We start from the raw sequence: 222,339 nt of genomic DNA, 5'->3' as shown, positions 1-222,339 counted from the left end.
CTAAAACATCCGAAAATTTAAAAAATTTAGTGCTGCTTTCGAAATAAACCAAAAAAAAAGCATGATTTTGGAGGGGGTGGAAGGGGATGAAGAAAACAAGAAAAAAGGGTGTGGAGATAAGTTGTTTTTTTATTGAGGTCACCGAAGACCGGAAAAAGATATCTTTTACCGTTTAAGCTCCAGAGAAGTGTCAATTTGGAAAAAGAATTTTAACTTGCCAAAAAAAATTCTGAAATTAGAAAGATAATTTCTAGAATAAGGAAAATATTTTTGTGATACTATGAATATCAGTAAACTATTTAATGATACAGTAAAGAAGGTATCAGTGTATATAATCAATCAGTTTTGTTAAATTGTTCTTCTATTATCTTTATATAATTGTTTTAATAAAAATCAAAGTAATATTTGACTCGAGATTATTTTTTCTTGATTTTTTTTTCTCATTTTTCATTTGAATGTTCTCTAACCTTCAAGTAGTGTTTGATATAATGAGAATTTAGTTTTCAGATTATATTAGCGCTTATAAATCACATCAAATCAAATTTCAAAGTGACAACAATCATAAAAGTTCTATTATATGTTAATGTACTTCTTTCTTCGGGAAAAAAACGTATGTATCATGAAATTGACTATTTTGCTGTTTTATATCTTTTTTTACATATTCCTATTAAACTTTGAGATTTTACCTCATACTCTGTGGAGCTTATTTTCCCGCAGCAAAAGGACAAACTCCTACTGTGTGTGCTTATCGAAGTGGATGGTAAAATGTAACCACAACTTTGCATAAGCCCAGATCTGCAAATTTGTTGGCTCCACTGGCTGCATTTTTATGAAGTGCCAAACTTTTGTCCATTGTAAATGCTAGTGCCATACAAAGTTGTTAAAATTTTCATGTTTGTATGGTAACTGCGTTAGAAAACAACCCTTTCGTTGTCATAATATGCAATAAAATCTCACTGAAATTCTAGCCATGTAGAAATGCTGCAAGTGATACTGACACATTGTGCGGTTTCTCTCTGAGCTCTGGAATTTCTGCACAGTCTCAACTTTTGCCCTCTTGACAGAGAGTACCACGTGTTCAGGGAATTTCATTTGGTTAATAGAAGTCATAGCGAGAGGATACGGAATTCCTGGCTGTCCCCTTGGTAGTAGATGATGTCCCAGGAGGAGATAAATTGAGGGATAGATTGTCTTCTCCAACCCGACAACTTAAATGCGATTTTCCCGTCTTCCAAATTGACGAATGGAGCTAGATGTTTGAAGACGGTGGAACGCTGGGGATTGAGTAATGACGACCCTCCCGTGCGACATCGTAAGGCAAACATTACTACCGCTTCAATTAATTTCTGAAGAGGAGGAGAGATTCAGGATGAGGAAACTTTCCCCATATGGCATAAATATTTGAGAAAGCAGATAAATTTTAATATTTTAAAAATTTTGGCATCTTGGAGAAAAGAGCAAAAAATATTTTTTAACTCTTTCATCTCTTTTGGGACTCTGAGTACCCAAAGCAGCATATGAATATTCAGTGAAAAACAATTTAATTATTCAGAACTGATAAAAATCCTATTCTTATGAATGATTACAAACTATAAGGATGTCCAAATGTAAGATGTTTTTTGTAGGACCTCAATTAATTCCTGAGCTTAGATATTTCTGATCAAAAAAAGATGAAATTGGCTTGCAGCATAATTCTGCGGTCCGAAAAGAGTTAACTCTTTCCGGACCGCAGCATATGCTGCAAGCCAATTTCACAATTTTTTAATCAAAAATATCTAAGCTCAGAAATTAATTGAGGTCCTACAAAAAACATCTTACATTTGGACATCCTTATAGTTTGTAATCATTCAATCATTCACAAGAATAGGATTTTTATCAGTTCTGAATAATTAAAAAACATTGTTTTTCACTGAATATTCCATATGCTGCTTTGGGTACTCAGAGTCCCACAAGAGACGAAAGAGTTAATACATATTCCCAGAAGGATGCGGTTTCAAGTTTTTTTTAAGAATTTTTAACGGTTTTTCTATCAAAGTTAAGGTGTCGTTGATAGAGCTATAAGTAAGTCTAGCATAGAGTACCTTAGAGCACCTTAGAGCACAATGCCATGATACCTAGAGTATTCAAGTATCTTGCCTAGAGTAGATGAGCATAAACTACAAGAATAAAGAAGCTAAGAAAAATTTTACAATCCTAACTATATTAGACTGTTTTATCTGTCCATGAACCATCGCTCTAGCAACTTTCATTTGTGCAGTGGAATGAGATAGCGATGGTGCAATTGATAACTGATAAAACGGTAAATATTTGGCCTGAAGGCAAAATTGGGCATTTCAGTGTGGAGAGTGAGTGAGATTAAAAGGATTTTATGTGGTAGACACATCGACCAAATCATGTGGAATTTAATTAAAATTCTGCCCATCATCTCAGCCATTTGGCTACGTGAAATTATTCCTATAGATGCAGCTACTAAATCAACACAGGATGGTGAATGTAAGTTTTATAAGCAAAATACTATATCGCTGTTTACCCTATTGATTTGCTCTTTATTGCATAGCATTTCATATCACAATCCTCCTCAATGACACCTTTCGCTTTGGCGAGATCAACTTCTACCGGGAATATGAACTTCCCGCCAATTCTGTGACCACAGTCGAGGTAAAAGGGACCAAAGCTCTGTGGGATGTAGGATTTGGTGTCCTCCAAACTCATTCATTTCTCCACGAAATCACTCTTTCCTCCAAGAAAATTCTAGAGCCCAATCCTACAAAATCCACAGTAAATGGAACCAATATAGGATTCAATGTACATCGTGATTCCATCTACTACATTCACACGAAAAAAGGGAATTTCAATGTGTCCACTGCAGTGGCATTTGTGATTTTCAAAAGAACCGGAGCAATTCCTGGAGGATGTAACATGGTGCATCCTGTAGAGGAGACACCATTTCTCACGGTGGTGCTCCTGGAAGACACAGTCCGAGTAGAGACACCTCCAGCCGGTTCAGGAGCACCTCGTTTAGGTAATACAACTTGTGGAACAGAAAACTTCCTGTACGAGTTCAGGTACATGTATCTGGCCAAGCAGGATTTCTCCAGGAGATCCTACTTCGATACCTTGCGTACACTCATGGTTCCACGTACTGCTATAGAATCAGGGTACTTGGTCAGCAAAATGCCAGAATACAATCTCCATCAACTTTATGCTCGATACACGGCTATGGGATTATTCTTTGTAACGCTCGTGATGGATGGTTTTGGGGAGAATGTGACAACTTCTTATGTGCCCAGCCACTCGTACGGATGTTCTCAGCAACAGCTCACTAAAGACTGCCACATTATCGGTGAGTCACATTTCAAAACAACTAGTCAGAGATAGGCAATTAGAGTAGCAAGATATTTATTAATTTTAGTCACTGTACAAATGAGCAAAAAAATAATTGAATTTAATCAGCAGAAAATCAAATTTGGTCAATGGGGAACGCTTTCAGACTTCGCACATATTCTGGCTTTGAACATTTCCTTTAGATTTATTCGTTTCATGAATCTAATGGGAAAAATATTAAGTTACCGAAGCCAGATCGTGTGTGAAGCCTGAGATCCTTCCCCTGCTCAATTAAGAACTTCAAAAAAAATTAATTTTCATTTTCATTTTACCAACAATTATCTTAGAATTTAACTTGTAAAAATTAAACCTTTTTTTGTAAAGAGTTGCGTTTCTTATTGACCAAAATGTTAGCACTGATTTAATTTTTTACTAGCTGAATTTTATTTTTTACTGCTCATTTGTTTCTTCACTTCATTTTTCACACAATAAAATTTTAACTGATAAAATTTTTTTCGCTTTTCTTTGTAGAAAAGAGTAATGTGTCTCAGATTAAGGGAAATAATACATTGTACAAGATAATTGGTTTCGTGCATCAATAAATTTCTAGCTATGATCTGACAATCATTGAATAGAATATACCGTAAATCATTTTATGAAGTTTTCTTATCAATTTACCAACTAATCTTAATTGAAAACAATCCCAAATAATTAAATAGTGCAATAATAATCTTTTCTATTATAATTGTCCAAAGATTGAGTTTAAACTTTATCAAATTGTTTTTAAAACTGCTTAAATTAGTACAACTAAGTGGGTAGTTGAATTACATTCGATCAGCATATATCTGTGTTATCACACTTGCACATTAAAATTTTAATATGATTCACATTAATTGTCGCTGGTAAGAGTCCAAATGTGTAATTTGTGTGCATGAATCATTTTATATTCAAAATTTGATCTATTTGTTGATAAAAAGGTAGACTTGGCCCGCAAAATTTGATATAAATTGATTTATAGCATTAATGCGAAAAATTAATGCGATTTTTTCTTTAATTTTTTAATGTGAAAAATATTTATGCTTTAGGTAAATTTAAACTTATTTTTGCAGGCCAAGTCCACTTCTTTAGCAATAAATAGAAAAACCCCAAATATTAAGTGACTCAAAGACACAAATAACATATTTGGATGCTCACAAGCGACAATTAATGTGAATCACAATAAAATTTTAATATGCAAGTGTGATAACGCAGTAAGAAAGAGAACTTAACCACCACGAACCTCAATGGCCAGAGCTTTAGGGGAGACTGGGGCAAAAAGTCACAAAACGGATATTTTATTTTTTTACAAGCTACTCGAGCACTTCAAAAATTTCTAATTAGCACAGTTTTATAGGAAATTTACCGCTCTATAACTTTGTGAAAGTAATTTTCCTGTATTTTGTAAGGAACTCCGTTTATCGAGCCAATTTCTAAAAGGTAATTTTGTGACTATTCACAAAAATGCTGGGGCAAATAGTACCAGACATTAGGTATTATCATATTTTGTTTCGCTTCATTACAGGCTTCCGTAAATTTGAAAAAATATCTAGAGGACATATTTTCATAGAAAATTTAATCATCTACACTTTTGTAAAACACCGTTTTCTCTGCGAGAAAAGTGAGAAAACGAGAAAAGCGTTTTTCAAGCTATTTTAGGAAAAACACACAAAAGATGCAAATCGTTTGACCTTTGACCAATGCAAACAACAAGCGGCGAGACATGGAAATGACGTTTCTTTTCGCCGTGAGGCATCAGAAATTGCTTCGCTTTTTTGTTACTTTTTGCTCTTATACCTTTTGTACTTTTTACCCCAAGTGGCCATTTTTAATAAAAAGATTTCTAGAGAAAAGAACTTTTGTGATATTCTAAAATAGATAGCGGATTCGTATTCAAAAAATCCAAATTATTTAGAAAATATTCACCAGTGCATCAATTTTGGAAAATAAGTAGGTAAAAATTGATATCTTCTGCATGCAAAATATTTCAAAATTAGGGCTAAAAATTTCGATATTTTTTATTTTCTAAATTCCTTGTTCGAATTCTAAGAAACTTACGACATTGAAAAAGGTCTATGGTGGCCATCTATTGAAAAAAAATTTAATCCGTTATCTTTTTTACCTTGAAAGATATTGAATTTTGAATTTTCCGATTTGTGATTTTTGCCCCAGTCTCCCCTATTATTAGAAATAATGGTTAAACTACATTTCCATCATTTTCCACTAAGTCGTCTCTCGGATTAAGTCATAAGTGTGTCTAGGACATAACACAAAAGTGTTGCTAAAGAAAAAGATAATTCATTGACGATTACTTTACCGCTTCATTACCGATTGTGACCAATGCAGCCGGGTTGAAAATTTCAAGATCTTTCTAAAAATCCAAATTTAACCAAATCGGTTGAAAAATAGGTCATCTAGTGTGGTTAAACTTTAACTTTGACCTTCAAAAATTCAAGACGGTAATTTTTTTAAGGTCATAGATATGTATGGACGAAATATTCACTTGAACTACCTCCTAAACACATCCATAATAATAAAAGATATCGTATGAGCCGTTTTCGAAATAAGGTTTTTGGAGAAAAAGGAGTGGGTTGAGGAAAAAAGGAAGTAAATATCTGGATATAATGTTCACTATTGGGGGGGTCAACGAAAACCGGAAGCAGATTATCTTTTACTCTTAAGCTCCAGGTTGGTGAGAAGTTGAAAAAAGCGGATTGTCTACACTGCTCTCTCTTTGAGTTCCAACAGTAAAATACATGATTTGGAATTAATTATAAGAAAAAATCGAAAAAATCTTATAGGTCACTGGTTCCCAAATAGTTTTTAAAAAGTTAATTTTTTGTCTACTAGCCAAATGATTTTTTTACAGTAAATTTTGCATAGAATACTGTTCAATAAGATAGTGTCCATGTTTTACCAAAAAATTAAGAAAGTATAAATTGATATGGATAAATTGTAAAAGAAATCGGGCAGATTTAAGCAAATGTTTTTTTTTCTAAGTATATAATTTATACCAAACGTTTATTTACGTCAGAGGTGTGCAAGAACCGTTTGAAACCGAAAAAACGTCAAATAAAGCTTGTTCGTCAATGGTCAAGTCAAAACGCTACCTGAACACACTTATTTTAACGTTTATTCGGTTTCAACGGTTCTTGCACACCTCTGATTTAAGTGAACTGGATCCATCTAGTTTCTATATTGAGTATTGGTTATCTGAAAATGCGTATGACATTGATATTTCCCATTACCGATTCCTTATCCCAAATTTTATCATTTATAAAGCCATATTTACTTTTGTTACTTTTTACCCCAAGTGGTCGTTTTTAATAAAAGGATTTCTGAAGAAAATAATCTTTGTAAAATTATAAAATAGATAGCGGCTTCGTATTTAAAGAATATCCAGATAATTTAGGAAATATTCACCAGTGCATCAAATTTAATAGTAGCTAATATAATTGATATCTTCTGCATGGAAAATATCTCAAAAATAGGGCTAAAAATTTCGATATTTTTTATTTTCTAAATTTCTTGTTCAAATTCTAACAAACTTACGACATTAAAGAAGACCTATAGAGGCTATCTAATGGAAAAAAAAAATTTAAGACGCCATCTTATTTATCTTGGAAGATATTGAATTTTAAAATTTTCGATTTATGACTTTTTGCCCCAGCCTCCCCTACTTCAATGAAGAATATTACTGATTTCGAATTTAGATAGAATTTAGATAATCAGTCAAATTGTCGGTCTAATGCCCTATACACTGTTACGACTTAAACCGAGAGACGACTTAGTGGAAAATGATGAAAAGATAGTTTGACCATTATTTGTAATATAATTACGCTAAGCCGTCTCTCGGCTAATCCTCAGGTCTGTCAATGCCCTAATCATCGATTTTCGTGATCAAATTCACGAATCATCAAAAATAGTTCTGTCTTTGTCTTCCATTGAACGCCCCATGAACCACATTGAACTACAAAACTTTTTTTTTTTAATCACCAACAAAATGTTTTGTAAAATTTACTTATTTCAATTCCATTGATGACTAAAACCTGTTTACAACAATTCCCTTTCACAGATAGTACATCTTTCGTGATCCTCCTCGTGTTGATCATGGTGCTGGGAGCATGTCAAGTAATCTTGGGACGTCAATTGATCTATTTGCGGGTCATTGTCAACAGTTTCATGATTGGCGGCTATCTGGCCTATGTGATCTTCTGTACCATCGACGATTGGGGTAATGGAAAAGTTTTTCTTTAGGGGGAATCTCTCCCATTTATCTTTACCGCATTTACATTGATCGTACGCTTCGTTAGTGTGTTTTTATCGCTAAACCAACACCTTACGTGTCGCATAATTATTTTCTTCAATGACAGTAGAGCAATACAAAATTAATCTGTTTGTGGCTCTATTGTTAATTGTTAACATAATAAAACTTTCTATCAGTAGCACACCATATGCGGGGACTATCGGAGAATTGCATTTTGCAAATGGAATGTCTGATAGTGCATAATTATGATAAAAAGTCGCATGAAAAATAAATCACGGTCTTCTGTGATTTTGTAGTGGATGGAGAAAAAAATATTTAATTACACTCAATGAATTCCCTCTTAAATGAAAATTTGCCAAGAATTGTGTTCATTATAATTGAAACTGTGGCAATATTTTCCTTTCATTATTGAAGTGGCTCTTGGAAGGGACTTATATCTTCTTCCTTCCACTGAGACGTTGCTGAGAGTATTCTTCGTGTTTCGACAAAATTAAATCATAAATTAGTGTAATTAATTGAAGCACAACTCACTAGAAGCATTTAGTTTAAATAACACGTAATTTATCAGCAGTTTTCTCTCATCTTTTGCTGTTTGCTTTGCGAAAGAATCTCATGGGATGAACTTTTCGTAAGATTTACACAAAATCAATATAAATTGATTTGCAAATGTCCTCTGTTCGAGGGAGCTTTCTGTTCTATTCTTTCGCATCAAAATATATATTTATTCCGGTAGATTAATTTTATTTCCGCAAAAGAGCCATTTCTGAAGATCTCTTGTGGGGCACAAAATATGTTCTTCTTGGCTTAAGATAAATTGTGCGGGCGTCGGAGTGTCTCCTATTTATTTTAATTAATTGCGACGCGTTCTAACGTAATTAAAACGTGGGAGAAACGTGTAATTTATCACTTGAGCTTTTGCAGACCTCAAGATCATCATAATCATCGTGGGAGGGATTGTTTTTGCCATTACCTGGACACTCCTCTGGCTTCAGTGTCATTCAGTATCTGAAGTGGCTGACATCCTTGGCAGTATCCTCAATGGCTACTGCCTGGCCTGTCTGGTGCTTTATGCCTTTGGAGACATGAGGATTCTAGAGTCTCACACGTACTACTGGATGGTGTTCAGTCTGATTGTCTTCTGTGTGTCAATTCTAACATTTCCGCTGACAAGGAGAGGCGCCATCGTGATTACAGCTCTCCTGGGATCCTTCTTTATGGGCATAACGCTTCTCTTCATGTTCGATGGCAATCTTCACTATGCCATCATCAACAATTGGCGCCGCCTCAAGGATAAATCCTTCAGTTATGCCATCCTCAATCCCCATCTAGACATTGTTGGTAAGTTTTTTTTTCTCTTCTAAACAATCAAACATGAAATTTATGTCGAACATAAGATATCTTGAATCAAATTCAAATCCCAAAATGACTCTTCTAGGCCTTGTCTTATCTCTTGTTAATAGAATTACGAAGTTTTATTCTATCAATAATACTTCAATATACAGTGAAATTTAAAGCTCAAGCAGCATTTTAAAAAGGGACTAAAGTTGTTCCAATTTTGAATATTCTATCATTGATAATTTGGTTTGTTTCAAAATACATTATTGTTCACAATTTTGTGACATTTTAGAACAGTCCTAATTAGACTTACAACATAGTAAAATAATTGGTCTTTGATAATTTAAAATTCTTCTTAAAATTATTTCCATTAACTCATAGTAATTTTCTGGCTTGAGAATTTGAAACAGTAATACAAAATGTATTCTATAGTTTCCAAACTTTCTGCACAACCTCTACAAGTTGAAGTAACACTTACACTAAACTTTGTTAGATGTGAATTTAACCAGTGCCCTGTCCTAATCCTCTAATTTCTCTCAGTTTCCTTCAATTAAGATTTAACAAGAGTTGAGAATTTGTTATTTAAAAAGTTCAAAAATCTTATTTTTTCGAACGTTGTGTATACTTTAGTATGCGATAGTCACGGTCGCGAATAATTTCATCACAAAATTAAATATTAAAATGTTTCCTGTGAGCAGATGAGTTAAATTCGTACTTAAACGAAAGATTTTTGAAAAAACCCAAATTGTATTTCTGGGAGAATTTTATTCAAAACAAGAGTAGCAAAGCGTCTCAAGCTTTGCAAAGTTTAAGCCACGAGGCGCTGCACTTCGAAAAAGCTGTCGCATTATTTACCGTACCGTATACCGGTCCTCAACCAATTTTAACCGTTATACATATAAATCACTCAAAACATGTCCCAAAAAATCGGTTCAGGCTTCTCGGGAATTCCAAGACCGTTCCAACAACTCCCAACCAGACGCAGACACGATACCATTCGTTTGAGGAATACGCTGTCTAAAAGAGCCTTTGAAAGTTTAATGATTCAACAGTATTTTCGTGTACAGATGAAATTTTCGCCTAGTCGCAAAAATGAAAAAAAAAAATCCCACGACGCTGAGCAATCCAAAAAAAACGCAGAGTTTTGAAGTGGAAATAATATTTTAACTCTTCTGTTAACTGGAAATATTTTGTTTTTTGATTTCTGATTAATCCAGTCTGAGTAATTGTAATAATCGTAAAGTAAAATTAAAAAAAAATCTTCATAAATTAGGTTCCAGTGGTTGAATTTTTAATATGTTCAAATGAAAATTACAGAAAATATACATAGTTTAACCCTTCAAGAACGATGTGAACACCGGTGTTGGATAGAAAAAAATATTTTTCTAAATATCTAAAGTTACTTTTTCCTAAAGTTTGTACATCACAAAGTACAAAGTTATAGAAATTCAGGATAAATCTCCAGTTATTTGCTATACAGGGTAAGTGTGCCAAATTTCGGCATAGTTGCATGCAAGCGCCAAAGTCTCAAGTTTGAAATGTAATATTTTAAATACAAATTGATTTTTTTTATTCTTTCTTCTGAAAGAGTGTTGCTTGGAACCTTGTAAAGAGTTTACCGTCTTTATTTACTCTAAAATCATCCTTAATACATTTTAAAATGAATAAAAATATAGACATAGCTTTGGTACCCTATTTTGGCCACCTTCATTCTCATAGTTCCTTGCCCTTCGGGAATTCTTCCAATGCCTTTTTCACGTCATCTCGTTTGTCGTAGCTACATTTTTTGTTATTAATTTGCATTGTATAATCTCTAGAGTACGGAATATCTAAAAGTTCATGGAAATTCGAGGAACAAAAAAGGTGGCCGAAATTGCAAGCTGGCCAGAATTAGGCACACTTACCCTAGTACATATTTATTTAAACACTAAAATAAGAAATTTTCGAATTATCAGATTGATGAATAAATTTTAATCCTTTTTCATAATTCCAATTTTTTTACGCAGAAACCTCTTCGCACTAGAAATTACTCTAAAAAAACAGTTTTGTCAAATTTACCAGAAAGGTTTGTGAAAAGGATGTTTTTCCATACAGAATATGGAAAAGTTTTGTCAAATTAGTAAATAACATCCTTTTGAGAAAATTTTAACAAGATCCATTTGTCCGTTTAACAAGATATTCTTTTCAGAGTACAATAACGAGGAGAAAGTACCCATGCTATGATCCCAAGCTGTGTAAATGACTACATTTTTCCTATGTTTCTCTATAAATGTGACTCATCGCACCCATATTTTAAAAGCCCAGATAAGCTTATGGTAGCTAAGATTCTGTACAGGCGACCTCGAAATGCGTGAAACTCGGGGTGCTTGCAACTGGGAATACGTGAAAATTCGATTGTAAATTGAATCTCGGGGGTAAAAAATCGCGTCGAGTTAACTGTTTGCCGGTCGAAATGAATAAAATTGGCTCGATGCGATTCTTTACCCGGAAAATTCAATTCACAATCGACTTTTCACGTATTCCGAGTTGCAAGAACCTCGAGTTGCACGCATTTCGAGGTCACCTGTACAGAATCTCAGCTACCATAAGCTTATCTTATCTAACCGTTGGAAAGGTCTCGAATTCAGTTACAACATACTAAAATTTAAAGAAAAAGCATCGTCTAGTTTTCGAAATATTCGCGATCGATTAATCGAAAATCGATTTTTAGATTAATCGGACCTTCGATTTAATCGTATGAAATTGGGGTGTCACAAGGGTTGTAGTACTCAACGAGCACCAACATTTTTTGAAATACAGTATACTCTCTCTCAATTGGGCATTTGGGGCAAAATATCATCCTGTTTATCGATAGATTTGGGCGTCAAAGCCTTTGTAAATTCCACAAAAAGCGCTCAATTATAAAGAATCACGATTAAATAGGAAGAACTACAGCGAATTTGAGCAAATTAGTTTCATAATTAAACGTGAAAATTGTCAACAAAATTTTTCGCCCGATTGAAAAAGAGCCAATTGAGCGAGAGTCTACTGTAAAACCGGAGATATGGCCATTTGAAAATTGAATTTTTGACTCCTTCTAGCTCGGGCCAGGGGAGTCAGGGGACCTTAAGTTTGGTATTGACAGAAAACTCTTAGGCCCAACTATAACATGCTAAAATTTGAGATCGATCGATGCCATAGGGGCTGAGTTATTGAGAAAACAAATTTTGGGGGTGTTCCAAAATGGCGGAAGGAGGGGTGGGGGTGGGTCTGACATCATCGCCATTTAACCCACTCCGCCCATCGACATTTAACCTTTGCCTAAAACCGCTTGTCGATATCTCTTTTCGTTCTCTCTCCAGAAGTGGTTGTACTACGGACGGACGGACGCGACGTCTATGAAAATCGATTTTTGGCGCACGATTTTCGTGATCTATGAGTGTCAAAACGTGTAAATCCAAAATTTGGGCCCGATCTGACGAGGTCGCATTTCACCTGTGACCACAAAAGCTGAGATTGAAAAGAATCTCAGCTAAAACTAGAGGAAGGTGCCCAGTTTTTAAAATACATTGCAGTCATATTTATTCAGAAGCATGAGAAAAAATAGTCATTATGACTGTTGAGATTGTATGAAACACGGGCACTTTCCTCCAGTTTTATTTATTTTTACCAGCAGTAATACTCTTACACTAATCCTCATTTCATTTTTTTCACGAGCTTTTAGAATGTTTTTCAAAAGTTGTTTTTATCATGAAAAGTCTCTTCGCTGTTTTGAGAAAAGCAGAAAAGACCAATATTGTTGCGGATACTTTCAAACCCAAATAAAAAAATAGACTTTTGATTCGCATATAACACTTTAATGAGAAAAAATAGAATTCTGGAAAGACACAATTATTTTAATATGTGAGATGCAAAATGTAATTTACAAAATAATATAAGTATTCGTTTGATTGCGCGTATTTCGCTGGGTCTTCAAGAACTGCACACAAATAGAAAATTTGTAGATAATATTTAGATGTGAGCGCCAGGACTGATGGTGCTTCCTCGGAGACGGTCAGGAAGAGAAAGAGAGAGATAGATTGAAAGTGCTTTTCAGTGGTCTTGTTGATCTAAAAATCTGTGTAATGCAGATTTTGCCACTGTAATCGTGTTTAATAAGATAATTCTTTGATCAAATTCACGTGCAAGGGATCCAAAATATTCTATAAACGGAACAATTTCTTAAATTATGCAAGTTAATTAAAATTGACACTTATCTCCTGGAAGGAAAACTTTTCAAGTAGAGAACTCTTCATTCATTAATTCATTTTTTTCTACCACTTATCCCTATTGGGGTCGCGGGCCCATGACATCCAAATTAGCAGCCCACGCTTGTCGATCCTCCGCCACTTCAGGAAAATGTTCGGGTTCGATCCCGAGGCGTTCCAAGGCAAGATTCTGAATTTGATTCAGCCACCTTGTCCTAGGTCTGCCTCGAGAGAACTATATAAGTTTCAATGCTTCAATATTTTTATTTTCATTCTGGAATTCTTTAAATTGTTGAAAGTTTAATCAGTTCCATAAAAAGTCAAGCTGCGGTATTACTTTACTTACAGCTCATCTCTCTTTCGTTTTACGAAATATCTAACTTAGATTTTCTAACTTATTATATTTTGTAGTAAAATAAATACTAGGGGAGACCGGGGAGGTTTTGGACAGGGGTAGTGTGGGACAAGGCGATTTTTTAATTATTTTTTTTAAATAAATGAGATTTAACCACTACTCAATCGTAGGCAATATTAAGATGTATCTTGACTAAAAGAATGGTTATCCTCAGTTTTAGTGTTTTAATTCTATGAACACTTTTTTTTAAAAATTGATAAAAATCGTATATTTTTACGTCTCAGTTTTCCTCTTTGTATTTATTTTATATCAGCGATATATAATCAAAACTTTTTTATCTCATTAGGTAGCAGTATAATCTGGGAACATATTTTTATAAAAGTTTCAGATATTATACGCTGTTGTTTTTTACATTCATTCATTCATTTTCAACCGCTTATCCCTATTGGGGTCGCGGGCCCATGATATTCAAATTAGCAGCCCACCCTTGTCGATCCTCCGCCACTTCAGGAAGATGTTCAGGTTCGATCCCGTGGCGTTCCAAGGCAAGATTCTGAATTTGATTCAGCCACCTCGTCCTAGGTCTGCCTCGAGGTCGACGCCTTCTCACAATGGCTTGCATAGCTTTTCTTGGGAATATTTTTCTATCCATGCTCTGAACATGTCCATACCATCGAAATTCACATAAAGTTTTTTACATAAAGGTTTTAAATACCAAAACTACACGCGGGGATGTTTAGGACACCTGAAAGGGGATGAATGGGACGTTGATTTTCGACAAGATTGTAGGTGGCATGCAATTGTTTATTGTCAAAATAAAGATTAATGCCCGGTTTCTACTGAAAATCTCCCTCTTGTGCAAAGTTTATCAGTGGAGCAAATTTCTCTAACTTCATGGACAATTAAACCATCAATGTCTTGGATATCAATAATTTATTCTCAGAGGATATTCGATATTTGCCCAATCTCTTGAAGGACTATTTTCTCGAAAATTTCTCGAACAATATCCTCTACAATTTTCACAAGTTCTCCAGAAAAGGCAAGGCAAAAGCTAATTCAGAGAAATAAGGAAAAAACAGGTACCATGCAGTTGTCGTAAAATCAAACAGGAATCCGCCAATGAGTTCAAAACTCAAAGTGTTAAGATAATCTACTCGCCTGAGGAACTTGATGATCATGATTGCAATATTTAGAATAAAAAAAGCAAAGAAAGGTAGATGGAAAATAAGAAGAAAATACTTTAAATAATTGATTGACAATAAATGACTCTACTGTACAAATAAAATTGATATTAATTTCTAAGTGTAAATAAAAGATGAAACATTTTTATTTCTATCAGAAATATTTTTAATCTAGTATTTAAAATTAATTAACGTGTTCCAGTAATACAAATTATGCGAGAAAAAACACGGCCCAAATATCCCCTTTTGCGTCCCACACTGCCCCACATCGGGGAGGTTTGGGACAAAGCGTCAAGTAAAATGTTTTATCTTCTCCAAGAAAACTCAGTTGTTTTCCAAGTTCTATCGAGTACTTTTTATAAAGTCAATACCCATAAGTATCCTATAGCCTGCATAAAATTGTAATACACTATCATGATTTTTTGGAATACTGTCTCAAAGTCAAATATGAAAAAGTGTCCCAAACCTCCCCGGTCTCCCCTACACAATCTGCTGTAGGCCAATTAACCCTTTAAGGACGATTGGAACACCAGTGTCCCATAAAGAAAATAATTTTTCCTGACTACATAAAGTTATTTTTTCTTATGTCTGCACATAATTGTAAAGTAGAAGGTTGAAGGAATCTATACAATATTTTTTGCAAGTCTCTAGCTATTTGCTATGTAGTAAATATTTAGGGTAAGTGTGCCAAATTTCGGCATAGTTGCATGCAAGTGTCAAAGTCTCAAGTTAAAAATGTAATATTGTAAATACAAATTGATTTTTTTAATTCTTTCTTCTGAAAGAGTGCTGCTTGGAACCTTGTAAAGAGTTTACCATCTTTATTTACTCTAAAATCATTCTTAATACATTTTAAAATGAATAAAAATATAGACATAGCTTTGGTGCCCTATTTCGGCCACCTTCATTCTCATAGTTCTTTAACCTTAGGGAAGTTTCAATGTCTTTTTCACGTCATCTCGTTTGTAAAAGCTACATTTTTTGTTATTCTTTTGCATTGTATAATCTCTAGAGTATGTAAAAACTAAAAATTCATGGAAATTCGAGGAGCAAAAAAAGTGGCCGGAATTGCAAGCTGGCCGGAATTTGACACACTTACCCTAAGCTCAAAAATGGCGAATTTTTAAATTCTCGAATTCATAACTGATCTTATTTATTTTTTATACTTCTAATTTTTTTTAAGCAAAACCCTTTTGGCAATAAAAACTACAATACTCATACGTAATATTTTTCATTAAAGCGAAAAATATTATTCATTGGTATTGCCAGAAAAATTACTTAAATTTTTGGGCTATTTTTGTCCCTATCGTTCATAGAAGTACAAAATACACCGAATCAGACTCTGTTGAACTTTCCAAAGTTAGATGTAAGACTTGTCATTGATTATGTTTCTCAGTTTAATTTTTATTGTTGATTTTCAGTCTGTAAAAAAGTGTCCCGTCGTTAAAGGGTTAAACCATTGTGATTTAAAAACTTCTGCCTTGAGAGCTTTCAAAATTCTCATACAATACTGGGTGATACAACATGATTTTATATATAAGAGCAATTTTCTTCTGGTTTTTTGAAGCCCTAAACCTCCCTTTAATTAAAAAGCATTTTATAAGCAGTGAATAAAATATGGCATACAATAAATTGGGAGCTAAAGCTTTTCTTTCTACAGCAGATTTAACTCCAGCAGATCCCACAAAACAAAGAGTGTTATAAATTTTCGTTAAATCTTCATTTACTGAATTTGTGCGCTCTCCCAGCATTCTCAAGAGTGGTAGAGAATGCAGATATTATGATAAAATTGAAAGACAAAAAAAAAACAAGTGCTATACACTTGACTATTTATTTTTCTTGCCTTTTTTTATTTTATCCACCCGAAAACCACTTGAATGTATTACATTATTTCACTTTTCCATTTAGATTGCTTCTGCATTGTGGTATGGATGATGGCCTTCATTTCCAGCATCTTTATCCAGACACGATTAATTGACGGAGGATGCCCATGCTGGGGACGTAACAATGTTCGTGTATTGCGGTTTCGAGACCAAGAGGCTCAACCACTTATAGCCAGGCTCACAGCTCGAGAGCTCGGATCTGACGATGTCTTCCTTTCTCCAAGATCCAACAGTCGCTTCATGTCGCGCTTCAAGAGGCACTCCCTCTTCGTCTAATGAGGAAGAATGGCTTGTGTCAAGAGGGGAGGGACAGAGGATGGGCTAAATCCCAGTAAAACATTGTGGGGTATGTTGAGAAAATCTCCTCAATTTAATATGATCTCATTAAAATAACTTACAAATTTATCTTGAGAAACTTTCGTTTCGCAATTACTATCAACCGTATGAATTTTACATTATTTACTGCATACCTGCTCGTCTTTCGGTAATCAAGGAAATTGGGGGAAATTCTATGGAAAAAAAAACCAAGAAAAAGGGGTTATTTTTTTCGAATATTTATAAATCTTTTTTTTTTTAGTAAAGAGAAATTCTCCTGTCGTCTTCCTAAATTACTAAATTTATTTATTATTTTTTTTTCGTATAATACAAGTTTATAAAGAGTGCAATTGAGAACCACAGCATTTTCTTTATTATTAAATCTTAATACAAGGTGTCGAGGTGTTTTACTTTTTTTTTATATCAGTGGAAAAACCCCCAGAACAAGTTCTTTCAAATACACTTAGAACTATTTATTTAATTAAAATGGTATCGTAGCTTTTTTTTTCAATGGTATTTAATAGGTATGTTTTCATAGAGTTTATCTTGTTCTAGGAATTATTAAAATGTATACACACTTTCTCGTTAATTAAAAAGGAATATTCTTATTATGTATCATTTGGTATATAATGTGCTTCAAGTCCTTCCAACATTTCTATGTTAAGAGTTTTTTTTTCTAAATGTAGTTTCACTTAAACATTTTCACTGCTTGAAACTTGTATGAATATCAAAAAGAAACTGATGGGAAATTGTTCAAATTCTTTTCTTGCATTGTTTGTAACTTTGGGAATATCTCTTTGAGAGAAAATAGGATAAATATAATGTCTTTCACACAAAAAACACGCGAAAAATATCAGACAGAAAATACTCAAAGTATTTCTTTTTTTTTACACTTGCAAGTGTAATAAATTAAATGCACTTAAATAGTAATCAGGAGAGGTATTTTTTTATTAGACAATATACTAAATTCAATGGCAATAGGAAAAGTCATTGTCTCGTGGAATGTTAATTTGTGAAAAAGTCCACACCAAAGGACATTCACTATTAACTTGACTGAGTGAATAAATTAATAATTATCCTTTTTTGTTTTGACTCTCCTCCTGTTCCTACAACTACCCCAAATGGAATCACAATGTTCAGTATTCTGTCCGTAGAAAGGACAGAAATTTCTCATTATTGGTCGACACTCTCAAATTGTCTCTTTCCTCATGAATTTTTCATTAGAGTAAAAGAAAAATCAACACACAGCTCCGGGAATGTCCCATGTCTTTTCACGTGGAAGAAGTCCTCCTTTTGTGGCTCAATTCAAATCACTCTCCATCCTTTCAACTAACATCTCATTCTGATCTCTAACCATAAAATGATTCTTTTTCTACTCGAATACAGAATTTCTTGGAATGCCTTTCTTTCACCTCCCCCCAGGAGACCTCCCTCTAATGCCCTCTTTGGATCAAATTCTCATCAAAAAAAAATTTTTTTCTTGTTCTACCTACAAGTATTTTTTCAACTCTTTTTTTTTGGTTTTTCTTTTTTAAGTACAATATAAAAATATAGCACCTAATTTATCTTATTTTCATGCCAACAGCTTTGTTTTGAGCTCTTTTCCAATTCACCCTTAGCTCAAACTTTATATTTGATTCTCTCCTTGTAATCAAACAAAAAAATATCTTTTGGATTTGTTATCAGTATTTTCAGTGTCTCTCAATTAATGCTGTTTATTTAATCATGTTGTAAATTCTCAAATATGATATTTTGTGTCTTTCACACGAGAATTTGCCGCAACTTGACCAAATTGGTATCTCTGTACTTTGTCATGTCGAGTTGCTGAGCTGGTTGATTCTTCTTTGTTTGCGTGTGCCATGTGAGTATCTGCGGATGAGAGAAAAGAAGAAAAAAAAACATCAGAAAGTTTGTTGGATGGACGAAAATTCCCAGGATTCGTTTTTGTTCCCAATGCCTCAGGATTTGCCCATTTCAAAGAACTGACAGTCGCTTTCCAGTTCAAATGAACTAAAATACTTTGAACTTTAAAACTACTTTGGACAGTTTCCTTTTTTGAGGTTCTTTTTTTTCTCAGAAACATAAAACCAAATTTACAAATAGCCAGAAAAAACTTAATATACGCCACTAGTATGGATCATTTTTGAACTTTAAAGATTCTGAAAAGTCATTAAAAAATTATATAAAGGATTTTACGTAATCAAACTTTATTGTGAAAATGAACTAACTCGCAATTCCAGCAATTTCGCTTTGAATCTAAAGTTGGGGAAAACAATATCGGAAAATTAGTCTAAATTTAATTTTATATTTTTTGCAATTACTTTCAACAAGCAAAGCTTTTATTTAAAAAATTATCGCTAAACAGTGGCAGTTAAAATTTCTTAGGATTATCACATTACGACCGGTGATGATTTTGAAGTATCATCAAATGGTGCTCACTTGAAAAGCTCAAATCAAAATGTTTGGGAAAAGAGATAGCAAAGAGTTCCAACTTTGCGAAATGCTCGAACTCACGATATAGAGCTATCCGTGAATTAACTTTTCGCATGATTTTTGGGTGTATAACGGCTTATTAGGGGAGACTGGGGTAAAAAGTCACAAAACGGATATTTTATCTTTTTTACAAGCTACTCGAGCGCTTCAAAAATTTCGAATTAGCGCAGTTTTATAGGAAATTTACCGCTCTACAACTTTGTGAAAGTAATTTTCCTGTATTTTGTAAGGACCTCCGTTTATCGAGCCAATTTCTAAAAGGTAATTTTGTGATCATTCTCAAAAATGCTGGGGCAAATAGTACCAGACATTGGGTATTATCATATTTTGTTTCGCTTCATTACAGGCTTCCGTAAATTTGAAAAAATACCTAGAGGACATATTTTCATAGAAAATTTATTCATCTACACTTTTGTAAAACACCGTTTTCTCTGCGAAAAAAGTGAGAAAACGAGAAAAGCGTTTTTCAAGCTATTTTAGGAAAAAACACACAAAAGACTGCAAATCGTTTGACCAATGCAAATAACAAGCGGCGAAACATGGAAATGACGTTTCTTCTCGCCGTGAGACATCAGAAATTGCTTCGCTTTTTTGTTACTTTTTGCTCTATACTTTTTGTTACTTTTTACCCCAAGTGGCCATTTTTAATAAAAGGATTTCTGGAGAAAAGAACTTTTGTGAAATTCTAAAATAGATAGCGGATTCGTATTCAAAAAATCCAAATTATTTAGAAAATATTCACCAGTGCATCAATTTTGGAAAATAAGTAGGTCATAATTGTTATGTTCTGCAAGGAAAATATTTCAAAAATAGAGCTAAAAAATTCGATATTTTTTATTTTCTAAATTCCTTGTTTGAATTCTAAGAAACTTACGACATTGAAGAAGGTCTATAGAGGCTATCTATAGAAAAAAATTTGAGCCGCTATTTTTTTTTTACCTTGGAAGATATTGAATTTTTCGATTTGTGACTTTTTGTCCCAGTCTCCCCTACCGATTTAATTGATTTACAAATCACAATTCAAAGCTTATGTATTCACAAAATTCACAAAGCTTACGTAGTACTAAAAATGAATCATCGAGAAAAATAAATCAATTACAATTAATTGATTAATTCATTACCGATTAGAAATGACATAGCCGGGTTCGAAATTGCAATACCTTTCCAAAAAATCTTGAAAGGCTGAAAAAAAACTGTCGTAGATAATGTTGACTTATGGGGGTCACCGAAGAGCGGAAGATGATATCTCTTAACGTTCAAGCTCTAGAATGATGACAAGTTGGACAAAAAGTGGACCTCTCTTTGAGTTCGAGCAGTAAAATGTTAATTAAGTCAATATATACAGAATAAGGCATTTGAACTTGAAATTTTCAAAATTTTTTATTGATCAATTTAAAAAAAAATGATATATAAACGATAAAAAGTATACAAATATTCAAAACTTGTGAGTCTATATAAAATAGTTTCAACTTGACCGATATACACCTTGCATGCTGCCCAAATAGGGGAAAGTACTCTCCCTTCGAACGTTCATGCCTTCGAATAATGTGAATTTTCTTTTCTTTTTCCTAAGAAACTTACGTATTTCTATAAAATATTAGTTATATTATCTGCTAATTATGTGATAATTATATGTAAGTTTGTTAAAGAAAATACAAAAAAATCACATTTATTCGAAGGCATGAACGTTCGAAGGGAGAGTACTTTCCCCTACCATTAGGGGAAAGTGCCCATGCTTGATACCATTGGAAGCTTCGTAATGACTAAATTTTTCCTATGTTTTTCAATTAACGTGACTCCGCAATATATTTTAAAAACTGGCCACTTTCCCATAGTTTTTAAAATATGATTGCGATGTTTCACATATATATTGTAAAACATAGAAAATTTAGTTATTACGAAGCTTCCAATGGTATCAAGCATGGGCACTTTCCCCTATATGCTCGAAATACTCGAAATTAATCACAAAACCTTGTTGTATAGCCAATGTAATTTTAAACGTGAAAAGCGTGATTTGTAAAACGGTTCTGAGTTTTGTTGGAACATCCACTGTTTCTTATTGAAATTGTTTACGTGCTCGCGATTGTAAAGTTCCTTTCACGACGATTTCTTACAAATTATTATTCATTTCGGTGGAATATCTTAAAAACCTCCGTGGAAAGCGAACTTACGACATCACAAAAGTCTAAACTAAGCCATCAAAGCCACTGGTCGAATATCCAAATTATCATATACAAAAAAAATCGTAAAAATATTTGTAAATGTTTGTGAAGGACTTCCGAAATGCTCGTAAATAGTATAACCTACTAGAAAGTTCGTAAAAGTTTATACCTTTTCACAAACATTGTTCGTAACATCATCAAATAACGACCTTTTTTGTTTTCTTTTTACAAACATTTGTTCGTACATTTTTATTTGTATGGCAAAAATTCACAAACAAATGACAACATTTTACGATCATTTGTTTGTGTATCCACATACATTTACGAACAGATGTTTGTAAAAGAACAAAAAATGCTCGCCAGTAGATGATGTTACGAATAAAGTGTGTAAAAAATTACGAACTTTTTAGTAGGTTATATGATATACAAGCATTTCGTAAGTCCCCAGTGGAAATTCACAAACATTTACAAACAATTTTACGAAATATTTTTTTTTCTGTGTAATATTTCATTATGCAGACATAATCCTTCCTCTTTGTTCTCAAAATGTTCAATTCGAAAATTTGTCTCATCAGAGGAAATGACATGCAGCAACTGACTACTAACGACCAAGCGAAACACATTTTTTCGCGAATTTCATTCCATTGTCTTCTTCACTTTTAAGACGATGGCTAGCGTTTATGAAATTTTTTCAACCTCTACTATAACGTTTAATCACTTTCTGGTGTTAAAAAACACTAACGATAGCCTTTTCGGTGAAATACGGTGCAATTTATATTAGCATTCCAGAGAAAAAACGAAGACAAGGAAAAAGCAAAGGCCCCACGCTCAAGAATACTTCTTCATGTTATTTTTCTTTTGCCGATCTTAAGCACTTAGAAAAATTAAAAAACTTAAAATTACAATTTATAGATCTAGACAGACATGATAACTTATTTACGATAGTATCGACTGTCGATTCTGCAAACTTTAAACGATAGCTGCACTTTTTGTACAAATTTGTAACTAATTTAGACATCTTTCAAATATATCACATTCTTTTAAGAGCATTACACAGAAAAAAAATTATTTTGGAAAAATGTTCGTAAATGTTTGTGAATTCCTATGGGGGACTTACAAAATGCTCATAAATCGTATAACCCACAAACAAGTTCGTAAAAGTTTATAATTTTTTCACAAACATTGTTCGCAAATTCAGCACTTGACGAGCAGTTTTTGTACTTTTACAAACACTTGTTCGTAAATTTTCGTAGACACACAAAAAACGTTCGTAAAATTTTGTTATTTGTTCATAAATGTTCTTCAGGAAAACAAAAATTTACGAGCAAATTACAAAATTTTACGAACATTGTTTTGTGTGTTTACGAACAAATGTTTGTAAAAGTACAAAAAATGCTCGTCAAGTTATGAATTTACGAACAAGTTTGTAAGAAAAGTACAAAATTTTACGAATTTGTTTGTGAGTTTATACGATTTACAAACATTTTGTAAGTCCCCCATAGGAATTCACAAACATTTACGAACATTTTTACAAAATATTTTTTTCTGTGTAAAATAAATGGCCCAACAATTAGTAAAAAGTCGATGCTTGATTAATTCTAAACCTAGAGACCGTTTTTGGTCGTTTTTCGTAGCGCTCTCGGTCAAATGAGAGATCGCGGTGGGGTAGAATACTCAATAAATTTTTCTTGGAATATAGGAAAAAATTAAAATTTAAACTATTTAATTTATAAAGTTTAATAGCGACATCGTACCGTTTAAATATGTGTTAATTTTAAAAAAAATTTAAAGAGGTAAATTTGACCGGTTTTGGATAGGTTTACTGTTAATCAGCAGATAAAGATTTATCGATTCAGCGGTATCGAAAAGTTATCGTTCCCCAGATTTAAATTTCCTCACTCTAGCCCTGTACCCTATAAGTAAAAAAAATCACACAAAAAAATCCAAGACACTTTCGTGAGCTTACGCCAGACTAACTTTGACTTTTCTAGATTTAAGTTTTGATTCTTATAGCTCGACTTACGGATTACTTTTACAGTTCTTATATTACGGGATTAAGAAAATTGAAATTAAATTTTACTGTTGTGTCATGGATGATTTTACAAAATTTTTATGTTGAAAAATCAAGTGGAATTTCATGAAGTCTTTCATTTATTGTTCTTAATCGCTATATTCTATCGATTAAGAGCATCGTTTTAGCCATTTTTTACTTCTGTTCATTTTGGTAAGGGAATCTGAAGAAGAGTTAAGAACATATTAAATTAAAGCCCGGTCCGTTCCCTATAAATGAAAAGGGAGTCTTCAAAATAGTAGAAGGAGAAATGGGGATAGAGATCAATAATACACCATGTTACAAAGTTAACCGGATATACAAATAAGAAATAACCTTTGACAGAAACCGCAAATGGATAATGTTCTTGGTTTTGGAGTTATATTAACCCTAAAAGCAAAAATATAAATTGTAAAGTTTTTTAGTCACTTATATATATCGTAATCAGAGAGTTGAAAGACACATTTTGAGAAAATTTAAGCTCAATAAGAGGATATAAAATTAAGTAAGGATTCTCGTACGTAGGATAATTATTAAGAATATCAATTTATCATTTATTTTAGTCAATGCGATAAATACCATTGCTCATTTTTAAACTCGTATCAAAGACTTTTTTAATTAATAATCTTGAAATAAATAATGTGTTGTATTTATGTATAGTATCAGAAGATAATTTACATGATGTTGAAAGTCAAGCAAGATTTAATAAAGCTTCTCAGAAATTTCACGACTCCAATGAAAGCAGAAGGAATTTCCATTACAATCTTTTTGTGTATTATTAGCAAGGAAATCGCATGAGTTTCTTTCGACATGCCAGAAACTTATATCTTACCTCGGTACAACCGGAAGCGAGTAGTTCAATTTCCGAATTATCTAGCGGATGGAGACTCTTGAGAAAACCATCCTCCTCATAGCCTGGTTTGAAGGGCATTTCCGCCTTTGGACGACTTAAGAGAAATTTAACGTTAACAGCAAAACCAGCCATGTCCACAGCATATTTCCTGCCACCAATCCAACCATCATAGAATCCCGCAAAGCTCCCGTTCTTCACAATCGGGCTACTGACGCCGTACTTTGTAATCAGTCCCACTGGCCACATGGACACCTTCTTCGTATAGCGAATCTGTTGGCAAAAGCCCAAGGGAATAGAGTTTGTAGGTCAGATGGTGCAGCCGTCGAGGTTAAAAACATCATCCAACCCTACCTGCTCGAAGAGGCTCACATCGTACGTGTTGTCGTCATCGGCAAAGTAGAAGACCCCGTCAGTTGCATTAGCACGAATCCATTTGAGACCACGATTTCTATTAGAAACGCCACGAGGTTTCACCTTGTTCTTCCGGAACTTTTCAGGCATGGCAGCTGCAACATGACAAGGAAACCCAATTTAAAATTATGCTCCTTTTCGTTGTCCTTTTTTTTCTCCATTTTCACCCTCCCAGACCATCCCAACTTATAACTCTTTCCCACAATCGACCATGCAGTGGCATACTTATTAATTTTCCTGGCCCCAACCAGCAGAGAAACTTTTCTCGGATTTTCTTCCTACTTTGCATGTGATTTAAATGGAATGGTGCAGAATATGAATTGGGCTAGAGGCAAAATGCTTTTGGCTCAATTTACTGTTACCTCTCTTCATGCTTTAATCTAATGGAAAGTTTTCTCTGCTTGGTTATAGAGATCTCTCTATTAGAACGAATGGCATGAGCTACGCGAATTTAGTGCTGAGGATTCCTCAATTAGTGTCTCAAATTAAACAAGTAGAAGTACCGGAATTAATACAACGAGATGCAAAAAAATATATCTCATGGATAATAGTGTAAGTACTATTAAAATGAAAAAAAAATAGGCTCTTTGGATGTCGAAGGAAAAAGAACGAGGTTGGTTCAGATACGCCCCCTTAACCCTTTAAGGACGAGAAGGTTTAAAATTGGGGGATTAGAAAAAAATCATTTTTTCCGTCTTTTTATGAGGCAATGAATAAACGAGCAGTAAAAAGTCAAATTTGGTCAGCAAAAAATTCGAAATGATCAATAAAAAATAAGAAAAAGGTGAGTAAAAAATTAAAAAAGAACAGTACTTTATTAAAAGCGGTCAGTAAAAAATGAAAAGTGGTCAGCAAAAAATGAAACATGATCAGTACAAAGCAAAAAGTGATCAGTAAAAAATAAAACATGATCAGTACAAAGCAAAAAATGATTAGTAAAAAACAAAAAGTTGTCAGTAAAAAATAAAAAGTGGTCAGTAAAAAATAAAAAATGAGCATTAAAAATATTGAATTTGGTCAGCAAAAAAATAAAAATGATCAGTAAAAAAATTAAAAATGATCAGTAAAAAATAAAAAGTGGTCAGCAAAAAAATCAAAAACGAGCAGTAGAAATATTCGAGATGTTCAGTAAAAAGTTAAAAAGTGATCAGCAAAAAATTAAAAATAAGCAGTGAAAAATAAAAAATGGTCAGTAGAAAACAAAAAGTGGTCGCTTTAAATTTTTTACTGACCAATTTTTGTTTTTCACTGCTCGTTTTTAATTTTTTACTGACCAATTTTTATTTTTTACTGACCACTTTTAATTTTTTACTGACCGCTTTTAATTTTTTGCTGACCACATTTCAGTTTCTACTGACCACATTTAATTTTTTACTGTTCACTTTTAATTCTTTACTGACCAATTTTTATTTTTTACTGCTCCTTTTTAATTTTTTGCTGACCACTTTTTAATATTTCTCTGATCAATACGAATATTTCTACTGATCATTTTTAATTTTTTGCTGACCACTTTTTATTTTTTACTGCTCTTCTTTAATTTTTTACTGCTTTTTTAAGTTTTTTTACTGCTCATTTTTAATTTTTTACTGACCATATTTTCTTCATATATATATTTTCTTAATTTACAGGCAAAAAAAACACAAATTAAAAATAAACATTATAATTGATCAGTACAAAATTAAATTAGGTCAGTAAAAAATTAAATTTTGTGCAGTAAAAAACGTCTTAACGAGATCTTTAAAACTATACATTTTTTTATGAACAGTTATAAAAATATGTCGAACTTAAATAATTATAGCCCAGTTACATTATTTATATCAGGATAATTACATAAAATCAAAATCCGCATCCTTTATTTCAACCGTTTCACTTATATCTATTCGATATTCTTTATCACTTTTTTTTCTTCCTTTGAAAGTTTGATTTGATTTAATTTAAGTCTGAGTGCGAAAGAAAAGAATAGATAAACGCCAAATGTTAAAAAAAGGGTGGCAAAGCGTCTAAAGCTTTCCGAAATGCTCGAACTTATAACTCAGATGCAATACCTTAAAAGTACTTTCACATCATTTACCATTTACCGGTTCCCAACTGATTTAAGCCGATTTACAAATCACTCAAAAGCTTTCCCAAAATAGCTTATGAGTAATAAAATAGATTTTCTCATAAAAATTATTTATCGGTTTATTATCGGTACGTAACCGATTAGAACAACTTCAGTGTTGTCAAAAATTCCAAGACCTTTCCAACAAGCCACAACATGACTCATTCAGTTGAAAAATACGCTCTCTAGTTCCTTTTTAACATTTGACTTTGAAGAATGTTATATTAGTAATGATCCAACGGTATTTTTGTATAAGGACGAAATATCTGCCTTAGATAGGGTAAGTGTGCCAAATTTCGGCATAGTTGCATATAAGGACCGAAGTCCTAAGTTTGAAATGCAATATTTTTAATTCATATTGATATTTTTGTTACTTTCTTTTCGGTAAGGTTGTGTGGAACCTTGAAAACTAGTTTATCATCTTTGTTTTCTTTAAATCACTTGCTAAAATATTGAAAAATTAATAATAATTAATGGGTAGTATTCCGGCCACTTTGAGTGAAATACCGGCCACGTTTTTTCTGACCACCTTTTGTGACGCAACGTCAAACAGAACGAGTTTAATATTTTGTTTAATACGTTTATATGACCCACAAGCCCTGAGATCTTTCGTGTAATTTGTGCTGAAGACCTGAAGAGTAGCATCTCAAATTTACGCGCAGATTCCCGTAGCAACTTGCCCTTTCTGAACTCTTCTCCTTATGTGAAAAAAGGTTAAACAGGAAGAAAATGTAAATTGTCTGTGTTTCTTGGATATGGGGTCCAAATGGGGGGTTAATGCGACACATAGCCACTTCCCCTCAATTCCTGTTTACACCCAAGCGACCTAGATGCCTGGTATAGGCCTCTGTATTACGGTGAGTCATGGAAAATTTGATAACCAATCCCAGTGAGAAATCACGAACCAGAGCCTAACGGACAAGGCCTTCTAGAGAGCCTTCCTTTTCTAGAGAGGGTTGGACGAGAAGCTAACAACCTCTCCTCGTAAAAGGAGGACAGTTACAAAAGCTCACAAGAAACCTCAGATACGACGAAATTATGTTACGTTCAAATGAAATTACGGAAATGTTAGGTTCTCCAGGCCAGGACAGGACTGGAAGAGGTCAGTGCGGGAGAACCGTCCTGTCCACCGTCACTTTATTTCCGTTCTATCTGGATCCAAAAACTCAATGTAAAATGTTTCATTATGTGCTGGACACACATGCTTAACGTAATTATCGCATCAGTTTCCACTAGACCGCATCTCGGCTTAAACCTTAAGTTTGGCTAAGGCATTATTTTGAACTACTCTAAAAATTAAATTTAAAAGTCAAAAAAAATTCAATTTTTAATAGTCATGCGTTCCTAATTTTATGAAACAGAAACTAATAAAGAAAATAGAGTAAATTTCACTCTCAAAATCAATTGAAAATCTTGTGTGAAATGCTATTTAAAACATTTTTACACTATCCCAACTCTGACCAAACCCATTTTGTCAATCGCCTTATGACCACTGCTGTAATTAAACTTGCTCATTGGGAAAGTTCTTGCTTTTAATTGTGTGCAACATGGAGTAATTGCATTTGCTGCCCCCCAGTCAAGATGGTGATAGTGTTTTAATTAAAAGAATTTTATCAGTTTTATCGTGAACCCATACCAAAGCGAAGAAGAACTGATTTCCTTCTTCAAGTGGAAAGAAAATGGGATTTGAGGAAGTTAAATTGTTACAGAGGGCGGAAGGACTTACCAACTAAATGCACAAATGGCACTCCAATGTGCTCCAGGAGCTTCGTTACGAGTTCTGTACCATGGTCGGCGTCCTCGATGACCAGCCAGAGTAAATTAGGCACATGCTTCAGTGTATATCCCAGACGAGTGAGCTCAGCTAATTGTTCCGGCCGCCGGAAAGTCGGTGTGATTATGTACAGTGGTGGAAGTGGTAGCTTATCCTACAGTTGACAAAGGGGTTTTTGGACAGATGGGAAGAGATAGAGAATATAAATCGTTAATCATTCTGAGATGGAATTCTGTGAATTTTGCCGGAGAAACTCATGGATCATTTACCGAGATTACCACCGGAGGATTTGTCGTTGTGGACACATCGGAATCACTGAGCTTCAGCTGCGAAATCTGCCCCTCCTCTGGCTGATTTGCCTCTTGCTGATGGAGTGGCTGCGAAATGAGGCGTGCCCGAGACAATTGATACTGATACAGGAATATACAGGCCGTCGAGAGGCATATCATCAGGTACATTTTGGTGAATGTTCTCATCTTGACGTTGTCGTTAGACTCAACTTTTTGATGCATCGATTTGCCTTCTAAAGCCCTTTGTGTTCAACTGAATTGTCGAAGAAGGGTTTTGTGTTTACAAACACGATGTATGTTTTAATGAAACTCTGTTGTCTACGCCAGGAAACCCTCCCATTTAGGATAATACTCACAATTGAGGTGTACATTTAGTATGAGATCTCTACGCTTTATCAGTAGATTTTGCGTAGAATTCTGGATTGTTTCCCCTCAGGATAACATCCAAACGTGAAGTAGAGTCTCTGTAAATATATATAACAGAAACATTTTATTAATTAACGATTATAGATTTCTGTATCATATACCTATATAAAAGTTGGTCGAGTAGTGCCCTTAACCCTTCAAGAACATGGGTCACTAATAATCCAAAAACTAATTTTTCTACCCATTTTAAAGGACACAATATCTTTCTACAGTTAAAAAAATGTTTTTGGTCATGAGTGATCCACAACTGGCCTTATAAAGAAGTTGAGTACATAAATCTGAATTTTAATAATTAGGGTTAGGGTAAGTGTGCCAAATTTCGGCATAGTTGCATGCAAGCGCCAAAGACTCAAGTTTGAAATGTAATATTTTTAATACAAATTGATTTTTTTATTCCTTCTTCTTAAGGAGCGTTGCTTGGAACCTTCTAGACAGTATATCGTTTTTATTTACTCTAAAATCATTCTTAATACACTTTAAAATAAATGAAAATGTAAATATAGCTTTGGTGTCCTATTTCGGCCACCTTCATTCTCATGTTCCTTGCCCTTCGGGAATTCTTCCAATGTCTTTTTCACGTCATCTCGTTTGTCAAATCTATATTCTTTGTTATTTTTTTGCATTGTATAATCTCTAGAGTATGTAAAAACTAAAAATTCATGGAAATTTGAGGAACAAAAAAGGTGGCCGGAATTGCAAGCTGGCCGAAATTTGGAACACTTATCCTACATACCCTCAATTTCGATTTCAATTTTGATATTTTTTCTCATTTTTTTTAACTTTATAAATTTTTATTTTTATTCAATTTCTTAAGCACACCTATAAAAGTAAATATTTTTTGAAACTATATTTTTTTTTAAATTTTCATTAAAACATTTGGAATTTTAGCCAGATTTTAGGAGACCTTTTTGAAATATTTACTTTGCGGTGAACAAGCTTAAAAATTAAAGTGTTTCAAATACTTAATTCAACCTTTAAAGGCCAATTTAAGAATTTAACTTTTAAAGATTTATCTTAAAATTGAGAGGGAACATTTCCAATTCTGATCTAAAGGCTAATGATGCCACAATCTGGTCCCGAAATTTTTATCAAAAATATTCAAGAAAATTCTACTGTTCCGGGGGTGCCTTTTAAGTAGTGATTCCAGAACCGGGTACCCGACCCGGGTACCCGCCAGATTTTTCCACGGGTATTGGAACCGGTTCCTAGCCATGGAACCGGTTCTGGAACCGGTTCTGGAATCGATTCTGGAACCGTTTTTTTTAGAAAAATTAAATTGAATGTTCCAAAAGAAACCCTACGAATTTTCAATTTATATTGGAACTACACTGCTGGCAATAATCATAGCTCCACTTTTTCAAACTGGAAAAACTTTGAAAAAAATTTTTTTTTAGAAAAAAATAAAAAAAATCATTTGAAGGTATTTTCATACCGATATGAAAAATTGCCAATCGAATTTCATACCGTTAGAACTGTGAGTATTGTAATAGAATCTTTATCAAAATGGCGATTTTCGGGTGGCAATAATTATAGCTCCACTCAATAAATTTGGCTCCAGGGTATTTATTTTCAATCAGTGAAGGTAAATATCTTTTAGTAATTAAATTAATAACTAGATTAACCTAATTAGAATCATTTTTATAAAGTTTTTCATGAATTTTGCTGAAATTTTGTAAGGAAAATGTGCAATGAACAAAAATAAGGGATTAGATAAGGTCTTGAAAGGGATGGAAATTGACAACCAAAAAATTTCCATAAAAATGACAAGATCCTATCACCTTTCATCCGAATTTGTCCATATAGCCGACATACACTAACGGCCAAAACATTAAATACACCCTTCGTAAGCTTAAATACACGTGATTTGAACCGGGAAAACGCTGTAATATCCAGTTCTATTGACTGAAATAGTTTCGTATATAAACATAAGAACAGTTTTAAACAATATTTGAGAAAATACATCAGCTACAAAATTTCTAATTTGAGGATCAGTCAAAACTTAGCTTTTTGGAAAAAAATGCAAAATTAGCCCCACATTCTAAAACTGATCTAATCTTTTAATAATCATTTAATATAAGCTAAATACTGTTAGTAAATATTATTAAGAGTCAGAAAAACTGAAAATAATACCGAGGGAATATTTTTGGTACGGATTGTGGTCGGTTTCCGGTGTGATGTGTTCTGAAAGGGGTTTCTTCTTTGAATATTGAAATCTTCAGCCCAAATTCTACTTTAACAAAAAATTAAATAAAATTAAATGATATTTCTGTGTGGAAAATATAACCATCTTATCATCAATTTCTGTAATCGAATTTGTTGAGACTTCTTTACTTCAATATGAATCAAATTTCGCGAAAAAGTTTGCAGAGAGAAGAAAAAAGAAATTCCTTTGGAAAAAAAATAAAGGAAGAAATTTACATTTTCAAAAAGGAGGGACGTCGGGGGAAATTATTAGAAGGGCTGTATCAAGCACTTCTTACAGTCCCCCCGACTAGTGTTGAATCAGAAAGGGCATTCAGCACTTCATCCAAATTTTGTACCAAAATTCGGAACAGAATGAGCGATGAAGTGCTGAATGCGCTTTCAGTACTTAAACATTATTATAATAATAATAAAGTAAAATAAAATAAAAACATGAAACTGATTGAATTTATTTTCTTTAATTAATTTCTATTCTGCAACAAAATCTTATTTGGTCTTTTGTAGTCGGAAAACTTAAAAAAAAAAATAATCATCCAGCCATAAAAAGATGTCTCTATTTTAATGGTACTCTATAATTTATATGCCATTTTTTTCTTGTGTAATCAATACAAATCTCAAGTGAAAATTTTCTATACCTATTTATTAGATTTTAAGTTAGTTTGGCATATAAACTACAATTCTCTACAAGAAAGAGATTGCCTGAACCCCCCCTTTATGCCCTCAAACACTAAAAGACTTATTTTTTCACAGTTAAAAATATTTTCGAAAATTCATAGTTGGAACCGGTTCCTACCCGGGTACCCGGGTACGGATCTCAGGGGAACCGGGTACCCGGCAACTTCAAAATACCCGGGTATTTGGAATCACTACTTTTAAGCCTTTAAAAAGGTAGCCCCGACTAGCTACAAAATTGAAGAAATCTTAAAGGAGTTTGATATTTCAATTTATTTCGTTGTTTTGGTTGTTTTGAAGTTTTACCTCAAAGGCTTCAAGAAATTTGTCACCCTTAATGTAAAGATATTAATCAAAAAATACGAATCAGGCTTAAAGACCGATTTAATGATTAAACGCTTTAAAATTTATCTCAGAATTAAAGAGTTAAATTCAATTAAAGAAATTATACGTAAAGAAATTAACTGAACTTGAATTTGAATTGAATCATCATTTGAATAGTTTATAGAAGTTTTTGGCAAATGGTTTTAAAAATGAATTCAGCTTCATGGAAGGGACCCACCCTCTCCTACATAAAATTTGCTAGCGTTCAAAAACATCAAAATCCATTTTTGATTCTTTTTAAATTGTAAATATTTTTAAAGAAATCAGTTTTTTGTAATATTTATGACTCTTTCGAAAAAAAAACAACTTTGTGGGTTTTCTAACCATTTTATAATTTATAATTAAAATGTTTTAAATAGTTAATAATTGTACAAAGTAAGGTAAAGTGCCCTCAAGTCGAATGGTTCCTCAATTCGACCGGTTATTTATTCAATTTATTTATATTTGCACTAATATTTGGCGTTTGATCTAACAATAGGTCAATTATTCCATAAATAAATTCAAATTAGTGACAATTTTATAGAAATTCACTATTAAAAATTCAAATATTAACCACCGGTCGAGTCGAGGAACCAGTCGACTCGAGGGCACTTTACCTTAACTAAGCTATGTGGGTGGCCTGAAACTGTGCCTCACGTAACTTTCAGATCATAAATCAAAAATTTTTAGAGCCGTCTTAGAATTATCCATTGCTGGATATTATATAAAACTATTAGAAAACTATTGAAATTCAGTTATTTCGAGAGAGATAATTGCAATAGTTCTGAAGTTGTTACAAATCAAAAATTCTGGACAAACTGTCCATTTTGATGCAGTTCATTAAAGTAATTGCAGAACTCAAACTACAAACAATACGAGGTTAATTATTTAACTGGATTCGGGGTAAAGTTTCGCTTTTTTTTAGTATGAAGACTTTATCTTATCCATCTCAAATGGTGCAAAAATAGCAAAATTTGAGATTTCTCCTTCCTGAAACTGCCCCACTAAAATTTTTACCAAACTGAAATAACCGAAATTTTAGCAATTATTCAGCGTATAATGGCCAAACACGGTTAATTCAATCCCCTGTAAATCTATAGATTAAAATACTCCAATTCCTTGGATTTGAAATCTAATCACTTTAAAAGCATCCTTCATCAATTGTTAGCTATAATATTAGCATCATCTGGAAAGGTCTTATAGGGCATTGAATTAACAGAAAAGTAATTGAATTTTGGGTGCATTGCTTGTTCAGAGTATATCTTCATATTTATGTTCAAACTTTTGTACCCTTGCATTCTGACGATTTATTGTCTGGTTCCTTGTGCAACAAAACCCGGGTTGAAAGGAATGGAAGCCCCAAAACAAGACTTCTTCACAACAAATTTATTGTACCATGTCAAGAAAAGTTTCCATACACCGGAATTATTGTATGAAAGCTGACAAGTGTGTGCTTCGAGAGTAAATTCAAATTTTATATGTATGTATACTCACTTCAGTACACGAGATAACAATTCATTAAGTATACAATTTTGTAATTTTCAACATCCGCAATTTCTCACTACACAAATCTTCTACATCTATAAATAAACACAATCTTTTGAGACACACTGAAAGGCAAGTTGAACTAGTTCTTGATAGTGCTATTGTATAGATAAAATGGATGAGGGCTGCAGATGAAGTTATTGTCATAATTTAGTGAATTGCAAAAATATGAGTTTGTCCCTAATTCAAACATTAGGTCACATTTATTACTTTCAATCTCAACATACTGCCTTGAATTGAATGCACTCAAGGGGGGCACTTTCAATTTATCAATCCGCATATTTTATAAAGAAATGAAACCACGAATTTAATAGTCGTTATCACAAAATGTCACGCATTCTGTGGAAAAAAAAGAACACTCAATTGAGTAACTTTCCTCTTGTTATGGTTCATTTACTAAATAACGTGAAGGTATTTTTATTAACATCAGAGAATTTAATTTATTTCCTCACTTATACATTTTGCATTAAATACCTCTTGTTTTGTATGGTTTATAAGATGAGTATATGTTGCAGTAATTGTGGACATCGAATACAAAATCAGCTAAATTTTATTATTACAAAATATGTGGAATATAAAATTAGAAGAATTTAAAAATCGTTAGGAATATCCAGCAAATATTAGAAGTTAGCATATAGCGCATACCTGTACTAAAACCAATTCAAGTTTATAGAAAACCAAACAATAAAACTAACAAACAGATACATAAATCGTAAAACTTGTCTTATTCTTTGCAGAGAAAAAAACACCTTATGTTTACTCTATACTAACCGCAAATGCTTCAAACACTTTGAAACTTGAGAAAATTTAGCTTAAAATTTTAATGCAAGTTCCTTATCGAAAAGCTATCTCTCATTTTTCATTTCCATAACACTTGTAAAATGACTTTAGATTTCCTATCATTGAATTTTATTGCAAAATTTACATATTTTGATGAAATTTTTACTTTTACTGTGTTTTAACTTTTCTTCGAGCCAGAGGGAAAAAGTTCTAAAATCCCATAAAAAATCTCATAAAAGATTATCAGTTGAAATATTTAACACACTTTATAATACACAATTTTTTCAGAAAGTAATTAATTTTAGTAAAAATCCGTCTTTAGCATTATCTTATACAAATAAACAGTTTTATTTGATTTGAACACCAATTTAAATTAGTAGGGGGAAGTGGGACACCTTTGAAATTGGGATTTTCACCTTTTTTTTAAATAAATTTTAGCCTTATCGTGATATAATTTACCTTCTCAATCTGTTTGTGAAGCTAAATTATATCACGATAAGGCTCAATTTTATTTTTAAAAAAAAAGGTGAAAATCCCAATTTCAAAGGTGCCTCACTTTTAAAGGTGATAGTTCTATTAAAAAAATAATTCGTGTCCTAAAATTCTGATTTATAGTTCGTCTATGGAATGTTGTATTAGAAATATTATATCATTAGTTAGCTTGGGTTTAACATTATGTGTCGTATCGCATTTGAGCCGATATAAAATACCAATTTTTGCCTAAGATTCACAACCAGATTTTAGTACATTTTAGTACAAATACTTTTTACGATTTACGATTCTCATGTTTTGAGTGATGAGTAAGGTAAAGTGCCCTCGAGTTGACCGGTTCCTCGACTCGACCGGTGGGTCAATATTTCAATGTTTGATGGTGAATTTCTATAAAATTGTCACTGATTTGAATTTATTTATGGAATAATTGACCTTTTAATGTTAGATCATACGCCAAATATTAGTGCAAATATAAATAAATTGAATAAATAACTGTTTCGGTCGAACTGAGGAACCGGTCAACTTGGGGGCACTTTACCTTTTCTTTTATTTAACTTTTAATTTCACCTTCTGTTTATAAATTTTAGGTAAAAATTAAATGCAATATTTCTCTTGATTTAGTACAGGCGTGTGTTTTATATTCATCTTGCGCCGAAAAAATGTTTTCAGCGTAATACGTTCATTTTATTAATATTGCAATAAATGAAATCAAATTAGTTGTTACAACTCTATTTGTCTTATAAAATATTTTTATATTAATTGCTGAGCTATTTCATTCGTTCCATTCAATCATTCTTAAAATAAACTATTTATTTACATGAAATTTCTATGATATACACAGGATATTTAAATTATTGGAATCATTTCATTTTTTCGAAGTATTTGTTTCAATAATATTTAGAAATCGAATAATTGAAATTGCAATTCATAACTATTCAGAAAATTTCATTACGCACCAAACTTTTACATTTTAGTAACAAATTAATTGAACTTTACAACTTTAATAAATATTTTGATAGACACTTGATAAATTTCACCGTCAAAACGTTAGGTATTTCAACAAAAACATTTCCTCATAATGTAATTGTTCTGTAATTTTTTCCCACAATTATATCATTTTAAGTGCAAATATCCGTGATATAAATTATGAATTATGACATGCAATTGTCGTACTTTACTTATTTTTATGCCTGATATGGCATGAACAAATAAACTCGATGATAGCCTAATTAGAAATGTGACCGAAAAAGGTTTTAATGAAAAACCATGGCGCCAAAAATTATATATTAATAATACAAATATTGCTTCGAGATTAATTTACACTCGTCAGTGCAAATAAAGCACGTCAAATATAATTTATTGCTAAACAAATGGCTGAAATTGGAAATGGATTGGAACACAAAACGTGCAATTGTGAACATTTTATTGAATATTGACAGACTTCCCAAGTAGAATATTAATTTCTCATTTTTTTCTACCACAAACATAGACATTCGTAATATTTTATCAAGTTCCCAAAATTGAATTTTATTGTCTCCCTCACAATTCCACACTCTTTTTTTTCTGCGTATTGAGAAATTGTTTGATGATGAAAAAATATATATAAAAGTTCGTGCACGAAAGTCTCTTAATTGACTGTAATGAATTGAAAGAAAATTGTCATAAATATTTTATTAAATTTGAGCTTTATCGACTCTGAAAATGTGTCTTAAGAGTGTGCCTGATGTCTATTTTTTTGCAGAAGGCGAGAAAAAATGGAAAAAGTTTGTGATATATACAATTTTTATAAATCATAAAATTCCGTTATCTACTCAGTCGATTTATGTTATGAAATTGATTTTTATGGCGATTCGGCGTGTCTGGTAGATTAATTTCTACGACTGTTTGCCTTTCCTTGGCAGCTTGAGATTCTATACAAAGTGCTTTTATCGCGTTGACAGGATGTTCTTCCGTTTTCTGAAGAGTCACTCCTCTCACAGTGAAATTTTTGTTGCGAGTGAGTGAATTTTAATTTTTTGCAGGGTGTCTCATTTCTTTCCCAAAAAAACAAGTTATGAAACACAAGTAAGGATTAATAATTACCAACCTAGAAAGTTAAAGTCCAATAAAGTCAGTTTAACGTTATTAGGGGAAACGCGCTACCTTCGGACGATTTATGTTTCGCACAAATCACTTTTTTTAATGTGTTATAAATAAATTTGAACCATTATAATATTATATTTTAATAGCTAGTCAAATGCCTGAAATTCTCAGAAAAGGGCTATAGGTGAAATCCATTAGGAACATAGAGAAAAAAATGAATTGTTCAAAGCTTGAGGCGTCCGAAGGTAGCACGCTTTCCGCTATTGTTCAAGCCATGATAAGTTTACTAACGTAAATCTTCCGGGATATTGTGCAATGAGTAATTCATAGCTCATGAAGCTCATGTGTAATTAAATTGGCTCGAAAATTTGATTCTCAAAAAAAAACAATCTATATGGATTCCTCAAGTTCCAAGTGATTTTATAAGTCTCTTATAGACCCCTAGAGTTCCCAATATTGTAATTGTGAAATGTTTTCGAAATGATTCCAGACAAAACTAACATGTTTTTTTCGTAAAGACTTCTTCAAAACCCATTACTTTTGTTTATCATGTGTCCTCATAAAATTCTATTTTTTCTTAAATTTAGCTTTATTTAATTTGTACAATATTACTATAATGAAGAAGTTAACGTTTATTGAGACGTGACTCCGCAATATATTTTTTAAAAAAAAAACCACTTTTCCATAGTTTTTAAAATATGGTTGCGATGAGTCACATGTGAAACATAGAAAATTTAGTCATTACGAAGCTTCAAATGGTATCAAGCATGGGACCTTTCCCCTAATAATTGTCGTTTACGAATTCTCAATCGATTTATAATTTACTCAAAAGATTGTCCTAAATAGCTTAAGAGTAATATAATTGAATTTTGGATAAAAAATAGTTATCGATTATAAACCGGTTCAATACGGGTTCAGAACCAATTCGAACCGGTTCAGACTTGTCAGAAATTTCAAAACCTTTCCGACGAGCCCAAACATTATACAATTTGACTGAGAAATACTCTTTCTAGAGCCTTTTAAACCTTTGACCTTGAAAATCCGTTATTAGGAATGATTTAACAGGACTTTCGTATAAGGATGAAATGTCCTCTTCGATAATCTTTAAAACATATTCAACTATGAAAAAATCGCACTATGTTGCATTGAATGTGGCATAAACTAGCCGCCAAATAACGTAAACAATTCTACAACAATTTTCCTAAAATCTTTTACAAATGTTTTATACGAAAGGGTGCTAAGTGACAAAGAGAAATAAGTTATTAAATTTAGAGGAAATTGCCTCATTTTAACTATTGACCTTGTAGTTCACGTTCTCATCTAATAATTGGATAATTGAAATTAACGCGCAAGGGGCAAGTACGTAAGCATACTCGATAGTCAACCTAATTAGATGAGGAGCAGGAATGCTTTGATCATTGAAATGGGGATGAGCAATGTGAGAGATGAAAGCAATTCCTTCCGGAGGGTGACATACTCAATATTATGCACATTTATTCGTGAAAGTATAATTGAATTACATTATTATTCTTACACCCGCACTTTCAAGGCGCCACTCTGTCTGATATGCTTTCAATATCTCTCCCTATAGGACAATTTGCATAATTCTACATTTTTGCAAAAGCCACTGAATACACAGACGGAAGAAATTTTTTTTTGCTCTCCATAAAGTTGAAGAGAAAGAAGAAAAAGTTTTTATTCTTTATTATCACATAGCATAAATTTATAACTTATTCTCTTGCTATGAATGGTGAATTCCAGATAGTCTAATCTTACATTTTTCTTCTGTTTCACTTTTTTCTTTTGCTAGCTTATTTTTCACCAGTCCTCGACGAATGTGTAGGAAAAATCTTTGCAAGTCACAACAAATTTACTGTACAAGCAACTTTCACACTCCAACGTACTCCTGAAAGATGACATAGAATGTAAGATAAAAAGATATCTAGTTTTTCCTCGCTATGCTTTTGAGATTCTTCCATTGGGACTTTCTCCCTATTCTTCACCGGAGAATGTCTCTTTCCTGCGGAATTTTCCGCCCATTTAATCCAACCAACAAACGACATTTACAGCGACAAAAGTGAATAAAATTGACACTTCCGCCGCGTGATATCTCTGTGATCTCACTGCGAGTGTTCTGCCACAATCTCACCATGCATCTCCATGCTTGCATATAAGATGATGTCATTCGCAGATTCTATCGTAATTCAATTATTTTGCCAACAAACACCAACCACAAATTACGTTCACTGGCTCAATTATTATCTCTACAAGAAGTTTGGTGGATAGTTGGAGTTGCTAGCCAGATTGTAATGTTAGATGAGCATGAATAATTCAATTATTGCCCCCATTGAAACATCCCACAATTCACTGGTTATTGGACCTTTTCCCATTCAGTAATATGGTCAAGGCAAAGGGAACTACTCAAAAGTTTAAGCGATACCATAACCACAACCCACACCTTCAGGTGTTGTACCCTAGGCATTTGTAAAATTAAAGACTTATCCCAATTTTGAAACTCACTTCGGAATACATATTCTTTCCAAACATCCTAATGAATTGAATTGAATTTTATTGTAATTTCTGTTTTTGATCTCAACCACCCATCCGGCCATCGATATTTTTAGTGTCAATTTTAGCCTTCTGGACCAAACTGATTATATTCGTGCTAACACTGGTAAAAATAAAAGGATCAAATTGATCCAAATTAGATCCTTTTGCAAAAACTGGATCCAAGGGGGAAATATTAGGGTGAAAATGTGTACACCACTTCCAGACACTTCCACAATTTATATGGAAAAACTCCCGAAAATGCTGCTATACTTCCGACACTTCTTGCACTTCATCCAATTCTCATACTTAGGAATCAATAATTTATTTAATATTATGAAAAATCTATTTAAAAAATTCTCAAGAAATTTATTTTGCCGTATATTTTTTTTATATTTTGCTTATATTTTGAATTTCTTGCAGCAGATAATCTTCAAATTTAAAATCAAATTGAAAATCATTCTTCAAATTTTTATTTTTTTTATTTCTGTAATCCATAAATATTATTCATGCATTTCAAAAACAAATTTATTTAATATTGTATCAAAAATAATTGTTTTCCAAAAGTTGTTCATTTTTTATCCGCTAAAAGTTTCTTGTTAAATTTGAAAAAATTTACTTAATTTACTCTGAAAAATAGATCATCCTGCAGGATCATCCTACAGGATCAGTAAGATGTCTCTAAGGTTACTCTTAAAACCCCATGCATCACCACGCTCTTACTTCATTGCCGTTATCCCCAAAGACTTCATACCCGTTTAAACACATCACAGGATCCGGCAAATCGTATATTCCGGAATTGGATAGAGAGGTCTTTGCTTAAAAGTTTACGAGCAAAAAGTACCATAATAACCCGTAATACAGTTCATACAATTCCTACAGTTCTCCTTATTCCTTTCAGTGAAAAAATGTGGGACCCATGTATCGAGCTTTTAAATACATCCAAAATTTTCTAAATAGCGAAATACTGTCGAATTATTGTTTTCCAAAATCTTGATAATCTCTTCAATTCGATAATTTTTTCCACTCGAATACTCACAATATTGCCATCAATGTTAGAGACCATTTAAAGTAAGGTTGATCTTTTCAATAATTACATCCTTATATCGAAATTTTCTAAGCCATTCTTCAATCATTTAAACACGATCTAAATAAACCTCCAAAATGCTTTTTGTAAAAGTCCATCACTTAGGCCTTTCCAAAATTCGACTAACATTAAATACTACAGAGGTACCTTTTCATTCCTTACGTATTTTATAAAAGCCCTTCAAATGACATATCGACTTATTAGATGGATACTCAGCATTAGAGGGATGTAAGACAATATAATCTTACCAGTAAAAGCAAAAAACTAGAGGAAACCTACGGGATACTCCTTAAGTATAAGTTATAATAGCTACTCCTTAAGCTATAATAAATTTTAGCATTATTTACTCCGAATTATTATCATAACCGAACTTGTAAAATGTAAAAAAAAAACTTTTTCGGCCACTCGAATTTAAAAAATGAGTTAAAAGTAACGTATAGTCTGCAAAATTCGGAATTAGACAGAGATGACTTTATTTTCGGACACTCCTACTTCCAAAGACTTCCAAAAGCACTTCATTTTCAGTTGTACACCACTTCTGACACTAATATCTGGTAATGATGATTTTTCGATATTATCGAATCGATAGTGTCAATAAATCTATATCTGCTAGATTAACCCGCTAACAGATAAGACCGTCTCAAGACGGTCTTCACAAAAATCACATTTACTGCGATTACAAAGTTTTTGTGCTATAGTGTACTCAGTAATAGTCTTACTAACATCTTTTGAAAGTTTGAGCTCATTTTGACTCTTCGTTTAGTGGCTATCCCCAGTTTTGTGTGACAGGTCAACGAAAAAGCAACAAAAATATTTGTGCAAAAAAACTCATTTCCAATTTCTATAAAAATACCGACTTAAAGTTATCTGAATAAAATATATTAATTTTTTACTGAAAGATTATGTCATTCTACTTTGTATATTTTATTTTTTAAAAAAAAATATTTGAAATAAAAATATTTTTTATTTGAAAAAATTTGATTTGAAAATTATTTAAAAAAGTAAAAATGTGAATTTTAGATGCAAAAAGAGTTTCAATTTTTTTTATATTTTCTCACCTAGCGCTTAAACTAAAAGAGATAATGAAGAATGGATGTTTTTTCGACTTTACTGGATCATAATTATCCTAGAAAACATTGTTTTAGAACTTTTTTTTGGTATGTTATAGAAAACACTGTTAGAGGGTTTAATATCGACTTTTTAGACATTATTGGGCCATTTATTGTAATACTCATAAAAGAATATGACCTTTGAAAAATATTTAATTTAGTTACAAAAAGAGCAGCTATCGTTTAACTTTTCAGAATCAACAGTCGGTACCTATCAAAAAAAAAATATCAACCCTTTGTCACCCCTGATATTTCCAACTTATCGTCAAGCATGATATCAAGATATTATTAATAGGGGAAGTGCTCATAATTTTGGACAGTCTGCTTATAAGCATCGAAGTTCCAAGTTTTAAGTGCGATATTTTCTATACTAATTGACATTTCTTGTTACTCTCTTTTCAGAAGGGTTGTTTAGAAACTTAGCAAGCTATTTATCGTCTTATTTTTACTAAAATTAGTTTTAATACGTTTAAAAATGAATTGATATGTAGAGGTGACTTTGGCTCTTATTTTGGACAACTTGTTTATTAATTTGTCCAACTTGGCTGTAAATTTGGACAGCTAATTCGCCTCAACAGGATACCCATTGTTCTTCATTTGATGAACCAATCTTACCAAGTCCTCTTCCTGTTCATGTAAGGGAAACGTAGAATGTCACAGAAGCCCGGAAACTTTCCATATCATTCATTAAAGTGAGTTGACTTCGATACTCCAAGTACGTGCGGATTCGCTCATTCCCTGACCTTTCCGGGAGCCTTTCAAGGCATTTCTCGCTACATCTCTTTCGTAGAGATGATGCTCCTTTGTTTCTCCAGGCATTTTTTCAACCTAGTCATCACAAAAGCTAAAACTTCACGAAATTTCGTGAGAAAAACACCTGTCCAAAATAAGAATCATCACCTCACTGGTGAATGTCTTAAAAAATTTCCCATTTTTCACACGAAAAATATATAATTCACAAGGCAAATCTCACTTCAGGTCAAATGTACAAATCATCAGTAACGTGAATCAACACAATATTCAATGAATATTCAATAATATCACTCAAAAACAGCGAACAAACTTTGTTAGTACTTCACCAAAACTAAATAAGACTGAAGTAAAGCCACAAAGTTCTGTCATATTTCTCGTAAGCAATTGCTCACACTGAATTTTCAACAAAGCAATTTCAACTCAAATCATATTCAAATTTTAACGTATTTAGTGTTAAAATCTTCCAAAAAGAACAAATATTTAGATAGAATTCATTATTCATCAAATATTGAAATAAAAATCCATCATTTTAATCAATTTATTTTTAGTGTCCAATGTTATCCTCAAAGTGTCCAAAATAAGAAACTGGACAAAATTATGACCCTTTCCCCTAAGTCACATTTCAGTATAAATTGTTTAATAACGAGCTTTTGGAGTATAATACAACACCACGTTCATAAGTATTCCCCCGTTGAACTGAATTCTCTGCTATTTCCCATCAATCGAAAAAGATCACCCTCTCCAAAAGTATGTTTCTGTCATTTTCCAATATGAAAGTAATTTTATCACGGAACTCTCCATCCATATAGTCTATACAGAGTGAGATCCGGGGAAATCAATTGAGATGCATCATCATCATCATCCCCCTGACCTAGTATTGAGGTGCTGACCCTGGAAGTGATATTGACATTCAAGTATGATATCCAATACTTTTTCTAGCATCCTTCAGCATCGTTTTTCTTCACGTTGACAGTCTTGTTTATTTTTAATTCCGCTCTATCTATGAATGAGAATGTATATCTATAAATGTCCCCACTGGTTCACTTTTTTGTCCCATCACACTTTCTCGCAGCCTCTCTGGCTTTATTTCTCCCATTTCTACCATGACAGAAAGTAGGTCAAAGTACCACTTCCACGATATAACTGAAACTGCAGCATTTTTTTCATATTGAGCTTTTTCTCTATTTCTACCCCTACATCCGTTTCATCTGTGATGCCCCTTTCTTCTCTTATATTTCGCTAAACCTAAAGCTGTCATATCCTTTTGAGGGTTTGAGTATGAAGGCTTTATAATTCTGTAAAAGCATATGTATATTTGGTGGAGTGGAAAATTGAGAAAAAAAATCTCATTGGTAAAAGAAATTGAGGCTATAGCATCAAAAGCTTTTACTAAACCATTCCAATAAGCTCCAAGAATCTTCCAAATACGACAGTTGAATTAATTATGCATCTCCCATCGTTATTGATCATGTTATACCCTTCTATTCATCTCCATGTTGAAGCATTCAATAAAGCAATTACTTCCCCTGGTAATTATTATTACAATGCGATTCATGTTCTTCTCTCACCCTTTGGCAACTTATTACCCGTCTCTCGTCAATTATTTAGCATTCCACATACCATTTCGATTCTGTAAACATGCTCACCACTCTACTTACAATATTGGCATTCATATTTCACGTGATGTAATTGTTCGATTTCTGCTCAGCAGAAATCACACATTTAGAAGAGGTCATTGTTTTATGTATGAGGTTGAATACTTTTGTAATTTCTTCCGATAGATATTTTTGGAACGTCTCTATCGCATTTCCCAGGATAAAAGCTCAAAGTTTATTGAGTTATTTTCACAAACAAAATAGGGTAAACCCTAAATTTGGGCCAATTTACGGAGATATGCCTTTGGATAAAGTTTCCATGGGAGTTGGGGGAAATAAATTGAATTTTCCATCTAACGGTCCATCCGTCCGTTTTCTAGAAGATCAACTTGAAGGAGGTGATGGGTGTTGATGAGAAGTTGGTGTGTGGTTGGACGCAAATAGATTGACAAGAGATATGGTCCTAAACTAAAGCTGTCTACACATTATCAAAAAATTCTGTAAAAAATGACATTAAAAAAAGTTCTTTAAAAAAATCGCCTCCAGACTAGTGAAATTTTTTTTAAAAAAACTGGATTTTTTACAGAAATTTATATAGTGTGTAGGCGATTTTGTAAAAAAACGACCCATTTTTTTAAAAAATCAAGGTTTTTTCTTTAAAAAAATTCTTTTAAAAAAATGCCTCTACACACTGGGACAATTTTTTACAAAACAGTTTTTTAAAGAATTTTTTAAAAAATCACAGCAACTCGAGACATTTTTCATGAAAATTTGTCATTTGAGTGGTGGAAAAAGTGTGAAAAGTATTTGTTGGAATTCCCTGGGATAGTTGTTAGTGAATGTTCGTGGAAAATTTTCCAAAATTGCGAAAGTGCAGTGTTTTTCTACAGAAGTTGTTCCCAGTGGAATCAAAGCCAGCTTTGGAGGAACATTTTCGCTGATTTTTCTTTTGACGTTGCCGAAAGTTGTGATGTCTCTGTATTCTTGAAGATTGTTATGGTACAGTAACCTCGTGCACCAAATTAAAACATGAATGGAAAGAAGGAAATTGAAGAATTTTGGAACATGAACCTGGTAAATCAATCAAGACAATAGACCTATTCAGAGCCACTGAGGAGATCCTAGTACCACTGAGAGAAATACGGGTGTGAAATGTGCACAAATCGGGGGTTATTTTTCACACCGAATTCTAACCCCGAATCAACCAAACCTCTCCGGTAGTAAATTTGGTAATGGGCGGGGGTTAAAAAAATTGAGTAGAAAAATCAAACCCCATTGGGTGTGGATTTCACACCGACGCTCTAAAATAATTTAGAAACCCCATCAAGGGTTATTTTCACACCAATGGTATTTAAAATATTCAAACCTCGTCAAACAAAATTTTAGCACCTTTAGGTGTAAATGTTGGTAACCCCGCCAAGGTTTACAGTAACACCATTCACAGAAGAAATATTGTACCCCCTTCAAGTGTACATATTACCCTCTTCACCTTTTTAAATAAAAAACTGAAATGTTTTTTTTTCAGAATTAACTTTTATTTTTCAAATTCTTTCAAATATCATATAATAAATATTCTTTTTTTTATAATCACTTAAACAATTTTTTTTAATTGCTTTCAGAAATACTTTGGCCTCACCAGAATTTTTTCATTTGGAATCTTGTATTTCATAATGGGAGGTCCAATAAACTTATTAATATTAATTACATGATTGCGTATAATTGTATTTTGTAATACTTCATATGAAGAGTAGTGATGAATGTAAATTACTTCCAACTTTTCACACAAAACATATATTTCTTTTTCATTTTCAGTTGCCAAAAAACTTTTTATTAGAAAAAACTCAAGAGTATCATTATTGCCGTACTTCATTAGCACGAAATCTGTTCTGTAATGTATATTTTTATAAGTTAATTTATCGATCATAAAAACAGAGGTTTTTGAATCTAATTCAGAGTGATTAATATTGGGAACATTCTCATCAAGTTGTTTACATTGCGAAATAATTATATAAGTTGCGTATGGAGGGAAAATGTCCTCAGTAAGTAACTTTGAAAACTTTAAACTGGCTTTAATTCCCAAAGTGTAGCAAACGTTTGTTCTTGAGGTGACGTTTCTTGCCATAGTTTTAAAAGTCTGATGTTTGGATTCGCAGCGCATTGACCACAACTGTTTAAGTGGTCCACATTTTTTTACAGCAGTGCTGTAGTGGACTAAAAAATGGTGCTTTGGTTTTAACTCCCCGTGCAATTTTCTATACAAAATGTGATGCTTCTTTACAAGATCGTCAAGCACATTCAATTGATTTTCATTTAAAGTACTCTGGAAAACAATATCAATAATGCTAAGGAGGATTAGAAATAGCTTCCAATTTTCATTTCTTTCTGGAACCAAATCACCAATTAATAAAGGTAAAAAACGAGCAAATGCATACATTTCACTGGATGTCATTTTGAAATGCTCGTCTTTTATATTATCTAAAGTGATTTCGACAGATCTGTTAGAACTTTCATACACACCATAGGCAAAATGTTGTGTTCTATAATTTAAAATATCTATCGTGAAATATTTTGCATTAAGAAAGGAATTTAATATTTTTGATAAATCAAAATGGCAAACCCCTTCCAAAATGTCGTGCATAATATCAAAGCAAAAATTATTTACTGCGTGAAAACTGGGAATTTGATTGAAAATGCAGGGTTCTTTGATTCCAGATTTTTTAGCCCTCATGGTGTCTGTAACTCTTAGATCTTTCTCATAATTGTCTTTATTTCGAAGGCTTTCTTTAATTTCTCTGATATCATATTTTGTCTCATTAGAATCTCTCTTGCAAACGCGGCAAAAATATGTTGCTCGAAAACTTTGAGAATAACCAAGCACACTGTTCAAACCTAAATTATCTCCCATTACAATTGCCAGTGAGAAAAAAACGTGATATGATTTGTCATCAATTTTTACGACAATTCCTTCCGTCTCGAGTTTGATTAATTCTGTAATTAAACTTTGAAAACAGCGTTTGTTACCAAATTTTTTTAAATCTTCCGTTTTTACGAACCCGGCAGCAAATATGTGGTTCACAACTGACAAAAGGTGCGAAGGAATTATTGGTATAAAATAATATATACCACATATGGATGCAGCATGTGCGCTTAGTGGATTGTTTATACCAAAATCATCAAAATAGAGGCAAATTGGAAATAAAATCTTATTCTGGAATTGCTCCTGTTTCTTTTGCCACACTTCTCCATTAACAATATTTGAAAAATTTTTATCACTCTGAATTTCCTTTAAGTTTTTAATACATGTCTCAAAAACCCCTTTTGCCTCCAAATATTTGCGTAATTGAAAACTAATTGGCAATAGCGTTCCAGTAATTTTTTCTTCTTCTAATTTACTTTCATATGAACGGGTAACTTCACTAATTTGTCTGTTTATATCAAAATTTTTTGGCTTCTGAAATAAATCTTGATTTTCTAAATAAGTTAGGATTTTATGTTCTGTTTGAAATGAATCAAAAATATTTTCTCTAGGAGTAATACAAAGATCTTTCATCAAGTCTGAAACTAAATTTATAATGAAAGTTACATCCTTCCTCGTGAAGTTATTGTGATCATAAAGTTTTAGAGCAAAATTTCGTAATAGTATTTCTTGAGAAATATTGACAGTTGTAGTTGATACAGTTTCAAGAATATTACTCAGAAAATCAGAATGGGGAGTATCAAGGTTATCTGATTGACTTGACTGGTAAGAAACACTTGGAAAATTTCTTTGAGATAATTTAAAATCTATTTTGTGAGTCTTTAAATGCCTTCTCAATAACCAGATCTGATTAAATTGTTGGCCACATTTTGTTTGCGCACATTTGAAAATCTTAGAATTTTCTATTTGTGTTTTGTGTGTATATTTCAAATGAGTAATCAAAATGTCAGCTGTACTAAACTGACTTGAGCAAAGATAACAATTAAGCATCTTGCTTCTTTTCGAACCAGTTTAGGAAGTTAGAGACCTTTGGTACTTTCTTGTCACTGCTGAGATTTATCTTGTAAAAAAATTTTTGGAGAAACAGCCAAACGTTGGAGCTTACACTAGGATACTCAAGATTAAAGAGGTGGAATACCTTGAAACACGTGTCCACTGCCTCCAGAAAATTTTGGCATATAATATACTTGTTGTTCAAGTATACGAAGAAATCCTTTGGGTTTATTTTGTTTCCGATGATAACAATTAGCGGCTGAACACGCCCAAATTCTTGTTTCTCAAGTATGATCTTGTCGAGGTCGTTCAAAACTGGCACAAATACGATTTGGCTTTCCTGGGAGTCCAGAATTGTTCCCTTTTTCTTTGTTCCGTGCTTTGTTACCAAGAGTGTGGGTGGCAAAATTTTATGCAGGCCGAGGAGACATACAATGTTCCTTGAATCTGAAGAAAAAAAATAATACTACTATTGGGAAACAATACATAAATCATAATAAAAAGAGAATTGATAATATTTCTAAAATATAGAGAAATTAGAAAAAATATCGAATTTAATTTAACACAATCAGAATACTAAGGGAGAAATGTCACTTTTTAAATTGTAATGCTTAATTTTTTTTATAAAACTTAAAAAATTACCTGGTTTTTCGTTATTGTGGAAGCTGTCATCGGATGATAGTTTAGTATTGTACATTTCAGTACAAAACTGATCCCAATTATCATGGATTCCAGGTGAATCCGGAAACAGGAAGGCAAAGTCTATGTTAATCTGAAAAAAAAGAGATCACATGTTATCTACGATTATGTATTTTTTTAATATATAATTTTTTTATTAATGTCAACACAGTAAAGTGAAACTGCAACAAATTATTAAACGTAACGTCAAATAAACTTATCAATATTTTACTTTATGAAAAAAAACCCTTCCCCCCACCTCAAGTGAAACCATTTATTATAAGTATACGAAATAATTCAATACGCTACAACGAATTAATAGAATTAAATTGAGAATACCTCACTTCAAAAACACGTTCCCCTTACAAATTGAAAGCATAATGAATTAATTTTAAAAATCTAAATAACACAAAATTTTAAATACATATACATAGCTGGTAGAGTATAAGTTACAGAAAAAAAGTAATAACTATCAAAATACTTATATGACATTTGATAAAGACATTTATGTATGTTTTCCAATTGAAATATGCAAAAAAATATATTCTATTCCCCGTATTTAAAATGATTGATATTTTCCTTTTTTTTAATTGAGACGCTCAGAGCAAAAGTGGACCATATTGATAGGGAAATACATGCAAAGGAGACCACTTTTGCTCGAGCATCTCAATTTAGGGAAAGTGTACCAAATTTCGGAAGAGTTGCATGCAAGCGGCGATGTCTTAAGTTTGAAATCTAATATTTTTAATACAAATTGAATTTCCTTGTTACTTATTTTTAAGGAGTGTTTCTAGGAACCCTGTAAATAGTTTATCGTCTTTGTTTTCTCTAATATAATTGTTTAAATACATTTTAAAATGGATAAAAATATACACATAACTTTATGTAATATTTCGGCCACGTATAGTGCTTTGCCCTTCCGGTATTCTTCCAAAATCTTTTTCACGTCATTTCGTTCGTTGAAGCAACATTTTTTGTTTTTTTCCTTCCATTGTATAATCTCTAGAGTATGGAAAAACTAAAAATTCATGTAAATTCGAGTGACAAAAAAAGTGGCCGAAATTGCAGGCTGGTCGAAATTTGGTACATTTACCCTACATAAATATTTCCAATTTTGAATGAATTCCTGTATTAATTATACAATATATTCATATTATTTTTGGTTGATCTTACCAAGTCTTTTGCAATAGCTGTCTTTAGTCCTGGCCATTCAACCAACATTTCATCGACATCCTTTGTATAGGAGCGATTTCCATTTGGAAGTCTTAGAGATTGTGTTTTCTTCCAGTTCTTTTTAACCTCTTCAATTGGTTCAAAGTTTTCACTGAGCCAGGTTTTCAGCTTACACAGAGTGGCGCTATCAATCTCTAAAAAAAAAAATAAAAATTATGTTCAAGATCTTATGATTTTATTGTTCCCTTTTGTATAATTTGATAATTTGTTGTAGATAAAATGGAATACTTTAGTAGAAATGTATTTTTAATACCAAATATTAAAAAGTCTCACATTTTATAATTTTCATAAAAAAAGGGAAATTAATTTATTGTTATACTTATGCGATAAATAATCTTTTAAATTCTTTAAACTTATGACTCTGGGCAAATAATGAAAAAAATAAATAAAATTTTTAACCCAAAACATAAACTATGTTTTCCCAACATTAATTTTGATATACGTACCGGAATATTTAAAATTTGTACTTATACTTATTTTTTACTAATCAATAATAATACTATCTTTTTTGTGACCTAATAAGTGAGACCTTGAAATACAATATTTTAACTCACCTTCGTTCACAAACTCCAAATTCTCCAATGGATCGACCTCTTCTGTGTTCTCCAGACTTTTTGTCGTTCTGAAACTCTTTTCAATGAGCCCCTTTTTGATGTAGCTGCGCCTCAAATTCTTTAATTTATCGTAAAGCATTCCTTTTGGGTAGCCATTGCTTGACCTCTGCACATAATAAGTCTCCTAAAGAATAATTTGATCCTTTTAATTTATGCACATTAGTTTACAGGGGAAAGTGCCCTGTCCATGCTTTGCACGGTCCCAAGCTTTATAATCACTAAATTTTTTCTATTTTGTTCAATAAATTGAACTCATCGCACCCATATAATTCAAAAACTAGAGTACATAGTGTCCTGTTTTTAAAACATATTGCGGAGTCACATTTGCTCAACAGCACAGGAAGAATTTAGTAATTATAAAGATTGTGCACTTTCCTCTGTCACAGACACAGTGCGAGCACTTAAAAATATTTGGTGTATTTGCTTTAAGATTAATTTTCGAAAGCATATCATCAGTATCAGTATAAATACACACGAAAATTTGATTGCACTTAACAGAAACTAAGTTGTTATGTAGGCTAAGTTGGTTTCAATATCAGTCATTTTATCCGCGTGTACTTTCTAATTTATAATACTCATTTTATATACAAAATTTTAGAGAAAGAAAAGTTCAATATTATAGTACAGAAACATATGAATTAAAAAACGGAAAGTGATCTCATATGCCCAACGCACAGTAACTTTTGTTTTATAAACATGTTATCTAATACAATCTAGTCATCTCACTCACTCTTATAGGAAATTTTGAAATATGTTTACCAGCAAAAATTATTGTGTGTTGGGCATTATCATTTTCCATGTAGTTATTCATTTTTGTAAATAATTGAAAAGAAAAACATTTCAAAAAATTTATAAGTAAATATTTTAAAGTACTGATCAAAAGCAAAAATCATAATATCGAAACAACTGTCTATATTACGTGCACAATCAGTGAATGAAAGCTTTATCAAGTAATACACCATATAAATCTAATGAATTGCGCCAAAAATTAAGTGAGAGTGCTTAATTTTTAAATAGTTTAACATAAATAAAGATATAATAGGTATATATGCAACGTCTGTGATTAAGTAAAAGAAAATTTACTTATCGCGAAAATTCAAACAATATTGCGAATTTTATAATTTTTCTAAAGCAGTTTTTCTAAGTAAAATCTACGTATTGAATTAAAATCATTAGATTGATTTTAAAACAATTTTTCGAAAACGTTTAACTTTAATATGCGTTTACATATTTTTCAAAAATAATCACACTTGTAAAGTTGCATACACCCATAATAAAAAAAAAGTGAAAATATTTTACTTTTACTTCCGAGGTAAAAAGTTGCTCGATCTCTCCTGCCAACCTATCAATTAAAGGTAGGCTAGGACGAATGTCTCGTTCCAGAAAATACTCCGAAATGGCAGTCACCAGAAGCCCTTGAGATTTGCGATCCAGTCGTTTTTCTTCCTTGAATTTATCAATTATGACTCTTCCCGCTTTTGACTTTTCCAAAATATGTTCAAGCCCCTATATGCAAGCAATCCAATGCAACATTCAATGTAAAACGCATGAAAGCATAAGCAAGAAAAGCAAATAAATGAAAAAGAACATCTAATCCAGCATATTAGTTCCATGTTGCAAAAAAAATTAATCAGAAATTGAAAAATTAACACAAACTTGGCATATAGAAAATCAATACAGACTATTATTTTCAAAATATTCTAACAATTAAGTAAAAATGTTACCTCTAGCAAGGGTGGATCGGTAGTAGCAGATATCTCGTCACAAAGGTTCTTTTGAGCAAACTTTGATTGCCAAGCGCGCAGGTGTGTTCGGAAATTAATTTTTTCCTTTAATTCCTCGGGCATAAAAATGGTGTCCAGATCACTGTCCACTACATTTTTTAATTCTGCAATGGTTAGACGGAATCCTAAAAAGATATACAAAAATCAAATAATAAGAGGGAAAAAATAAATGAGCAGTAAAAAATTAAAAGTGGTCAGCAAAAAATTAAAATTGATTAGCAAATAATTCGAAAAAATCAGTAAAAATATTCAATTTTGTCAGTAAAAAGTAAAATTTTGTCAGTGAGAAATTAAATTTCTTCAGTAAAAAGTTAAATTTGTTCAGTAAAAACTTCGAATCGATCAGTAGAAATATTAGAGTTGATCACTAAAAAATTAAAAAATGATCAGCAAAAAATTAAAAATAGGCAATAAAAAATAAAAAGTGGTCAGCACAAAGTTAAACTTGGGATTTAGAAACTTCGTATTTTACATGTTCGTATTGCACATTTCGTATTGCGCAAACTTCGTATTCTAAGATATTTAATTCTTCATACATTTTGTTCAAAAATTGAACATTTCGTCTGCCATGCATTTCACATAAGCATTTCAACCAATAAAAAATATAAAATAATTACAGACCAGATTTTATTTTTTGCTGCTGATTTTTAATTTTTTACTTTTTACTACTAATTTTTAATTCTTTACTGATCACTTTTTGATTTTTCACTGATTAACTCGAATATTTCTACTGCCCTTTTCTAATTCTTTACTGTTTTTTTTTTAAATTTTTTTACTGCTCATATTTAATTTTCTATTGATCTACTCGAAAATTTTTACCGCTCATTTTTAATTTTTGCTGACCACTTTTTATTTTTCACTGCTCATTTTTAATTTTTTAATTTTTAGTTTTTACTGATCATCTTTTACTTTTTATTGATCATGTTTTATTTTTTACTGACCACTTTTAATAAAATACTGCTCTTTTTTAATTTTTTACTAACCATTTTTTTATTTTTTACTGAATGTTTCGAATTTTTTGCTGACCAAATTTGACTTTTTACTGCTCGTTTATTCAATGGCATAATAAGAAGGGAAATATTCACTCACAGCGATGCATTTGCACTTCATGCATATCTAATGCATTAATGTATAGAGGACTGTCAGTCCTATTAATAAAACAAAGAAAAAAAATCAACAAAATTGTATCGCATATACATACCCACAAGGATTTTCTCCGTTATATAATCAGGTGTATCCCACAATTGCAGCAGCTCCAGGGTATTTTTGTCCACATCTACTACCGCTACAATTCCAATTTCATGTTCTGCATTAGTTGTAGCTGCAGAGGTAGAAGCTTCACCGGTTTCCGACATCAAAAAATTTTCTCAAATAGCGATTTTTTCCTCAAAACTGTAAATTAAATTGTACAATAAGATAAAAAAGAACTACAAAAAAAATTAAAGAAACTGCGTAAAATTGAGATTGCTATGCTGCTTCAATGAGATTTAGTTGCTTTTTTTGTTTCCCCCTTCCCTAACCCCCCCTTTACCAAGGTCTTAGGTCATGCAACCTTTTTGACCAATTCCTGATACACAAAGTGGTCAGATATAAAACTCAAGACATTTAACAAATAGATTTAGTTGCAATTTCTGCAGATTTTTAGGTAACGCAGTCACAACACATGTTTATATAGCCGGTTTTACTCTCCTGCTACAAAGACAATATGAAGAGCGATAGTAGATGATGATAATTGACTTTTATCTCGGAATTGAATTAAGAATATTGCGTAATGATTGCTAAAGCACACGAACAAAAAATCTGCAAATCGCATAGCATCAACACTTCCTCAGAAAACCGCAAAGAATTCCTTTTTCTTGCAAATAATTCACTTTTTTCACAACATTTTAAAGAAATTTGTAGACTTACCGTTCTTTTTGCGCAGAAATATATCCTCTAGATGCTAATTTATCACTGAAAATCACCAAGAAAAGTTCACACTGGTACACGACACTTTTTCAAATGGACGCTCTTGAAAGACTGGTAGCAAAAGAGGAGGACGACAAATTAATGGCGTCTTTCTATTCTATAAACCCGAGGAAGTGTTAAAAATACACTACGTAAGTGTACTTTGCACACTCGTCTTGCATTTGCTTACCTTGGTTCCTAGCGGTGTAAATTTAGCACTCGATGGGGTTTAAATATTCTATAGCAATTCATTTCCTAAAAAAATATATTTTATACATTTTTTTAATATCAGAATGAAACGAAAGTGTATTAAATTCATCTAAGTCATATTTCTGACTATCCTGAGTGACACAAAAATACTTTTTAATGTGCCTTTTACAGATTATATGAACAGTGTAATTGTAACACTCGACAGAGTTAATTTTTATAAAGCAAAGGTGGTGTGAAATTCACTTTTTTCTCCCTATTTTTGGTGTGAATCCAAACCCCGATTGTTATGGTGCAAATTCAACCCCTCTTTCTAACCCCGGCTTCCAGATTCATTTCCCTCAGTGTACAAGAGTCATCCGTAGTTACCACAGCCCATCACTTGAAGCCCCAGAACCACCTTCCATCATTCCTCCTTTTCAACCACGATGGAAATGTTCCCATCCGGAAGCACAAGGATGAGATGGCTACAAACTTTTGCTTCCTCCATGGGACTCCTGCTTGGACAGTAGTGGATAGAGGGAGAAGGCTTTAATGTACACCGGATAACCAATAAAAGATTTCGGATTGGAAACCAAGATATATGAGAATTTATTTTTCATAAAATTTATCATAATTATCACCAGTGTCCGGAATCAAATCAGTGTCATCCAGTATCCGGAATCAAATTTGTAGAGTTGCACTGGATCAATTTTTGCAGGAATTTTGGTGAAGCACTTTCTAATTATTCCTCAAAGTCCTTCCCCTCATCCACTATCATGCTTTTCCAATTGTAGTCCTGAATTTTTTGCAGGAATAGCTTTGCAATAAAATCAGCGAGTTTTTTTTTAGCATATTCATAGTACTTACGTCAATGTTCTTGGTTACAAATACTCCTGTTCATCCAAACGTATCCACAAGTTTTCCTGAAGTCCTGAAGATTTTCCAGAAAGAGCTGCTGATCAATGGAATCTAGGATCTTTTGAGCTGCACACCTTCTTCTCCACTCTACCCATTGTTCCTGGTAACAAATTTGTCCTTCCGAGTAATTTCTGCGGTTCTTCTGATGAGCATGTTTTGGTTTCCAGATTATCGCAAAGAAAAACAATTTCTGTACATAAATAACTGCGATAGTCACACAAAATTTTTAGGGAAAAACAACATTTTGAGGTTATGTTCACACACTCCGGAATATTGATTCCACTGCGAACAACTTCTGTAGAAAAACACTGCACTTTTGCAATTTTGGAAAATTTTCCACGATCATTCACTAACAACTATCCCAGGGAATTCCAACAAACACTTTTCACACTTTTTCCACCACTCAAATGACAAATTTTCATGAAAAATAATCCCAAGCGAAATGCTGAGAGTAATCTGTCAGAAATTTTTTACAAAAATTAAGTCTAGTGTGGAGGCACTTTTTTTTAAAAAATTTTTTAAAAAACAGTTTTTTTTAAAAAAAATTTTTAAAAAATTTTTTAAAGAATTTTTTTAAAAAATGCTCATAATGTGTAGACAGCATAAAGGGTTAAAGCAATTTAGTTTGGAAATTCTTGCTTTCTCGTTAGGAATATCTCAGAATAGTTTCCAAGAAAATCTTAACAATTCTCTGGGGAATAATTCCTGGAAGGTGCTTTTAATGTTCATGACATAGCAAAGCATTCCACTTCTATCCATGTCTTATTGAGTCAATCACTTTCAATTGATTATGAACTATGAATACCATTTTCAAGCCTTTACTTTTGCAAAAATATATAGGCATATTAATTTCACCTACACAAAACCATATATAAGATTAACTTTAATTTATTAACCATGCGCTACATTTTCCCGCATAGCGTCTTAAAGATACACAATTTTCCACCAGAACCCCCAAATTTTGTTTTGAAAACCTTCTAAATAATCATCTAAATATTGCTGTGTAATGTGGCATAAAACAGAAAATTTGAGGAAGAAAGGCACCTGACAAAATATACGACCCAAATACATTTTTCATACTGATCGATATGAGGTAGCCAGAGTCACAAAATTTCCCAAATGAGTTCAAACTGTTGATTCATGATTGAAATGGGAAATGAATGTATTTGTCATCGTAAGGTCAAAAACAGAGAAAATACACAATTGTATGTAAATCATCAATATTCAAACAATTGAACCAAATACCGGTATTCAATTAAGCGGGTAGACTTCATAAACAACATTAATCCGCAGAATAGCGATTGCAAATAGATTTTTATATCAAAAATAATAATTAGATAAATACCAGTAAAATAATATTTTATGGTTATGATGTAATTACATTCCAAGCTCCTAGGGGTAGGGCATAGTGTCACCATTTATTGTCATATGCCCCATTTAATGTTATCCCTAATAAACTTATTTGATCAGTATTTTCAAAATGCAATTCTAAAACATATTTTTCCCGAATAACTCATTAAAAAGCATATTAAAACTGATTCAAAATTATGGATTTTGGTTTTTCAAATTCATTTTAAAGGGGTGGCAAAGCGTCCAAGGCTTTGCGAGCTGCTCGAACTCCCGAGAAAGAGCTCTGCCTTATATACCGTTTCGCAAGTTTTCTATATAGAAAATTATTGTCGAATTAAATTTGTCTATAAATAAATCACCACAAAACCATCTTGAAGTTGAAAATTGTTCAAGAAGAGGGTTTCAAAAAATCATTAACCTTTTAATTAATTAATTGAACAAATCGGGTGAAAATTAAGGTTTGACCTTGAATAATTCCAGATGGCGATTTTTCTGGTGATAGGTGTCTAAGGACGAAATATGCAGCTGGACTACCTCCAAAACATATCCAAAAATGAACGAAATCGTCAGGGCCAATTTTTTGCAAAGTTCAAAAAATCTCATTTTTGACCTATTTTTGAGGGATAGGGAACGCACTAAAGGGGAGGGGGGAAAATAAAGAGGTTGGGTTCGAGATAAGGTCATTTGTGGAGGGGTCATCGAAGACCGGAAGTTGATATCTCTTACTGTTTAAATTTTATATGGGTCAAAAGACTGAAAAAGTGCGAAAAACAGTATTTTTAAAATAAATCTATTACCGTTACTTTTCCGATCCATCACCGATTATGACCGATGCAGTCGGATTCAGAATTAAAAGATCTTTCAAAAAAGTCCAAATTTAATCGAATCCATTGAAAATTAGGCCCTCCAGGGTTGTTGACCTTTGACCTTGAATAATTCAAGATGGCAATTTTTCCGGTAATAAGTGTCTAAGAACGAAATGTTCAGCTAGACTACCTCCGAAAAATATCCAAAAATGAACGAAATCGTCAGGGCCAATTTTTTGCAAAGTCAAAAAACATGTTTTTTGGAAGGGATAAAAGGGGTGGGGGGTAATTTGTTTAACTTAGTTCGATAGAGAAAATTGACTTGTGGGGGGGCCACCGAAGATCGGAAGTCAATATCTCTTACCGTTTGACAGCTAGGATAGTGAGAAGTTGAAAAAAAAAATCGATTGTGGAAACAGCTCTCTCTTGGAATTCGAGCAGTTAAAATTTGTGAAAAATAATTGATTACTATTGAAGTTAAGCACATAAAATATAAAAAATTTCTGCATGCCTGAAAACTATCTATCTTTTTTTTCTAAACTAGTCTACCAAAATGCCAATTAAGCCCAAATAATAAAATGCTAATTGTTAATGCCCCATGAGCTAATATTAACAAAAAATAAATAAAATTCTAAATATCTGAATATATTTGGTCTTTAAAACTTTTTAAAAAATGTAACGCCATCGCCTTACAAGTTCAAGTACACAATACAAAATCATCCGATCCTGCAATGGTTCACAGGGATTTATCAATTATTCAAAGAGATTCGCAACAATTTGTGCCGATTCATGAATAAACAATTGCAGTAAAATCTTAAACGACTTAAGAAACTTGTACATAATTTATTTGTATACAGTACCCCTCCTCAATTTAACACTTTCAAAGTTAATCTAATAGGTTCAGTTCAAAGCGAGAAGTTCTCTTTTGCACCTGCTGAGCAATTAGAAGTCAAATTCAAAATTTATATTTCTTGAAAAAATTAATAAATTATAAATTAATTTATTTTGAATAGATAATAATCATTAAATAATTGATCGATAATAGCTTGGAAAATTTAATAATTATGAAAAAGAATATGGAGTTATTGAACATTAAAATGCAACATTATGTTCTTTTACTAACACCACCAGCATTTTGAATGACTATGAAACGTTGGTTTTTGCGGCAAATTCAGTGGATTTTAGATTGATTGATTGGATAACATTAATTTTATAATCAAAAGAATAATACAATTAAAATAATAATACCAAATGACTTTGAATATGCTATAACCTTTACATAGATATTTTACACGCAATTGTCTAAAAATTATATAAAATTCTTCATACACTTATATATTCATCATAATCTCACATTATTGATTTTAATAAAAGAGTCTGTGAGATTTCAAATTCCAAATTTTATTGAAGTGTATTCAGTGGCAGGAATAAGTGCAATAATAATAATAAAGTGTATAATAAAAATAATAATGGAATTCTTAAGAACTTCCTTTTGGAAAATCTATGTTTATCATAAATTTTACTAGATACAGGAAAGCCATCCTGGATGCAGAATGTCTCCTAGCATAAAAAAAATATTTCTCTATTGAACACCATACACAGAAGTTCATAAAACATGCCATTGAAACTATAAAATATCTTTTGCAGGAGTTCCTTCCAAAAGCAAAGCTCTTCCAAATCTTCGATAGGACATTTTAGCAGTGAAATATGTATTCACTTCAAGATTTGCAGTGCAAGTAAAAGGGTCTTTTATACTCCACATTCTCAATGTGAGAAAATAGTGAAGTCTTGCAAATGTCTATTGGATTTTTTTTCCTTTATGGATGAACTTCAGCTCTTGCATCATGCTTTACAAGAATTTTCCTTAGACGCCAATCTGCCGTGTCATCGAAGAGCAACAGTATATTGTAATCTTTGCATGGAATATATTAAAGTCAACTACATATATATCCATCGTGAGAGGCATATCCGGGGAAAATAGATGCAGACGATGGTTTTTCCCCTGATATGGCATTTTTTGCCAACATCCGGAGCATAGTGAATATGTTCAGAATTTATTATACACCTCCTTCAGTCATTTCTGCTCCAAGAGCAAGAGTCAGGCTCTGAAGAATTAGATCACAAGATGATGCCAGCCACTAGAGGAAGAAGTAACTTGTACTTCTTTTGCTGGCTCAACCATATACTTATCCGATGTCTCACATCCTCAAAGACGGGAGAACTACCCATGAATATTTTAGGAAGTATCATGGGTAAATATTTGATAAATGAATGTAAAATGCTACTGAGAAACTTTTTGCCCCATTCCTGAATGAAAGATGCCACAATTTTCTCACCCTGTCTCTTTATATCTTTGTCCAGTAATTTTACCTGAAACCTAGACATGGAGATTATCCATCTGTAAACATTTAATTTTTCAATATTTCATAACACCATGTGCATTTCACTGCATAAAGTATTATAAATCTCATTTCAGAGCCAAATATATTTCACAGTTTTTTTCTTTTAAATCCTTTATTTCACGATTTGAGATATTTCTTTAGTCTTAATCCCAAACTTAAACTTCGGAACATAAAAAATAATACTCTAACTCATAATTCAAATAAATTTTTACTTGAATCTTCTCGAGTGAACACACAAATAAAGATATTAACACCTTCACATAAATTTTTCCATAATTACGACTAACATGAATCACTATTTTCTTCCATTGAGAGTGTTTTAGACAAAGTGTTAATTAATATCGCTTGATCTTTAATCCAAAGAATCTTATTTAGAAAAGCATAAAACAATACTAATCACTTTATTCACTGCCAATAAATTTCATAAATTAATAATTATTCTAAGAAGAAGGTGATTTTTTTTAAATTTTGATTTAGAGTTAAAGTCCTAAACAAAAACTTCAATACTTCAATACTAGAACTCAGAAGTGTAGCAAGAACTCTATTTTCCATAAGTCTAATGGCCTTTACACACTGGACAAATTAATGTCCATATTGAAAAGTGTTTCCTACACAAGCATAGGGAACTTGCTTCAATATGGACATAAATTTTTCTCGTGTGTAGAGGCCAAGGCTTGCCAGAATATAGGCTGAATAAGTCTTTTTTTTCAAAATTTGTTTTTTTTCGCTTTTCGGGTACTCCTTGATACCCTCTACCTTCCCTGTGAATATTATACCCACTGAGAGAAATCCGAAAAAGTTAAAATAACATTTCGGAAATGTTTATTCTACCCTGCACCTGCAGTATTGATCCGAAATCTGTGTAAATATTATGCTTATTAGGTGTATTAGGGGTTAAAGTTACCCTTTTTCATGTTAGTTTTACCCTTAAAAAGATGTAAAATTAACATTAAAAAATGTTGACATATTTTTACACCTAAGAAGTGTTAAAGTTATGAGGAAACAAAGTTAATCGCATCCCCGTTTTTTCGCAGTGCCGGAAAGCTAATTATTACCAAAATTATAGGGGTTTCAAATCTTAAAAATCCTATACTCAGCGTGTAAAATACCAGCCTGAAATTGCTCTCCTGCAAAGTTTGTCATTCGCGACTTATTTGTTTTATATTCTAAGCCGTCGATAGTTTTTTCTAAGGAAGACATTAATCTTTGTTTTTGTAATAAATATGAAATAGTGAAATTTATGAAACAAACTAAAAGCTAATGTAATTATTATTATATTTAGTTTAGAAAAAATAAAATTCATGACTTCAAAGGGGTTTTTCATGAAAATTACAATAAATTTGAATATTCAGATTAACAAAAAATCGTTGCATTTCAAACAGTATGACGCCCGAACTTCTATCTTCGGGTGACATTTCGGTTCCAAATGCCCGAATTTAAGCAAAAAATGACAAAAACTTAGGTGTTCTTCAAAAATAAGACTCTCAATGAACTCTACATCTGCGTATTTTCATTATTTATACTGAAATTTTACTTTATTTATCTTTTTAGTCTTTTTAATTGATACAAACCACATCAGTATGAACATGTAGATGTGATAAATTTCAAGATCATTGCAGAAAACCACCATAAATTATTATTAAAACCCTCAGACAATCCAAGATGTTTACATTCACACTTCACCTCCCTATAAGGTGAATCACTAAAATCAGCGCCATCACAGTACGTCATCAAAATGTCTACTCAGGTTTGGCGGGATCCGAAATTTCGGATGGCGCCAAATAAAAATTCAGAGTAAGGTTGCTATAGCTTATGCGTGGTGTGATTCTCCCTTCACTTTTAATTTATATACAAAACTGGGTATAAATTTATGGATAAAAAATGAAAGATATTCGCATCACACATACTCTAGTCTAAAATTAAACACATTTAATGATTTTCTATAAGTTTCGCGAGAAAAAAAATCTGAAGAAAGTTAAGGGGGTCGTTAGGAAAATAGGGAAAATAGGATTTTGAGATTTGGGTGAACGCGTACGTGAAGACAAGGGAAAAATTACCTTGAATTTTAAAAGAGTCGAAAGTCGAAGTTAAATAAAAGAAGATAATTTATGAACGACTTTATTTCTTTCTTTACATTTATTGTATATATCAGTTGTCTCTACATATACTTGCACTTGCAGACATCTCGATATTTTTGTTAATCATCTTCCTATTGGTCTGCAGTAGTTCTCTTCGAAGATCCTTGAGAATTTGAAATGAGAAAAAAAAAACTCAATAAAAGAAAAATATATTACAAAATAAATACTTACGCAGTAAGTATTTAGCAAAAAGTTTAAAAAGATCAGTAAAAAATAAAACAAGAGCAGTACTTTATTAAAAGCGGTCAATAAAAAATTAAAAGTGGTTAGTAAGAAATTAAACATGATCAGTAAAAAGTAAAAAGTGATCAGTAAAAAATAAAACATGATCAGTAATAAATAAAAAATTATCAGTAAAAAACAAAAAGTGATCAGTAAAAATAAAAAGTGGTCAGTGAAAAATTAAAAATAAACAGTAAAAATATTGAATTTGGTCAGCAAAAAAATAAAAATGATCATTAAATAAATTTAAAAAAGCAGCAAAAAATTAAAAATGAGCAGTAAAAAGCAAAAAGTGGTCAGCAAAAAATTTAAAACGAGCAGTAAAAATTTTCGACATGATCAGTAAAAAGTTAAAAAGTGATCAGCAAAGAATTAAAAAGTGATCAGTGAAAAATAATATATGATCAGTAAAAAATTAAAAACTAGCAGTAAAAACTAAATTTGATCAGAAAAAATCAAAAGCGGTCAGTAAAAAATAAAAAGTGGTCAGCAAAAATCAGTGAAAAATAAAATATGGTCAGTAAAAAGATTAAAATTGAGCAATAAAAAATAAAATTTGATCAGCAAAAAATAAAAAGCGATCAGTGAAAAATAAAAAAAAGTTGAAAATTTCCCTTCAGGGCAGAGAAAAATTTTCTGTTTTGGGAAATTTTTAGTTTCGTCGTTTTGGGCAAAGGAAAATTTTCTGCGTTTTGGGAAATTTTTAGTTTCGTACTTTGGGACAAAACAAAATTTTCTTGTTTTTGGGAGGTGTTTAGTTTCGTCCTTTGGGGCAAATGGAAATTTTTTGACAAAAGGGAAATTTATGGAAAGATATAAAATATGCTTGTGCACAGACAAAATGTTACAGACAAAATTTATGAAAATTGTGAAAAATGTATAAAAGACAAAATTTCCAAAGACAAAGTTTTCAAAAAACAAAAGTTACTGAAGACAGAGATTCCAAAGAAAAAACTGGGAAAAACAAAAATGTAAAAAACAAAATGGAAAAAAACGAAGATTCCCGATCTCGAAGGAAATACACCTTTATAAGCTGATTTAGGATTATCACTGGCTTTTTATTCTTTGCTGACCAATTTATATTTTTACTGACCGATTTTATTTTTTTACTGACCAATTTTAATTTTTTATTGACCACTCACTCTTAATTTTTACTGGCCACTTTTAATTTTTCACTGACCACATTTAATGTTTTACTGACCACTTTTAATTTTTTACTGACCACATTCAATTTTTTACTGTTCACTTTTAATATTTTACTGACCAATTTTTATCTTTTACTGCTCGTTTTTAATTTTTTACTGATCAATTTGTATTTTTTACTGATCACTTTTAGTTTTTTATTGTACAGTACACTTTTCATTTTTTACTGACCGATTTTTATTTTTTACTGACCACTTTTAATATTTTACTGAACTCTTTTAATTTTTTGCTGATTAATTTTTATTTTTTACTGCTCCTTTTTAATTTTTTGCTGACCACTTTTAATTTTTTACTGCTCACTTAATTTTTTACTGCTTTTTTAATTTTTTTCTACTGCTCATTTTTAATTTTTTGCTGATCAACTCGAATATTTTTACTGTTCTTTTTTATTTTTTTACTAACCATATCTTCTCTTTACTGACCATTTTTAATTTTTTGCTGATTATAATTTTTAATTTTTTACTGATAAACTTGAATATATCTACTGATCAATTAGAAGTTTTTACTGACCAACTCTAACTTTCTACTGCCCAAATTTAACTTTTTACTGACAAAATTGGAAATTTTTGTTGAATATTTCGAATTATTTGCTGATCAAATTTGATTTTCTGCTGACTTTTGACTTTTTACTGACCATTTGTTTTTTGCCACATTAAAATAAATACATAAGTGCTATTATGATAGACGATAATTCATAATGTCGATATTCGACATTAAGAATTATTGTAAAGACATGATACATGGTTTTTTTTACTTCTTTCGACATTATGAATTATCGTTTGAGAACGTAAGTATTTATTTTATTTTTATTTCCTTAATAAAAATAAAATAAATACTTACATGCTATTAATACCATTATAAATGTGAGAATATGAATCATCGTTAGACCAATTCTACTTACGTGCTTTATCAATGATCGTTTTGTTGGTCTGCTACAGTGCTCTCCAAGGATCTTCGAAACTCGAAAATGGGGAAGAAAAATTAAAAAAAGATGAACTATAAAAAATAAGTTACCTGACCTTTAAATCCTTTTGGTGTTAGACATATTTGTGGAGCTCTGAGGCAAAATGGCACATATCCTATGGCTAAAGCATAGGATATGTGCCATTTTGCCTCTGAGCTACACATTTAATAATCGTATGTTGAACACAAATTTTTAAGAACTGTTCAAATAACAATAGTTTCACTAATGCACTAAGCGTATGACAAAACATTTTTTTCCTACCGTATGTACGTACACAACGTACGTTACCTAAACGTACGCAACGCAAGAAATCCAACCCGTGGGAGCTCTACTTCTATGATTCTTATTATTAAAAATACCACGTTCCTACTAACATGTCACAAATGTGCAATGTCTGCTGTACTCGCTGTACTGATGAATTCCAAACACTCAATGGCAGCAGTTCTTTTGACTTAGGTCTAAAGCATGTAGAAGGCATCGAAGATCGATGCCTGTGTCCTCCTGTAGTATTTACGTAATTGAACAATACCAAAATCTTTACACTGAATAGGCAGCAGGAATCCCCTGAAATTCATCATTTTACGCTGATCCGTCATACACGGAAGTATTTTCTGTTGCAGCATTCGAAGCAAATCCTCTAATTACCTGTAAATTTCTTCCTAAGTGTCTCAAAACAATCCTGGGTGTCATTTTGTGACCAAACGACACACCCACAGCAAAAATAATCCAGCACTTTTACAATACAGAAAGGTATCAGAGTCGCACCGTAGTATAAGTTGCTTAAAAAATGTTGTTTTTGTTGAGAATTGTGTTTTATGAAGGTAATTTTATGAAATCAGAAATATTCCGTACTATTAACAAATTGACAATTGATCAAATCGGTCGATTACAATAGCTGTGAAAAAAAGAGAATCACAGCAGTTATTCGGAATTGTCAAATAATATTTTTTCATTCTTCTTCTTATTCTTCGGAATGTGTTTCGGAAGAAATTTGACCCATAACCTAAAAAATCCATTTAGTGATTCACCTTATAGGGAGGTGAAGTGTGAATGTAAACATCTTGCAGACAATCCACAAGTCAATAAACAAAATGCTTCTCAATTTTCCATAAGCCAACAGTGATATAAATCTTAAATTTTGTAAAATTTGTATAAAGGAATAATGGCAAAAAGTATCTTAGCGCTTCACAGCATTTTCGTAAATTGTATGACGAATTATGCTAAGGAAATTGAATTTATGCCCCATTATACTAGCTTCGTCAAATTTCACCTTCTCTCATACAGAATTTATATACAATAAACAGCTAATCGCTTCATGTTCGCGACTTTGAGTTTTTGCCACCACATAGAGGCACGTGTTAAAATGGGCTACCCCCGAAGGCGATAGTGAAGAAAAGTAAATATTTACTGTATAAAGAAGCTATGTATAGTTACTACTTAATTGCGATAAACTTCAAACAGTCTGAATGTGGATAGCAAAGGTACACAGTACAGAAACAACAATCATTAGGGCTAAAGCTTCAATCCTTGAGATTAATTGTTCGTCACAATTCCATTTCCACCACTTATTTTAGTAAAATTGATTAGATTTTTATGCCAAATGGCATGAATAGTTAATGCAATAGTGGTGTATAACATATCGTGTTGAGACTTTGGTATCAATTATAGGGGATTAAATCGATTTGCATGAGATTAATTAAACGATAAAATCGCGAGGAAATTATCTTTTATTGTTCTTATCACAATTATTATACAAAGCATATTTCACAAATTATGCCATAGAAATATGACAAACAAACAAAGTGAGGAGAGTATTTTTAGCGATACGCGAAAACTCTCGTATTTCGCTAAATGAATGAATCATTGATATCAACAAGAGAATCGCAAATAACTGAAAATATTGAGAACAAATTTAGCGACTACAATTTTGGAACACGTTTTTATGCAAAATTAAATTCTTATACAATTTATGATATATTAAAAATAAAAATTAAATCTAAGCCTAATAATAGAAATCAGTATCAAAATTTTAAACAGACTGGAGTATTTTTTAATTAGAAATTGCGAAATTCTGAATTTTCTTCCACTAAATTTCCGATTCATAATCCATATATTGCTGAATCGATTTAAAATACGGATTGTTTGATCATCCAAAACATTATAAAATTTCAACGCATTTTATTCTTATTTGTATATATCTACAATATTCTAAGATAATAATTATTGTAATTACTATTTCACTCGTTAAAAATTATCTCATATTCTTATTTAACAAAAGTGGTTTAAAAGTTGGACATATTACCTGGAATTTTACGTATTTTTTAAGGTGTTCAAAATTATTAGGAATTTACTCTATCGGTGTCGTTCTGTAATTATAATTTAAAAATACAAAAATATGTAAAATATATAAATTTAAATATTATTAAAATATTAAAAAAAAATATTAGAATTAGTGACTAAGGAAGATGCTTTATTAAAAATAAAATAAAATAATGTGTTACTTCTCTCCGAACTTTTCATGCAATCTGTATTGTATGAACTATATACTATTATCACTATTATGCACCCCACCGATCCTACCATTGTTAGATATTAAAATTACTGCTTCTTTTTTTTCAGATTTCAAAAATTCTATACTTCTAGTTGTATCACAAAGGAGCTATATTGCAATACAATTTTTTTATGAATCTAATACCCTCTCGATTTAAGTTATATTCTCGTTGTCAAAAGCGTTCCTTTTTATAAATTATACATTTATTTGGAAAAGTGCTGCGGTAAAGGTACATGCTAATTTTACAGATCTAATTAATGTGAAAGAAAAGTCCCTATTTTGGGTCATCCGTGAGTGTTAGTATGTAAATTAGTTAATTCTCATATATATGCAAGAATGGAAGTATCATGGAAAGATAAAATATTTATAAAAACAACATAGGTATAATTGAAGTATAACGACGAGTGAAAATTACTCTATGACCATCGCTGTGGGTGTTTAAATATAACTCTTTTAGCTCTAAATGGTTTCAGGGGAGATCAATTGATTATTTTCACGACAATTAAATTCCCAGAATATTTCAATTATTACCCGAGATAAAAGCTTTTATCAATTAACTGCTATTAAAGGGATAACATTCATTCATTTTGCTGAATTCATTACTAAGCTAATGTAAAAGAATTGAAAATTTATTGGATAGAACTTGAAATTCACCAACATTTAAAATACACTATGCGAAACAATGAGTATTAATCTTAGGGGACTTCTCTAGAAAAAAAAAACCTAATACTATACGTTCGTTTATTCAGACATGTCCACATTCAGACGTGTTTTAAACCCAAATGACAGAAAATGAGTTCCATGCGGCATTGCATTTGAATTTCAGAACAATTTCAACTCTTTCCAAGAATGTCTTCGATGTGAATATTGTATTCTGAATAACATTGAAGCACATTTTAGATTTGCAAAACTCGTTGAGTGTTTATATGGAAATTTATTTAAATATTTGAAATATTTTCAAAATTGCATGTTGGCAAAATGTGATAGTTTTGGGAATACCATCAGTTAATATAATGATTTACACATTGAAGGAATTTTTTTAGCGTATACAGATACTTTTATTTCAATAAAATTTCCATGAAAATATTTTAATTTTAAAAAACTCGCCTACAGAATATTTATTTGTTCTTATTTTTATTTTAAATGCCTTTTTCTGACATTCTTTACGTGTAATATGAAAAGTCAAGAGAACTCTCAGGGAAGATAATATTTAAACAAGTGATATAACAAAGAGTAATGTAATAAAGATCAAACTTTTTAATGTGCTGTATAGCGTGAGTGCTTTTCATAATTTTTCGACTTTTCGAGGTCAAGAGTTAAGGTAAAATCCATTTAATTCGTTGTCTTCTCTGTCGTATAAATTGTTCTTCAATTTTCCCAGATTATTGATTAAATTCAACTATTAGAATATTGGTTAATGAAAAATACATAAACATCATAGATGAAATGCTTCAAGCCAGTTCATTTTGATTTTCATTTGAGACATTTTATTCTATTAAATGCAAAGTCCATTACCAAGCTCAAGTCTGATCATTAAAAAACTTTTGAATCTTAAAGTGGACAAAGAAAAGTTGAAATACGAATTATGTGATGCGAATGAAATTGGCAGAATTTAGCAATTTAGTACATTCTTCCACAGAAAAACACGATGTGAAGGAGTAAAGAGGAGGGCGTTTGGCATAAAGTTGTGCCAAGGAAGAGACCACATTTATCGCTGGCATTTTGATTAAATGGGAAATGGCGTAGATTATTACGAGAGATCCTTTTGTATTACCATCATCATCATCAAGTGTGGAAATGCTCCAGTTGTAGCAACTCTGTATTCTTTCGAACAATTCTGAAATGCTGTAAAATGCCTCAACAATTGCTACGTGAGTGGAAAATACATTGTCTAAACTCAGCAAAAATTCACAACTTATCCTTTCCGTGTATCTTTCTTATTCAGAGAAATTATTCATAGTGCATTTTACTGAGAAAATTTCACCAAACACTCGTCACAGTCAAAAAAGCTACCACTATAAATTTTTCTCCAATGATAGATACAGCATCTCCATGTATACATACTTTTTTGGACCATCCCATATTCAAGTATTCCCGAAATACTCTACTAAACAGTTGAATACATAAACTATACTATACATATATATATACGTAATATCTTCCCATTTCTGTGGTTGTTTGTCAAACAAATAGTCAGCCACCATGTTCTCTAAAAGACGAACAGGAAAATCGAATGTCTCAAATTGAGAAACGAAATTGAAATGCATCAAATACAGCATTCGAGAAAAGAATATTGCACCTATGTAGTTTGTTCCGGGCCAAAACAGCCGGATATTTAGGAAAGTGACTGACAATACCACAGGATAGAACGAATTCTGAACAAAATCTATTATAGTTAACCAATAATCATCAACACAATCATCACTAATCTGAACTAAAGAATGTCAAATACAGAAATTATTTCAATTATTGCTCTGCAAATAAAGTTTATATTGCAAGGCCTCTTAAAACGCGATGCCAATCATATATAAATTAAACATTCTTTATGCTTCAAAAATTCACAGAATATTTAAAGCTCATTAGTGAAAATTAAATTACCAGAGGGTCACATTCAAAATATTCCTTTGAAAAAGGTTTGACAGACAAAACTTTTAGAATGGAACGACCCCTAATTAACAATGAATTGGCCTAGTAAAGAAGTTTTTAAAATATCAGTTCAGAAAAATTCATAAAATATGAACTGGTATATAGAAATTAATACACAAACATGTCAAAGACAACAATGAATCTGATAAATTATTTACCAAAATTGAACATTTAGATTTGAAGACTGTTTTTATGCATAAAATTTAAGAAAAAACATGATATCAATATTGTTAAAAATACACATTTGACAACATTTAGTTTTAAGAAGTTTAAAACTAAACTTTCATTTCTCCCTTTGATAAAACTATTCAAGAATTTTACCTATCATATAGCAAAAGGACATTTTGTTAGTAAAATAACAAAATTGATCAGGAAATAATTAAATGACTGTGGAAAATTGGGTAGTATTTTGGTAAAAAATGTACGAAACACTCCTTGACTTTCTAAAACCATTGCAATATTTTAGTTAGGTAAAGAAAAATTCATAAATAAATAAAATTATAAAATCATAGTTTAAAAAATCATATTTATAGTTTCAGTTTAGATTACCTGAAAGGTCTTTATTGTCATATTTCGATGGGTCAGAATATAAAACGAATAAGTGGCGAATGGCCAACTGTACAGGAGAGCGATTTAAGTTGAGATTTTACATGCTGAATATAGGATTTTTAAGATTTGAACCCCCTATAACTTTAAGAATCATTAATTTTCCGATATAATATTCACAGGGAAAGAAAAAACAGAATTTAGGAAAAAATCGACTTATTCAGTTTATATTCTGACAAGTCGATTTTATAATACTGACAGTTTGTAGTTTTCGATTATGGATTTAAAAATAGAAGAATTGTAATAAGGTTATTTATCAGGAAAATTATGTACTCACCTACAAATACCTTGCGTTATCAGAGTTATGCCCAACGCACAATCACTTTTGTTTAGTAACATGTTTTTGACATTTCAATGAGAGTGAGTGAGATCTAGATCTAGTAATCTTGCTCATACTCAGCGGAAATTTGAAAACATGTTTACAAATAAAAGTGATTGTGAGCTGGTCATTAAAATCATTTATGTGTAATACCCAACGCACAATAACTTTTGTTTTGTAAACATGTTATTGATATTTCCGTGGAAGTGAATGAAATCTAGATCTAGTCATCTCGCTCACTCCCATACCAAATTTTGAAAACATGTTTATAAACAAAAGTTATTGTACGCTGGGCATAAAACCTTAATAAATATTGTAAGTAAATAAGTTTATTTAGTAAGAAAGTTCCCACAATTTTTAAGAATAAACGTATTAAAAAAATTATATACAGTGAATTAAAGAAAAAAAATCACTCGGAAATTGTCTTATCATTCTAATTTTAAAACGGTAAAATATGATATTACAGACTTTTTTTAATTGACGTGACAAATTATTACAAAATTATGTATTTACAAAGGACAAAAGAGTAATAAAAGGTAAAAATTTCGTTTTTGTACTCTACTGCGTAACATAAAAGTCCACCTTGAACTTTAATGTAGACGAAAAGAAATGCTAAAAGAATTTGGACAGCAACATTATAAGATTTTATTTTTCGTATATCCCTATAATACCAACACAAATATGGTATCATTAATTATGATTTTATCAATTCTTATTTACACCGTCTACCCACCCTTTTTCAAGTGAATGTTTATGGCTGTTTCGTGGCGAGAGAGTCCATATAAATAATTCAGCTTTTATGTTGTACAATCATACAAGGCGTCATGGAGGACAATATAATGCTAAATTTATGTCCCTAAACATTTACGTATTTCTCTCTATAACGTAACATTTGCGGAAGGGTTCTTGTGAGCGAACATTTTGCATTTGGCAAGAGTCCATGCAAAATTGGATAGTACTGATAAATCATAAGGAAAATGGACAAGATCGAAGTGTCTAACAATTTTTCCAATATCCCCATTATGTTGCCCATGACATTTATATTAAAATCCTTCCTGCCAATATTTTCAAACTCGAATAACTGCTTGATGGCAGGCAAAAAACCTTAAGTGCCTTTTACTACATATATATATATATATATATATATATATATATATATATAACAAAGTATGGAACGACAAATTGTCAAAATGTTGTGTTACACTTCAATAGTGATTATCTTATCAATCAACATTTGCCATCGTCTGTGGAAATAACACTGATGTTTCCTGACACTTAAGACAATTTCCCAAATGACTCTGATCGAAAGTTTTAGTGACGAATAAGACAGGAAAATTCATTAATCCACTTTGAAATCCTCACACTGTTTATTACTTGGATTAAGTGGCATAAGTGGGAAATTATACTTTAAGGTGTCTACACATTATAAGAAATTTCTATCAAAAATGAGCTTCAAGAAGTGTTCTTCAAGAAAATTGCCTACACATTGGTGAGAATTTTTGACAAAAAGATGGATTCTTGAAGAAAATTTGTCTAATGTGTAGACAAATTTCTTCAAAAATCATATCCAATTGAAGGAAATTTCCATCAAGAATTTTTGAAAGAAATTATCGGCTACACATTGGAATAAAATTCATCAAAGTCATTCTTGACAGAATTCTTGAAGGAAACCATCACGATTCAAGATTGTTTTTCACGAAAATTTGTTATTTTCTGCTGGAAAAAGTGAGAAAAGCGTTTGGTGAAGTTCCTTGGGATAGTATTTAGTGAATTTGTGAAGAAAATCTTCTAAATATGCAAGGGAATAGTGTTTTTCTGGAGATGTCGTTCCTGGTGGAATCCAACCCAGCCTTTGAAGGAACATTTCCTGTGATTTTCCTCCAGAAATTGCCGGAAGTTAATCCATCTGTGTATTCTTGAGGTGTTCCACAGTACAGTGGCCTCGTACTCCATGGATTGCAAGATGGATGGAAAGGAGAAAATTTACGGGCACTTTGGAATCTCTGCCTTGGTTACCAATCAAAACAAGAGCTAACCAGAGCCACCGAGGAGATCTCAATGCAAACGAGAGCTGTCCGGAGCTACCAGAAGCCATCACTTGAACCCCCAGAAGAACATCAGAATGATCTTTTATATCATTCACTTTCTCAACCACTAGGAACTCTGTGGGATTGCTTCCTTTCGAGAACATCAAAACTGGATAGCCACATGCCTTCAATTCCTCATGTCAATGGAACATGGAACCCAGTAAATAAATCAGTAGTGGAATTATTTTGGAACATCCATGGAATTTTCACAGGAATATTCTTCTATTATATTAATTTAAAAAAAAAACTACATTTTTTACATAATAGAGATCCTTTATGTATTTTTTTTTATTTATTAAGGGGTCCATCTGGAAGATGATTGCCCCGCCTTTATGTAATTTCTAATGATTATTTATTAAAAATTCCTACTTTTAATAACATAATGAAATGTAAAGGACTAGATTCAAAACTAGATTTTTTGGGAGTCTTAAAGTGTAATTTTTGGAAAATACTCTTAAGATCTCATAAAAAAATCCTCCTGATATTGATAAAATCCTTTCCACAAGCGTTAAAAACTTGAATGAAACTTTTTACTGATCAAAAAAGACAATAAATTTCAAAGGCTGTCTCTTATTTGAATTTTAATGCGAAATTAAAATTGAAATAAATTTTATTTTATTTTTGGGAAACTGCTCTTAACATACTAGATTTTTTTTAGTTCATTTATTTTAAACCGCTTGTATTATATTATAACATCCCCACATCAGATATATTTTCTACTACTAAAAATAAGCAAACCTAAATATTTAAAAATCCACGTAATCTTCTAAATTAAAAGTCCTTTACATTGCATTATGTTATTAAAAGTAGGAATTTTTAATAAATAATCATTAGAAATTACATAAAGGCGGGGCAATCATCTTCCAGATGGACCCCTTAATAAATAAAAAAAAATTACATAAAGGATCTCTATTATGTAAAAAATTTAGTTTTTTTTAAATTAATATAATAGAAGAATATTCCTGTGAAAATTCCATGGATGTTCCAAAATAATTCCACTACTGATTTATTTACTGGGTTCCATGTTCCATTGACATGAGGAATTGAAGGCATGTGGCTATCCAGTTTTGATGTTCTCGAAAGGAAGCAATCCCACAGAGTTCCTAGTGGTTGAGAAAGTGAATGATATAAATGATCATTCTGATGTTCTTCTGGGGGTTCAAGTGATGGCTTCTGGTAGCTCCGGACAGCTCTCGTTTGCATTGAGATCTCCTCGGTGGCTCTGGTTAGCTCTTGTTTTGATTGGTAACCAAGGCAGAGATTCCAAAGTGCCCGTAAATTTTCTCCTTTCCATCCATCTTGCAATCCATCGAGTACGAGGCCACTGTACTGTGGAACACCTCAAGAATACACAGATGGATTAACTTCCGGCAATTTCTGGAGGAAAATCACAGGAAATGTTCCTTCAAAGGCTGGGTTGGATTCCACCAGGAACGACATCTCAAGAAAAACACTATTCCCTTGAATATTTAGAAGATTTTCTTCACAAATTCACTAAATACTATCTCAAGGAACTTCACTAAACGCTTTTCTCACTTTTTCCAGTAGTGAAACAACAAATTTTCGTGAAAAACAGTCAGAAGAGGTAGAGACTTGGAAATGATGGCAATCTGTCAAAAAAATTTTTGATGGAAAATAAAAAACCCAATGTGGAGGCATTTTTCTTCAAAAATTCCTTCAAAAATATGAATTTTTCTTTAAAAAATTCTTGAAATAATTCTTGATGAAATCAGCTCCAATGTGTAGACACCTTTAGAGAAATATCGCATTACATTTAATTTTTAATCACTGTTGATAATAAAATTGAAAAGTACGAATACTAGTGAAATTTTAAATTAAATTGTATGTTAAGTTCTGAAATAATCCAATATTTCCATGACATGAGGGAATTTGTGAAATTGTGTATTTTAATATAATTATATAGAAAATTTTAATTCTGGTGAATTGAAATTGAAAAATGAATTCAATTACTAATAAATTGCATTTTTGCACTTGAATAGAAAATTAGTATTTTAATTTTAAAAACAATTCAAAGTTTTTTTAATCAATTCACAATATATTTATTAAAGTATAATAAAATGATTTGTTTTATGGAATTTTGTGGAAATGAGCATAAAACTATGCTAAAATATTAAGACATGCAGGTTTAGGAAGTTCATATGCTAACCATGTAATTTGTTTTTCAAAAATTTAAAATATCATTTCCCAGACATTTAATTTTATATACAAAATTTGTATCAGCGAGCGATAGAATTCGTTGCGAGGAGTAACAATATTCTAAACGCTAAATCAACTTTGTTATGGTTTTAGTAAAAATATATGAATATACTTCAATTTATTTAGTCTGTGTTCCGGCTAGTAAGTATAAAATTTGATATAATTAAATATTCGAATGCAATATTCAATTTTTGCATTAAAATAGCTGAATCTACTATTAGTCATTTTGATATAGAACAGTGAGAAATAGAATTGTGAATAGTAGTGCTTATCAAAGATTTTGATAAACACCATGAACCTACAGTAAAGTCTTCTAATTTCACCATTTATTCAATCTAAATAAAATATATGGAAGTTATAGAGAATAATCTCACAGATTTTATAGAATTTGTCCAAGTTACATACAATGCTGACAATTTTTCTCAAAAGATAATGGTAATAAATATTTAATCTATTTATTATCGAAAAGAATTTTTTATTTCACTTTAAAGTCTTTGATATTGTAACAAAGTATTATTGGAGATAATAATTGTACAAAGTGGAAAATTATACAATAAATATGAAGAGACTCAATGAATTCAGTTCGTTCATAAAAGTATAATCAAAAGAGAAATAAACAATTAGTTAGAATTAGTAACATTTGAATCATATTTAACACTCAATCATACATGAGTTAGCTAATTTGTCACGCAAAAATTTAGTATGGAGACGGTCGTTTAATTAGCGAGGTCCAAAGAAGCGATAACCTACCTAGAGCTAATTCTCAAGTTCGAATAATCGGTTCTGCAGAGGAAGGAGGGAAGAGAGCGCAAAAAAAAAGTATCACCACGTGGCATTGAGGATTTACTTAGCAGATTATCGGGGCACGTAACGTGTTGAAGTATTTATGACGGGAAATTAAGTTACATCATATCAATGAAGTGATGATGGAATTATAATTGGCATATTGTATTCACAATGCACTTGAAACACCCTTACAGCATGCCCAACATTTGTTAGCACTTGAGTGCATTTCAAACTCATCATTAGTACATTGAAAGTGAAGAATCACTCCGCATGATGATGAGAGTGTGCAAACAAATAATGAGTGCTCGTAATACAACATAGGCATCAACAGCAGATGTTACAAGAATAGTCCTTGAACTCACTCTGCTCGTGGGAATAAACCACGGCAGCCAAACTCTCATTCAACATCCATAAATTTCCAAAGAGATTTCTCATCTCACTTGGCATCTTTCGTGCTTCGCGTTTTCTTTCGTGGAAGGATAATCAAGGAGTTTCCCTTATGGTTTTAGGCCCTTCAACATATGGAAACGCACACAACATCAGTCACAAGAACGTGCAAAAGAAATTGAGGTATGGGACAGGTTTCATGTTACGCTGAAAATATGCCATTTTCCACCCTTTACATTTTCCAATGAGACCTACAATAACCATAGGGAGTTCCTACGTGAATTTCTTCACAACCCCTTTCATTTCTCATTGTGTTGTGTTGGGGCAACAAGGCAATGGACTGGAGCCATACAAGCAGGGTGAGTTGCTTTAGATATAATCGCCTCAGTCGTCCACAGAGAGTAGAGTTCAACCCTTCAACAGTTTATGTGCAATACTTACTCTAAATTGAACAAGGGACACATTAATGCGGATTAAATATGTACACCATATTATTTGAGCAAACTCATTACGCAAGAACACGTCTTCTAATCAAATACTAAAAGGCTTAGAATGTATGTTCTCACGTATTAAAATAATGTAGTTTTTAGACTTGAGATATTAAGCTATACGTTTGTAAAGTTCATATACGACACACCACACCCTAGAATTCAAAAAAAGACAGTGGATTTAGTCAGTGTTTATATACACAGACTGATCCATAAGAATACTCAGCTCGAACAATGTTTCGGTAAAAGATCAGTCCAGATCCAAACTTTCATATACTGAGGATTTAGGCTCAAGGATTAGCGTTTTTTTGTGTATATTTCTATTAAATGTGTAATCTTTGATTGCTGAAAGACTTCTTAAGTGCAATATCAATGCTTTTCTCATATGAAGACAATCACTTTGACCTTCCCATCACTCCAATTTTCATGCATTTTCAGATTTGGCAACATTGCGTATCATCACTCTCCATGTTTTTTCGTCCAATTGGCATTTCGAAAAGCACCCAAAACACCCAAAGTGAAGTTTTATACTTTTACCACTGGCGCTAAAGTCGTTAATCCTCGTAAATTTTACTATACCTCATCAATTTAGAAGCTGAGCTGAATTCCCCAAATTTTAAATTGATCCCTGAGTGTATCGACACTAATCCTCATTTTTCGGGCTGATCCCTAAGCCGAAGCTTGTGTCTACTTTAGGCTTTACATTATAGTAGGTGACGTTTAGTATTTTAACTTGTCCAATAAAATTTTTGGTGTTGTTAATGCTATAACTTAAGTCATAATGACCACTCACTAAAGCTTTAATCAATTCCCATGTCAAGACATGAAGTCAGTTAAGCTAAATTTAGGTTTAAGGAACAATGGTATGTTAAGTAAGGGAAAACCATATGTAATAAACATGGAATAATGTAAACATTCATTTTTTGTCTAATAAATACTTGGACATATGCCGACTATTTCTTCAATAGACGGATCCCTATAGTGTCCATGAATTCACATAGGTCTTGTCCTCTGAAGTCTAATATCTTATCATCATCATATATCATATCAGGCTTATCGCTGTTCCTATTCCTTGACTTAGAAATATTACGAATAAAGATAATTTTCTATTACTTAACTCTTCCTTTTTAACTAAACCCTTGAATCTGCAAGCACTTATATCATTGTGATAATACCGTAATTACTTTAGATATCTGTAATTCCCTCACTACGATAACTCGATGCTTTCTCTCTGGGAATTCACTAGAGTCTTTTTTGCAAAATATCCTAACTGTTGTACCTTCGATCTGGAAATTCCCATAGCTTTCGATCTTTAATACATTTTCTTTCTATCCCTCCTGATCAGCATTGTTTAGTCTTGTATAAGGTTATCAATTACTTCAAACAATTCTTCTGATGGCTTTTCCAATGCACTTAATCAAAAATGATTTAGAGTGGCTAGAACCGACTCCTGAACTTAACGTAGGAGGACCTCTGTAAAACACGAAAGCTTCAATAAGGATTTATAGGATTTTAGAATATTAAACAGTAAAAATTAATGTGAATTTCATAAAGTTCTCAATTATTTTTCATCATTTTCCTTCCGAGACCAGACACAGAAACTAAGAAACTGACTGCAATAAACTATTCAGCAAAATCTCAAATAATAATACTAAAAATTTCTCTAAAATGAAACGAAGTGAAATAAGATTTGCTGATTGGGTTGAACTTTTAAAATTAAACTTTACTACTAGGGGAGGATGGGGCAGTTTCACGCAACTGCACTTTTTTCGGGACTCTTTTGCTAAACGAATATGAACCATATTCAAACTACAGTAGACTCTCGCTAATTCGGCTCCTTTAACATCGGGATACTTTTTAATTCGGGCAGCAGTAAAATTTGAAAAAAGTTTGTTGACATTTTTCGAGTTCGATTATGATTATCGAATGAAGCAAAATATGCTCAAATTTGCCATGCTTTATCTCACTTGTGATGTTATTTTGCATTATTAAGGGGCTTTCAAGAAATTTACAGTTAATATGAGCATGTAAACTTAATATGAGTATGCAGATAAACAAAAAAATCGTTGCATTTCAAACAATTTGATGCCCGAATTTCTCTCTAATTCATCTGACATTTCGGTCCCAAATGCCCGAATTCGGGAGAGTCTACTGTAATTGTTTTATTAGTTTCTCTTGAATATTTACTATCTTAAAATGTACAGGGCAATCTCTAAATAATTATTTTTCGTCTTAAAAATCTTTATTTTTTAAGTAATGCATGCGTGAAACTCCCCCAACCTCCCCTACCTAATACTCCTGTATTCCTTAAAACATAATATTCCCTGTACACCTAATCCCAATTTTGTATTGTATTCTGTTCGCCTTGGCAGTCAAAGAAGGGGTCAGAGCCAGAGGACATTGTGTCCACACAGTGGACACGCCATCTGCAATTCTTTGACCATTTTCCCATTTCCTGTGCATGTGTGAGACTATGTTGGAGTGTGTATGTGAGGTCGATTAATGCGCCAACAGTCTCAACTTCCTGTTTGCCAACGAGGAGCTACATTTTGAGCGCGAATGCCGAAAAAGCAGGGAATTGTCGTTGTCGAAGGACATCAGTTGGCATACAAAAAAGGGGTTAATAATTGCAAATCCAACGGGTAACAGTCGTGAGATAAATATATGCAAAAAATCCCTTTGATGGTTTATTGCTTCTGGGTTTAAAAAAGATTGAACCCTTCTAACAATGAAAGAGTCAGTAAAAAAATTTTTTTTCAAATAATTTTTTTGCGGATAATACACACGTATGATTCATATTGATAACACACTGAAGATTATTGTAGGTGATAATGAAACATTTTGTGAGTAATATGTTATAGTTGAATTTAGTAATATCGGTATTACGAAAAAAAAACACCATCAAGAAGCTTGTTGTATCGCAATCGATATCACGTGAGTTTTGTGGTAATTCTTATGGCAACAATTTAGACACATAGGTATATCTCCTTAGGTGATCTACTGACAAGGGCCACCACCCCGTGTGGGAGAGTCAACCGTGCTACAAAAAAACAGTTGATAAGTGTAAAAATACTTGGGAAAATCTAGAGACTAATCATGTATTTACACCAACTGGAGGTCTCTGCTCAATGTATTATGTGGTGTAGTATGAAATTTTGTGCCGATATCTCATGATATACAATAGTAAGAGGAAATACAAAAGACCGGACTCTTAAATAGAGCAAAAGATAGCACAGAGAAGCAAGAGAGAAAAATTATAGGTCCCATCTGGCAAATTTGCTTTTTGGTTGGGCACCTTATCTCGCAAGTGTTTTAGGAAATAAAAAAAAAAGTTAGAGAAAACTTTAGATATTGAATGAATTTTCTTTTACCTTCAAAAGGTGATATTGTCTCCTACATCCCATAGCTGGTACATTCTCAATCCCTCCTCGTAGCACAAAAACAAGCACCTCAAGTTTAATCTGGTGGCGCGGGTTTTCTAGCACTCGGAAACTATCACCACACTGGAGGAATGCACCAGATAAGCTAAATCCCCCCGTGGGAGACACTAAAATTTCTCCACACACTCACACTTTCTCTCTTACTCTTTCGCAAAATCACCAAAAATATAATCGGATTTTCACTCACTAGCAACTGGTTTAGCGTCTTGTGCAATGTGCTTCATATTCAGCAGACACTATCCCATTGGGATTAGGGGTTAAAGCGAAAGCCACCACAGAAGCATTAGGAAACCGCATACATCGTCCGTCAAATTAGTGGGAACTTTTAAGCAAACGGAGCAGGAAAAGGCGTTTTCCACTTCAGGATTATTTATACATTTGACTCTTGGAAACGAAACGACGCTTTCCACCCTTGTTGTAGTTTAAAACAACCCCATCCAATGTGTTTCTAGACACTTAATAAACTAACTTTTGTGCAAAACACTACAAGTTTGTGTGGTGTGATTAGTGAAAAACAGTGTTCTCTAACTAACAGAAAGCAACACGAACGCGATAAAAATCCATGATATCCGGAGGAAAGTCACAGCACGACTGAAGGCTGGTCTGCTTGAATTCAATTGAAACTGGGTATGCTATTCTGGAGGGGACAGCTGCCGTATCAGTATTCGTGGCACGAAGTAGAGTGTATTGGGGCTCTAGTCAGCCGGGGAGTTGGCGCGCTTTTGAGTTGCGCTCCAGCCAGCAATAGCTTCCCCCTCAAGCGCGTGTATTAAGCTTCCAAAAAGCTCTTCCGCAGCCATACAACCCCCTCCAGATGATGATGATGACAAAAAAAAAGTGCGTCAGTTACCCCCACCTTAAACCATCATTTCATATGGACAAGTTCACAGAGGGTAAATCCTGTTCGCGATATTCGTCCCTCCCTTAAAATATGCAACAACATTCAGTATCAGACAGGATTATTGAGGCAATGCGGTAGAGATTTAAAGTGCATCATCCATGAATTTCTCCCAGTCAGGGGTTCAGGGGAAGTTTTAACAAAGTGGAGGATTCCACCAAGGGAGAGCAAGAGCAACAAATGAATGTTGGGACTTCCACCACACACAAAGGCGCCTTCATAATATCCTTCTCGAGAGAATTTTCACGCAGGTTAGAACGTGGATGGGGAAGAAAGAAAGTCATTGGGAGACTGATACAATTTTATTCACAGGAACAATTCTACTGTGCAATTTACCACTTGAGAAAACATCACAACTTTAAGCTTTTGAGCATTTCGAGGGGAAAGAAATTTCATGAAAGAATCCACCAGAAACATACCACCAAAAAAAGTTTAATATATTGTCGTTTGCAACGACAATTGTCGTATCTGTAATTTTTCGATCCTCGGATTTTATTAATTTTTTTTAATATGCCATTGATAAAAATCCTGGTTTGATTCTTTTCAAAAGGATGGATCATATTTGATCCTTTAAAAGGATCACTACTGTCTCTTGATATTTTGTATGTACATTTTTCACGATAGATTATGTTTTTTGGAGAACTTATTACTCATATCATATTTTTCGTATCTGAGCGAACACCAAAGATTACTTTTTCGCTGTTTTTATTCATTTATTCCGGAGATAAATAAGTGTCAAAACGGGGATACTTTCAAAGGATCCCCAGTGATCCTTACATTTTTACCAGAGTGGATTAAATTAAATATTTATCTACATATTTATCTGAGTTTTGAAAATGATACATATAAAATTTATAATATGAAATTCCATTTAAAATAACTGCAGATTAAAAATGAAAAAAACAAACACGATTAAACACACAAATAACGATTGAAAGTAATATTTTAAAATAATATAGAAATTCTTACTATAAAATATCGGTATTATTTAGAGAAATTATTTATTTAAAATAATACTAGGGGAAGGTTTTGAAGCTTCGTATTAAAAAAGAAGTCCAAGATTTGAGATTTTTTACTGAATGCCACACACACCAAATCAATTATATCACTATATCAAAAAAAAATCTCTTACTTATTGGTTTCATAATTCTGCCTCACAAAATTCCTGGAAGTCCTTGGATTTTCCTCTACAGGAAAATGAAAATGTAGCGGCATTTTTTAAGAAGGTGCCCTGATTAACTCAGCTTCGTACCACTTTTTCGCACCTCTGTAGGCCTTATTTTCCCCGAAAAACATTACACCGGACACAAAAATTTGGGCATCACTACTTAGATGGAACTTTCATCTACTTGTTTTTACCTTTTGTAGGAGGTATCACGCATTAAAAATCAATTTTAAGCTATTTTTCTAACACATGTTTTTTAACACTCGGAAAACCATTTCTTCCCTGCATTCTGACAGTCAGTTAAGAGCTAGGTCCAGCCACCAATTTTAAGTGAAATGTGGGAAGTTTCACTTTAAAATAAGGAAAATTGAATGAGAAATACTCAAAATACATCGAAGTGGCAATTAAAGAATCACATCTACCATAAGCAGTCTAGTTTCATCACTGCATAAATCAGAAAATAGTAATCACACCTATTGTAATCCTTGTTTTTTCTCTAACGTCTCGAATCTGTCTTGCAGAGTATTTTTTGAACATCAGTGATTCTTAGAATTACCAGTGATTAATTTAAAGTAAAATATGAAAAATTCCGCTTGAAAACAAAGCAAATTGGATGAAAAATTCTCAAAACGCACCGCATGGGCAATGAAAGAATCACACCTACCATAAGCAGATTCAGGCTTAATGTTTAATTTGACAGAAGTGAAATAAAAACATCTGATGAAGTCTCATTTTGATGGGGAAGTGCGCGTTTTTCTTCGAGATTTCAGTGAAAATTGTTTAATATCCTAAAATTTTCTTGTGAATTTATTCAGTGGAATCTCTGATGAGTCAAATATCTCGAGCAGCGTGCACAGTGTGACCCAAAACAGTGAGGAATTCTCAAATTCGGTGGTCAGTAATTTTGACAGATGTTTTTACGCATCTGCAAAATTCAATTTTCCTGAGCTGCAAGGGTGGTAATTTTTATGAATTTTCCTCCACCCATAAAGCGACCCTTCAAGCAAAAGATTTTCACGGTAAATATTAAACCCTAATAAACCCTCTATAACTTGGAATAGTTGCTTTTTCGAAAAGACACTTGCAGTGTGCAAAAATGCATAAAATATTACACATCAGAATTACGATTTTAGGCCCATTTTTTATTTTTGCCTTTTAGACTCAGGAAAAAAGGCCTAGGCTTCCAAGTTTGTCAGGAAATGTGGGATGTAGGACTAGCTTTTAGATTATATGTCCATGTCCATGGATGAAATTAATTTAGTAACTTGGAAAAAAATCAACTTTTACGAAGCTACAACTTTACGAGGGTGCAAAACCTTCTCCTATTTTTTAGAATTATTTTTTTCAGTATTTTTAACAGTTTAGAGGACTTTCCAACCAAAGATCTAAAAAAAAAATTGAGTTTTGTGTATTTTAGCTTAGTTATTGCAAAGTTAATTAATTCTAAATTTCGTGCTTTATTGAAGTTAAAGATTTGAACTGCTGGAACGCCAAGAGAGAGCAGTTTTAACAACCGTTTTATCGGAGAATACAAGTTATTAACAAAAAAAAAACAATTTAAAAATTAAAAAATGGAAAAATTTCCTTAATTTTGAGAGGGATGATCTGGTAAATTTATTATCATATTCTCATATTTTTTATTATTTTTTACTCATGTCAATTAGTATGAGTTTAATGTAAGCTTTTTAGAATAAACAATTCAATTATTTGCAGATTTTACTTCGCTCGACCAGTTAGGGAATAGAATACAAATTTAACATAGCTGAAGAATAGTTTAAATATTAATTTTACGTGTGTCAAAATAAATAACGAAAAACCAATAGACGTAAAGAAATTAATATATCTTTAATGATAAACGCAATGTAACTCATGACAAACCCCGGAAAATTAAAATACCTTTGAACTCTGTATTTTTAGGTGTGATTTCTTCTAATCACACCTATTTCACTCCCTTAATTTTACTCCCTTTAGTGATAATTTACTAACAATTTCCCCTGGTGAGACCCCCCATGACAATCTCAGTCAGAGAGATGAAAATCACTTGTCCTGCCCATTTGATAATGTCGGGGATCAAGTGCAGGGGGTGGATTTTGATAAAGAGAATCGTGAGGGCTTTGGCAGCTTTTATGGTTATCGCCTGTTTGAACTATTTTCACATCTCTGAAGACAATCTGCACCAAGGGGAATGTCTGAGGGGATGTTTTATGGACTTTACATGACAGTCAGACATCGTTAATGAAATAATAACAGACTTTTGAGCCAAAAGGCTTTGTACATATTTGACAAAATGTGGTTTTCTCTTTCGCAACCGTATTACCACTTGGTACCCCAAATTACTTCCTCTATGCTATTGACTCAAATCCTTCTGTGGGGTATTTCTGGGATTTCGAAGCCGGAAAATGTCAAGGGTAGAAACGATTGAAACAGAGAGAAAAGAGAATAAATGTGGTATGAATTGGGAATTTCTTATGCTACACTCGTGGCCACAAATCAAAGATGACGAGAATGCCTGGAGCTTTCACTGCGCCAAGAACGACGCACCGACGGGGATATTGCGGCTGTTTTTGGGGGCCAGAGGGGAAGGAAGTGAAAGTCTTCAATTTCGTTTCCATGTTCCACTCCACCCTATTCACCCCTCTATAAATGAGAGAGGTGGTTCTGCGATGAAATGTTCATTACACTGAAAATACGACATTAAACATAACAGCTTTTTTCTTCCTTTTTTCTCCAAAAGACATCACACTTTTATACTCGCTTTTCCCCTTTCCATCAGCTGGGAAACATTTTTAGTGCATTGATCTTTCAGTCTATAGCAGAAGTTATGGAAAAGATAAAGAATGGGAAACAGACAAGACAAATAAACTATACGTTTTAGAAAAATAAATAAATAACTGACTTGAAATGTTTGGCACCAAAATAAAAGCAATTAAATTATTTTAATCATCGTGGCGCCGTGGCTTAGTTGGTTAAAGCGCCTGTCTAGTAAACAGGAGATCGTGAGTTCGAATCTCGCCGGAGCCTACACTCAATTTTTGCCATAATCTCTTATCAAGAAATTAAGATCTTATCAAACAGCAGCAATAAATAGTTCATTTAATATTTTGAATGTTAGTGATATTTTTTTAGAATTGATGCAAAAGATCATGCTATCAATCACCTAGTTGCAAGATAAGGTAATTGAACTGATTATAATCATAAATTAATTTAAGCTGAATGGATTGAAACACTACCTAAAAATAATATTTGAACATCGCGTAAAGCTTATTACAAAAAACACTTTTTAAATCTATGAAGCCCTCGGTGTGATAAATGTTTGTACAAATTTTTCTATGTGCATTTTAACTGCAATACAGCAGCAAGTATATTTTGCAGCATGTATTGCGTTAGTTCATAACCAATTTTCTCATCGAACTTTTAGGGAAAATTTATCACTAATAGTCTCATTTATTGAACCGCACTATTGGAGTCTTAACCAAAAATCCGACTTTCCTCAATAACTCATAAACTCACACGAAAATTTGACTTACAGAAAATTAGTAATTAATATTTTTATAAAATGATTTATAAATCTGTGTGAATCAACAAAATACTACTCTATGATTCTACTCTTAGTATCAATGCACTTTCTCAATTATTTCGGAAGACTGTTAGTTAATACTGGAAACAAATTCTTGTGCACAAATATCCATTTTTTATAGTTCCTTAGACCTTTACATTTGTTAAGTAATTTTGAAATTATTGCTATTTCTTCAAAATTCGACTAAAGCGAAGATTCATGACGTGAAAGTTCACGAAATTTGCAATTATATATTCTATCCTATGTCATAGACACATTTACGACGTAAGCCGAGAATCGGCGTAATGTAATTAAAATCAAAATAATTAATTGATTAAATTCCTATCAAATTCCCACTAATAAGGCCGTTTCTCAGTTTAAGCCGAGAGACGGATTAGTTAGAAACTGATGAAAATGTAATCTGAAATCTGATCATTATTTTGTTAATAATTACGTTAAGCTATCTCTCGGCTTAAGTTGCAAATGTGTCTAGGGCAATATTTAATTGAACTTCCAGGTTTATGACACAATTGAAATGTCTTAAGGCCTCTACACATTGGGAGCAATTTTTGTCAAAAATTGCATTTTTGACAGAATTTTGACGTTTCTGCCTACAGCACTGCAGCCAATTTCCTTCAAAAAAAGCAATTTTTAACGAAAATTGTGCTCAATGTGTAGACACCTTTAAAAAATACGACTTTTCAGAACACTTGAACTGCGTCGCTTGAAGCCCTAAAATCGAAAAAATCCGTTGTCGTATCTACATATTATGCAAACGACAATAGAGAAATGTCATTCTGGCATGAAATGTGACACGAAAGAAAGAATCATTGTCTTTGGATCTAAATAGTCCAGTAAAGACTCAGTTTTCTTTATTGTGTCCTTTATGGCGCTGCGATCGCTTTTCCTGCGGGCACTTTTTTACCCCTTCCATTAAAAGATATTTCCGAATGCAAATTAAAGTGAGTTCCAAAGACAATGCTATAATAACAGATACGACAACAATCTATACCGTCAACATAACTTCAATTAAGATGAGCGATATAGACACTATGAAAATCGATTTTAATAATGACTTCGTCACAATTCTAATGATCATTTTTAATAATGATAATTTATCTTTTTTTATGCATTTATTTAGAAATTTAGCTGAATTTTTTTTCATTATTTACTCCAATAACTCTAAACTCAGGTCCAATTAGAATTAAATTCATTCTGAGTTGGATCACATTAAAATATTACCTACAATATAAACTGACCTAGGTTTATCTCTGATTTTACCAGATTTCCCAATTTTCTGACAATTTAAATATAATAAATCATTATAAATTTATTCTACTCAGGTACTTTTTACACCAATACATATCGCACAGTATAATTCTAAAAGTACGATAAATGTTAAATACATAAATAATCCCATTTATAATTCAAATTATCCCATTCTGAATAGAGTCATATTTTATCTCAACACTCAGCTAAATAATCTTTATTATGCAGCATATCAACAAAGAAATAAATTTTTAATTATAAGTGATTTACTTATCTGCCGAAATCTTCAGACACATTGTAAAAAATGTATATTAGGGTTCAACTGAAATATTTAATTATAGATTTATTACCAAAGCTTTAAGATAATAAATTTAAAAAAAAACTACTTCCACTTGAAAAAAATCCTCAATGAATTATTAAACATTAAGCTATTCAGTTTCATAAAATTTTCAGATCAATAAAATAAGTTTCATTAAAATTTTCAAAATGTTTTATAATGTCTTGAATATATAACATTTTTATCATCTTCACGAGACAATTGCTATCTTTCTTGAGAACAATTGACCCAATCCAACGACTATCTTTACAAGAGGTATCAGTTATTCACCAGGATTGAACAACATCACATCAAGATTTTGTAGTGAATATAGTGCCAAAATGTCTGTTAATAGAAATAGAGAGTTTGATTTGGACCTCTTAATTCAGCAGATCGGACCCTTTGGAAAATATCAGTTGCTAAATTTTCTTCTGATATGCATTGTGGTAACTATAACTGCTATGTATACACTCACTTTCATTTTCACAGCGGGTGATCTTAAATATCGGTGTCGCATTCCTGAATGCGATATGGACAAATCTAAACTTCATGAAACGTTCCTAAATTTCACCATCCCAATAGATGGGAATAAGTTCGCCATGTGTCACAGGTTTAGGCATATACCAAATGCAACAGTTGAGAATCAATGCCAAGCAGATCTCTTTGATCAAAATAATGCAGAGGATTGTTCAGAATTTATATATCAAGACGACGAAACGACAATCCTCAGTGAATAGGATTTAGGATGCCGTGAAGAATGGAAGTTATCACTGGTTGGGAGCATTAATAATGTCGGACAGGTTGTAGGCCTAGCACTATCTCGTTACATATCAGATATGTTTGGTAGACGAACGATTTTAGTTTTGAGCTGTGCATTTGCTGCTTTGATCGGCATAATACGATCTTTTTCAACATCCTACCAAATGTTTATGATTTTGGAATTTTTGGAACCTGTTCTAAGCGCGGGAGCTTCTACTGCTACTGCTACATTTATTCTTGGTAAAATAGAAAATAAAATTCTATGATTTCTTCTATAATCCTTTACAATATTAATAATATTATTTCTTCAGGTATGGAACTCCTTTGTCCAGAAAGAAGATTTCTTGGTGCCTTCTTCATAACACTCTTTTTTGCTTTTGGTGAGGCTCTCTTAGGTGTATTGGCAGTGTTTTCTAAAGATTGGGTACTTCTACTACGTGTCGCTTATGCCCCCTCTTTCCTATTCATATCCTATCTTTGGCTCATTCCTGAAAGCGTTAGATGGCTTCAAAACAAGAACAGAACTAGAGAAGCAGCTAAAATCATAGAATCAGCTGTGAAGATGAACAAGAGTGAATTAACACCTGAAGCTTAAACGATGCTTAGAAAAGCTCTACAAAAAAATTATCTAAACAAGAACAATGATAAACCGGACAATAAAGAAGAAATTTCCAAGAAATATCGTCTAATGTCAATATTCAAGTCCAGGGTACTTTTATTAAGGATACTTAACTGCTGCTTCTGTTGGATGTCCGTTGGATTTGTTTATAACGGATTATCTATGAACTCAGTATCTGTAGCTGGAAATAAATACATAAATTACATCCTCAGCTGCTTAACAGGAATTCCAGGATCCACATTTTCTTGCATTTTTATGGAAAAGATTGGAAGACGTAACATTATCTCAATTAGTCTAATACTTAGCAGTTTTTGTTGTATAAGTTACATTTTTCTATCAAATGCACCTGAAGCTGTACAACTAGTAGTATTTCTTATTGGCAAATCCCTTTCATCAATGTCTTATGTTACAATCTACGTGTACACGACTGAACTCTTTCCAACAGAACTTAGGCATACTCTAATGTCAATTTGTAACATGGTAGGAAGGATAGGACCAATATTTGCACCCTACACAGTATTACTGATAAGAAGGATCATGAAGTCTTTTTCTTCTATTGTTTTTTTTTTAACAACCATTAAATTTTCTTTACTTTAGGGAAAGTATATAGAATCACTTCCTAATGATATTATTCGCTTCTGTAGCACTTCCTGCAGGAATTCTGATACTTTTCGCGCCTGAAACTCATAAGACAACTCTCCCAGATACCATCCAAGAGGCTGAAGATATCGGAGTACGATAGAAAGTGGTTATCATTAAGAAATAAAATTGTAAATTAAGTATGTGTTAATGATTACAATTATTATACACAATTGCCTTGTAAAATTACTATTGATTAATATTTGCAAAAATTACCAAACATATTTTTAAAAAAAAAATCCGATGAATTATCTTCAGCTCGTAATTAATAGTAATTAGCCTGAAGTTCATTAGGGCGAAAGAATGTGTTGTGGCTTCGGAAAAAAATCATTAGTTTTTTTTTTTCAAACGCCACCCACCCCTTTGGCAGAGTGCTCGCTGAAGTGTTTCATCCCCTCGACGGACACACTCCCTGCGAACGGTCGACAGCATCGACCTAATAACGACGGGTCTATAGCAAGGGAGCGGGAAAATGGTGTTACAGCCAGTCACGCAACTCTGGTCTCCCGTTAAAAAAAAACGCCCGCGTAGCTCGAAGGAAATGTGAAAATTCATTATAAATTGTAAGCAAACAGATTGGCCCCATGGTTACTACCTGATGCCATGCCCGATAGGTCAGACACCCTCGGCAGCATGTGTGAGAAAGCATTGCGGCCATCTCCGGAGCTCACAACTTATGCCACCTTGAAATATTGCTCAACAAATTCCTAAAAACCACCCTTAACCCTCACTGAGAAGTTTCAGGTGATTTTCTCATTAGGCAAAGTGAAAAGTAAATTTGCTTACTTTACTATTATTACGCCCACTCTGTTCCTAAGACCCCTCTTGGTTTATAGATAGATGAAAGAAAACCCAAAGTTTTGGAGAATCCAGCGTGAGTGGTAATTCGTGTCGTAAGAAGAGATGAAAGAATTGTGATAAAAGATACTATAAATTTCCAACGGTCTATGTTTCTCATTCAGCTTTTGGGCAGGTTCTACCCAGAGATGCATTCATTTAAATAAGAAATTAAAAATTAAAATATATTTTAAAATAAAGATATAAAAAAACATAACAAAAATAATTAAATTTTAGAATTATGGACATTTTACAACTTGATTAACTTTTTAAAAATTATAGTAAATAAAAAAGGACTTTGCCGGTAAAACAAGAATTATAAAAAGATTAGTATAATAATGTAAAATATAGTAAGAAAATGAAATTGATTAAGTATTTAACCGAAATAATCAATGGAAATGGATTTTCGAAAATATAATTATTAACTGCTCGAACTCAACAGAACGAGTAACTTTAAGTTTCGAGTGTTTTAACGTGACGTTTTTTGTCTGTGCTGATTCGTCTAGAAGCCAAATGATTTGAGATAAAAACTTGGGACCTTCGAGAGACCCAACTTCACCATAATCGAAACTGCACGCAGAAAAATCGAAAATTCTTAAATAGAAACACCCAGGAATTTAATTTCAAATCCCATCCAACGAATGCCAATGCCCTAATTCTAAATCCTTTGATCATTTAGTTTTAGTTGCAAATCTGTAGACATGTTTCATTTTCCAGTTAATGCTGAACTTAAGTTCCCGATCTCTTAATTGGAAAGAGCTAGGGATTCTAGCTCATTTCTTTCGCTCAGAGCTTCTAAACTTAAACGCCTCGGGGATTCACGTCCAATTTAAGTTCCCAGGATCTTATATATGCTTAAATTTAGAGTCAAAATTTTTCTGTGTGTAGGATTGTTAACATACCTCTTGTTGTTCTTTTACCCCTAACTTCCCTCTCCAGAACCATTTTTTTGGGATTGATCAAAAACGTGTCTTGCAATTTCTTTAATTTTTGGATATATTTTAGAGATTACCTAGGCGAATAATTCATCCCTATACTTATTATAAGTTATGGTGCAGAAATTTGGGGTAGTACTAATAAAAACATTAAAAATAAATTAAGAAGGTCTCAAAATAAAATAATAAGAGTACCATTTAAATATAACAGATTCACTAGCAGTACACAATTATACAGAGAACTAAATCTACTTACTGTAAAAGATATTATAAAAGCTCAACAAATAAACACAAATTTTTGAAATGAGAAACAACTTAATGTCCAACTCACAATAAATATTGTTTTGTAAATATGTTTTTGACATTTCAATGAGAGCGAATGAAACAGAGAACTAGTCATCTCGCTCCTCTAATAGAAAATTTTTAAAATATGTTTACAAAAAAAAAAGTTATGTGAAATCTATTCAGATCATATTAAAAATTCTAAAATTGTTCTTTATAACTTTGTAGACCTCATGAAGAGGACACGCAATCCTCGAAACGTTTTAGAAAAATAAAACGAAAAAAATCAAGAAGGGTCTAAGTAAGTGATCGGTCTGTTGACTGCCAGTTACTTTTCATATTCTAAAAAAAAAATTTATGCATATTTTTCACAATTAACATCAATTCAACGATCAATAGAATCAAAATCTTAAAAAAAAATGTAAATATAATTTTTTAAGTATATTTTCTATAACTGATTCAACTCTATGTTTAATAAAAATGGAAAATTTCAGGAGGTGTGTGAGCTATCACGATTTGTAATCATATAGGTGGCGGAAACCCTTCCAGCAGGAACTTCCTTATCTCTCTCTACACCTTAAATCGAACACCATTCGCATTGTTAAAGATTGATATACACCGAAACATATTCTCCACCAGTCACTTCCCGTAGGATTTTGCTGGATAACGTCTGGAACTTGAAGGAAAAAGGACAAACAGGATATTCCCCTGAGTGAACAATGTGAACGAGAAAAATGACGATTTATTAGACTTGTGTGATTTCCACAGAGGGAGGAAGAGGGTGAAAGGGTGAAATTTCCACTTGTGACTTCCCAACCATGATTTATTGTTTAATATTTTCACAATATTCCCGTCACTCGACAATGTGATTAATCTCTGAGAGATGTCTAACTGGAAATATCCAATTTCTCGGCCATGGCTAATCTACGCTGAAGATCTTATGACTTTCTAACACATTCCCTGAAGAATTAGAATTCTTCTCCATTCACCATAATAACATTTCCAATTTACAACTGCAATCCTAACTCTTATCCCAAGTTCGCACTTTCATTCGTCCCCAGACAACATTAATAATTCAATTTGAAATCTTCAATTCTATTTCGCCAGAGAAATTGTGAATGCCACATAGAGTAATTGGCTGTAAATTGTGTCGCTGGCAAAAACTGAAGAGAGATGCACATAACAATGCGGCAAAGAGGAATTAACTCGATATCGGAAGTGGAAGTAGTAGTCACACGATATCAAATGAAAATGAAAACTTTCAACAGCAGAGAGATGAGGTGCTTGCTACACTAAAACAGTGTCAGGTTGTACAAATGAAAGGGGATTTAGTAATATAAAATAATTGCCATATACCCCAATTCATCTCCTCTATTTACATCCGCCCCCATGAGAAAATAACTGCCTCCACATTTGAAGGTATATACATGGCGAAAGTTTTACTAAGAAGAGCTGGGGAAAATAAACGTGCGCACCGATGCTTTGGGTTTCGTGTTTCACCCAAAAACAGCCCATTGCTTTAATCTTCCAACGCGGTTGTTGGTGGGAGTCCTCCTAAATTGATACAAACTAGGCTCTTTTATACTCTGCGGCACATTTTAATCTTCCCCCAAGGTCGCTAAAATTGCTGTCGCAATCATTTCATTGCAGAGCTATACACCTCAACACAACACAGACATTTCTGATGAGCAGGAATTTTTCCAATTAAATCATACCATATAGGAAATATGTAATCTGATTTAGCGCATTGCAGATTTTTTTTTATCCTAAAATTTTGTCAATATGCATTCTGAATTGCCAATTTAACTGAGATTTTTTTTTATAATTAGCTCTTATGATACTCAAGTAAAAATATATCCCACTGAATTTACTTTATAAATCAAATAACACATCGGAAATGTCCGTAGATTTGTCGAAATAGAAAACCAAGATATCGTCTGTTGCGTCTGCCTCTGTCGTATCTACATTTGTTTTGTATCTGCATTTGGTGTAAGCTATAATACAGACATCCCCTCTTGCGTGAAATGCTGACATAAAAGAAATGCAGATACGACAGAGGTAGACGCAACCGACGACATATATTGAGTGACTTTAGACATAATGTTGTAGGACGAAAAACTGCATACGATTTTAGTTCCTTCATAAAATCGCTTCAGAATTGTGCGCATTTTATTTTGATGCATACTTATATACACATTAAAATTTATTTTCTACATAAAACTTAAAATTTAATAATAATTAAATCCCTATTTACATTTAGGAAGTCTCTAATGGTATTTACAAAATTACAGTCTTACATTAAGTTATGCTCTATCCATACCCTGGTATTACACTTTCTCATTAAAATTTTTATGTGATTTACTTAACCCTTTAAGGACGATTGGAACACCGGTGTCCCATAAAGAAAATAATTTTTCCTGACTACCTAAAGTTATTTTTTTCTTATATCTCTACATAATTGTAAAGTAGAAGGTTGAATGAATCTAGAATATTTTTTTACAAGTCTGTAGCTATTTGCTATGTAGTAAATATTTAAGCTCAAAAATGGCGAATTTTTAAATTCTCAAATTCATAATTGATTTGATTTATTTTTTATACTTCCAATTATTTTTATGTAAAACCCTTTTGGCAATAAAAACTGCAATACTCATACGTAATATTTTTCATTAAAGCGAAAAATATTATTCATTAGTATTGTCAGAAAATTTACTTAAATTTTTGGACTATTTGTGTCCGTATCGTTCATACACTGAGAAAAAAAGAGGGCGCGATTAACTTTTTTTCCTCAGAACTTTAACGTTTTTTAGGTGTAAAAATATATCAATATTTTAAATGTTAATTTTACACCTTCTTAGGGGTAAAATTAACATGAAAAAGGGTAACTTTAACACCTAATACACCTACAAATGGTAATATTTACACCGATTTTGGATCAATACAACAGGGTAAAATTAACATTTCCCGAATGTTATTTTAACTTTTTCGCATTTCTCTCTGTGTAGAAGCACAAAATACACCGAATCAGACTCTGTTGCACTTTCCAAAGTTAGATATAAGACTTATCATTGATTATGTTTCTCAGTTCAATTTTTATTGTTGATTTTCAGTCTGTAAAAAATGTCTCGTCGTTAAAGGTTTAATTGTCATTATGAGCGTTCAAATGTGTGATCTGTATATTTGAAATTTGATCTTTCTTATTCATAAAATGATATTCATGACCCGTAAAATTTGATTAAAATTGACTAATGCGAAAAATGTGATTCTCAAAAGTCAAATCAAACCAATTTTTGAGGGTTTAGGTCTACCTTCTTATCAAATAATTGATCGAACTCTAAATATTAAGTGATTCAAAGCATTCAAAGACACAAATCACAAATTTAACCGCTCATTAGCGTCAATTAAAGTGTATTGCAATAAAAGTTTATTAGGAAAGTGTGATAACAGCGAAATAATATTTTAATTTTATTCCTCCTGCAGAGCCAAGTTACTGCCGATGTAAATTATGTGAATTCAATTCCTTGCCAAATAGTCTAACCCTGAATGAAGCTCATTCCACTACAGAAAATTTAAAAATTTGCACATAATTTTCTCCAAAATTACAATAATATGAGAAGATGGTTATATTTATATGTGTATATAAACTTATTTTACTACTCTTTAACACCTTCTTAAATACAATCATTAAAATTAAAGAAAAAGAAAGCGGTAAAAACACTATAATCTTCTTTTCTGTATAGTTGAGTTAATATCTCGAGTACAGGAATTTCCGCAATAATATACCCGCTCGACTCGGGGGAATGGTAATTAATAGTGAAAATTTTTAAATAGGTTTCAATCTCAGAAGAAATATAACGTTTTTTGGACTCACGGAGAAAGTAATCCATCGATTTTGAGAATATTTCAATTTCTACTCTATTATACACCCAAGAAATATTAATAAAATTTTGGAATTCGAAGGTTTCAAGCTTTTTGGCGTAACTTTTTTGTTTTCCGTCTGTTGTTGATCTTAAAGCCAAACGACTAAAAAATATCAACTTTTAATATTTGGTGATCCGACCTATAAATTGATTCCCCTACCAATTCTTAAAATTTAGATTTTTGATTACGTTTTCAAAAACCGTTTCATGGTTTCTTGATTTCTTTTACAAAAACCGTTTCGCAATTGAAGTAATTTTTATGTAGGGGAAAGTACTCTCCCTTCGAACGTTCATGCCCTCGAAAAATGTGAATTTTCGTTTAGTTTTCCTAAAAAAAAACTTACGCATTTCTATTAAATATTAGTTAGTTTATCATCAATTATTGATAATTCCGTGATAATTTAGTGTAAATCTCTTACGAAAAACATAAGAAATTCACATTATTCGAAGGCATGAAAGTTCGAAGGGAGAGCACTTTCCCCTACTTTGGACACGTTCTTGAGGCAAAAAGTCCTCTTCAGACTTTAAGTTAAGGCTTAGCAAACTTATATAGCTGAAATAACCCAACATCAAATTATTTAAACTAAATTGATTTTTAAAGACGATTAAATCGATTAAACGATTAGTCTTGAATTGAAAGACAAACCAAAACAAATTAATATTTTTGGAATGGAAATACTTAGATTGAATTTTATTTTTACTCCTCGAACTCCACAGCGACAGTCGTATTTATATAATCTCTCAGAGCCTCAGGTTGAGAGGAAGTAGCTATGTGTCACATTAACCCCCAATTTCCAAGAAACGCAAACAGATTATTTACACTTTCTTCCTGTTTAGTCTTTTTTTACAAGAAATATTAAAATAAAAAGAAATTTCTGCAAAATGTAATTTCATTTCCTATTTTTAAAGCCATTCCACTTCATGAGTTACGACTACGACCAACAAAATTTTTATATTATTGAATTTTTATTGCCAAAAAAGGAGATATCATAGCTCTTTGAAGACACGTTTCTCTTGCAAGGTCATTTTTTTGCAGAAACTAAATACCTTAGTTCTTGAAAAACATACCGTATATTTGTATTTTAAAATAAATACAGCTAAGCAAATCATAGCCAAAGAATGAATTTAGTAGGACTTGAAGAGCGTCATACTCACCAAATAAGATTAGTATGAAGAATACAAATACGCCACAGTACAAATGAGCATTAAAAAATAAATTTCGGCAGTAAAAAAAAATGAAATTTGATCGTTACTCAATTTATACCTTAAAAAGCAGTAAAATTTTCATGGAAGTTTTGACAAAGATAAAACAGGGATTTTCATTTCAGTTGCAACCATCTTAAATGTTAATTCCTCCGGTACACATTTTAGATCAGTAAAATTTTTATTATAACCACATTTACATCCTAATTCCTGATATACCTGAACCGATCCTAATCAGATATGAACGATCGGTTATGTTTCGTCTTGTAAAAGAAATTTTGACAAAGGAAAAATTAAATCTTTAATTCAACTATTAAAATAATCCCATCTTGAAAAAGTGTGATAATTTTCAATTAAATTGGTACCTTAGTTTTCGAAAAATCTTGTCTACCGGCTTTAAAAAAAATCTAAAATTTTATTCCGAAAGACTTGAAATTTTTAACAAATATTCTTGACATGTAGTAATATTTTCTTTTTTCTCCGAAATTGTAAAACTCACGTAACGCTTCTAAATGAAGGATATAATCTAACTGCCAATAAAGTTTCAACAAAACTTACTAAATATTAGACAGAAATATACGTCTATAATTAAAATCTTAACGATCTTATAGAGACAGTCAATATTACTAGAAAATTTCTCTCACACAAAATGGGAAGACAAAGCGTTCCATGGTTTGCGAAATGTTCGAACTCGTAACTTATACAGTAGACTCTTCGATATCCAACACTTCGATATCCGGGTGACAGCTGCCAAACACGGCGGTTGATACAGTAGACTCTCGCAAATTCGGCTCTTTTAAGATCGGGCTACTTTTTAATTCGGGCAGCGGTTACATTTGAAAAAAGTTTGTTGTCATTTTTCAAGTTCGATTATGACTATCAAATGAATCAAATATGCTCAAATTTAGCATGGTTTGTCTTAGTTTTGATGTGATTTTGCATTATTGAGGGATTTTCATGCAATTTACTATATATATCAGTGTGTAGACTCAGTATCTATATGCACATGTCGCCCGAATTTCTGTCTAATTCGGCTGACATTTCGGTCCTATATGCCCGAATTTGAGAGAGTCTACTGTATATTCAAAATTATTTTCACTAAACATAAAGTTTGTCCAGAGTGAATTAAACTATTATTAACATTGTATCGAAGTTTTTAATACATAATTGTGATAAAAAATGAAACATAAGCACACCATGAAGAAAATTCTCTTTTTCTTTGTCAGACAGAAAATAAATTCACACAGCACAAAATAGAATAACCGTTGATCATTCAAAAAACTTAAATGTCATTTTGTCCCCCATTCAGCCGGATATCGAAGAGTCTACTGTATGCTATACCGGTTATTACCTCATAAGTACTTTCTCTATACTTAAAAATCGAATTATAAAACGCTCAGGAGATCGTTCAAAATAGCATAGGAGTAATACAGCTGATTTTCAGACAAAAGTTGCTTATCGGTTTTATGATCGGTTCAACGGGTCGACTTATGGGGAGTCTCCCGGTGGTATCAAGTTTCTGTCTCTAACCGTTTAGCCTCTAGGCTTGGCAACGGCCGGACAGAGGGATAGACGGACAAACAGAGTGACGTCATTTTTTCAGTTATCGCTCGAAACGCAAAGATAATGTTAAAAAAGTAGTCTCCGTGAGTCTCGGTCAAAATCATGAAAACCAAAATCCCGAAAGCCAAATTCTAAAAGACAAAATTCCAAAGAGGCCGTCCTGAACGCCAAAATCCCGAAAGCTAAAATCATCTTCTACTTCGCTTTAAATTTTCTAACCAGACGTTCTGTCACAAACAGACAGTTATAAAATCACGAACGTCAAAATCCCAAAAGGGCAAAAATTCCGTATCCTTAAAAATATCGTAGATACTCCAACGATTTCAGTCACACTTGCTGAAGACAAAGGGAGATTTTCTGAGTTTTGGATTTTTACTGCTCGAACTCTACGGAGAGAGCAGTATATATCGACGGCTCCATTCCATACTATGCTAAGTCGACTCAGCTTTATATTACTCCGAAAAATTTGGTGGTCATCCGATGTTCGTATACACGGTAAAAACTTTTGGACACTGACCAAAATATTGGAACAAGTTTTTCTTGGAACAAATTTTTTTGGAATCAATTTGTACCTAGAGAAGATATTTGTTTGTTCCAAAAAGTTTTCTTTACAGTTTCGTTACAAAATACAGTTACAATTTTGTTAGAGTTTTCTTTCGGAACCGTTTTGATACAGTGGAATGTCTACAAATTTGAATTGATTTCGTTTTATACAAATTTGTTCCCGTAATTTGCAACAGAATTTGTTGCACTCGGCTGTTTTGTTCCCACTGTCAGGAACAAATTGGTACATATTTTTATAACAATATTATTCCTACATCTGTAACATATTTGTTCCAAAAATTTTCCAAATTTTTGTCCGTGGACGAAGTAATTTTTGGAACCAAATTGTTACTCATATGGGGAATCCTTTTGTTCCCATTGTCGGGAACAAATCCGTGTAAGTGATTTCGTCTTACAGTTAAGGCCTATACTTCAGTCGAGATAGATTTAGGTGGCGAAAGTTCAAAAGGAACATCAAATAAAAATCAACTTGAGAGTGTTTTATACAGACGCGTGCATGACGAAATCATATGCGAGTGCTGGCATCAAGAGGGGAAGGGAATCTCGAATTAAAAAAGTTAAACCATGTAGCACGAAAATTGCCACAGATTTAGCGTCCTCTTCACTTCGGTGACGGGTGACTGAGCTATTTATTGGAACAAATTCATTACTAATATTGGGTATCTTTTTGTTCCTCCTAGAAGGTACAAATTTGTTCCAAAAATTTTCGGTGTCCGTGGACGAGCTACAATTTGGAACAAATTCGTTACTAATATTGGGTATCTTTTCGAGTCTCATAAAATGAACAAAAGATTATGCCAAAAATTATGTGCCAAACACGTGCCGAATTTTTTTACCGTGTAACGAGATATTTGAGACTTTCGAAAAAAAATTACATGGGCATCATACGCAGCATAGGAAATCGCCAACTTCAAATGGCTCTCCTGAAAAGTTGTCATTCTGAGACAGCATAGTATGGAATGGAACCATTGATATAATCTATAAAATACAATTCTATCACAAATTATAATAAACTACCACAAAATCTAAAAACTATTGGAAATGAAATCCATGTTAAGGAATTTAAAAAGTTAATTAGGGAACACATTGTAAGCTAGAACTCTGTACTATGTGCGGTCGCAACTCAAGCTAAAAATTGTACATATAGTCTTAAGAAAGGATCGTTGGATCCAAAAGGCAGGAAATAAACTGAAATCTAATCTAACATTTTTTCAAGGTCAAAGGTTAAAAAGACACTAGAGTGCGCATTAATCAAGCAAATGGGGTCATGTTTGGGGTCGTTGGAAAGGTCTTGGAATTTCCGACAAAACTGAACCGTTTCCAATCGGTTTCGAATCGGTAATGAACCGGTTCATAACCGATAAAAAAATTATCTGAAAATCAATCCTATTTCTTTTAAAACTATTTTGGGGGATCTTTTGAGAGATTTATGAATCGGTTCAAATCGGTTGAGAACCGGTAAACGGTAAATGATGCGAAAGTACTTTTGCGGTATAGCATATAATTTTACTATTATCCTCTGTCTAATTTCGTAACTTTCAGGATTTTGACTGTTCGCGATTTTAGCTTTCTGGATTTTAGCTTTCAGGATTTTGGCGTTCGTAATTTTTGCTTTTCGGGGTGTTGACCAATCTCGACTTCGACCCATTCGGGATTTCGAGCGATTCGTAATTTGAACCCATTCTGAATTTTGACATTCGGGATTTCAACTATGAAATTCGAGCAGTCATTATAATATCAATAAGCAACTCGTAAATTTTTCTCAATGCATGTAATATGCTTTTGTATATGAATGATTTTTCACAGCAATTGCCTGAAAAATCTTATGTTAACTCTTCCGAATCTTTTGGGATTCTCAGTATCCATGGAAACTATGAATATTCTAGGAAAACATTGCACTATTTAGAATCGACAAAAAAATAATTCTTGTCTAGATACTAAATATAAGGATATTCCAATATAGAATTTTTTTGTAGGACCCTAATTAATTCTTGAGGTAAGATATTGCTAATGATGCTGTTCCAAAGAGGATCCACATCAGAATTTTTACTAATCAAATATTTTTGCCTGTTCCAATTTAAATGAATCAAATGAAAGAGAAGCAATAGAAATGTAAATTCTCTGGATAATATTTCTTCTAATTCAGCTCTCATATCAAAAGAATTATTAAAATAATATTTTTTTCTTATCTGTAGCTAGCTAAAACGTTGATAAATTGAATTTTTCTGTTCATATTTTAGAAAGAACTCCCTGTAGCAAATTATTCAACTGTATTGAAAGCAAATTTATTGGGAGAAAGAACTTCCATATTGTCCATAGAACATTATTATTCCTCCACTGTGTCCTATCCGTGTAATTTGTAGGTGTGCAGGAGTGTAATAAATTACCTTTAGTTTTGATTTATTGATTCATTCGACAGAACATCCACATGTTTGGAGTACAAAGGGAAAAGATTGGATTGATATCGTCGCTTTTTTATTACGCACAAACACAGGGTGCAAACAATGGGGTTGAGTGGGTGGGAAAAATAGAGCACACCCCATATCCTTATTTCCTGTTTAACAGCCCCCCACAAAATATGAGGTCAGAGAGCCAGAATTGTAGCCTTTTAAGCACATTGTCCTTACCACATAATTCTCTGTGGTTCACTATAATCACTCCAGTAGAATGTTTTTGTGAAGAAAATGTAAAATGTTGCAATATTTATAGTGCTATTGAAAGTCAATTCGATGGCAATTGAACTAAAATTGATGGGTTTGGGATAGAGGAGTCGGATAAGGAGGAAGGGCATTAGGAAATAGCGAACTTCTATCATACTCTGAAGAGCCACAGAAACAATTGTACAGAGGAAATAGACTATTTTGAAGCCTGCATTCTGATTCCCGAGAACAGCAGAGAGACTAATTGTGCCAAAAACATAGAGAGGAATTGCAAGGTACCTGGCCAGAGGTTTCCCGAGGAATCTATTCCACAAGTAGAAGGTGAAGTGACGATTGTCGGCGAGCAGGTAAGGATGCACCACAGTGTTGTACTTCACAGTCAGGAAGAAAAAGACGCTAAGCATTAGCAGAAGGTACCACTTCTTTGGGACACTTCTCAGGATATCCTGAAGATGCATAAGCAGCATCCCGCTAGCGAAGAATGCGAAAAACGCCGCAAAGTATGCAATCTGCAAGACAATTTTCCATCAATTGATTTTTCCATTAAAAAATGATTTATCTTCTTCTCGCCTGCATAAGATGAATTGTAGCTTCATGTGCACTTTTATCGCCCACTACAATTGAGCCATTGATCCAGAGAAATGTGATAAAAGCCATCATCACAAGGATATATCCATAAAATTGGCTAATTATTGGGAAAACGCTAACATGGAGCGACGAAAGCCTCTTGAGGTAATAGCCAATAGCTTTCAGGACGTCCCCAATTCCATAAACATAGTTAAGATCCTTTTGAGCTTTCTTCTTTAAGGTTTTTGTGACCAATTTGTCCAAAACATTAACACCAAAAACTCCTCCTACCCATACAATATTCGTTTGTCTCATGACAACAGCTGCAAAGCCTGCTATTGCTGCTATCTTGTGTCGTCTTCTCAGGGAGAAGTGCACCATTCCCAAAGTAGCACTAATTGACAAGATATCCGTGTAGTAAAGGAAAGCAAAGAAATACATTGGCGGAAGGAATGAGACGCTTATTGCATCCAGAACATATCCCCACGTTGGCCAATTCTATTAAAAAAAAAATACAGTTCGTATCAAAATTTTCTTGTACATAAAACATAACAGAATTACTAACTTTCCATCTCTTATCCTTCACAATTCCCTTCCGGATTTCATAAATCCAGTAAATGTTGAGTACTGAAGCTCCCAAAGACACCAATCGAAGATAGTACGTTTGACAGAGTTTCAGAGGAAGCAAGAATACAGTTGATACAAAATAAAGTCCTGGGAATGTTGTAATCTTTGGATCCCACTGAAAAATGACTCCCCTTCAGTAAAAAACTCCCGGAAAATTGCTTGGAAACTTACCACTGAAAAATTCCCATTGCAGTAGTGAATCCCTTGTCTAATGTGAAATTCCTCATCAACCACCTGCTGTGTAGTGCTGTAGACTTTGTTAAAGATCCAAAAGGATATCAAGGAGTAAATTCCCACTCCTCCTAAGAGCCAAAAAGGGGATTTCTTCATTTTCCTTGGAAAGTGTAAACAATGCACCATAACCTCAAAAAAGCACCGGGAATACTTTTTGCGGAATTAATCAACTTTTCACTTAGACATCCGTCGAAAAACAATTCTAAAGATTAAACCTAAATTAAAGTTGAGATATATTATAGAATTCTATAATATAAACCCCGAGAAATAGGAAAATAAAAATTCTTCTCAATTCACACGTCACAAAAAACTTGACGAAATGTTTAACAAAAAAAGCCGCCAAATTTCTTCGTTCAGTATTCTAACCTCACAAAATATTGCTGGAATTTCGCAACAGGCTCCCGGAAAACCTGAATATTCCCAGTAAATCAAGATTTCCCTGGGTTTTGTTTTTCACAGTCGAAAGATGAAGTGTTCAATGTGCGAAAAAAATGCAAGGGGTAATAGATTTCTCTGGTTAATTTGGTAAAAGTGCTAATTTTTTCTGTTTACACACAGTTCTCCATAAAATCCTTCAGAATCTTGCAAAGATTGGCAGCGATTTGTACTTGGAAGCAATGGTATCTGGTCTGTCCTTGGGAACTGTGAGCTGTTTAGAAAGTTCTTTTGCAAAGATTGAGCTTGCTCAGAACTTCTTCATTGAATACCACCAGCAAATCCGTCCACCGATACCTGACGGAAGTTCTGAGACTAAGTGTCGAATATCCCTCAAATCTCTTCTCTCAGTGTTCCGGCACTTGAAGCAGGTGGAAGTGTGTACCCTGAGATTGGATCAGGATAGTGATAGGCTTGTCATTAAGCTGAAATGTGCCGAGGAAAAGGTACGAATGATGTACGTGCCAATTCTGGAGCAGGATGAATTAGATCGTGATTCCAGCAAGGACAAATATCCGAATAAATTAATGTGTGTTACGAGTGTTCTATCCAACGTCATGACCAACTTCCAATCAGAGATGGAAGTAACAATGGACATTTCCAAGGAGAAGATCATCGTAAAGAACTACATAGATGACCGGATTGTGGAGAAAACCCTTCTGAGGACGAGAGTTACCATGCAGTAAGTTACTAATCCTGTCAATTACTTTCCAAATACTCTTACAGGATTTCTTACAGGGCTGAAGAATTCCAGGAATACACAGTCAACCAGGAAACCCGTCTGACCTTCTGTCACAGGAGTTTCCGGGCGTTTCTCTCTCTTAGCGAAGCTTTTGGGACAAATTGCAGCATAAAAATTGATTTTGATACTGAGGGAGCCCCTATAATGTTCTCAGTATCTGAGGCTCCAATAGAAGGGAAACTTCTGATGATGACTTTAGATAGGGAAATGTATGCAAATCAACTGGCCATGACCTACGACGGTTCAATGCATTCTGATGTACATCCTCACGACAGTTCCGTGGTTAAGTCTCAGAATAAACGCCAGAAACCCTCTCCACTGGTCGGTGATAAAGACAAAGAAACTTCTCCTCTGAATCCCAAGAGGCATAGGGTGGAGAACTCTCCTCCGAAATCTCTCACTGACAGTGTAATTGCTGCCATGGACACACTTATTGATTCCCAACAGGATGATACCCAGGCCACCAATTGCTCCACAGGAAACGATACCTTCCTCAGAAGTATTCCTGTTGTCGTTCAGATCCATTCGAATCCCCCTGCAAGTGCATCAATTCCTGAAGAAAGAAATGAAGGTGATTGCATAGCTTCATCTTCGCTGAACATTGTCTTCCAGCGGGAATCAGATGAAGCTAGCAATGTTCCTAAGAAGATAAACCAAACTCCTGCAGCAGCGTTAATTGCTGAAGATGATGAATTCGACAGTGTTCCAGCTTCTCCGCCACGTGAAGAAGATCTAAAACGAAGGAACGCAAAGAAGATATTTAGGAGGTGCTTCGAGCCCACCTTCCGGTACTCTCAGATCCCAAAGAGCAAAGTGCTAGCCGAAAATTCCGACAGTGATTAAAGTGAGTACAAAATGCAAATAAATCTGATTTTTACAATTGAGATTTCTGTTTTGATACGTTTGATACCAACACTGAGAAAAAAAGAGGCTACGATTAACTTTTTTTCGTCATAACTTTAACACTTTTTGGGTGTAAAAATATATCAACATTTTTTATTGTTAATTTTACACCTTTTGAGGGTAAAATCAATATGAAAAAAGGGTAACTTTAACCCATAATAATCCTAAAAAAGGTAATATTTACACCGATTTCGGATCAATACTGTAGGGTAAAATTAACATTTTCGGAATGTTATTTTAACTTTTTCGGATTTCTCTCAGTGAACGACCGAGGAAGTAATGCAAAATTAGATTTTTTATATTTTTAATTGAAAAATTATATAACTAAAATATTAGAATATTAGAAAAACGATTTCGAGTAATTGAGAGGTTTTCCAGTAATTGCAGATTTTTTTTTCTAATTACACTACAGAACTTAATAAATGGACATCCGTTGGAAAGGTAAGAAATTGTGCTCAAACTTGAAAATGATGTAATATTAAAAAAAAAATCCTTGGGGTCAGAAAAACAAAATCTAATTAAAACTTTTTAAAAATGGCCTATGAAAGCAACTATTGAAAAATCATATAAACTAAACTAAACTAAATATTAATGTACTCTCTTCAGCATACAATAGATTCCACATAGGACTACATTTTTGCCATAGAAGACATTCTGCTCTGAAATCTCTAAATGCCTTATTTTTTTATTTTAGTCATTTTCAAAAACACGAAATCTAGCAAATTTTTACCAAAAAACTTATTTTCTCAACAAACTAATGATGATATCGACTTGGAATGTTCTGAGTAACCCCCCATAAGTTGATCCAAGGAATCCAAATGTCGCTTCAATTTCATCCCAACGTCTATCCTTTCCCTCCAGAAACCACTCTTTTAGGAATAGCTCAAGAACCAGACCATCGATGCTTTTCATTTTTTGAATATGTTTTAGAGACCATCCTAGCGGACAATCCAAAGACGTCCCACCTCTCCTTCCCCCACATGGTAACAATCTGGTCAAAAAAAGGAGCATTTCTTCTGGAAAATTTTCTGACAAAAATCAAAAAATAAGGCATTTAGAGGTATCGGATCAGGATGTCTTCTATGGCAAAAATGTAGTCCTATGTGGAATCTATTGTGTGCTGAAGAGAGTACATTAATATTTAGTTTAGTTTATATGATTTTTCAAATGTTGATTTCTTAGTCTATTTTTGAGAAATTTTAGTTAGATTTTGTTTTTCTCACCCCAAGGATTTTTTTTAATATCACATCATTTTCATGTTGAAGCACAACTTCTTACCTTTCCAACGGATGTCCATTTATTAAGTTCTGTACATTAGAACCGGAGGAATAATTGATAATATGAGACAAAACAGCAAAACCAAAAAAAAATAATTAAAGAAAATTGTGACGTATAAGAGCAAAACCAAGAACAGATTCTTGATCAGGAGACTCGACTCTACCAAACGTACCATGTGAGATCTGTGTGCCAAAAATCGTGTTGCATAGTGTTATTTGGGGATTTACAGTAAGATTTTTATGTAAAAATTCTCCCATTATTATAATACTTCTTAAGAGTCAAATACGGGTAGTTTAAGTTGTTACTTCTATCGTTATTGAATAATTGGAATCTTTCGTGATTTTAATCCTTTCCTATCGAGATGGGATTTATATTATACGGTAAAAAATTTCGGCACATTTTTATTTATTTAGCACATATCCAAAAATTAGCTCGTCCACGGACACCAAAAATTTTTGGAAGAAATTTGTACCTTCTAGGAGGAACAAAAAGATACCCAATATTAGTAATGAATTTGTTCCAATAAATAGCTCGTCTAGTATAAAATCGTATCCCTCCTCCTCTCACACTCAGTCACCCGTGACCAACTAAGCGAGGAGGACGCCAAATCTTTGGCAATTTTCGTGCTACATGGTTTCACTTTTTAATTCGAGATTCCCTTCCTCTTCTGCTGCCAGCATTCGCATATGATTTCGTCATGCACGCGTCTGTATAAAACACTCTCAAGTTGATTTTTATTTGATGTTCCTTTTGAACTTTCGCCACCTAAATCCATCTCGACTGAAGTATAGGCATTAACTGTAAGACGAAATCACTTACACGGATTTGTCCCCGACAATTGGAACAAAAAGATTCCCCATATGAGTAATAATTTCGTTCCAAAAATAACCTCGTCCACGGACACTGAAAATTTTTGGACCAAATATGTTACAGATGTAGGAATAATATTGTTATGAAAAATATGTACCAATTTGTTCCTGACAGTGGGAACAAAACAGCCGAGTGCAACAAATTCTGTTCCAAATTCCAGGAACAAATTTGTATAAAACGAAATCAACTCAAATTTGTAGACATTCCACTGTATCAAAACGGTTTCAAAAGAAAACTCTAACAAAATTGTAATTGTATTTTGTAACAAAACTGTAAAAAAAACTTTTTGGAACAAACAAATATCTTCTATAGGTAGAAATTGATTCCAAAAAAATTTGTTCCGAGGAAAACTTGTTCCAATATTTTGGTCAGTGTCCAAAAGTTTTTACTGTGACCTAAATTGTCTTTCAGAAAAAAATTTTATAAATCTGAATTATAATGATCCATTTATAATTATTCAATTTGAGATCGAAAAGATAAAATTGGAGGGGGGTATTCAAAAATGGCGGTATGGCTACCCCCTTATTTATATTTAATAAATAATAATTTATTAAATATATTATTTAGGGGAAAGTGACCATGCTTTATACTGTAAAATGATTTCCAAGATTTGTGATTATTTTCTGATTACCACACAAACCGAAGCGATTCTTCCACTATGACAAAAATATGTCTCACTTATTCGGTTCATAATCCCATCTCAAATAGTTTTTTGAAATCTTTAGATTTTCCTCAAGAAGAAAATGGAAATTCAGTGGCGATTTTTATACAAGTTGGGTCCGGGGCCTTCCTGTATAATAATTGATTCGACAATTCGGAGGCCCATTTTCACTGTAAAAATTTCACTGGATACAAAAAATTGCATATCAATATTTAGACGAAACTCTAATCTATCTGCTTAAATCGTTTGTACGACTGGTTATTTGTTTTAAAATCACTTTTATGTAATTTTTTCTAAGCCATGTTTTTATGAGATTAGGGCACTAGCGAAAACCATTTTTTCACTTTGAGTCCAAGAAAATGTCACCTTGCAACCTTAAAATTCAGGCAACAGGGTTGAATGCTATGTCAATTGTCGATAAAATTGGAGGATTACAATAGGTGTAATTATGAAAGAATCACATCTAATGATAGAGTTACCACTTTTAAATTATCATTCATGGGCCCTTTTTAAAATATAGGATGGACAATTTATGAATTTATGAATTTGTCACCACCCACAAAAACAGTGTTCCCAAGTAAAAATATTTTTACATAAATATTAATACTGATGAACTCTCTATGTGCCTATGATAGTAGTTTTCCTGAACAGCGACATTAATTAAGAAAAAACTTATGAAATATCATGTATCGAAATTACAGTTTTGGACATATTTTTGATTTTTGCTTCCTGTAACTAGGAAAAAAGAGCTAGGTTCCTAATTTTTTCAGGAAGTGTGAGACTTAGGACCAGCTATTAAAATATATTGCTAAGAGTCACAACTATTGATTAACACAAGAAAAAAATAGTTATTATCAAGCTTGGATAGTATCAAGCATGGTCACTTTCCCCTATATTCATTTATATAATATTTAATAAATACCAAATTTGAGCCCGATCTAGCGAAGTCGGAGTTCACCTCGGACCACAAAAGCTGAAATTGTAAAGATTCTCATCAGACTCTTGGTACTGACTGGACTTAACAGCTTACAACACAATAATAATAATAATCGAGTATATAAAATGCAACTGATTTTTAGTAAAAATATTAATCGTCTATTAACTGGTTTACCACCGGCTGTAATAGATTTTCATATAAGGAATTTTCAATTACAATATCGTCGGTTGGATCAGCAAGTGTGCTAACTACATTTGCTTTGTGTCTGCATACGTTGTAAACGGCGAATCGCTGCTTGGCTTTTGCAACGAATGCAAACACAATGCAAAATGCAATTGACATAGTTGCGGATCCAACTGACGATATGTAAGATCTGTAAGCGATCTCAAAGTTGTCCAATTCGGATTAGAAATACATTTTCTAGTATTTTAACCAGTCCTCATAGACAATCTTTAAAATGTTTTAATGCCAAGCTAAGGAGAGAAGTGAGAAAAATAAATGTCATATTGGTGATGCGAAGGTCAACCAATTCGCTGTCTCTATAACTTGGCCTTTAGTTTTGATAACAGCCGAACGAATTAATTTAACGGATAAACATCCAAGTGTGGTCTTCAGAATAGATGTTTAGCCCAGTTCTCGAAGGTCTCAAAATCCTCTAAATAGCAATTTTTTGGTTTTTGAAAATCTTAAGAATCATTCGTTCTCAATGTGTAATTCTAAATCAAAATTTTCCCAAAAACCTTGACCAATAACAACCAGTTAGAAATGTTTGATTAAGTTTGTTTGGCTAAGCGTTAGATCTGAAGTATAGACGATTCCTTACTTTCTTCTATTCCATGTGTAATTAAATGTTTAATCCCTTATGACTCCGGCACACCTTTTAGATCAGGAAAATTTCATGAAGTTGAAATTCGCATCCCTTTCTTTCTCACATGTTTTGAATATGACTATCTTATTCTTTCGCATACCAAATTCGATTGAACTAAATTGAATTTGGTGTGATGTTTAAAAGAAGAAGAAGAGTGCGAGAGAATGAGATAGACATATGCAAATCATGTGAGAAAGAGAGGGATTCGAATTTCGACTTCATGAAATTTCCCTGATCTAAAAGGTGTGCCGGAGCCATTATGACTCCGGCACACTTTTAGATTAAGAAACTCATGAAATCAAAATTAACATCACTTCTTTCCTACCGTTTTACATGTGTCTATCTCTTTCTTTCGCGCTCTAAATTCAATTAAGCAAATTGCATTTGTTGTGATGTTTAAAAGAAGAAGAAGAGTGCGAAAGAGTCAGATAGACATATGAAATAGATTTTAGAAAGAAAGAAATGTGAATTTTGATTTCATGAAATTTTCCTGATCTAAAAGGTGTGCCGGAGCCAATAACATTTTTAGTACCATCGCGTTCTGTAATTAAATCTTTAAATATTTTGAATACTTTTAAGCTCTAGCCAGCCAATTAGAGAACGTGAAAGGCCTAAAATATTTTAAGGGGTAAATATTTCAGCCCCATCGTGTTCTTGATTGGCCAGAGTTCTTGAAAACTTCCAAGATATTTACCCAATCCGAAAATGCGTTGAGACTCAAATATTTTATGGGATTAAATATAAAATTATATTTAAATAATTACTTGATTAATAAATTAAGAGTAGCGTCTGTAATCGCGATTAAACCTTATTAATCCAAGCAATAACATTGAATTTCACTTCAATTCGATTAATAGCCGCTGAGAGAAAAATAAAATAACATTTCGACCATGAAATATTAACTAAAAGAAATTTCATATTTGAATCAAAATTGACCGAGGACTTTTATTCTTTTAACACAAACATTCTTTGTCTTCTTGAATGTTATCTTAAAGTTCCAAAATTGTGCAATAAAACAATGTGCCAAAAAGATGCTTGAAATGAAGGGCAATTGTCTGTTTTATCAGTACGCTTGATGTTAATTTTATTGTATGAAATATGCGTCGTTTTAATAATAATAATATACACTTCAGTCAGTTAAGAGTCTCACACAATGATTTTTGTTTTATAACCACACGTTTAATATTTCAAAAGAATCAGCGAATTCGAGTTTAATTAATTCTACTTTCTTATATAAAAAAAAAGAATGAAAAATTAAAATTAGTTTCAAAATTTATTAATAAATCTAAAATAAAATGCAAATCCCTAAGCTTAAAGATAACGATTATGATTTACGGTTAACCATCCAGAGTTTAAATTTTTACTAAACACGTCGAATTTATAAATATGTAAAGTCAGCAAATAAATTTGAGAAATATTGCACTCGCATATCAGAGTTGCTAAATACACATGTCATATTATCTTGAATATAAAATTGCATTTTTCCACGCTCTGTTTTATATTTTATACATGGGATTAAAATACCTGCATATTGCTTATAGTCTTACATTTTATATTTAACTTTAATCCAGGAAAAAGTGAATATCCCCGAATAGGGCATCAGTTTTTTTTCTAACGTCGTTTTCTCTACGTTTTCTAACGTACACTGAGAAAAAAGGGGGTGCGATTAACTTTTTTCCTCATAACTTTAACACTTTTTAGGTATAAAAATATATTAACATTTTTTAATGTTAATTTATAATATTTATTATTTATTTATTTATAATATTTACACCGATTTCGGATCAATAATGCAGGGTACAATTAACATTTCCGGAATGTTATTTTAACTTTTTCGGATTTCTCTCAGTGTAGGAACTTCCTTCAAAATACGAAATTTCAAAATACGAAAGTTTTATCACAATTTTTTTTTTTAATTATTAAGATACCTAAAAAACAGATGAACTGAGTTCTATATAAAAGATTATAAATTTAGAACATTTTTAGCGTTTTATAATTAAAAAGATAGTTTAAAAAAGATAAAACTTCTTTTTTTAAATATAATATAAGATTTGCAAAATCAACGGAAATTCAAAAAACGAAAGTTTTATCATATTTTTTTTAATTATTGAGATATCTAAAAAACAGATGAACTTAGTTCTATATAAAAGATTATAAATTTAGAACTTTTTTGGCGTTTTATAATTAAAAAGATAAATTAAAAAATAAAACTTCTTTTTAAAATATATGATTTGCAAAATCAACGGAAATTTAACCTTGGAATAGAGACAAAAATCAAGCATCAAGTATTTAGAAAATATGACAAAAAAATAAATTACAGATGAAAAAATTCACCTAAATTTAAAATTTTCTCTAAAAGTAAGGAATCACTTCCATTGTTTAATTGGTTTTTTCAGATATTTCTTTACAATTCTTTATTATTCTTTATTATTTTATCTCCATGATCTTTGCGGCTATAACCGCATGACTTGCGTTAGTCATGGTAACTTCCAGGGCAAAGCTATAGAAAAATCTGTTCATCAAATACAGTACAACTCCGATAGAGTCAACCTCTGAAAATTTTAAACACCGTGAAAAATTATTTAAAATTCCAGGTTTCATGCTAAATTTTTAAACAAATTTTGTTAAGTAAGAATCAGAGACAATTTTTACGAGTGAAATAGTAACTGAAACAATTAATAACTTAAAATATTGCATGTATATAAGAATCAAATGTGTTGACTCTATCGGAGTCATACTGTAGTTTCGATATAGTTAAAGGTCCTTCAAACGGACTGGACCGCGACAACTAACTGTCGTCCAGACTGTTCATGCCAAAACTTTGACCAGCCATTGTTTGAAGAAACGTCTAAATAAGATTGGCATCCAATGCAAAATGTGTAGAAGCTGTAATGAGTCTAAGAAGACGGTCATACACCTTGTGTATGACTGCCCGTTTATGTAATTTGAGGCGGAAGCTGTTTGGTAAAGCGTACTGCCTCAAAGTAAATTATCGGAGATACAGTCGACCTGTTTGATAGAGTTCATCTGGAGAACAGACTAGACCAATTAGTTTTTCGGAAACTTCAAGAATTGGTTGTTCTTTAATGAGTATTTCGAGATCTTCAGGAATTGAACAAAACCTTTAGTCTGAAATATGTGTTAGATTATTCCTATCGTCTTAAAGTTCTTCAATGTTGATATCTCACCATTTTCACTAGAAGGACGCAGGCCAGGAGGGGTAGGTTTCGAAATCCCTAAAGACCTGAACGCTAGATCTCTGAAACCTGAGGCTTAAAAGCTAATTGTTATATAAATTCTATAATTTCATAATGACCAAGATCATTGGATTTCTAATCAAAATCGTTTGAACGTGAACATTCATTTTTTTAGATTTTAAAATTCAATAGCTCTTTTTTAGATTTTTAGGGATTCATCTATGTTGGGGTTTTAGTGTAAAATAAGAAGAAGTGACCATTAATAAGAGAAGCAGATTCAAAATATCGATCAAAAGAGAGATGGAGGATGATATCGATATTAGTGGGATTTTCTCCTTCTATCATCTCTTCACTCTTGGACTTTCTCCCATGTTACTGTTAGTTCTTTCTTCATGTTCTCTGTGCAAATTTGGTGATTGGTGTGAAAAAATTAAAAAAAATTAAAATTTGAGGAAAAAATTATAATTAATTAAGTGGAAATAAAATTTGTAAATTGTTAAAAAGTTGTTTTGTGGAGTGGAAAGATCAACTGATCGGGGGACAGTGAAAATCCAGGAGGAAAGGCTTGAGTTTCGAGTGATTTCGAGGAAAAGGGGCCAAGATCCACCACGAGGTGACCCACCACAAAGGGAAGAGATTGCTTCTTGGCGGAAAAAGGAAAATTTTTAATCCTTCTCGCCAAATACATTCCTTAACCAATCTCTCTTCCCTCCTAAAGGTATTGTACGCCTTCCCGGCCCTATAGATAGTGAGAATCTCTGTGTTAATGCTCTGCCACTGTTTTATTTGAAGGTAACTGCACCAGGGAAATATATTCTTATTGGGAGTTTGCTGATTCTAATAGAGCTTTCACATATTTTTCCTAAAGGTTTGCAACATATTTTTAATCCTTCTCGCCAAATACATTCCTTAACCAATCTCTCTTCCCTCCTAAAGGTATTGTACGCCTTCCCGGCCCTATAGATAGTGAGAATCTCTGTGTTAATGCTCTGCCACTGTTTTATTTGAAGGTAACTGCACCAGGGAAATATATTCTTATTGGGAGTTTGCTGATTCTAATAGAGCTTTCACATATTTTTCCTAAAGGTTTGCAACATATTTTTGGCCGCATCGAGCCTCCTGAGGAGGTAGAGGCTACCTGTGGGCTACCCTAACCTTTTACCTGCGCCAAGCAGAGGATTCTCCAACTTTCTACGGGCATAAAGCATCTAGAATGGCTACCAAGCAGTTGAGGGGTGGAATTGTCGCATCCGTGAAGAGGACTGATGCCTACATAAGTGCTCTGGGTGAAGCTGATATCCCATTCATGAGAAGGGACACTATCATTTCCCAAAGGGATCTTGTGTTATCCTTGAAAGCGCAGTTTATCAGTATTCAGGACCAGATCATCAGCTCGGCAACTGATCAGAGAGTCAAGGAATCCGAAGAGATCACGAAGGACACCTTCGTGGCCGATGTTGATGAGTTGCTGAATCGTATTGGAGCAATATTGGCTCATTTCCCTCCGGAAGCTCCTCAGCTACCCAATACAGGGGATTTCTGCACAATCATGAGGGAACTCATGCACCAGAATCGTGAGCAAATGAAAGAGCTTTTCAAGTCTTTTTCCCCCACCCCAAATGCTAATAAAGTTTTCCCTGTGAAATCAAGTAATAAGCTCCCTGAGATAAAATTGCCTACATTTAATGGGGATTTCGCAGAATGGATTTCGTTTAGGGACAAATTTCGGTCTTCTATCTCAAACCATCCCAATCTCTCCAACGCACAAAAGCTCGACTATCTCAATTCAGCCTTGTCTGGGGACGCAGCTTCTACAATTAAAAACCTACCTGTCACAGATGATAATTTTGAGGTAGCCTGGGAGATGCTTGTCGATCGGTTCGAGAAAAAGAATAAGATTCTTGCCGCACACATACGCAATTTCTTTAACATGCCCTCTGTCTCTCCCAATGACCTTAAAGCCATAAATAAAATTTATAATATTCTCTCTGAGTCCACCTTAGCTTTGGATGCCATCAAAGTGACAAGTCGTGATCCTTGGCTTATCCAATTTATATTGGACAAACTTGACTCAGAGTCTAGGGTCCTATGGGGCAGAGAATGTGGCGATGAAGTCCCTACCTTGGACAAATTTCGTAAATTTCTGAACCAACGCTGCGAAGATGCCTCTAATGCCTCCACTCCACAATTTAAATCCACGTCAAATAATCGTCCTCAATATTCCAAGACCTCTCAGTCTTCCTCTAAGAAACAAGTGAATGCCTTTCACAACTCAACCACAGCACAGGAGTGCAAGTGCTGTAACGAGGGTTCCCATCCAATCTATAGATGCTCTCGTTTCCTAGCCCAATCACCATCTGAGAGGTATGAATATGTAAAAAAGTTCAATTTGTGCCGCAATTGTCTGGCCTCTCACCACACCACTTCTTGCACCTTCCATAACTGTAAGAAGTGCCAGGCGCGACACAATGTTCTGCTCCATGAGAGGTTTGTTGGCGAGGCACCTGCCAATCCTACGGCTCCTTCTCCTCGGCCATCGAATACTTCTCCTGCCAATAATTCTCGGCCTGTTTCTGATACACCAACCAATCCTACACCTGGACCTTCTTCGGTCAGTCTCTCTGCTACAACTCTACCTGCTGATCGCATCCCTTCTGCCTGTCCAAAGGTCTTTCTTGCGACAGCACAGGTGGACATTCTTACCGTTGATCACCAGAGGGTTCCTTGTCGGGTCATGTTAGACAGTGGAGCTCAAGTCTGTATCATGACCACAAGGCTTTATCAGAAACTGAGACTTCCTAAATCCCGTTCGGACATCTCCATCCTGGGCGTTGGTAGTCAGGCGAATCCTGTGAAGCATAAAGTCACTGCCACTATCTTCTCTCAGAAGAATGGCCAATCTTTCACCTTCGACTGCTACGTCCTCCCGAAGATTTCGGGCAATATTCCGAACTGGGCCATTGACTCTAGTGTCATCCAATTACCTCCTGACGTCGATCTTGCTGACCCACAATGGAATGTCCAACGCCCAGTCGACTTGTTGATATGCGGTGATGCCTATTGGGGAAGCCTATTGTCGGAGAAGATCAACCTTGGAGTGGGATTGCCCCATCTCCAGCAAACCATCTTTGGATATGTGGTGGTTGGTGAGCACCGTCCTCCTCCTTCTGTTCACCATGTCCTCCATGTTGAAGCTGTTCCCGCCTTAGATGAAGCACTCCGCAGATTCTGGGAAATAGAGGATCTGCCTGGTGATCCATCCGTTACTGAACAGCAATTAGAAGCTGAAGCTCACTTTGCGAGCACCTACAAGAGGAATTCCGAAGGAAGATTTGTGGTCAAACTTCCCTTCCGAGAAGGACCTGAACTTCTTGGACATTCACGTCCTCAAGCAATTTCTCAACTTCTTGCTCTCGAGCGGCAGTTTGAGAAGAAACCACAACTCAAGGCTCTCTATTCGGACGTCATGAAAGATTATATGGAGAGAGGTTGGCTTGAGTTGGTCCCACCTGAAGAATTCAAGTCTCCGGCATACTACATGCCTCATCACGGAGTCTTGAAGGAATCCAGCACTACCACGAAACTTAGAGTGGTGTATAACGCAAGTGCGAAAACTTCTTCGGGACATAGCCTGAATGATCTCCTGCTGATTGGGCCTTCCGTACAACCGGACATAGCGATCATTCTCCTCCAGTTTCGCCTCGCTCCTTTTGCGATGACGGCGGACATCTCGAAGATGTACTTACAAGTGTTGTTGGATCCCTCCGATTCTAATTTCCAAAGGTTGGTCTACAGAGATTCCCCTCAGGAGCCTATCCGAGACTATCGGATCCCTCGGGTCTGTTTTGGTGTCGCATCGTCACCATTCCTAGCCACCCGAGCTCTCATCCAATTGGCTCAAGATTACGAAAAGGAATTTCCACTTGCCTCTTCTGCTCTGCGATCGAATTTCTACGTAGATGACTGTGTTGTCTCCGCTTCAACACTCGCAGATGCACAAGAAATCCAAAGACAACTGAAGGAAGTTCTTCGTCGTGGTGGCTTCTTGCTTACCAAGTGGTCCAGCAATCACCCCAGTCTTTGTCCATTACCGGATCAGAATCCTGCATCCGGGGAGGTTACTGTTGAGAGTCCAATCACAAGTGCTCTTGGTCTGTCTTGGGACTCCTCAACCGATGAGTTCAAAACCCATGCTCCTGTAGATGTGTCAGAAGAAGTCAGGACGAAAAGACACATCTCATCTTGCATTGCTAGATTTTACGACCCATTAGGTCTTTGGGGGCCAGTGATCATTGAGGGTAAAATCATGCTCCAGGATCTGCATGAGCTCAAGAAAGGTTGGGACGTGTTGGTGCCTCCAGAGTACCGTAAAAGATGGAAGGACTTTGTTCTTCGTCTCCAAACTATCAAAGATGTCAGCATTCCGCGCTGGATTTCTTGCTTCCAATCTCCAGATCGTGTTGAGCTTCACACTTTCTGCGATGCCAGTACACGGGCCTATGGAGTTGCAGTGTACATTGTGACTGGCTCCGGAGATGAATCCTGTGCGAGATTGTTGCTTGCCAAGTCCCGAGTAGCTCCATTGAGCCAACTCACTATACCGAAGTTAGAGTTGTGTGGTGCTACCTTAGCAGCTGAAACCATTGCCAAGTTCACTGATGCTGTTGGACCAGATGCAATCCATTTCTGGACTGACTCCACGATTGTCCTGCACTGGATCCACAGCCCTCCACAATCCTACAAGGTATTTGTAGCCCATCGTGTTCAGCGTATCCGGAAACATTCTTCACCTGATCAGTGGCGCCACGTAGTGTCTGAAGAAAATCCTGCAGACATAATTTCTCGTGGTGTCTCTCCTTCACAGCTCATGGACAATAGTTTATGGTTTGAGGGTCCTGAATGGATTAGATGTCCAGAGAGATCATGGCCACCACCCTTCAATCCCACTGCCTGTCCTGAGGCCAATTGTTTTCTGATCAAGGCGAAGGAGTTTGTCTTTGGAGATCTACTTCGAATGTTCTCATCTATTCTCAAAGTCCAACGGATCGTTGCATACTGCCTGAGATTTACCTATAAAGGTCCTCGTCCGCTTCCCAAGACCAATTTAGCCATTACAGCTGACGAGATGGAGAGAGCACTCCTTTTCCTCATTAAGATGGACCAACAAAGCTCTCTTCCGGAGGTTTGTGCTCAGCTGGAAAGGGGTGAGGCGCTCTCACGTGAGTGGAAGTCGCTTCAGAGTCTTGCTCTATTCTTGGATAGAGATGGCATTATCAGAGTTGGTGGAAGACTCAAGAATGCGGATGAGCCCTTCTCGACCAGACACCCAGTATTGCTCCCAAGATCCCTACTCACTTATAGAATCGTGCGTCATGAGCATTCCAAACAGTTGCACGCTCCTCCTACACTCTTATTGGCTTCCGTTCGCCAGAAGTTCTGGCCAATAGCTGGTCGAAATCTTGCCAAGAGAGTTGTGCACGATTGCCTGAAGTGCTACCTGAAGAAGCCCAAACCTTTGGACCAATTAATGGGTGATCTACCCGACCATAGGGTAAATTTGTATCGGCCCTTCCAAGCAACTGGTGTAGACTTCGCCGGCCCGCTCAACATGATCTCTTCCGCGACCCGGGGAGCACGGTCCCGGAAATCTGGAACCCAGAAAGTCTACATTGCCATCTTCGTTTGCATGGCAACGAAGGCAGCACACCTCGAGTTAGTGTCTTCGCTTTCAACGGAAGCATTTCTAGCCGCCTTCAGACGGTTCGCAGCCAGAAGAAGTACTCCTCGACATATCTATTCTGACTGCGGGAAAAATTTCGAGGGTGCTGCAAACGAGCTTATCCGACTCTTCAATCAGGAAGCGGCACAACAGGAGATTGTGAACCGCACTCAGGATGATGGTATCACGTGGCATTTCAATCCTCCTGCCTCTCCCCACCATGGAGGTTTGTGGGAGGCCTGCGTGAAGAGCACCAAGTACCACTTGGTTCGTGCCACGACATCTTCTGCTCTCTCCTATGAAGAGTTCCACACTATTCTATGTCAAATAGAATCCGTCCTAAACAGCCGACCTCTGTGTCTGCTGTCCGATGATCCCAACGAGAGGGACTATCTCACACCTGGCCATTTCTTGGTGGGAGCCCCTGGAAACGCTCCACCGGACCCGGACCTGTCACACATTCCAGAAAATCGTCTCTCATACTGGCAACATTGTCAAAGACGGGTGCAGGAGTTTGGGAGAAAATGGAGACTTCACTACCTCAACACCCTCCAACAAAGACCGCGATGGAAGATCGCTCGAGAGAATTTAAAGGTAGATGAAGTGATCTTACTCCTGGATGAGACGAGAGAGGGTTCGAAGTGGGTGCTCGGACAAGTGAAAACCATCCATCCTGGCACTGACGGCAGGGTGAGAGTGGTCTCAGTGAGGACTTCAAGAGGAGTGTACAAACGTCCAATAACGAAAATCGCCAGACTTCCCCAATCTACAGAAGACTCTTCTGGACTGCACCAGGAGGCGCACGTCCAGACCGGGGAGGATGTTGGGGTTTTAGTGTAAAATAAGAAGAAGTGACCATTAATAAGAGAAGCAGATTCAAAATATCGATCAAAAGAGAGATGGAGGATGATATCGATATTAGTGGGATTTTCTCCTTCTATCATCTCTTCACTCTTGGACTTTCTCCCATGTTACTGTTAGTTCTTTCTTCATGTTCTCTGTGCAAATTTGGTGATTGGTGTGAAAAAATTAAAAAAATTAAAATTTGAGGAAAAAATTATAATTAATTAAGTGGAAATAAAATTTGTAAATTGTTAAAAAGTTGTTTTGTGGAGTGGAAAGATCAACTGATCGGGGGACAGTGAAAATCCAGGAGGAAAGGCTTGAGTTTCGAGTGATTTCGAGGAAAAGGGGCCAAGATCCACCACGAGGTGACCCACCACAAAGGGAAGAGATTGCTTCTTGGCGGAAAAAGGAAAATTTTTAATCCTTCTCGCCAAATACATTCCTTAACCAATCTCTCTTCCCTCCTAAAGGTATTGTACGCCTTCCCGGCCCTATAGATAGTGAGAATCTCTGTGTTAATGCTCTGCCACTGTTTTATTTGAAGGTAACTGCACCAGGGAAATATATTCTTATTGGGAGTTTGCTGATTCTAATAGAGCTTTCACATATTTTTCCTAAAGGTTTGCAACAATCTATTAAGATAAATTGCCCCGTCAATAGTTCTGCTTACTGCTTAGAAATTAGGAACTTTTGTAAAATTAAATTCAGCATTGAATTCTAAAACAATTATCAAAAAAATAATGTTTATAAACCGTCTAAACATTACGTATTTTCTTATCGCTCAAACCCCCGAAACCTAAATAAAAGTGTCAAAATCTTCAGTGCAGTATGGGATATGATAAGATTTTGTCATCAATCTAAAGACTGTTTGATTTGGAGTCAAAGTGCTTTTCCATGACTTGATGGTGTAGGTGTCTCTCACAATAAGAAGAAAAAAGGTATTTGGTATGTGAGATTTTAAACACAGAAAAAAAGGTGTAAAAATAGTATGACACTCTGTGCAAAAAGTCACACAGTATTTGTACAAATTGTTAGCATTTGATTGAGAATATAAATGAGGAGTGTTACCATCCATTTAACTCCCCAATGATATTCAATTCAGTCGCTATTGTACATCTTGATTCCACTGTCGATGTTTACCTGGGCACAAAAGGCACGCCGTATTGAGTGATCTAATTACCTGCGAAAGGGAAAAAAATTGTGAAGAGACCGCAAATTGACCCATTTGAACGATTTATATCTGTGGTTGATCATGTGAATTTTGTGAGATCACGATAAAAGTGATAAAAAATTGTGCGCAAAAATTAAAATTGAATCAATAAAGTGGACAAAGTAGTGCAGTCATTTGACCCAAAAAGACACTAACATGCTCTATTTTGGGTTGATAATCCATTTTTGATTTGGCCTACAGGGAAATTGATCTGGTTAAGATACTCTAATGTCTCTGATGGCCATGATGAGTGTGATTTCATCACACTTCTGTTATCATACGCCGATAATTGATAAATCGACCAGTTATCCAATGCGACGAGCCAGGTGAGAGCCAAGGTGAAGTCAAGTGAGAGATTCAGTCTTAGTCAAACTGCCTACCTAGAAAGACACTTTTCCTGGACATACTATCTTCCGCTAAAGATCAGTGATCTTGTAAGTGAAGTTATAAGGGAGAAAACTTTGTTATTTGCAGTGAAGAATATTTTGTGGAATTTATTTTCAAGTGCAAATGGTCAGAGTTCATGGCCTTATCTGACCAGACTCTTAAGATTAATGTCACGTGCATTGTAATGTAATGAGTGAGTGAATCAATGTATATAGAATTAATAATAAATCCAAGTTCATATTAATTGACCGGAGGATCTTATCGCAAACTTCCCTGTCTGCTTTGTGTGGGAAAAGTCTGCGCGGGAACGTATTGTGAGTGTGTCAAGGAGAAGTCCAGTTAATTACCTTTGCTAGTCCAGCAATTAATTCAGATCAGAGAGACCTAAAGAAAATGAGCAAGAGAGAGGGAGAAAATATAATTGGTAGCTTAAATGCTGAAAATATTCCGTGGGCAGATGATGATACTCAAGCTGATGGCACAAATTCGGCCACAGCTTTGGGTAGCAGTGGTGAAACAGTATCCAGTGAAGAATCACGTCGTCGGAGATCCCTTATGGCGCGTAGAGGTCACGGAAATGCCATCTACCTCAAGATACCACAGGCAGATCAACAGCCTGGACCATCGGACAATGGCAACAGTTCAGAGTCTGTTTTTTCTCAGATAGTAATTGATGCATGATCAATGGACTAATCTTGTGTTTCTTTCTGAAGAAATATCACCAGTGACGATGAAAATCCTGGTCCACTGAAGGAAGTTGAATCGGGTGAAAAACGCGGTTTGCGGAGGAATTCCATCTCCCTGCCAACCCTCAATGCTGCAGATCTCGAAGCTCTTGTTGCTGTTCACGATGCTGCTCAAGAAGTTCGCGAGAAACAAACCCAAAACCGTAAGGTACAGATGATTAGAATCATCCAAAATTGTCAATCCCATAAATCATCATCCGTGTCACACGCGCATCAAAAACTCTCCGATAAGATACACAATCGTCTGAAGGCAATTGAAAGCAATTCACGAGCAATTGCTTTGCGATTCTCTTTCTAACTTCAGTGACCAATTGACTGATTATAGTGCTTTCCAGCAACAAATGAACCTATTTATAGATGCTGAGGGAAAACTTCCATAAATCCTCCTTCAGCATCTCAAATTATGATCACTTAATTGAATTAGGTATATGAGGAATTTTCCTCTGGGATCTTTGCTTGTGGTTCTCACAGTGCGTTGGAAGAGTTGAGAAACCCAATCAGAGATGTGTAAATTGTGTAAATAGATTTATCTTCAACGACGACATCATTATGATGTATTCTTTCCTCTTACCTTTTATTTGGAGAGCTCTAAAAACATGCTTCCTTTGCGAAAAAAATATTTGCAAAACAACAGTTTTTAATTGTATCAGGAATTATACAAAAGCGTCAGTAACTTATCTATTCAAAAATTCTCGGAATTTTATTCTCAACTAGACTTAACTAGCATCATAGAAATCACTGAACTTTGTACGAAGTTTAAAGGAAATATATATATTTTTTAATTCTACGTAGATAAATATTAAACAATAAAAAGCTGTGTGTGAAGATAGTAATGTTGAGAAACTTGAAAAAAACAATCGATGTTTACTTATACAATTCAAGAATGTTATGAGCCACCCTGTTCTTGAAGAATCATAGGGGAAGTTTAGGAAACTTTAGCAATGTTCAGAAATTATTAACATTTTATTCTAGTTTTATATAAACCAATTCAATAAAATTCATATTTAGTAATTGACAAAATTGATGTACAATCCGCTTTTGAAATCATTTTTAAACTCTCCCAAGATATTATAACTTTTCTCGGACTGGTAACATATTTAGCGAGCTAGTTCCATTTCTGGATTAAAAAATCTCAGGCTAGGAATTAATCGGGCTCTTGCAAAAAATACTATAAATTTTAATATCCTTCTAGATTAAATCATCCACCAAAATCGAATTTTTATCGATTCAAAATTGTCTAAAACTTTATTTTTCCCCAGAGTATCCATATGGATCACCGGTTTATTTCTTCTATAATGTTTATATGTAATTGTAAAGTTGAAGATGGTAGAAATCTAGAATATTTTTTGCAAATCTCCAGCTATTTATAGTGAAAATTAAGACTCAAAAATGAAGAATTTTTAAATTATAGATTTGGTGAATGATTTTTATTATTTTTTTTTTATATTTCCAATTTTTTTTAAGCAAACCCCTATTGACATTAAAAAGTACAATAACTAAACATTTTTTTTTCATAAGAATGAAAATTATCATTCATTGGTATTATCATTATTGAATTGAAATTTATCATGAGAATCAGAAATTTTCTCTAATATTGAAAGCCTAATCAATTGTTCTCTTTACCGTAATATCATACGCATATCACTCTGCTAGAGTATATAATCATGAAGGATTGTACTTTATCTCACTTTCAATAAGGCTATCACTCTAGAAATATCGTGTCCAGTAATTTTTGCAAAAGTTATCCACATTCATCCTACAATTATAAAATTGATTTTGTTTATAAGTTTCTTAACTCTTTAGGGATGATAGGGACACCAGTGTTCCAAAACAAAATTCCTACGGCTTTTTAAAGTTATGTTTTGCTTTGTGAGAAGTAGTGATGCCAACAACGGTTAACTGGTTTCGAAAAACCGGTTAACCGCCCTATTTTGGAGACGGTTTTAAAACCGGTTTTTAGAGATGAAACCGGTTTAAAACCGTCTCCTTCCAAAAATTTTAAAATTTCTCTTAAGCTTTAGTTTATTTCTTGAAAATCAAGATACACTGCAAAATATTTCCTTAATTTTAGTAGGGAACCTGAAGTGCAATATGATTCTAAGTATAATCTGTAGTATGGCAGTATGTTAATAAATATGAAGGATAGTAGTAATGGGTTTCCTGTACGTTTCTTCCACTCTTGAAAAGAATTAAAGTTTATCGGAAATTATTTCAGGATTTCTTCACTTGAAAATACATTATCTTTTAAACCTTAGTTAAATATTTACAAGACTAAAAAATCAATTGTATACTGAGAAAGAAAATTGTAAAAGATTTAGTACAATCTTGCAAAATATTGTTTTATGTGGAAAAGTAACGAGATGTTTCCTTTCCCTGTCTTTATAAAGATTTTTATTGAATCTTGCTATATTTTAATTTAACTACATATCTTATTAGACTCAAATTCACCAAGATTGCTACACAAGATTCTTGTAAATTTTTTTATCAAAATCTGGTATTTATTAGTTTCTCAACAAATGGAGTAAAAAACAACAAAAGTTTCCTTTTATAGTATTTCTTTTTTTTTCAAAATTCGTATGGAATTTTTTTCTATCAAATTATTTGTGAATTTTGTGTAAATTATTATAATGATTCACATGATTACCAAAAATTATGCATCGGTGTGTTATCTGTAGAGAATAATCTAAAAAATTGACTTTAGAAACCATTCCCGATCGAAAAATCTGGATTTTTTTTAAAGAAGAATAATTTTGACAATACTTTTAAAAGACTACAAAAAAAAACTTTATACCGAATATAATGTAGCGATAAATCTTCGTACAATCGTTCCAATATTCTTTCTCTATATTTTTGCGAATTTTATTTTTCTTCCACGATTGAAATTTTCTAAGCTTAAATTTAATAAAATTTAACTAGTAATAGGATTATAAAAATAAAGAGGAGAACTATATATTTCGATTTGTTCATTAAAACGTTTTCTATAATTTTTTTCATTTTCCAAGATCTAGAATAAAATTTTTAAGTATTTCCTCATTAAAGATTTTCCAAAATGGCAACGTTTATAACCAATTTATTTTAAGAAAAATAAATTGTACGTAAAAATGGTTATTTTTACGGAAATCTACATTGCATTAGCTTTTCCACCGTACAATATTATTGGAAAAACTCGCAGTAATTTTTCTTCACTCTGAAATTTTCTGAACTATTTTAAATACAAAATAAAGCAATAAAATAAATGAGTTCTGAACTGAGAAAAAAATATATTTATGTGTTAAATACGTTAAATATTATATTACATCAAATTTAAAGTTCTGAAAAATTGCTCAAAATTTCATAATCTAATCCTAAATTTGAAATCGGTTTAAAACCGGTTAACCGGTTTCAGAGCCATCCAAAACCGGTTAACCGTCTATTCGAAAAACCCGGTTTGTTTGGAATCCTGAGAAATCTGAAAAGTTATTTTTTCTGACCCCCAATTTTTGATCATTTCATCCTTAAAGTATTGAAAGTATAATGTCGTTTAACATGATGCTCTTTTCTTTTTGAATCAGAAAAAGAACACATTGTTTTATAGTTTATTTTTATTTACTTGCGAAACTGAGAGAACTCCGATTCTGTAAAAATACGACTTAATAAAAGAGATCTTTCAATTTAAATAACATAATATAAATTTTATCATCGTTTGGAAGGTTTTACTCCAACAGTGCGTTAAGCATTATCATTTATGTTACTGAAAATTCCTAAATTTATTATTTTCAGCTTAGATTCATCACAATCTTAGTTATTTTTTACTCATTTAAAGTTTCCTCAATTTCCTGATTGTTCTCTCAGAGAGTTTTATCAGGACAAACACCTTCTTAATATAATGTTCTTATCAATAGAATAGAAGAAGATAAAGAAAGATTTGCAAATACTAGAAAAGAAGATAATTTGCATTCAATCCAGACATTTTTATTCGAGAAATGGTACAAAATTATTGACGAATAAATTTTACAAATTGCTAATGAATTGTACAGGAGAGGTGTGCACTGTTTTGCGTTTCAATCATCCAAGACAAATTGATAACACAAACTAATTGATAAACAAACAGAATGACAGTCGACTGCTCAAGTACGGTGTTATCTCTAAAATGTAAAGAATTGTAGACAGGATGTTTCAAAAGAATGTGCAATCAAGTTAATCTGTCTCTTTGATAAATATATGATTGTTATTGAAAATTTATTGATTTTCTGCAAAGCAGGAAGCTTGTTGGGTTTTAAATGAACCACTAAAATGCACAGCATTTTGGTAAAATATCCAAAAAGAACTGTAATCACCCTTTTGTTTGATGGACTAAAAGTGAATTAGTTGAGTATACAATATAAAATGTATATAATACATTTTTTCGCTCTTCACAAATCCTCCAGAGAGAGATAATTTTTGAAGTGGTTTTTCAGTTGATGAGACGAAGTCACGGCTATCACATCTATTTGGATGAAGAGTGAGAGTTCCAAAGCTTTCCCCTGAAAACTTCGCTCTAGCTGCAATTTAATTGCAATTATCTACAATTAACGTTCATTTTCTCGATTGTGATAAAAGTCGCAGGAGGATGACGGAGTGACAGTGTTGGGATTTTCTGAGAAACTATTTCTTTTAGTCAGTTGATATTTGTTTCGAGAAAGAATTGCACAATAGAAGACCCCATATAGTGTTTTCTAAGTAAGATTAGAGTGATGTAATAGAGGAAAAAACCATCTGAAAATCATTTTAATCGTATGCCTCTAATGATAGTCAATTTTCGGGTGTGCTGAGATAAAATGGATGGGACAATAAAAAATCATGGCAAAAGCTTCAGTTGCAATGACGGATTAAATCGGCATGATAATCAAACTGAGGGACTCTATCAAGGCTATGGTGATGATACCAATGAAGAATTTGGCGAGGAACAGTATCACAGTGGTAGTGAAATTAGTCTTCAGAGATTTCATGCTTATTTGCAGCAAAAGCGTCAGGTTGTCTGAAGAAATGTCTTCAACCTTTGTTCACCTTGATCAGTACATTTATTCCGAGTGTAAAAGTCACTCAACTTATACCCTTCCCTGCCTTATCTTTTCAGGCAGGTGACGATGGAGAATCTATGGTGTGCAGCATTGAACCAGACACAGAACATTCTTCTGAGGATGAGGAGAAAAAGCCCGCCAGAAAGTAAGTTCGATCACGGGGTTCCTAATCTATTGAGTCCATTCGAAAGCCTCTCAATCATTTCTGGGTGGAAATTGTAAATCAGAGCCAAAGCTACAATGTTTGATAAGAATCTTAATGCCAAAAAAAATCAGTTCAATGTGATAGGAAGAACGCAAAATGATAACATCTGAAACTTTGCTATATGCTCGAAATTTAATTTTGAGCCTTATTCTGAATAGCCTTAAAAGTGATTAAAAATATAGTTTCCCTTAGACTTTTATGTTCTCGAAATTTTGTTTGAGTTAGTTGAGAATAAGATACCCTACAGGGTTGTTTCAAGGTCATTGCGGTTTTTAGAAAAAAAATATTAGTTCGAAGAACTTTAAGTACATATTAAAAGATTTTAAAACTGGTAGAAGTCGTTCTCGTGCTGATAAAAAAATCTGGTAAAGTGTAACAAAAAATTAAAGTAATTTTATCGATTAAAAGAGTGTTCATTGAAGACATCAAGTCGTTATGTTGTACCGTTGGACCTATATGATAAATAGACAAATGAGCATTATGTTTCTCCGCATAGTGCAAGTGAAATCCTAACGTAAAAAAAATTATATCCGAATGAAATTAATTCAATAATAAATGTTTTTAAAATATATTTCATATAAAAGATTTAAAAGATAGGGTAAGTGTGCCAGATTTCGACATAGTTGCATGTAAGCGTAAAAGTCTAAAGTTTGAAATGTAATATTTTAAAATCAAATTGATTTTTTTTTATTTTTTCTTCTTAAAGAGTATTTCTTGGAACCTTCTAAAGAGTTTACCGTCTTTCTTTACTCTAAAATCATTCTTAATACATTTTAAAATGAATAATAATATAGACATAGCTTTGGTGCCCTATTTCGGCCACCTTCATTATCATTTCGGGAATTATTCCGATATCTTTTTCATGTCATCTCGTTTGTCGAAGCTACATTTTTTGTTATTCTTTTGCATTGTATAATCTCTAGAGTACGTGAAATCTAAAAGTTTATGGAAATTCGAGGAACAAAAAAGGTGGCCGAAATTGGAAGCTGGCCGGAATTTGACATACTTACCCTACATCATAATTACTAACGTAATATTAAGATATTTATCGCTCGAACTCCATAAAGAAAGCAGTAATCCCTTGATTTTGAGTTATGCGTATATTTCGACTCCTAACTCTTTAAGGATCATTATTTTGCTAGAATTTTTGAAATATGAAGTTTTGAGTTTTTGGACGTCACGTTCGTCTGTCCGTCCGGTTGTTGCCAGTTTTAAAGGTCTTTTAAAGGTCAAACATTTATAGATAGAGACTATGAACCTTCAGGGGACCCCCCATATATCAACCCAATATGTTTTGGATTACAGAGGTTGTGCAGATGGATATTTCGGCCAAATACGAAAATACCGTTGAATCATTCCTAATAACGTTTTCTTTTCAAGCTCAAAAGGCCTCCAAGGATAAAAATGCCCTAGAGAGCGTATTTTTCAACCGAATGATATCATGTTTAGGTTCATCAGAAATATTCTGGAATTTCTGATTATTCTGAACTATTTCTAATAGATTCTGATCCGGTAATGAACCCGTTATGAACCTGTAAATAATTTTTGTTTGAAAATCAATTTTATTATTTCTTAGCTGGGGATCTTCCGAGTGATTTGTAAATCGTTTTAAATCGGTTGTGAACCGGTATATGGTAAATTATGTGAAAGTAATTTTGAGGTATAGCATTCAAGTCACGAGTTTGAGCATTTCGCACAGGTGGGACGCTTTACCACTCTTTTTTCTCTTAATTTGCTACATGGATTAAAATTCATAAAGTTATGTTAGATATTATTGTCTGACTTGATATGGAGATATGTAGATATTGCAATATCGTGAAAACTAGGAATTATAATATTGATTTCATTCGGTTAATAATCAAATTATTTACAATATCACCATTCTATAAGAGGAACAGTGCGAGTTTGATGTTAAAAAGAAAATACTTGTGTAAGAATTCCGGAATCAAAGTCTTTTAGTCGATAGATCGATCGCCAACGACGCAGTTTCGCAACATTTCCAAAGTATTGACCATATAGGTATATTCTGGCAGAAGAAAAATCAATAATTTTCTGGCAAATGTTGATCCGTGTGGTGCTAATAAATTCAATAAACTCTGTAAATGTTCGCGGATAATTTACGCGATAGACAGACCGTGGTTTTATTTAGCAAGTTAGCGGAAGCTTTACCGAAAGAAAAAAATCTTCCACTGGAGCAAATCCCCTGTGGATTATCAGCATCAGTGATTTTTTTTTCTCCAGTGACCGAGGAGTGCGTCTCTGGGTCAGGTGACTGGTGAAGCTCCGAGAACGACCCGAAGGCAGGGCTGAGAAAGCACTTGAGCAGTCGCGACGCGTAAGACTTGTTTTGGAGTAGAGTACAGAGAACAGGCGGAATTGTGTGTTGTGGAGTGAATACGAGTGTCTTCCTGCTGAAGTGGCAATTTAATAGAATTAAATTGAATTCAGTCACTGGATACCATCACACTCTAGTACAATAAATCTTTTCTCACAGTGGAAAAAATCTTGCTATTTTGGTGAAAATTTTGTCTATAAATCTCTTCTTTTTTTTTCCTCTTCTTCAGGTATATCTTCCGCACCAAGAGACGCTCCTCCATTGCACCATTGCCCGCCCTGAGACTCAATGATAAAGAAATGATTGCCAATGAATTCGACAGCCAGAGTGTTACTACTCAAAATTCAATCACCAGTGCCAGTTCTCTGGCATCTCTGCTCAAGGAGAAGATTCAGGTGAGTGGAAGTCACTTTTCCCACGCAATAAATTCATAATATACGGGAGAATCTGGCGCAATCTGGAAATGCCTCGATATCTCTCGATCATTGTTTGCTAATTCAGAAATTATTCAAGACTCTTCGATGCGATCAGTATAATTAAAAGCCCGAAATGAAGATAGAAGATTACGTTGTCTGGGAGAAGGAACGAGAAGACTTACTGTTAGCGCCAGAGAACGTGCTAGAAAACCCTTTTCAAGTAATTATAGATTAACAGCATTAACAGTGAAGAATAGTGGAAGTGACATATTCAAATAAATTTACAAATTAGTCATTGCAATCGAACTTTATGGATCTACAAAACCGTGAAAAAAACTAAGAAACATCTTACTATAGTTTGATTAAAAATTTTCCGGGAAAAGAATAATATTTGTAACATGAATATATGCAAACACTAAATGCCTCACTTCATTGACATTACACTGCAGTTGAAACAAAAAAATATTAACATATGTGTGAGAAAAAATTGTTCATCTGAGTCATTTCTCTGGGAAAATAGTCTTACTTTTAACATATTTTCGCAAAATTCAGTGTCATGTAAAAATTTTCCAAACTTTTTGTGCTATTTTTATAAATTTTCAGATTGGAACTTTAAAAATTTCTAGGGAAAAGAAAATATATGTTAAATACATAACAAAACTTGAACATTGCAGTGTTAAAAAACTGTTTACATAAAAATTTTTAGGAGGGAATTAAGGGCAAGACACTAATGATAAACAAATTCTCACCGTCTTTGTCGAAGTCACTCGTTTTCCTCTGGTTTACATATTTTAGTAATTCTTATACGTATATGCGGTATCTGCAATCATCAGACTTTTAAATTACATATTCTAAGTGGTGGCAGCCAAAATCCCGAAAGCCAAAATCCCGAATGTTCAAAATCCTGAATGAGATGAAACACGGATTACTATATTCCTGGATAGTAGGTAGACATTTTTGTGTCCCATAGTAGTGCAAACAAAGTGAATAAAAGTACGAATAAAGACGTCGTACCCTTGCTTCTTGATATTCTCGAGAATGAAAATCACTTAACCCTCTAACGGGTAAGGCCTCCTCCAGGCGATCTTCACAAAAATCACATTTACAGCGACAATAAAGGTTTTATTTATTTATAAGTGCTATAGTGTCCTCCGTAATAGTCTTATAAGCATCTCTTGAAAGTTTGAACTCATTTTGACTCTTCGTTTTGTTGCTATTCCCAGTTTTGTGTGACAGGTCAGAAAAAAAGCAACAAAAAATATTAGTGCAAAAAACTAATTTCCAATTTCCATAAAAATACCGATTTAAAGTTATCTGACTAAAATAAATTTATATTTTACTGAAAAATATGTCATTCTACTTTGTATAGGGTAAGTGTGCCAAATTTCGGCATATTTACATGCAAGCGTCGAAGTCTCAAGTTTGAAATGTAATATTTTAAATACAAATTGATTTTTTTATTCTTCTTTCTGAAAGAGTATTGCTTGGAACCTTGTAAAGAGTTTACCGTCTTGATTTACTCTAAAATCATTCTTAATACATTTTAAAATGAATAAAAAGGGACAGATAATCCTAACCGGCTTATGTAGGTGAGATTCTTAACGTGAGCTAACTCGGAGTGCATGCAAATTCGATTTGGAGCTGAAGTTGGGAGACGCCATTCAGTTATCTTGAATCAAATTCGTGAAATTATACAAATTTTGTATTTAAACCAAAATATCAAGGATTTGGATGAACTGACAGAAAAGTGTTATATGGGTGAAATGTAGACCAGAATGTTCTCTATAATTTTGCCGTAGAACTTGAACTCATCGATTACTCAGAAGCCAAGATAAGCGAGGTTTTTTGTTTCTTAACTCGTTTTTTCATCCAGAGTGCCCCAAATGTTCATTTGTTGAACTTCAACTAAATCAAAGAATTGTTGTATTTTGCGGGACTTTCCATTTAAACCCCTATTTTAAGTGGCTTGGTGGAGTAGAGGCAGTCAAATTGGCATCTGAGTGATTTCAAAGCGTTATTATTGGAAAAATCAATTTTTTCACACTTAAACGGCAAAATCGGAGTGATAGCGTAGTCTGAGTGGAAAATGATGTATGGACGAAATGTAGAGACAAATGTGCTCTACAATTATGTTGAAGTAATCATCAAAATCGGTTCAGCGACATTCGAGATAATTGAGGTTATGTGATATTGAAATTAGTTTCTTGACTGTGGCGCCCCTGGTGTTGGTCCCACGAAGTTCAAATATTCTAGAAAGTTGTAGCATTTGGTGAGATCTTTCGTTTAAGCCCTCATTCATCAAAATCGGTCACATAGAACCGGAGATATGATTTTTTGAATTTCGTGAACTTTGACCCCTCATATCTCCGGTTCTATTAAAACCACAGCGCGCATACGCACCATTTTGGAAACGTCCTAGACTGGACTACAACATACTAAAATTTCATTAACTTGCACAATGCCGTTTTTGAGAAAAGTGACTTTGAATTTCGATGAATTTTGACGCTATCACAGCGCCACCTGTGGTGACTTTTTGAACTTCCATCTGAAAGTGCTCATCGAGACGAAACCAAAAAGGTAAAATTTAGGTCGCTATGTTAATTAGAACCGGAGATAGAGGCCGGTCAATGTTCGAACTTTGACCCCTTATAGCTCGGGTCAGGGGTTATGGATCGACTTAAGGTTTTTTTTGTTTGATAGGTATAATCAACGGCTACAACATATTAAATTTTCAGCCCGATGCACAATGGAATTTTTGAGTTATTTAACTTTTAAGATTTAAAAATTTTCTTTTTAAAAAAAGCGCCCCTAGCGGTGGTTTTATGAACTTGCGATGTTAGAAGGGGAAGTGGCATTTCACGAGAGCTTTCCAAAAAGCCCTCACTTTTTAAATTCTGACAATTAGAACCGGAGTTATGGCCATTTTAAGAAATTTTTTTTGGACCCTTATAGCTCGGGTCAGGGGGGTCGGGGGACCTTAAGTTTGGTATTGATGGAAAGCTCTAAGGCCCAGCTATAACATACTAAAATTTGAGTCCGCTGAATGCCATAGGGGCGGAGCTATTGAGAAAACAAAAAAAGGGGGGTCTTCAAAATGGCGGAAGGAGGGGTGGGGGGTGGGGGGTCTATGCACCAAGTTGCAATTTTCACCCGATATATAACCTTTGCCGAAAACCGCAAGTCGATATCTTTTTTAGTTTAGGAGCTATTAAGCTCCAAAGAGCGGCCGGCCGGCCGGCCGGCCGGCCGGCCGGGAACGTAACTTAGCCACATATATATTCGGAATCAGGAAGTGGCGAAACACATTTTGGCCAAATTTGAGGTCGATCGGACGACATGAAATTTTGTTAGGATTATAGTAGGTGAGATTGTTAAGAATCTCACCTAATATAGACATAGCTTTGGTGCCCTATTTCGACCACCCTCATTCTCATAGTTCCTTGCCCTTCGGGAATTCTTCCAATATCTTTTTTACTTCATCTCGTTTGTCGAAGCTACATTTTTTGTTATTCTTCTGCATTGTATAATCTCTAGAGTACATAAAATCTAAAAGTTCATGGAAATTCGAGGAACAAAAAAGGTGGCCGAAATTGCAAGCTGGCCGGAATTTGGCACACTTACCCTATTTTATTTAAAAAATTGGAAAAAACTAAAAATGTGAATTTTAGAAGCAAAAAGAGTTTCAAAAATTTTTTATTTTTTCTCACCTAGCGCCTAAACTAAAAGAGATAATGAAGAATGGATGGTTTTTTTCGACTTAACTGGATCATAATTATCCTAGAAAACATTTGTTTTAGAACTTTTTTTTCGCATATTAAAGAAAACACCGTTAGAGGGTTAAATCCTACATTTTCATTCCCCAGCATCAAATCGCATCATTCCTGAGTGCACTGTTATTTGGTTTGTTTGCACTACTATGAGACATGAAAATCTCTACCTACTATCCAGGAATATAGTAATCCGTGGATGAAATTATAAGTAGAAAAATATTTAGAATAATTTTCTAAGACACACAAGATTTCCGTTTGCCTCCAGAAAGCGCGGGTGCAATCCTGGGAGTAGCTATGACACTTTTTAAAATTCGGGATTTTGGCTTTCGCGCGTCGTCTAAAATTCTATTTCCTATTGAAAACTTGAAAAATTTCAGAATAAAGCATTTGCGACATTCAATGAATTATTTAATCCCATAAAATATTTTAATTAAAGCGTGTTTTCTCAATAGATAGTAATAAAGGCTCTGGCAAAATTTACCAAAACGGATATTTATTTTTTGCCACAAGCTCTCAGGAAACTTAATCAATTTTTGGCACTAAGAATCTGTCCTGTATGTTTGATAGAGTTAGGTCCCTTGATTCCAAAATTGGCCTTAGGTCCTGCCTTATATTATCCGTTATATCTCCAGTTCACTGAATAGAACTTAAAATATAAGGTAAAGTACCCTGTAGTCGGCCGGTTTCTCAACTCGGCCAGTGCGACTATTTATTCAATTTATTTAGATTTGTTATAATATGGTCTTACCGATTTAACATTATAAGATGTATTATATTATATATAACGTAAATCAGTGAAAATTTCATAGAAGTTGACTGTAAAAAGTAAAAAAAAATTGGTTAAATAATTCAACTGGCCGAGTTGAGAAACCGGCCGACTAGAGGGTACTTTACCTTAGTATGGGGCCGTTGGAAAGGTAATTAGTTCTCCTTCAACTTTGTTAATAACAAAAAACCTTGTTAACCCTTTTAGGGTGATTGGATCACCTGTGACTCAAAAACATTTTTTTTTAGTTTATCTCTAAAAAGTAAAAAAAAAAAAACATGATTTTTCTGATCCCCGATTTTTGACCTTCTCGTCATTAAAGAGTTAAACCACCCTTTGAGGGTGAAAAACTGCAGTCTATCTAAAAATTCTATACAAATGTTCTGTAGAATGAGCTTTAAAAAAAATCGTATAAAATATACTAAGCAATATAGGGTAAGTGTGCCAAATTCCGGCCAGCTTGCAATTTCGGCCACCTTCTTGTTCCTCGAATTTCCATGAATTTTTAGTTTTTACATACTCTAGAGATTATACAATGCAAAAGAATAACAAAAAAATGTAGCTTCGACAAACGAGATGACGTGAAAAAGGCATTGGAAGAATTCCTGAAGGGCAAGGAATTATGAAAATGAAGGTGGCCGAATAAAATACAAGAAAAGAAGGTGGCCGAATACAATAGACAAAACGGATTATTTGGATTTTTGAATAATAAAAAATCGAATTTTATCAAGCCTTTACTTTAGCACAGAAACGTTAAATATTGGTTTATTTACTGACGAGGAAGATATTAAAAAAAAATTACACTTTAAAGATTTCTAAATATTTTTCTTGTTTCCTAACCAAAATGAGATGACTATTTCGAATTCTGTATTGGCTAAAATGTAGCCTTAGCACCATCAACTTAGTTTATTTACTTTTTCTTAGAACTCGGATTTTTAAATACATAGGGTAAGTGTGCCAAATTTCGGCATAGTTGCATGCAAGCCCCAAAGTATCAAGTTTGTAATGTATTATTTTTAATACAAGTTAATTTTTTTTATTAATTCTTCTTAAGGAGTGTTGCTTGGAATCTCATAGACTGTTTATCGTCTTTATTTTCTCTAAAATCATTCTTAAGACATTTTAAAACGAATAAAAATGTGAAAATAGCATTGGTGCCCTATTTAGGCCACCTTCATTATCATAGTTCCTTGCCCTTCTGGAATTCTTTCAATGCCTTTTTCAGATCATCTTGCTCATTAAATCGATATTTTTTGTTATTTTTGCATTGTATAATCTCTAGAGTATGCGAAAACTAAAAATTCTTGGAAATTTAAGGAACAAAAAATGTGGCCAGAATTGCAAGCTGGCCGAAATTTGATACACTTACCCTAAGCATTAAATTATTGTACTCGAAAAAATTATCTAATTTTATTAAATTTTAAGTTGATCTGAGGCTCTCTGTCCTTGACATTTATTAATAAATATCTTTAATATAACCTGAAGGAAAGGAAAAGGATATAGCCATTACCCATATCAAAGAACTAGAATATGAAAAAAATAATTTTCAAAAATTTTTAAAGATATCATATTTTTTTATTATTATTTGTGTCCAAGCTCCGCCTTGAGCAGAGCTCAGGCTAGAAGAGGAAATTATTCCGAATTGCTCAGAATAATTCCTTGCTCTTCGAGTGGCTTCCAGGAGCTTCCTGGTCTGCGGATCCTGGTTGAGTTGTCCCCGGCGTCCTTCGACAGCCTCTAATGGTTGGCCAAAAGGCCTCAGGTATAGGGCAGAAATGCCACCTGTTATAGGCAACACTCAGTTGCCTCTCTGGGGAAGCGCAGATAAATCTGCACGCAACTCGGCTGTGGTAAGCCTTAGAACAGGATCTCAGCAGAAGATTCACTAGGAATCTCTCTGAAAGCCGACTCTAAATTGCCATTGGAGGCAATTGGAGCTGGGCCGCTGATTGTATGGGCACGCAAGTGCCGCCGATTTGATAGGCCCTGGAACTTGAGAAAAAAGCCCTGCAAAGACAATTTAAGGCACGTTGCCGCCGTACTTTGCTGCTGCTTTTGAGAAAAACTGGAAACTCTCAATGACTGTAGGCTTTAATCTGATTTATTGTTTCAAATTTTACATCTTATATACTAAATGCTAATTCCCACTTCAAGCACTGTCCTAAAAATATGAATTTCCTAATTATTTAACCTAATTTTGCAATTTTCTTATGCCCTATATTATGTCTTCACAGAAAATTGCTGACTGATTGCGCGAATCGCGAATTGTTGTTTTTCCCGGTGTCGTCTTTCTCTATTGCCGGGTGACCCACTTATTTATGGGAAAATCTGGGAAATCAAGACATTTTAAATCTTCAATAGTTCGTAAACTATTGATTAATTTACAATTTTGATTTAGCAAATATAATTTTGAATAGTTCAAAAATAGTTTGCTAATTATTAAACTTCCATTTCACATTTCTAAATACCTTAAATTTGAGTTTAAAAATGTGCAATTTTGCTATTGTTCTTTACTGATGAAGAAAAACACTTCATCTTTTTTCTCTAATATTAAGTAAACTATAACCTAAATTCGGATTCTATGAATGAATCCTTGGAATTAAGTGTCCTGAAAGTAGTTTGGTGTAAATTTGATTCCAGGATTCCTTCTAGAAGTCCTTGAAATTGCAATTTAATGGCGCTGGCAGACCTTTTCAATTGGATGAATTTCAACCGATTGAAAATTTTATCTCTTACTCTCTCAAACTGAAATCAGATATGGGTGTCTCTTTCTGTCAAATGAAATTTAAAATTAAAATTGAAATTTCAATTTCAATTTCAATTTTCATTTGACAGAAAGAGACACATATATCTTATTTCGCTTTGAAAGAGTAAGAGGTAAAATTTCAATCGATTGAAATTCATCCAATTGAAAAGGTGTGCCAGCGCCATAAATATTGATAAAATTTTAGTTTTTCAAGAACAAATTTGTATAAAGTAATTTTGGTTTATTGAGAAAATTAGAGGTCCTTAAAGGACTAGACCTTATTGGTCTATTAGTTAAGGACCTAGAAAATATGTTGGGACTAATTTCGTCCCTTTAGTCCTTGTAGTAAGGGAGATAGCATACCCCATCCTTGGGTATTGCAATCACTAATCAGTCAGCAATGTTTATGGGTTTTGAAGTGTTAAAATTTAGCATCCTACGAGGAAGTACAAATTAAAGGTTGTACTATAAACCTAGAGGATTTGTTTTTCTCACAGGATGTCTAAGGATTTAATAATAAAATAAATAAATAAATTTAAATTAAATGATAATTTTCCCTACACCATAAGTGCTTGAAGTGAGGTTTTACAAAAATAGTTTTAATCAAATAATCTTAATTATTCCATACTCATGTTCATCCTGAACAATTTGTCTAGAAGATTTTCACATAATCCTTAGTCATTGTTTTTCTTCATAGATGTTCCCGTCGATGATAAAAAAGAAGAGAAAATCCAAGGATTTCAAGATCAAGGCATTTGTAGCAATTCTCTTCTTGATCATTGTCTTCCTCGTGGGCTATGCTTACATTATGTACAACCAACAAATCCTGGCACGGTCCTATTTCAATCGAGTGAAGTTCAATAAGGGTCAGCGAGTGATTGGAATTTACAATGAAAAAGGCACTTTGATAGTCACCGGACGTTTAGGAACAACGATGAATGCTGAAAAAGCCTATCACTGTCTCACGAATAATACCCTTGAGGATGGAAGTGTATGCCTAGAGTGGGATGGTAGAGCGAGAATGTACCTGAATTACCAGGAATTGAGCCCATCTGTTCCATGCTACACTATCCGATGGCAGTCTCTGTCTCCGGATGTTCTTCCAACGGACTGCTATGAATCTTTCATGGGTCAGGGACATTGGTATGGAGGAGGATTAACACGGGGTGGAAATTGGCCATTGGAAACGGAATCCTTTGCCTTTGCACCTTTTATAACTGGAGATGCCAATCGGCAGCAATGGGGAAATGCCCTAAAGCGCTATTTTATCAGTTCACGCGGGGTTGCGATCCAGGTGGATGACAAAACACCCTTTCATGTGAGCATGAATGATAATAAGTCAGGGGAAATGTGTTTCCGTGCCAAGCATGATCACTTTGCCTTTGTGAATCGTTTGACGCCTCTGCCGGAATTGAGCTACAGGATCTGCACGAGTGATAACATGCGTCAATTGCATCAGCAGATGACTCAGCAGAGTCTCTGGGATGGATTGAAGGAGCACGATATCAATGTTGTTCACTCATTGCTGGAAGAGCCTGTGTGGCAGATTCCATCTTCAGGGGGCAAGAGTCTCACCGGGGAAGGGATTCACAATTATACAGAACGGGTTATTGCTCTGGGATTCCTCAGGCTTGGGCATGTGTTGGTCAATGAATTCTGGCAGAAACATATTGGGGATTTTACGTTGGAAACTGAAAGATTTCCCAATCTAGAGGAAACTGTCACAATTCTCCATCGCCGAGGTTTCCGGATTGTCTTTTCGGTGCAACCTTTCATTAGCACAGACAGTGACAACTTTGCCCAGTCTGTGGCTAAGAAACTTCTCATCTACGAGCGTCAGTCAGAACGGAGTATTCCTGCACTCACGAGGTATAAGAGTGTAGCAAGTGCTGGAGTCCTGGACATCACCAATAATGCTTCAATTCCATGGCTAATTGAGAAGCTGGAGAAGGTACAGAAAGATTATAAAATCGATGGATTCTATTTGGATTTTGGAACATCTCAGAACATGCCTCACTACTATCAATGCAACAAGACACTCTACAATCCGGATCAGTACAAAACCATTTTCACAACGGCTTTGGAGGGTGTAATAAGTATTATTGGAGTATCCAGTGCAGTTACTGTACCTCGACCTCCAGCATTTGTGAGCCTACCACCAGTTAATTCCTCCTGGGCTGGTCTTCGGACCGTAGTAACGAGTGCTCTAACTTACGGCATCATCGGTTATCCTTTCATCATGCCAGGACCAATTGGTGGAGATTATCTCCTACCTCCGTCCGCAACGAATGAAACCGTATCTTTTTACTCAATGAACGAACCTCCACTGCCAGATCAGGAACTCTATCTGCGCTGGATGCAACTCGCGACATTCCTGCCGGTGATCCGATTTACCCACTTGCCGTCTGAGTACAAGAGCGAACTGGTAATGGAAGTTGTCAAAGAGCTCACACTCATCCGGCAGAAGGCAGTAATTCCACTGCTTAAAAAATACCTCAGTGATGCCATGAACGAGGGCTTGCCATTAATTAGGCCTCTGTGGATGCTCGATGCTCAGGATACGGCTTGTCTCTATGTCAACGATGAATTCTCCATAGGAGAGAACCTCATTGTGGCCCCTATCCTGGAGCAAGGACAGCTTCAACGAGAAGGTAAGACACAAATATTTCCAATATTATCATTGAATGAAAGTTTTTATATATTTTTAAATTTCATATAGGGTAAATGTCCTAATTCAAAACCATTTTCAGACGCTTTAACTTTGACAGAACGTCAGTTAAATCAGCATTTATCGTAACTTCATTTTTGCGATTTTGAGATATATACATATTTAGAATTAGCGTAATTTTGTTTATTAAACGCACTTGTGAAAAAGAAACTTTTATAAGCCCAATAGAAATTATTTTAAACAAAAATTATCGTAAGTGCCCTTAATTAAGAAAAATTTATCAGCATTTGCCGTAACTTCTTTTGCTCGATTGCGTGGCTTGTAATTTGCAGCAAAATTGCAATATTTCTCAATAAAACGTTTACAAACTCTTCCAAATATCGAAAGAAAGTGTGAATAATGCAACATTAAATCATTTTACAGTCGAGTTCCTCAAATTTTTGAACTCCTCAAATTTGAACGACGGTTGAGTTCAAAATGTAAAATTTGAGATCATGTGAAGAAAGTTTTGCGTGGAGTGCCATTTTTCTCTGGTATTTCCTCAATATTATCGTATTATATTAAGTTCCGCACCAAATTCCAGTTATTTCACAGTAAATAACATTGATATATTCTCTAAAGTTGTTTATCTTAATTTACGGAAAGGGCATTTCACATGAATTCCGTTACGTTTTTGAAAATATCGTTCAAATTTGAGGAGTGAGAAATGTCATCTATACCCCCCAAATGTTCAAATTTGAGGAACTCTACTGTAATTCAATATTTGCGAGAAAAAAGTGAGAAAAAAAACCTTACCCATCTGTCATTAATTCAAAACAAAACAAGCGACGTGGCGCACAAAATTTATTCAATAAATGTTACGAAATAAAAGCTTTCAGTGACATGGATAACAGTTTAATTGACAAATTTAGTCAAATAAAGGCGCTTATTATCACTAGAATAATTCAAATTGATATACAGTAGACTCTTCGATATCCGGCTGACTGGGGGACAAAATGACATTTAGGTTTTTTGAATGATCAACGGTTTTTCTATTTTGTGCAGTGTGAATTTATTTTCTGTCTGACAAAGAAAAAGAGGATTTTCTTCATGGTGTGCTTATGTTTCATTTTTTATCACAATTATGTATTAAAAACTGCGATACAATGTTAATAATACTTTAATTCACTCTGGACAAACTTCATGTTTAGTGAAAATAATTTTGAATATATCAACCGCCAGTGTTTGGCAGCTGTCACCCGGATATCGAAGTGCTGGATATCGAAGAGTCTACTGTAATGCATTTTAGAAAATTGTCGTAACTTCCAAAATTTCCATACATTGGAAGTTACGGCTTTCTAAACGATGGAAGTTACGATAAAATATTATTGTGTTTCTTCTAACATATTTCTCAATATTTCAGCTTTTAAATAATTTTATAAAGATTTTCTCTAGTTAACTTGCAGTTTATTAGTGCCACTTTTATTATTTTGACTCAAAAGTATCGCATTCGGGGCTCATTTTAAGAAAAATAAAGTTGAACTGAAAATTTCGTTTCCTGAAAAGTTGTCAAAAGAAAGTTACGACAAATGCTGATTTAGCTGACGAGAAGATTCAACACATTAAATTCATATTTTTTTCTGAATAAATTTGCTCCTTGACTTTTCTAGAATGTTACTGTTTAGTGAAAATTCTTTAGATATAATTTGAAAACTTCTTAAAGGGACAGATAATCCTAACCGGCTTATGTAGGTGAGATTCTTAACGTGAGCTAACTCGGAGTGCATGCAAATTCGATTTAGAGCTGAAGTTGGGAGACGCCATTCAGTTATCTTGAATCAAATTCGTGAAATTATACAAGTTTTGTATTTGAACCAAAATGTCAAGGATTTGGATGAACTGACAGAAAAGTGTTATATGGGTGAAATGTAGACCAGAATGTTCTCTATAATTTTGCCGTAGAACTTGAACTCATCGATTACTCAGAAGCCAAGATAAGCGAGGTTTTTTGTTTCTTAACTCGTTTTTTCATCCAGAGTGCCCCAAGTGTTCATTTGTTGAACTTCAACTAAATCAAAGAATTGTTGTATTTTGCGGGACTTTCCATTTAAACCCCTATTTTAAGTGTCTTGGTGGAGTAGAGGCAGTCAAATTGGCATCTGAGTGATTTCAAAGCGTTATTATGGGAAAAATCAATTTTTTCACACTTAAACGGCAAAATCGGAGTGATAGCGTAGTCTGAGCGGAAAATGATGTATGGACGAAATGTAGAGACAAATGTCTTCTACAATTATGTCGAAGTAATCATCAAAATCGGTTCAGCGACAGTCGAGATAATTGAGGTTATGTGATATTGAAATTGGTTTTTCGACTGTGGCGCCCCTGGTGTTGGTCCCACGAAGTTCAAACATTCTAGAAAGTTGTAGCATTTGGTGAGATCTTTCGTTTAAGCCCTCATTCATCAAAATCGGTCACATAGAACCGGAGATATGATTTTTTGAATTTCGTGAACTTTGACCCCTCATATCTCCGGTTCTATTGAAACCACAGCGCGCATACGCACCATTTTGGAAACGTCCTAGACTGGACTACAACATACTAAAATTTCATTAACTTGCACAATGCCGTTTTTGAGAAAAGTGACTTTGAATTTCGATGAATTTTGACGCTATCACAGCGCCACCTGTGGTGACTTTTTGAACTTCCATCTGAAAGTGCTCATCGAGACGAAACCAAAAAGGTAAAATTTAGGTCGCTATGTTAATTAGAACCGGAGATAGAGGCCGGTCAATGTTCGAACTTTGACCCCTTATAGCTCGGGTCAGGGGTTATGGATCGACTTAAGGTTTTTTTTGTTTGATAGGTATAATCAACGGCTATAACATACTAAAATTTCAGCCCGATGCACAATGGAATTTTTGAGTTATTTAACTTTTAAGATTTAAAAATTTTCTTTTTAAAAAAAGCGCCCCTAGCGGTGGTTTTATGAACTTGCGATGTTAGAAGGGGAAGTCGCATTTCACGAGAGCTTTCCAAAAAGCCCTCACTTTTTAAATTCTGACAATTAGAACCGGAGTTATGGCCATTTTAAGAAATTTTTTTTGGACCCTTATAGCTCGGGTCAGGGGGGTCGGGGGACCTTAAGTTTGGTATTGATGGAAAGCTCTAAGGCCCAGCTATAACATACTAAAATTTGAGTCCGCTGAATGCCATAGGGGCGGAGCTATTGAGAAAACAAAAAAAGGGGGGTCTTCAAAATGGCGGATGGAGGGGTGGGGGGTGGGGGGTCTATGCACCAAGTTGCAATTTTCACCCGATATATAACCTTTGCCGAAAACCGCAAGTCGATATCTTTTTTAGTTTAGGAGCTATTAAGCTCCAAAGAGCGGCCGGCCGGCCGGCCGGGAACGTAAATTAGCCACATATATATTCGTGATCAGGAAGTGCTGAAACACATTTTGGCCAAATTTGAGGTCGATCGGACGACATGAAATTTTGTTAGGATTATAGTAGATGAGATTGTTAAGAATCTCACCTAATACAAGAAAAAATACGCGAGCGTAAAATACTTCTATTGGAAACATATTAATCCAAATGGAGACAAGGGAAAGTTTCTAATTGGAGACAAACAGTGTAAGTGAAACCGCGATGAAAGGCTTCCAAAACCTTGTTGAGTTGCTCTTGAGTGCAGGATTTGTTCTTATTCCTGACCTTTTCTCCTTTCCTATATTTAAAACAATAAGAAAATCTCTCCAAAAAATCATATTTCCGGGGTTTCCTATTGAAGCATTTGCAGGCACTTCAGAAAAACCCTTTTTGTTCATGAAATAGGTAATTATTTCATTTGAAAACTTCACGTACCGTTAACAATAAAGATTAGCACTTAATTTAACTAAAATTAGCCAGAAATATAAAATAAATGTTAAACAAAACGAAAAAACAACAGTCACCTCATTGTATTTTTCGTTGGAAAACATGGTCGATCGATGAAAAATTCGATGGTGAAAAGGTACACTTTTAATTTTTCTGAGAAATTAACAAATTAAAATTTGTGAATATGAATGGATTTCCGCTTTATTTGGAGCAAAATTAAATTAATAGTAATTTAGCACTGTATTTATCGTGAAAACAATGATGTTTCCATTTGGAGTACCGAGAAATTTCCATTTGGAGCAGGTTTTGAATTAGCTTAATTTACCCTAGTCGATAAAATATCCCATTTTAATCATTTTAAACAATGCAAAATTGGTCAGAAATTACTTTTCTTATCACATTTTAAACGTCATGATAGTCAATAACTTCTTAATTTTTCTTTTTCCAAGAAAATTCAACAATTTTTAAGCATTCAAAATTTATTGTTTAAATAGTTTAAATTTATTATTTATAGTATAAAATTTGTTGACCAGTAAAACCAACTATTTTTTGCATTTATTTCTATTTTACGTTATAATGCTGAACATAGAGGAGACCGAGGAGTTTGGGACACTTTTTCATGTTATGATTTTGAGACACTATTCCAAAAAAATACGATAGAGTATCATAATTTTATGCGGTCTATAGGATACTTATGGGTATTGACTTTATAAAAAGTACTCGATAGAACTTGGAAAACAACTGAGTTTTCTTGGAGAAGTTAAAACATTTAACTTGACGCTTTGTCCCAAACCTCCCCGATATGAAGCAGTATGGGACGCATTTTTTCTCGCATAATTTGCATTATTGGAGTACGTTAATTAATTTTAAATACTAGATTAAAAATATTTGTGATAGAAATAAAAATGTTTCATCTTTTATTTCATACTTAGACATTAATATCAATTTAATTTGTACAGTAGAGTCATTTATTGTCAGTCAATTATTTAAAGTATTTTGTTCTTATTTTCCATCTACCTTTTTTTGCTTTTTTTTATTCTAAATATTGCAATCATGATCATCAAATTCATCAGGCGAGTAGATTATCTTAACACTTTTAGTTTTGAACTCATTGACGGATTCCTGTTTGATTTTACGACAACTTCATGGTACCGGTTTTTTCCTTTATTTCTTTGAATTAGCTCTCGCCTTGCCTTTTCTGGAGAACTTGTAAAAATTGTAGAGGATATTGTTCGAGAAAATAGTTTTTAACGAGATTGGGCAAAGACTGAATATCCTCTAAGAAGGAATTGTTGATTCCCAACACATTGATGGTTTAATTGTCCCTGTAGTTAGAGAAATTTGCTCCACTGATAAACTTTGCACAAGAGGGAGATTTTCAGTTGAAACTGGGCATTAATCTTTATTTTGACAATAAACAATTGCACACCACCTACAATCTTGTCGAAAATCAACGTCCCATTCATCCCCTTTCAGGTGTCCCAAACATTCCCGCGTGTAGTTTTGGTATTTAAAACCTTTAAGTAAAAAACAAAAGCGTATAATCTCTGAAACTTTTATAAAAATATGTTCCAAGATTACACTGCTACCTAATGAGATAAAAAAGTTTTGATTATATATCGCTGATATAAAATACAAAGAGCAAAACTGAGACGTCAAAATATACAATTTTTTCCATTTTTAAAAAAGTGTTCATAGAATTAAAACAATAAAACTGAGGATATCCATTCTTTTAGTCAGGATATATCTTAATATTGTTTACGATTGAGTAGTGGTTAAATCCCATTTATTTCAAAAATCAATGAAAAATCGCCTTGTCCCACACTACCCCTGTCCCAAACCTCCCTGATCTCCCCTAATTTAATTTTCTTAAATTTACCCTCAGTTCACCTAAATTTACAAGTTAATTTTTTTATCCTTTCTTTTTTCAGAAAAAATATTTTGTAAAAATGTTCGTAAATGTTTGTGAATTCCTATGGGGGAGTTACAAAATGCTCGTGAATCGTATAAGACACAAACAAGTTCGTAAAAGTATTTGGCGAACATTTTTTGTACTTTTACAAAAATTTTTTCGTAACTCTTCGTAAAATGTTCGACAGAAAACAAACATTGACGAGCAAATGACAAAATTTTATGAACATTTTTTGTGTGTTTACGAACATTTACGAACAAATGTTTGTAAAAGTACAAAAAATGCTCGTCAAGTGATCATGTTACGAACAATCTTTGTGAAAAAAGTACAAACTTTTACGAACATGTTTGTGGGTTATACGATTTACGAGCATTTTGCTACTACCCCATAGGAATTCACAAACATTTACGAATATTTTTACAAAATATTTTTTTTTCTGTGTAGGCAAATTTATTTCCATATTTGACAGTTTTGTAGTACATATTTGACAGTCTTTTCAGCTCTAAAATAATTACTAGGGGAGACTGGGGCAAAAAGTCACAAAACGGATATTTTTTACAATCTACCCGAGAACCCCAGAAATTTCTAAATAGTGCAATTTTATAGGAAATCTACCGCTCTAAAACTTTTTAGGGAAATACATTTATAGATCCGTTTTCTTAAAAGTAATTTTGTGACCATTCTCAAAAATGTTGGGGCAAATAGTACCAGGCATGGGATATTATGCCAATTTGATTACGGTCTTCTTTAAATTAAAAAAAAATACCTAGATGACATATTTTCATAGGAAATTTATTCGTCTACACCTTTGTAAAATACCATTATCTCTACCTGATCGAGAAAAGCGCTTTTCAAGCTATTTAAAAAAAAAACTCAAGAAACTGCAAATCGTTGGATCAATGCAAACAACAAGCGGCGAGACATGGCAGTGACGTCTCTTTTTGCCGTGTGACATCAAAAATTGTTTCGGTTTTTGTTACTTTTTACCCCAAGTGGTCATTTTTAATAAAAGGATTTTTGGAGAAAAGAATCTTTGTAAAATTCTAAAATAGATAGCGGATTCGTATTCAAAAAATCTAAATCATTTCAGAAATATTTCATCAGTGAATCAATTTTGAAAAATATCGTCAGTTAAATCAGCATTTGTCGTAACTTCATTTTTGTGATTTTGAAATATATACATTATATAAAATCGGTGTAATTTTGTTTATTAAACGCACTTAAAAAAAAGAAACTTTTATAAGCCCTTTAAAAATTATTTTAAACAAAAATTATCGTAAGTGCCCTTAATTAATAAAGAATTATCAGAAGTTGTCGTAACTTCCATTTTTGGGGAAGTTACGAGAAATTTTCATACAAAATTTGCTCTAATCAGCATTTGCCGTAACTTCTTTTTGGATTGTAATTAGCAGCAAAAATGTAATATTTCTCATTAAGACGTCCACAAACTCTTCCAAATATCCAAAGACAATGCGAATAATGCAACATTAAATTATTTTAATTCGATATTTGTGAGAAAAAAAAAATGAGGAAAAATCCCTGCCAATCTGTCACTAATTCACAACGAAACACGCGACGTGGCGCGCAAAATTTATTCAATAAAATTTATGAAATAAAAGCTTTTAGGGACAGGGATAACAGTTTAATTGACTAATTTAATCCAATAACGGCGCTTATTATCATTAGAGTTATTAAAATTGATATAATGCGTTTTTGAAAATTGTCGTAGCTTAAAATATTATTGTGTTTCATCGGATATATATCTCAATATCTTAGCTTTTAAATCATTTTATAAAGATTTTCTCGAGTTAACTTACAGTTTATTAGTGACACTTTTATTGTTTTAACCTAAAAGTATCGCATTCGGGGCTCATTTTTAAGAAAAATGAAGCTGAACTGAAAATACCGTCTCCTGAAAAGTTGTCAAAGGGTAGTTACGACAAATGCTGATTTAACTGACGATATGTAGGTAATAATTGATATCTCCTGCAAGAAAAATATTTCAAAAAAAATAGGGCTAAAAATTTCAATTTTTTTATTTTCTAAATTCCTTGTTCGAATTCTAAACAAACTTACGTTATTGAAGAAGGTCTATATACTATAAAGACTATCTATGGAAATAAAATTAGCCGCTATCTTTTATGTCTTGGAAGATATTGAATTTTGAATTTTTCGTTTTGTGACTTTTTGCCCCAATCACCCCTAATACATTTTAAAACGAATAAAAAATATCAATATTGCTTTGTTTGCAATATCGGACACTAAGTTTATCTTCCGGAACTCTTTCAAAGCTTTTTCCATTCAAAGTTCGTAAACGCTGCCCTTTTTATTTATTTGGCCAATCTCTAAAAAATGGAAAAGAAATTAAAGTAAAATACGGATTTTTGAGAAAGATATGAAGTGCACGTTATCGGTAAGCTGTAGGCTGTCCGAAATTTGACACAGATCCCCTAAAATGATATAAACACGCAAAAAACAATATTTTATTCACTTAATATTATTTTTGTAATCTTGAATTTTGAAAATGATTTTAAATCATAAATAAAGAAAAGGTTTTTAAAAGTTACAGATAATTTGAAAAAGGAGTAAGTAAATGGATTAAGGTGGTTTCTGAATTTTTGGGGACATTTTTTGACCTCAACATTATACTAATTTATTATTCATATCAAAAAAGGCAAAAATGGAAAATATTTAATTTCAAAATGTGAAAGACTTTTTAAAAATGATGATTTCAAAAATCGGTGAATTCATTAATTTATTAATTTCGAAAACAACCCGATAATAAAAGCAATAAGTTTTAAAACACCTTAGATCTGTTTTACGAAAAAAAAATCTTTGGATCCAAATTCTGTGAATGACATTAAAATTTTCCATCTTAATTGAGTACTGAGAAATGCTACAAATTGAAACCTCTAATATATCAATGGAACAATTAGAAGACTCACAATTAATAAATGTTATTCAGAGTCTTTACCAAAAAACAGCTCTAAATAAAACTGTTGATTTCCTCTCAATTTCTGGGAACTCATGAATATTCCTCTTCATATTTTTGCGATGTAAAACTCTTCCATACAGATCTTAATTTAATCTCTTTCATTTAGTCTACCTGCCCCAGGGAGTCTGGAAGGATGGAATCGACGGATCCCTTCGGAAAGGTAGTCGTTGGATTCACAATTACCGAGTGCCTGAAGACAAAGTGGCGTATTTCATGAAAATGCCCGACAATACGAGATTCTAAGTGATATTCCAATTGTTCCACTTTTACTCCCACTACGACTATTTTATTAGTTTTAGAGCAATCATGTATTATTTTTATTGTTGACCACAGTGATAATGTTAAAGACATCCTTTTGAAATAAAAAAAAATGAAACATTTTATGTAGTGAATCACTTTCTTTTGATCAGCCCCATATCGCTTGAGAAATCACACAGTCAACGTGCTAATTCAATTAATCGTGTGGGAAGAATTTCCTCTCAGCAGTGTCTTTCATTTTCAATTGCATCCATCTCTCTGCCTGATGTCTGAATCACTGTCCAAGGGACTTGCAAATTTGCCTTCACAATTAATTGGCAAATTCCCCTTCACTACCACCTCGTGGATCGTTAAACTGCAATTTTTGTTTCAGGATGCGACAAATTGGCGCCAAAACACTCCACCCCAACCAAGAGGCAAGTTTTGCGTACCCTACGCATTTACACTGCTTTTGCCGTTTTAATATTTATTAAGGGGACTCTACAGACTTTTCTTTGTTTGAGGTGAGATTAATAGCTGTTGATTTAACCTCCCTCTCTAAGATAGTGAGAAAATATGCCATGTTTTATGTTCTTTTTTTAGGTAAAGAACAAAAAAGAAATTAGTTAACAGCTTAAGTTTTATTATGGAAGATTAACCATTGAACTTTTTTTTAAGCCAAAACTATAATTTTATAGAGCTGTTTTTACTGCTCGAACCTCGAACATAAAGTGAGAGAGAGCAGTACTTACCTATATAATCCACTTTTTTTTCTATATGTCACAGACTTGGAGTTCAAACGGTCACAGTTAACGATCTCTGTTCTTCCGTGACCCCCCGCAACCGATAAATAAAATTATATCCAAATTTTTGCATAAAAGCTCTCTAGGGGGAAGTGGGGCACCTTTGAAAGTGGAAAACATTTGAAATTGAGATTTTACACCTATTTTTAAACAAAATTGAGCCTTATCGTGATATAATTCAGGTGCACAAACAGATTTAGAAACTAAATTACATTGTTGTGATTTGGCTTAGTTCCACTTATACAGTAGACTCTCTCAAATTCGGGCATATGGGACCGAAATGTCAGCCGAATTAGACAGAAATTCGGGCGACAAACTTTTTGAAATGCAACGATTTTTTATTCATGTGCATATAGATATTGAGTTTACACACTCATATATAACGTAAATTGCATGAAAATCCCTCAATAATGCAAAATCATATCAACACTAAGACAAACCATGCTAAATTTGAGCATATTTAATTCATTTGATAATCATAATCAAACTTGAAAAATGACAACAATTTTTTTTCGCTGCCCGAATTAAAAAGTAGCCCGAACTTAAAAAGAGCCGAATTTGCGAGAGTCTACCGTATATAGGAGAAAAATTCCAATTTTAGAGGTGCCCCACTTTCAAAGGTGCTCCACTTCCCAATACTTTTCATTTTATTAATTTAGGGTGGAGTAACCACTTATCGCCATGTTTAGGAAAAACGGGAATTAATTTTATTATAACTTTTGGACCCCTGACCCCTACTACAAGATAACTCAAATTTAACACAAAGTTACTTAAATTTATTACACTGAGAAAAAAAGAGGGTGCGATTAACATTTTTTCCTCATAACATTAACACTTTTTAGGTGTAAAAATATATCAACATTTTTTAATGTTAATTTTACACCTTTTTAAGGGTAAAAGGGGTAAAATTAACATTTCCGGAATGTTATTTTAACTTTTTCGGATTTCTCTCAGTGTAGCTGCAGATTCGCGAAAACAATAGTCCTCCAATTTAACCCTAGACTACTTAAAAAACTGATTTTTATTAACAATGCAAAAATAACCACTTCGTCGCCACTTTTTACCACTTTTCGCCAGTTCTGTAACCACTTCTCGCCACCCACTTGGAAAGGTTCAAACTCAACTATTTTGGGCAATATGATACAAAGAATACATTCAGTATTTCTCTTTCCTCACGATCACCCTATTATTACTCACTTTAAATTATTTTTCCCCGCTTTTATTTGAGAAATCAAACTATTGGACTATTGCAGAAAGTAAACAATCCAGATTTGATAACTGAGAATCTACAAAGTGAAGTTAGCGTCGCCTATTGGAAAGAGATGGCGATAGGTGGTAAAATCATTCAAATATATTACCACTTTTCGCCATGCCTTATTTTTACATAAATATAATATAAAATGAAATATTAATTAACTAAATACAAATTTTATCTATTCCACAAGTGTATTTAAATATTCAATAGGCAAATTATTTATCCAAAAGGATACATTTTTATTGGAGAAAATTTGATGACACTTAGTAAATTTGGTAAGAAATATTGGATTCGATGCACTTGCTTAAAATTTTGCTCTAAAAAATGCTCAAAATCGTAAATTCAAACCAATAATTACTATTTTTCGACTCAAAATACAAGTAACTTTGCCGCTAATTTATTTCATAAATCGCGAAAAATAGCGATTTCATTATAAGTGGCGAAAAGTGGAGCACTGGCGAGAGGTGGTGATTCCACCCTAGCATTAGTAAAATAATGACAAAGTAGTTAAGCTTTGACCTTCAAAAATTCAAGATTGCAATTTTTTAGGTCATAGGTATGTTTGGACGATATATTCACCTGGACTACCTCCAATACATATCCAAAAATAAAAGAAATTGTAGGAGCCGTTTTCGAAGTAAACCAAAAAAACATAGTTACTTCAATGAAGAGGGAGCAATATGCCTATTTTTCAATCGATTCGGGTAAATTTGGATTTGAAAGATATCTTGAAATCGGTGAAATCGGTTAAGTACCCATAAATGACTTACGTTTTTTTAACATTTTTTGTCATCTCTTTTTATTTATAGGGTGGAATCACCAGTTCTCGCCAGTGCCCCACTTCTCGCCACTTACATTGAAATCGCTATTTTTCGCAATTTATGAAATAAATGAGTCGCAATTTTTTTGTATTGTTTCTGCTTCTACGCATAGAATCGAAAAATAATTATTATTCGTTTTGGATTCACGATTTTGATCACTTTTTAGAGCAATATTTTAAGCAAGTGCATCGAATCCAACATCTCTTACCAAATGTACTAAGTGTCGTCAAATTTTCATCAGGCCAAAAATACCTATTTGGGTAAATAATTTGTCTACTGAATATTTAATTGCACTTGTGGAATACATAAAATTTGTATTTAGTCAATTAATATTTCATTTTATATTATTTTTGTATAAAAATGAGGCATGGCGAGAAGTGGTAATATTCTGGAATTGATTTTACCACCTGTCGCCATATCTTTTCAATAGGCGACGCTAACTTCACTTCGTACGTTCTCAGTTGTCAAATCTGCATTGTTTACTTTCTGCAAAAGCCCCATAATTTGATTTCTCAAATAAAAGTGAAAAAAATCATTTAAAGAGAGTAATAATAAAGTGATCACAAGGAAAGAGAAATAGTGAATGTATTCTTTTCATAGCATTGCCTAAAATAACCGAGTGTGGTTCTTTTCAAGTGGGTGGCGAGAAGTGGTTACAAATTTTACAAAACTGGCGAAAAGTGGTAAAAAATGGCGACGAAATGGTTATTTTTGCATTATTAATAAAAATCAGTTTTTTAAGTAGTCCAGCGTTATGTTCTAGGATTATTGTTTTCACGTATCTAGAGCCAATACATCTAAGTAACTTTGTGTCAATTTTGACTTATCTTGTAACAAGGATTCAAAAGTTATGATTAAATGAATTTAATTTTTTCCTAAACATGGCGATAGCCGGTTATTCCACCCTACAGATGATTCGTATAATGTGGGAAAGAGTTTTCTTTTTTTTTTACCGTTTTTACTCTTCAAGTTGGTCACCAACGCTAAGACGGCGATGGTCGCTACTACACAAGATGGAATTCTTTATTTAAAGCCTTTAAAGCAAAGACGTGCAGGAACCGTTGAAACCGAATAAACATCAAAGTAAGTTTGTTCAGGTAGCGTTTTGACCATCGACGTACAAGTTTTATTTGAGCTTTGTTCGGTTTTAAACGGTTCTTGCACATCTCTGCTTTAAAGCCCTGTAATAGGGGAAGAAACTGGGGCACCACCAAACACGGGGTAGCACCAAACACTGCGATTTTTTAATCAGATATTCGACTTCAGAGGACAAGATTTATAGAAATTTATAGGCATTAGGGATGCTTGTCCACTGTCCACTGAAGAAATGGTCGAGTTAGTCCAAGTAGTTTAGAAATAAAAATTAGTGTTTGGTGCTACCCCGTGTTTGGTGGTGCCCCAGTTTCCCGTATATCTTATAAATGCTTTCAATAGCACTAGCTCAATAACCAGATCCTTAATATAACAGTTTTCAATATTTTTAAAATTACTTCTGTCTTCCACATATTATTTTTAAAGAGAAAATTCTAATTCATTTTAACATTAATATAAAAAAAACTCAACATAATGAAATTCTTTTTGTATTTACATTAATAAATTGTATCATATCAGTATGTCACACATTTCGTGTGCTCGTAAAAAAATATTTGTGGCTTCATCAAACCCTCCTATTTGTTCCTTTTTTTGTAAAAGCGCTCTCCTGAGCAAAGTGGGTCATAAATTTGAACTATGCCACGACACGTTTGTCCGAAAAAAGGGATCACCGAAGAAAAGTTTTCCGTGAGAAGCCCAACAAGTTGGAAAATCCTCCCAAAAGCAGCAGGGAGTTTTTCAATAGAAAAATCCTTAATGAACTTTAGTGCTTCTTGACGCACGAAGAAAAGTGAATAAAAGAGGGAGCAGGAAGATCCGAAAAAACGAGCTCATTTGCCTGGCCTTTTGTGCCAGACAAAGAGGGTCTCGAATCGCTGACTTCTCCTGGTGTGTCTCCCCATTCAATAAAATTACAGTGTCGCTGGCGGATTGACTTTAGTCACTCTCCGGCGCGAATTGGAAGCAGACGTTTATCCGCAGAAAATAGTGCTCGGTCTGTGTGAATATTGTGCGTTTCTGGGAGAGATTGGTTAATGCGCGGGTTCGATTGATTGGTAAAGAGCGTGAGAATGAAGTCAGTGATCAGTATAATTGTGTCATGCTTCCTGGCCGTGGTAGCCATGGCGGATGATGAGCTAACAGGATCACCGATGTACTGCCAAGATCTCAATCCGCAGAGTCACTTGGATATTGAGCAAGTGGGTGCTGAATTGGAATATTTTTCAAGAGGTCTCCTAGAGCATTAATGTTTTTTCGGCTACCAAATTGCCAATTGACGCCCTCAACTTCCGGATGCCACTTGATACTCACCATTCAGTATCAATTGTGTTTACTCACATGTTAAAATTCACATCAAGGGCGTGTTCCTATTGGAAAAAAATTCCTTCCTTTTTAAAAAAAAGAACTCCTTAAAAAAGTTGGAAATATAATTAACAAGTACAATCAATCGCTTTAGACTAGTTTTAAAATGCTGCATTAGGACGCCGCACTATCAGTGAAACGAAAATTATCTCTCATCATGTTCAATTCTAAGAAATTGATGCCAAAAGTCATCAACATAGTGCGTGATAATAAATGAGAAGCATTTAAAAAAAAATTATATACTTTTCATTGCTGAAAAATATTTCGTAATATTTATAAAATGTACGATCGAGATAAAAAAAAACATAAAATCTTTGAATTGAAGAGTTTCATCATTAATGAAGCAGTGAAAATAAACCTTAAATGAAACATTTTAAATTTAAACAATTTAAGGCAAAGGGTGGTAAATCATCAAAGCTTTGCAAACTGCTCGAACTCGTGACTTCGAATCTAATACCGCAAAAGTATAGTTTTACATTTATTCATCTATGAATCTTTAGAGGTCTAGTTCATGGGGGAAAGCATAATGTTCATAAGTTTAAGAATTTCGCAAAGTTGTTTTTACAATTTTACAATCGATTTGAATTGATTTATAAATTTTTGAATAACAAATTGAACATAATAAGTTTAGAAAGCAGTAATACATTTGGATTTCGGCATAACATTAATTATCGGTTCATTAATTGACTCATTACTGGTTCAAAACCGTTTGGTAGGATTTCCAAGATCTTTCCAGTGAACCCAAACATGACCCCATTTGATTGAATTAATATGTTCTCTAGAACCATTTTGGCCTTTGACCTTGATAAACCGTTATTAAGAATAATTACGTCTAGAAATCCTCTAAAAGTCTAAACTAAAACATATCCAAAAATGAAAAAAAGCACGCCCAACGCGTTGAAAATGAAGTTTATATTAACCGTCCTTGAGTTCGACTTAAGGGACGGGGGGGTCCCCTGAAGTTCTCGAGTTGGTATCTGTAAACGTTTGGCATCTACACGGTAAAAAATTTCGGCACGTATTTGTTCCAAAAATTAGCTCGTCCACGGACACCATAATTTTTGGCATAATCTTGTTCATTTTATGAGACTCAAAAAGATACCCAATATTAGTAACGAATTTGTTCCAAATTGTAGCTCGTCCACGGACACCATAATTTTTGGGGCAAATTTGTACCTTCTAGGAGGAACAAAAAGATACCCAATATTAGTAACGAATTTGTTCCAAAATGTAGCTCGTCCATGGACACCGAAAATTTTTGGAACAAATTTGTACCTTCTAGGAGGAACAAAAAGATACCCAATATTAATAACGAATTTGTTCCAAAATGTAGCTCGTCCATGGACACCGAAAATTTTTGGAACAAATTTGTACCTTCTAGGAGGAACAAAAAGATACCCAATATTAGTAATGAATTTGTTCCAATAAATAGCTCGTCTAGTATAAAAGCGTATCTCTCCTCTCACACTCAGTCACCCGTCACCGAAGTGAAGAGGACGCCAAATCTGTGGAAATTTTCGTGCTACATGGTTTCACTTTTTCAATTCGAGTTTCTGTTCCCCTTCTGCTGCCAGAACTCGCATATGATTTCGTCATGCACTCGTCTGTATAAAACTCTCTTAAGTTGATTCTTATTTGATGTTTCTTATGAACCTTCGCCATCGAAATCAATCTCGACTGAAGTATAGGCCTTAACTGTAAGACCAAATCACTTACACGGATTTGTGCCCTACAATGGGAACAAAAAGATTCCCCATATGAGTAACAATTTGGTTCCAAAAATTACCTCGTCCACGGACATCGAAAATTTTTGGAACAAATATGTTACAGATGTAGGAATAATATTGTTATAAAAAATAAGTACCAATTTGTTCCTGACAGTGGGAACAAAACAGCCGAGTGCAACAAATTCTGTTCCAAATTTCGGGAACAAATTTGTATAAAACGAAATCAACTCAAATTTGTAGACATTCCACTGTATCAAAACGGTTCCAAAAGAAAACTCTAACAAAATTGTAACTGTATTTTGTAACGAAACTGTAAAGAAAACTTTTTGGAACAAACAAATATCTCTAGGTACAAATTGATTCCAAAAAAATTTGTTCCAAGGAAAACTTGTTCCAATATTTTGGTCAGTGTCCAAAAGTTTTTACCGTGTAGGTGTGATTCTTTCATAATCACACCTATTATGATTTATCCCTTGATCGTAACTACCAAAAGATGCATTTTGTCAAAAAAAAAATGCAAAATTGCATCGTAAAAACTATTAAAGAGTGATAAGAACATCACGTAGTTATCAATAATATTTAAATAAAAAGCAAGTTCTTCAGTAACCTTGGCACACCAAAATGCCCGCTTTTCATCTTGTTATTGTAAATTGTAATTACTACTATATTAATAATTCTGATAACATAATTTTATTCCGATTATTTTTATCATCAGAAATTTGGAAATATAATATTTTCTCGAAAATTGATAAACTGCAAAAGAATCGTCACTTTTTAAATATTCAAGATATATTTTTAATATGAATGATTAAGTTACTTGCGAGTTAGGTATTCCTCTTAAGAAAAATTCCAAGCCTTGCTCCTCCAACCCACAAGTTCAGACCAATTAGCACCAATTAAGCATAATCTTTCCTCGTGGAATTATCCAGATCATGGGTTTGTGGTATGGCAGCGAAATCTACACACACCATGACAATGAGGAGCGTGATCTGGTGTACAATACCTGCGTGGTGATCCATTTGGCAGAAGTAACACACGAAATTACTACGGAGAGGAGCCCACGACCTGGAGAATATGGCTATGGGAATACCTACCGCAATAGAAATTCCCGCCAAAATTATCGCTACCTCAAATTGAACTGGGAAGAGAAGGAAAAGTTGCTGGAGTACACAATTCGTCTGAACTCTTCACGCCGAGGCTTCTGGATCACATCAGCACCACATGGCGGGAGTCCATTTGAGCTGGAGCACGGCAGCTTCAGTGGTACTGTGCAGGTGATGAAGGCTGTAGGAGATCATCTGGTGCTGACTTTCTGCCAGCACTACCCCACTGGAACACTCTTTTCCATTGTCCTCTCGCGTCGACCCAACACCCTCACGTTCGAGGTAAGTGTGTGCCTCTGCGCAGTGGGTGTGCATGATGATTTAATCAATCTCTGTTGGAATCTCCACCAGGATATCCAGAGTGTGCGAAATCTCCTGAAACGACGTGGACTACCTACAACAAATGTGCGGAAAGTGTGTAGAAATGGTTCGCGGCGCCTCGACGGCGCTCTCAGCAACAGCCTCCTCCTTCTCCTGGCCACCCTACCAGCCCTAACAAAATTGCTGGCATTTTAGGCGTCCCCCTACAGCTTGCAACTCGCGCAACTCCACTAATTCCATCCAATTTCGCATCAACCCATCTCATATGGAATCCTCAATTCCACACCATAATTTATATGTAACTCTGACCCTTTCATCTCTCCCCCTCGCAATGTCCCCCCTCGCTCCTAAATGTGCCGCCTAATAAAATCCAATACAATTAGTGAGTGTCTTATGGGCTTCTGAACACGATGGAAAATGATCTTGAGAGATAAATAAAGATATGTCCAGCGGCCAAAAATATACTCAAAAATATTTACTGTCCTGTAAAAATATGGCTTTTTGTCTAACAAATGCCCAACAAGTAATTGATTAATCGACCATCATTACCAATTACAACAATTAAAGTCACTTTTCGGTCCACTCTGAGACATACAACATACAACTCTCTCAGGCCAGTGGGTGTTGATTCACCACAAACACGAGGAAGAGAAGATCAAGAGGTCACAGTGAGAAGCAACACAAACGGACTTTCTGCAATTGAATAGTGGCATGAGTTCATCAAATATTACTCCTCTAACCATTCATGTCTTATGCATTCACAGATAGAGGTTCTCTAGGTTTTTTCAATTTATAAAATTACATTTGTGAAATTAAATTACAATTTAATTTAAGTTAACATCATTATTATTTTCAGCAAAGTAGAAGAGCACGGGGTACTTCAGAACGAGGCAGTTTCATATGGTTAGATCATTCACGATTTTTCCCTACCCCTTTGAGAGGGATGGGCTTAAAATAACTAAAACAATATTTGACTAAAAACATTAATTTCGTCACTAAGTTTTGCAATTGATTCGACATTTTCTGGTTTTCATGAATTTCAGAAGCAATTATATACAGAAGTAACATAGTCTTAGATATTAAACACCAGATGAATTCGAACATGGATCTGATATTTTAGCTTTATGGACAGATCATGACACAGTTTCTAATGTCCATATACATTCATTCATTCATTTTTCATTCATTTTCAACCGCTTATCCCTATTGGGGTCGCGGGCCCATGACACCAAGGTTAACAGCCCACGCCTGTCGGTCCTCCGCCACTTCAGGAAGATGTTCGAGTTCGATCCCAAGGCGCTCCCATGCAAGATCCTGAATTTGATTCAGCCACCTTGTCCTAGGCCTGCCTCGAGGTCGAGGTCCCCTCACAATGGCTTGCATAGCTTTTCTGGGGAATCTTTCTTCATTCATGCGTTGAACATGTCCATACCATCGAAGTTGTGATCTCTCGACCCGAAGAAGCAGCTCCTCGACTCTTAGTTCCTCACGAACGGCCACATTCCTCACTCGATCTCTACGAGTGATTCCCTTAACCGCTCGAAGGTACCTCATCTCGGCAGCTTGTACTCGCGATCTTACCCTTTCGGTCATTACCCAAATCTCATGACCATAGGTGAGAATAGGAATGACACAGGTGAAGTTCAAGTATCTCGGGGTGTTATTCACGAGTCCATACATAAATTGCATAAATTTAATAATAATTAAATATTGTGCAAGCTCCCAGAAAGTGATTTGCCTATTACAGAATTTAAAATATTTCAAGTTAGATTGAAAGACAGAAAAGAAAATTTAAAAATAAAAAAAAATCAGAAAAAATAGTAGGGTAAAGTGCCCATGCTTTGCACGGTCCAAAATTAAAAAATATCTTTCTTTATGAATAATTCTAACAATTTTTTTAGAAATTTTGGCTCAAAAAATATTTAATTTCACTTTTACATTAAATCATAGAATATTAAAAAATACAAATATTTTTAATTAGAGTTGAAATTTAATAATTTTCAATTTTCAATTTATTTATTTTTAATTTACTAAAAGCAAATGCTTTTGAACATAGGCAGTTGAAGCAGACCTTAAATATACACTTACAATCATAAAGTCAGAAAGCGATAATTTGCACCCATGAACCCGGAAGAAGAAATTCTGCCAAATATTTGGGCTGACGATTTCTTAAGACTCGCGAAATAAAATCAACAGCTCGCGACTGTAGAAAAAGCGGCAAGGTACTCCCAATAACTCGGACATAGTAAGGGGAAACATAATCATAGGTTCAAAGTGAAAAGATACTGCATTTTGAAAGATGTCTCCTGCATTCTAGATAAAAATTGAAAAATCGTGCGATATTTTCATACTGGAATATATAGGTAATCCCGGGACCTATTTAATTTTAAAAAATTATAGGTCTGACAATAAATAGTTGTAAAATTTTATAATAAGATCCCTAATCATAATTTGTTTTATTTTAAGGTCCTAATAAAACTATTAGTAATTTAAATTCATTCTGGAAACAAAGAAGCTAATATTTGTGAAATCACTTTTAAAATACTATGCATTTTTATGGAGCGGGAAGTTAAAAAGAAAATATGAAAAGATAGTGGAATCACCAGTTCTCGCCAGTGCCCCACTTCTCGCCACTTACATTGAAATCGCTATTTTTCGCAATTTATGAAATAAATGAGTCGCAATTTTTTTGTATTGTTTCTGCTTCTACGCATAGAATCGAAAAATAATAATTATTCGTTTTGGATTCACGATTTTGATCACTTTTTAGAGCAATATTTTAAGCAAGTGCATCGAATCCAACATCTCTTACCAAATGTACTTAAGTGTCGTCAAATTTTCATCAGGCCAAAAATACCTATTTGGGTAAATAATTTGTCTATTGAATATTAGGTGAGATTCTTAACAATCTCACCTACTATAATCCTAACAAAATTTCATGTCCTCCGATCGCGCTCAAACTTGGCCAAAATGTGTTTCAGCACTTCCTGATCACGAATATATGGGGGGCTAAGTTACGTTCCCGGCCGGCCGGCCGGCCGGCCGCTCTTTGGAGCTTAATAGCTCCTAAACTAAAAAAGATATCGACTTGCGGTTTTCGGCAAAGGTTAAATCGTATGAAAATTGCAACATGGTGCATTGACCCCCCACCCCCCACCCCTCCTTCCGCCATTTTGAAGACCCCCCTTTTTTTGTTTTCTCAATAGCTCCGCCCCTATGGCATCGAGCGGGCTCAAATTTTAGTATGTTATAGCTGGGCCTTAGAGCTTTCCATCAATACCAAACTTAAGGTCCCCCGACCCCCCTGACCCAAGCTATAAGGGTCCAAAAAAAATTTCTTAAAATGGCCATAACTCCGGTTCTAATTGTCAGAATTTAAAAAATGAGGGCTTTTTGGTAAGCTCTCGTGAAATGCCACTTCCTCTTCTAACATCGCAAGTTCATAAAACCACCACTAGGGGTGCTATTATTAAAAAGAAAATTTTTAAATCTTAAAAGTTAAATAACTCAAAAATTCCTTATGCAATCGGGCTGAAATCTTAATATGTTGTAGCCGTTGATTATACCTATCAAACAAAAAAAACCTTAAGTCGATCCATAACCCCTGACCCGAGCTATAAGGGGTCAAAGTTCGAACATTGACCGGCCTCTATCTCCGGTTCTAATTAACTTATCGACATAAATTTTACCTTTTTGGTTTCGTCTCGATGAGCACTTTCAGATGGAAGTTCAAAAATTCACCACAGGTGGCGCTGTGATAGCGTCAAAATTCATCGAAATTCAAAGTCACTTTTCTCAAAAACGGCATTGTGCAAGTTAATGAAATTTTAGTATGTTGTAATCCAGTCTAGGACGTTTCCAAAATGGTGCAAATTTGCGCTGTGGTTAAAACAGAACCGGAGATATGAGGGGTCAAAGTTCACGAAATTCAAAAAATCATATCTCCGGTTCTATGTGACCGATTTTGATGAATGAGGACTTATACGAAAGGTCTCACCAAATGCTACAACTTTCTAGAATATTTGAACTTCGTGGGACCAACACCAGGGCCGCCACAGTCGAAAAACCAATTTCAATATCACATAACCTCAATTATCTCGACTGTCGCTGAACCGATTTTGATGATTACTTCGACATCATTGTGGAGGACATTTGTCTCTACATTTCGTATATACATCATTTTCCGCTCAGACTACGCTATCACTCCGATTTTGCCGTTTAAGTGTGAAAAAATTGATTTTTCCCATAATAACGCTTTGAAATCACTCAGATGCCAATTTGACTGCCTCTACTCCACCAAGACACTTAAAATAGGGTTTTAAATGGAAAGTCCCACAAAATACAACAATTCTTTGATATAGTTGAAGTTCAACAAATGACTACTTGGGGCACTCTGGATGAAAAAAACGAGTTAAGAAACAAAAAACCTCGATTATCTTGGCTTCTGAGTAATCGATGAGTTCAAGTTCTACGGCAAAATTATAGAGAACATTCTGGTCTACATTTCACCCATATATCACTTTTCTGCCAGTTCATCCAAATCCTTGATATTTTGGTTTAAATACAAAATTTGCATAATTTCACGAATTTGATTCAAGATAACTGAATGGCGTCTCCCAACTTCAGCTCTAAATCGAATTTGCATGCACTCCGAGCTAGCTCACGTTAAGAATCTCACCTACATAAGCCGGTTAGGATTATCTGTCCCTTTTCGTAATAAATTTTGATTAAAAGTCAAAGAGTAAGCATTTTTTGTCAGTAGACTTGCAGATTTGCGAATAAAGAATTCCAATTGATCATTATGTAAAGTCAGCAAAAATCGGATTTTGATCAATAAAAAGAGTGAAAACTAAAAGGTTAATTTCGAAAACATTATGTGATAATAAATATCGGAAAATGAGTTGTATATCAGCTGGGATTTTTTACAACCTGAACTTTTGTGGTTCGAAGTGAAATCCGACCTCGTCAGATCAGGCACAAATTTTGGATCTGCACGTTTTGACACTCACAGATCACGAATATCATATTCGCCAAAAATCGATTTTCGTGGCCGTCTCGTCCGTCGTATAAGCACTTTCGGAGAGAAAAAAGAGATATCGAGAAACATTTTTCGGAAAAGGTTTTATCAGTACCATCAGCATTTGTCGTAACTATACATTTTTGGTATTAGGTGAGATTCTTAACAATCTCACCTACTATAATCCTAACAAAATTTCATGTCGTCCGATCGACCTCAAATTTGGCCAAAATGTGTTTCGCCACTTCCTGATTCCGAATATATATGTGGCTAAGTTACGTTCCCGGCCGGCCGGCCGGCCGGCCGGCCGCTCTTTGGAGCTTAATAGCTCCTAAACTAAAAAAGATATCGACTTGCGGTTTTCGGCAAAGGTTATATATCGGGTGAAAATTGCAACTTGGTGCATAGACCCCCCACCCCCCACCCCTCCTTCCGCCATTTTGAAGACCCCCTTTTTTGTTTTCTCAATAGCTCCGCCCCTATGGCATTCAGCGGACTCAAATTTTAGTATGTTATAGCTGGGCCTTAGAGCTTTCCATCAATACCAAACTTAAGGTCCTCCGACCCCCCTGACCCGAGCTATAAGGGTCCAAAAAAATTTTTTTAAAATGGCCATAACTCCGGTTCTAATTGTCAGAATTTAAAAAGTGAGGGCTTTTTGGAAAGCTCTCGTGAAATGCCACTTCCCCTTCTAACATCGCAAGTTCATAAAACCACCGCTAGGGGCGCTTTTTTTAAAAAGAAAATTTTTAAATCTTAAAAGTTAAATAACTCAAAAATTCCATTGTGCATCGGGCTGAAAATTTAGTATGTTGTAGCCGTTGATTATACCTATCAAACAAAAAAAAACCTTAAGTCGATCTAAAACCCCTGACCCGAGCTATAAGGGGTCAAAGTTCGAACATTGACCGGCCTCTATCTCCGGTTCTAATTAACATAGCGACCTAAATTTTACCTTTTTGGTTTCGTCTCAATGAGCACTTTCAGATGGAAGTTCAAAAATTCACCACAGGTGGCACTGCGATAGCGTCAAAATTCATCGAAATTCAAAGTCACTTTTCTCAAAAACGGCATTGTGCAAGTTAATGAAATTTTAGTATGTTGTAGTCCAGTCTAGGACGTTTCCAAAATGGTGCAAATGTGCGCTGTGGTTAAAACAGAACCGGAGATATGAGGGGTCAAAGTTCACAAAATTCAAAAAATCATACCTCCGGTTCTATGTGATCGATTTTGATGAATGAGGACTTAAACGAAAGATCTCACCAAATGCTACAACTTTCTAGAATATTTGAACTTCGTGGGACCAACACCAGGGCCGCCACAGTCGAAAAACCAATTTCAATATCACATAACCTCCATTATCTCGACTGTCGCTGAACCGATTTTGATGATTACTTCGACATAATTGTAGAGGACATTTGTCTCTACATTTCGTCCATACATCATTTTCCGCTCAGGCTACGCTATCACTCCGATTTTGCCGTTTAAGTGTGAAAAAATTGATTTTTCCCATAATAACGCTTTGAAATCACTCAGATGCCAATTTGACTGCCTCTACTCCACCAAGACACTTAAAATAGGGTTTTAAATGGAAAGTCCCACAAAATACAACAATTCTTTGAAATAGTTGAAGCTCAACAAATGACTACTTGGGGCACTCTGGATGAAAAAACGAGTTAAGAAACAAAAAACCTCGCTTATCTTGGCTTCTGAGTAATCGATGAGATCATGTTCTACGGCAAAATTATAGAGAACATTCTGGTCTACATTTCACCCATATATCACTTTTCTGTCAGTTCATCCAAATCCTTGATATTTTGGTTTAAATACAAAATTTGCATAATTTCACGAATTTGATTCAAGATAACTGAATGGCGTCTCCCAACTTCAGCTCTAAATCGAATTTGCATGCACTCCGAGCTAGCTCACGTTAAGAATCTCACCTACATAAGCCGGTTAGGATTATCTGTCCCTTTAATTGCCCTTGTGGAATACATAAAATTTGTATTTAGTCAATTAATATTTCATTTTATATTATTTTTGTATAAAAATGAGGCATGGCGAGAAGTGGTAATATTCTGGAATTGATTTTACCACCTGTCGCCATATCTTTTCAATAGGCGACGCTAACTTCACTTCGTACATTCTCAGTTGTCAAATCTGCATTGTTTACTTTCTGCAAAAGCCCCATAATTTGATTTCTCAAATAAAAGTGAAGAAAAGTCATTTAAAGAGAGTAATAATAAAGTGATCACAAGGAAAGAGAAATGGTGAATGTATTCTTTTCATAGCATTGCCTAATATAACCGAGTGTGGTTCTTTTCAAGTGGGTGGCGAGAAGTGGTTACAAATTTTACAAAACTGGCGAAAAGTGGTAAAAAGTGGCGACGAAATGGTTATTTTTGCATTATTAATAAAAATCAGTTTTTTAAGTAGTCCAGCGTTATGTTCTAGGATTATTGTTTTCACGTATCTAGAGCCAATACATCTAAGTAACTTTGTGTCAAATTTGAGTTATCTTGTAACAAGGATTCAAAAGTTATGATTAAATGAATTTAATTTTTTCCTAAACATGGCGATAGCCGGTTATTCCACTAGTGTCAAAAAATTGGCATACACAATTTTTGTATATAATTAACACGTTTATGTAACTTATTCGGATGAAATGTCTTGAATGTAATTATTTTTGGTGAATAAACACATAGGGGAAAGTACTCACCCTTCAAACGGTCATGCCTTCGAATAATGTGAATTTCTTCTTAGTTTTCCTAAGAGATTTAACATATTTCTATTAAATATTAGTTGGCTTATCATCAATTGTTGATAATTTCGTGATAATTTAGTGTAAATCTCTTACGAAAAACAAAAGAAATTCACATTATTCGAAGGCATGTACGTTCGAAGAGAGAGCACTTTTCCCTATCTCATGATTTTTACGATCCGGGAAATAGGCATAATAATCCCAGAATCCCCTGTTAGGGCAAATAGTACATTAGATTTTAAAATTATCACAAAAATAATTTATTTCTTTAAATATCAAGAACTGGCTTAAACCTGCAGTCTATAGTTATGATTTAAATAAATGCAGTGCAGACTATTAGTAATTGAAAGTTATCCGGTTCAGAGCACCCGGTAAGTTGATAAGGATTGGAGCTGTATAATGTCTAGTAAGTAATTATTTTTGATCGATATATCTTCTTTTCTTAAAAATATTCACAATCTTTTATTAAAATGAGCTTTTTATAAAAAAAAAACATAGGGTAAGTGTGCCAAATTTCGGTATAGTTGCACGCAACCGCCAAATTCTCTAGTTTGAAATGTAATATTTTTAATAGAAATTGAATTCTTTTTGCTACTTTTTAATAAGGAGTGTTTCTTGGAACCTTGTAGACAGTTTATCATCTTTATTTTCTCTAAATTCATTCTTAATCTCATGTGACCGAAATTGCAAGCTGGCCGGAATTTGGCACACTTACCCTACTTGTCTTTTTCTCGTTTTCATACTACTATTTCCAATTATTTTTATTGTCATTAAACGGCAAAATTATGTTAGGAAAAGTATAACTCCGCAATCCTAAAGATCTTTGTTATAGATTTTATGCGAAACTTTTCAATTATTTGTAACAAAATTCGAGCATCCAGTAAAGCTGCAATGCTTTGATTTTTTTACTTTTAATTTTTTTTCAATTATTTCTTTTTTTGAAAGAATAATTTGTATGATATGATTGAATAAACGTAATTACATTTTATAAGGAGTTCCGGTTTTAGTGAAAACGAACTGAATGAATTTGATATGAATTGCCTACCATTAGGGGCTCTTTATAATAAAATTATTTTTGATGTGCCCCTAAATGTATGCAATTTTTTCACGCGGTAAATTGCACTTCTTATGAACTGTTGGCCACTATTGGTGCCGAAAATGTTTTACCATGCATCACGACATTTCCGGTAACTTATTCCAAAGATATCTCTTACAGGCATGCAATAATTGTTCTGTGTCACTGGAGTGAATTGGAAGACTTGTTTTGGTCACAAGAAATTCTTTCAAAAGGAACTACCTGTTAGTTCATTTCTGCCAACAAAGGAGCATTTTTTAACTTTTTTTTATAAATTGTAGAATTGAGAGAAAATCGAATTAGGGGAGACCGGGGTAGATTAGCCAGCAAATGATATTTTTCATTGCCTATAATTTGCAGAAAAAAAATGTTTATATCAGGCTGATAAATATTCCAATGAATACGATATGAGAGGTGTTCACTTAGAATAAATAGTGGCTTCCTCGATATTATGGGACACCGGGGCGGTTTGGGACATTTTTTTCATTAATTTTTTTTAAATAAATGGGATATAACGATTACTCAATCGTGGGCAATATTAAGATGCATCTTGACTAAAAGAATGGCTATCCTCAGTTTCATTGTTTTAATTCTATGGGCCCTTTTTTTAAAAATTGTTAAAAATAGTATATTTTTGATTTCTCAGTTTTGCTCTTTGTATTTTATACCAGCGATATATATTCAAAATTTTTTCATCTCATTAGCTAGCAGTGTAATGTGGGAACATATTTTTATAAAAGTTTCAGAGATTATACGCTCTTGTTTTTTACATAAAGGTTTTAAATACCAAAACTACACGTGGGGATGTTTGGGACACCTGAAAGGGGATGAATGGGACGTTGATTTTCGACAAGATTGTAGGTGGCGTGCAATTTTTTATTGTCAAAATGGAGAGTAACGTCCAGTTTCTACTGGAAATCACCCTCTTGTGCAAAGTTCATCAGTGAAGCAGATTTCTCTAACTACAGGGACGATTAAACCATCAATGTCTTGGGAATCAACAATTCCTTCTTAGAGGATATTCAGTCTTTGCCCAATCTCGTTAAAAACTATTTTCTCGAGAATTTCTCGAAAAAACATCCTCTACAATTTTTACAAGTTCTTCAGAAAAGACAAGGCGAGAGCTTATTCAGAGAAATAAGAAAAAAACAGGTACCACGCAGTTGTCGTAAAATCAAACAGGAATCTGTTAATGAGTTCAAAACTAATAGTTGCAAGAAAATCTACACGCGTGAGGCATTTTATGATCATGATTGCAATATTTAGAATAAAAAAAACGCAAAGAAAGGTAGATGGAAAATAAGAAGAAAATACTTTAAATAATTGATTGACAATAAATGACTCTACTGTACAAATAAAATTGCTAAGTATGAAATAAAAAATTAAACATTTCTATTAGAAATATATTTAATCTAGTATTTAAAATTAATTAACGTGCTCCAATAATCCAAATTATGTGAGAAAAAACTCGTTCCAAACATCCCCTTTTGCGTCCTATACTGCCACACATCGGGGAGGTTTGGAACAAAGCGTCAAGTTAAATGTTTTGTCTTCTCCAAGAAAACCCAGTTTTCCTAGTTCTATCGAGTACTTTTTATAAAGTCAATACCCATGAGTATCCTATAGACCGCATAAAATTGTATTACACTATCGTGATTTTTTGGAACTCAATGTCAAAACATGAAAAAGTGTCACAAATCTCCCCGGTCTCCCCTATTTCTAAGGTGCGCTATAACATTTCACTATCTAATACTAAACGTGGCTAATTCTGTCCCGGCCATCCCTATTGAGTTAAATCGGCTCGAAGGACCAAAACTTAACTTAAACTTATTATTTTTTAACAATTATTTATAGTGAATTAATTCACATCAAAATTGCACTTAAGGAGAATTATTAGGACTTGCAAAGACTTTTGAAGGCATACGCATTTTTTACATACATAGATAGATTCTAGAACAATGATTAGGTAACATTTTCTGAGTTATAGCCACGATTTCTCTGAGTTTACTTCTTGAAGTTTCCCAAGTGTTAAGAATTCATTCATTCATTCATTCATTTTCAACCTCTTATCTCTATTGGGGTCGCGGGCCCATGACACCCAAATTAGCAGTCCACGCCTGTCGGTCCTCCGCCACTTCAGGAAGATGTTCGAGTTCGATCCCAAGGCGCTCCCATGCAAGATCCTGAATTTGATTCAGCCACCTTGTCCTAGGCCTGCCTCGAGGTCGAGGTCCCCTCACAATGGCTTGCATAGAATTATTTTATTTTATTTATTTTTTACTGCTCGAACTCTACGGAGAGAGTAATGTAATATATAATCCCTGGATTTCTTCACCCCCCCCCCCCAAATTTCCACCTTCTCACCCCTCGGAGACCACTTTTGTCAATAAATCTTCATGTTTCAGACGATTTCTGAGAAATGTCGTCACGCTGTTTGTCCGTCTGTCCGTCCGGCTGTCGTCAGCTCTAGAGGCCAAACGGTAAGAGATAGAGACTTGGGACCTTCGGGGGGCCCCCCCATAAGTCGACCCAAGGATCGTTAACATGTCCCTCATATTTCCTCCACCCCTCCCCTTCCCCTCCAAAACTATGTTTTTTGGGATTGCTCGAAAACGCATCGTGCGAATTTCTTAATTTTTGGATATGTCTTAGAGATTACCCAGGCGAACATTTCGTCTATATATGAAAATACCGTTGAATCATTCTTAATAACGGTTTTTCAAGGTAAAAGGTTAAAAAGACACTAGACCTAGAGAGCGCATTTATCAAGCAAATGGGGTCATGTTTGGGCTCGTTGGAAAGGTCTTGGAATTTCCGATAAAACTGAACCGGTTCCAATCGGTTTTGAACCGGTAATGGACCGGTTCATAACCTATAACTAATTTTTATCCGAAAATCGATACTTTTAAAACAATTTTGGAGGATCTTTTGAATGATATATGAATCGGTTGAGAATCGGTAAACGGTAAATGATGCGAAAGTACTTTTGTGGTCATCTAAGTCACGAGTTCGAGCATGTCGCAAAGCCTGGGACGCTTTGCCATCCCTTTTAAATTAACAATGAAAAATTCTTTAAAAAAAATATTTTTATTAATTAGCTACAAAAAGTGAATATTCAATTACCTATAATTTATTAAATATTTTTTATTTAGATCTAAAACATATCAAGCTTATCAACAAAATCCGTTGTCCAGTGTACGAACTCCTCGAATTTTTCCTTGCTAATATTCTTCTCATCAAACTTGATTTTAATGAAATCAAAGAAGGCTGATAAACTAGATTTTTTAGCTGATAAAATATCTGATGTATCGTGTATGAACTTCAGAGCGATAGATTTTTCCTTAGGATCTGTTGTCAACCTATCCAGATACGTAGGAGATGCACAACGACTAATTGGGGAAAGGCTGAATAACTCCTCTGAATCGAGGGAGTCCTCAGAATCTTTGGAATCTTCAAATTCACTTAGGGTCCTATTGGGAGCAGTTTTTGGCCTCTTAGCTGGAGGTTCGGCATTTGGAGGTTGAGCTATTGGTGCCAGTAGATCTGCTGGTCTTTTGATTTTGATACGTGGCTGAGGGTTATTTTTTGGTACAGGTGCTATGCGTATGCCCTTCGGAAGTTTTTTAATCATTTCAAAATTCTTCTCCAGAAAGTTCATATCCGCAAAGTATCGCCAAGGACAACGATTAGCTGTACTGGGCCTCCGCCTTTCAAACCTTTCGTCAGTGTAAGTTTTCTTTAGGTACCGAAGCTTGTTAGATAGTTCTTTCTCTGAAAAAAAAAACAGGACTTTTAGAATTCAGGTAATTTCAATAACAAAGAGTTCAACGAACCTGTTGTGTTGTATTTCTCAGCGAAGCTTTGTAATTCCTTCTGCTTCTCAATTACATTGTAATAATGCTCATGAGACATATCCCACAACATTGGTCTATCTTTAAAATCTTTTATGATATTCCTAATTTCTGAGGGATTTCTCAGCAGATCCCTTCTTGGCTCCATTTTTCCAAAACAATTTTGACGGCATGAAGAAAAAACAAAACAAAAACAAAGTTGCTCAGTTACCCAACAAAGATAATGCATTGGAAATATCTACTGACAATTCCAGCGCACTTCCCAAAAGGATAATGCTTATGCAAAAAATGATTTTTTGAATAATTTATTTATTAGGAATTAAAGTGTTTTCACAAAGTTCGTTGTCCAATCCACAAATTCTTGAAATTTACTATCTGATATTCTCTTCTCCTCGAATTTTATCCTGAGGTAATCAAGATAAGCTGCAGCACTTGTATTTTTCGTGGACATGGTTTCCGTGGTGGCTTTGATGAATTGCAGGATAGCCGTGCTTTCTGGATGCACTGAGACCCGGTTGAGAATCGATGGAGAGGGACAACTGACTGGAGAAAGTCTCATGACCTCAGAATCATCTGAAGAAAACCCATCGAAATTTTTGGAGACAGGAGGAGGAGCAACTGGAGTTACTCGATTTTTAGGAGGCCTACCCCTCCGTGCTCCCGTTGATATAACTGGTGGTTTTACAGGAACCACAGGGACCTTCAGTTTTTTCTGCGGAGGAGAAAGTATGACTTCTGGTTCTAACGGTTCTGGAGATGGTTCTTGTTTCTTAACTGTGGCCAATCCAAGCTCCTTTTCAGCTTTCTCTTCGCTGAAATATAATACCGGTTTTAGTAAATTAATTGAAAAATTTAGAAAATATAGCAATTTACCTAAAACTTTTTGAATAATTCACTTCTAAAAAATCCAAGTGCTTGAAATACTTCCAGACATTATTTTTCTGACCAAAAATTTCCTGATTCAATAGCAATTTCCTTTCTTTGCTATACATTTCTCTTAAATACTTAACTTTGGCCTTTGCTTCAATTCCTACAAAAAAAAAAAAATGATCAATATTTTTCTTGCATTTTTCAATAGAAAAAAAAATCAAACAAACCAGTCATATTGTGCCGAAGACCAAGCCTTTCGTATTCCGCATCTTTCACAGGAGTATTATTGAAATCCCTGTGCTTGCGGTACCAGAGAAAGGGCATGTGTTTAATATCTTCAATTAGAGGCAACAGAGGAGGATGTGAGTCATATACACTAGTAGCAGTATCACTAATTTCTGGTTTTTCTTCAGATCCTTCCATTTTTCCGGAGATTTTCCTTTTTTATCCCCACACACTATTTTCAAACATAAACAAACACCAAAGTATTTGACATTTAACCAAAAATTTGACAATTGCTCACCTATCCTATAAATTTTACTTTAATTTTTATGGAGTTTATGGAGGTTTGTCCATGGATGTGTCTGTACTTTCCACCGAACATTCCACTGCAATTTTCGTTTAATATTGCAATAAAATCTGTAATTTCCACGAAACCTGCGCACTTTATACAAAATACATTAATGGAACAATTAAATTTTTTAAAGAAAGAATTTTATTAGATTCGGTGATATAGTGGATATAATAACAAATCTACCATAAACGGCTCGGTTTTTGTTCAGTTTGACTGCTGATCCTGGCAGATTAATCGGCGCTGATTAGCCGATCCGCAACCCACTGTTCCCTATAGGGATTCTGTAACAGTATGACAATGTCATATGACAAATTTAAATATTTTTATGTGATAAATTCGGAAAAATCAATTGAAAATCAGATTAACTTACTTAAGAGCTTCAAAACTATTTTCAATTGCCACTCGCAGCTACCTAGGCTTTAATTATGTTGTTCTGCCCCCAAATTTACAGTCGAGTTCCTCAAATTTGAACGAAGGTTTGAATTCAAAATGTAAAATACAGTAGACTCTCTCAAAATCGAGCATTAGGGACCAAAACGTCACCCGAATTAGAGAGAAATTCGGGCGACAAACTTTTTGAAATGCAACGATTTTTTTATTCATGTGCATACACATATGGAGTTTACACACTCATATATATCGTAAATTGCATGAAAATCCCTTAATATTATTATTATATTATATTATATTATATATTTATTACTCTTAAGCATATACAATTAACAAAAAGTATGCAGCAATAAGGCATGAATCAAGGCGTCCGCCGCCGTCTTAGCGTTGGTGACCAGCCTCCAAAGCCAAACGGCGGAAATGCTTCTTTTCAGGCTGTATAGTCTTTTGTCGTGTATAACGATCTTTTATATTTTACCAAATAAGTAAATTACAATTACAAAATAAACCCTATTGCAGAGATAATCGGAAATATGCTCAAGGTAGATGTGACAGGAGCAACTAGGCTCGTGGTGTCACAACGAGTTCAATTCAGCGTGAAGAAAAAATATGAATTAAGAAAAAAATAATAATAAAGAGTTCATAACAAGTTGAACAGAAAACCCAGAAACCCACATAATAAATCCAAAAAAAGTAAAGGAAAAAATGTTAGAAACAATATAATAAATAATTAATTAATAATGCAAAATCACATCAAAACTAAATTAAATCATGCCAAATTTAAGCATATTTGTTTCATTTGATAATCATAATCAAACTTGAAAAATGACAACAAACTTTTTTCAAATGTAACCGCTACCCGAATTAAAAAGTAGCCCGATCTTAAAAGAAGCGAATTAGCGAGAGTCTACTGTATGAGGTTTGAGGTTATGTAAAACAAATTTTGCATGGAGTCTGAATTAGAACTATTTTTCTCTAGTGTTGTTTCCTCAATATTGTCGTATTATATTAATTTCCTTAACAAATTTCACCTATTTAACAACAAATTCCATTGATAAAATTCTCTAAAGTTATTTTCCTTATTTTAGGAAAAGTGAATTTTACATGAATTCCGTTACGTTTTTGAAAATATTGTTCAAATTTGAGGAATGAGAAATATCATTTTCTACTCTACCCTTCCTCCAATGTTCAAATTTGAGGAACTCTACTGTACCACGATTTTTTCTCTGACATTGTCATATAAGTTACAGAATTAGTCTACTGGCTAACTCTCTTATTAACCGTATTAATCTCTATATTCGGTGTTTATGCTTTCTTTTTATAAAAGCTCATGGCGATTTTTTCACTAATTTTACGTAAATATTCCCACTATTCTATACCCTTACCGGACCTACAGCGTAATTCTCACAAAAATTGTTGTGAATATTTTCATTCCATTTTAAATTTCTTCGTAAAACCTAGAGAAACTGCAACTAAAAAAAATTCTGTAAGTCTGATTCAGTTTGCTTCCTTATTATCCGAAGAAAAAACGTGTTTTATAATCTAGAAAATGCAAAAAAAATTATAAAACAATTAAACTGCAAATGAAATAAAATTTTTATGATGAATTTACTACAAATTAGATTTAAATAGAATTGTTTAAAAGCTAAATTAGGCTGTTGTAGATTATAGTTTATCTTGTAAAAAACGTTGAGTAAGTCACTATTTATTCAAAGAAGAAACACTCTTCATATTGTCGAAATATTTATTACATTGATTTTCACGTAATTTCCTACTGAATTCTATTGAAATTTAAATTTCCTTTCATTTGCCTGTTTTGTATAAATTTTGCAACATTCCTAGATTAACGAATTCTTTAAAAAAATAAATAAAAATATACATAAAGAAAATAAAGCATACTTACTACTTACAGATTTCAGAACAAACTATTCGTTACATTATTTTTCTGCATTATTCGTTACATTATTTTTAAACACTTCGCAACACTAAACCCCTTGAAATCTGGATGACAATTATCATCAAAAACTAAAATTAAAAAAAAAATCCCCTTAACATCTGCAAAAATTTAAAAATATCAATAAAATTGAGTTGTGGAGGCGTGTAGAGATCTAAAGCGAACAAGCAAAACGATTTTTTTTCCTTTCTTTACTGTTTACTAAGATATTTCCTTTATTTCATATTTTTTTCAATACATAATATATTCAATATAGTCACCAATGATTAAAAAAGAAAGAATATCGCTATGAATAATTTGATAAATATGTAGTAAAGTAGGATTCCACTGGTGATCCTCTGTGAGAAAATAAATCACCGAAAATGAACATCTACACGTTATCAGATAGAAATAAAAAAGCATTTAACAAAATTCTCCTAAAAAATATTCAAATAGTCAGTTTTGATGTGTTTTTAGCTGTAATTTGCATTTTTATTCAAAATCCAGAAGAAATTATAGATAAAAAAAACTTTTCAATACTAGTGCAATTTTTTTTTATACATTTTAGTTTAACTTAGCCAGAAAAAAAACATTGTCATCTCAACAGAAAATTGTATATATCTAATTTTGGAAATCTTTAGCCTATAATTCATCCAGGACTTTGAGCTAAAGAAGATCCGTGGGTGTTTTTGCACAAACAACAAGTAATTTTGAGGAATATGTGGATCCAAATGGTTTATTTTTCTTTTCAACTCCCTCCTTTTTTTCTCTTTCTTTAATTCTTTGAGTTACCTAGGGGCTGTTTTACTGTGCAATTAATTGGCGGGAAATCAGATGGCATCGACAGAGTCTGCTTCCTCGTCGGAACTGATGTAATCATCGAATTCAATATCCTCATCGAAACCATCTTCCACGAATGTGATTGTATCATTGATGCGCACAGATTCTGGGAATTCGCCATATGTCTTGAGGTTCCTGGCTTCATCGGGTGTGTACTTGAGAATCACATCTGCCTTGGAATCCTGGTAATCTCTCAGACCAACAAGAATGATGTCGCCCTGATTGATCCAAACCTAAAAGTATCCGCAAATAAAGTTTTTGTTTAAGGCTGCGAAAAGATCGAAAACTTTCGGTTGCTATCATAATAAGAATATTTTCACTACTTTTTTTTTAATTTTTATTACCAAACAAAGAATAAATTACCTTTTTCTGTTAAAATAGTTTTGAGTTGTAGACTAAAGTTATAGAATTATAGCTAAATTGAATAATAGCAAGATTAATAAAACAAAATGAGTGGTAAATTGGTCTATCAGAAAATAGATTTTGTTAAAAGTTTATTGAATGTCAAGATTTCATTATTAACTTGAAAAAGTTCGGACTTAAAAATTTGTAGTTTTAAAAATAAGTTTGCAAAGTGACTGATACAGCTACAACTTTTAAAATTTCGTAATTTCTTGAAAGTATTGTCATTTGATTGGTTCTTTGCTGATTGAAACTGAACAAAACTATTTTTAACACATCCACATTACAATTATGTCCTTTAAACAACCTTGGAAATTGGTATCATGTATCCTTCATTAGTATTTTTATCCCGTCATCACAAAAAGTGTACCATTTTACTACAGCCTTTTTATCTGCTCAGAACCAGCTTTAAATGGGAATTTTTCACAACTCTTTATGGAAATAGAAATTTTTTCTTAATGGTTAATTTTTTCTTAATGGCGTTGGACACTAGAGAAATTTGAAAGAAATAGTTTTTTTCTAGGGTTTCTTATGCTAATTAAATTTGACTATAAGAGGAAGTGCGGCACCTTTGAAGTAGGCCAGCTTTGAAATTTTGCCTTTCTCCCATTTTTAAAAGGAATTGAGCCTTATCATGATGTAATTTAGCTTCGCGGTTGGTTTACTTTGCTAAGTTATATCATAATATGGTCGTTTTATTTAAGAACACGAGAAAAACACCAAATTTCAAAGCCACCCCAATAAAGAAGTGCACCAGTTCCTAATATAAAATCTTTAATTTTTTTCCGTATGAGTCTACTTAATATACAATGGTGGCCAAAATAATACAATCAGTTTGCAAAACTTATATTTTTTAACTTTTGTATTTTTTCCCAATTTGTTGATATAATTCTGAAGTAGAAATCTCCAATTATTAGAATCGTGGAATAAGGGTTGTTTTAGCCGCTAGAGGTCTCTCTTTTACACAGAATACGCCAATAGTGAAATTCAGTTCGGCCAAAAAAATTGGAAAACTGTCATTTATGGTTTCTAAATATGGCTTTATTTAAACTTCCGATTTATAGACCACATTCTTTCATTTAAATGAAAGTGGTTCTATCGTGTTTTTCAAATCTAATTTCACTATTGATGTATTCTGTGAAAAATACGGATCTCTAGCGGCTAAAAAAAATACTTATTTGACGTAAGGTAATTATTTGAACATTTCTATATCAAAATTACTTAAACGAATTGGAATAAACAAAAATGCTAAAGGTAAAATAGTGGTCTTTGCGGAGGTGATTCTATTATTTTGGCCGCCACTGTATAAACGAATATGCAAAATATGATTTTTAACGTTTAGAAGTTCAAAGAGACATTTACTCCAATTTATTTTTCAATACTTTACAACAGACAAAAAACTATTGAATGTACAATAAAATGGATTATTAAAAATGAAGAGCAGTTTATTTGGTTTTATTTAAAAAAAAGATTTAATAATATTCATTTAAATATGAAAATAATGAAAAAACAAGCGATTTTCAGTTGACATTTTATGTTCAAATTTAATCAAATATATTAAAATAATGCTCAGCGCATAAGAACTTTTGTTTTGTAAACATGATTTTGACATTTCAATGACAGTGAGTGATATCTAAAAGATCTGGTCATCTCGCTCACTTTCATAAGAAATTTTAAAAACATGTTTAAAAAAACAAAAGTTATATGTGGATTGTTTTGGTCTTGAAGAATGAAAGATTCAATAAAATATTTAAAAGTAAAAATAAAACTGAAAAGTTTGTGAAGCGGAAAAGGATAAATATAAGGACACTAGATAGGACGTTCAAACGATCAATCCCTAGTAGATGTTCTGTTATAGGGACACAAACAAATTGAGCAACCCTTCGACTTCGCCCGGCCGGAACAAAATCGGAGCTATAACATATTTCCATGATACTAGTCGGACAAAAATCTGAGTCCGATTTGTATTATATTTTTCATTTAAAAATATATGATATTCGTACCCTGTAATTGTCCGAGATATGTTCCACCCATTCTACAGTGTCTCTGATATGTTCCACTGCCACAATAACATCAAAAATAAATGTGCAAATTTTTTACTATTTTGCATAGATTTATACGAAAAGAGGCACAAAAGTAGTCAATGAAGCTTAAGAATTACGTTTCCTGTAAGAAAATTGCCTCATCAGTGAAAAAAATAATATTTGTGATTCACACGTACACGGCAGTCACACACCAATACTAATGCTGCCAAAAAGTCTCTTCCACTAGTAAAACGACACAGTCTTTTATATGGAGGGTAGGCCTACAATCGGCCTACTATCCCGACTATAGTAGGCCTACTCTCCCTATTAGTATATAATATTTACCTAATATTGTATAACATTTGTTCCGGCCGGGCGTTTTGCATTCGTGATAAATCGGCAATTTCCGAACACAAGAGCCCCGAATTTTCCAGATTTCTCGAAATAGAAATGCACAACGGAGAGAAATCAATGAGAAATTTGGAAACAGAAAGGAAAACCTTGAATTATTAATCAACTTTTTGTCTCAGTGTCTGGGTATTTTACGAAAGTATCTCTCAGTTCTCACACACGAGTGCAAATTCCATGCTGCGCTCGTGGCTCTTGCGTCCATCTTTCTTCCCATTTTTGCCCCAAATTTCACGACGCAATTTTCTCCCCTTGGCTCCCCCATTTACTCACCTTTTTTCGCAGTTTTCCACGAATGTGACACAGTCGCTTCACTCCATCGAAACACATTGCCTCGAGCCTGCCATTTCCCAGCATTTTTGTCACTTGAGCATATTCCTGCTCGTCCTCCTTGAAGATCAACTCTCTCTTCTCCGATTCATTTTCATTCTTTCCACGACGACGATTCTTGCCTCCTTTTCCCTTATTCTTCGGCATACTTGGATAATAACACGCTTTGCACAATCAGAAATTTACGGGAAATTTGTGAAAAAAACAATGGAGAAAATTTTTTCCTCGCTGCCTTGAGTCACTTCTTGTCTCGAGAACTAGCCAGTAATGGCACTGGCATGCTATTTGCATACAGAGAGACCTCTGTGAGAAACTTATGGAAAAAGTCGTATAATTAAACTGGAGGGAAAAGTTATCAAGATTTTTTTGCACATTTTATTGCGAAAGTTAAGAAAAACAATTTATTAACAAATTCGAAAGAGTATATAAATGGTCTAGAAAAAATTCATAGATTCGTGACTGCTAGGAGATGTTGATTTGAGGCAGAAAATTCGATGTTGTTATATTGCGAAGACGTTCCGCAACTTGATTGCTGGAGGTGTTTAATTTTTTCACAGCCGTTGCAACAGATTGTAGTATTATCTGGAAAATGCAATTAAGTTAGATGTGGTGAATCAGCAACTACATCCCTTCTTATACAAACTTGACTCTTGAGCAACTGCTGATCAGCAGCTATGATTTGTTTTGACGCCGAAACGAGCGTTGTTTGCACAAAACTATACATATGACGCCAGAGTAATTCATTTCTCTCATCTAAAAATACACCAAATTGATTAATTCAGTCACTTTGGCGTATTTCCGGCCCGAGAGATCTTACATAGTTTCCTGTGGAGAATTGACGAGAATTGTGGGTCTGACTTTGAAGGTGAGGACACATTTGAGGCCATAAAAGCCTCCGTTAGCTCCGTAGCTGTCTGAATAGGTAGGTAGGCGTTGGAAAATGATACGATTTCTGTTAAATTAGAGGAAAAAACACAAAATTACTCGGTGAATTGCTTGGTGACGCAGACAATTTTTTTGAGGTCTTGACCTACCATCATCCGACTCAATAGCTTCACCATCAATAACAATTGGACCTTTATTGCAACTATCGGACATTATTTATGCTCTCTTTGGAAAACTAGAAACAAAAACAGTAAGTTTTGCATTAGAAAAACACAATTTCGTGGCGAAAATATAAACACAGCGTGAGAACTCGTCGAAAATCCCAAATGGAACCTAGATGTGACGTCAATCTGTCAGAATCAGCTGATTTTCTTGTGTTTTCGACTGCTCTGCTGCTGTGATAAAGTTGAAGAAAAATCAGTTGGATTTTAGCTGTTTTTGTGTTCGGTTGTGTGTTATTTCGGTTGTGAATTACTCTACGTCTTACCTACCACCTATTCTCTAGTAATTTAAAGGAATTGAGGCACTGCTAGTATCAATATTTGCTGTGCAAAGTTGATTATGAAAAGGACGAAATCTTCCTAGAAGCCTTGGTGATTCCGGCCGTCTTTACAAGTTTCTGCGAAAAAAAAACAATCTTTTTCTGAAGAATCCGTAAATACCTTCTCACAGGTGGGAAATACCCAGAAAATGAGTACTGCAACAGCGTCTTCTGGTAATTATCAACTGAGTAGTTCAAATACCATCTGCATATTTTCAATCAATACCTGAGAATCTGAGGAGCAGGGAATATTGAGAACGTGCCTAAAATATCAAACAAAAATAATGATGTGTTGAAATTGCTATTTGCCTTGTGCAAATAAATCCCAAATGATTTTTTTTATTCTCTCGCTTACCATAAATAATAGTCCAATTTTTTGTTCACCTACGTGAATTCTCTATTGTCCCTCTGTGGTCGCCCCCCCGGATAAATAGCACAATGGGTGAATGCCGCGAGTGGAAAAATATTCAAGAGCGCGACTTTAATAATGTCATTCCCTTATCTGCTCTATCATGTGCTATCAACATTTATTCACGGGATTTGCACACAGCATCAAATTCTAACTTAGCAGTGTTATCTTGTTAGTACGTTAGTTGGATCCAATTGATAGTCAAAAAAAAAAAAACTCTTTTGGCCCCCCTGACTAAACATGAGAACAAACATGCGTGACCATTTTGCTAAATCTTGAGCTTGTATTTCCAATTCTAGCTTCTTTGAAAAGATATTATTGGCTAAACAGTATCATTGTGATGCATTCAATGTGGCCTCGAAGGCCTTCATTCGCAAATTGTGAAAAAAAAATCCGCTTGCCGCCAATCTGTATGCATTTCCATTTAAATAGCTCAATATTGAGATTTCCATAAAGTGGCGAAAATGATCAATGAGACGCCAAGAGTTGAATGTTATTAGCAATTTAGAGGTTTGTCATTTCACCAAACTAGAGACCTTTATAGAGATATTGGTAAAACTATCTAATAGCGTCTTCACACTAGTAGAAATTTCTATAAAAAATGCATTTTTAACTCTTTCGTCTCCTTTGGGACTCTGGGTATCCATGGAAAAAGAATTTTTTTGGACTATTTAGAATCGATAAAAATCCGATTTTTCTGGATAATTACAAACTATAAGGATGTCCAAATCTAGGATATTTTTGCAGGATCCCAATTAACTCCTGAGCTATGATATTCTTGGTCAAAAATCGTAAATTTTCGATTTTCTGCTTCCTTGCAGATATTGTGACTTTTTTGATATTTCTAGACCCGAATAAGGAAAAACCTCTCGGGGCCAATAAGTATGATAACTAACAATTACAGATTACATAAATTCGAAAAACAATTTTTTCTTAAATTTTCAAAAAACTTGTACAAACTTTATGGGTACTCTCGTCCACAAAAGACTAGAGGTCAAATGTAAGGTCATCCCGCCAATGCCCGCCATTTGCTTTTGACACCAACCTTGTAAGAAAATTCCAAGCGGTAGCGAAATTTTTGCCAATATGGCCGATAATTTTGACATTTGGCAGCGCAGGAGATTGCTTTCAGGGAAATTTTTCCTATTTTTCCTGATTTTGGTGAATTCTGATTGTCCAGGAAGTGTCTTATGCTTTTGAGAAGGCTTAATGTGTCTACAATAACGTCGTGTTGAAAGAAATGTGTTTTCAAATGTTATTGTGTGAAATATTTTGAGGAATCTTTTGGCAAGCATGAATTTGTTGTCTTCTTGACTACTTCCTGGACATCCCACAAGATACTGGTCAGTAATTCTTCGTGTTTTAGTGATCAACCTTGTAAAGGAGTCATTTGACACGCAGAAATAATTCACAAAATTGATATTATTGGCTTTTGGAAAATTGAAGTTTGTCTCCTTTTCGTTCTTTTGGGGACGAGAGTACCCATGAGTTTTCCAATTTCCCAGACGCTGAAAAAATTCTTTTTCTACAAAAGTATCATATTTGATCACTGAGACTTATAATAAAGTAAGTTTTACTGAAATTCGTTCGCTGGATATGTTGTGGCCCGGAAAGAATTAAGATCTTTAACTCTTTCGTCTCCTTTGGGACTCTGGGTACCCATGGAAAAAAGATTTTTTTTAGACTATTTAGAATAGATAAAATTCCGATTCTTCTGGATAATTACAAACTATAAGGATGTCCAAATCTAGGATATTTTTTGCAGGATCCCAATTAACTCCTGAGCTAAGATATTCTTGGTCAAAAATCGTGAATTTTCGATTTTCTGCTTCCTTGCAGATATTGTGACTTTTTTGATATTTCTAGACCCGAATAAGGAAAAACCTCTCGGGGCCAATAAGTATGATAACTAACAATTACAGATTACATAAATTCGAAAAACAATTTTTTCATAAATTTTCAAAAAACTTGTTCAAAGTTGATGGGTACTCTCGTCCCCAAAAATCTAGAGGTCAAATGTAAGGTTATCCCGCCAATGTCCGCCATTTGATTTTTGACACCAACCTTGTAAGGAAATTCAAGCGGGAGCGAAATTTTTGCCAATATGGCCGATAATTTTGACATTTGGCAGCGCAGGAGATTGCTTTCGGGGAAATTTTTCCTATTTTTTCCTGATTTTGGTGAATTCTGATTGTCCAGGAAGTGTCTTACGCTTTTGAGAAGGCTTAATGTGTCTACAATAACGTCGTGTTGAAAGAAATGTGTATTAAAATGTTATTGTGTGAAATATTTTGAGGAATCTTTTGGCAAGCATGAATTTGTTGTCTTCTTGACTACTTCCTGGACATCCCACAAGATACTGGTCATTCTCAAATCTGAATTCGAACGCCGTTTGGATTCAAAATGTCAATTGTATGAGGCTATATTAGAAAGTTCGTATTATTGGTGAATGAAAATCATATTTATGTGCTTCTTCCTGAATGTTTAGATACATTATGGTCGTGTAAAATGAAAAGGAAATATGTTACCACTAAGACCTGGGAGAAAGTACGGGAATTTGATTCAAAGTACAATTTAATCTCACACAAATTTCGTTAGTTTTGAAATAATCGTTCGAATTTGGGAGGTCAGAAATGTCAAAAATACCCCCCGAGCGTTCGAATTTAGGAGACTTTACTGTAGCCCGATATTAAAAGAGCCGAATTAGCGAGAGTCTACAGTAGATAAAAACCGTGAGCACGGCACGGTAACCGGTAACGCATCATATTTTACAAATACCAAAATTTCCTCTATAGGGTGGAGTAACCACTTATCACACTTTTAGGAAAAAGTGAAATTAACTGTATTATAACTTTTGAACTCTTATTACAAGATAACTCAAATTTGACACAAAGTTACTTATTGACTTTAGATTCGTGAAAACAATAGTCCTCCAATTTAACCCTGGACTACTTAAAAAACCTGTGATAAGCCCAGATAAGCTTATGATAGCTGAGATTCTTTACAGGTGACCTCGAAATACGTGCAACTCGGGGTGCTTGCAACTCGGAATGCGTGAAAATTCGATTGTGAGTTGAATTTTGGGGGTAAAGAATCGCGTCGAGTAAACTGTTCTCGGCAGTCGAAATGGATGAAATTGGCTCGACGCGATTCTTTACCCCCAAAATTCAACTCACAATCGAATTTTCACGCATTCCGAGTTGCACGCATTTCGAGCTACCATAAGCTTATCTGGGCTTATCACTGGTCATTTTCTATTTTAAATAGTCTGAGTGGGGAAGACCAACAAAAGAAAAAAAGTTCATTGAAATCGGTTAATAAACATAAGTGATAGAGTCCGGTCCATATGGGTATAGTAAGGGTCGGGGTACAGTGGGTTGGGGTAGAGACGGATGGGACCCATTATTAGAAAGATCGTGCTCTCAGATACAATATAGGCTAAAATTTCATCGAAATCCCTTTATAAATTCAGAAAATGCAGTCCGGTCAAGACATTTTTGATTATAGCTTGGGTCAGGGAACATCAAGAGAGGAGTGCGACCCACCATTTGAAAGGCCTCGACCCCAGCTACAACATATTAAAATTTAAAGAAAAAGCATCATCTAGTTTTCGAAATATTCGAAATCGATTAATCGAAAATCGATTTTGATTAATCGGACCTTCGATTAAATCGGATAAAATTGGGGTGTCACAAAGGTTGTAGTGCTCTACGAGAGCTTTCCAAAACACCAATTTTTTTTTGTATTCCGATAATTAGCACCGAAGATATGACCATTCAAAAATTCAATTTTTGACCCCCTCTAGCTGGGGTCAAGGGGGTCGGAGGGGGTGAAGTTTGGTATCGATCGAAAGCTCTTGAGTGTTCCAAAATGGCGGAAGGGGGGGGGGGGGGGGTGGGGGTGGTGGATTTGACATCATCAACATTCTAGCGGCCCAATGACTTTTAACCTTTGCCGAAAACCGCTTGTCGATATCTCTTTCCGTTCTCTCTCCAGAACTCGAAATGTAACGGTCGGGACGGGACGGGACGTCCACGAAAATCGATTTTTGGCGCACATGATTTTCGTGATCTATGAGTGTCAAAACGTGTACATCCAAAATTTGGGTCCGATCTAACGAGGTCGGATTTCACCTAGGACCACAAAAGCTGAGATTGTAAAGAATCTCAGTTAACTGATTTTTATTAACAAATGCAAAAATAACCACATCAAAAGCTTAAAGCTTGTCTATTACCTTTGCCACGGAAACCTTGCAAAATTTAAGCGCAATGGACAGAGATAAACCAGATAAAGTCAATTGAGAGATAATTTGCTATATTTTGTAATTTACTGATCTTATTCGCCATTGATAAGATTTGTAGCATTGAGTATCTATGAAACGTATGAAAAATTGATTAATCTGAGGAAATTAATTGTTTACTATCCTTTTGATAAGATATCCCTGTAGAAAAAAATAGCTTCATTTTATTGATTGGTATTTAATTAGATAATTTGTGTTCTCATTCTCAAATGTACATTTAATTGATCAATTACTTGCCCCTTTGGGAATGACCTACATTGTATTTTTTGGCTGTGAAATCGCCAAAGAGCCCCTAATTGGTAATATCCCTTTTCACATGAACTCGAACTCACTGAGCCTCTATTGATTTTGATGTCTATCCAAGAATTTCATGCAATTGAGGGGGAGTTTTATTTTATTGGAGTCTTTTTGCCAATTTATTTTCCAGAGCATTGTCATCATCATGTGCATTTTGATCAGTCTATTAAGGAAAATCTCGAGTCAGACAACAGCATTGGGTACCAGAAGAGTGGAGAGGATACAGTTACGGTTCACTTGGGATTTCTGCAGATAAATCATCGATATCTGTTGGAGCTACAATTACCCATAAATGCATCACCAGCATTTCTGTCTGGTGAAAGAATTGCCCTTGCAGGGGATGAGAGAGCATTACCCAATGTCAATTGCAAATTTATAGAAATTTCGGGAAAAGTAGGAAGTCACTTTGATCTCAAAGTTGAGTTCTTTGCGCACAAAGAGAAACTCCTGAGGGAAGAATTGAATTTGGTAAATGTACAAAATACCAGTGAAAAATTAAAACTGGTACTGAGTGCACGGGTACTGGGAAGGGGAAAGGGTACACCAATGCTGCGGAATGGGATTCACTGTGTAGGAGTTGAGGCTGATGAGGAATCAGAAGCTTCTGACTGGCAGGGATTCTCTTCGAGAGGTGGCGATCCAGAGAAAGATGGAGAGGATTAAATGAATAATTTTAGGCTAAAAATGCATTTTATCTCTTTGACCTCTATTGATTATGAATTTCCATGTAGTTTTTATCAGATAAAATAAAATATGGAATCATTCATTTTAACCTAAGTTTTTTTTTATGTATTTTCGCGCCAAAGTTTCAATGGCGGTGGCGGTTTTTCGACGAGTTAGGTGATTTTGTTGACAACAGCGCCACAGTAGTCGGTGACGGGAACTGAAACCTTCGGGTTTGTTGCTTTCCGTGGGTGATTTTTTCTTTCTCTATTTTCTCGTGAATTTCGCGAGATATTCTGGTAAATTTATCATAAAAATGTAGTTAAAGTAGTGAATTAAGTGGATTAGTTGAAATTTCGCGGGTGCGACAAGTTTTTCATGGTGAAAATTGTTGTGAAAAAATTGGGTTCAATTTGACAGACAAAATTCACAACAATGGCCGCGACCTACATCTATTTTGATAATTTGTGTTCATTTTTCTGATTTTTCAACGTGAAAAACACCAATTTTTCGAGCATTTCTATGCTCTGGGGTGTGCATGGAGTTCTAGGGATATATTGCAATAGTGTAATATAAAGTTTTTGCATGAAATTGTGAGATAAATTCAAGACAATGTCTGTGTACAATCACTTGATTTACGACATGAAGAAGAAGAGGCCCCTCAAGAGACCTCGATTGGGGCCTCCGGATATCTATCCGCAAGAGGCGAAGCAGAAGGAGGATGAGTTGACCTCCTCAAATGTCAAACAGGGTTTTACACTGCTGCCGCATATGGAGGAATTCGGAACAGCGAGAAATTACAATGTCACGGCCAGTAAGGTCGGTTCCTATTTCAATGCCATCTTGGCCAGGAAGGAGGAGCTAATGACACTTCCTGATTCTGGCAGAAAGAAACAGCAGATAAATCCGAAAGATAATTTCTGGCCAGTAACGGCTAGAACAAAGGCCACTTTGGATACGTGGTTTAAGGATTTGGCTGGGACAAAGCCTCTGCTGAGTTTGGCCAAGAAAGCCCCATCGTTCAACAAGAAGGAGGAGATTTTTGCGATGCTGTGTGAGAATCAGGTGAGCATGCAGAGGGCAGCGTGGTTCATCAAGCTCAGTTCTGCCTACACAGTGGCAGTTTCAGAGGCGAAGATCAAGAAGCGTCAAATGCCAGATCCAGCCACTGAATGGACTGGGACCATGATTAAGTTCATGAGGGAATTGATTCCGAAGCTCCATGAACATTATTATCAGGGGATACTGCCGGAGAAGGTCCAGAGCAGCTCCAATAGTTCCTCTACACCAACTTCCTCAGCCTCTTCCACGGCCATTACGACTGTACCCACGCCCCTTGCCAGTCCAGCTTCAAGTATGCATAGTCCGGGGAATTTGGGGAGTACACCAACTTCCAGTCTCCTGGCGCCCCCTTCGCCTCAGGATGAACACAAACTTGCCCTCAAGCAATGGAATTATTGCATTCAACTGAGCAAGTACATGTACGAAGAGGGCTTACTGGATAAGCATGAATTTCTAAATTGGATCCTCGATCTTCTGGACAAGGTGCGTTCGCAGCCGACAGATGATGGTCTTCTCAAGCTCTTTTTGCCCCTCACACTCCAGTATATGTCAGATTTTGTGCAATCTGAGCGATTGTCCAGGAGATTGGCATACCTAGTGTGCAAGAAAATGGGTCATATGATTAATAGTGCTGTGGAGAATGGGCATGTTTTTGCCCAGGATGCCAGTATGACTCCAGCAAATGGCACAGCCATAAAGCAGGAGAATCCAGAGCCTCAGAATGCAGATGCTTCCAAGACCCAAGATACTCAAGATTCTAAGGAAAATGTCAAATCCGGAAGCAATAAAGTTGTGGCAAATGGTGTCCATGCAACCAATCCCTATACCTTCTTCAGTGACTATATGTCGTGTCCGCATCACAGAGATCTCATTCTGCAGTGGAGCTCCATCATCCAGGTGATCACCATTGAGTGCTCAACATCTCTGGTTTGGTGTGGTATCGGAGAAAATCGAGCTTCGTCAATTTTTATTGGAAGTCCTCTAGATCATTTGCCCATCTCTCCATCCTCCCTTCCAATGCCACCGCGTTTCACGGAAGCCAATGAAGAGATCCGGAAACAACTGAGAATTGTAGAAGAGAGTATAAAGACACGATCAAAGCATGCTGAAGCTAGATGGTGCACAGATAAGTGGCAATCGGTCACAGGAAATACTGGAAATCGCATTCTATCAACTTTGGATGCCCTGGATTCACATTGTTTCGATCGCATGGACACCAGTAACTCCCTGGAGACACTCTATGCTAAGATTTTCCCACCAAATTCCACTCCCGGAACTACCTCAGGAGGCAATAATGGCAATTCAACTGGAAAGGAGCATTCGTCCGGGAGTGAGGGCAAAGAAGCCAAATTGGAGTATGATCCCAATCAAGATGCACCTATTATCAAGATCCTGTGCGAGTGGGCAGTATCATGGCAGAGATGGGGAGAACATAGGGCTATGGCAGTGGCATGGTTGCTGGACAAGAGACAGACTGAAGTGACGGCATCAAATGAGAATGAAGCCACAAATGGCAACTCTGACGATAAAGATTCCATAAGTTCAGGTGCTGGGGTTAGTGGATCTCCTGTTTTTCAGAAAATTCTCATGAATTTCCTTGACAATGATGCACCGGTCCTAGAAGAGAATGGAAGTCCACAAAATCGTTCTCAGTTCACGAATCTCGTGCACTTATTCAGTGAATTGATTAGGCATGATGTCTTCTCACACGATGGATACATGTGCACTTTAATTGCCCGGGGAGATCTTACGACCAAAGGGATCTCTGCCACGCAGCCTCATACCAATGTCATCCCACCGGGACCAATATCTAATCCGACGAAAACATCCCCAGGAATGCATACGGGGCTGGATGAGGATGTTTTTGCGGGAATTGAATTCAAGTCGAAGATTGAGGAATTTGATGATTCCAATGTGGATGATGATCTCGACAAGTTGCTGCAACATATTAAGTCTGATCAACAGAATTCACTGGATGCTCCAGATAGTCCCAAAGATCCGGATAATTCTACCCAGGGAGCTTCTCACATAGGTATGATTTTTTTTTCTATTTTCGTCCTTGTTCAATTTCCCTTTTGTAGTCTCTATTCAAAATGTTATTTTCAGTTTATATTTTCTTGTACATATAGGGTAAGTGTGCCAAATTCCGGCCAGCTTGCAATTTCGGCCACCTTTTTTGTTCCTCGAATTTCCATGAATTTTTAGTTTTTACATACTCTAGAGATTACACAATGCAAAAGAATAACAAAAAATGTAGCTTCGACAAACGAGATGACGTGAAAAAGACATTGGACTAATTCCCGAATAACAAGGAACTATGAGAATAAAGGTGGCCGAAATAGGGCACCAAAACTATGTCTACACTTTTATTCATTTTAAACTGTATTAAGAATGATTTTGGAGTAAATAAAGACGACAAACTGTCAACAAGGTTCTAAGCAACACTCCTTAAGTAGAAGGAATAAAAAATTCAATTTCTATTAGAGATATTACATTTCAAACTTGAGACTTTGGCGCTTGCATCCAACTATGCCGAAATTTGGCACACTTACCCTAATCGATTTGCATTTAGTTTGAATCGTTTGAATACTAAATCTTGACAGAAAAAAAAATCTCCTAGAAGATGGTTCGTAATTACCAAAGATAGAATCAGGTTATGACCGTTTATAGCTCGGATCAGGGAGTTCCGGTCTCAGATCAAAAAAGAAAATAAGGTTCTCGGGATATTCGACATGTGAAATTGTAAAAATCCATCTCTCGATCTTAGGTTCCTAAGCCCTAGACATTACTTAAAGTTTAAGCTGAGGGATGGCCTAACGTAATTATATCAAAATAATAATTTGACTAAAGTCCCATCAGTTTCCCACTGACTAAGCTGTTTTTCGGCTCAAGTCGAGAGAGAGAGATTACAGTGCCCGCTTCGTTATCCGGATGATTGAGGGATAATATGTCATGTGTCCGCTTCGTAATCCGGATGGATTTTTTGAATTTGTTCAACGGATTTTTTCTAGAATTGGAATAAAAGTTTTAAAGAAGCTTAAAAATACATAATTAGAGAATTCTATGCTATTAGGGTAACGTGTGGTATTTCTGGACAAGGTGCTTTTCAGGACATAATATGGGTATTTTGGGACACATCAAAAATCCTATAAATACTTGTTTTCTAATTATTTTTAAGTTCTATATGAAATACTAAGCTCTTTACGTATCAGATAAACATAAAACTTCTGAAATTTTATTTGATTTAAAGCGTGAATTACGCGTGAATTGTGAGTGTCACATTTCACTTTTTAGAGAACCTTCAGTGTGGTCAATTTTGCAGATGTCAACACAAACAGTGCTGAGTTTTTTTTCGATTTAAGCCAATTTACAAGTGAAATTCAAACAAAATTTTTATGAATAAGTGAAGTTTAGACCTTCTACTTAAGGGTAAATAATCAGGCTCGGTGAAATTTATTTGCATAATAGCGACTTTTGTCTGTCCCGAAATGTACCACTCTTCTTTACATTTTTTGCTATTTTGTATAAAAAATTATGCATTTTTCAACATTTTTCAATAAAAATCTTATTCTGGATAGCATAAGGAACATAAATATCTGAATCAACAAGGAAAAAAAATATTTGAGAAGTCGTTAAGCTGTTTGAAACTTGAAAGTGCTAAAAAGTGTCCCGAAATACCACACGTTACCCTATAACTCATTTATTAAACAAAAACATCACAGGATAATTCATTTTCATTGCTGAACACACATGCATACATGACCTCAAAATGATTTTAAATGTAACCGTCGATAACTCGTCCGGATTAGACAGCGGGCACTGTAGTTAGAAATTAATGCAAATGTAGGGGAGACCGGAGCAAAATTTGTCAAAACGAAAATTTCAATATACACTATTTTCTATAAAAGAGACGGAGACTTGAAATTTTTATTATAGATATACTTCATGAACTTTCTTAAACTCACAAAGTTTCAAGGGATTTGATAAAATTGTATTGAATCAAAATTAAATCAGTATTGAAAATATCAATACTGATTAGCTCAATTTAAGCACATTTGTCGTTAAGATAGAGAAAAATTATCTTCGACAAAGTTATAGAGGAATAAATTTCCTATAAAAATATGTCTATTTGATATTTTTAACGTTTGCGAGAGTAAAACTTCACAAATTATCCGAAGACTGACAAAATTTGCCCCAGCAATTTTGAGAATCTCCACAAAATCGACTTTTAGAAAATGATTCGAAAATCACATTTCTTTCGTGATAGAGGAAAATAGTCTTCTGCAATGTTGTAGAGCAGTAAATTTCATATAAGAATATGCTCATTATAAAACGTTTAAGTTTTCTCAGAGCTCGTGAAAGAATTAAATGTGCGTTTTGACTAGTTTTGCCCCAGTCACCCTTAATCTAATAAATATTTTGATTATAATTACGTTAAGCCGTCTCTCAGCTTAAGTATTAAGTGTGTCTAGGGCATTAGGTTATCTTTCACAGATTTCAGACCTTATACCTGTTTAAGACTGGAATTATGACATTTCCATAAATTAGATTAGATTACATTTCCGTAAATTTCTGACTAATCCGTCTCTCGGCTTAAGGCGAAAACGGCTTAGTTTATGGGGAAACTTATGGGAATTTAGTTATATCATTATTTTGATTGTAATTATGTTGCGTTTCTAAATTTTAATCGATAAAAAATTTTTGGCAAATTTTGACTCAAAATTGGATAAAAATAAGAGCAAATTGGTTCACTAGATTATGAAAAACTAATAAAATTGCTTGTTTAGGATTTAGAGATCTTCTGGAACTGGGTTAAATCTCTAGTGTGAAGACCGTTTTATAGAGGTAGTTGCGCCGAGTTTTAATATTCTGACATTGAAGTGCTGAAGCATTTCACGAGACCTTTCAATTATCCTATCGATGATTAAATTTGGATAATTAAAACAGCAGTACTTACTGGTCACTAAAATAAATTTACTAATTAAATAAAAATTAAATACTAAAATAAATTTACTATTTAAATAAATTACTGGTCACTAAAATAAATTTTTGAAAACTCCACATCTGGGATCAGGATAATCCTAAATGACATAAATCAACATAAATTTTCTAAATGAAAATTATGTTGATGGTCCCCCGATCGAATTAGAGTCTCAATTAGAGTTTCACGCAAGTTTTAAAAGATATTTTCTCAGAAATCTTTAGGGAATTTGCTGTAAAATAGATATTTCATATTTTTGGAAAATTACTAAAACGAACAAATGAGGCATTTAGAGTGATTGGAGCGCGATGTCTTAGATGAGCAAAATTGTAATCCTAAGTGGTGCCTATCGTTTGGTATCAATGGATTTTTAATATTTTGTTTAGTTTATTTTATACAATTTTTTACAACCTCACTCTAAAAGACTATTTTTTTTGGTAATTTTAAGAGAAATTCCAATTTTACACACTGAAGGAATGGTTATACAAAATTTTTGTAAATATCAAAATTGAAGCACAATTAATGACCTTTCCAGCGGACCCACATTTTTTTAAGTTCCGTTTACTAGAACCTGAGATATAACGAATTATGTAACGCAAAGCAGAAAAAATTTAAAAGTATTAATTAAAAAAAAAATTGAGACGTGATTGAGTAAAACCAAAACGATATTCTTAATCAGGGGACTTGACTCTATCAAACGTATCATGTGAGACCTCTGAGACAGAAAAAAGTTGTCAATTTGTTGCATAGTGTTATTAATACAAACTGAATATTTATATTACTTCTTTTTATGGAGTGTTGCTTGGAACCTTGTAGTCAGTTTATCGTTTTTATTTACTCTAAAATCATTCTTAATACATTTTAAAATAAATAGAAATATTGACATAGCTTTGGTGCCTTATTTCGGCCACCTTCATTCTCATAGTTCTTTGCCCATCGGGAATTTTTCAAATGTCTTTTTACATCATCTTGTTTGTGGAATCTGCATTTTTTGTTATTCTTTTGCACTGTATAATCTCTAGAGTATGTAAAAACTAAAAATTCATGAAAATTTGAGGAACAAAAAATATGGCCGGAATTGCAAGCTGGCCGGAATTTGGCACACTTACCCTACTGAAAAACGTTTTTATTTTCATCCTAGATTGTAAGAAAATAAAGCTTATGTGTTTTCACATTATTTAAGAAGCACCTAACCCTTGGTGTTATCACACTAGAAAATTTTCTCATTGAAAAGTTGCTAATTTAAACTTCTAGAACCACTCGAAATCGCTGATTTAGCCAGGACACATTGCTAGAATTGCTCAATGTCACGATGACATGTGGGTTGTCAGATGAGTGATTTTGTTTTTGAAGCATTTCAGTCGTTTGAGTAAAAATGTGTGATTTTAGTGAAGAAGAGGAAGTTCTCATCCTGTACACTGCTTTTGTGTTGTGCAAAAGGACCCGCCAAGCAAAACGAAGGAGGGTGTGGGCGAGAGAATGGCTTTTAACGCGACCTTCACATGGTTTCGTTGAAAATCTTTATGACAACATCGCAAGTGGAGATTTTTTTGGACACAATGATTTTCTCCGAATGACTTCGGAGGAATTTGAAGAGCTTCTTCAAATCGTAGGGCCTTATCTACAAAAGAAAACTACGAAAATGAGGGAGCCAATACCACCCAAATCCCGATTGATCATCACCTTGAGGCACCTGGCCACAGGTATGTATACCTTTTTATGTACCAAAATTTTGGCGGAAGCCAAAGAATTTATAGATTCTCTGTCTTGAGCCCCATGATTATTTTTTCTTGATTTTTTTACAGGAGAGTCGCAGAGCAGCTTAACTTATTTATTCGTGATAGCACAAAATACAATTTCAAACATCATTAATGAGACTGCGCAATTTCTATACCAGTGTCTCAGCAACAAATATCTGAATTTTCCGGACAAAAAGGAAGATTGGCTGAAGATCGCAGAAGATTATTATAAAAAGTGGAATTTCGTTTGCATAGGTAATTGTTTTTAAATTATGATTTGTTTGTATTTTGCAAACACTACATTCACCAATAAATTTTTAATTAATCTATTATATTTTCCAAAAATTTCTCAATTTCTAACTAAAAAATTTCTTTTTTCATTTTTTTTTAAATTTTTTTTTATTTCTGTTGCAGGCGCTCTAGATGGCAAACACTGTGAAATTCAATCGCCTCCGAATTCCGGTTCAATGTATTTTAATTATAAGCAGAAGAAGTCGATTGTTCTTCTAGCAATCTGTGATGCTTATTACAGGTTTGCATTTATTACATAATTTTTTTTATATTTCGTAAAACTTGAACCATACGATTTATTTTTGCATAGATACATCTACATAAACGTGGGAGCGAATGGTCGAGTAAGTGATGGCGGAATTTGGAGCCGAACGCAGCTATGTATGTCACTCGAGGCAGGTGAACTTGACCTTCCGGATGAAGCTTTTTTGCCGGGATCGGATATAAAAGCACCATTCTGTTTCATTGGTGATGATGCTTTTCCTCTCGGTCACCATCTGATGAAGCCATTTCCTGGAGAAAATCTTTCACCAGAGCAAACATATTTTAATTATAGATTGTCTAGAGCCAGGATCAGTATCGAATGTACATTTGGAATAACTGCTAATCGGTTAGTTAAGATTATTTGCTGGATCGAATTTTATTTAATTAATGTATTAGTTTCCAGATACTGCAGAAGCCCATGAGCGTGGATCCTGAGAAAGCCATGATAAACATTAAGGCGTGTTGTGTATTGCACAACTTTCTTCGAACCAAACTCATAGATGGTGAAAGTGGCCGAAACAATTATAAAAAAATTCGAATGGAGCCCTCCAACATGGGGGCACACTGGAGGACACTACCACACAACAACGATCGGGAGACTCTTCAGGCTAGGGAAATAAGAAACATATTAATGAATTTTTATAACCACGAAGATTATATTTCACTTAATTAAGTACGTAATAAGGATGCAATTAAAAAAAAATAAATTCATGAATTACAGTCAACTTGATTTCAGCATTTTTGACTAGTAAAAATTAGAATAACATGCGAGTAATAACTAAATATTTTAATATACTTCATCAGTCATTAGTTTGCACATAATTAATTAAATTCTTTATACAGGATTGCCCTGTGTCTTATCCTTCACAAGTGCCTCTTGAATAATGTTCGTGATCTTTGCTATACATTGACCTCGCAATTGGACATTTTGTATGCTGTCCAACTCCTGACCCCAGATCATTCCCCTTTGTTCATTTATAGTTCGCTGATTATTTGATTCTCGTCGAGCTCTGCTTTCTTCCAAATATTTGACCACAGCATCCCCAACATAATTATCCTCTGAGTTGTCCTGCTTCTTTCTCTTCTTCTTGGAACAATGATCAATTCGAGGAATAGGATCATGAAGCCGCGGAAGTTCCTGTAAATCGTCTATTTGACTATTGTTTTGATCGATGACCGTTTCTTCTGACTCCTCCTGATTTTCTGATTCTTCAACGGAAAATGTTGCATTAGATGGGCCTCCTTGATCTTGGGTGTCAGGGTGACTTGTTTCTTGGCTGTTTGGTTTCCTGATTGTGGAACTCGAGGGCCTAAAATTGTCTTCCGTTTTTGTCGTAGAAAGTGTAGGTTTTAAAAAATTCATTGCCCTATAATGAATCCACGAAGGAGGTCTTTGGTATGGGCCACCACTCTTGTTTTTCCTTTCATTGTTCAGGATCATTTGGTAATAACTTTTTATGTTCAACCATTTTGCCCGACAAATCTCAGGCGTGAGTTCAGGCGATTTGTGACTCAATTTGTCGCAAACGGACTGAAAACCATCAGATCGGCTGCCTCTATTTTTGTATTCTCGGCATTTGTAGTCCCAAATGACGGATTCTTGATGAACAGCCTCAATCAATTCCGACACCATCTCATTTGACCACGAAATCCTAGAAGTTTATGAAGGAATATAAAATGTAGATCGAACACATTTTTGTTTAGCTTTTTTCTTACTTATCCTCTTCACCGATCTTTTTCAATGCCTTTTGCCCTTTCTTCTCCATCTCGTTTACGATAAATTGGCACTACTTTTAATCACAATTTCATCACTAATAAACTGGTGGGAAAGTTGTGGCGCAGAAACTACCCGAATGACTGCAATAAAGTAGTACCAGATGCAAATGTAATGAGCAAATTTGCTCATTATTTGCTCATTAGTTATCAATCGTATTTATGCTATTTTAATCTATTTAAACCAATTTTTGTGACTCGAGTCTACTTTTTTATCACTAAATGAATCGATTTCTAAAAGTTCTTGAAGAAAATTGCACAATAGGGCATATATCAGCAACAATTGATGTGAATCACATGAAAATTTTCATGTGAAATTCTCTAGTGTGATACCACGAATTCCCAAAAGGTCACTTTAAGCATGAAATAACATTTTATTTTTTTTGCTTTCAATTGAAAGGCATTGGAACGGATTCCACAGTTTCCCGGCATTTTCTCTACACTAAACATTTCCCCCTGAGTCAGGATGGGGATGTTGCTTCTCAACATGATTGCAACCAGAGGTATATCCTTTTGTTTGGTGTTGGAAAGGAGAGAGATGAGAAGAAGCATGCTGTGAAGAAGATGTCCAAAGAAATCTGTAAGCTCTTCTCCAAGAAATTCAGTATCGATGTGGCTGAAGGGGGAAAGGTTAAGAAGCATTCCAGGAGTGAGTTCAATTTTGAATCCACAACCAATAAATGCCAATCTATGTCATACTTTGATCAACACTTTGTCACATGGCAATGTGCAGTTACTGTCCAGGAAATGCTCAATAGTTTTGCACTGGGTAATAGTAATTATCTACCTGTTCAGGAGCATGTAGCCTTCCTGTTTGATCTGATGGAGATGGCTTTCAATATTTACGGTCTTATTGATATGTGCATTCAAATTCTTAAAGAACTGCCAGAAGTTGAGAGTCAGTTGATTGCTAAGAATTCGATTCTGGTGAGAAATTACACCACATCCCTGAGTTTGTATGTTGTGGGTGTTCTGCGGAGGTATCACTGTTGCCTCTTGCTATCACCTGAACAAACTTCAGCGGTATTTGAGGGATTGTGCAAAGTGGTGAAACATGTGACAAATCCGGGAGATTGCAGTTCAGCTGAAAGATGCATCTTGGCCTATTTATTTGATCTATACAGCTCGTGTTCGTTGTTGAAGACAAAACCACAGCCCACTGAACCTTTCCACAATGCCTATCCCAAAATCAAACAAGCTCTCTACTCAACTGTTCAGATTCAAGCTTCAACGCATCCCTACAATCCGCAATTTATGGTGGAGATTCTGACGCAACCGAAGCGCGGAGGGAAGATTGAAGCAGGCTGGGGAAGGCCACTCAATGAATCCGGAGCCAATCGTTACAGCTTTGTCTGCAATGCCATCTTGGCAGTTGTTCGGGAGAATGACAATGATCGGCTTAATGATATCGCTGCCACTTGTGCAGAACTCACAGCCTGCTGCAATACTCTAAGTGCTGAATGGCTAGGAGCCCTTGTAGCTCTCTGTGGCTCCAGCAATGAAACCTTCTACCCGGACATAGTGTGCCACGTGGATGTCCAAAATCTCAGCATTCACAATGCTCTGGCTGTTTTTACGTGCATCCTCGTGGCGAGGCATTGTTTCTCCCTGGAGAACTTTGTAGCCAGTGTAGCTCTTCCAGCCTTAGTGGCTGTTTGCAATGGAGCTGGACGCGATATGACTCCAGAAGCTGAAGCTGGAGCTCGGTTAACTTGCCATCTTCTCCTGCGTCTCTTTAAGACTATTGAGATTCCACAGCCTGGCCTGTATTCAGTCAGCACTTCGCCCAATCCAATTATCTCTGGGCCAGCATGCAATATCAAATTGAGCTGCGATCGACACTTACTGGCTGCAGCTCATAAGAATATTGCTGTTGCTCCAGTTCTGGCTGTTCTCAAGGGGATCCTGGTTGTGGGCGATGCGATGGCTCACAAAGCGTCTTCCTCGGTGCACAGCGGAGGGAAACGCAGTGGACTCAACACACCCGTTCATCCTGGGAGCACACCTAAGAGCATGGGAAGTGCTGGAGATCTCAGTCATATTCTTGGAACGAGTGAATTTGGGCTCCTGGGCAACTGTGACGAACCAATGTTGGATTCATCGTAAGTATTTTTTTACATTACTGATTCTAAAACTTTTAAATTCGAACGAATTAAAAAAAAGTTAATTAGGCTTGATTTTGTAAGTGAAATTATAAATAGAATTTTCTGGGATACTTTAGCTGTGTGTTACAATTTCTTCCCCTGAACAAATTATTGGAAAAATATCGGTTTTAGCTGTAACATATAATAAAATTTACTCGAAATCTAAAACCAAGATCTTGAGATATTCAAAAGTAGATTTTAGATTTCTAGGTTCAAATGTTTGAAGAATTGTAGAGTTTCATAAAACCGAAATTCAGATAATTGGGAGGAAAGTTTTCCTCACTTGAAGGGGTACCGGCCAATATCCCGAAAAGTTAAATCTCAAAAATCCAAAATCCCAAAGAGGCAAAATTCTGAAAGAGTCGAAGGTCCTGTAAGCCGAAATCCCAAATGGGTCAAAATTCCGAAAAGTAAAAATTTCGAAAGTCAAAAACTAAAATCCGGAAAGCCAATATTCCAAAAACCAAAATCCTGAATGGACAAAATCCTGAAAAGGATGAAATTAAAATAATTTTTTAAAACACAGAAAAATCTAAAAGTAACTTATGACACTTTTATGATTTTGGCTTTTCGGAATTTTGATCCATTCGGGATTTTAGCCTTTTCGGGATTTTGGCGTTCAGGATTGTGACTTTTCCGAATTTTGACCCATTCGGGTCTTGGACCTTTTCAGAGTTTTGGCGTTCGAGGTTTTCGCTTGAGTTTTTTGCTCACGCGACTGCTTCACGAGGTGCCATACAGCGCACATTTTGAATACCCATACAGCATTTTGAATACCCCCCTTTTTTGTTTTCTCAATAGCTCAGCCCCTATGGCATCGATCGAGCTAAAATTTTAGTATGTTATAGCTGAGCCTTAGGGCTTTCCATCAATACCAAACTTAAGATTCCCCGACCCCCTGACCCTAGCTATAAGGGTCCAAAAAAAATTTCTTAAAATTGCCATAACTCCAGTTCTAATTGTCAGAATTTAAAAAGTGAGGGCTTTTTGGAAAGCTCTCATGAAATGCCACTTCCCCTTCTAACATCACAAGTTCATAAAACCACCGCTAGGGGCGCTATTTTTAAAAAGAAGATTTTTCAATTTTCTAAATTAAATAACTCAAAAATTCCATTGTGCATCGGGCTGAAATTTTAGTATGTTGTAGCCGCTGATTATACCTATCAAACAAAAAAATACTTAAGTCGATCCATAACCCCTGACCCCAGCTATAAGGGGTCAAAGTTCGAACATTGACCGGCCTCTATCTCCGGTTCTAATTAACATATCGACCTAAATTTTACCTTTTTGGTTTCGCCTCGATGAGCACTTTCAGATGGAAGTTCAAAAATTCACCACAGGTGGCGCTGAGATAGCGTAAAAATTCATCGAAATTCAAACTATTTTTTCTCAAAAACGGCATTGTGCAAGTTAATCAAATTTTAGTATGTTGTAGCCCAGTCTAGGACGTTTTCAAAATGGTGCGTAAGTGCGCTGTAGTTTCAATAGAACCGGAGATATGAGGGGTCAAAGTTCACGAAATTCAAAAAATTATATCTTCGGTTCTATTAGACCGATTTTGATGAGTGAGGGCTTAAACGAAAGATCTCACCAAATGCTACAACTTTCTAGAACACTTGAACTTCGTGGGACCAACACCAGGGGCGCCACAGTCGAAAAACCAATTTCAATATCACATAACCTCAATTATATCGACTGTCGCTGAACCGAATTTGATGATTACTTCGACATAATTGTAGCGAACATTTGTCTCTATATTTCGTCCATACATCATTTTTCGATCAGATAATGCGATCTGTTCGATTTTGCCGTTTAAGTGTGAAAAAATTGATTTTTCCCATAATAACGCTTTGAAACCACTCAGATGCCAATTCGACTACTTCTTCTCGACCAAGACACTTAAAATAGGGTTTTAAATGGAAAGTTTCACAAAATAAAACAATTCTTTGATATAGTTGAAGTTCATCAAATGAACACTTGGGGCGCTCTGGGCGAAAAAACGAGTTCAGAAAGAAGCTTGATTATCTCGGCTTCTGAGTACCTCCCAAGTGCATCATGCCGGGACTATAGGGAATATGTATAGGGAATCTGTACCAAATTTCGTCCAGCTTGCAATTTCGGCCACTTCTTTTATTTCTCAAATTTCAATGAATTTTTGATTTTTGCATACTGACTATAATGATGAAAGTGTCTCAAGCTCGAATTCCCTTAAGATCACCAGACTTTTACTAGTATTAAAGGGGTTTTATAGGTTCATCTTCTCTAGCCTTTGTATTATTTATAGCAAGACTTAGCGGGCAATTGCAAGCATATTTCTTTTTATGTTTCCCTTTCAGCCAACAAAATCACAGTGTTCACAGTGAAAATGCTTCAAGTTTGTATGATTTTGCTCAGCATGTTTTGCGTCAAATATGCTCACAGGAATGGGTTCTGGAACGATGTCTCCAGAATGCTGAGGAGTTGTGTCAACCAGGAATGCTCATTGATACGATGCTTACCCCAAAACAGGCACAGCGTCTGTTGCATATGATTTGTTATGCTGAAAATGAGTCCAACATGAAGGCTGAGATGGATCAGAAATCCATAATTGTGAGAATTCTGGAAAATTTGGAACAGTGGTCTTTGCGAATTTCCTGGCTTGATCTTCAATTGATGTTCAAACAGACCAATTCCAATTCTGCAGAGTTGACAAATTGGTTGGATACTGTAGCCAGAGCGGCAATTGATGTATTTCAAGTGAGTACAGTTGGGACGAAGCAGGAGAAACCGTCAATTTGGTTGGTGGCTCCACTTGTGTCCAAATTGCCCAGTCAAGTTCAGGGGAGGATTCTGAGAGTGGCTGGGCAGGTGCTGGAGAGTACGAATTTCTTCGGGGCAAAGAGTAGGGATGGAAATGGTGGAGGAAATGGAGGGGGTAGTAGTTGTAGTAAGAGGAAGGCAACGACTCAATTGAGTCATCAGCCATTTCTTGGGTTGGTGTTGACGTGTCTCAAGGGTCAGGATGAGCAGAAAGAGGGTTTGCTGACATCACTGCATTCTCAGCTGTCGCAGTTCCTGCAGTCCAACAAGGAGATGGAGAGAATTGGTGGGATTGAGGATCCACAGGGGAGAGAATCAATGCTGGATGCTCTTCAATTGAGATTTTCTCTTGTTGGTGGGATGTTTGATTCTATTCAGAAAAATGCTGCTTCCACCACGGATTGGGCTATTCTTCTGGCACAGTTGATATCTCAGGGAGTTATAGATCTGACAAATAATTCTGAATTGTTCACGACTGTCCTGGACATGTTGGCCACGTTGATTCACTCAACACTCGTGTCAGATAGCCAGTCTGAGCGCGATGACACAAAGAAGTCCTACACGAATCTCATGAAAAAGCTACGAAAGGAACTGGGTGATAAGAATAATGCGTCAGTGAAGTTTGTCCGGCAACTTTTGCCACTGTCGAAGCAAACTTGCGAAGTGATTGCATGTGACTCCGCAAGTTCCCTTACGGATACCAAAGGCAACAAAATCAGTGGCTTTGACAGTATTGACAAGAAGCATGGCTTGAGGATTGCCGATAAGCAGAGAGTTAGTGTGTGGGATTTGCTGGAGGGTCACAAAAATCCAGCACCACTATCTTGGGCATGGTTTGGTGCTGTGAAGATGGAACGAAAGCCACTGGCATATGAAGATACTCATCGTTTGCTCAAATACCATACTCATAGTCTGGTGAAACCAAGTAGTTACTTCCATGAGCCGCTGCCACTGCCACCAGAAGATCTGGAACCGTTACCAGAGAAACCGGTGAGTTTCGCCGAAGTCACAAAGCAGGACACATTGATGAAGATGTTGTCTTTGCAGAAGGAGGACATGAAGGCGGACACACCGTCGTCTGTTGATCAGTCCCCGAGTGCTCTAATGGGCACAAATGGCCGTGTTAGGGCAAAGGGACGTCGACCACGAAAGCCCAAACCCGGACCCGCAAACATTCCCATGAATCAGCCACAGCAGCAGCCACAGCCACCGCAGCAGCAACAGATGGCACAGCAGATGCCCAATAATCCCATGAATCCCATGCAGATGAACTTGGGGCAACAGATGAATCCGGGAATGCAGCAGTACCAGCAGGGTCCGGGTGGGATGGGACAGAATCCGGGACAGATGATGCCGGGACCACAAATGCAGCAGGGCAATCCGATGCAGGGTGGTCCTGTGTCTCAGGCACAGCAGCAACAGAATCCAGGAGGCATGGGATTTGGCGTAGGTGGACCACAGATGGGACAAGGTGGACCCCAACAACAAGCCCAAGCACAGCAACCGGGTCCACAGCAATGGGGTGGATTCAATCCCATGCAGCAGCAGCAACAGCAAATGATGTACAATCAGCAAGCGATGGGGCAACAAAGTAAGTCATGCAAAATTTTACTAGCTTTGATGACTGTGTCCAACTGTGTCCGTTTTAACAATAAGAATATCCTTTGAGATTTTTTTGAAATGAGGAAAATGAACAGACTGAGAAAATCCAATTGAAATTGGCCATTTTGAATACAATTTATTGTATTTTCAACGACTGTGTCTATTTTCGCCGAAACTGTTCTCACTTTCGCCGAAAGTGTTCCCATTTTCGCCGTCATGGCTCAAGTGGGAACACTTATGACGTGCGTTGAAGTAGGGTAAATTTAAGCTATTTCAAAACATGCTCCAAATGGAAATTTTTCGCTACTCCAAATGGAAACGTCATTGTTTTCAAGATAAATCCAGTACTAAATTGCTATATTTATATATTTTCTATACCACAGTTTCATTATTCAGTTAATTTTACTCCAAAATAAAGCGAAAGTCCATTCATATTCACAAATTTCGATTTGTTATTTTTTCTCAGAAAAATTAAAAGTGTACCTTTTCACACCATCCAATTTTTCAGCGTTCAACCATGTTTTCCAATGAAAAACACAAAATGAGGTGATTGTTGTTTATGCCCAACGCACAATAACTTTTGTTTAGTAAACATGTTTTTGACATCTCAATGAGAGTGAGTGAGATCTAGATCTAATAATCTCGCTCATTCTCGTGAGAAATTTTGAAAACATGTTTACAAACAAAATTTATTGTGCGCTGGTCATTATGCGTTTTGTTTAATATTTATGTCATATTTCTGGCTAAATCTAGTTAAATTAAGTGCTAATCTTTATTGTTAACGGTACGTGAAGTTTTCAAATGACATAATTACCTATTTCGTGAACAAAAAGGGTTTTTTCTGAAGTGTCTGCAAATTCTTCAATAGGAAACCCCGGAAATATGATTTTTTTTGGAGAGATTTTCTTATTGTTTTAGATGGGAAAAGGAGAAAAGACCAGGAGTAAGAACAAATCCTGCACTCAAGAGCAACTAAACAAGGTTTAGGAAGCCTTTCGTCACGGTTTCCCTTACGCTGTTTGTCTCCAATTAGAAACTTTCCCTTGTCTCCATTTGGATTAATTTGTTTCCAATAGAAGCATTTTATACTCGCGTATTTTTCATGTATTTAAGAAGTTTTCAAATTATATCTAAAGAATTTTCACTAAATAGTAACAAGATAGAAGAATCAAGGATCAAAGTTATGTAATCCTCTTCAGAAAAAAATATGAACTTAATGTATTGAATCTTCTGTTAAAGTTAAAGCGTCTGGAAATGGTTTTGAATTAGGACATTAACCCTATATAAATTTAATTCCGAATTCCCAAAGTAAATACGAAATTTCTGTCTCAATTTAACATTCAGTCAGTATTTAAAAAATACTCAATGATATTCTTAGTGTATCAGCGGACAATTTTTTGACTCTGTAGAAACTTTAATCCTCTTCCATCATTGAAAATTTTACAACAATACACTTAAATTTTAATATTTTCGAAAAAAAATGTACCACTGAAAGTAAATACAATATAAAGTAGATATGGAAGTTTTAATCCAATTTATAGTTATTTTTACAGTGAATATTAAGAAAAATGCTCACTGGCCATGACTTTACGAAAATTGATAGGGTAAAGGCTTATTATTTTAGACAAGGTGCTTATAAGCATCAATGTTTCAAGTTTGAAGTGCGATATTTTCAATACTAATTGACTTTTTTTGTTACTCTTTTCACAAGGGTTGTTTAGAAACTTAATAAGGGTTTATCGTATTATTTTTATTAAAATTAGTTTTAATACGTGTAAAAATGAATTGATATGTAGAGGTGAATTTGACTCTTATTTTGGACAACTTGGTGATTAATTTTTACAACTAGGCTGTATATTTGGACAGCTAATCCGCCTCAACAGGATGCCCATTGTTCTTCATTTTGTAAGCCCTGATGGGGCTCACTGAAGTAATATAAACTTATTAAGGGAAAATGGGGAACTGAAGGTGCCACCCATCTTTCAACTTCCTTGGAGTGAACCGTTCACGGCGACTGATGCTCACTCACTGAAGTGCAGGGACAGCTGACATGAACAAAAGCCCCAGCAACCTTCAGCACCCGCCTAGGGATGTTGGGTGGGGTGTGTCATAGGAATGAAGGATTGGGATTGGTGGGTTTGGCCGTCGACTGGGTTAACAATTGTCGAATGGGCCATACGCTCTACAATTTCATGAACCAATCTTACCAAGTCCTCTTCCTGTTCATGTAAGGGAAACGTAGAATGTCACAAGAAGCCCGGAAACTTTCCATATCATTCATTAAAATGAGTTGACTTCGATACTCCAAGTACGTGCGGATTCGCTCATTCCCTGACCTTTCCGGGAGCCTTTCAAGGCATTTCTCGCTACATCTCTTTCGTAGAGATGATGCTCCTTTGTTTCTTCAGGCATTTGTCCAACCTAGTCATCACAAAAGCTAAAACTTCACGAAATTTCGTGAGAAAAACACCTGTCCAAAATAAAGAGTATCACCTCACTGGTAAATGTCTTAAACAATTTCCCATTTTTAACGCGAAAAATCTAATTCACAAGGCAAATCTCACTTCAGGTCAAATGTGCAAATCACTACTAACGTGAATCAACACAATTTTCAATGAACATTCAATAATATCACTCAAAAAAGCGAAGAAACATTGTTAGTCCTTCACCACAGCTAAATAAGACTGAAGTAAACACGAAGTTCTGTCATATTTCTCGTAAGTAATTGTTCACACTGAATTTTCAACAAAGCAATTTCAACTCAAATCATATTCAAAATTTAACGTAATTAGTGTTAAAATCTTCCAAAAAGAACAAATATTTAGATATAATTCATTATTCATCAAATATTGGAATAAAAATCCATAATTTTAATCGATTTATTTTTAGTGTCCAAAATAAGAAACTGGACAAAATTATGAGCCTTTACCCTAAAGGGAAATCTTTCTCCTGATTTTTTTAGCACTTTGTATGTGCTGAAAAATCAACCTTTTTTTTGGTTCCTGCCACGATTATTTGGTGGTTTTCTAACACGGCAAGGACTAGGAAAAACAGCTGAGACAGGATCCAACACAAATTGAACTCGATAACGCAGAAGCACTTAAGAACAGTTGTGTGGTAAAAAAAACAATGTTCAGGAGAATAGATTTCTCCTCATCATTTTTCATTGGAATATCATCATAGTAAAAAATGAAGGAGAGAGGACACCTTTCTCCAGATTAATTTTTAGCATATAACTGTTCCCAAATACTTCTGCGTTATCGACTTTTATTTGTGATAATTGTCTCAGTCGTTTTCATTGGAATTTTTCAACCTTTCGAAGCACTATTATCGTGCTATTCCAATAAAAAATGAACATTTTATTTTAGCACTACTGTTCTCATGTGCTTCTGCATTATCGACTTTTCATTGAGTTGGTTCTTGTCTCAATTGTTTTTCGCAGTTCTCGCCAAGTTCCAAAACCACCATTAGACAGATCATTTAACTCTTTCGCGTCACACTTTTATTCAGCAAGTGAATTCATGTGAAATTGAGTTTTTCCTAATGCTTTATGATCAAATATAATTAGTTCAGAGAGGAAAAAAAATTTCCATTGCGTGAAAACTCGGAAAAACTCTGGGTCATATCTGACCCTATTGTCGGCAAGGGAAGTGTGCATACCATTTTCAAAATCTATATCACGGGCTTTTTAAGAGTTTTTTTTTGCATGAAGTTATTAATTTGGCCAAAACCATGGCAAACTGAATTGTCTTGATAAACACTGTACTCCTGGTGTTCAAGGAATCTTCCTGGTAATCTCTTGAACAGTCTCTGTCACAATATTTTGAGTGGTATTTAGCAAAAATAAACTTTTCTACATATTTATTCACACACAATACAATTGCACAATACAAGACGCTTGCAGAATATTCTGAAATATTGCAAAATATGTTATACACTGAGAAAAAATAAATTTATTAAATAAATAAATTTATTTAGGGAAATGCAAAAATAATTTTCAATGATGGAATAAGATCCTTAATTTTATTAAATAATTTATTGTATAGGTCTCAAAGATGTTCTTTTTCAGACTAACCCAATTTGTGTCTATCTTGTAGAATCTTTGACTGTTAATCATCCAGATGTTTCTGGCTTCCGGTTGAGGATTTCTTAGTTATTTTTTTTTTGTATTAGTTTATAGTAGCATCAGTTTGCCTAATAGAGCTCTAAACTTCCCACAGTAAATCGCTTCGAACGACCAAGTATGGTGAATCAGTCGAAGCAGGCTCTGTCAAATATGCTGCGTCAGCGTCATCCTTTCATTGGGGGCAATCAGGCCGGAAATGCGGCTAATTTCAACATGCAACAGCAGCAGAGGCAGCAACAACAGCAACAGCAGCAGCAACATCAGTTTATGCGGAATACATTGAGAGCCAATTTGGGTGGACAAATGGGTCCGGGACAAACGATGAATCCGGCCGTGATGGGGCAGAATATGAATCAACCAATGGGTCAGATGAATCAGGGAATGGGTGGTCAGGGAATGGGTCCGGGTGGGATGATGAATCAACAGTCGCAAATGGGGCAGAATCCCATGAGCCAGGCCCAGGCTACGCCTCAGACCATGATGCCCCAGGGTGGTGGCATGATGGCGACTGCTGGAGGCGGAATGATGAGCCAGGCTGGTAGTGGAATGGCTCAGGCTGGTGGGATGGGTCAGGCGCCGACGGGAATGATGCAGCAGCAGCAGCAGGCACCGGGAGGTGGAGCTGGAGCTGGAGCTGGGGGCATGGTGAATCAAGCGATGGGGGGTGCTGGAGGGATGCAACCGATGCAACAGGGAGGTAATCAGCAGGCAATGTTCCAGAATCAGCAGTATCAGGGAATGCCACAGAACTTTGGGGGATACGGTGGGCAGCAGATGAACCAGCAGACTGGACCGCAGGGAATGATGGGCAATTTCAATCAAATGACTGCTCAGAGAACATCTCAGGCTGAGTATATTGTACAGCAGAGAGCCCTTCAGGCCAACAGAGGGCAGTACATGCAGCCGGCTCCCAATGTTACCATGAACAACATGGTGGGCCAGGGAGCGGCTCCACCGTACTCCAGGCAGGGACAGACTGGCGGAAAGCCCACTCAGACGCAGCAGCAGCAATTCCAGCAGGTTAATCAGCAGAGAATCCGTCAGCAGATGATGATGCAGCAGCAAGGTAAGATGGACTATTTTTTTGTTTTTGTTTTTGACAGGTATCTGGAACTTTTTGTCATATTGTGAGGAATGGTTTTTTAGGAATGGGACAACAGCCTAATCCACAAGCAATGGGTCAGGCGCAGACTCAGGGGATGACGCAGCAGCAGACGCCGGCTCTTGTGGCTCAGCTACAGCGACAAATGCCCAATCAGCAAAATATGATGGCACAGCAGTATCCTCATCAACCACCGCCGTATTAGTTGTTTGACCAACAGAAGTGGCCCTGATTGTGAAGCAGCCGCAGAAAAGTGGGATAACTTAAGGAATTTACAGAATTATTTTATATTTATTCAAATTTATTGTAATCAAACTATTAGTAAAATGTCTCTGCATTTTATCAAATGATTTTTAATTGATTTGAATGGGTATTTGGCCATTTCTGCTTCCTCAAGTAATTGTACTCGCAGAAGAAAAAGGGTTCCTCCGAGAAGATGAGAAGTAGCACAAGAATAAAATCTGTAAATTAAAGCTATCTTCAGGATATCTCAAAAAAGAAAATCTTAAATAGATTTTGAGTCTCTTAAATGTAATGTCGGTTTCAGTTCAGGCTAGAGGTTTAGCCCAGTTCCCGAAGGTCTCAAAAATCTAAATAACAAGCAATTTTATTGATTTTTTAAAATCTAATGATTTATTTGTCCTTAATATCCAATCCTAAACAACAACTTCCCAAAAAATCACGCCTGATAAGGAATTAGAGGAGTTAAGCCAGATTGATAAGCCTTAACTCTTTCGTCTCTTTTGGGACTGTAGTACCCAAAGAAGCATATGCATATTCTATGAAAAACAATGTATTTTAATTATTCAGAACTGATAAAAATCCGATTCTTGTGGATGATTACAAACTATAAGGATGTCCAAATGTAAGATATTTTTTGTAGGACCTCAATTAATTCCTGAGCTTAGATATTTTTGATTAAAAATTGTGAAATTGGCTTGCAGCATATGCTGCGGTCCGGAAAGAGTTAAGCTGTCTATACACTAGGAAAAAAATTCATCAATATTTGCAATCAAATCTAATATAGATGAAAATCGCCGACACATTAGTAAAATAAATAAATAAAGTAAATTTGGATTTTTGAAGGAAATTTGTCTAGTGTGTAGGCAATTTCTTCAATATTCTTTTCAATATGGATGGTTTTTCTTCCATGTATTTCAATATTGTTTACCTCTACACACTGAGACAAAAATCATCAATATAACTCGTCAGTTGGATCAGCATTTGTCGTAACTTCCTCATCGCCTCATCAGCACTTCTTCTAACACCATGGAAATACACACACTATACAAGAACTGCTGATGAGGCGATGAGGAAGTTACGACAAATGCTGATCCAACTGACGAACTGTTATCACACTTGCACATTAAAATTTTAATTTGATTCACACTAATTGTCGCTGGTGAGAGTCCAAATGTGTAATTTGTGTGTTTGAATCATTTTATATTCAAAATTTGATCTATTTGTTAATAAAAATTTGATATAAATTGATTTATAGCATTAATGCGAAAAATTAATGCGATTTTCTCTTTAATTTTTTAATGTGAAAAATATTTATGCTTTAGGTAAATTTAAACTTATTTTTGCAAGCCAAGTCCACTTCTTTATCAATAAATAGAAAGACCCCAAATATTAACTCTTTCTCGTCCATAGGGTAATGTCATGACTCGGGGAAAAAAGTTTTTTTTGGGTATTTACATTAACTGAAATCTATCTGTTCGTGCACGACATCATAATAGAAGGATGTAAGATTCTTGGCTCATTTTCTCAAGACTCCAGTTAGATTTCAATTAATGTAAATAGCCAAAAAGAAACTTTTTTCCCCGGGTCATATATGACCCTATGGACGCGAAAGAGTTAAGTGACTCAAAGACACAAATAACATATTTAGATGCTCACAAGCGAAAATTAATGTGAATCACATTAAAATTTTAATGTGCAAGTGTGATAACGCCGTAACTCTTCCATAATATTATTGAAGCGTAATATGGAAGAAATATTGAAGAAAATTTTTAATATCAAGTTCATTAGATATTTTCTTCAATAAATTCATTTTCGCTTTCACACTAATTCGATAATTTTCTGCTGCGGGACATTTGAAAATTACTTTTTGAAGTGTATTGAGATGTTTTTTGTGGATTTTGGTGCAAGTTAAAAGAATGTGGAGAAAAAGTATACGTTTCAGGAGATGTGATTTCGTACTGGAACCCAAACTAATTTTGTTTGAAGTTTTCGTTCAGATGTAATTACTCTTAATTTGAGCATCTGGACATGAATTGAGGCTTCTGACGCAAGGCAGATCTCAATCCTAGAATCCAGCTGGAAAAGAGGTCAAGGCAGAAGATCTCAAAAGGAAAGGAAAATCTCTTCAAAGCTGTCTATACTCTAAAATATTGCAAAATATGTTATAATTTATCAGATATAAGATGAAATGTCCAGGAGCAAGATGTCCCACTTGCATTTCACAAAGAAAAACAATGTCCCAACTACATTTCGCTATAGGTTTGGGACAAAAACACTGTTACCCTTGCCGACAATAGGGTCATATGACCCGAAAAATTCTACGCGCTTTTCTGGAAAATTGAGAGTAGTTTATTATATCAAAATATGCAATATACAATCTTTGGATATTCTATTTTGTGTTTCTAAAGAACTTTTTGCTGAAAAAAATGAATTAATATAAAAAATGTTGAAAAAGAAAAGTCATTTCACAGAGTTCGAAATTCGTGATTTTTGATCTCAAATATTTTCTTTTCCTGAATATCTGGAGTCTTGAGAAAATTAGCCAAGAATTTTACATTCTTCTATTATGAAGTCGTGCACAAACAGATAGATTTCATAATGTAAATAGTTAAAAAAAAAATTGTTTTTTCCCCGGGTCATATATGACCCTAATGGCGCGAAAGAGTTAAAGTGTTATTAAATTGTAATATTGAAGTTTTAATATATGAAAGTCAATTTGTTCAGTGTGAAGGCAAATACTGATATATTGGTTTCAATATTCGCTTCAATATTAAAATTTCAATGTCATTTTGAAATGTTATTATTGCAATAATTTGCCTAGTGTGTAGACAGCTTAAAGGAAGAAATTAAAATTTAACTTTTAACACTTTAAAACCCAAAGTGGCATTTTACTCCAATTTTAAGTTTCGAGCTTCATAGTAGGAATTCTATTCAATATTATGCTAAAGTGATAACACTAATGTATAGAGAATTTAATTAGCTTTCGTTTAGTCCCAAAAAAAATAGTTGATAACTTTTTTATTATTTAAAAATTTCTGAAAAAACCAAAAAATGGGCGTAGAATACCAAATTGGCGTAAAATGCCACCTTTTTTTATATGGAGTTTGCATCCGAAATGGACATTTGAATAGCTTATTCTACATAACCTAAAAAATGTTACGATTTTTTTAATTTTGTCACGATTCGAGAAAATCTTAAAAAATAGGTGAAAATGTAAAAATAATTATAAAAAATTAAATAATATAAGACCTAAAATTGTTGTAAAGTGGTACTACAGAGAAGAATAAGGTGAAAATTCACTTTACGTCTTATTTTTCCTTTCCGAATTCCTATTGGAACTTCACATAAAATTTTATTAAACAAAAAGCGCATGAGAATTTGAAAATTTTACAGGAAAATATATAGATATGTGTTCTAAGATCCTTACCAAATTGCTAAGAAAAAGGAAATTCAATAGAAATTGGCTTTTTTCTACGAAAATCTGTAAAAATTCACTTTGGCATTTTTTGACAATTTTCACAAAATTTATATAAAATTGACAAGAAAATTGGGAAAATATTTATTCAAAAAATAATTTACAAGTCCTCGAATTGCTGTAGAAGTCTTACGGAACAAAAAACTTGAAAATTTGGTTTTTTGTGGAGAATATCTACCTACACTCTGTCATTTTATGCCAATTTGGTATTTTACGTGATTTTTTGACTCGAGTTTTAAAGTGTTAAAGGAAGAAATTAAATATTAAAAGGCAATTAAAAGAAAATTCCCTCCAAAATTGCATAAATTCAAACACCTGCCACCAGGAGGTGCTCAAGCCAGTTCAGAGTGTGGTCATATTCCTCGCTGAAACCTTCGTGAGAACGAAGCAGACGACGCAAATCGTGCGAATGTCACGTAAATAAACAACGTAGGGAAATTTTGCACGTATTATTTTGGATTGTTTTTCACCAATAATGGGCTTGAAAAAACCTCTTCCTGGGAATCCAGTTGTGTTCCTGGACATCCGCATCAATGATGATAGAGGTAAGATTGATGGAAATTTGTGAGTTTTGTTGAGTTTTGGAGGTATACTGAGTTGTTTGTGTATTTTTAAAGTGGGCAGAATGGTGATTGAACTCCGGAGAGATGTTGTGCCCAAAACTGCAGAGAACTTTCGCCTGCTGTGCACAGGAGAGATGAGTAATGCTGCAGGCAGGGCGCTCACGTACAAAGGCACCAAGTTCCACAAGGTTCAGAGGATCTTCATGGCTCAGGGAGGTGATGTGGGGGAGAGTGTCTATGGTGCTACTTTCGAGGACGAGAACTTTGTGCTGCCGGTGAGTTTGGGGACTTTTTAGCCAAGGGAAAGGTAGGAAGTTGAATGGTATATTTTGTCTGCAGCATGACGAAGGGGCTGTTTCAATGGCCAATTACGGCACACCAAATACCAATAGCTCTCAATTCTTCATCACTGCCATCAATTGTTCCCATCTGGATGGGACCAATGTAGTTGTGGGTTATGTCCTGCGTGGTCTAGGTATTCTGGGTGAGATGGAAAAGTACACAACAGACGAGGGAACTCCTACTGCCAACATTTTCATTGAGAATTGCGGAGAGATTCCGGAAGGAGGGGATTGGGGCTTCTGTGACACCGATGAGACAGCTGATAATCTTCCGCCCTATCCCCTTGACTGGGATGACTCCGTGCTGGAATTCAATGTGGAGCAAATGGTAAACATTCTCACGACAATCCGGAATGCGGGCAATTATCATTTCAAGAGTGGAAACAATGTCGAAGCGATAAGACGCTACAACAAGGCCATTCGATACTACCAGTTCTTCAGCAATTCCACTCTCAGTGCACCTGATCGGTGTCGCCTGGAGAAGGCCAATGCCATCAATTGTGTCAACATTGCGGCCGTCCATCTAAAATCACGCAATTTCCTCGAAGCCATTCAGGTGTGCAATGAAGCTTTAAAGCTCAATCCCACCAATTCCAAGGCTCTTTTTCGCCGTGGACAGGCTGAGATTGAGCTAAAGAACTACGAAAACGCAATCAATGACCTCAAACGTGCATACAATCTCGTGCCAGAGTGCAAGATGATCCTAGAAGAGTTCAATCGCGCCAAACATTTTCTCCTTGAATACCGTGACAAGGAGAAGAAGTCATTCCAGAAGATGTTCCAGACATAAGGTAAGTACTGTGGAGTTGCATAATTAACGTGATAGAGACTCATAGGAAAGGCTGCATGGTGAATAGTAAATGAGAACGCGGGTGCATCGTAGTGAAGTTTAGAGAAAAAAATAGTGCAGAAACGTGGTGAGAATTTTTAGGGCAAATATTCCTATGAGGACGCATGGAATATCTCTCTCTCTCACCAACTCCTTAATTAAGAATAATGCCCAAGACACTCATGTGTGATATGAACATTTGCGCTAACTTGTTGAAATATTGCTGCACTCGGAGATATATTGCGATTTTACAATGTCCATTGGAGAAATATTTGTCTAAGTGTTTTTTACAAAAAAAAAAGTTACCCTTATATTTAAAATGCAAAAGTAAAAGAGTGTCTAGGACAGGGAAAATGTATAAGATACAGTGTTGTTGGTTGCAAATCAACGGATTACTTCTTATCAGGCACATTAATTTAATGTAGTCATTGGATATGAATCAAAATTAATCTATAGATGTGACTGTATAAGCACAAAAAAATAGGAAATAAATAAACGAATTTACAATCGAAATTTTTAATAGATTTTCTTGCCTTGGTTTATAAATAACCTCCTCTAAAAGCGACACAAAATCACTTTTCTTTTTGGCGGCTCCGGCACACCTTTTAGATCAGGAAAATTTCATGAAGTCGAAATTCGAATCCCTTTCTTTCTCATATGCTTTGCATATGTCTATCTCATTCTCTCGCACTCTTCTTCTTCTCTTAAACATCAATCAAAATTCAATTTAGCTCAATCAAATTTGGTATGCGAAAGAATGAGACAGTCATATGCAAAACACGTGAGAAAGAGAAGGATTCGAATTTCGACTTCATGAAATTTTCCTAATCTAAAAGGTGTGCCGAAGCCATAATGCCTTCGGCACACCTTTTAGATCGGTACAATTTCATGAAAGCTAAATTCGCGTCCCTTTCTTTCTCAAAAGATTTGCATAAATATGTCCCACTTATCCGGGTTCGAAATTGAACTGAACTAAATTTAATTTTGCATGATGTTCAAAAGAAGAAGAAGAGTGCAAAAGAGTAAGATAGACATATGCTAAACTTTTATGAATGAAGGGGATGTGAATTTCGATTTTATGAAATTTTCCTGATCTAAAACGTGTGCAGGAGCCATAAGCAATGTCTTCAAAACTGCTTATGAGAATAATGCCTAGCTCACAGAATGTGAGAATGTTGAATGTTTTGTTTGAATGAAACCTATATAACTTAATTTAGATTTCATTCTCTCATAGAAATGTTAAAAAAAAATTATGGCACCGGCACACCTTTTAGATCAGGAAAACTTCGTGAAGTCGAAATTCAAATACCTTTGTTTCTCACATGTATTTTATATGACTGCATCATTCTTTCATATACCAAATTCGATTGAGATAAATTAAATTTGGAGTGATATTTAAGAGAAGATGAAGAGTGCGAGAGAATGAGATAGACATTTGCAAAACGTGTGAGAAAGAAAGGGATCCGGATTTTGGCTTCATGAAATTTTCCTGATCTAGAAGGTGTGCAGGAGCCATTACAAAACAAATTGATCTTTGGTCATTATTATGTTCAACACATAATACCCAATGCACAATAACTTTTGTTTAGTAAACATGTTTTTGACATCTCAATGAGAGTGAGTGAGTTCTAGATCTAGTCATCTCGCTCATTCTCATGGGAAATTTTGAAAACATGTTTACAAACAAAAGATATTGTGCGCTGGTCATGATAACTTGTTTTGTAAACATGTTTTTAACATTTCAGTGAAAGCGATTGAAATCTACATGTAGTCATCGCACTTACACTTATAAGCAGTTTTGAAAACATGTTCGCAAAACAAAAATTATTATGCGTTATGTCTAACACAGAATGACTATTGTTTTATAAACATGTGTTCGAAACTGCCTATGAGAGTGAGTGAGACAACTAGATTAGAATCTCCTACACTCTCTTTGAGAAGTCAAAAACATGTTTTCAAAACAAAAGTTTTTGTGCGCTAGGTATTATGTCCAACGCACAATAAATTTTGTTTTGCAAACTTGTTTTTGGTATTGCCTATAAGAGTGAGCGAGATGACTAGATTTAGATCTCACCCACTCGCGCTGAAATGTCAAAACATGTTTACAAACAAAAGTCATTGTGCGTTATGCTAAACACACAATAACTTTTGTTTGTAAACATGTTTTCGAAATTTCCTATGAGAGTGAGCAAGATAACTAGATCTCGGTTTCATTCACTCTCACTGAAATGTCAAAAACATGTTTACAAAACAAAAGTTATTGTGCGTTGGGTATTATGCTCAGCGCACAATAACTTTTGTTTTGTAAACATGCTTTTGACATTTCAATGAGAAAGAATGAAACCTAGATCTAGTTATCTCGCTCTCTCTCATAAGTAATTTTGAAAACATATTTACAAACAAAAATTATTGTGCTTTGGGCATTAGTCATTATGCATTATGCCTAGCACACAGTAATTTTTGCTTTATAAACATGTTTTGAAAACTGCCCATAAAAGTGAGCGAGATGACTAGGTCTACATTTCATTCGCTCTCTCTGAAATGCCACAAATATGCTCACAAAAGTTATTGTGCGCTGGGCACTATTGCGACCAAAGCACAATAGCATTTTTTTGTAAATATATTTTTAAAATTATCTATGAGGGTGTGCGAGATGACTAGATCTAGGTTTTATTCACTTTCATTGAATTCTCAAAAATATGTTTACAAAACGAAAAGTTTTTGTGCGTTGTTCATCACCTATACATGAAACACAGTATTATTTTTGTGTTGAAATTTCTGCAAGCGTGAGTGAGAGAACATTAATAGGATTTCACTCCCTCTCAAAGATCCTGTCACAATCATTCATAATAAAAATAATTCTGTGTATAATGCCCAAGGCACAATAATTTTTGTTTGTAAATATGTTTTAAAAATTACTTATAAGAGAGAGCGAGATAACTAGATCTAGGTTTCATTCACTCTCATTGAAATGTCAAAAACATATTTCCAAAACAAAAGTTATTACGCGCTGGGCATAATGACCAACGCACAATAACTTTTGTTTAGTAAACATGTTTTTGACATTTCCTTAAAAGTGAGTAGGATCTAGATCTAGACATCTCGCTCATTCTCATAGAAATTTTGATATCATGTTTACAAAACAAAAGTTATTATGCGCTGATCATAAGTTTAAAAAGCTGGATTCACTGGATTTGATCATCTGTTTTTTTTCTGGTACGTACTTTGGGATGAATTTATTTACAAAATAGTCGTAAGTCATTAACTGCATAAAAGATTTGTAACTCTTTAATTCTTTAATTTCGCATGAGTTAGATGGTACTGTGAGCACTTTAGTGTTCCGGACAGAATCTATCTAAGTCTAAGGTCATCAATAATTTATTGTATTAGATTTTAAGATTATTTCTATTGCTTTGTCATTTCTTCTACACTCTTTTAAATCTTTTATCTTTTTTATTTTAGATGGGTCCCGGTCAAATTCCCTAAAGCCAAAATCTCGAATTCTTAAAAGTGTCATAGCTACTCTCACAATTGCACCCGCTTTGCTGGAGGCAAAGGGAAATTTTCTGTGTCTTGGGAAATTATTCTACACATTATCCTCCATATAATTTCATCTCTTTCAGGATTTTGAACATTGGGGATTTTGGTTTTCGGGATTTTGGCCCTTTCGAGATTTTGGCGTTCGGGATTTTGGCTTTCGGGATTTTGGCTTTCGGGATTTTGGCGTTCGGGATTTTGGCTACCTCCGATTTTAGATATGATGCCTAAGCGGATTACCAAAAACGGTTTTTCAAGGTCAAAGGTTCAAATTCCTCACGAGAGCGTATTTTTCAACTGAACGGAGTCATGTTTGAACTCGTTCAAAAGGTCTTAGAATTTCTGAATAATGTAAACCGGTTTCAATCGATTCTGGACCGGTAATGAACCCGGTTATAAACCATTAAGTCGTTTTTGTCTGAAAATCAATTGTGTTACTCCTAAGCTATTTCGGGCGATCTTTTGAGTGATTTATGAATCGGGTCAAATCGTTTGTGAACCAGTAAAAGGTAAATAATCCGAAAACATTTACAAGATATAACATTGAAGTGACGACTTTGAGCGTTTCGCAAAGTATTGGATGCTTTGCGACTTCTTCTCACTGGGAAGTGATTCAAGTAAGCATCAAACATAAGATGCTTAGCGTAAGAAAGATTTTGTTCATTAATTACTATAAATTATGCTGGTTATTTACGTAAAAAATGTAATATAAATCTTGATCTGGGGCAGAATCAGATTGACAATAAAATGCTCGCCGTAGCCTCACGGTAATTCGTTAATTTACGTATTTTCATTGCAATTCTTACGCAATTTTTCCATTACCGTATTACCTTATCTCATACTCAGTGGCACTATGTGAAAATAATATAAGAAAGTTGAAGAAATAAAACGAAAATTCGATAAACGGTGAGCAAAAAAGAACTAAGAGAAATTAATCGTACAGTGTTCTTTGCTCACCGTTTATCGTATTTTCGTTTTATTTCTTCGATTTTCTTATATTATTTTTACCTAGTGCCACCGAGTATGAGATAAGGTAATACGGTAATCGAGAATTTGCGTAAGAATTGCAATGAAAATGCGTAAATTAACGAAATATGGTGAGCATTTTACTGTCAATATGATTCTGCCCTTAGTGTGGCATATGACAATATAAGTAGTAAATGTCAAGGATCATATTGCAAAAAAAAAAAGAAATTAAGATGCCAGTGCTGTATATATAAATTTTTCTAGAGTTGTATTTTTTATACTTTCTACAAAATGAATCAACAAATTGTGAATAAATGACTCTGCGCGAAAAGGTCTTAAAATTCTCTACAATATGTACGTATTATCCATTATAATGTTGTAATTTTTTTTTCTAAGTTGACTTGAACAAAAATTTACCATTTTTTGTAATAGCAATATAATTCCGATAAGACTGAGATGACTATAGAATTAAATAAGCTCTTACAAAGTCGCAAAAACAGAAAATCCAACTTAAAAAAAAAGATAAGCATAACAAAAGATAAGCTAACGATTACTGATGTTAAGGGAAATGCATAAGTAAGAGGTTTGATAAAAAGGGAGAACGAGCTTCCGACCACTTCAGATATAAATCAACCCTCTAGCTTAGCTTATCCCTTATATTTCAAATGTTTTTTTTTTAGCAATCAGCCCTAAAGTATTTTATTCAATGTTTTACCTTAAATTGTATACTTTATTCTGGTCTGAATTTCGCAGATTTTTAAAATAATTAATAGTTTTTTTTTAACCATTTTGTAGCTTAGAAAGTGCTACGTTAGTGTCGTTAGTGCTAAGTGTCGTATAGTCTATGCTTGGTAAGTCTTGAACCTATAAGCAATATTTCATTGAGTATTATGTTACATTTTCATTCGATATTACGGAGGGCCATTTAATTGAGTTTTTTTTTGGTCGTATCTGAAATGGGAGATAGATAAATTTATTCCAATTGGCAGGTTGGTCAATTTGACCCAAAAGGGCAATTTAGGGTCAATATGGTTAATTTTCAAAGAACTGATAGCTCATTATAAATTCCAACCGGCTTCTTACGTACTTGGGAAACTTATGTTCTAAACTTCAATGTTTAACTATGATGGAACTTTTTGAAAATAAGGGAGAGAATTTCATGCAAAACTTACCCTTTGTGGCTTTTAAAATGGTTTCTGTGGAATTTTCTCAGAGTGTAGCCACTATTTGAAGCTCATCAATTTAGGATGGGTGAAAATTTTCTGAGAGTGTGTGAAGGGGAAGACAAAATGTGTGGGAAAGGACTCATGTCTCTTGTGGGAATTACCATTGGTAAAGGGACAGGGTCATCAAGCAAAAAGTGAATAAAAAGCCATTGCCGAGAATGGGAGAAAAGTTCACATTTTCTGCTGGTCAGTTTAGTCCCATAGAGGCGAAAAAGTTTGTGGGGGTAAAAGAATTTGAGATGGTGACAAATGTATTCAATTTTTCAAGTTAATTAATCTCCCTCTTCCTGAGAATGCTGGTCTGGATAACCATAGACAAAGTCACTCTTGGCACTTGGAGCTTTCTCTATAGCTAGGAGCTTGAGATTGATGCATGAAATCCAATTGTTTTCGCGTTGTAAAGCCACAGTGACACGGTACGGAAGACGGTGGGAAAATGTGGGTAAAAGTAAGTTGGAAGAGATTGTTTGGTTTAGTTTACGGGCAGGGGAGAATTTGGAAAAACTTTAATTTTGCCGAGTGGTTTGAGGATTTTGGTTCAATTGAAAGTTATTGTACTTCTTTCTAATAAGATTGTCGTTGAGGTACAGTGGTAACACAAATAATAGTGTTATCTTGACTGTCTTAGACATTATCAAAAGATGTCTGCAAAAAGGTCTTCTAGGATTTTTCTTATTCAATATGGTGTCATATACGATATACCACGGTATACTGTCGAAAAGAGCAGCATTGCGGTACACAGTAAAAAAATGTGTAAAATTTTACTACTAAAATAGTGCAAAATCGACCATTTTAGTTGTTTAATTTAAAAACGTTTAAAAAAAATACACAAAATTTTGGTAATTTATTGTCACGTGATTGAAAATTACCACTATTATAGTTGAAAAATTTTCAACAATGTTGTTTAATTTGAAAATGTGTAAAATTTTAACACTATAATAGTGTGAAATCGGATAAATTAATTATTTAATTGCAATCTGTGTAAAATTTCTTACAATTATAGTCATAAATTTTTTTAACAATGTTTCGTGACTTAAAACTGTTGAAAAAATCTGAAAATTACCACCATTATAGTATGATAATAGTTTTTCACATTATTATAGTGTGAAAAAATACACCACTTCGTGATATATTTTGTCACATAATCAAAAATTAACACTATTATAGTTTGATCATAATTTTTCACACTATTATAGTGTGAAGCCATGTGTATTTGCAACCAAAGTTGTTGAATTTTTAAACAAAAGTTGTTGAATTTTGAGACAAAAGTTCTTGAATTTTTAAACAAAAGTTGTGTAAAAATTGTTGAATTTCCTTTTAAGGCTTATACTTCAGTCGAGATGCTTTTCATTGGGCAAAAGTCATATAGAAAATCAAATATTTATATGCATAATATGTATATCGTGAAGAATCGAGCATCAGATGTAATCATTTCGCATTAGGGGGGGGGGGTATCCCAAGTACAGGAAAAAAACATTAGAAATATCTAAAAAGACAAAAAATCAAAATCTTCGAAATGAAATTAAAATTCAACAATTTTTGAGTTTACACATAAAAATTCAAAAATTCAACAATTCCAAATTAAACATCTTGAAATTCAACAACTTTAAATTAAACAATTTTAAATTAAACACTTTTTCCAAATTTAACACTATAATAGTGATGTGAAAGATTACACACTATATAGTGTTAATTTTTTTACTGTGTAGAAAATGCAAAATTAGTTTGAAGCCTTTGAAGCTTTGAATATCAAAAATGCGAGATGCTCTTTTCAAGTATGAGATAAATCATTAAGTTTAAAATATTCAAATCGGCCTTTACTTATGTAAGCCTATTGTCCAACAAATTTCACAAAAACTTTGAAATGGATTCGTTATACTTCTTTATATAAAAATCGATTGCAAGGATTTTTAAATAATCTTAAATTAGCGAAAATTTAACATAATGGAATTAGCTTGATGCTCAATTCAACTCATGCAAAATAGACTTAGCACGTATTATGAGTTAAAATTAATCCCGATCTGTATTAAGTGGTTGCCCAAAAAAATTTAATCTACTATAGGCTTATCTCGATTTATGAGATTTTTTTAATCCATGTAAATATTCTATAAAGTATCATTAGCTTTTAACTCTCAACAGGGGAAATCTTTAATATTGTCATTAAATATTTAATTTATAAATTTTGTTAATTGTGTTTAAGAACATTAACAAAATTTTAGGGTGGAGCCATCACTTATGGGCAGTTTGCAAAAATCTTAAATTTTTACGTAAAACAGATTTCGAAAAATTATAAAATAATCAGTTTATGATGTGTTAAACTCTTTCCGAGCCACAACATATCCAGCGAACGAATTTCAGTAAAACTCATTTTATTGTCACACTTAGTGATCAAATATGATACTTTTGCAGAGAAAGAGTTTTTTCCGCCTCTGAGTATTTGGAATTGGATCACTTATGGGTATTCTCGTCCCCAAAAGAACGAAAAGGAGACAAACTTCAATTTTTCAAAAGTCAGTATTATCGATTTTGTAAATTATTTTTCCTTGTCAAAGATTTCCTTTACGATGACTAAAACAAGAAGAATTATTGACCAGTATCTTCTGGGGTGTCCAGGAAGTGTTCAAGAAGACTCCAAACGGGTCAAGTTCATTAAGAACATATCTAAAAAGGGGTGGCAAAGCGTCCCAGGCTTTGCGAAATGCTCGAACTCGTGACTTAGATGCTATAGGGGAAGGTTTTGAAGCTTCGTATTAAAAAAGGAGTCCAAGATTTAAGATTTTTTACTTTATACCTCACACACCGAATCAATTATATCACTATATCATAAAAATCTCTTATTTATTGGGTTAATAATTCTGCCTCACAAAATTCCTGGAAGCCCTTGGATCTTCCCCTACAGGAAAATGAAAATGTAGCGGCATTTTTTACGAAGGTGCCCTGGTTAACTCAGCTTCGTACCACTTTTTCCCACCTCTGTAGGCCTCATTTTCCCCGAAAAACATTACACCGAACACAAAAATTTGGGCATCACTACTTAGATGGAACTTTCATCTACTTGTTTTCACCATTTTTTCCGTGCATTCTGACAGTCAATTAAGAGCTTGGTTAGGAATGATTCTCTCATAATCACACCTAATGTAATCCTCGGATTTTCTCTAACACCTCCAATTGGTCTCACAGAACATATTTCAGACGTAACTGATTTCAAAAATGACCAGCCACTTATTTAAAGTGAAATGTGGGAAGTTCCACTTTAAAACAAGAAAAATTGAATGAGAAATACTCAAAATACATCGAAGTGGCAATTAAAGAATCACATCTACATCTCTATAACTTGGAATAGTGGCTTTTTCGAAAAGACACTTGCAGTGTGCAAAAATGCATAACATATTACACATCGGAATTTCGATTTTAGGCCCACTTTTTATTTTTGCCCCTTTGGACCCAGGAAAAAGGCCTAGGCTTCCAAGTTTGTCAGGAAATATGAGATGTAGAACTAGCTTTTAGATTATATGTCCATGGATGAAATTCATTTAGTAACTTGGAAAAAAACAACTTTTACGAAGCTGCAACATTACGAAGGTGCAAAACCTTCCCCTACCTCAAAAGTACTTTCGCATCATTTACCGTTTACCGGTACTCAACCGATTTAAATCGATTCATAAATCAATAGAGGGCAAACGGTAAAAGATAGCGACTTGGGACCTAAGGGCCCCCCCCGCATAAGTCAACGAAAGCATCGTTAGCATACCCCTCATTTTCCCCCCACCCTCCCCTTGCTTTCCAAAACCATATTTTTTGGGATTGCTCGAAGACGTGTAGTGCGATTTTTTTTTCATTTTTGGATATGTTTTAGAGATTACCCAGGCGGACATTTCGTCCTTAGACGAAAATAGCGTTGAATCATTCCTAATAACGGTTTTTCAAGGTCAAAGGGGTCATGTTTGGGAATGGGGTCATGTTTGGGCTCGTTGGAGAGGCCTTGGAATTCCTTATAAAACTGAACCGGTAGTGAACCGGTTCATAGCCGATAACTAATTTTTATCCGAAAATCAATACTTTTAAAACAATTTAGGAAGATCTTTTGAATGATATATGAATCGGTTCAAATCGGTTGAGAACCGGTAAATGGTAAATGGTGCGAAAGTACTTCCGAGGTATATAGAATATAAGCCACGAGTTCGAGCATTTCGCAAAGCCTGGCACGCTTTGCCACCC

At 34.2% G+C, this 222,339-nt stretch overlaps 15 protein-coding genes and 1 non-coding gene across 20 annotated transcripts; 10 read left to right on the top strand and 6 right to left on the bottom strand.

The window, feature by feature from the left end:
• The first annotated feature begins 2,251 nt into the window (after positions 1–2,251).
• On the top strand, positions 2,252–17,321 carry LOC129808117 (transmembrane 7 superfamily member 3-like). The gene is made up of 5 exons (XM_055857853.1): positions 2,252–2,493; positions 2,558–3,343; positions 7,436–7,594; positions 8,549–8,965; positions 16,633–17,321. The coding sequence occupies exons 1-5, from the start codon at positions 2,394–2,396 to the stop codon at positions 16,881–16,883; spliced, it is 1,713 nt and encodes a 570-aa protein (XP_055713828.1). The 5' UTR covers positions 2,252–2,393; the 3' UTR covers positions 16,884–17,321.
• Positions 16,955–81,246, bottom strand: LOC129808511 (galactosylgalactosylxylosylprotein 3-beta-glucuronosyltransferase P). The gene is made up of 7 exons (XM_055858290.1): positions 80,586–81,246; positions 29,413–29,520; positions 29,036–29,309; positions 28,719–28,920; positions 24,832–24,986; positions 24,460–24,750; positions 16,955–18,791 (listed from the first exon to the last, which is right to left on the bottom strand). The coding sequence occupies exons 3-7, from the start codon at positions 29,276–29,278 to the stop codon at positions 18,684–18,686; spliced, it is 999 nt and encodes a 332-aa protein (XP_055714265.1). The 5' UTR covers positions 29,279–29,309; positions 29,413–29,520; positions 80,586–81,246; the 3' UTR covers positions 16,955–18,683.
• A 4,418-nt stretch (positions 81,247–85,664) lies between these two features.
• Trnat-agu (transfer RNA threonine (anticodon AGU)) lies at positions 85,665–85,738 on the top strand. The gene has a single exon. It is a non-coding gene; the product is annotated as a tRNA-Thr (tRNA).
• A 15,824-nt stretch (positions 85,739–101,562) lies between these two features.
• LOC129808288 (putative Dol-P-Glc:Glc(2)Man(9)GlcNAc(2)-PP-Dol alpha-1,2-glucosyltransferase) lies at positions 101,563–103,591 on the bottom strand. The gene is made up of 4 exons (XM_055858131.1): positions 103,202–103,591; positions 102,969–103,145; positions 102,407–102,901; positions 101,563–102,345 (listed from the first exon to the last, which is right to left on the bottom strand). Exons 1-4 carry the CDS (start codon positions 103,388–103,390, stop codon positions 101,800–101,802), a joined length of 1,407 nt encoding a protein of 468 aa, XP_055714106.1. The 5' UTR covers positions 103,391–103,591; the 3' UTR covers positions 101,563–101,799.
• A 14-nt stretch (positions 103,592–103,605) lies between these two features.
• Positions 103,606–105,323, top strand: LOC129808276 (cell cycle checkpoint control protein RAD9A). The gene is made up of 3 exons (XM_055858120.1): positions 103,606–103,764; positions 103,823–104,381; positions 104,438–105,323. The coding sequence occupies exons 1-3, from the start codon at positions 103,731–103,733 to the stop codon at positions 105,282–105,284; spliced, it is 1,440 nt and encodes a 479-aa protein (XP_055714095.1). The 5' UTR covers positions 103,606–103,730; the 3' UTR covers positions 105,285–105,323.
• LOC129807999 (myogenesis-regulating glycosidase) lies at positions 105,220–149,159 on the top strand. 4 transcript variants are annotated; one of them, XM_055857635.1, is made up of 6 exons: positions 120,803–121,964; positions 122,031–122,211; positions 127,159–127,247; positions 129,872–130,037; positions 138,038–139,991; positions 148,874–149,159. In XM_055857635.1, exons 1-6 carry the CDS (start codon positions 121,711–121,713, stop codon positions 149,008–149,010), a joined length of 2,781 nt encoding a protein of 926 aa, XP_055713610.1. In that variant the 5' UTR covers positions 120,803–121,710; the 3' UTR covers positions 149,011–149,159. The 4 variants fall into 4 exon arrangements, with proteins under 4 accessions (XP_055713637.1, XP_055713610.1, XP_055713618.1 ...); XM_055857653.1 differs by lacking the exons at positions 120,803–121,964; positions 122,031–122,211 and adding exons at positions 126,481–126,761; positions 126,834–127,054; XM_055857662.1 differs by lacking the exons at positions 120,803–121,964; positions 122,031–122,211 and adding an exon at positions 105,220–105,285.
• LOC129801768 (uncharacterized) lies at positions 114,369–119,714 on the top strand. The gene is made up of 2 exons (XM_055847121.1): positions 114,369–114,729; positions 115,159–119,714. The coding sequence occupies exons 1-2, from the start codon at positions 114,369–114,371 to the stop codon at positions 119,712–119,714; spliced, it is 4,917 nt and encodes a 1,638-aa protein (XP_055703096.1).
• A 4,642-nt stretch (positions 149,160–153,801) lies between the features above and the next one.
• LOC129808694 (uncharacterized) lies at positions 153,802–157,948 on the top strand. The gene is made up of 3 exons (XM_055858470.1): positions 153,802–154,174; positions 156,994–157,449; positions 157,519–157,948. The coding sequence occupies exons 1-3, from the start codon at positions 154,046–154,048 to the stop codon at positions 157,681–157,683; spliced, it is 750 nt and encodes a 249-aa protein (XP_055714445.1). The 5' UTR covers positions 153,802–154,045; the 3' UTR covers positions 157,684–157,948.
• An 11,511-nt stretch (positions 157,949–169,459) lies between these two features.
• On the bottom strand, positions 169,460–170,396 carry LOC129808655 (uncharacterized). The gene is made up of 2 exons (XM_055858431.1): positions 170,175–170,396; positions 169,460–170,112 (listed from the first exon to the last, which is right to left on the bottom strand). The coding sequence occupies exons 1-2, from the start codon at positions 170,338–170,340 to the stop codon at positions 169,496–169,498; spliced, it is 783 nt and encodes a 260-aa protein (XP_055714406.1). The 5' UTR covers positions 170,341–170,396; the 3' UTR covers positions 169,460–169,495.
• A 73-nt stretch (positions 170,397–170,469) lies between these two features.
• LOC129808684 (uncharacterized) lies at positions 170,470–173,900 on the bottom strand. The gene is made up of 4 exons (XM_055858458.1): positions 172,779–173,900; positions 171,290–172,265; positions 171,066–171,222; positions 170,470–171,004 (listed from the first exon to the last, which is right to left on the bottom strand). Exons 2-4 carry the CDS (start codon positions 171,483–171,485, stop codon positions 170,512–170,514), a joined length of 846 nt encoding a protein of 281 aa, XP_055714433.1. The 5' UTR covers positions 171,486–172,265; positions 172,779–173,900; the 3' UTR covers positions 170,470–170,511.
• A 256-nt stretch (positions 173,901–174,156) lies between these two features.
• LOC129808796 (eukaryotic translation initiation factor 1A, X-chromosomal) lies at positions 174,157–178,260 on the bottom strand. The gene is made up of 2 exons (XM_055858685.1): positions 177,907–178,260; positions 174,157–175,032 (listed from the first exon to the last, which is right to left on the bottom strand). Exons 1-2 carry the CDS (start codon positions 178,108–178,110, stop codon positions 174,790–174,792), a joined length of 447 nt encoding a protein of 148 aa, XP_055714660.1. The 5' UTR covers positions 178,111–178,260; the 3' UTR covers positions 174,157–174,789.
• A 90-nt stretch (positions 178,261–178,350) lies between these two features.
• LOC129808798 (uncharacterized) lies at positions 178,351–179,061 on the bottom strand. The gene is made up of 4 exons (XM_055858699.1): positions 178,998–179,061; positions 178,781–178,915; positions 178,607–178,716; positions 178,351–178,545 (listed from the first exon to the last, which is right to left on the bottom strand). Exons 1-4 carry the CDS (start codon positions 179,059–179,061, stop codon positions 178,426–178,428), a joined length of 429 nt encoding a protein of 142 aa, XP_055714674.1. The 3' UTR covers positions 178,351–178,425.
• Positions 179,062–179,505: 444 nt separating this feature from the next.
• Positions 179,506–185,168, top strand: LOC129808774 (UPF0687 protein C20orf27 homolog). The gene is made up of 2 exons (XM_055858625.1): positions 179,506–179,563; positions 184,526–185,168. Exons 1-2 carry the CDS (start codon positions 179,539–179,541, stop codon positions 185,056–185,058), a joined length of 558 nt encoding a protein of 185 aa, XP_055714600.1. The 5' UTR covers positions 179,506–179,538; the 3' UTR covers positions 185,059–185,168.
• Positions 185,169–185,263: 95 nt separating this feature from the next.
• On the top strand, positions 185,264–207,283 carry LOC129807868 (mediator of RNA polymerase II transcription subunit 12). 2 transcript variants are annotated; one of them, XM_055857467.1, is made up of 6 exons: positions 185,264–188,152; positions 195,569–197,270; positions 199,649–201,101; positions 201,159–201,702; positions 205,934–206,905; positions 206,986–207,283. In XM_055857467.1, exons 1-6 carry the CDS (start codon positions 185,671–185,673, stop codon positions 207,144–207,146), a joined length of 7,314 nt encoding a protein of 2,437 aa, XP_055713442.1. In that variant the 5' UTR covers positions 185,264–185,670; the 3' UTR covers positions 207,147–207,283. The 2 variants fall into 2 exon arrangements, with proteins under 2 accessions (XP_055713442.1, XP_055713434.1); XM_055857459.1 differs by having other exon boundaries at positions 185,270–188,152; positions 199,649–201,702.
• Positions 192,356–193,790, top strand: LOC129808727 (uncharacterized). The gene is made up of 3 exons (XM_055858518.1): positions 192,356–192,804; positions 192,907–193,095; positions 193,255–193,790. The coding sequence occupies exons 1-3, from the start codon at positions 192,477–192,479 to the stop codon at positions 193,389–193,391; spliced, it is 654 nt and encodes a 217-aa protein (XP_055714493.1). The 5' UTR covers positions 192,356–192,476; the 3' UTR covers positions 193,392–193,790.
• Positions 207,284–211,047: 3,764 nt separating the features above from the next.
• Positions 211,048–212,905, top strand: LOC129808480 (peptidyl-prolyl cis-trans isomerase D). The gene is made up of 3 exons (XM_055858263.1): positions 211,048–211,204; positions 211,277–211,497; positions 211,562–212,905. The coding sequence occupies exons 1-3, from the start codon at positions 211,135–211,137 to the stop codon at positions 212,351–212,353; spliced, it is 1,083 nt and encodes a 360-aa protein (XP_055714238.1). The 5' UTR covers positions 211,048–211,134; the 3' UTR covers positions 212,354–212,905.
• The last annotated feature ends 9,434 nt before the right edge of the window (positions 212,906–222,339 follow it).

The sequence above is a fragment of the Phlebotomus papatasi genome, chromosome 1 (assembly GCF_024763615.1).
Source record: "Phlebotomus papatasi isolate M1 chromosome 1, Ppap_2.1, whole genome shotgun sequence".
Lineage (NCBI taxonomy): Eukaryota > Metazoa > Arthropoda > Insecta > Diptera > Psychodidae > Phlebotomus > Phlebotomus papatasi.
This window is presented reverse-complemented; position numbering and strand designations above follow the sequence as displayed.

Coding starts and splice junctions, on each gene's coding strand:
- LOC129808117 (XM_055857853.1), top strand. CDS start 2,394: ATGTGGAATTTAATTAAAATTCTGCCCATCATCTCAGCCATTTGGCTA. Junction 2,494..2,557: donor ATCAACACAGGATGGTGAAT/GTAAGTTTTATA, acceptor TTTATTGCATAG/CATTTCATATCACAATCCTC. Junction 7,595..8,548: donor CTGTACCATCGACGATTGGG/GTAATGGAAAAG, acceptor GAGCTTTTGCAG/ACCTCAAGATCATCATAATC.
- LOC129808511 (XM_055858290.1), bottom strand. CDS start 29,278: ATGCATCAAAAAGTTGAGTCTAACGACAACGTCAAGATGAGAACATTC. Junction 24,987..28,718: donor GCCATTTGTGCATTTAGTTG/GTAAGTCCTTCC, acceptor GTCATGTTGCAG/CTGCCATGCCTGAAAAGTTC. Junction 18,792..24,459: donor TCGCTTCCGGTTGTACCGAG/GTAAGATATAAG, acceptor TCTCATCCGCAG/ATACTCACATGGCACACGCA.
- LOC129808288 (XM_055858131.1), bottom strand. CDS start 103,390: ATGGTGCATTGTTTACACTTTCCAAGGAAAATGAAGAAATCCCCTTTT. Junction 103,146..103,201: donor GCAATGGGAATTTTTCAGTG/GTAAGTTTCCAA, acceptor GTCATTTTTCAG/TGGGATCCAAAGATTACAAC. Junction 102,346..102,406: donor CTACAATTCATCTTATGCAG/GCGAGAAGAAGA, acceptor ATTGTCTTGCAG/ATTGCATACTTTGCGGCGTT.
- LOC129808276 (XM_055858120.1), top strand. CDS start 103,731: ATGAAGTGTTCAATGTGCGAAAAAAATGCAAGGG. Junction 103,765..103,822: donor GTGCGAAAAAAATGCAAGGG/GTAATAGATTTC, acceptor GTTTACACACAG/TTCTCCATAAAATCCTTCAG. Junction 104,382..104,437: donor AGGACGAGAGTTACCATGCA/GTAAGTTACTAA, acceptor GATTTCTTACAG/GGCTGAAGAATTCCAGGAAT.
- LOC129801768 (XM_055847121.1), top strand. CDS start 114,369: ATGGCTACCAAGCAGTTGAGGGGTGGAATTGTCGCATCCGTGAAGAGG. Junction 114,730..115,158: donor GGAACTCATGCACCAGAATC/GTGAGCAAATGA, acceptor AGTCCACCTTAG/CTTTGGATGCCATCAAAGTG.
- LOC129807999 (XM_055857635.1), top strand. CDS start 121,711: ATGAGCAAGAGAGAGGGAGAAAATATAATTGGTAGCTTAAATGCTGAA. Junction 127,248..129,871: donor GAGAAAAAGCCCGCCAGAAA/GTAAGTTCGATC, acceptor CCTCTTCTTCAG/GTATATCTTCCGCACCAAGA. Junction 130,038..138,037: donor TGCTCAAGGAGAAGATTCAG/GTGAGTGGAAGT, acceptor TTTTCTTCATAG/ATGTTCCCGTCGATGATAAA.
- LOC129808694 (XM_055858470.1), top strand. CDS start 154,046: ATGAAGTCAGTGATCAGTATAATTGTGTCATGCTTCCTGGCCGTGGTA. Junction 154,175..156,993: donor GTCACTTGGATATTGAGCAA/GTGGGTGCTGAA, acceptor GGAATTATCCAG/ATCATGGGTTTGTGGTATGG. Junction 157,450..157,518: donor CCAACACCCTCACGTTCGAG/GTAAGTGTGTGC, acceptor AATCTCCACCAG/GATATCCAGAGTGTGCGAAA.
- LOC129808655 (XM_055858431.1), bottom strand. CDS start 170,340: ATGGAGCCAAGAAGGGATCTGCTGAGAAATCCCTCAGAAATTAGGAAT. Junction 170,113..170,174: donor TGAGAAATACAACACAACAG/GTTCGTTGAACT, acceptor TTTTTTTTTCAG/AGAAAGAACTATCTAACAAG.
- LOC129808684 (XM_055858458.1), bottom strand. CDS start 171,485: ATGGAAGGATCTGAAGAAAAACCAGAAATTAGTGATACTGCTACTAGT. Junction 171,223..171,289: donor TCTTCGGCACAATATGACTG/GTTTGTTTGATT, acceptor TTTTTTTTGTAG/GAATTGAAGCAAAGGCCAAA. Junction 171,005..171,065: donor AATTATTCAAAAAGTTTTAG/GTAAATTGCTAT, acceptor ATTATATTTCAG/CGAAGAGAAAGCTGAAAAGG.
- LOC129808796 (XM_055858685.1), bottom strand. CDS start 178,110: ATGCCGAAGAATAAGGGAAAAGGAGGCAAGAATCGTCGTCGTGGAAAG. Junction 175,033..177,906: donor GTGGAAAACTGCGAAAAAAG/GTGAGTAAATGG, acceptor GGATACTTTTAG/GTTTGGATCAATCAGGGCGA.
- LOC129808798 (XM_055858699.1), bottom strand. CDS start 179,061: ATGTCCGATAGTTGCAATAAAGGTCCAATTGTTATTGATGGTGAAGCT. Junction 178,916..178,997: donor AGCTATTGAGTCGGATGATG/GTAGGTCAAGAC, acceptor CTAATTTAACAG/AAATCGTATCATTTTCCAAC. Junction 178,546..178,606: donor AGCAGTTGCTCAAGAGTCAA/GTTTGTATAAGA, acceptor TGCATTTTCCAG/ATAATACTACAATCTGTTGC.
- LOC129808774 (XM_055858625.1), top strand. CDS start 179,539: ATGAGTACTGCAACAGCGTCTTCTG. Junction 179,564..184,525: donor TACTGCAACAGCGTCTTCTG/GTAATTATCAAC, acceptor TTTATTTTCCAG/AGCATTGTCATCATCATGTG.
- LOC129807868 (XM_055857459.1), top strand. CDS start 185,671: ATGTCTGTGTACAATCACTTGATTTACGACATGAAGAAGAAGAGGCCC. Junction 197,271..199,648: donor GAACCAATGTTGGATTCATC/GTAAGTATTTTT, acceptor TTTCCCTTTCAG/CCAACAAAATCACAGTGTTC. Junction 201,703..205,933: donor GCAAGCGATGGGGCAACAAA/GTAAGTCATGCA, acceptor AACTTCCCACAG/TAAATCGCTTCGAACGACCA.
- LOC129808727 (XM_055858518.1), top strand. CDS start 192,477: ATGTGTGATTTTAGTGAAGAAGAGGAAGTTCTCATCCTGTACACTGCT. Junction 192,805..192,906: donor CTTGAGGCACCTGGCCACAG/GTATGTATACCT, acceptor ATTTTTTTACAG/GAGAGTCGCAGAGCAGCTTA. Junction 193,096..193,254: donor GTGGAATTTCGTTTGCATAG/GTAATTGTTTTT, acceptor TTTCTGTTGCAG/GCGCTCTAGATGGCAAACAC.
- LOC129808480 (XM_055858263.1), top strand. CDS start 211,135: ATGGGCTTGAAAAAACCTCTTCCTGGGAATCCAGTTGTGTTCCTGGAC. Junction 211,205..211,276: donor CCGCATCAATGATGATAGAG/GTAAGATTGATG, acceptor GTATTTTTAAAG/TGGGCAGAATGGTGATTGAA. Junction 211,498..211,561: donor ACGAGAACTTTGTGCTGCCG/GTGAGTTTGGGG, acceptor TTTTGTCTGCAG/CATGACGAAGGGGCTGTTTC.